Source organism: Anas platyrhynchos, chromosome 2 (genome assembly GCF_047663525.1).
Source record: "Anas platyrhynchos isolate ZD024472 breed Pekin duck chromosome 2, IASCAAS_PekinDuck_T2T, whole genome shotgun sequence".
Classification (NCBI taxonomy): domain Eukaryota; kingdom Metazoa; phylum Chordata; class Aves; order Anseriformes; family Anatidae; genus Anas; species Anas platyrhynchos.
Window position 1 is genome coordinate 137,683,228 of NC_092588.1, and position 288,358 is coordinate 137,971,585.

The window sequence follows — 288,358 nt, forward strand, 5'->3', positions numbered from 1 at the left end:
GGACTAGATGACCTCGAAGGTCTTCTCTATCTCATGCTTGTTTGACCCTTTAGGAAGACAGCAGGGTCTCAGTAGCAGATATTTTAATGGCCAACCTCAGCAGCTTTGTCCAGCTACAAAGAGTCTTCTTTTTCTGCAACCTCTCTGTCATTTGAGAGTTACAAAGTTACGGAAATGCAGCTCTGAGTTTCATCAAACCGTATCTTTAAAATGTTGGCAACGAGTAGAGGTGCAGCTTCTCTCCTTCTACAGTCCAAGTGTGGTGGTATCTCTGTTGTGAATTATTTGATGTTTTTCCAGCTGCCTTCCTATATGGCTTTGTACTCTGCTGAGACTGTCCAGGATATTTAGCTGTGCTGATATGCAGTCACCTCACAAAGAAGCCACCCTGTTCACATGCTGGCGTGCATCCAGTTTGTATTTGGCCTCTCTGGGGCCATTTCATTGCATGCTATATGAACTGGGGCTGTCCTGGATGTCCCAGCTCTGTGGGGAAAAAGAATGAGTATATACGAGTCTCTGGACACTTACCCATGGTGTAATGAGCTGCTGGAAAGCATGTTCTCCAGAGCTGCTCTTCACCCTCTATTTTCTTTCTCTTCTGGGCAGCCCTCACACTCACACTTAGCCCCCAGACCTGCACAAGAAACATTTGAGAAGTTCACTGAGGTATAAAGTACTCAAAGCAAACCCAGCACTCTTGTAGTATGTTCCCAGCAAGCCTTGATAATATAAGGTCTGTGTGCACCACCACGTCATGTTCTGGAAGTTCTTCTTTCTTTGGAGAGGGAGGTTCTGTAGCAACCACCTCCAGACATTGCTTATTAGTTCTGAGGAAACAGAGCTTTCATCAATATCAGTGGCTGCTCTGTTGTGGTTGACTTGCAGCTCAGTGTTTGTAAACTTCTCAGTCAGTTCACTCCATAGCTCTGAAAGCTGTGGGGCTGCTGGGGGTCTCCCAGGGCCATGGTGCAGTTGACGCCCAGCTCCTCCAGTTGGACCCTTGCTTGGACAAATCACAGTAGTGGCCTAATTGGAAATGCCAGGATCAACTACCAGAGAACTGGTGAAATTCTCTGAAATTTGTGGGTGGAGGCTCACCCTAATCAGACCCAAATGCAGATAGTTTGGCCAGCTTTGGGTTTATAAACAATATGTGCTGTGCTTTCTACTTCTGTGTTAGGGTGTGGGAGGCTGTGTACAAACACAACGGGAAAAGCCCCCCGTACATATTGCCTTTTAACTGAGTACGTCCTAGAGAGGGAAAGAATAAACATTAACAAACATTTCTGGTTTTCCCCTAACCTTTGCTATGAAATCATCCTATAATGTATGGTTTGATTTTTTAAAATGACTTTTTATTGGATCATGTCAGTATAAAAGAGTTCATCACTCACGAACACATATACACAACTCCTAAAGACTAGACTCCATTCATTTTATTATTTTTTTTTTTCACAGTAAAAAGGAAAGAGCTATGAAGAATGTCTTGAGCATGAGTTGGTGAATCCAGGCAAAACTGGGAAAAAAAAATGCCCCTTTTGTGTTTTATGGCACTCACTATCTTTTTAAAGTTATGTTTTTGTGTCAGCACTCAGCAGATTTAAGGTGAGATAAAGTGTCTACTCTTTTATTTTTTTCCCTCTTCTTCCCCCATAGCATCTGGGACCTTATAACCAAAAAACCCTTATGATTTATCAGCCCTAATTGTCTCGCAGTGGGGTTTCAAAGGAGGGATCATTAGCACGCCCAGACATAACGCAGATGTTCCAGTGATGACATGTCAGCAGAAGGAGTGCATTTCTCTTTTGCCTCCTCCCTCTTCCTTACTGTTATCTAATCTCGTTCCCCTCAACACATTTGTCATTGCTCTCGGTGTGATGTTTGGTAGTGGGAGCGAAGCGAGAGGAGCGGTGCTGCTGGTGGCTGGGCTCTGAGGCCCCATGCACCCCTGTGTGCCTGCTCATTCACTGCGAGGGGTGCTCTGCTGTGCACAGCCACGGCTGGATGAAGGCAGTAGGGATTAGCAGGACTGCCCAGGATTCACGGGCAGCCCACCTGCCGTGTTTGTGTGTCACACCCAAGAAAAATACCCCACCAACCTCTCACCTGCTGCCCTGGCTTCATGCCCTTCCCATGATGCTGGTAAATTACAGGCCATCTGGGTGAAAAAAAGCTTACGACAATTCAGCTTCTGCTGCACATTTACTTCAGCAAAGCTGAAGTATTATTTATGAGGATTTTTCTTTAAAAATAAATGTCCTCTGGCCTGAGGAAGAGCAATAATGCTCAAAATTATGTCCTTGACCTAGAATTAATCTGGATGACTGGACAAGGGGGTAAAAAAGGGATGAAGCAAGTGCTTCAATTTATAAAGGAGATGGTTTTCTTCCAGCTGCCTGGCCCTCAGCGTTGGGGAGAACAGAAGCTACAGGCGCTCAGGGTCTGAAAATGTAAAGAGTAAAAATGGTGTTTGTATTTTTAAATGTTTCCTTTAAGAAAAAAGAAAAAAAAAAAAAAAGCAACAACAACAAACGAGAAACAAAAGAAACAAAAGAGAAGGATCACAGATAGCCATTTTGATAAGAAATATTTCTCAAAGGAAAAACAATGGAAGCCCTGCCAAATCAGGATTCAATATGAATGCATGGTTATATAAAAAGTCCTTCTCTTTTCCCCCTCAAGTCTATGCTGCATGCAAGATTTATTTCATTCTTGTCATGGCAAATCATTCTATGGCTGCTTTCCATTTTAGGAGTAAAGGCCAAGCTGTTTATGTACAATTGCACCCATTTTATGTTTCAGTGTCTGCACACGTAACTGTTAACACATTCACAACAGAAACGTCGCGGAGACATCGTATCTCCTGCTATATTTTGTGCATTTCTGACCTAGAAGAGCTGCAGAGCTCATAGCTGTGGTGGAGACAGTGGAGACAACTGACTTGGGTACAGAAACCTATCCTGTACTAGAGAAGGAAAGAGGACTTTCGTTGTCATTGGGACTGACTAAGACCATCACTGGCAGTGGTGATGCATTTTCTTACTCTGGGTAAAACCTTATTGATTTGTCCCTTCCTTGCTGGATGGCTGCTTAGTAGGGCAAGAATAGATCCTGCCTTAACTGCTAGGCTTAAATTAGTCCCTCAAAGGAGGGTTGTGGTGAAACACTTCCATCTGGAGCAGGTCCTGCAGTTTCCCAAGCAGGCCTGTAACTCTGCAGAGCTTGAGTCTCTGGCTGCTGAGCCTGCTGCTAGAGGCCACTAGCCCTTTCCACAATGCAAGAGATATTTTTGCCACTCAGCATACGTAGATGGGAAAACTGTTTTTGTCTATCCATATCTTAAGCAATAAAACCTGCAGCACTGATAGAATGCAGACTTCTTTACAACATTTGCTGTGGTAGGATACTTTGACTGCAAAGTGGCTTCATTTAGAATCAATGCGGTCCACACTAATGGATTTTGTAGAATCTTAGAATCATTAAGGTTGGAAAAGACCTCCAAGATCATCTGGTCCAACCATGCCCCTACCAGCAATATTACCCACCAAACCATGTCCCTAAGTACATGTACTATATTTAACTCTCCTTAGACACCCCCAGGGACTCCACCACATTCCTGGGCAACTTGTTCCTATACTTAACCACAGTTTCTGAGAAGATGTCTCCTCATTTCCAACCTAAACCTCCCCTGGCACAACTTGAGGCCATTCCCCCTAGTCCTATCACTAGTTATCTGTGAGAAGATGCCAACCCCCAGCTCCCCATGCCTTCCTTTCAGGCAGTTGTAGAGAGCAATGAGGTCTCCCCTGAGCCTCCTCCAGACTAAACAACCCCAGCTCCCTCAGCTGCTCCTCACAGGCCTTGTGCTCCAGGCCCTTCAACAGCTTTGTAGACTTTCTCTGGACACATTCCAGGGCCTCGATGTCCTTCTTGTAGTGAGGGGCCCAAAGGTACATACAGTACTCAAGGTGCGGCCTCATCAGAGCAGAGTACAGAGGGACGATCACGTCCCTGGTCCTGCTGACTGCACTATTCCTGGTACAAGCCAGGATGTTGTTGGCCTTCTTGGCCACCTGGGCACACTGCTGGCTCATGTCCAGTCGAGCATTAACCAGCACCCCCCAGATCCTTTTCCTCTGCACATCTTTCCAGCCACTCTCCCCCAGGCCTGTAGCGCTGCATACGGTTGTTTCGGCCAAAGTGCGAGACCCGGCACTGAGCCATGTTGAACCTCATCCCCTTGACCTCTGCCCATCAGCCCTGTCCAGGTCCCTCTGCAGAGCCTTTGTACCCTCCAGCAGATCGACTCTTCCCCACAACTTGGTGTCATCTGCAAACTTAGTGAGGGTGCTCTCAATTCCCTCATCCAAATCATCAGTAAAGATATGAAAGAGGATGAGCTCCAATACTGACCCCTGGGGAACATGTGACCGATTGCCAGCTGGATTTAGTGTGGGCTTAGTGGATTACCATCTACAGAGACGTGTCAAAATATAATTTGGAAGAAGGAAAAAATTGGCAATGGAATATCAACACTAAGCTCCCATGCTTCAATGAGGATTCCAGCATTGCTCCTATGTTATTTAATGTTTTTATCAATAATCTGATAGGAAATATAAATATTACTCTAATATTTAAATGTTTACATAAAAATATAAAATATTTATACTGATAGAACATATTGATAGCACACTCCCTTATTTAAAGGAGAGATGTGACAAGATGTAGTAATCATGTGCTGAAGTTAAAGAAATTTGGACAGCAAATGAGACGTGGATTGTCAAGAGTGAAGACAGCTAAATGGTGGATTTAACATAGTGTGTAACTAATTCCTACACAACTGGGTGCTCAGAAGTTGCAGGTAAGCACTCAAGGATGAAGAACAGCCAGAGCTGAGGAGGTGCAGTACCGTCTTTATTTTCATCCTTGATGGACTTGCTAGATGAGTTGCAGATGTTGTTCGTTTTGAATATTGGTAGCTGTTCTGCTCAAAATTATTTCCAAAAATACACTAAACACTGAAGAGAATAACATTTTTTTAATCAATACTTTCACTTCAAAATAGTTTTGTTCTATGTTAGAAAATTTAGAAAGGAAAGAAAAAATATGAAATAAAAATAGAATGCTAGAATACTTCTGACAAAAAAGAAGATCAATGATGGAGAAGGATAGTTTCCATTCTACATTAAATGCCATTTTTAAAACAAATAAAATACAATATTTCTTCAGAAAACTTTGTCCTGAGTCTGGCATGCATGTGGGAAAACCAAAACAAGAACAGTATGCAGTATATTACAAATACTCCAGGCATTATGAATGGAAAAAAATACCTATCACTGACAATGTTATTGCCTCATAAATTATTTTTTCTCTTCTCTGACTTTCATTATTCCCAAATTAGTTTGTCTATAAACATTTCAAAATTGTAAGGCTGTGTGTAAAAATTTCAGAGCTTAAAGATAATGCTTTTACAGATAGCACATCAACTTAAAATAACTTTGTGACTTCTGCTTAGATAAATATTAAAAACTTCAAACATTGACCCTTCTTTTCAGAAACTGGGTTGTTTTTACATAGTTAAGTATTTGGGCAAGTTTCTTCTTTTTCAAGAGGGATTTAAAAATAAAAACAGATGCAGATAAACACTTGAGTCTCAGGATCAGAAATCAAGCTTTTGTTTAAAAATTGTTTAATGACAAACTATATCAACTTGAGAAGATGTTAGAGAGTAGTTTTGAATTGCGTATTGTTCATGTTCATGAAACTCAAAAAACCCCAACCCTTGGAAAATGAGGCTAGACAGGTATACTAGACATACCAGAGACTGGTACCCTTTGCACCTAGATTTCCCCAATCTGCACATCATTAATTTACACCAAAGAAAAGTGTTTTGCTTTTTCTGACTCTTCATCCCCTATGGCATTCAAAATTCAGAGTCGAGCATGAAGATGGAAGATGTCACCCTCCAACATATCTATGACAGGTGAATGAAGCTGTGGGGCTGTAGCAGCTGCAGTGCTGCTGATTTCCATGTCTCTGTCTACAGAAAGGGTTTATGTCTCTGCCAAACACTCCTGATGCCAGCTGAGTTCAGAGGGCTCTGCAAACACCCCACAAAATATCAAAACGAGACAAGTATGAAATTTGCTGCTACTGTTATGGCTGCGGCTTCCTATAATTAGCTTGCAGCCAGGTAAAGTTCCTCTTGCTGAAATGCTCCTGACATGAGGCCAGACGGGTAGCACCGACGTAAATCACCACCCGTGCTCTCCGTGGGGCTGCTGCTGCAATCTCTCCCCCTGGAATTTGCACCGGGGCCGTGTTCTGTGAGCAGAAGCAGCGTGTGCCCCGTGCTTCCCCAGAAGAGGAGCAAAATGGCAGTGTGGAGAAACTTCCGCATTGCCCACATTCCAGTTGTTCCTTTGAGCCGCAGCTGTAACTCCCTCCAGATGTAACCCTTCACTTCTCCCTCTTTACAAGTTTATTTTCCTTGTAAGGAAGAAAAACATGGAAAAGATTTTTGGTGGGTGTAGGCTGAACTGAGAAGTACTGAATGTAAAGAATGAAGAAGGCTTTATACAACATCCGACTACAGCCAGTGAGCTGATTCACACACAAAGCTGTGGAAGTGCTAAACCCTTTCAGATGCCTTTGTCTAGGTGAAATTCATCTTCTTGCCTAACAGTACATGGGAGAGGAATATATGTGTGTTTGTGCACACATAGGGAAAGAAATCTGTGCCTCAATTTATGGCCTGAGCAAGGAACTTTGTGACTCACTGGAGCTCCTGCTGCAAACTCTGAGGCTGATCAAAGCCTGAAGGTGCCGCAGACATCCTCCCTGGGGGGCTTTGATCACAGCAAGCATGTATATGCAAGCCTGTGGCAGCTCCACAGCTCTCATGCTTCTCTACAGATGCTCTCCAGAGAAGGAAAGGCCTCCATTTTCACACGTCGGTGTTCTCCTGAGGGGATTGTGTTGGATTTCAATCTGAGTTTTGGGCCTAGATGTGCTATATCCAACACATGCTCTTACCATCTCTGTGTAGAGGACAGCAATGCTTCCCACTTTCTGTGACTGGAGGGTGACTGCAAATAAACCTCCACCTGGGCCCAACGTAACAGCAAAAGCCTTTATCTTCTGAGCCTGGAGCCCTGACAGACACTGTGGCTACAGGTAGTGATGAGGGGACCACAGTGTGCTATTTTGGCCTTGTGGTGAGCAGCAGCATGGCAGAGAAAGGCGAAGTGCTGAGGTATGCTCTCTGTTAACCAAAATCACCAGCCTCTGCCCTCTGCCTGGAGGAGCTGGGGACAGACCTGCCCAAGCACTCAGCTGTGCCATTGCCTGGAGAACCAACAGCAGTGGTGGCAAGTCCCCAAGAAGGGACCGTAGTCCCCACAAGACCTCTCTGGTGATTCTTTAGTCTATCAGATGGAGAAACCACAGAAATGATCTCAAAATACACAAATGGTGTTTTATTACTCCACCATAGGACCCTGCTGATGTACTATTATGCTGTTTATTCCATTAATGAAAGAAAAACCGTGAGGTTTTTTCCTCCAAACACAGGAGTAAAGCACAGCTTCTCAAGGGAGATTCAGGAAGAAATCTATTTTTTTCCTGAGGTTGCAAGTATGTCAAGGAACATATCATATTTGTAAAATTAAAAATGAGTCCCTTTGAAATGAAATCACTGAACCAAGTCATTTCTGCCACCATCAGCATTGGATATCATCTACATGTAACCAGACATGGCATCATCCAGTTGACTCTTTCTTCATCTGTGAGTCCTCCTGGGGCTCTCAGTTTGCAGTGTGGGCCTGATGCCCAGAGCTCTCTTCTGCCCTCGTTCTGCTGGTCCTTCACCTGTCTGGTGAGACAGACCCCAAAAGTAAGCTTAAAAATGTGGACACACTAAATTTATCCCTCTTGTCCAAGAATAGTTACTACTAAGACAAGAGCATAAGAACAGAAAACATGAAAGCCTTCACTCATCAGTGACACCAAACTTCATTTCTGAGAAGGCCCAGGGGTAGACGTAGGGACACAGGATGGGGGGAGTGAAGGCCCTCTACTGAGGCATGATGGACACCTCAGTCATCACCATAAAACATCTCAGCTTGGAGCCTGATGACTTGGTAGGTGCGAGGTACAGTAGTTCTCTTCCAAGGACACTACCGATTCAGTAATTCACATTGGAAAAACAAACAAACAAAAAAAACCAACAACAAACAACAACAAAAACAACTGCATATACGGATGCAGTAGTCCTGGTATTGCTTCAAGTTTTATGTCAATACATAGAGATCCTACAGAGTATTGCTTTTCTCCTTTTCTTTGGTCTTGTTTATGCTTAGATCCTTATTAGAAACATGTGAAACTATCACAAACATTAATACAAGAATTTGGCTGCCAAAAGTTAGCTCCCTAAAACCATATGCAGGTATCCAAAGTATTCGATTCTCGGAGATGCAGGGCTCAAACTGTGACAGAGCAAGCTATTGATTTACGTGCCTACACACAACTTCAGGTGTTCATTTTGAACAACCAAATTGGAAATATTTTGGCCACTATATTTGGGCAAGAAACATCAAACTGGTGAACTTCAGAGCATCTGACAGTTTAAACTCCTAAATGATTAGCAGAACATGGCAAGGCTCTAAACTTTCCAGGACTTCCACAGGCAATCTCAAATTAAATAGTTGAAACTTGGAGCGCCTTTAGTTTTTGTTGTTGTTGTTGTTAGTGAGAGACCACGTTTAGACTGACTGTTAGCAAATTTGTTGTTGTTTTAGGAGAAACTTGGGAGCCTTAGTTCAACAGAGCAATTGGTACCATGTATTAGCTGGCGCTGCCAGCCTGAAGAAGCCCAGCCTTAGCAGTGCTTTTTGTGCTGCAGCTCTCTCTGGATGCTCTTGCTTTACACTCGGAGGTGTATCAGCCTGAGCACTTCCTTGCCAGACTTTTTGCAACTGGTGTGGCTCAAGAAAGGACCAAAGGAGACAGGGACACTGTGTAACAGCTTCTTGGCTGCAGTACTCAGGGACAGAGCAGAGAAAGTGGATACTTGGCTTTATTCAACCAGCCAGGATCTGAATAACCATTTATTTCTCGGGGCACAAGGGAGTTGCTGTCCCACGGCTGTCACTGCCACTGGCTGTGTAAGGCATTGGAGTAACTGGGAGAGATGCTCTGGATTGCCTTGCTGGGCCAGATGACTGCTATTTAGGTATTAAGATGCCCAATTTAGGCATTCATAATAAGAAGTTTGCTTAGGGCCCTGGTGTGCTATGGCCATTGCGTATTATGCTGTTCATAATCGTGTCATTGTTTCCGTATGCTTCCCGCTTTATTGCATCCATCTGCTGCTCCATATTTTACATTTGAAGTGCAGGCTTTCTGTGCCATGCCTTTGCTCAGTGCTTAGCACATAGTAGAGGCGTGCCAACACCCAAATTCTGCCTTTCCCCCACAACCCCTGCTAGAAGTGCTAAACTAAATGGAACAGTCTGGACAGTGGATAGTTCAGAAAAATGCTTAATTTCTACTCTGAGCACCGACATTTGAGTTGTTTGCCTGCTGATGCCTGCTATCTATGGGCGCAAAAATTCAGGACTTGGAGGGCAAGCTAAAGGATCAATTTTCATATCTGCCTTTTTAGGCTGTAAACATCACTGCCAATATACTGAGAAGAAAAGACAGTTTTGACAGAAACTCTGTAGGTCATCATTGCCTCTGTGACGCAAGACAGTTTAAACAAGGGAATACAATGGTAACACAGGCTCCACTGCCACCCCCTTCTACTCATGGTGGTTTCACAGAGGCTTTGGATGCTAATATGAAGAATTCCTGCTAGCTTTAACAAAAGGCCATGCCTGGGCCAAGATTTCCAAGTGTTATAATGTTTCTGGCTGCTCAGCTTAAAGAGGTTCTGTTTTTTCAGAGGGCACCCAAGTATTCCAAGCCCTGATCACTTTACCGTCAGCCACCGGTTATTTGAGTCAACACAGCAGTCCAGATGATGCTCAGGGTCTCTTGTTTGCCTTCCTGAAAGACTTCGGTGGTTGTTTGTGTATCTGTACCCCCAGTCTGCATCCCTTCATTTAGAGACAAAGGCAATACTCTGGTGCACGGTAGAGCAAAGGCAAGGTAAAGCTGTACATTTCTGACTTGCTGCTGAAAAGCTGCAGACTAGTTTGTTAAGAAGTTCTAGAAATCACATATAGCTCCTAGATAATGCTATTTTCAAAAGAAAAGCAAGCCTGATCCTCTGGGTGTCCACGGTCCAAAGTTGAACAGTATTTCATATTAATATTTCTCCCCTCCTGAACTGTTCTACACAACAGCTTGGAAAACTATTATTTGTCTGACATTTCAGTAGCTTTGTATGTGACTGGATTGATGGTAATGGAACCAGCAGACTTCTTAGTTGGCCTGAGATGAATAAATAGCTTAAATCACAGTACCCGTAACTACTTTCTTAATTAGTTTGGTTTTACTTTATTTCACCAGTTAGAACCGGTGCCCTTAATAAAACAGGAATAAGCAGCTAAAAATGTGTGGTTTTGTGGTCTGTGGGGAAAGAAAGGGAGGGGTTGGAGTCCTCTCCAATATGGGCACTTGGGCTTGTGGCAACTGCCCCCAGGGACCGACGCTGTTCAGTATTGATACAGAGCTGAAAGTCTGTGACAGCCCATGAGATCTGTGAGATGTGTCCTGGTGCTGTCCCCCTCCAGATGGGGATGTGAGGACTGAAGTGCTTTGCCCAATGTTATGTGAGGTTTGTGGTGACCAAGCCGAGGAATGAAACATGTTTGCCCAAGTTCAGCCCAAAATCTGAGCACAAAGCCATCCCTTCCCTCTCTTGCTCTCAATTTCCACCAGCAAGTGGCCATCCCAGAGGAGGCTGTAGGGCCTGGAGTGGTGGTGAGGAAGCTGTAAAGCTCCAGCATTAAATTTTATGCAGGCAGCTCCAGAGACCAGGCCTGTGTTAGCAGCTGAAAGGAACAGAGCTCAGCTACAAAAGGGGACTGGGAGAGTTTACTGTGAGGGCAATCTGCAAGGAGCAGACAAGCACGTTGTCCTGAGACATGAGGGGTGAACCCAGAGAGAAAAACAGGGCAAGAGAGGTTACACCGAGCAAAAAGAGGAGACCAGAGGGGTGTTGCTATTGATGAGAAGGCACACTCACACCCGGGAGCCCCGAGGTGCCCATCTGGGGCCTCATCACAGCATGGTGCTTGGCGACAGCTGGTGAAGGTGGAGCAGGGGAGGGCGGAGGAGCTGCTGTGTGTGGGGACACCAGGAGGAGCTGTGAGGCCGCAGGAAGGAGCAAGGGCAGAGGAGCAAGCTGGAGGAAGAGTGGAGATGTTGAGGAGTCCACAACATGTTCTGTGAGAAGGTTTGCTCTAAAAGACATTGCAGTGAGTGGAAGTATTGGAAACCTAATGGCTTCACACAGATGTTGTTAGCTTGAAATGGCCGGAGGGTCAAGTTCGTGGTCTTGCTTTGTTCTACCAAATTACAGAGCTAAGGCTTGGCCGGGTGCTCAGTAAAACAATGCGCAATAGATACCACAGGACTCCCTGCCTCCTTGTGTGTGTGTGGGCAACAGAAGAGTGGGGGCAGAGACTAAACAACCCTTTCCCCCCAGATCAAGCAGAGTATATTCTCTTCACTCCTATGGGAATTACCAGAAAGTTGCAGACATGTTCACGAGACAGGAGCTACTCTCAGCTTTTTAAAGAAGCAGATTGAAAGGAGACGGAGAGTGTGGAGGAGACAGTGGAGCAGATAACATTAAACAAGCAGCACCCAACAGAGCAAAGCCATGCAGAGGTTAAAGCTCATTAGATGCTTCAAGACAAAGGAGATACCTTTGTCTTGAAAAACAACCAGGATTTCCCCTCCTGGTTGTTTTTTCTTTCTCTTTTCTTTCAGGAAAACAGACATCAAGATTTCTTTCCCCATGAAAATTCTTAGACTGAGACTCAGAAACAAACAATATCACTGTTACTAGTGTCAAAGTGCTTCATTGGTATCAAAATATATTAAATGTAGAATTAAAGAAATAGTTAACTTTAAAAAATGTCAAGCAAAACAGTCATTGAAACCAAAACTGGAAGGGAAATTCGATCAGTGTATTTTTCATTGCATCAATTAACTTTTCAATTCCACTGGTAATTTAGTTGTGCCTCCCTCATTAGCAAGAATTACTGCAGTTCAAACACTGGAAATGTATGTGGGGAATCTTAAAACCAAAGCTATCGACATACACAGAAAAGCTTTCCAATGTATGTAACCACACTTCATAAATACAAAATGAAGATTAAAAAAAAAAAATAAAACACTTAAAAATCACTTTACTCCTCAGGTCTCTTGGGTTAGCCAGGCACAGACAGAAGGTTTCCATGAAAGAATTAATTTTTTCTCATTTGAAAAAGTTGTCTTTCTATTACCTTTGGACAGCACAGGCTGTACCACTCCAGTGAAAGATGTTGTACAGCCTTAATGAATACTACAGCAGTCACTCTGAAACAGCAGTCGGACCAGAAGCTTTTAGCAGACGTTGGAACAAATTCAAGTCTTATGTTTCTGCCACCTCCTTCCTTCTCTCAAAGCCAACGCAGTGAATACTGCCCTTCTTCTAAGAAAAAGAGGGATTCACAGATAACCCAATAATCCTGTCACAGCTGCAGGGATATTTTTTCCTTTCGTTATTTAATTACTAGGAACATGCTCTTCCTCAAACTTTGTATGAGCAATGAATCAATTGGTCATTGTGGAAAAAATAATCACTGCAGTAGATCATTTCTCGTGTTATCTGCTGGGGTCACAACTCCTCATCTGCTGTAGCTGAGCCTTGTTTCCAATCCATCCATCTTACTAGTCAACCTTCGTCTTGTTCCTGTGGTAACACCTACGTGTTTGAAGGTTTGCTTTCTCCTCTAGAGCCTCCCACCCCTACCTTCTATTTCTTTATCAAAGTTATTTATAGTTAACATAATTGCCTGCAGCCTCCTTAACTGCTTAAAGCCCTTTGTGCCCGGTTGACCTGCATTTATACTCGTACCAGTTATGCTTGGAGGACAGTGCTGCAATGGTTCCGTGTTCTCCTCTAGAAAACCAAATCTCTCCTTCTTTTAGGCTCTGGGAAAATTTACTCTTTGTCCTTCTCCACAGGAAAAATTCTTTCTGGTGTTCATGAAGCATTTCTCATCCCTCTTCCTGCTTTGATGGTTCCACTTGCTCATGCTCTGCCTTTTCTGATTTACCAGGGCATGAAGTAGGGCATAATACACTGCTGGATCTTTAAAAATAAAACTTGCTGTTTGTGCATGAGTTGGCATCAGAGTGTTTGCTATGACAAAACCGTAACACTTGTGGAAGTCTCAGCGGGCACCTGAGGTATCTCCTGATGTCCCTTTTGTGCCTAAAAACGGAAAAGTCAGGTCCAGATCTAAGCCTGGGTCTCTTCTGAGACTTCGCTGTCAGTTTGAATATGTTTTCTCTTTTAGTTTTTACGATGCTGACCTAACTTTTCCTAAATGCTATTAAAATTTTAAAAGCCGACACCACCACCAGAATTATGAATTATCTAAAGAGTCAAGAGTAATCACATACATGCTTGTAAAAATGTAAGAACTCTACAAAGGAAACAAGATTCATGGAAACTTTTTGCAACTTCAGAGATTATTTTCTGCTCTTGCTGACCGATGATGAGCAGATTGCTTTTGCTGGGAAAAATTCAATATAAACCTTCATGATCAGGAGAGTGCATCAGAAGACAGATGCTGTTTGTACTTTTGCTATTCGCGTGATTTGATTGCCTTTTATTTCTCCTACACAAGCCTAAGATGTGCCTGCCCTTCCATCCCCAGCCTAGTCATGAGGATTGCTTACAGCAATAATAGAGGGCCCAGCCTGGCCCTGACTTTCAGGAGAAATGGGGAATCTGAGGTTGATGCTCTGTTAGTATGACTCGGGCTGAATTTTTACAAAACTGTTGGAAAATGAGTTATCCCCTGTGATGCACTGAGCAGTTCACACAGCATCCTGAATTCTGCTCGGCTGCCGTTATCCCAAGCTTGCTGCTGGAAGAGCAATACTGCCTGACACAACCCGGCTTTGGAAAGCCTTGCCGAGGCAGGCTTCACCAACCATTTCTGAAACAAAGGAACAATACTCAACCAAATGAAATGCAGTGCATCGGTTAAGTAGATGCAGCATGACGAAAACAAATGAAACCATCTGAAAAGTGAGCTGAACAATTACTTCCATTCTCGTCCAAAAATCACTGTGTACAGTAGGGTAGCATCTTGAACAGTTAAGTGCCCCTCAAATGCAGCATAAAGTCAAAACAAGAACAGCCCTTCGATATTAAAAGCATTCCTGCTGTGTCACATCATGGCGCCTGCCTAAGCTGAATTCAAGACTCTTTATTGTCAAGAGGCACTACCATTACACTACATTTTAATATGGATCTTCGCCAACAATCATAAATAAAACACTCACTCATAAACAATTCCTAAAGGCAGTTTGTCAGATGGTATTTCATTAAAAAAAAAAAAAAAGAAAGAAAAAAGTTTGCTACAAAGTAGTGGAATACCTTAGTTCATGAGCAGCTGGGGCTTTCTCTCCACTGCATATCGCTACATGTTCTGCTGGCTCCCCAAAGGCTTTTTAACTAATATGTGCTGTGACTACTAGGAGATCCTTCTTGCAAATGAATGAAAAAATCACAGCTAAAAGGTACAGAAACTCAGTGCCATTTTCAAAGGATACTTAATATGGGAACCCTGTAGTGGCCCTGAGTGCAAAAAAAAAACTTGGAAAAGGCAGAAAAAATGTAAATGAGTTGCAGAATGGTAAAAAGAGAAAATTTTTGTTAACAACCTGGTGGCTAGAGGAAAATTATATTTGCTACATACCTTCAAAGATTAAATCTGTAAGTGATGAGTTATTCAATTGTACCAGTCCCGATTATGTAAATTCTGAAATTTTCATAAAACAGAAAACGTCACCTGACAGTTTTAAAAAGTCAACACTCTTCAGAAGTTTGCTGCATGGCAAAATCTGCAATAAGCACGTGAAATGAAATGGATGGATGTCTCTGTTTATTAGACCACTGTGTTGGCCACAGCAGTAAACAGTTTTAAAAGGTTTTAAAGCAGCCTCTTGTTTGTTTGTTGTTTTTTTTTTTTTTTTCCACTCTCCTGACTGTTGCTGTGCTCTCAGCCATTAGCAGCGCACCACATACACTTGGAGGTGTAAGGCTGCATTACTTGCACAGAAAGCTGCATTTAGGAGCTCGTTGCAAAGCTGACATCACTGAAACAAAAGTTCACTCCTGCAGGGCTGTGGCAGAGGTTATCATGTAGCACATTGCTAATATACTGGGGGGAACGATTATGTTAACTGCCTGCTAGTGTCCACATCCAGGATGCAATCTCCCCAGGGGATAAACACTCTTGGCAAGCACTGAAACCCAGAAATCTCCTTTGCAAAGCTGTTTGCAATTTGCAGCCAAAACTGTCCACAAACGCTGGGACCCAGGACTGCAGTCCTTGACAGCACACGGCTCCAGACATTTCCACGGGGGAAGTTTAATCTACAAGGATGTAGAAATCTAAAACAAAGTTTTGCTCAAAGTAACTGTTTGTCAGATCATGTGCCTCTAATTTGGTTTCCAGTGACATTATACAGCTGCAGCCAATGGACTCCAGCCAGGCCCAGCAGTCACCGAGGTTCTTTTTGGTTTAAATTTAGTATCTGAACATGTTTTGCCCATCATTAAAATGGAGAGTAATTGCTCAAAAGTGAACCATAGATGTTACAACTGCAAGGAACGCATTAGGTCACCTAGTCCCATCCTCAGGGCAATGCAGGATTGAAAACACATTGGAACAAATACTGAACAGAGCTGAGTTTGTTCTTTTTTCCTATTATTTTTTCTTTATTGTAGTCATTAATCAGTATATCCAGAAGTTCAAAAAACAACCACAAATGCCAGTGTAAACATGCTTCAGGTATATAAGTAATATAAAGTATTGCACGTACAAAAGTCCTATGTTTGGTAGCTCCTTATGGTGCTATTTCATCAGAGTTGTGCCAACGTCGTGAATTTAATGAGCTAGCCGACCGTAGGTCAGAATCTGCTACACACAACAACACAATATTTACAAAAGCGAGAAGCTCACTGTCATTTTCACAGGAGGTTGATCTCACCTGGAATGTGCAGGACACAGAGGTGCGCAGAGGTGGAAGGGGCTTGCTGTGTGGTGGCATTTATCAGCGGATTTCTCAAACCCTTTGGTGGTCAGGTCTCAAGAAGCAGAGGTGCCACTGTCTGATGCTTGTGTCTCCTCCTCTCAGTAAGTTTCGAGGGCATGAAAATGATAACCTAAAGACTCCATGAAGGACTTCTTGCCAGTTTGCCTTAGACATGAGGACGGAACACACCTGTCTAGGTTTCCTAGCTCTTGCTTAGATTTCACAGGTCAGCCTGTGTGCCAGAAGTGGTAAGACTAAAATGTCCTGTGGGACTGATGGAAGCAGCCATGTCTCATGGCTACTCCTGTCCTAAAGTCCCAGGGAGCAGGAGGGCAGGTATCCAAAAGGAGACAAGCAGAGGCTGAAGGGATACAGCCATTTGACCGTTTGAGAAGCTGAGATGGATGGGAGAGAAAAAGAGCTCAGGCGATGGAAAATGTGATAGATGTTTCAGAAAATGAACAATTGCTCCTGACGTTTACACAAGACAGCAAATTTCACACTCAGCCAGAACTGGAAGACTTGAGCTTTCAGGCACAAATTTGCATAGATCCAGAGCTTAGAACCCCAGCTGAGATAAGGATCAAGCTATTTTTGCTCACTGGAGAGAAAGAATGAAGCCTCTCTTCTTCAGAATCCTCCAGTCAGAAAAACAAACAAGCAAACAAACAATTGTGTATATTGTTACTCTTTACCTCAAAATATCTTCCTTTTTTTTTTTTTTTTTCTCCCTTTTGTTCACACTTAGCTGGCTGGCATCCTATCTTCTGCATAAATACAATCCTTGCTCACCTTCCCTACAAGACATTGCTTAAGAAATAATTATCTTCTACTACAAACTTCAGTGAAATCTCTTCAACTCTTTAAATATGCTGCTAGCTTGTAGTCCATAAAATGAAAACAAAAATTTCTTTAGATGAGCAAAATGTTAGGGTCTGTGACACAAATTCAACAGAAGATACACCAGCAGTAGCCACTTAAGAGGATGTTTCAACCAAATGACAGGGCAATGGCAAAGAAAATTCTTCCTAGCCCCAAAATACTCCAAATCCTCTCCATAAGACCACAGAGGCATGCCTGTGACAATTTAAGTCAGTGTTTCACAAAGGACTGCATCCTGTGTCAGGTGGCAGCCATCAGCAATGGGATGAGCAGGTAACTCATCCACTGTATTATGCTGCACATGGATTTTGTTATCTGCGTGCAATGCTGCCAGCTGTGGGTTGAAAGAGATACAATACATACTTGCTTATCCTATGCCTTATCTTGTAAAAAGCTGCATAAATCCTCTGTTCTGCAAAACACCTTGTAACCAAGAAAGATGTGCTCTGTGTGTACGATAGGTTTACTTTTCTATTTACATGCAAGGTAAGTACATGATTTCTATATTTTGGCTTTTTTTTTTTCTCTCAAAATCTAAGCTGATGATTATATCAGATACTTATCCTGAAAAGGTGGAAAATAAATAACTGTGCCCTATCTATACAGTTCTTTATAGACTACCTTTGTGTTTCAGAAGTACTTTCACAGTACTGATATATTGCTTGTCTCCCTGAGCCATAATTTCATAGAAGTTCTTATTCTTAGGGAGGTGTCAAAGGTATTCTGCGTGATACAGTAGTGTTCAGAAGCTCTGTCTTGGTCCATCTTCTAGACAATACAGCAATGCAGGCGTTTTCTCCCTGGGAGATTTGGGCTTGTTCTGGAAGTGCCTCAGTATACCACACGTGTTCAAAAGCATCTGGTAAAATGCAGACTGACTGAAATATGGAACAAACATTCTGTTCAGTGGTGAGTATGTTCTTAAGGCAGTGATAAAGTTGCTTTCTTTGGCAAGGATGGCCATCATGTGGCATGTTCTCAGAACGTTGCATAGATCAGGCTATGACACCATGTCACTCACAGGTACAAAAGAAGACTGGTGGAAGGAAACCTTCATTTACTCCTCATGGTTTCTAGTCGCAGGCAGGATTCTGACTTGATCTGTCACTCTCTTCCTCTATGCATCAGTAGTCTTGTTATTTGTCAGTTGTTCCCTGTCAGCCATGTCATCTTGAGGGGGTCTAGCTCTGTCAAAGAAGCCACACTGCAGAAAACAATCAACAGAAACAAAGGCGTCACGATAAGAAAACCACAGGGAGTCTCAGCTGCTGTTTCATACTTTGCTTGCTCAAGCTGAAAGGTAGGGTACAGTCTATGGCAACCTGATAGACTGTGAACTGTTTTTGTTCCTGTTCAAATCATTCCATATAAAAAATGAAAGTTTTAGGTGCAAGATGTTGAGTTCCAAAGTATAGCTTTAAAAATTCAAATTGTATGAAAGCTGTCTTTGCAGGCAATGTAGAGGCTTGTTTGAGCGCCAGTACTGACTGACACTAATGAGGAAACTGTCAATTTCAGTGCAGCAAGACACTAACTCAGAATACATATCAGAATAGACAAATAATTATAGAATCATCATAGAACCATAGAATGGTTAGGATCATCATGTTCCAGCCCCCTGCCATGGGCAGGGACACCTCCCACCAGACCAGGTTGCCCAAAGCCCCATCCAGCCTGGCCTTCAACACCCCCAGGGATGGGGCATCCACAGCTTCTCTGGGCAGCCTGTGTCAGGGCCTCACCACCCTCTGAGTGAAGAATTTCTTCCTAATATTAAATCTAAATCTCCCCTCTTTTAGTTTAAGTCCATTACCCCTTGTCTTATCCCTACACCCCCTGACAAAGAGTCCCTCCCCAACTTTCCTGTAGGCCCCCCTTTAGGTACTAGCAGGCTGCTGTAAGGTCTCCTCAGAGCCTTCTCTTCTCCAGGCTGAACAACCCCAGCTCCCTCAGCCTGTCTTCATAGGAGAGGTGCTCCAGCCCCCTGACCATCCTTGTGGCTTCCTCTGGACTCACTCTAACAGCTCCATGTCCTTGTGCTGGGGTCCCAGAGCTGAACGCAGGGCTCCAGGTGGGGTCTCAGAAGAGCAGAGCAGAGGGGCAGAATCCCCTCCCTCGCCCTGCTGGCCATGCTGCTTCTGATGCAGCCCAGGGTATATTTACATAATAATAACAACAATAACAATAATCATATAAAAAGTGTTCAGAAACGTGCACAGAAAGTTGTAACCAAGACTAAAGATCACTAAAGATGAGTTTACTGTCACCAAACTGTAACTAGCTTAAAGTTAGTCTTCTGGTTGTAATTAGTTACATAGGCTTTACAAGAGGTCAAAGCAGAGTACTACCAAAAGGCAACTCCTATCATCCTCACCTGTTCTAGAGATACTTCGTTGCTCTTGTAGTTAACAGACTACAAAGGGAATATGGACAGTTAGAATAGGCTGCACACCTGATCTACCACCTTTAGGCAGCTCAAAGCAGATGAGTTACATCCTAATTTATGAAATTTTCAAAGAGACAAAGAGTTTTTTCTTTGATTGGTAACTGAAAGGATGGCAAAAAGCTACATTGGTTCCCCGTAACGTAGCAGCTTCCAGTAACTTGTCTTAAAACCTGTGAAGGGAGTATAAAACCAACACAGACCTAGAAACCTTAGAAAACTGAAGATATAGCACGCTAATATAAAAGGAAATCTAAAAATTTATTGTCAAAGCTGGGAGTGTTTTTATATGCTAACAAAAACTGGAAATTCCTTAAGTATTCAGAGAAAACAAAGTTAGAGTCACTTCTTTATGAACCTAAACATCCTGAAAAAGAGGATCATAGGTCTTGGGAAAACAGCCAAACTCCGTATGCCCATTTATAACCACACTGTAATAATAAGGGAGGACTTTGAAAACATGCTCCCTACATAAAGGTCAGTGACACTAGCATGTCAGAAATGCCAAAACAAAGAAGACACATGTGTATTGTTGCTTTTCCTCCAAACCATTAAAGATCACAACCTCTTATTTTCCTTATCTGTGAGCATCTTCCAGTACTTTTCAGATTTTTTTTTTCCTTAAGGCAACAGAAATAGTATTAACACAAACATACCTTCCATAAAGCTAGGGTCAGCATAGCTAGTACCAGTAGTCCAAGAAGAATCGCTAGTATTATAACCCATAAAGGGATTACAAAGGAGACATTTGGAGTGGACCAAATGACAGATGTTCTGATCTGAAACGAAGAGAATACGTTAAATGAACAAAAAATAAGCAAAGCAAATCTGACAGTAGAATACACAGGTTATAAGTTTCAATAGCATTTTGCAGATTAGAAACACACGTTGCTTGGAATTTTCCCATGTTGGCTTAATTTACTGCAAGTTTATTTTCTCTTGTTCATGATAGTTTCTAGAAATGGGATTTGCACATCTACAAAAGCACTTGCCATCTCAGACGTAAGGAACATTTCCCCTTAACACAACACAGCAAAGACAAAAAAAAACAAAAAAACCCCTTCTGTACAGATAATTCAAGAAGTTTCAAGAAGAAAAAATCTCCTCGCATGTATGCTGGTACAGCCTGGACCAGTGTAACTTACTTATATAGAAATATTCTGAAACAATGGTTGACTTCAGCCCAAACTCTTAATTCAAACCACAATAGATACCAGCTACATTAGTGTTATTCTAATTTCTGCTGACAAGCCTGTATACATTTTTTCTAGGACTTCTGCTTTAGCTAAACAGTCCAAAAAGGAGACTCAAGCAGAACACAGTGTCCTTGTGATGCAGCCTCACGTCCCGTATGCTCCTTGAAAGGAGGCGAGCGTACCTCCTGTTACGTGCATGGGAGATAAGCATAACCCACTGTCTGTCCTTGTCTGAGGCTCTAGAAAGCAGCAGGTGTGTCTAACAATTTATGGAAGGTTTTAGTTGAATCAGCAAACTTCCCTCTTTAGACCTTCATGTTGACAAAGAGTAATAATAACCCTTCTTTATTTCTCCTTCTGGGGTCATCCATACAAGGAACCTCCTCCTTACTCTCCCCCTTTGTACCTTGTAGACAAATTTATACTATGCTGTCAGACTCTGCTTGGAAGACTCCTCATCAATCTCATTTAATATTTGCTCTCTCCCTGCCATTCCCCAGTGAGAAGGAGTGAGTTTGAGCTTTTCTTATCTCTTCAGACATAGTTATGTCCCTTTTTTTTTTCTTCTTTATTTTTTTCTTTTTTTTTGGGTCAAACTTTTGTCTTCTTTTTGTCTTAATTGTTAGGCTGGGAAGTTAAATTTCTTTGGGACTTTCTGTTGGACCTCTTTCATTTACTCCTAGTCTCTCTTTAACAGGATAAGTATGTGGCAGATGGAAGTTATTTTATTCTTCATGACAAGGTGACAAGTTTGCTTTGCAATCTGATTACACTAACTCTCAAATTATCTTCCTCTTTAGTGCTTGAGGCTTGAGGTACAGGTAGGAAATCTGCTCTTCTTAATAAATTTCTTGGCTATTGCCCAGCCCCTGATCTGCACTCACTGCAAATTCTTTTTTTTTTTTTTTCCTATTAGCTCAGTGGCTGATACACCTGCAATTTAGGATAAGTCTAATTTGCTAATTCATGAGACAGCACGCTAAGTTTGAAGACTGGACATGACTTTGTAGTCCAGTTCCCAATTAATTCAGTTCTGTGTCTCTGTCACTTTTCTCCTTGAAGATGGCAAATTTCAGCCTTTCTGCAACTTCTAGCCCTTTCCTCTTTTACTCTTCCTCTTGATCTTTCCCAGACTTCTCATGCTGTAAGTGCCAGCAGATCTTTCATCCATGCTTAACTGGAAGACACTTTGTAATCGTCTTCTCCATGTACATCACCTGTGTAGCCAACTATCCTCACTCTGACACAGCACTTGCAAAAATGGTAATAAAAAATGTAAACAGTTATTACCCTATAAGACTTAATGTAATGCAAGACAAAAGTATAGCATATGCAAAGAATAAATATTAGTTAGCCAATTAGAGCAAGAGAAATTTATTTCAAGGCAAACAAAGTTAGTTAAAAACCATGAAAACCCATGCCTGGGTCCCAACAGTGTGTTGCTTGAGTAACTGCAAGGATACCACTCCCATCTCTGGGAGGTTTCTGAAGCACGTCAGAACTTTGTAGGCTCTGTATCACTGGATTCAGCAATAGCAGTGCTTATTTAATAAGTGTTATTGAATGGATTTCCTTGTGTCTCAGAGTGGCACTGTATCTGGCATTAAAATGCAAGGGCAGAGAAAATGAGCAAAAGGTCATCTGAACTGTCTGCAGAGATTCCTCCCGGAGAAAGGCCAGTTAAGGAAAAAGATGAATTAAAGCGAAAGGCTCATCTGGCAATCAGAAGGGATGCGGACACGATGGGCTGCATGAAGCCTGCAGCAAGCAATGAGCTCAGCTGCCCAACGAAGAAAGTGTCTCCCTTCTACTTCTCAAAACTCCTCATGAACACAGACGAAAGGGCTGCGAAGTGCTGATAGAAATTCAAAGAGCACCATGACAGACACAACTGAGATTGATTGAAAAAAAAAACACAAAAAAACCCACCACAATTCATGTATACTGCGTGCTTCCTCTGCTGGCAAAGTCTGTAGTACCACAAGCAAGAAATTACCTTAAAAATATATGCATTATTTGAGAAGGATGTGAAGCTATGAACATACCTTACTTAAGTAAGGTTTGGGCTTCCCTTCTGTGCTAACACTACCACGTATCCAAGCATTTTGCTGTGGGGGTGGAGCAGTGAGGCGATACCCCAGTTACTGTGCCACTTGCAAGCAACAGCGGAAAGCAAGTGCAAGCAGAGCTTTCTATCCTGTAAAGTTTCATGAAACAATTGACTCCATTTTACAGTAAGATCAAACCCCAGGGAAGACCCATTTGCTTGCAAAAGTTGGATGTAGTCGTTTCTGGTATGGGTAGTCTGAGCCAAATTCCCAAGTGGCATAACGTGACTGAGGTTAATACAACAGGAAACACAGTCAGCATCGCTGCCCCGGGCCAGGCTGTGCAACATCAGCAAACCAGGACAAAAGGACTCCAGCAAGCTGCCGGCCAGCTACAAATGGGTTGGTAGAGAGGCTGTCTAACGAAATCACACATTCTGAATACAGAGATTATCCTACTTTTGTACAAAATATTTTTGTTTACAGATTTGAGATAGTATTTGACTGATCCACAGCTGCCTCCTTCAGCACAGGTCCACCTTCATCCACGCTAAGGCAACTCCTTCAGCAATGAGGTGCTTTTAGGGAAAGGTGAGCTCCTGGTGTTATCTAAGATCTGGATTGCTCACAAGGCTGCCTACTGACTGCACAGGAGCACAGCAATTAGACTCTAACTAACGTGCTGCATTCGGGTCACTGTTCAAAATTAGATGGGGTCAAAAAACATGTTTGAGACCCTGCTGAAATCAGTGGAAACAGAGGATCTCATTAAGGGCTGGGGATTCCATTAGGGTTGAGTAAAGCTGACAGGTATGTATGGATCTACAGGTAGGTAGCCATTCTATGTCTACTTCGATGCACTGCTTCCTAGGTGTGTGCTGCAGTTGCCTGCTCTGCTTTCTTTCCTCTTAGGCTGTGAAGACAATCTAACTCTTCTTGTGATACCTATTAGAGGATCAGTCAGCATGGATCCAGTTAGGAACATCTGGGTTTTTTTGAGGCCACACTGTAAGCAATGTTGCTTAGCCTTGCTTGTACTCAGCCTTGCTCAGCCTTGTGCTCAGCCTTGCTTGTACTGTGTGGGTTCATAATCCTCGTCCCTAACTTTCTCCTATTGTTCCGCCTTTACAGTGTAATTCAGTGTAATTTCCTGTAGCTCAGTAGCTCAGCTGGAGTCTGACAAATGTTGAAATATAAACAAGAAGCCTTAATCTTACAGAAGTGCAGGGCATTGTGTATATAATCCCTAGATTATCAGCAATGAATGTAACAGTAGAAATGGGCTCCATTCTGTATCAAGGAGAAAGTTGCTGCAAAGCTGCCACATCTCTGCTCTCTTGAAGCAGAAGCAAGACCAACAGCTAATGGACCTATATAAAATCTTGCAAACTATCTTGTCTCCCCCAGCTTTTCCCCCTTTGCTGTCTCAGGTTCCTGAAAGCTAGCGAATGACTGTGCTAAGTGCTTGAGATACATGGAGCAGCTCTATGAGTGAGCAGAAGATTACACGCAGTCCCACTCCTGCCTGTGTGCACTGACAGCAGAACTAGTGCCCCAGGGCTGCCTCCTTTCATACAGAGCCTGGTGGGGCTGCTAACACAATTCCTGGTGAACAGCTTGGCACCGCAAAGTCCCGAACACCCACAGAGCTGAGGCAGGAGCTGGAGGGGAAGAAAGAAACAAAGCATCCCTTCAGTTCTGCCTGCCTCATTTCACCGTTTCCACAGAAGACTGTCCCTCCTCGACCCCATGCTGTCCACAACACTTTTACATATGATTTTGATTTAAGACAAGTCTACATTATTCAGCTTGGATTTCTGTTCTTCATGTGGTAGGTTTAGTGCTGCAGGATCAGAGCCAGGGAACGTTTTGGGGGAGATTTATCTGTTTTCATCTAAGGTGGCCAATATGAAGAAGTGGAATTTTTACGTGTTGCATGTTGGCACTGTCCTTTAGATGCATTTTGGCTTTTCTCTCTTCAGAGCTTCAAGATTTTCTTATACTGAATGCTGAAAACAGTGATTGCTTCTCTGTCAGACTGGTGAAAAGCACACCTTGCAGACATAAGACGGGATCCATCTGACTTCTGGCCTTTTGGGTGTGCAATGGAGTGACAAGGAATGCCGTCTGGCTCAGGCATGGAGGTGAAGGTGAAGCCAACCAGAGTTACAGACAGCGCTTTGCTTGCTATTGGAAATAAAATGCAAGCTGGCCTTAGAACAGATGTTGTCTGATAGTCTTAACTTAGAATCACTACCGTGATTCTATGAAAGTATTTCTATAGGGGAGCTTTTATTTCTTTTTAATTTACCTTTTTAATTTTTTTTTTCTTCTTTCAGAACACAGTACCTGATAACAAGCATCTCATGACGCATTTTTTCCTTTTGTCCTTTAAAAGACACTCTTAAAAATAATTTCTCCATAGTTTTATCTGCTACTTTAAGAAACAATAGCTAAATTAATTATTCTAATGCTATTAATTTTATTGCTTATGATGGCTTTCTTCTAATCTTATTCATTTTATTACAGTGACCATAAGACAGTAACTCTTTAGTACTGTATGTTCCCATCTAACCTCTGTAGAATGATGTTCTTGCATGCTCTGCAGAAAAGCTGAAAATAAAATGTAAAAGCTCCCTTGAGCTTGGAGTCATAATTAATATTGACATTTATTTTTACACTTTACAAATGTTTGTGCAAACACATTTCATATGGAATATAAGCACATTTAAAATAAAAGTACTCATCACCATGTAATAGCTATAAATGAGTTATAAGCCTGAGTCTGAAAATAATTTTGTGAACTGTGGGACACTGGTCAAAAACTTTATACTAGAGGTATGGCCTCTGAAGACCCTATCAAACAATTAAGAAAAGAAATTGTATCTTGTTAAACTCCAAACAGGCTCAAGAACCAGAAATTAAAATAGAAAAAAAAAAAAACACTGTTTATTGTTACTCTAGACTTTGCATAATAAAAAGTGTAATTTCACCTTCCACATGAAATTAATCAAGTGCTGCATTATTATTTACCATAATAATCTCTAAGAAAAAAATATATTTTCTCTTGAAATCCAACCAGTTGTACAATAGTTGTAATTCCAAGCCTATCAAAATCAATAGAAATACATTTTACTATAAAAAATTCAGCATTTATCATAACATTTATCATAACCACATCAAAATCATCTATGTATCATCTACCTCTGTTCAAGATACAGACCTTTATTCCATGGTGATGAAAATAAAGACCTCAGTGCTGCAAATATGTAAGCACATACATGACTCTGTATATAACTGATGTCTGTGGGATTACTTATACCATTAAAGTTAAATATCTGTATCAGCCTGCATAATGGGAACCCAGTGCTGTATGAGTTAAACGAAGGACATGTGCTCTGTTCTTTTCGAATATATTATCCTAACTGCAAAAAATGTAAGGTGCTAGCTGATAATTAAGTACATACTGTCGACAATTGATTTTAAAATATTAAAATCTTTATTCCACTTTCCCCCTTGCACTGTCTGAAAGAAAACTATAAACTTCCAAATAAATCTTTGGAAACTTTTAAAACGCAACCACTGATCTTTTTCAGAAGAAGCAAAAATATTAAGCATTGCCCAACTTCAAGCAAATATTTTCTTCTTGAGACTGGAACATCAAAAGAACTTGTGCATATAACACATCAAGCTATAGAGCTGGCAAACATCCACTGCCATGTCCAGATATGAAACAACATAAAAGCGCTATCATTTTTCAACGTTTTACAGTTGCCATTACAGGCATTTTGCTGTAAATCATCTGCACCAAATAACAAGCATTATACTGGCTGGAGTAAGAGAATAAAATGCTTATCTGATCACTTGGTAGATCATCTGACACTCGTTGAGAACAGCAGGCTATCACCTGGGCTAAAGCACTTCAGCCCAGATGAAGGCACCACTATCAATAGAGCTCTGCACAACATGTGTTTCTGGTATGGAACACATGCTGCAAGAAAATAAAAAGAGCCTGAATATATCTGTCAGCTTGGAGCCTTTGAACCTTCTTGGGTGAACACTGCATTAAGTATCAAATCTCTCCGGTGAAATCATGGCCCTCCTGGTATTAGAGGCTGAAGATCTGTCACTGAGCCTACAGGACCAGGATTTTACCTTGTGTCTTCCCAGTGCAAATAGCAACCAGCCATTCAACCTCTGCTTGTTTAAAACAAAACTTTATAGCTTGTATCCTCTAACATACATTCAGTGTAAACTGTAAAGTGTATTATGTTGCTTTCAAAGATAAGAAAATCTGTTCCCTACTACTACGTCCCAACAGACCAATATGATATATTTGCATTAGGATTTAACTTGAAGAAATTTGGATTGCTCTTACCTTTAAAAAGAGCTATGAATGATAAATCTTTAGAAAGATGAGAACAATAAGCCTTCATATTTCAGATGACTCATACTAAAATCAAATTTTGCACTCATATTTTATTCACTTGCAGCAGTAATGACAAAATAAGAGTGAATTTTAACCATGATATCAGACACCAAAAGAAGTAAATTCCTTTTAAGTTGCTCCCCAAACTCAATGCTTTGGCAACAGCAAACAAATCAAATTTATGTTTCCAAGATTCATTTTTCATATAAGAACCCAGAGCCATACTAATCTCACTCTGAAATAAGGCAAGTACTTTAGTATTCAACTAACACATCTGTAGGGATTGCCAGACAATTTTATATCTCCTACCTGATGAGATGGCAAAACCTAGGGAGGCATGCAGACCCTTCTGAAAATTAGGGTAAAGAAGAAAGTTTAATATACGTAAGAGAGAGTTTGCCATAGATAATCCATAAACTTGTGTAAGAAAACTGCCAACTGGGAGAAAGATGAGATCTCTAAACCTGACAGAAACAAGATTCTGGATTTTGCATGAGAAAATTCCTCTTTTTTTTTTTTTTAAAAAAAAAAACAAACTCCAGATGAGGTAATTAGATACTTGCTTTCATGATTTTGTTGTTTTCTTCTGAGTGAAAAATCCATCCAGTTTGCAATAAAACAGTCTGCACATTAATGCAACACACAGTTATTTAAAATGGAATTAGTATTTTATACCAGCAACTTTCACAGAATGCAATAAATGTATTTCCTTTAGGCATTACCTCAGGAATTTACACTAGAAACACAGGAAAGACTGATCTCAATATTTTCACCTATAAAAACTCTCACAGCCATGATCAGAATGAGCAAATACATGTGCTTCACACAAAGATACAATTTTCAGTTACTTACTGCTATGCTTCCCCGGGGGAGCTTTGCTGGCTGCACTTTATAGGGCATGTTCTTAACTTCGAAGGACACGTTGGAAGAAAGAGTATAGGGATCGTTTTTTCTCTGAAATTATATGAAAAGAAGAAATTATTAAAAACCGTGTTTCTACTTAAAAGCATAATGAGAAATAAGCAGAGAAAAAATAGAGAGAACTCATTTCCTAAGGCAAAGATGGTTTCTTTCAGTAAAGGGTACAGCAGTCCTGGGACCTGTATGCATCCACAAATAATAGAGCATAAATTTGAAATACAAAGACTGCATGTTCAAAGCATGGGAGAAGGGTTAGTTATGTAGAAGGGCACATGCAGTTGTTTCTCACTGCAATAGGAGACTGGTGAGTTTGAAGGAGGAGGAGGTTTATAGGGTGTCTATGTTTTAAAACCTTGCCTCTGCTCACGAAGCCCAACAAGAACATTGAGATTTCCAAGCCCACGCTGAGACCAGGCTGGTACAGTTGTATGATGGCATCAGAGGAATGGCTGTGAATTCCCATCAAAGAACTATAGGGACAAATATCTTTGCACTTTACTTAGGGTGTGATTGGCTTCCCGTTGCAGTAGAGTTCATAAATAACACAACAACTCACCTTGATTTTTTACTGCACAGTGCAACTGCAATAGGAATGTATCATAGCCACTGCTTAACAGGGTGCTAATAAAATATTTACACATCTCTCATTAAGCACTTCAGCATATCCAGAGATATATAGAATAAACAAATGTAGCTCTGTCTGTCCTCTGTCTTTCATTTAAACTTGCTTGTATTTATTAGAGATTCAGTTAGATTAGATTTGATTAGGCAGTATTTTTTCTGGTTTAGAATGACTCAAAACTGTTATATCCTACAGCTCATGCTGAGAGCTTCAGTTAGCGCTGTCACCTCATTAGGAAGCCATACAGACACTGACACACTACATCTGACTGTCTGTCTGTCTCGTGCTGTTCTGGCCTCAACAGCAACCTCCATCCTGCACAAACTGCCTTGAAATGGTAGTCGAGTGTGAACATGGCCTTTGGAAAACAGCCACCTAAATCTGTACTGAATTGGTGTAAAATCTGACATTTGAATGTGCCTGCCCTTTAGAAGGATCTTAATGGCTGCAACATTTACTACAATGGATACCAATATTTCCACACACTTATTTTGAATCCTGTTGAGATCCTGACATCATCCATCTAACTGGAACTAGCTTTGAAGGTTAGGTACACCAGGAATCAAGTAAATTTTTCAGTACTCTTTGAGGTTGAGATCTTTCCATTACACTGAATGTAATGTTGTCACAGAGGGAAGATCCTGCATGCTAACTACCTGTTTTCTTGTTTTTATCCCAAGGAAAGATGCCTAACTGGCTACCATGCTCTTATGGAAGTCAAGAAACCTTCTTTCTCATTCCATCTCTGCAACTGATTTTTCTGGGTAACATTACGTGTGATTTATATTGCATATCCCATGTCAAGTCGGGGTAATGATATGGATCTCCTTTAAAAGTGCTTTGATAAGCCCTGAAGAGAATGAAATAAGGCCCAGTGGTTATGACTAACATTATATCCCTTTGCATTAGACTCCTTGAGGTAAACAACTTTAGTCTTTTATATAAGAATATTTTTGAAGCACTTTATCATTTTTGCTACCTGTCTCGATCCTTTTTGAAATATCAGAATTCAACACAATATTCCACTGCTGATTTATGGAAAGGTAGGGCCTTGTAAGTGAAGCACTCCTCTGTTTTGGCACCAGCTGCTCACAGATTACATTGGATAACAGACAAACTGGGATGAATTTTAAACTATCCCAGTAACCCGAGCCAAATGTAAATTCTACCTTATCCATTTTGCAAAGCTCAGTTGCCTCCCCTGCCCCCCCATAATCTCCAAGCACTTATGAAATTTCTCCCATCTTCCAGATTGACTAATGTGGAAGTACCGAAAGCCATTTGTCATCTTCTGAAGTCATATTTGTATTTAGTACCTAAAGAAACCCACAGTATTTCCCATTTCTATAATAATTCATATGAAATTCTTCTGTATGTTGTATTATATAGTGCTTTATTAATCATTAAAGTTATTCTACCAGTCATAACAGTTTATTTTATCGACTGTAATCGTATCCAGTGCATTTGGAATGACCCTGTCATTTCCTAAATCCCCTTCTGCAAGACTTTCTCATTCCTTCTACTTACGGCACATTTCGGAGTTCTGTTCCACTGACAAGACTTAGTTCCTATGCGATTATCCGAAATCTTTTCCTCCCTGCTAAGTGTTGTTTTCCTCTGGAATTTCCAATTTTATCACAGGTATAAACCTTATCAGTCTAAGACGCCTTTTCAGCTGTTTTATGGAATAAAGACTGAGGTAATAGAGACCCCGTGACAATTTTGACCAGTGTTTTCACAGTAAAAAGTTTTTTTCTTAGGTTTAAATGGCATTTCCCATATTTGACTTGTTCTGACACTGAATATCACTCAGCCTGGCTCTGTCTTCTTTACTTCCACCTAGCCAGCTCCCTTTGCACTTGTGGGTGCATCCCATCAGATCCCTTGGGCTTTTGTATGTCCAATTTTTTTAAATGTTCCCTAACCAGATACACCTCCACTGAGGGTTAATGTTCATTGCTGCAGGTTTTCTCTCCCATTGTAGAGGCCTTGGATTACTGTATGAAGATTTTACTAGTAAGGAGGCATCAAATAACTTGGCCTCCTGCACACCCCATTCAGCAGAAGGTCCATATTTTCCCCAGCCTTCCTTTTCTTCTGATGTACTTACAGAAACTGCCTCGTTGCCCTATAAGTACCTGGCTCAGCTCCTGGTGGGCTTTTGCTTTCCTAACTGCTCAGAGAGCATCTCTATATTCCCCAGCCAACACCTACTCCAGGTCAACTGACCCTGGTTCCACCTCTTGCATGTTTCTTTTTTATGTTTGAGTTTTACCAGGAACTCCTTGTTCATCCACGCAAATCTCCTGCCACCTTCGCTTGACTTTCCGCATGTCAGGATGGACTGGTCTTGAACTTGGAGGAGGTGATCCTAGAGAATCAACTGGCTCTCCGGGACTGCTCTTTTCTCCAGTACCATCTCCCATGGAGTTCTTCCAAGCAGATCCCTGAAGAGGCTGAAGTCTGCTCTCCTGAGGTCCAGGGCTGTAGTTCAGGTATTTGCCTTGTCCCTTCTGTTTTCTGTTTAAACAATGAACTTTCTCTTCAAGTATATGAGTGCTTACTGGCGACATGAAGCCAGCATATTTATTGCCTTCTGGAATTAATTTGGCTATGCCATAATTTTGTTCTTTTAAAATACCAAGAGCAGCTGAATGTTTATTATCAGAACATTTAACCTCTCCTTTGGGCTTGTATTAGGAATGAGCAATACAAAGAAAATTGCCTTAAGTGACTTACATAGGGATAGTCAAATCAGCTCCGTAATACAGATGACATCTAACGGAAGAAACTACATTTTCTATCAACAGTGTTTAAAATAAGATTAAAAAAAAAAACAACTGACTTAATATTAGACTTATCAAATAAATAATTTTTATACTCTTTCATGGTGCTTAACACCTATGAGATGGTCTTCAGAAAAATATTTTTTCTTTACCACATTAATTATTTTCCATTTTCGGACTCAAGCCATTCTTCTCACCAGATTTTCACTATGACTCATTTTTTCTGTGAGAGTCCAAGCATTGGACTTCTCACATGCAGCCCCAGAGTGTTTCTGTAATTGTGCAATAATTTGCATTCATAATTTCAGAACTCTCTGCCTGAAAAAAAAGTCCTGCTTTCAATTGTAAGCATTCATATTAAGCAGGATTCTGGCTATGATTTATATGATTTATAAGAGGAATTGTAATGGAGAGGGTAGGCTATGTTACATTATTAAAGAAGTAGGTATTAGACACACAACCTGATTGACAAAGGTACAGTGAAGGCATTAACTTCCTTGAAATATCACAGAATCACAGAATTTCTAGGTTGGAAGAGACCTCAAGATCATCGAGTCCAACCTCTAACCTAACACTAACAGTCCCCACTAAACCATATCCCTAAGCTCTACATCTAAACGTCTTTTGAAGACTTCCAGGGATGGTGACTCCACCACCTCCCTGGGCAGCCCGTTCCAGTGCCTCACAACCCTTTCAGTAAAGAAATTCTTCCTAACATCTAACCTAAAACTCCCCTGGCATAACTTTAGCCCATTCCCCCTCGTCCTGTCAGCAGGCACATGGGAGAACAGGCCAACCCCCACCTCTCTACAGCCTCCTTTAATGTACTTATACAGAGCAATAAGGTCACCCCTGAGCCTCCTCTTCTCTAGGCTGAACAAGCCCAGCTCCTTCAGCCGCTCCTCGTAGGACTTGCTCTCCAGGCCCCTCACCAGCTTCGTCGCCCTTCTTTGGACCCGCTCAAGCACCTCGATGTCCTTCTTGTAGCGAGGGGCCCAAAACTGAACACAGTACTCGAGGTGCAGCCTCACCAGAGCCGAGTACAGGGGGACGATCACCTCCCTAGCCCTGCTGGTCACAGTGTTTCTGATACAAGCCAGGATGCCGTTGGCCTTCTTGGCCACCTGAGCACACTGCTGGCTCATATTCAGCCGACTGTCCACCATCACTCCCAGGTCCTTCTCTGCCTGGCAGCTCTCCAACCATTCCTCTCCCAGCCTGTAGTTCTGCTTGGGGTTATTGCACCCCAGGTGCAGGACCCGGCACTTGGCCTTGTTGAACTTCATACAGTTGACCTCAGCCCATCGGTGCAGCCTATCCAGATCAAACAAAATATATATATATTAATATATATATATATAATATATATATTAATATATATATTATATATATATTATTATTATATATTATATTATTATATTATATATTAATATATATATATATATATATTAATATATATATTAATATATATATATATAATATCCTACAAAGAAATGCAGTGCCCATAGAAAAACAAATCCTTTCACCTACTATACATGGCTTATTTAATTTTCAGCTTATATCAGCAATAAGAACAACAGAGGAGAATATTTCCTGTGGATTAATGCTTCACTGGGGTTAATAACCTTGGGTTGTGCCCACAGCTATTAAATGTTCTCAACCCATCATTAGGCCCTTGGAAATGCTGCACATCTCCATTGCTGTAAAGCAATATAAAAGACTAGAGAGCCTTTTCCTCTGTTCACAGAAATGTGTGTTTGTGGCAAAGGGCATTATAACAATGACTGTGGTCAGCATCAACTGGAAACAGGATTTTACTTGTTCCAACACCTTGGAGATACAGGCAGCTGTCTCTGTTTATAATTCTCAAGTCATTTGTGAGAAACTGCATTTCTTTAACATATCATTTTTTAAACAGTGTATATTTAAATATTCAGTGTTTACTGGAAGCAGCAGGACCTGTGGTTTGCAATTCAGCTGAGGGTTTCATTACAGTTCAGAGGAAAGGGAAGAAGGAATTTAGTCTCTGAACGTTGGCGCCTAATGGCCAACAGTGGGTGCCAGCCCTGGCTACCTGGGCCTTCTGAAGGCTCCCATCATGGCAGAGCAGGCAGAGCTCTTGTGCACATCACTGAGACAGCTCTCTTCCTGAGTGCTATCGAGAGAAACAGAAATAATGTGGGGAGTGCTGGAAACTCTTGGACAATTTAAAGGAGAGTTCTCCGAGCTCCAGCTGAATGCTGGCAGTTCCTGCAGGGAGCTCAGGCAAAGACCCAGAGTCTCCAAAAAGCATCTTTAAAGCACACAGAGGCATCTTAGAGGACAGACTAAAATGCAGAGGGTAAATCTGGTCTAGACTGAAGGTAGGAGAACTAACACTTCTAGCAGCTTAAAGGTGTCTGACAGGTCCTTGTTTTCCTGCAGGTTTGGAGAGTTTACTAGTAGAGAGACTCCCCAGAATGACTTTGTTCCACTGGCTCTAGTTGAACACTGGCGTTGTTCAACTTACCCAAAACACTTTCCTTCTGGTTAGATCTAGTCTAGTGAAGTCACTCTAGGTGAAGGGCACGTACTTTCTCTACAGCAAGCTGTGGTGGAATTCTCCCCCAGAAACTGTTATCTCCTGCATACAGAGCTCAGTGCTGTGGTAACAGCATTGGCTCTGCTGATTAAAACCTGTTTCCCTTTGTGTCCACTGGAGTCTGGCACATTTTAGAGAGGAGACAGTAAGCAATATTGTGTTTCCTTTAAAATATATGCTGTGGGAATTCGTTAACTTGCTTTCTTTGACCCACACCTCCAAAAACCTGAAGAACAGCCAGTAAAGAGTAGCTTACATAAATGCTGAGAGTAGAGGTCATGCAACTACTTGTTCTTCTGTTAATTCATTATAAAGCATGTCTATAATTCAAAAAGTCAAAAAGTACTTGTGCTGTTTGTACTACAACAGTATGTTCATGCAAATATCTCTTTTGAACAGAGACAACACAGCTCCTCTGAAAATCAATACATCCTCATCTCTACCTTTAATCTCTTACACTTGACATACTGTATCTCCTACATTCACTGAAATGGACTATTTTAAATTAACTGGTAGAAACTTCCTGTGATTTCAGATCGCTTTGACATAGATTTTAATGGTTATCAGTTTAAGACGTTTGCTTTTCCATTCACCTAACTTTATGCACACTTCAGCACGTCTATCAAGATCCTCATGTTCTGCTTTGTTAATATTTTGACATTATTTTAAGTAACAATGAATGAAAACAAAACTAGCCTACACCCAAAAGAACTTCCAGCTGGCCCAGCCCAGTGCCAGAGGCTCTTTCTTTCTAGCCTTCATTCCACATAAACAATCATATCCAGCATAATAGGGCATTTTTGGCCACACACAGTTTTGCTTTTTACTTATTTTATTTTTTCAAATAACAACAGTTGTTTGACGTAAGGGCAAATTTCTCTGACAACTTCCTCCTTTTGTTTTTATACGTGGCTTGAAGGGCAGTGCATCAAATTTATGGCTTTCAGTCCTCAGTCTGAATTAAAATAATCTATTTAAACTTCCATGGCAATTATCAAGAGACCATGATCTCTCTCACTAATTTGTCTGTTGCCTCCCTGTAGGCAAACTTTCTGTGTAGCCTGGTGCATTGCTTCTATCCACTGACAGGAAATTTAGGCTGGCTGCAGTTATACTTCAGAAAACACTGCTGTAAGCTTCCCTTGACTGAGACGTGTTCCACTGGCCACAGGCAGAGGTTCTACACTGGGGGATGCTGAGCTCAGAAATTACTGTTCCTTGGGTGATTCAATAAAGAAACCTATAAAAGAGGTAGATCTCATTCCTATCTTGGGCTACCTCCACCCCTTCACCTCTGCTCTGATTTCCAAGCCTCTGCCAACACCACATGTGCCATGCAGTCTGTGTGGCTCCACTGCACTGGTTTATCTGCATTCTGCCTCCAGTGGTCTTTGTGCAGTTAAATTGACTTCTTGTCCCCAGACCCCTATCTGGCTTACCTTCTGCCACCCTAAGAAGAGTTTCTGAGTTCACCAGTAGCAAAATATGGAGATTCTCAACAAATTTTCTCATTAAGGAAGTACAACTAGAGCAAACACTCTAACAGTGATGACAGCTGCAGGTGCAGGCAATGAAGGTAAAGGGAGGTGAGAGTACTGGAAGGACTTCTAGCTGGTGGCCCCAAATGCCAAGGTACTCCATCAAGCTCTTTTTCCTTTCCTGTACCCTTCCAGATCAATAGGTTTCTTTTTGTCTTTGTAAATGTGCTTCCTGAGCAGCAGGGAACACCATCATCCTATAAAAGCATGGATGTGAGGTTTCTCAACCTAAGGAGGAAACTGAATTCACATCTTCCAGTCATGAATTCTCTGACCATTAGACTGCCAGCTCTAAATCTTGTGACTGAATTTTGAATAAACAAAGTCTTCCTTAAGTCTTTCAACTAATGATGTAGGTATTTCTCCTTGTGAGCGATTTGTGGATTTGCATTCTGAAAGGGTGGGCATACTCCTGCCTAATCCTGATGTTCCTGCCTGCCCTCCTGATGAAGGAGAGCACCACCCTGATGGTTAATGCAGGTCTGTTTGTTTTTCCGATGTACCGGATTGCCTCTGTATGCTGTACGGGGACCCTATGCACTAAAAAGCTTCAGGTTTTGGATCCCAGTCTGGGGCCAGGCAGTTAGGATGTGGGTGTCACAGCAGTGATTGTCTTTATTATTTCCATATTTAGGCATCTAAGGGTCTAAGAAATAGGAGCAGTGCAAGTTCAGAAACACTGAAAAGATGAGTATTTTGCAGGGAAGCCAAAACACGGCTTTGCATTCTAAGGGAGCACCTGCTTACAGACTGGCCACCATGTTTCTGTTGCTTTTGAGCTTCCTCAGATTAAAACTAAGTCTTTCTCCCTTCTAGCTATTAAAGCTCACATAGACAGGGGTGCCACATTCACCTATCTGGGTCTGTGTAAAAGCCAAGACAGAAACAACACAATTACATTCAATTGCAGAAAGAAAATCAAATAAACTTGAAATCTCTTGGGAACCTTGCACACTTTCTGTGTTTGTTGTTTTTTATGTTACTGTCTCCTCAGGCACCCCAGAAGGAGATTGTCATCATTGTGAGGAACTATCAGTACAGGCTGAAAAAACAGTCAAGAATGAGCTGAGTCCTACTTCCCACAGGGCTGTAAGTGTCCGACGAGCTTGGAGACTGGAAGGAAGTCACACATCAGACAGATGGTACAGACTCATCATTTAGAAATGTATTTCAGAACTGATGTTTTACTACCCAGCTCCTCAGTATTATATTTAGAAGTACCCATCAGAGTTCAAAGAACATGGGGCAAGACCCCTTGGTTCTCCCTCTGATGACTCAGAAATTAGGCACGATTAGGCAAACGGAGACATAACAGAGCCCTAGCAGCACACAACGTAACGTGGCCATGTAAGGTTGTTTCTCTTTTGCATGAATCAGGCTACTATTTGCTAGCTCAGCAAGTCTGAATCCCAAAGTCAGCATTAGGAGAGGGTTCACATTTACAGCCAGGCTTTGAAGTTAATCCAAAAAAAGTCTGTGATTCTTCTTGGCTTTTGCACAACATCTGTCTCTATCTTTGTTGGCTGGTTGAGAAATTTGGGCTCTTTTTGTTTACTTAAACACGTCTAATCACTGCACGTCATTTAACTGTTATTTCTTATGGGAGTTTGGGTTTTAAGGTGACAGATTGCAACTGTCAAGAGGCAAAGGGGGTCAGCTGTTGACAGTTAAACTAAGTGGAAAAGGAAGCAGTCACTCAGTGCAGGGCTGGTCTGTTGTGGCAACAAAATGCATAGGCTCATCCATAGACCCCTGATGAGAAACATGAATTACTTCATCCTAGCTGTAACCAATCACATTGAATTTTTATCAGGTTTGCATTAGAGTATCTATAAGGAGACATTGGCATATCTATGAGGAGAAAATGGAGACTGACAGCTTGTGCTCAACTGCAACGAGCACAAAGAATTTCTTCTGCAGATCATCATGTCTTCATTCAGATTATAACACAGTTGAGGAATGTTGCGTGCCACCATCATCCTGCTTTCTTTGGCATATGAAAATTCTGCACGTTAAGTGCATGTGCCAAAGAGTTTGTGATGTTGCCGCAGAGAGAGCAACTTTTCCTCTAAGTTTCTGTACAAAAGCATTAGTGTGGGGTTCAGCCTCTCCCTTGAACGCTGTGTCCTGGTTCAGAACCACCACAACCTCATTATTTTGACTGCATTTTAATCCTCACTTTGAATCTGCAGATTTCAGCCGTGCTAACAGCAGTCATTTTTTTAGGTGTACCTTACTTTACTTCTGGGATGACCTTAGGAACTCCAAGTTTACAGGCTTACTAAAAGCAAAAGATGCCCTTTTTAGGCAACTAATTATGCTCTATCATCTTTTATGGTGATGGTTGTGTAACTGTTCATTTTAAAAGGGGCTTTGAGAAAGGGAACTGTTTGGAGGTGAGTGGGAGGAAGGCAACCAGATCCCATCAGGCTACTTGCTCTCTCTCTCTTCTCAATATATGTTTGCATGTGAAGCAGGGGTCAAGTTATTCTGGCAGCTTTTTAGACATATATGGGAAGATGCAACAGTTCTCTGGTGACTACTGTTTTTATGTGGGGAAAAAAATCCTGTTGCTTTAAGTGGAGTTTTCTGTGAGTCTTTCTTTTGTAAAGCTTGAAAGCTACTGTCTGAAGGAAACAGAAATGCTTCTGAAGGATACAGAGAAAAGGTAAAATCCTCAAAGTCCATAAAAAAATGTTTGATAGCAAAGGTACGTAAGGACAGAGCAATACTGAAAGATATACATGTACTTGCAGGCATGTTTGTCATGGGGTCTCAGCACCCAGGAAGCCTACAGGATGGCTCCTTCCAGCCCCTGCCTCAAGCTCACTAAGTGCAGGGGGATACAGTCATAGCAGGAAGGATTTATTAGGGGAGAAGGAGGAGCTAAAGGGACCACAGCACCCTCATTGGCACTGCCTGTATCCCAAAGCAGAGCTGTGGCCCTTATCCACCATCCAGATAGGAGGGCAGAGGAGGATGTTTCAAATCAGCTGGACAACACATCCTCTGAAGACATCTCTGTCTGGCCACGGACTGGAGTTAGAAAACCACCTTTGGCATGTAACTTTCAGATGACTAAAGTTGGGTAAGATGAGTCCTCCTGCTCCTGTATTAATCATGCTACTAAATTTCATGCAGTTATCTTTCTTCTGAGCCTAAATTAGGTTTATAATCTAGAAAAAGCTTATATTTTAGCTTTTTAAATACAAGCTCTGTAGCTTATACTGTAGAAAAAGATTCTGTCTTGCTTAGGAGACTCAGAGAAAAGAAGATTAATGTCTTTTGTAGCTAGTTTCTTCCAACTGTTACAGATCCTTGGTCACAAACAAAAACTCAGAGAAACACTTTCTGTTTCTCATTAAATTTGTTTAGCTTTAATCTCTTATAGTTATTTTTTGCTACATACTAAACTGGACTCAGAAAAACATTTATGAGACTAACTCCCACTGAAAGAGCTGTAAATACCCTAGAAAACTGGTGTCTAGGATCTGTGCAAGGGGGTTCATTTTTGTTTTTTGTTTTTTGTTTTAACAAGACAAGGCTTTGGTCCTTGCATGGTTAATTAGATTTCACCAGCAGAATGATGAAGAGAAAGACTTGGTGGAATCCCAAATGTGACTTATCTTGTTCCCAGTACTGTAGCTAAGGGAGCTAAGCATTATCTTATGTTTGGTGAGGAAGATGGGGAAGGTTCACTGATGACATTGCTTGGACACAACAGTGGTCAAAATTATCATGAATAGTTGTAGCCATGGATAATTTTTTTGCCTCTCTGTCTGTCTCTCTGTCTCTTTGTATTAGGGACAGTGAAGTAGCTGAGCTAAGCTCTTAACTGAATTTAACAGGGACTACCCAGTCTGCAAAGATCCCACCTGCTCTCTTGTTTCTCCAGCAAAGCAAGTTGAACGAGGAAGAATTTCTTTTATCTACCTTCACATTTGAGGAAAAGGAGAAATTAACTTAAAAGGTATGAATAGCTCAATTAAATCTCCTGTTGTAAACTGAGCATTCTCCATTCTACTTTTTCTAGGGTAAGAGGCACTGTGGGGATAAACCAAAGCTTCTCCCATGGCTATGGGGAACACAGGAAGGTTGGTTCCAAGTAGAAAGACAGGGAGATTTGAAAGTCCTTGAAGAAGGAAGGCAATAATTGACCAGTTTGATCAAGATAGGATCTGCAATTATTCCTAGTTAACAGTGAACTGAATTGAAATTTCTCGGTGTACTGCCCGGTGTTAAAGATATTCATCCAGAGTGCCGATAGTCTTATTAATCTCTCCTGCAGAGTGCTTTAAAAAGTTATCTCTAAGAAAAACAGATCCTTCAGAGGAGCACCACAGCAACATACGTCTGGAAAGTTTTACATTTTGGATCTCAATATATACTGTGTGACTTTTTGATATCCAAAGACAAGATGTAATATCTTTATATTTTCAGTAATGTACGTGTAATTCATAGAGAAGATTCCCTCAAAATGACCTTTTAGAAAACACTACTGTAAAAAGAGGCAAGTCCATAACAACCATATAGTACTAAAGACACCTGGCCAGCTACAAGATACCATCTCACGGTGCAATCCCACTGCCCTGTTCACTGTAAATACAACTCTGAGCAATTGAAGTTGAAAGTGCAAGAATTTGCAAGAAGTTGCTCATTCTTTCCATGCACCGCCCTTCTTTTTAGTGGTAAATCACAAATCATCTCTACTAGAGTGTTGAACGTCATACAAGTTTGGTACATACTACCCTAGATTAACAGACAATAACAACTTGTAAGCTGGATACAGTGTACACCATCTACTGTTTGGTTCCAAGACAGATCTTTCACCAGGAAAGATGCAAGCAAAGCAGAAAGCAGAAAACAAAACAAAACAGGAAAGGCGTTTAAAAATCATTGTAGAATTTTCAGGGAAAGATTCAGGACATGGGTTTGAGAGGGACTGACAGTGAGAGAAGGAAAAGCAGCATGCATATGACATGAACTAGTGAGATGCTACCTTCAAAGAAAGTGATAACATAAAAGGGTTTGCATTTGCCCCATTTAATTTCATCATTGATATTCTTAAATATCCGGTCAAGCAAAGATGCAGGGATCCACGTGTATAGAAAAAAATTTGTTTGCATTACCTGCAGGAAAGTTTGGACCCATAGCCGGGACCTGATTTTTAGCGCTGCGCTCTTCCCTCTTTCCAGTTGTCCCACGTTGCAGGAAATTAGGATACACTTCACATTTGTACAGTTCTGTGTACAAAATAAAAGGAAGTTATACATATACTTTAAAAATGTATGAAATCACTTTCAAATACTCAAAATTACCAAAACCAATCAACATTCCCTTTAAGGATTACAAAACCAATAGTTTTATATAATATGTATGAGGTGCCTCATGAGTGACTGTGAGACTATAAACCAATTCTTTTTGCACCACCAGTGAATACAACCAGCTACTGTAGTACTGAAAATGAAAGTAACAACTTTCACTAATTTAGTTTGAAGAACTCTTAAAACGGCCAGGTACTTCTCAAGCATGAAGCATATGCTTTGCCTCTATCTGTCAGTCATTTTGTCATTTCAACACATATTTTTTTCTGTTCTCTATGGCTGAAGCCTATATTTATGTTCTTAAATCTTTCCCCTCTTCCAACTCTCCCAGTTTTCTTACTGGTATTTACATTATAGCAGCCAGAACGTTTGCTGAGATTCATTAGTTGATCTACTTGAAACTTGTGGTCCATGAAACATTCCTGATGAGCAGTGATTCTGGCTTATACACAGGACGGAAGGCAAAAGCCAAGTAATGCAACTCAAAACTATATGCTCTGTTAAAGTCTGCCAGAAGAACGTCACAAAAATTATTAAAAACTGACTAGAAGCCACTGGAGGGAATGAGCAGAGTCTCATGGGGAAACCACAGAAATGATGGGGTTGTTTGGGGTATAGAAAGGAAGGCAGATCTCATAGAAAAAAAATAATGATTAAAAGTGTGTCAGGATTTGAAAAAAAAAGAAAAAAGAAAAGTATAGCTGTATCTATACAAATGATGTTTACCCCAAAAGTTTGGTTTAATTCAAGAGGAAGGCTAGGGTTTTAATTAATTCATATTTTTTTAACAAAGCATACATTAGCCGTCTTACAGATACTTCACTAACACTTATGCCAGAAGATCTTGTGACCTTGATAGCAAAGCTGAGTTCCCACATGTACATTCCCTCAGGGGAGTAAGAATGGCTGTACTGCAAAGCCCATACTTCAGAAACTGAGATGATGATGGATGTAATAGATGTGAAAACACCCTTAAGGAATCCTTTATGGACAGCTTTCCCCACAGATTTCTACCTTATTACAAGTTAAATAGAAGCTGCGTGCTTAAGCACCCTTGTCTAAATTTGCCTGAAAATGAAACTGTAACTTCCAAACTCTGATTTTTTTTTTTTTTTTTAATGAGGATTTCAGAGTATCTGTTTATTTGGCTTTTCATATTTAAACATCCTCCATCCAGATTTATTTATCTTGCAGGAAGGAGGAGAGCTGTATTCATTAATCATAGTGGCCAAAACCACATATTAACAAAATAAATCATTAGTATGCAAAAAGACTACTTTTGGCTGACATTTTAGGACCTGAACACATATTTCTATTTTTTCTAAGTAATTCATTTAGCCCATAGTGCTTTTTAGAACACTGTAGAATTAGAACTAAAGGAAGAGAAAGCAAATGCTTAATAAACAGTATAAATAGAGTAAGAGATTCTCAGAACATCTTTCCTTTCTGTGAAAATGTTTTAATGAAAAAAAAAATAGAATTTCTGAAGAAAGAATATAAAATTTTGATCAAAAATTACCTTTAGCCAGTTAGGCATTTTCAGCAGCAACATTTGCTTTCCATAATCTCTCAATGACTCAAAATTAAGAAAAAAATATATTTTGGACCCCTAGTATGCAATGAAGATGTGGCATTGGGACCAGTTTCTAACTGAACATACTTATTTGGTTACTTTTCTATGCCCATCCTGAACAAAAACTGCTGTATTTCCATTGGTAGGCACTGTACCCAATCCTATCTAAATTTATGCTTATCTAAAGCATATTGTACTGTAAAACTGATCATCACATGTGCCAATTTCATATTCTATGTATTCAGCTAAACAGTCTCTGTCCACATCAAGCAGCTGAAAAATCTCTGCCTCGTATTTTAAAATGAGTAATAAGGTGCAGACACAGTACATACTTATGATCTTGGTTAACCATTCACAGTTGCTGCAGTGATTTCTGTGCTGGCAGCATACAAGTCTAATCACTGAGAAAGACAACTGACAATTAAGGTATTACTGAAGAATGGATTAAGTGTTCTGTGGTATTGACTGGTATGTCTTTGAAAGCCTAGGCATTTTTCCTTCAGCCCCAGTGGAATCAGATTCTTCCCAGGCTATTAGGTTAATGTAAGAATTACACAGGCATCAGCAGTGATTATTGTTTCAAATGGGTTCATCTGTGATTTTGTACTTAATAACATTATGGTATTCATTACTTTCAGGTTCTATCTTTTTCCTGTATTAAAAATTGCCAAATTAACTTTCGGAAGCAGCATTATTATTCTATTACTCCAGAATACTTAGGTCAGTGAGGTGCTTCTCTTCCTACCAAGGTCTGGTGATGTCAAGGAATTCAAACATGAGCCTGCAGCAAACAGCTTAATAAGAGAATGGACTGCATGAAAGAAACTGCCTGAGGTTCATAAAAATAAATGGCAAGGACTGACCACATTAATCCCACAACTGACCTCAAGGTCATCAACTTTGAACACAGCCTCTGGGCACGGTGAGCTGATGCCTGTAATTCTTGAGTATTCTTGAGACTGAACATGGAATTCAGGAATGGAAAAAAAGAAAACCCTTCTGAAAATACAGCCAAGTACAAATACTCAGGTGCCAGACCAACTAATCAGAACTCTTTTCCTGGACTAGCTAGGAGAGAGATCTTTGCTCTTGCTCATAATTTTGAGCACCTCAGCTGCTTTGGAGCATTGGTTGGAATGTTAAAAATGTGGTGACTTGTCCTGTCTGCCTTGCTTGTGGTACTGGGAAGTCCTACCTCTCCATGTATATATATACTTACTGAAAGGACCAAATATACTCCAAAGTATGTCAGGGCTGTTACTTTCCAGGAAAATGTTAATTTTAAGCACGAGCTATTGTTTATGAAAGAGCCAGAACACCAGGAGTCAAGTTAACAACGGAAGACTTACATTTCAGAAATCAGAATCTGAAATTTCATTCCTGGAACAGGGGCCCATTCTCTAACTTTCTACTGAACCTCCCTGTGATAAGCGTGTCGTTGTATGACCACAAAGGTCCACCTGCGTGTATGCAGCCAGAAGTAGCACAGCTAGGAATTTGGTATGCATGATATTTAATGTAAAAAACTGCCAAACAAAATCTGCAGCCTGTGGCACAGTAATATGTAGTAAACAATATTTTACAATGAGACGATAAAAGTTTCTTAGTATTTACAAACCTGTAAATAAATTGCAGTCACACTGATAGCCACTTTGATTATACTGCATACATAGTCCCAGTTTATAGATTCTATTTAACTCACCAGTATTTTTGCAGAGTTTCTCCTGTAAGGTTCTGCAACTGTGACCTCCCTTCTCCTGATATAATGAGAAATTGTGGAATTATACAAAAAAGCAGCAAGTTCAGGAGTGTCTTGTGGAATAGCAAACTGCAAAGAGAAACAAAAAGGCAAATGGTTATAATATATCCACACAATGAATCTAACAGATCATCTGTTCCCTTCTCAGAGGTCTTGAATTTTGGATTAACTTTTTTGTTTGTTTTTTTCCAGTTTAACAACTCAGCCATGACAGTATAATGTCTTCAACTAGGAGTATGATTAGTAATAGCACTGCAAGATATTGCCCAGTTATAGGAATTACAGTAGATAACATTTTTTCCCACTCTATTTTTACTGGAGTCATTGCTATACTTATTTTCCTTAGATGCTTGGGACTGGATTCTGATCTCTGTAACAGGATAAATTAGAAGTTGCTGCACTGAAATCTGGTCAATAGCTCAGATCAGAAGCTGCCTACTGGAATATAATGATTTTACCAGCATTAGAAAGAAACAAAAAAAAAAAGGAAACCTGAATTCTAGCAACACAGCTTTTAATCGTTGTTTGTTGAAGATTTTTTTTTTTGGGGGGGGTAACAACTTGACTTTGTATAATGCAACAGTTTGTTCATTCTTAAACTCATATTAAAATGCATCCTCTTCAGCTTTATCTTCATGGATTTTCAATATCTGAATAAAATCTAGTTTTACTGTTTCCATTTTGTCTTTAATTTATATACGAAGCATTTGTAGCTTCATTCAGGAAGCTTCAGAGAATGCTTGGGAACTCAAATTTCTACAGAGAGAAAGATAAATACTAATTTATGACAATCCTGTTATGTCGAATTAAATAAAATGTACTTGGAAATCTGTAAAAAGATCTCAAAGGAACTCACCTAAACACAGACACCACTATTCATAATGGGCCTCAGATTAGAAACAGCTATGTCAGATCCATCCTACTCGTTTCTTTAACCTCCGAGCACAAAATATTTAAATCACTAAAGAAAATGTTAGTAATTATAAAAAATATTGTAGCACTGAGGGGATGAGAACTGGCACAGCCATAGAAAACCCTCCATAAACTAATACTGCATTGTACTTGATTTGGAAAATCTGTACCATTCAAATGATTAAAATTATGACGCAAAAAAGAGTTTTGACATTGTCTGAGATTTTCAGTCAAAAGCATCCTGCAAAGTGGAAGATACTATAATTACTTAACTAATGAAAAACACTTAAACAAAAATGATTTTTTTTTCCTGAATTAGGTTAACATTGTCTTTTGCAATAAGGGAACAGTTAAATAGCTAGTAAATCTCTCCCTCTCCATGTGATAACATGTGGGAATTCTCTTTCCAGGATTCTTTCACCAGGATATATGGGATTCTTTAATGATGACAAATGAAAAGAACCACAATATAATGACACGCCTTTGAAGAAGCCCTCAATATACGAAGACAATATGAAGACATATGTAGACCCATTTGAATAGTAGATGATCTTTCCATTCACTTATTTTTTTCATAGATCCTAGTGTCAGCATCTTCAGTACTGAATTATTACAGCTAGGACTAGAAAACAGCCCTCGGCAATTAAGAAAAAGCATACATCTCATGCAACAGTTCAAAAGTAGAATTTCTCCAGTGCCTTAAATATTCATGTTAAAGATACTACATTAAAGTTATTGTTTCATCTGTCTTGAGCCAACAGCACAGAACTGGACAACTGTCTCAGTAGCCATTCTATATATAATATTTTGCACATTAAACCTTACTTGAAATGGATTCTTGCTCCTTTTCTTTAACTACAATGGACTTTCTTGGTTTTCCCACCAGGAAAAAACTATACTGCTCTTTCCTATCCTCAGCCTTGTCATCTTGAGCAGATTTCCAGATATCTCCAGTTCTTCACTTCTCATGCAAAAAGCCAGTTTATTTTTCCTCCTTTTCCAGCCTCTTGCTGCAATGTGCAATTGCACCAGAAATGCTCTGAAGAGGATATTTTGTGTGTGTGTCTCCAGACCAGAACTTACATGCATTGATAACAGCTCCACAGTGTGAGGAGATGCCACCTCTGGCACAGGTTAGCACCTGCCAGCCACTTTAGTGGATGTACCTTACCCCTGGGGTGGCTTTTGGTCACCCCGTACGGTCTGTCATAGTTGGAAGCCACAGCCTATCCCTCTGGTATTTATAGGCACAGGCTGCATAGAATTACTTTTTGCTATTAGCCTGGAAAAAAAGTAATCTCAGAAGTACTGGATCAGGCCAAAGGCTTACTGGCTGAGCCTTCTTCTCATCAACTCTGCCTTTAAACAGATGTGGAAAGAAGAGTAAGAACAGGGCATGCATACATGATACTCTCCTAAAACTGCAGCTTCCACATGTTTTCAGCTCAGGGACTTCCTGATGTGGATGAAATTTCTGTTCATTTATTAATCTTCACTGGACTTCTGCAGATTTGTCCAGTTTCCTCCTAAAACCATGTAAACTTTTAACCCCCACTACTTCCTCTGGCAACAAGCTCCAGACATCTAATACATGTTGCACAAAGCACTGCTTCCCTTTGCTTGCTTTGACTCCGACTCTGCGAGCTTCGCTTGATGCTGCAGTTCCTGTGCAGTGAACACTCTGCACGCATTCCTGGGCAGGAGCAGGCACGGAGCAGTCAGTCCCCACCCGCGGGTCTGACACTTCTGGCCTTGCAGATCCTAGCTGGATACAGTCACCTCCTCTCTAGATTGAAGCATCTAGGGTACCGACTTCTTCTGTGCAGGGGGTCTGTTCCATGTCTTTGATCAGTCCTTTTGCTCCTCGGTACGCCATTTGGAAGATTCATTGTTTTACCACCACCACCCCCAGAGTAAGATAAGCTACAGAACAGGAAAAGCCCCTACCTAGGAGTCTTCCCATGCGTGCCCAGGTTTACAAGCAAAATGTGTCTTTGTGAATGAAGCAATGGAACATAAAGGAAAGCTTTCTACAAGACAATAAATTCAACAATAGGGAGGAATATACTGCTTTAACTGAAACTGAACAATCCACATAATTTTAAAGGGGAAACACCCCAGCACCCTAGGAGAGCTAGGTTCTGAAACCCAAGAGCAGTCAGACATGCGGTGTCCTCAGCCTTATTTGGAAATCTGAGCCAGATATCCCGTGTTTACACAACCCCCTGCATCCTCTTCCCATCTGAAGCATAACACAAGCCTTAAGTATTTGAAACCTGATTTGTGTATCCATGCTGTGCAGTGCTTCGAGAAGCTAAAACAATGAAAGGATGTTTAATTCTTGCAGTAATGACTGAGCATCTGAGGCTGTCTTCTGCTGAGACAGATGGACCGGTATTTCATTAGTACAAGATGGGTTCGCACAAGCCTCACAAAGATTTAGTCTTCTTTATGTAACAGATGTAATCCTTATCAAATAGGACATGAAAACCAAATTCAAAATATTAAAAAGTTGCCAAAAGTACATTGCCTGAAAATGTCATTAAGAGCTGTGGCACTACTCCACCCAGAAGCTCTGTCCTCCTGACAGTGATGTTCCCATCCCAGCTTTTTAATTGAACCACTGCAACTTAAAGCAGAATGCAGCATGTATTTCATGTATTTGAAACCTGATCCAAGCAATGACTTTGAGATGCTAGGCTTGCAAATACAAATTTGGCAGCTCACTTCTTGTTCCTTACCACTTTTAAAAAATAGGTGCAGAAAATACCTATTTCCAAACCTGTTTTGTTTCAGACACAAAATGGAAACATTTTCCATCCTCACTTCCCTATCGCTCATTTCATTTTTCATCCCCTAGTGAAACTAAATGACAGGGTGTAATCCTAACCCTTCTCTGGCTTCCTTGGGGAAAATGCAAAAATTTAGAAATAATGTTTTTGTTACACATCAGTTTTTCTATATGCTTGTAAGTATTTTCTGTATTTCTGTCTCTGTAAGCTACAGATTTGTCACATAGCTCCTGTGGTGGGGAGCAATCCTCTTCAGCAGAAAGATGTCTCCACTTTCATCCACTGTACTGAGCTCAGCCCCTCCTGGTATGCAGACGACGTATAGCAGCTTTAGCGTTTGGAACGCGGCTCACCCCACAAGATGTTTAACAGACTACTGGTTAAACTCGAGAAGTGTTGTTTACTCCAGAAGTGTCTGGAAGCAGTTATGCTTAATAAACTGGATACCTTGTTTTTGATGGGATAATATGTAGAGCTGTGTTTTGCTAAATCTTCTGACTTTGAGCCAAACCCAATTCTTCTTGCGGGATCTGCCATCGCAAACACAGATCTTAAAACAGGCTTTTAGACGCTGGCCTATCAACAGTGTGCTGAGGAGGCTGCTACTAGGCTTCCCCTTGGTACCACCTTCTCCAAATTCTGAGATCTACAGCTCTGCTGTAACAGAGGAACCACATCCATGAAAGGAGAAACAATTTAAACAGAAAACAATACCTAGGAGTAACATGAAGAAAATGGTTGGGGATTTCTTTTTTTTCCTTTCTGTTGGTATGATTAAAATAACTACAGAACCATTTCCAAGTGGATAACAAAAAAAAAAGAAACAAAACCAAAAAATGCCTGTCACAGCTGACATGGATATAACTTTTAATGATTTAATATTGATTAAGGCATAAAAATAATTTTAGACTAAGTCCTTTTATCAGGTGGCAATACAGGAAAATTTTCATTTCTGGAGTATACTCAGTGCAGAATCCAATTGGTAGTTTACTTCATAGGATATTCAAAGCATGTTCTTTGAAAATTTAAAATCATGAACATTTTAAGACAGGTAAAAACTGTATTGGCTTCCGAAGTGCCTCTAATTTTACAGAGTATACTGTCTCAAACTATGCTGAACTTGACCATACTACAAAATATAGTATGTGATATTAACCATATGTATCATATACTTGGTGCAAGGAATACAGCAGCAATATAGGCTGAGAGGCTGAGTGGTTATGCAGCAACTCTGCAGAAAAGGACGTGGGTTAAGCTGTGGAGGAGCCAGCAGCATGCCCTGGCAGCAGCGAGCACTGTGTGAACAGGAGCACAGGCAGGTTGAGGGACCAGTGCTTGTTCAGCTCAGAGGTGAGATGGCTCCAGGGGGGAAAAAAGCACTCTACTAGCTACAAGGAAGTTATCACTAAAATGGGGCCAGGCTCTTCACAGAGGCTCATGATGGGAGTATGAGAGACAATGAGAGTATGTTATGAGGTTCAGGCTGCATGTCTGAAAAAAACCCTTTCCCCCTAAGCACAATCAAGCAGCAGCAAAATTTTCCTAGAGAGGCTTTAAGCTGTAATTAGACTGTAATCCTAAAAAACAAATTTAACAGCCAACACAAGTTAGCTGTAAATTATATTATTGAAGGAAAAAACAAACAAACAAACAAACAACAAACTAACTAAAATTGTGTTGTAACTCAAAATACTCTAAAAAAATACTTTATGGCACAATAGTTGGTGGCTGCCTGCTGTCTATTAAACAGCTGTAAGAATTTAATGCCTTTCATTCTGCTAATATTGCAGTATTGTGCTATAAAGCATGTTCCACACTGCTAACAGGTTCAGATCTAAGACCTTGTGAAAAACAAACCCGTGCTATGCTGTAGCAGACTCAACTGAAGATTTATGTCACCTTTGGGAACTCATCTGTTAAGCTCTGCTGTACAGGTGACTTTCTAAATTAACGTAAATTAACAAGAATTTTCTAGGTCCTATGAAAACAGTAGAATTTTCTGTCATCTATTCAAAGGCATGTTAGAAAAGGCTCTCCATAAAAATACTAAAAACTTCTATTTTAAAATTATCTTGTATCTAATGCTGTAACACTGAATCAACGCATATAACTTTCTGCTGATAAGAAGAGTATAGAAACCAAACATATCACAAAGCACAGCTGTCACACTGGACTCATAATGGACTATCTCTTGCTTTTTACCCATGAAAATGGCATCAGGGCCATTCTGAAAAAAAAAAAAAAAAAAAAAAAAAAGCTCCATCCTATTGTGAAGAATTAGGCAGAAAATGCAAGCAAATATAGAGAGGGATGGAAATAACAGTGAGTGACTTACCTTTATTTGCATTGTATTAATAGGAGAGCTTGTCTGACAGTGCAGTGGTCCGTGTGTCTGGATATGGAGAATGTAAAGAAGAAATTCTTCATGACTGGACACAGGCCAACCCACATGGAGAACTGTGTTGTTGATGGCACTGGGTCCTATATTGTGAAGCTGAGAAACAAGTATTATCAGTGCTTTCAAAGGCAGTGAATAATAGCTAAAGACACAGCAATCGCTACTTAGCCGTTTCCAAATTCCTAATGTTCGCAGCCCTGAAGTACTTCAGGAAAGTTGTATAGATTATTATTATAATTTTATTGATGTAAAATCTGTGTTAGGGAATGAAAAAGGACCTTGACATATTAGTTCAAAAAGCCAATGGCAAATCTGGGAGAACAAGCTTTTTTGTCTGAGTCTGTATTCAAGACAGACTTTCCCACCTTTCCCATTTTTTCATACATATGAAAGACCTGAAGTTGCCAAATTATCTTACAAAAAAAAAAAAAAAAAAAAAAAACACCAATCAAGACCCAAACCAAAACACCTTAGCAAAATGCACTACACAAATATAAACAACAAACCATAACAGAAAATACTGGAAAATAAAAGGTGAAACTTCATGACGCAAAAGAATCACATCTCAGGCTGCAGGAATAGAAGGTGTAGCAAAACATAAACTAGTTTTTGTGGTTAAGAACTCTATTTCCAGCACTTCTCGGTTCATATTTCCCAAGAAGGAAAAAAAAAGGAATTAGCTTTCCTAAAGTAACATTACATGACATCATTCTTTTCTGGGAAAATAAATAAAGATAGAAATAATAGAAATTAAAACTTGTGTGCTGTTGAACTAGTTTGCAATTTGAAAATATCTGATGACCACATAAAGTTTGGGTATGTGCTAGCACTGTATATGAGAGGTACACAAGCAGAATGCCATGGAACTTTGCTCAAAGTTTCTGGAGATGTGAAATAACTTAAAAAAAAATAAAAATTGGAACCAAATAAAACCTACTTTCAGTCTTACATCTTTTTCAGTAAAGGGCTTTTATGTTGCTGTTTGGGCTTTTTATGCTTTGCTGATATCAGTAAACCATGAAAAAGGCTTTAATCACTGTAACTATTGAATCACTGTAACTATTTAAATATGTTTGAGGTCACATATATTGTTCCATAAACAGCTAAAATGGCTGAGACAGGAAAATTTGTTAGAGATTTTCTGTTTAGAGAAATGTGTTAAGATGAGGAATTCACAAATATTATTTTGTATTTCATAGCCTGATTCACTGCAGGTTAGTATGTTATGCAAATTTTTATCTTACACTGTTGATTAAGCTCAATTGCTTTTATTCTCTTGACTGCTGGTTTGTGAATTGTAACCACATGTGATGCCCTAGAATAAAAGTTATCCATCACATTCCAAAGTTGGTCTGTATTCTGTGTAGTTCACTCAATGCACTTGTTTCTAACCTGAACTCTTCTCCTCACAGCTTTTAATGAAGAAACAGTCAAGTCACTAAAAATATTTGACATCGGCTGTAATGAGCTGTATGCACTGTTTTTAATTCTTGCCAAACACTCCAAATGTTTATAAATCTATTAAATGTCAAAGGCAGATTTCTACCATAAACTTGTGTCACCTCCATTAACATGAAAAGGGTTGTGAATTTCTGGATTAAATTCGGGTTAGGTCTTAAAGTTCAAATATTTACAAATATGACTTCATCTACTTGCCGATAAAGACGATAATCCAAATTCATCAGGATTTCATTGGAAGCAGCGTCACATCCTATAGAATCAGGATGTGATAGTATCTGGCTGGTAAGATCAGATGGTATCTAACTGATGAGAATTAGTTTTACCTCATAGATGTGTTCAACTAAAGGACCAAGTTCTTCTTCTTTTGTAGGTTCTTCTTTGGGTTCCCAGTTGTGAAGCGGCAAAACAATTTGTGGGGGGTGAGACACTCTGTAATATATAAGATAAGTTAAAACTGTATCCGTTGCTAGTGATCATCTGCAGTACTTTTAGAGAAATTAAGAAAAATTAAGACCCCAATAGTGACCTGAAACCTTAAGGGCACTTTATTTAGGCACATTCATTACAGTTAGGTGAGGAAAACAATGTGATGCCTCCATAAAGTGCTGCTGACTCTTTACAGGCTTCCAAGGGTGAGCATTTAGTTTCAGACTTCCTCTGAAGGGCAATTCTTTCCAAGCAAGGGAGTAGCTCCTTCTCTGTTGGTGAAGAGGAATGCAGTCTGCCTGGCATTTACATCATTCTCACAGATGAGTTATCTGAATACATTACCACAAAAGTAGCGTAATGATATGTAAATAACGCATTTTCCATTTAAGCCTGTAGATGCCTCATGCCATCCATATAACTTTCCTGCAAATATTTTTTAAATATTTAATTTCTTTGAACGTAAATTCCTCATGACCTTTGCTATTATCGCTTTTAAAAAAGGAATGATAAAGTAGTCATTTACCTCATTTTACAGGTGGAAAGCTGAGGTACAGGTAGGGCAAATGACTTCCATAAAGCCACAAAGCAAATTGGTGTAAAATTGGTGTATCAAGAAACTGAATTCATAGGCAGAGCATGAAACAGTGCTCCAGGCTTTCCCATTTGCTTTGCAGACAAAGTGGTAGCTAGGGCATTGCCCAAAACACTGTTGCAATGTCAACAATGAAAATCAAAAATAAATTTAAAAATACAGGGACTTTGACATCTTTCTTTAGGTCTGCTATTTTGTTTTTCCTTTCCTTCAGGGTCTGCTCTTAAGAAGGGAACAAGCAGTCTTCTGTTAACATTTCCACTTGAATCACAAGCATTATTTCCTATGAAAACTGAAAGTTGCCTGGAGGTACTTCATTCAGATGCCAACTTTAACCTTGTTTAGTTGTTGAGATCTTGGGAAATCAGATTCCAATAATTTCTTCCATCGTGGTAGGTGAGTGCTGGCCCAGATATCTGTCATCTGCTTGTGTTGGAAGTAGTTCTTGGTGCTAAAACAGTAAGCATTACCCTTCCTTTACAAGGGTCAGCTCTCACTCACTTTTGCTGCTTCCCAGATTCTTTAGCTAAGAGGAAAGGCATTGAATTTCATTGCTTACTCTACTAAAGCTGAGAGTTTGCTGATAGAAAACTGTTAAAGCAAAAAATTTAAATTGCTGATTTTTTTTTTTTTTGGTGCAGAATATAAAATTTGAGTGAAATGATGGACTTCATTCACTGATGTCAATTCCCTTTCACTTGAGTGTAAACAGAGGAAGCATCACTGCAGAAACAGTTTTCCCCTTGAAGAAGGAGAACAGAAAACCAGAAGATTTTGTTACAAATCCTGACATTTTCAAAATATTTTAGGAAGAAGAAATGTTCCTGCTTCCAGCTCTTATGCCATATACAATGAATGAAATGTCTGACATACTTTTTCACAGAGCAGAGCTTCTCAAAGCAGGGTGAGACCCTGGAAAAGAATAATGTAATACCATCCAGCTAAAGTACAGATCTTCATGAAATGTAGGGCATCCTGGAGAATCCTGCTAACTCTTCCCCAGATAATACTTCCCCAGACTTCAAAATGCCACTAGTTCCTACTAACAAGCATGTCAGAAGACAAACTGAAAAGCAAAGCCAAATAATAAAGAAAATGAAGCATATTCATAAAATGTCATTTCAGATGACATTTTACTTATTAAGTTTCACGATTAACCTTCCAATGAGAACTTTAATTATAAACTGTCTGTGGAGAGTGGGACCTTTCCTGTGTAGTCAGAAAAGCCAAGACATAGAGACCTTTCAGCTACCACAAAAATTTTCAAAACACAAGGTGTACATCAACAAAAAGAAGCAAGGTTTTAAAAGTCAGTGTTTTCTGTTACATTCCCTGCACAGTGTTTTTCTCATCTATGGAATTACAAAGTGCGAAGTGCAAACATAGACATGCAGTTAAAATGATTATAAATTATGTAAGAATGCGTACATTTATTTTAATAGATTTTACAAAGATATTTTAAGCACTTCTGCCATTGACATGAAGGTAATAAAATCAGGCCAAATAAAACAGAAATCCTCTCTTTTGACTATTTTATTTTGTTATTAATTTAGAATATTTTGACATTTGAATGGTTTATTAGGTGAGAATTTTTCCTGGACTTTTAGATGACAATGATCTGATAAAGACGAGCACTGAAAAAAAACAAGGTAAAAGAAGTTCTACAAAGAATGGTTATATGGGATATACTAATAAAAATTCTGCCTGCTGCTAGTCTTCCCAGTCCAAATAGCTTCCTTCCTAAATCCCTCATTGCTCTAATGCTCTTTCAACAGTGGAAAATCATAATTACAGCTGTAAAACTCTTAAATTTTTATAGAGATAAAGGTAAGCAGCATAATTAAATGTCAGTTATCTGAGCAACTATTCATTGAATGAACAATCTAAGCAGTTATCTTAAATTTCTTTTGAAGAAAGATTTCTTCCTTTCTCATAGAGGTAGTATTTGCATGCATCTACTGTGTAAGTTTATATGCATGTATGCATATGCACAATCTGGTAACTGCACTTAGTTTTCTCAGTAAAATATAATGATTCTAGTCCCACTTCATCCACCCCTACTGCAGAGCAGTATGGAAATCAGTGTAAGATATTTTCCAGTCCAAATGTGGACACAGACTCTCTTTTATTTTTATCTAGGAAATAATGAGCAAATAGTTCCCATGGAGCTGTGTGTTTCACCATCTCTGAGTAATTAGCAAAATCTGTCAACAAAGCATTTTGGAATTTTCCTTTGTACACACATATTACAGCTAACATGAAAACCAAAGGACTTAAGAGGAAAGGAACTGGAAGTCGTTCAATTAAATAATTTTCTGTATTTAACAACCTGTTTCTTAGCACTGCAGGCAGCAGTTCAGGCCCGTTTTTCCACTCATCAGCATGCTCTTTTTAACAACCGAGGTTGTTTGAGTCGTGTTTGGTGAAATTTACAAAGAATACAAACTGCAAAACTTTTCTATGAAGGTGATCAGCAATATCACTGAAAAAAAATCAGCATCTGCACCTGTGAAAGCAACCCTTACTGGAAAATCTCATGTTCTATATGCATAGCTTTTTCTTTGCTGCACTGAAACTAGCCACTTTTTAACCTGGGCATCCAGTCATGGATGCTCTCTCCCAGGAGCATTCTCTCGGTCTGCAGCCAACCAAACTAACTCCTTTGATCCTACCTTAGCCTCTACTTCTCTGTTACCTTGCCCCTGATTTCACGTTTTTCACCTTGTTAGTGTGACATTCCTCTCTTGTCCAGATCATTGCCCTTTGATCATTACTAACTACGGAAAATATGATCACAGAATCAATCAGAATCATAGAACGGCTTAGGTTCTGTTCTTGTTAAATAGTCTACTCCTCTTATATCAGCCAGACCTCATGGTCTGATTGTGGGAGTGAATCCAGGGTACCTCCTGCTCTCCCTCTACAGTGCTGGGAATGGCTGAGGTTCAGAGCTATAATTTGAGAAGGGGTGATGCAGGAAATCTGAGCTCCCAGACAAAAAGCATTTTGGCAATCATTTGTTTTAAGAGAACATCCTGCTGATCTCTTCCAGGATGCCAAGATAGCAGTCTAGTTCCAAGATCTTACAGAACAGTCTGAGATTCTGATTCCCTAATTGCATTTTTTTACTTTCCTAAACCAAGCTGTACGTGAAAATAGAGACAACAGAAATAATCATCTTCAATCATATCCTGTGCTTGTTTAGTTTCAGTATCCCTTGTGTCAGTGGACAGACGTGCTTCAGATAGAAATGTAAGAATACTACAGTAGTAGCTGGCTGCACTCTTGTCACAGTCATAGCTCACTCCTTATTCATCCTTTCTCCAAGGGTCTCACTCTGCTCTCTATTAGCATATGCCTTAATTTGTTTCATCATTCTAATGATAAAAACAGCAGATTCTGCTTTGGTATTGAGAATTAAGTGCCTAGGTGGTTGCACAAGCAGACCCACGCATATAAAGAGACATTCTGTATTAGTAATGTCCATGGACACGATTTGAATACCCAAATAAAAGGTTGTGTCCTACTGCTGTTACTACAGTGTGGAATTCTACAGTGTGCTGCATTTGCACCAACATGGTAAGTTTAAAGAAGTCTACATGGGCAATAACGCCCTACACAGCCTGTTACATCTTTAGCTGATCAGGCTTGCATGGCTGATACTCCCTGGGAATTCTCAGGTGTTCCTGTTGGGTTAAGGCCCTTGGGATTATAAAATGTTGAAAGACTCCACTAGAGAGAATTATTATATGTAGAAAGATTCAATACAAAAACAGTTACCATTCTGAATGGAAATAGTGGCATACTTACCCTCTGACCTGTACTTGAGCCACAGCACTGATGTTGATATGGAGGTTAACTAAATTGCTGGTTGGATTGATCTTATTAGAACTGGAAAAGATTGAAGATTGGTACAAAGGTTAAAAAAGTGTTTTGTTTTGTTTTTTTAAAAAAAGCAGAACTCTAGACTGTTATAGATACAGCACTGAACACCCACAAGTCTCCAGCTGGGAAGTGGTGCTGTTGGACATATGACAACGTAGGTTTTGTTATTGCCACTCTTCAGTCTTGTAGGAGATTTGTATTTAAGTCTGAGCTCATCACATGTTTTATAGTATAATCAACTCAAACTTCCTTTAAAGAATCCTGCGGATATGGGTGGATATGATGATACAGATTTATTTGGCTCAGAATATAATTTAAATTTCCTTGTTCAACTTGGCTATCTGTATGGATAGGGATATCTTAATAGAATATGAGGTTGATTCATGTAGTGAAGGAAGGCAATGTTAATGAACAAGATAGGCTTTGTTACAATAAAATCTGCCTTTACAATTCTCCAAACTTGTGACTTCTGCATGACAGAGTCTTTAAAGCAAAAATATATAAATAGATAACTAAATAAATAAATGCTTTCTTTCCCTTTCTTATTCTCTCCCCTCCTCTATCCAGAGAGTGTTTACACTCTTAATCCCACTTAGCACTGAAAACACATCTCTACATTTAAAGTGTGCTCTCACTCCTTTTCTTTTCCTATTGGAAATTCTTAGTAGCAAAAGTAGTTTCTCTCACTTCAAGTGACTGTGGCCATTCATGTGACTGTAGTCCATTCACATAAAGAATGGTTTCCAGGTTTAAATTCATGAAGACAGTAAAAAAGAAATATTTAGAGATTTAGAGTATATTTAATTATGGGATTAATGACACTAAGTTAGGAGGTTTTACTCAAGCAAGCATGGAAGCACTTCCTTACTTCATGGAGTCTAAGTGTCTATTGCTGTCACAGTTTACTGTTATCACATCTGGGTAGCATCAGTCAAATGGAAACATTCAGAGGAGGCCAGAATTCCCAGTGTCTGACTCCTGAGGAGTAAAGGGCAATAGTGCTTTGATCCAGGCTTTCTGGTTACAGATTGCTAAAATTAGGAGCAGCTCTAATTTGTTTGTAAACTAATGCAGATTCCCCTCAAACATCATGTGAACTTTTGAAGTAATCCTCCATAGCCATTGCTCTGAGCTGCAGTCAGCGTTTAAAATTTGCTTTTAAGTAAAAAATGACTATACAATTAATTTGTTAGTATCAGTTGTTCTCCATCTTCTTACGGTTCTACTTTCCATGGAGTTACAATACAGATTTTGATCACATATATTTGGCATTTAAATCCTGTTTGTGCATTATGCTATTTTGTAGGTAACAATAGTTTTTAAAAAAGTGCCAGGACATCTCCATTGCTTAGGGGTACATAACGCCTAGCAAAATCCACACCAGAAAACGAATCAGATTTCAAAACACTACTCAGCCTCTTGCCTATTTCTTATAAGCGATGAAGTTCAGTCTTGCAAGCCAAAAAAATTATTTTCCACTTGATGTTTTGGAGCAAATTAAAGGTGTCTTTAAGAATAACTCAGATAAGGACACAGATTCAGACATGTTCTCTGCCTCCCTTTCTTTCCATTTTAGGTCATTTCCTTTTTCTCTTTTTCTGAGTTAAAATTTTCTGTTTCCCCCTTTTTTTTTTTTTTTTTTTAATTTGTTTTACCTGTTCACTGAGATCAAAGAAATACATGAATGGTATTGCTGCTTGGGAAGCAATGTAGAGGAGTGTGTTAACTATAGGATACTTTCCTTATGCAAGAAGCTTGACTTTTATGTATTTATTTAAGTAGCTGGGTGCTGTTCAGCGTTTTGACACCAACTTGTGGAAACTGTCCTGCCTTCCTGGTAGTCCAACAGACTTCTTCCCCTTACATTTCAGTCAGTAGATATGGAGGAATTATGAGGTGCTGCTGCCTCTTGAAGTTCAGACTTCGTCCTCATCACCTTTTCTACCGAATTGACCTGCCCTCAGCTCTTTCTAGCTGGAAAGATCTAGCAACCCACCAAGCTCCAAGCCTCCCTGGTTTCACAGCATAAAAAGGGTAACGATGAGAGCCTTTGATAAGTATTTCATATATACAACTGTGTTACTTGCATTAATGCCCTGATGGTGAACAGTGGTGTGAACAGGGGACCTACAAGCTAGAAGTTATGTATTTTCTCTCCCTCTGGAGGTGCCCATGCCTCCAGCTTGTCAGCCACCCTCCCAGCCCTTTGGCTTCTGCAGCCTTCTGTTGCTGTGCCCTTCCCAGATTTCTGCATGTCCTTTCCTTCCAGGGTTACATTCTGGAAGCATGACTTAAACATTTTAAATGTCGCAGTTATTTACCATAGTGAGCATGATCAAGGCCCTCATTAAAGGCCAGACATTAGCAATTAAGTCTCTGTGTGTGGGGCAGGGAGGGCCCCATCAGGAACTCCAGCATGCATTTGATGAGGACAGACGTAGCAGAAGCTCAGCCACCTACTGAAAAATTCCCAAGTTTGTGCTTGCTGTTATCCAAACCCAGCCTGTCCTGTGCTTTTTTGTCCCTGTGCATTGCTCAGCATAAAACAGAAGATTCTCTAGAAGTAATATTTCATCCCCACAAATGAGGAACTTAAAAAAAAAAATACAGATTCACCGGAATAAAACTGAAACAGCTTCCTCTCTTTATGACAGTAACTGTAACTACATCTTCTATAAAATATGAAGCATTTTGACTTTCAAAAAACATTTTCATATATATTAAAGAACAATTATCTGGTAATTTCAGTAAAAAAAATCAAGAGTAAGTCTAACAATACAGATATAAAACAACTGAAAATATTTGTAAGTTCATCTCTTAAAAAAAAAGGAAAACTGTTGATCATATTTTAACTGCTCACCTATTTTCTATATTGCTGTAAAGGAATGGCATATCTTTTATGTTTCAAGAGCATTTTATACTTTAAAATACAGAACTTTGTTGGAAAATGATCACCGTTCATTAATCCTGAAGTGGAGAACCATGTGCAAATTTGGCAAATCTATGGAAGAACCTTGGAACACTAACCAAAATTAGTTAACCTGTATTGTAACAAAATAAAAACCTTAGAATAACTCTAAGACTGATATAGTTAAAAGCTAACATGGCCCCAGCTCTACAAATCCTCCTGAAGAAAGCTACCAAAGGAGAAATAACTACTGAAGTTGAAGAGCTAAACTTCTTAAACTCCAGATATTGACAGGAATTCAGAATTTAAATAACCGTGCTCTTGGTAAAAAATCTAACCTTTTTATTTGCAGCTCAAAATTGATGCTGAAATCTGAATTTTCAAAATGCTGGACAGAAAAGCGGATGCCTGTAGAGAACTGGAAAAGAAACAAAAGAACAGGTTACTAATTTCCATTTGCTTTTTGAAACAGTAATGGAATAAAGCAGAACAAGCTCATTCAGAAGACAGAATGGAATTGGAAGGCTAGTTAAAGAAGGAATATACAACAGCATATGGTGGCTCTGTAACCCTCTTGCTGGACTTAGTTACATCACTGGTTATGCAAGTGGCTAGGGAGGAGGGGGAGATGCCATCTGTCCTCCACATTAAATTAATAAAATCGTCCCGCAATGTTTAAATTAATCCTTTTAATTGCCTCATTTCAACTGCATATGTTTTTAATCTGGCAATTTCTGAAATCTGAATTTTGCATTGAGGCTGACAGCAAAGCATACAGCTTGTATACTCTGCATATAAGTACCACTTCTCCCCTCCTTCTCACCTCCTGCACTGTCTGATAGTAACATTTCCTGCCAGATAACTTGCATACACGCTTTCCTTTTTAAAAAGGATTGTTACATATAACCATATTCTCCATGTGGAGAAAAATAAAGACTTGTCTCTTCAGTATGCTTTCCTTGGCATACTTGGGGCAGCATTGCCAGCAACAGAACACAACAGAACAACGTAGTTTTCTGTCTGGGACACGGATTCAGTATCACTGACAAAAAAGGATTTTCTTCTGTGGGTGTCATTTCAGGTGTTTAAGAAATCTATTTTTTCCAAGCATTATTTTGTTATAAGTCCTCACTCAATTTTCCCTCTTTTCTCACTTGTGGTGGTAGATCACTGAATATTAATCCATCTGCAGAGCAAGACTTAGCTAATGTGTTTCAATTACTTCTTTCAATTGTCCTATGCTAGAAGCAATAATGTTACCATGAAAAAATGGCACATTCAAATCTTTGAATTCTTTTCATTTTAATATCATAGATAGAGCTAATCTCTCTTTTTGGAAGTAAAATCTTTAAGATGAAAGGAAAATACTCATTAAATTAACCAGAAGCTGAACAGTTGGCTTGGAATAGAGATGTAAACTATTTTTATGACCATTTTGGGGATGATTTTAACCTTATTGATTCAACTTTAGAAACATATCATGATCTTTTTAATCTCTGAGACAAAAAAAAAAAAAAAGCCTGCATAAATTTGTTTCCATTTCTAGCAGAAAAAAAAGTTTTGATGAACCAAAGACGTAATTTTCCTCAGATCTAACAGAGCAGGCATGAACTGCAGTTTCGATGATCTATCATATCCCTGATGTCCCAGGTTTAATCCCTCATTTAATACTGAAGCATACCTCTAGTGTATGAGTCTAATGAGCTGCAGATGTTGCCTCTGTGTGGTAATACAACTTTGTTAATGTCAAGTAACCCTTGACACTGCTACTAATAAGATCCTCACATGCCCTTGCTGAAAATTCAGAGGCCAAAGGAGTTGAATTTGCTTTAGCTTGTACACTAGCAGTCACAGGATCTCCTTATTTTTGTTTAATCCAAATACCTTATTTAAATTTTCCAAGTGGAGTTACTTTCATCTGAAGTACATCATTTGCCATGTTAGAATCATCATGCTTCTTTGTTGAAACACATGACATTTCTGCTACTACTGATAATCTTTAATTTGTTATGTTCGGCAGCACCCAGGAGTATGTTAGGAGATAGATGGCTACTGTTTTTTGACATGTCTTACAGAGCATAAGAAAGATAAAGCCTTTGTGCTCTTGAAGAATTAGTTTGCTACACACCAAGACATAGGCAAGATTGTCCAAGCCTCCCAGCCTTCTGGCCTTATTGCCATTCATTTATATTTCCTTCCAAATTCTTCAACATATTCTATTTCTAATAAGATCTACGTTTCACTTGCTAAGGCCATTGAAGAGGCATTAGTAAGCTTGTCAGTATGATCCATTTCATAAACTAAGTACTTTGAGCATCTTTCCTCTCTGCCTGTGAGATGGTATCACAGACATCTAGTTTGAATTCTGGGCCATATGGTTGTGGGATTTTCTTTCTCATTTTTTTATCTTCTTTTTTTAACCATGCAGATACTATTGAAAAGGATACATACTTTCTGTGGGCAGTAAATATTTTAAGGTCATGGAATTTAAAGAAGTCAGAGAGATAGTCATTCTGATGACAATGTTGAAAATGTAAAGTGTTCTGCAGCCCACAGCAGTAATATCCCATGGGGTACATCACAAAATCCTGACATAATTCTCATCCTCAGAAAGTTAATCTTAATGTGTTGGAGAATCCCCAGGTTTCAGGGTGCTGAAAAGTCATTACAGTGACTCAATAGTTAAGAGCTTAAAGAATGTTAGACTTTGACCTAACCCTCTCTTCCCACTCCCTCACAACTTCCACAGAGTCCCTTTCTGACTGCGTGTTTTGAGAATAACTGATCTCCTGCCAGAGCAGAATTGTTTTGCAAAACTGGAAATGGATCAGAGAAGCCTCTCATGATTTATGCAACTTGTACAAAGGGTTGGTATTTCGCTGTTGGAAGTACGTTTGCCATCATAAATATGTTTGGACTGAAAAAGCTCAAGTCCTTTCACCTTTACGAAGCTTCCAGGAGAGCTGGTTTCAAAGATACAGCTAGGCTTTAAGCTTTCGCTAACTATAATCCAACACTTTTGCCATCTGGTTTTGTGATGCTCTATCTTTGTATGCCTTAATTTTCAAGTGTGAGATTCTTTTTGTTTCAAAACAGAATATTCTTAAACATGTTATGAACCCCGCTGTTTTATTCTGCTACTTCCAAGTCTCCCTTTATGAAGTATTTTGCTTAGGAATATTTGGTAACAATGCATTTACAGCAGCCCAAGTGCTGACTCTGAAGCAAAACAGGATTAGCTGTGCTGACAGAATCCATGAGGAGACAGGTAAGAGTAGCACTGCTTCAGTGGCCACCAAATAACATTCCTGAGGTCTTCAGACTGCCAGTAGTTTGGGTCAAGGATGATGTGGAAACAGAGCTTTGGATTCACGGGGGAGAGTAGAGGGGCTATAGCTTAATGTCTCCACATTCAGACCTTTCCATTGCTTATACTTAAGACAAAATGCAAAGCAACACAGACTTGCTCCTAGATTGATATAAAATGGTAGTGCTTCTTGTCTCCCTTTCCTCTTCAAAACCCATGCTTACCCACACAATCATCCACGAGATTCTTGTCCACTTCTGTCTATCTTAATAATTTGCTTCTGCCATAGGACTAACTAAGAAACAACTCAGTAGATAAATTTGCTGTTATTCTGGTAAGCGATGTTATCTGCCTTGAGTTTGGATTTTTCTAGTGCTTTGGTCCATCAGTGCCTCCCATCATCATGTTAGGAAAACTCCATTCCTCAGTATTTTTTTCAATTACTATTATTTTTTAGGAGTTTCATTAAATAGAATAAAACAAAAAATGCAAAACCTTTTAGCCCTGTTTTCTATATTCACTGACTCTAATATCTATGCAGTCAGTGTTCCTAGTGCAATGCCTTTCCCAGAAAATACTTTTAAAGTTCCCCTCTTCAGACTTCTAGTTTGCATCAGTTTTACAGAGCAGAACCCTCACCAAGCACATTCCTGCTCCCAGTGGGTCCACCATCTGGAGTTCGTTTCTCTGTGGTTTCTAGCTCCTTGTAATCCTAAGGAGTCTGCCTGGGACTGCTGGTAACCATGACTGTGCGAGACACCTGGTCTCACACTTGCCTTCAAAAGCTCTATGACTGATCTGAAGCCAACCTTACATATCCAAACAAGCTTATTGGAGTCCAAATCTTCTAACATGTGATCCATTTGATTCTTTTATCAAGGCTGAGTCAGGAACTATTTCAAAACCATTTGAAAGATCTTGAAAAAGAGTTTGAGTTAAACACCCATAGGATTACACCCCTTGAGCTTATGAGCAGTGCTAGAATTCCTCTGCAGGGACATCCATGGCAGAACATTCCTAGGTTCAACACTTCTGGGGCTGCCCTGAACTGTTTGTCAGGACATAGGAACAAGTGATGATAACCATGGAATGGGTAGCTCTTTTTTTGTCTCCAAATATGTTCAATCCAAATGACACTCATAACGTGAAGGAAAACTTTACTCCAACATCATTTTCATGGATGTAAGTCATGACATAAACTGATAAGAGAACGCTCATACACTCAAGATGAGACTCAGAATAAAGAATCTGTTATTTACTACACACATCTTAAATAGAACGAATACTAAGGCAGAAATAAACATCACACATTATGGATTGGGATTCTCTTCTCATCATACTAGTGCAACTTCTGGGACTTAAACTGAGGGACACTAACTTTCTTTAGAGTATGTGAAATAAAACGTGTGATCTAATATCAGTTTTTTAGAACAACAGATTGTCAGGTTTTCAGAAGCACAGTACTGTCTCTTATTGCACCAATGATTTCCTGTCCGAGTAAATAATTTGGTTTAGGTGCTGCTTATTTGGACACATTCTGCTAATTGAATAGTTTTCCATTAGCTCCTCTTTAAAATTCAATTAGATAAAAATCAGTAAATGCATCTGGTTTTCCCTTACATTTGCGCCAGCCACCATGGGGTTCCCAAGATCACAAACCACCATTCTAGTTTCATTTTCCATCTTGTAATCACAGCTCAGTATACGCAGGGCCTGTAACAAAAGGACATCAATATGGAGGTCAGAGATCACAGTGAAACGTACCCAGTTGGGAATGCGATGCCTTTTTGATCGTGACACTTTTTTTGATTTCAGACACCTGCACAGTGCACTAGGAAAACATTTAATTGGTTATTGTCAGACAATGGGTGAAAACTGATGCCAGGGAAAAACAAACAGGGACGTTTCCTAGTACCCGAAGGGCCACAATGCAATCACTCTAGCTCCAGTTTTAACATACTGCTTTGCAGTAAATCGTCCTTACGGCCATAATGACTCAACAGAGAAAACAAGCATAAAAAGGTAAAAGGGGTGAAAGAAACAGGTTTCACACTAATTGCAATATTTTTATTATCCATCACTAGAAGTCTCTGGAATGAATTTATGGCATTGGCCACAAATGGACCAAGCCTAGAATTTTATTTTCCAAGCTATGGTTTATGTTGTTACAACTTCATGTTATTTCTGTAACTACATTACTTGTAATTAATAATTTAGCAACAAAGAAGATGGATTTCTACTTAAATAATTTCCCTCTAAATTTCTTAATGTAAAATGTGTTTCTTCTTTGTTCTTTCAACCCTTTATAATCTTTATTGCTAGTAGTTTCACCTGCATAGAAAACAGACTGTGCAGAAGGAGGAACAACCATAGGATAGCAGAAGATAGGAGATATAGGAGATATAGAGTAGGACAAAGCAACAAAATTTTTTTGTTTGCTTGCTTTTTTTTTTGGTTTTTTTTTTTTTTCTGTTTACCTCTCTGGCGTATTGGAGAAAATAGTCACAATTACGTGCAGAAGTAAACTAGCTTTGTAAAAGCAGAATGCAGCTAGAGCTGTTGCCATAAGGCTCTCCCACTACCTTTCCTCTCATTTGTGATTCTCACAGATTAACCAATACATGCAAGGTCATGCTCTTTATATAAAAAGACCTGGGAAATCTCCAGACCACTGGCTACCAATTCACTCCTAATCTGTAAAAGCCAGTGTGGACATGTTGATCTTATCACTTCCTGAGACTGAAAGAAATGATAGGGCATGTCCTAAATGTAGCCCATGTGAAGCATGCCTTCAGTATGCACCTCATTCATGTTGACACATTTATGGTTTGTGAGGAGGAAAGAAAGTTTTTTACACAGTGTGTCCACTGAGCTACTTGCCATCCCAAGCCTCTCTACAGCAGGGAGCAAAGGATTTTTACCTTCTTCCCAGCTGCTTAATTAGAGGTGGGCTGCAACACCTGGGAGAAGCAAGAATGTTAACACAGCTGAAACCAAACTTGTTTGTAAAACTCTTCATTTCAGCTTGATTTGTGGGTATATGGTTTTGTTCTTCATTTTTATTTTTTATTTTTTGAAATTCAGGTCTAAATGTTTGAACATAGATATTCCTCTACATTTCATACCTTGCAGTTTCTTTATTAATACTGTATTAAACACCAGGACAGAATACTTCATCCCTTATCACACACTTTTTGTCCCTTGAAAGCTAACCAAATAGAAAACTTTTGCAAGTAGGTTTTCTGCAATTTGAAGGTGATGCTTTCAGGCCAAAAACAATTAATGGAACTTATATGACCAGAATCACAAAAGCTCATTTGTGGGCATAAAGATGTGACAGGGAGCTGTGATATAATTTCTTCAGGATCGAGATTAATTGCCTTTGTTTTTCCACTGATCACCTTTTTGAGGTGGTTCAATACACCTCAAATTAAAACCAGGCAGGAAGCAAGCAAGAGCAAAGAAACTTATATACCCAGTATTGTCAGTACCATTATCTCATACGTAACTCAGCCAGATGGAAGGTTTTGCCACAAAACCCTGCTACCTGCCACTGGTAGCAATTTACGTTTTTATAGCAACACATGGTCTTTTTGGCAATCTTGAGCAGAAGCAAAATCCCAACAATTAACACATGTGCTCCCAGGGTGCATTTTAACTACGAAATGACTGGATGCTCTAAGTCATCCAGGCAGCCTACAAACTTGAAACTTTCTGGTGGTCTTAGCAATGAATTACAAATTGATGCCAGAATTGTTAAGCACTACAGACTGTGGATTAAAACACCTCCTCTCTTTTCTTGATCAACACCTTTCATCCTTATCTTCTGAGTAGAAATGGATGGATTAGGTACATGGATTAGGTACCAGGTTAATGGATTAGGTACCAGGTTAATGGATTAGGTACCAGGTGCCAGAATCTAGCTTCTCATCTAACTGATGTATGAGAACCAGTGTTTGTCCTCAAAAGGCTCAATTTATGCCTCATCTAGCCAGCCACCTCCTATTTACTCTTATAATATGAATTTTCAGGTAAGATAAGAAGGTTGCATATCTTTTTCCTATTCATGTATTATGCTATAGTTCAGAAGGAGTATCATGCTATAGTTCAGAAAGGCTTGGGGCTGAAAGCTCTGGATTTATCCATTGAAAAGTAAAACTGGTTGTGATCCACAACAGCCCCACAGTTCCCAGCCTGCACAGAGACAGTCATGCCAAAATACATAATGTTTTTGGTGTGGAACAAATACCTAACAGGGCTTTGTATTTGCTTGATTTACTTCTACTAATTATTCCATGATAATTTGGGCTCCACCCATCACTACTAAGGCAGGATAGAGTTGTGTGTGAAACTCTTTTGCTGGGCAAAAGATTAGTGCACAGTACTCAGGCAATGGATTGGGGTTCAAGTACACAATCATGCTATTGTAGTGCAAGAACTTACCATACAGCAAGTATATACTGCCTCTGGCTCTACTGCTGGCCATGGAAATGTGAGGTAATATAATGTGGTTATACTTTTTTCATTGCAGCTAATTCCAGTAATTCCACACCTACTGCATATGGACAGTTATTACAAGCCAAAAGGTTTCCAGTAACTTGTAAAGCTGTGGTAATTTTCTCATTTACCTGGTATCTGGAGCTTTTAAGTGTTCCCACAATACAACTAATGAATAACACACTTCATTTCATTATAAGTCATTGTTTCATTAACCATTTTTTTGACTGAAGGAAGTATCAGTACGTGCAAGAATCAAAGAAACTTCAAAATCATATCCTTGACCTCAGACTTTAAGATCAAACACACTAACTTGTCTCTTCACTTGCATGTGTTCATGTACATCTCTGCAAAGAGTTATTCTTCTGATCCAGTTGCCCAGTTTAGGTTCAGTATGCTACAGAATCAGGCTGGAGATGACAAGCTAATGACAAAAGAGGAATGCCAAACGCTGCATTGCATCGAGCTGAAGAGAAGAGGTAATAGGTGTGGGAATTTTCAGTGATGTATTCAACTGAAATTATTTAATGCTTCAGTTAAATTATTTAACTGAAAGTATTTAACACACTCACGGTGTAATTCAGATAATACAGAATAACCCAAGAAATTATTTCCAAAAAAAAAAATCAGGTTTAACGGAAGACTTAATGGGATAAACTTGTCTATTAGATAGACCAAATCCAGAGTAGCCCCATAATAAAGAAGTCTAACATCCTGTAAAAGTATCGTTAATTCAAAATGCTGGCAGCCTAACAGAATGATTTGATTCTAAAGATTTTTCAGTTCCATCAGAAATTTATCAAGTGGTTTCTTTGGCTCATTACATTTCATTTGTTTGCCCCTCAGCCTACCTGTTTTGCTGCTTCTGACATGTCTGTCATCTCTGCCTTAATACAATGAAGTCTGCAGTATGGAGAAAAACAACTACACAGGCAACTGTGAACATGTACTTTGAACGAAATCCTTGAATGCAGAGCTTTAAGAGCATGACTGCAACTGCCTCTACCACAAGTCCACCTGTCTGCCAAAATCACTGTATTCAATTATCTGCATTTCAGGAGAATTCAAAAATCCTGCATTGGCAGAGTGCTGCACAAAAATGAAAATAAGAAATGAAATCTCAACTCCACTGCACCTCACAACAAAATGTTAATTTTCATCTATGGTCCATGCCTCAAAGTACCTACAGACCAAGAGAACTTCCTTCCATTTACCCCAGTGTTTCCCGCATACCAGTGTGATAAGTGTTTCTGAGCTCTTGTCAAGTGGTTCATACTGCCATAGATTTTAAAACCCCATAGGTTCCATTAAATGAGTCCCTTTCTAATATACTGTCATTTGTACTATGACCCATAAAAATCATTGTAACAATGATTTTTTCAATTTTTTCAATGTGAAACATTTTTTCAATGTTTCCTTGAAACAGATGGGCCTCTGATACCCAGAGTTCTGATCACTCTGGGGAAAATGAAATTGCCTGCTAATTCTTGTTTCAAGTGGTGATCCTACTTAATCTGTACATTTATCTGGGATAAATTAAACAAGAATGTTGAATAAGAAGAATATAAAATAATGTCTGAGTTATGAAAATGAGTGATATATTTTCATTGTAAATTTACTTTTTTAAATTAAGAAAACTATATTTTCTTTTCTGTCATGTCCACAGCAGTTTTAAGTAGCTTGTCAGTACAGTGACATGTTTTAATGGTGGACTTGGCAGTGCTAAGTTAAAGGTTACACCAGATGATCTTAGAAGTCTTCTCCAACCTAAATGTTTCTATGATTCTATGAATACGTACAAGAACCAACCTCCACTAGTAAAAATGGCAGCAAATTTTAGCTTTGTCTTTTTAAAGAAAATTACAATATCAATTTCTCTCCCACATAAAGATTTAGAAATGAATATTTCAGTTAAATGAACCATAACATCACAAAGACCATTCTTTTCAAAAATATACTTTTATGGTTTAAAATCAGTAGAAAGAACAAACTTTCTTTCAGTACCATGTGTAATCTTTGTGTAAGCTGTATCTGCAGTGTAGAAGGAAAGATATTAACAACGATGTAGGCAGTAAGACTAATGTTCTGATACTTCTCAGAAAGAATGTAATGACATCTTTTTTGATAGAGTAAGTATAAAAAGAGAGTAAGAAATAAATTCTGTGCTCTAGTGAACTAATTAAATGTGGGGAAAATGAAGGCAATTCTTCCATAAATCTGGGAGGATTCAGAATTTGACTTGTCAAAATTGTATACTACCTTCCACAAGAACTGAAGAATATGAAAAGCTTTTCTATGTTTCCTAGGTTTAAAAAAAAAAAGAAAAGTAACATCTTTTGCCAACCCATTTCTAGCTTATCCTCATTCTTGAAAAACACCAGACTCTCCCAGCTCTTTTTCCCTTCCTTTCCCCCCTGAGGCTACCCTTCTGGCACCACAAAATTCAAGTTTTCCTAACATAATGAAAAGCCCTGAGTGATTTCTGTCCAGTCCGAGAGATAGATATGTGTGGGCTAATATGTGTGGGCTTTGGAGTAAGTGACTCCCCTGACATCCTTGGTAATGGCCAGAAGAACAGCCAAAGATTCCCAAAGAGCAGCAAAGGAAAAAGACAACCAGGTGTACATGTTAAAGAGAACTTAAGTTTTCTTTATGCCTTGTAGACTACAGTATGAGAAAAGGGAGTATACAAAGAGAGTAAAAGAAATGCAGATGACAGTAAGAGGCTGATGTCTTTACTTATTCATGCACAAATATATGCTTTTGAGAAGTGAGGTTTCAGAGAATTTCCATATTACCACCTTCAGTGACATCATTAATTCTTGTCATTTTTTTTCCAAGTGGGTTAAAAGCCCAATAATAATAAAGGCACTGACAGAAGGAGAGTAAGGAAATACTTTGTAAGTTACTTTCAACTTCCTTAAAAACATTTGCCTTCAGAAAGGAAATTAACTTGCTTTCTCCCACTCTCACCCTTGAGGCCCTGCTGCACATTCCAGGCACTGACAGAAAAAAAGAAAGTTCATGTTGCAACAGCTTGGGAGATTTATGTGCAGATGAGGTGATTCAGACTTGCTGTCCAACAGAGAATACAAGAACACTCTGCTTGTTTGCAGGATAGTGTTTCGTCTGTGCTCTTAAAAAACAAACAGATCCCAAAAGGAAACACTGTGTATTCAGTACAGCTCAGTGGGACATGAGTCAGCCCTTTTGTGAACATTGCCACATTTCATATTAGAACTGTTTTTTTGGCCTATCTGTAAGATAAATTAATTGAATAGAAAGGAGGTCAACTTTGTCAAGTTTATACTGCAGTTAATGTTCAATTATTCAGCATATCAGAGACTGGAATACCCTTAACGATGGTAAAACACTGCTGGGCTGGAAGCATGAGGCAGAAATGTTCAGGTGTCTGAGGTTCAGCATGGCTTATTGACCCTGACTGCGATGTGGTAACACCGTGGGATCCAGGGCTGGAAGCACTCAGGTGATTCTGGTACTTGTAGGGTTGACTGGTTCAAAATCTCTGAACTATATAAATAGCTCTCACACTAGAAGAAATGTGACAGTATTTGTGTGGCACTATATCTAAGTTAATGACGAGGAACTGGACCTGAGCTGGCTCTGAACAGGATGGACCTGCCTTTCCCATCTGCATGTGACATGGCTGATCTTCAGCATGGACCGTGAGCACAAAGATAGCTGAGAGTTGATGGGATCTCCTCTCCTAGGAGGCAGCTGTCTACTTGCTGAGTTCAGCTGGCACTGCCCGTGTAGGTTAATGGGCATGTCCTAAGTACCTCAAGGGAGGGCACAAGGAGGACAGAGCCACGATCAGGCCGGTAGTGTGGCCGAGCGGTCTAAGGCGCTGGATTAAGGCTCCAGTCTCTTCGGGGGCGTGGGTTCGAATCCCACCGCTGCCAGCAGCTCTTTTATAGAACCAGTCATCTTGAATGAAGTCACACAGCAAATGTGGGACAACCGGAGGATCAGGCCCAGTCAGTCTCCCACAGTATTCTCCCGGAGAAGTTGGCAGCCCATGGCTTGGACAGGTACATGCTTTGCTGGGTTAAGAACTGGCTGGATGGCTGGACCCAGAGAATGGTGGTGAATGGAGTGAAATCCAGCTGGCAACTGCTCACCAGTGGTGTTCCGTTGATGTTGGGGCCCATCCTCTTTAATATCTTTATTAATGATTTGGATGAGGGAACTGGGTGCACCCTCAGTTAAGTTTGCAGATGGGGGGAAGTGTCGATCTGCTGGAGGGCAGGAAGGCCCTGCAGAGGGACCAGGACAAGTTGGGTCGATGGGCAGAGGCCAAGGGGATGACGTTCAACATGGCTCAGTGCCAGGTCCTGCACTTTGGCCACAACAACCCCATGCAGCACTATTGGCTTGGGGCTGAGTGGCTGGAAAGCTGTGCAGAGGAAAAGGATCTGGGGGTGCTGGTTGATGCTCGCCTGGACATGAGCCGGCAGTGTGCTCAGGTGGCCAAGAAGGCCAACAACATCCTGGCTTGTACCAGGAATAGTGCAGCCAGCAGGAGCAGGGACATGATCGTCCCTCTGTGCTCAGCTCTGGTAAGGCAGCACCTCGAGTGCTGTGTTAAGCTTTGGGCCTCTCACTACAAGAAGGACATTGAGGCCCTGGAATGTGTCCAGAGAAGAGCTACGAAGCTGGTGAAGGGCCTGGAACAAAAGTCTCACAAGGAGCCTAAGGGAGCTGGGGTTGTTTAGTCGAGGAGACTCAGGCGAGACTTCATTGCTTTCTGCAACTACCTGAAAGGAAGGCGTGGGGAGCTGGGGGTCGGCCTCTTCTCACAGGTAACTAGTGATAGGACTAGAGAAAATGGCCTCAAGGTGTGCCAGGGGAGGTTTAGGTTGGAAATGTAGGAGAAAGAGTAGTCAAGCATTGAAATGGGTTGCTCTGGGAGGTGGTGGTGTCACTGTCTCTGGAGGTGTTTAAGGAGAGGTTGTACCTGGTGCTTAGGGACGTGGTGTAGTGAGTGATAGTGGTGGTAGGGGGATGGATGGACCAGATGATCTTGGAGGTCTTTACCAACCTTAATGATTCTATGATTATCACTAACATTTTGATTTTCATTTACCTTGTTGTTGCGTTCAACACCAGTGTAATCTGCTTCAGGTGGAATCTTTATATGTAGCTCAGCTTCATAGGCTCCTTCTCCATCATTCCTTGGATTTATTATGAGCATTACACAGTTTTCTTCTCCAATTATTAGCGGATCTTTATCTCTATATAGAACATACAACTTGTCAGGAATTAAAACATCCACAAGTATGATTTACATATGATTAAAGTAGAAGGCCAATTTGCTCTCATAGCATCTGCTCTGGAAAAATATTCTGTGAATACAGAGTGAAAGTTTTTCATAAAAAATAATCCCATGGTAAAGTATGCAAGCACCTGGGAAGGAGACAGTTCAAAGGAAAACACATACTATGGATGATCAGAGTAGACTACCAGAGAACCTGAAAGTCAGTTGCATAAAATTTCAGAGCCTGACTACTTTCTACCCAGAGACAAGTATCTACTGGAGGAAAGTACTTGCCACCAGAGACCCATTAGCACTTCTTTCTGGAGGGAACAGAATTGGTGGGATTTCAGTTATCCCTTCATGCCTGTTGTACAAGGAACAGACAGAAGCTCTCCTGAGAACTGCAATAGCACTGTGCCCTTTCCTTTCACAGCTATCTACTGATTTTGATGGCACAGAGACAGATAACAGGACAACACTGAACAATTGGTGTTATCTCTTGGCATTCAGAGAACTAGTACTGCTCCTAACACTTGTAAACTGTACTTTCAATGATAACATTTAAACACCATGAACATGTCTGACAAATACATACTTTATAAGTGTATATTTCTCCACTTCTTGGTTTTCTAGATGAATTAGATGCACAGGTTAAAATCTGGAAATCAGGTAAGAATAAGTAGCAAACAACAGAACTGTGCTTCATTTTGCTAAAGCAGTTAGAATTGTCTGGGTTTTGTTATATACAGTATCAGTTTTTTTATTTCACTTACGGCATAGCAGAAAGCTGCAAGTCAGGAATGCACAAGTTGTCCTCCCCACAGTCTACCAGAATGTAAGCCTGTAGTCACAAAATACGTATATATAATACAGTTTGTATATGCTTGAAAGTCCAAATCACTTCATTAAATATCCCAAATTTAAATGTCTTAAATGTCACTATCACTGCCCTTCTGAATTAATCTCCTTTCTACAAGTTCCTTTCCACTTGAGTACTGTTGGAGACTATTTAGATTGTAAACTATGTCCTTACCAGAATAATAACATCTTTCAGGCCCTTTCCCACAGTAACTTGGCTTACATACCGTAAAATGCAATCAAAACTATGAACAAAACAAAATTTTGGAAATGCTTTAAAGGTTCCCTGGTTCTATATTTATCTTCAATATACATTTTGAATTAATTAAACCCTCGTTGTGCAATTTCTGGGCCTGATACTCTTTTTAAAGAAAAATGACACACATTATACTCCTAAACATTTTTGAGTTTATATACAGAAGATGCTGCATGCAAAATTCATACCTGTTCTGTTACTGAGCTTTTCTGGTAATAATTCAGTATTGGCTTCACAGTCAAGCCATCTTCAAAAAGGGATTCATCCAAGCTATAATTCAAGTTTATATTGATGGGAGACAATTTATCTCTAAATTCTGTTTCATCCTATGAGAGACAATCATATAATAAAAAACAATAGTTTAAAGTAATTCCTTCAGATGAGTAAGGTATTGCAACAGATTCAGAATTAGTCTTATTGAAGGTAAAGAGTTGGTTCTTTGACAGGTGCTGGCCAAAATCTGCCTATTTGTAACATCATTATGAAAGCAAAATGATTCACATGGAACTGGAATGCCCAAAACACATTGCCTCCACAGCCCCACATCTGGAAGAAGCTGGCTGAGCTGAGTAGACTCAGAATTTTTTCAAAGCATCAGCTTAAAAGAAGCTGTTTAAAAGAGACACGCAAAACCAAATGCTATCAGCTGCTGCCCGTCTTCTGTTTGGAATGGAAGGAGTGCACGCGTGGATTTGTGGAGGTAATATTGTTGGTTTGTTCCATAACCAATGACATATATGGACTAGTGACGGTAAAACTCCACCAACTCCTTGTTTCTATGCTGTCTTACATATTTCTTGAGATTCCCCCATTTCATCTCCCACTACATTTCTAGGACCAGCCTTGAAATCTGCTTTAATGGCAGGAGGTAATTCCAGCTGCAAGTGAGTAACCGACGACCTTTGCTCCTTCATAACTTAAGTGCCACTGTTTTAATTTTTCAAAAAATATTTTAAAAGATTTTTAAAATATTTTAAATAATATATTAATTTAGGCCAATGTTGTTGGCGACACGCCCTTAACATATTTGTTGGAACTGAGTTGAAATGACATTTAACAAGTTCAGTTGATTATTGTACTGCAAATACTATAAGAGCAAACAATGTTGCACTTTTGTATAAGGAGATGCAGTGTATAATTAGAATTTCCAGAAGACCATGAATTGAACATATTTGTACACAGAAGAACCGTACACTCTTCTTCAAAGGAAGTCGTTCTTTTATATTTGCATTGACAAAAAATGAGACAAAGATTTACATGGGAATTCTTGCTGAGGTAGAAGAATGGTCTGGACACTCAGACCAGACCTTTCTTATCTCTCATTTCTGTAATTCTGGGATCTAAGAACACTGGAAAATGTTCTTGCTTTTCCAAAGGGCTCCCCCTTTTTATTCATCTTTTAAAATTCCTGATACTACTCAAATTATGGTGACAGTCCAAAATATTTTAAACTTACTCTGAGATAAACAAGAAAGTCCTGGCAACGGAGCTGTTTCTGTCTTTCTATCACAATGGAGAAGTAATGATGTGACTGATGGTAGTCAAAGAAGAGAGTCCTTTTAACAGCTCCTTTCTGTTTCAATGAATCTAACTGCAATTCACCTTTCAGCACTAAAGAATATAAGTAAATCGAGTATTTATTTATTTAACATGGAAAGAAAAAATAGCAAACAATTCATTAAATATTATAGTTAATAACTAGCATTAACATAACAAATAACTAGCAAAGTCTTCCAAGTAAAACTAATCCATGCCCAAAGTATCTGTCCGTTTAGGAGCATACTAGTTTTTGATGCAAAGTATGTCCTACATGTAACTTCAGTCAAGCTTTGCAAATTCATTTACAGATCATATGTGTACTACACAGGAAATCTGTTTTTTATTTTTGTTTGCTTGTTTATTTGTTTTTCAAAACAGAACATTCTCCAGCTGGGTACAATCTTATTTTTGTTTGTAAAATGGCTAAAAATTAATAAAAAATCCTTCAAGTGAATAGGACAAGCTTTGTGTTTATATAAGTACCACTTTAACTGCATTTTCTTACCTTAGGAACATTGTAGTCCTATTATCTTTCAAGGCATAAGAAAAAAAAATAAATCTGAATTTAAGTGGGACAGACTAAATTACAGGAATATAAAACATTTCTTACCTATCGCATCTGAAATACTTTGACCTTCAAATGCTGCGCAGACTCTTACTGTAAAACTATGTATAAAAAGAAGAAATAATTATTAGCAAAAAGAGAGCTGACCTGGGGAATAGCAAATCCTAAATCATACCCATGTTCTTGTTTCCTTTTCTTAAATGATGTTCACTGATATCTGTGTTTAGGCACCCAACATACCCCTAAGTCAGCAAGTCTCCCAGGCTCCACCAATACTCAAAGAAGAAAGACAAGATAGCCTCAAAATATCTTCCCTGGAAAAATATTATAAAGATATATATATAAAGATATATAAAGAGAACTTTTCCCACTAATTCTGGAGAAAGCCTACAGAGATCACCCTTTTAATACTACTGATAAATTTGGGTTCCTAATGCTGAGCTTCAGCAAGCCACCATTGTATGAGGCTGCCTGCAGAAGTCCTTTCTGCTTCATCATGCTGAAGAAAGAAAGACTTCCATGATTTCAAGATGGTGCAATTCAATACAAAGTGTCCCTGGTTAACAGTCATTCTCATGGAATACTTTAATGGGTTCAGAAAATATTTTGCTTTGTATAGGGGAGAATCAGCTGAACATGGATAGTAAGTCATCATTGGAAGATGTGAAACCAGCATATTTTACAGTAATACCTTGGGTTAAATAGAAATACTTTTGAATTAGTCATTGCTCTTATTCTCCATGCAGTGGATTAAAAACCAGCAACACAATCTTTAAAATAACCTGCAATCATATTCTAATTGAATGTTTGCTTTCGCTGACAAACATAATGAAACTGTGCCACATCTGGGATTCATATAACTTTCATGACCTTATTAAATATTTTCCTCTTGGCCAAAAAGATTGCCTTATGCCATTAAGCTATGCTTAACCACAGCCTTCAAATGACATTAGGAGTGTCGATTCACGTTCCATGCAGAAATTGCAAATTCGGTCACATTCCTACTTCTTTAGAATTATGAGTTAACAGATGAAGAACCGATCATTTGCTGACACACAAGGGCAAGAACAAACAACATGAAAGAGAAAAGCTTGTGTAATTGCATAAATGCGGTTTAGACATCAGGCTTCACAAACTAGTCTGACATGTCATAGCATAAGAGAGCATTTCCTCAAATGTAAACTCACAAGCTGCCACTGTGTGTTGAACTTGGTCATCTCACTTCCTGAAATCTCAAATAATTTTTGCACTATCCTGTTTAAAAAATAGTTGTGTTAAAAATCCAGCTTGAAATGGATTGTAATCAGAAATGAATTGGTTGTTAAATAGCACAACTATAAAATATATTTAATTTATTTTAATGAATGCAATAATTCGTAATACACATTTGATAACCCAAGTTATGTTCTGAAGTAATATGGTAAGAGCCAAGATTTAATCCTTCCTTTCCAGGCACAGCATGTCAAGAAGAGTGCAAAAAAATCAAACTTTTGGAATTTATCAGTCTCTTGGCTCTGCCCATCTGACTGGCAAGACTGTGGGTTTAACAGAATTCCATCACCCATTTCTGATTTTGAGGATATTCAGTTCAGAAACAGTTCTAAAGAGAGATATCCTCATCACTTTGACAAGAAGCTGCTGCGGAGATTTTGCAGGATGTTTAGCTGTGAGAAAATGAAAACGGAGGAAAAGGTAGACCACAGAAGAGGCCAGGAGTCTAAAACATTTTTGAGATTTAAGATCTGACTCCTTGGCACATGAAGAAACATAATAATTGATCTTCTGAACTTGCAGGAGCCATAAAGCAAAAAAGACAATTAACAATAAAAGGAAGGAAACTTCAGCAGGTAAGAAATGACTGGGAAATGGCCCATCACCCTTACGCATATGATCTTTTTTGTGCTGTCAGTCCTATCTCTCTGAAGGAGATCTCTGCACTGCATTTATTCAACAGTGTCTGCCATCACTATCAGCTCATGGTTTGAGTAGTATTCAGTTGTGGCTATGAAATACAGGGAAAGCATTAAAACTGAACACACCAGTTTTCCCTGGTAATCTTGGACCAACAAAGCAGTTTGTTTGAACTAATTTTATGTTCTTCAGTCCCACAGAAACATTTTTAATGTTATTAGAAAAAGCTTAAAAGTATTTCTCTTCATTCAAAACAACATGTGGCATAAATGGGGTAGTATCTTGAGAAGTGAAAATAATATTAGAAAAACAAAGAAGATGGTTTCTGCCCAAAAATGTTTTTTTGGGGCTGCTATTTTTACCAAAAATAACTGAATTTAATCTGGCTACGCTACAGGGTGAAAAAAATAGGAAACGTACTTCAGGAAGTGATAAACTTGAAATTATCAGATACTACTAGAAATTACTTGTCATTGTTGGCTATTTTTTCAGAATACAGAACTGCACACAGAGAGGAAGATGGATAATGCCTTAGCAGAAAGGCACTCAAAGTTTTGATGGTATAGACCTTCATCTGAGCAAAGTAATGAGGCCCTTGAGTCTGTGGGGCACTGATCACATCCAGGTTCCAATGAAGTCAGTGGAAGAAGGAATGCTACCTCTATCTTTCAAACCTTTTTTTTCTTTAAAAAAAAAAAAGTCTGTTGATTGTCTTTGATAGCTTCAAAGTTGCAGAATTTGTTCCAAATTTGTTTTGATAACTCAGAAATAGTGATGTTTTAAACATAGCAGAGAAAGAATTATATATGTTTCTAGAAGTTCAGGACAATTCTCTTAAGATTGTATATAAAAATAACTTTTTATGCATGCTTCCTCTGCACTTCAGTCTTCCAAATTATATAATGGCAAAAATAATATTTTCCTAATACTAGAAAGTGTACAATAATCTACGTTATTCATACTTTACACTTCCTGAAACTGTTCTGGTAGTAGGTTTTCTTTCACTCTAATTTTGCAATGTCAGTCAGTAGACATTTTATACTAGCAGCACAGCTGGCTAAGAGATACAGAAATCTATCCCAAGGGACTAAAGAATTCCTTGCCTGTTGGAGTTTCCCTACTAATTATTTTCATATGTACAATACAAGCTTATATCAACTAAGGAGAAAAATTACAGCATGGAAAATAGCAGCTGGTCTTCAGTCAGTTAGTTCATAATACAAACTAAATCTTCAGGGAAGAATATTTTAGAATAAAGCAGACAGAAATTAAATTATGCTCATAATAAAAGTCTCGTAGATATGAACCAAACATCTTCTGGCTTTTTGTAATATAGAAGTAAAAAGTAATGAAAAAACTCCATGTTACACAAGCCTTTTTTGAACAGTAGCTTACAGCAGGAATACATTTTTAGCAGAGATGTTTTTATTCACTCATGTTGTGAAAAAAAACAAACCAACAAATTGTATCTTTTTTTTTTCTTCCTGTCAGTAAATTAACTGTCAGTAAATGCTATAATATTGGTATTTTTTTCCAGTATAAAACTTATCCAAAGTATTCTTTAGAAGTCTTAAAAACTGAAGTTTTGGGGAAAAAAATCAAATGCACATAGAACAATGAATATGCTACAGCCCAATGTTGATATTTTAATTTTTTTATTGCATTGACTATTAAAATAAAATTTGCTTGAATCAAAATATAAAGATGGATCTTTATCTGGAACCTACTCCAGAAAGGACTAAACGTTCTAAAGTTCTGGGACCACACAGTTCTACCGAGTGCATTCTACCTTCCTCTGTAGGTGGGTGATTTTACTACACACAATGCAGAAATGAGGAACGTAATGATAAATATAAGCAGTTCCGTAAAGAGTAAAAGAATAGAGTAAAAGTGAAAATCTCTTGAAAACCCTGTCCCAGATTTTGACAATCAGTAGATGTAGCACTTCTGAGTCACAAATTGCACCCACTGCATTTACAGCCCATATATTTAGTGGTTTAATGGTGTCAGAGTTGAGTTCCTGTACGTCTCTTAAGTAAACTGTTTCTGGTCATGATTATTTTTTATTTTTCATATTTATCAATTTGATGTAAAACCTCCTCTGCTAACTATTATGTTTGCGACTATTTTTAGAACTCATTTCCCATAAAGAATGTCTCCAGTGTGGGGACTCCCTCTGACCACCTCTGGTCTAAAAGCGGTGAAAAATTAGTGCAGTCACCTTGTCTTTCTCCTTTACACCTTGATATTCTTTTCATACATCCCATGTTCTGCAGGCTTTGTGCCCCTAATGTGTTTAATTAAAATGCTACGGCTAGTTTTTATATTTTAGAAATCTGTTCTGTACAGTCTCTCTGGCAAGACTTACTGGAATTTTATATTCAACTTGCAAGTGTTTATGCTCTGTTTTGTTTTTAGTTTCCTCATTTGTTATGATTTCAACTTCTAAAAAGCATCTAATGTATTTCTAATAGCCTGTTTTATCAGCTGTTATTTGGGGTCTTTTCTAAGTGACTTTCTTATAGTACTGTAAATGCACCTGCATGTGGTGTTAATAGTACTAGATAGCCTCCAACTGTCCTACGACATTTATATTTGTAACTGATCCTGAATTGTTTCAATGTGCTTCAAGGTTCTGAGTGTACTTTTTCTTTTCAAAGTTAAATGCTACTATGGCAGAGGGTTTCTCTTTTAAGGCTCTATCCAACATTGTCCTGCCTGATGCACTAAAAATAGCTTTCCTCTGACCAAAGACAGCCAGAAACAACATCCCATGAACTGCTCTCAGCGTAGTGAGCAGGACACCTTCTCTCTTCCACAAAGGACTAAGATCTCTCTTTCTGTTGCAGAAATTGGTGGGACTACCAGCTCTTTGCATCACTTTCACTGTGATATTTTCTCAGCAAAGATGTGTGTTTTGTCAGGTGAATGCTTTGTCAATCTTGGCTGTTACACGTTTCACTCATCCAGACACTGAATGTGATTTTGCAGCTTGATCCTGTAAGACACTGAACATCTTCCCATGAAAGAGGATATCACACCACTGAACTTTTAGCTACTTCATTTAGAGAATCTGTGAAGTATTGGAAGGTGTCAAAAAGAACTCTATTCTATATCATTTTTGTTGTTGTTGAGCTTATAGCATATTTGAATACCTGTACATTCAACAAAAAGCTGCAAGAAAAGCTAGGAGTGGGAGGTTATTTGAGAAAGAAGAGGATGCTGAAGATGTTTTTTGTCTAATCATGAACTTACCAGGCTACCAAAAGCTGAGAGCCAGGGAGCTGACAAGTCTTATTGTCTGGATTCACAATCATAGGGTTCAGAATAAGCAGAGCATTCACGGTCACAACAGGTCTGGCTCTAAGGGACAGAAATAACATTCACTACATACAGCACATTAGTACCTAAGTTACACCAGAGAAAACAACTGAGATAGACACAAAGAAGCTTGAAATGTAGGGTTACTTGGTAGAAAATACTTTTAAAATGCTGCTCCTACCCAAAAGACCCTTGATATTTTTGAGTGTCAGAAACTATGATACCTTCTGCTATGACATTTCAAAAGTTCTTCACAAAAAAAACACAGGTTAACAGCACACAGCATCGCTGAAACAGTATGCTACACTTAACAATAGGTCTGTCCTGGGATTCACGCACATCAGACACATTTCATCACACTGTGTTTTCATACAGGGCCAGAGCCTGCCTTTTGGAAATTACAGAAGTCCCTTGGCTGTTATTTTATAAACTGTCAGATTTGTGTTTCTTCATGAACAGTGATATATTCAGGCTTGCTATCACTGTTTAAGGTTCTTCAAAAAATGAACATAATTTAGTTAAAATAGAAGTTGATCTAGAATTATCTTAAACCAACAATAAAGTAAACTCTGTCTGACATCATGTCTTGAGACAATTGACTTTGGAAAATGAGAATAATCATCACAGAAAATTCTGCTGAGCATGTGAATACACGGTTGTGGTGATGGGAAACATCCCTCTGAAAAGCAATCTGCTAGTAAGTAATGAGCTAATCCATAATTGAGAGCAGTTTAAAAGAGAAAACAAAATTCTGTTAAGACAATGATACTGTTTTACTTAGATAATTAGATAATACTGTTTTAACTTAGATAATTCTGCCAAAAATAGCTTACTACGGTTACTTTCCTCATATTTTAACCCACAGTTGAGCTTTTATGATCACTTTTCTGTATTGTTTCAGCAAGATAGTCAAAAAATAGTTACTTCCTTCATTTCTGTACAACAGGGAAAACCTTTTTTTTTGTAGCAAAGTTCAGCTAATAAAACTTTCTCCAGCATGACAAGTTTGGTATTTGATACATTCTGGACAGGAAACAGAAAGATGGAGAGATTCTTGCTTGCTATTCACCTTCCTAAATGAAATAGAACACATTTTTTATTGCTATCTAAAGTACACAGTGGATCTCATTCTCCAATGTTTCACATCCTGTGCAGTCATTTAATGCCACTGCAAAGTGATGCATTGCAAAATATTTGCATGACTCTAAAACAGGGCAGCAGGAAAACCAGGTCTTCTCACTGTGCTTAATAGTGTTACCAAAAATGAGCTAATGCTCCTGTTTTACAGAATTCTTATGCTTTGGCAAATACTCATCCAAGAAACAGAACATGCCTTCTCTCAGACAGGTACTGCTCAGAATACAGACAGCAAGAAGACAGAGAGGAATGAGGAAATATGGCTACATCGTTGCAGTAACGGATGGTGAATATTTAAATGCAAAGAACTGTCTGCACATCAGCATTAATAGGGCTGCAGCAGATAGTCATTTATGCATTTGGTAGTTGTAATTTATACTTCTAATCAAAAAGTGCATTTAGCAAAAAACAGTAGTCAGCAACAACTCTGGAGATTTGCAAAGTGAGATCTCATACATTTTTTCTAAACTGAAGCTAAAAGCAGCAGTCTTTATTTCTAATAAATAGATTGTCTTAATGTGCATGACCTCCAAAGAGTCAAGAGTCATCTGAATAATGAATTTCTTACTAGTACCATTCCTCCAAGAAATAAATGAATTTTCAGCATTGTGCTTCATAAATTTCTCTCTGATGAGCTGTAGCAAGAGCTTTTTGACAGAATTTTGTGTGAAGTTGCTTTAAAGGTAGGAAAGACACCATTTTCTTTTCTTGTCTCAGTTAAAATTAACTGAGGAGTCAAGCATTCCAGAAAGAGTTTCTTGAACTAAGACTAAGCATGGAAATTTTCATGAAAAATTGGAATTTTTGAGAATGAGAAAAAAGCAACCTGTAAAACAACATTTGTTGCTCACACAATGCTTCATTTATCATCTGTAATCAGCATCTTTTACACATCGCACCAGGGAAACAAAGAAATGTGACATTTGTTTATTCACAGATCTCCCACTGAAGCTGTAAAATTAAAAATCCATTGTATTTATCACGTACCTGTAAACAACTGCTTTTCCAGCTCCAAATGCACCCACAATTAAATCTGGAGAAAGAAAACAGCTTCAGAAGAACTATATAGAAGCCTCTCATGCATTTTTTTTTCCATCCTAAATAAGATTACTAATATACAGAATGCAGTAACATGAAACAAATGTGGAAATTCCCACTTTCTTAGGAATTTTTTCAACACTGCTATCTTAAAGAAAACATTTAAGACTGGACAAGACTAGCTCATAAATATCTTGGCTGTATCCAGTCAGTGTAAATCTGTTTAACACAGGGTCAGGCATGGTACAATTTTGCTTCTCTGCAGTTTGTATTAAAGAGTAAGAAGAATGCCTTCAACATCCATGCATTTGCATAGAATCACAGAACCACAGAATGGTTTGGGTTGGAAGAGACATTAAAGATCACCCAGTTCCAACCCCCTGCCATGGGCAGGGACACCTCCCACCAGACCAGGTTGCTCAAAGCCCCATCCAGCCTGGCCTTGAATACCTCCAGGGATGGGGCATCCACAGCTTCTCTGGGCAGCCATTGCCTCACCACCCACTGAGTAAAGAACTTCTTCCTGATATGTAATCTAAATCTCTCCTCTTTTAATTTAAAACCATTACCCTTGTCCTATCCCTACACTCCCTGACAAAGAGTCCCTCCCCAGCTTTCCTGTAGGCCCCCTTTAGGTACTGGCAGGCTGCTACAAGGTCTCCCTGGAGCCTTCTCTTCTCCAGGCTGAACAACCCCAGCTCCCTCAGCCTGTCTTCATAGGAGAGGTGCTCCAGCCGTTTGATCATCTTCATGGACCCCCTCTGGACTTGTTCTAACAGGTCCATGTCCTTCTTGTGTTGTGGCCCCAGAGCTGAGAGAAGCACTCAAGGTGGGGTCTCACAAGAGGGACAGAATCCCCTCCCTCGCCCTGCTGGCCACACTGCTTTTGATGTAGATCGGGGTATGGTTAGCTTTCTGGGCTGCAAGCACATGTTGCTGACGCATGTTGAGCTTCTCATCCACCAACACCCCCCACATCCTTCTTCTCAGGGCTGCTCTCAGTTTTATCCCAAACCACTAACTGTCCATTACACAAAGAGATGCAAACAAACTTTTTGGTCACTCGCATGCAGTTCACACTGAAAATTAATGGTGTTCCTTCCTGACAATCCTTCCAATCTTGCTTTGTGCTTTAAGTCATTTGTTCATTAATTTAAGAAATTACATCTTTGTGACCATGAAAACAAGGCATAGGTTGGAGGATGGCTAATTTCATAGTTACTAATGTTTTCAGCATCATATAGGATGTGTTAAGGCCTGTAATAGTTATCAGTTGAAAGCCATCACAAGTCACCATTTGGAACAAATAGGGTCAACAATGTTAGCATTTCACTGGGCCTTGGGCACATCTTTGTTACCAGGCCTGGGTTGGAATCCTACAGGCCCAAATATTTCCTCCTTTCACCTGGAGTCCCCACACGGTGCTCTCTGGAAAGATCCCAACTGGCTTGCTGGAAAGATCACGTAGATCTCCAGTTCTTGTTGGAGAAAAGCTGGGGCCAAGCAGCACGGAAAAAAGGCTCAGCTTTCCTTCTGCCTCTTGCTGGAGCACAGATCAAGAATGGGAAAGAGCTTTGTTTTGTTTTCTTACGCCCTAATGCAATGCCCAGCTGGGTACCTCTTTCGCTCTACTGCTGCTATCCTATGGTTTGATTTACAAACGTGCCATTCGGTAGGCCGGGTCTTACAACAGGCCTTGCAGTGGCACAGCCTGGCACTCTGAGCTGATCTAACTGAGTTCATGAAACCAGTAGACAGGGCCGACAAACAAACCCTTCCTTGCTGTTTCCATTGTTTGAGCGTGGGTGTGCTTAGAGGCACTGAAGTCACGGAGCATAACGCAACGACACAGCTCTGGTGCTAATTAGCCTGGTGGGTTCGGGCAGTGTGTTTTCCAGTGCTGTCTGCCCTTCAGATGGTCAGGATTTAACAAGTTTAAACAAGCACTCCACATGGGCAACAGCCTGTCCTACAATGGATTCCACTGATTAACATCCTCATCGGAGAGGGCATGGACAGTTTATGGATCTGATCTACTTTTTGCATAACATTTACATTTTTCTGCTTCCATTGGCCTTACAGAAACATGCTTCAGAGTCAGGAATACTTTAAATAGCAGAAAATAAGTGTTGCTTCTGTCTCCTTTTTTGGATATTTACGAGTCCTTTTCATTAGCAGCTTTTCTAGAGAGCTTGCTCACAGTCCCAAGACCTAAATATATTTTCCTCTTAAATGAACAACTGATTGAGACATACCTATCATCATAAAGGCTCCACAACACAAGCGGCAGAACTTTCTGTCATTATGAATTCTGTAACTGACATAACTTAGGATATGTACTGTTTCATACCAGACTATATGTCAAAAGGTTTCATTACAGGGCTGTGCTATGGCACTGACAAAACTAGCAGGTATCTATGACTTATCCATATTCTAAAATTGCGATGATTTCATAATCTGATTTTTCATTAAAAAATAAAGCACTCCAATCCTTCACAGACACAAGGTAAAGCTTGAACACACAACTTGAGTTCAAGTTTAATAACCCGTAGCCTGTTTGAACCTGAAGTTACAAAGAATGAGTCTGTGAGACATAGTTAGCCTCCACAGTTTGAGTGAAATCTTAATTTCAGTATCTACAGCTTTATGAACTTATGTCCCCACTATCTCAGCATCCCCACTTTGACATTGAAGAAAATTTTGCACATCTGCTTACCAGTTAAATCCTGGTTTCTCTGGGACAGAACCCAGCTTATTTGAAAACAGAAGCTAATGGTTTTAGAGGAACAATGACAGTCCCCAGTCACCAAAAGACTGAGCAGTCTTTCTGCATTGCCACCTCAGCCAGGCTTGGAGACACAGCTAGAAAGATGAGGACATTCAATAATGGCACCATCACAAAAGCTCCACTTGAACAAATGCTTAGGACAGCTGGGACCATGCTCATCCTGTTCTCATTTGCAAGAGCTTACTTTTTCCCTGACATGTCCTTTATTTTATACTCTTGGCCATAATTATTCTTCAGCTAAAGAGTCTGAACGAGTGTGTGCTGGTTTGCTTGAGATATGATTAATTTTCTTCATAGTAGCATTGTACATGTGTTATGTTTTTTTGTTTTTTGTTTTAATCTGTATGATTTGTAATGACAATAGATGTGATAACACACCGATGTTTTAGTTGTTGCAGAGCAGTGCTTATATTAAGTCAAGGACTCCTCTGCTTCTTGTGCTGCCCTGCCAGCAAGAAAGCTGGGGGTGCACCAAGAGTTGGGAGGGCAAAGAGCCAGGATAGTTGATCCAAATGTAACAAAGTGATATCCCGTACCATATGATGTTATGTTCAACATAAAACTGGGAGGAGTTGGCCAGGGGAGCTGCCTGGGGACTGGCTGGGCATCGATCGGCTGGTGGTGAGAAACTGCGTTAGACATCACTTGCTGGGTGTGCAATTTTTTTTTTCCTTTCTTATTAAACTGTCTTTATCTCAACCCATGAGTTTTCTAACTTTTGCCCTTCCAGTTCTCTTCCCCACACATCCAGCTGCGGGGGAAATAAGCAGCTCAGCTGCCCACTGGGTTAAACCACAACAGCGTGAAACTACTAAGAAGGAAAAGTGGACTTCAGAATAAATGTGCAAAGAATAAAACATACTTATGTCCAGGAGTGACATCTGTGAGCTAACATAAGGACCAAGTCATTATATATTCAAGAAGAGGATTTACTGGAAGATCCATTAGAGTTAGGCTTTGCTTTTACTTGTTCTCTTACAGAGCATTTAGCTTTATTCTTTCTTTCACTGCTTTCTGGGGTCAACTCTTATACTTCTCATTGGAAAAAAAAAAATAACACAACAAAACAAACCATTTTTGACACTGATACAAATCCAAGAGATTTGAATACACATCAAATCAGATCACTTATATGCAGAAGTTTTGAATTTGTTGTGTGTTTTGAAGAAGAAAAGTTATTAATCATTTCTATGAAAGAAAAGCATGTCTAAATTATCCGCAGCTTGGCAAGTTTCCGCTCCTAAAAATAGAGAGAAGTTGTTTTTATTCATTTCTTGTTAATGCTACACATGCAATGTCACTGATATAAAGTCCACTAGTTAGAAAACAAGGGTTTAACGAGGAATTTGGAATTACACAGAAAAAAAAAAAAAGGAAAAAAAAACAGCATAGCGAAGTGTAACCCTTCCAAGCAGAGCCTGAAGGAAAGCAGATGAAAACTTCTGACTGCACCTTTGCATTTCTGAGTAGTTTTTTTTTAAGGTCCGAGTATTTACAAATAGCGAAAGAAAAAGAGAGAGGTATCTGACTCACAAAATGGCCTTCACTCCTTTTCTATTTCATGTTTTCAGGAGGATGAGGATCCTTCTAGATTCAGGTAAATGACCACCTTGTCTATGCCAACTCATTGAGAAGATCTTTTACCATCTGTTCCTCCTTCAGAGAAGCAGAGCTGAAGGAAGGGCTGGTGTGCTTCTGCCTCATTGCTGCTGTGGCATAAATGAGCTGTAGGGCTCACAACCAAAATGCTCGATAGGTTTTTTAAGCTCATCTCTTTACCTGTACCTTCCACGTGGCCATGCCAGACCTTAAAGGCTGTGCTAAAGGGCAGAACCCAGCCATGATGCTGAATGAATCTTCAACTAACTGAAGGAAGTAGAGTTCTACTTCCAGTCTCAACAACTCATTTATTAACTTGAGCAAATTCTTTGATCCCCTGATATTTTTAAAGGACATCTCCATCCCTTATGAGAGATGCAGCCCCAGGGAGCCTTAAGCGGGGGAGGAACGTGTGGCGTGCTCAGCACTCCACCCTTCATTTGGAGTCTGTCCAGCGGTCCCAAGAGACGTGGCCAAGGCACGGAATCTCATCTTCATGGGGAGACGGGGGCCAAGAACAGCAGTCAGCGAAGAACTGCACCATTGGCACACATTTCACTTGCCAGAAACACAGAAATGAAAACGACAGACAGATGAGTCACTGCCCCACCACAACTCTATCAGGATACAGGCATGAAAGTGTTTGCTTTATGGGCTCAGTATGTTTTGCTGGCAGCTTTAAACAGCATATTGTGTAGTCTGTCAATTTAATTGCATAGTAGAAATAGTAACTGGAAAACAATTAAGAATCCTATCAGTGTAGGTGCTAATGGAAATTTCGCAAAAGAGAGTGAGAAACTGCGTAACTGAAAACCCTGTTAATTTTTTTGTGTGAGCCTTTCTTCTTTTTTATTTCCCCACCATCGGATTTCTATTTCTGCTTTCTAGGATTTCAGAGATCACTAAACAGTAAGAAAGGGCCAGAATAACTTTCCCTTTAAATGGCCGTTACTACAGGCTTGACCATAATGAAGGACACAGGATTTATCCAATTCAGCCAACCTTCCTCAAGAATTTTAGCTGAATATGACACTCAACCACCACCCAAATCAGAATCACTTTCTTGTACCATTTTCAACTGTCTCGATCCTCATGTTTTTAAACCATTCTGGAAGCAGATCTGTTAAGAATAACACCTAAGGCTAATTCAATGCTCCAGTTTTGTCTGAATGAGACCCTTTCATAGTGCAGTGTATTATTCACTCCATTATACTACAAACAAATCCAAAAGGAGGCAGGTCATGTCCTGTCACTTCAGTCAATTCCTACTTCCTGTTATTAACTGCTTTATTCTTATACTCTATTGGGCAAAATATTGTTAATTTCATTAAATAACTCAAAGAATTTTAGAAAAGCACATCTATAAATTAAATAGATCATTTGCACAATTGTTAATCGTAAAATTACCATATTTTCAGAAGATTCTTGGCTTATCACTATATTTTTGATTGATTATTCATGTGTAGACAAATTTAGCTGGTAGAAACAACAGCTCTTCTGCATTTGCTGGCAGAACCCATGCCCTTGTTCTGGCTCCCACGCTCAGCAGTCTTTTCTTACCAGAGCAGATGCAACTTTTCATTGATTAAACTTGTTTGTCTTCCACAAATCTCCTGGACCAATTTCATAATTTAATCATCACTAGATTATGACTCTGTGATATCATTGGCATGCTGCCTATTGCTCTCAAAAACTTATGAGCACTGAAGAACCCTTGCTTCTCAGAAAGAAACTTGAGTGTTTTCTTTCCACTGTTTGAGTTAACGTACTTAGCAGATGGAGCTGCTAAATACTCCTATTTTAATATGATTACACTGGATTGCTGAAGTTCTTAGGAAATTTTGTCTGATTATGACACTTGTTTCTTTCTTAAAATGTTTCTAGAGTAAATTGTTTGTATTATATTATTTAATTGAATTATTAAATATAAATATGTGTACTCTTAAGACAATAACTGAGCCCAAAATAATGGGCTTTATCCATTTCCCTGGCAGAAAAAGGCTTGACTAAAAAGAATAACCAAAAGAACAGGCCAACAGAACTGCATTTGTTTAAAACTGTGATACCCTGATCACCATCAAATTTCAGTGACACTTATTCCAGGGGAATCTCTAAGTTAATAGGGAAGACCTACACAAGTGTCAAAGCAGACAGGGAACAGAAACCATATTGCATAATGTATTTGAGCAATTAACTAATTAACTATCAACAGCCTTTGAATAGTGAATTCATCCAGAGCACTGCTCAGAATCCACCCACACCGTTAAAAGAAACTGGTTAAACAACCCTGGCTCACAAAAACATTTGAACAAACCACAGTCTGCCGGAGGATATGCCACAAGAAGAAAGCAAGCTTAATGAGTTGAGCAAGTTTCTCATTATAAACTATTTGCTCAGCTATAATCAGCCATCAAGTGACTGAGCATATGCTCAAATGTGAGGGTGGAAACCTCACAGCCTCCAAATGCCTGAGCCCTGCACAGATAGATGAACCAGCTGGAAGTGCAGCACCGTCACCTAGATAATCACAGACTTCAAGCACTCAGTTGGGAACAGCTTTGAACTGATTCCCAGAAGCAAAAAGAAATGAGTTTATTTTTCCTAACTAGTTGCATTTTCTAACTATGCAATTAGAAAAGATAGATAAAATAATACATAAAATAAGCTACAATTCAAAATGTAAGCCTAAGCTGAGACCTCATTCCTTGCTCCAGGCCTTGTGACACAAATAAAACTCAGGATAGAGCAAAGGGGCCCTAAAAGCTCCAGATTTACTGGGAAGGGAGTGGTAACTGTGTTGAAAGTTACCATTAGACTGTTCAGATAGGCATAGACATAGGCAGTCAGGAAAGGCATGCTGGGGCAGGGACTGCAAAAGATCCTGGGCAAACCTTGAAGAGGTGCTGCTACAGAGAATCCCATGGCTATCCCATCGGAACATTATGACCAAGGAAGTGGTGGAGTGCTCATCCCTGGAAATATTTATGGGCGGATGTTGGATGGTTTAGTGATGGGACTCAGTAGGTCAGGTGACATTTGGACTTGATGATCCTGAAGGTCTTTTCCAACCTAAAGGATTCTATGATTCTATGATCTTCACCCAAAAATCTAGCTCTTGAATTTACATTCCGGCCTCTTCACCTGGAAGTACAGCACTAAGCCTCAGATCACGTTCTTCTGTTTTTTTCTTCTGACTGACATATCTGACTGACATGCTTGATTTACCTTGCTGTTACTGCTTCCTTATAGCCTTTCTGACTATAACGTTTGGTCAAATTTAGACTGTATCAGACTATAAAGTTTGCCTAACTCTCATATGACCACAAAGAAAGGAGCAGAGGGGGCAGCTGCACGTCCTTCGAGAGACACACCTGTCAGCAGCACAGGGTTTTACCCCTGGTGCTTCCCAGGGCTGAAAGTTTCCCACTGCTTTTAGGCCTGCAAAGTAGAGGCTTGCATATTATCACCCCAGCTATGTAGATAAAGGAGTAGTTCTGGGCACACAATATCTGCAGCGTCTGTGAACTTGACATGATTTACAGAAGTCCTGCTCTGGAAGTCTGTGGAGATGTAAACCTAGGGTTGTGCTTAATAACAAAAACTAAATCTTCCCTGTTGAAAGGTTAAAAAAATCCCTGTATTTTCACAATGCTCAGAGAAGAGGTCTGTTACTTTTACAGCACTAATATCTATGCCAGGGCAGCTGAAGACAGATGGTCATTACACTGAGAGGACCGTTAATGAGAAGGAAAAGCAGCCCTGTCTGTATGCTGACCCTACTAAAAAATTACTAAAATATAGAAGAAAAACCAGACTGTGATTCATCCTCACTTTTCAGAAACTGTATTCCCCAACTTGTAACTCAGTCTTTAAGTGTGCTGGCTCATGGGAGAGTCCAGGATGAAGTTCAGTGATCTGTGAGAGGAAGCCATACAGGCAAGTGGTCTCTTCTGGCCTCCAAGTCTGTGAATCCACTGTGCTGCTCCAAGAACATTAATCTGTCGTCTGATTTAACGATGAAGCACTGAAACTCTAAAATCTCTGAAAATGCTACACAGTGCATGAAAAATGAAATGCCTCTCACTTCCTAGCCAGGGATATACCTGCATCATGAACAACGTTAGGCACAAAGACTCAAGAAAATTGTACCAGCACCGCTTAAATTAAAGGAGCCCTCACAAACTAGTGTCTGAAGCTTTGAACTTCTTGAAAGCTTGATCCCTTTTTGAGTTTATTTGTCTTCACACCACTCTTTGACCATAGAAGAGATAATTGCTGGGAGACTCTCACCTTAGACTGTGGCAATATGTGTTTATACCTTCAGCCAGACATTACAGCTGGCTCTCATTTCCCCATCTCCAGGGAACTGAACTTCTGAGAGTGATGAGTCAATATAACCTGATTTTATTAACCTTTTCTTTCTGTAAAATGGTTGAGTTTACAATATAGTCATTAAAAAAATGTTGAGATCCTTTCCTAATCTTATACAACCCTCTTTGAATCACAGGTATGACCCATAGTTTGGGAAGCACTGAATTACAAGTCCTTCTATAGTCAGCAAATGCCCTGCCTCTCAGTTGACATCTAAAATAAAACTTCCTTCATATTCTTTCAAAGTTCTATCCTTTCTTTCCTCTTCATTCAAGGGCAGCCCTTCAGGATTTCCGTCAGAAGGTAAAAAAGAAAAGCTTTTTGACACAAGAAGGATTACTTGTTTCATTGCCTAGTGTGTTTGTCCTGGACTTGCATTTCCCCATATTATTTCCTTTCTTTCTTTTACCCACAGGAAGGTATTCTATTCTTGTGCTAATACCGTGCCATGGTTGTGCTATTTTCACAGCTCTGTTTTGGTGCTTCAAGTGTATGACTTAAGGAAGAGGTGGTCAGCTAATAGTAAGGTGTGTTTTTTTTTTTTTGCTTGTGTCATTTTCTGACAGATTCTCACCAGTGCTCAGGACTGCTCATCCAGATACTCAACGAGCGATGTAGGAAAAAGCTAATTATGATAAATGTAGGTTTGTTTTCTATTTCTAAAATAAATAATTCATGTAACAAAACCAAACCATCTAACTCATGGTATGCTGATATCACAATGGGAAATTCTTCAAGTAGGATGTATAGCAGAGCCAACAATGACAGGCAGGATAAATCCAGTAAATCTCACAAGTGAACTGACTACAGAAGCTCCTCAGTGCACATTTAGAAAGATCGAGTCCCATCATCCAAACTTTTCATTAATTAGCTTCAAAGATGCTCCACAAAAAGTGGTTTATACAGTAGGTAGACTTCTACTCTTCTTGCTTCCCAATGTGACTCAAAGAAGATCTGAAAGAATCTTTCCTTTCCCTCTATCTTTTCAATCTTAGAAATGTAAGGAATGCAATATCCTGTTTTCTTTGGTTTTGCTAGGGGGCCTTGTGTGTGCTTTAGAAAATGTTTAAATGCTGGAACTTTAATAAAGAGCTCCCTTGTCCAAAACAACCTCATTAGTCATGGACAATGAAAAACTATTAATAGCATCACAGACAATATGCAAACAAAAAGTCAGAACACTGTTTAAAGTCCTTTCTCTTAAATGCTTAAGTTTCTCTCACTTAAAGCGATAGCCTCATTTTATTACTCTGCAGTCAGCTTTTCTGTTGGGTAAGACTGTAATTTCTATCATAAACACCCCTTTCCAGAAACCTTCTTCCTCATCTGAGAAAAACAAAAGCAAAACTCTTCTAAGGTTTTTACAATCCATCACAAAATCAAAAGAGATCACACTTTTGTCCCTTTGAAAATCAAAATTTTCCCTTTCTAAAGAACACAACTTTTAAGAACTCCTAGCCTGAAACAACCCAGGCTAACAAGAGAGATTTCACAGTGAGTTAGAAAACAAAGACTTAGCATCCTACTGTGGATGAACCTTTCACAATAAAAAATATGATGTTTTATTGCACGCTATTGCTAAGCTTCTGAATTCTAATGAAAAGAAACAAAACAGATTTGTTTTCAGAAGAGAGAGAGTAAACACAAACACATGTAAAATATCTTCAACATTCAGACTACTTGGATGCTGGGAACATTCCTCTTTTAAAAAACAAACACCTCCTTCCCAGCAAAACTCAACTGATGTTACCAACTTGACAAATGTGAATGCATGTCAGGTAAACTAATAAGAAAGAATCACAGCTAACCTGAAGAGGAAAAGTTGACACAGCAGAATGAAAACAAACAAACAAAAGCATAGAAAGGCCCAAATTAAATATCTGTCTTTAAGCAATGTCTTTGCATTCTCTGTTTTTTGTAATGAGAACAAAGCTGTTAAGAACCCAAATACAGCCCATCATCTCTTTGGACAGCAAAAAACAACTTAGCAACACTACCAAGTCGATCTCTTTCTACAACACAACATGTTTTTAATTAAGAAAGAATGCTAGAATGAAGGAAACCTTACAAGTTCAATAAGCTGAGAGCACTCAGTGGGGGGAAAGGGTTAAGCTTGTATTGTAAACTTCACATGTTTTATGTTAATGTAACTGTTTAAGCCCTTTCTTGACTTTCTGATCATGTCTTTTGACAGGAAAGGGAGTATTTGTTTTGTCTGATTTTAACTCTCAGGAAAGCAAGCTAGAACTATCCAAAAATATGTCTATTCGTTAATTTGACCTCTGCCTTCCAAAAGGAGCAGTTTAGGCATGATGCATTTTCCAGGGGATGGAAGTATGAAATTCCCTTTCTAATGGAAAAATCTTACCTGGGTAATCATTCTTGTCTACATCCGAGTCTCCTCTCAGAGTGAAGCCAAATCCCGAAGGCATGGACTGTGAGGCCCAGGCTCCATTGAGAACCTGGGAAGGGTTAGTATTTAACCCATTACTGTATCCATTGTAAATGAACACTTTCCCTCTTCGGTCTTCACCTGCAAATGGTGCACCGATAGCAATGTCTGCAGCACAGTAAAAGAATAAAAAGAATGGGCACAGTTAAAACAAAGCAAGAATTAAGTCCCTGCGGGAAATCAGACCTAAAAGGTTTCTGCTATGTACATGCAAAAACTATGGCATTCTGTACTTCTCTGTGCATTCTAATTTCAGGGCAGATATTCAAGAATGTTCATGATGTCTTATGTATCAAACTTTTATGACAAAAGCTTACAAACTCATCCTGTGAGGGTGTTATTACATTGTACTAAATTGCTAATCCACACTGTATTCCTCTACTGCATTTCCAGGACATTTAATAAGCTTTAATAAATTGAGACATAATGAATGCCTGAATCCACTTCATTTTATATAGTCAGATAAAATTTTTCCCTGATTTCTTCCATCACCTAGTTAATAAGGAATAGCTGTTACAGAAAATTAATTTTATTATTCCTGATAAAATGTTCAACACAGGGAAAAACCCCACCCACCCCTTTCAAACATCCAGTGTGTTAGTATGCAAAAGAGAACAATGTAATGTAAGGTTTTATCTATACCAAGCCAACATGTTACTGAGAAATGGAGGAGGAGGAAATAGGAGGCCTTGTGTATTATGCAACTGAGCACTGCAATACTTAAAAAATGAGGTGTCATATCCAAGAAGTGGAACTCACAAAGCTCTTCACAATTCTAACACATAGGAAGTGGAGAGAATCATGATAGAAGTGGAGAAAGTCAAAGACTCAAAGACTGAGATTCAGCAGCTGAACTAGCTGAGCTAGCCAACAGGAAACACTATCTACAGCTATAATTTTTAGGATCTCATCAAGGAGCTGACACTAGACTCCTTTATTAAACTTGACTTTTGCACCTGGAATTCCTACCTTCCCTCTGAAGGGAGGAAGGCAACAAAGCTCTGCGACTCATGTCTTCAATTATGAAGCAGAATACCTCAGCTCTAGATCCTTCTTAGCATTCTTTATACAGCAAGAAATACAAGCAGGAATACATCTTCCCTTCCCTACCAGAATGCCACGGAGACCAGCCTTCCCTGCCTGGAGAAGCTGAAGGCATCTGCTGCTGCTCACAGGTAGGAAAGAGAAAGTCTTCACCATGGGGTTCAGCCCGGCTGGGGCTTCCAGGGAAACGGGATTCCCAGAAAACCCAATGAGGGTATTCTCACCAACCACAACCCATTGACTTCTGCAAGATGGGATTGGAGTTTTCTGCACCCTGAACCCCAGTAAAATCCTATGTATCCAGAGATGACTTATCCCTTGCACAGGAGACACACATTCGCCACACTGCCCTACAGTCTAGTGGTTAGAGCACTGTGCAAAAGGAGGAGCTAAGTCCTTTGTTTTTAGTTTACTGGCTGAAGTATCTTTAAGGCTACTGTTCAAAATAACTCCACCCGTAAAAACCCCTTGGGGCTTTAGATGCAGAGATGCCTCCTTGCAGGTCCCTAGCATCTGGAAACAGGACGTAAGAAAATGCATGTAGGTAAGATGAGAACGTTACTGACCGTGAGTAGGAGCCTAACTCTAGGTGCTCAAAGCATCCAAGCTATCTCATACAATTAAGCAAATTAATTTACTTGGACTGTTTTCCAGAACTTTGGCTCTCGGTTTACTTGGTGAATGTTTTGCTATTTATTTGTGTGCTACTGGTATCTGGAAAAGATCCCACCATGAAACTGTTTCTTTCTGTGCCTAAATATCAGTGGAAGCCTGATTCCAAAACAGTATCCCTGTACTTATCCTCTTCCTTCATTGTGGGCAAGATACTCCTGCTCCAGTTACTAAGCCTTATTCAATTTATCCAAGCATTTGAAGAGAGAAAGAGAACTCTGCTTTTAAACAAATTCAACATCTTAACTAAGTATTTAAATCTAATTATATTTATAAAACAACAGATAATATTTTGATTCAAATGAACATGTTAGCATTTAGTAAAAAATAGCACTGTAGTGAATAAGACTGTCCTAAAAGTAAGCTTTTTATGGTTTGGCCCTCAGTACCAGTTTCATTGGGTTAGTGTAAATCCTCATGACTTTCAAAAGCAATTACATGGTGAAACGTCTTTTTCAGGCACTGCACAGACACTTCATCTTCACTGCTTAGCCATTTTTAATATCAATGTTATACACACACACATATATATATTACTACATTATATAAAAATTACCATTATATCCATCCTGATTGAGATCTCCAAGGTGTGTGATTGCACTGCCAAATCTACCAAACACTTCCGTGCTGGTCAGAATTTGCGCGTCTTGGAAGAGGAAAGCACTTTCTTGCAGGTACAGATAAACTTGCCCAACTTCTTTAGGCTTGCTCTCAAATTCTCGTTCCATAAAGAGAGGGGCCCCAACTAAGATATCATCTAAACTGGAAGAGTCAAACAAAAATTAGTGTCACTGAGAGACTGAGCAAAACCAACAAAGTTCATGCATTTGTTTAAGATGAAGCAAACTAAAAGAGGCAGGGAGGCATTTCTGGAGTTCTTCCAGCACAACCACTTGGTAAAAGCATGGTCAACTGGAGAAGCCTACCCAGGGCTGTGCCCACTCCAGTTTTTAGTATCACCAAGGATGGAGACTCCATAACGTCTCTGGGCAACCTGCTCCAGTGTTCAATCAACCTCACAGCAAAAAATTTTCTGCTAAGGTTTAAATAGAGTTTATCGTACTTTGGTTCATGCCCATGATAGACACTGAAATGCTATACTTTGCAGTTTATGATACAGAAGTCCAGAATTTAACTCAGAGGTAATCTGTGTTAGCAGAACAAGTTCAGTAGATATATCCTGCTAATGGCGCTAGTGAAAGACAAAGCTTCATATCAACTGTAGATTTTTTTTAACATTACACATCAGTAAGTGAACAACAGACCAAAAATTGCCACTTGCCAGGATATTTTTGAAGTAATACACATGAAACACAGGCAGAACATCAAATCATAGAGAATTCCTCATCACTAATTCAAATGTAAGCTGGGAGACAAAGCCAAAGTTTCATTTCTGAAAACTCTTCTGTTGAATATTAGAGTAGCTGCGGTGCTTATGTTATTTGCTGTTATTTTGGTGTATTAAGTATTAAAGAGAAAAGATATCAAAAAGTCATAGTAATATGAGGCTTAAAGGGAAAAGTTAATCTCTATGTTTTGCTAGTCCAAGAAGGATCAGTAAAAGATGACAGACTAATCAAAAGATATGTTGCATCTTACCAACATTTATTTGGCAAGAAAAAAAAAGATGCTTTACTGGACAGAAAATAATAAAATCAAGCAAGATTGATAGACATGTAACAAGAGGAAATGTTCATAATAGATCATTTTGAAATATGAAACAATGGTACCAGATAAATTTCTGAAGATTGTTCAAGCCCCTGTAAACTAACAGGAAAATTCCCATTATATTCAGTGGCACTGGTCATCCATATTAAGGAACTCTGTTATTGCAAAGATCTACTACTACTTAATCCTAGCATTTTAAATTTAGAAAACATATTCTCTATCATTAACATGAAACTTTGTTCCAACTTTGTAAAAATCACAGAAAACTTTATATGCTCACTTCACCATATTCTGAATAGTGATGTTTTCACAGAGGCTTTATTCATTAGCAAACCAATTAGGAAAAATGCACTACAGTGTTTTTCCTAATCCTGATAGAAAACAACAACAAAACCACAGAAGCATGTCCTAGGAGTAGCTTAGCTGCTACTCTACCATGGATTTACACTATTGTTCTAGGATGCGTACCACGGAATTGAATAGAGAATGTCTCGTTTGAATGCCTTTTAATCACATTGTAGAAGTTACACATTCTGTAAATTGTGACAAAGCACTTACTCAAAATGTTATTTTTCTATTAAGTTTTATAGATGTTTCCACAAAGGAAACTGTAATTCAAAGTGTTAGGTCACTTCTGTACAGTTCTTTTTTATATGTCAGATATTACTCCGTTGCATGGCTAACTACAAAAGGAAGGAAGCAGAAGCTGACTTCACAGCAAAGGTGGGGTTTTCCTTCCACACTAAACATCAAAAGTTCTCTGCTAATGGAAGGTGTTAGTGGCTTGGACAGAATGTCAGCTGCAGCTGTTGTCATGAAACAACAGCAACAACAGAAACAGATCATTAATGTTCTTTTTTCATAAGTTATTTTATGTACGCCATGTACTAAAAGCATTGCATGGTAGCATTATCATCTGTAATTTTACTACATCGCAGTCCACATGTTCACACTGATAATGAATAGTCCAGTGAGCAGGACCAAAACCCAGCAGCTAAGATGGCTAAGAGGGAAAGGTGGGAGGAAGGCACTCACCTAAATTAGACTGACCTACCTCTAGATTTGTTATGGGTAGCAGAGCTACCTGGAGCTCCCAGATCACTGAGTTGGCCTTCCCTCCAGGTCTGGCATGTCCCACCCATACCAAACTTCCAGCCCTCACCCTCTTGCTGTTCCCTCTTCTTTCTTAGTGCCCAAGCTCAGGTCAAGATAAGCTGCTTCAGCAAGTCCTCTATAAGAAGGACTTTTTTTTTTTTTTTTTTTCCCCCACCGTCATAGCAACATACAATAGACAGAGAGGATTCTTCAGCTACCTTGTTCTCTGTTATCCTCATTCTCTTATTCCCAGTGTCTCACCAAGTGGGTAATAAGAAAGCAATCATTGCTCACCATGCTTTACAGTCAGTTGTTTAGGACCTTTTACAGTTTCTAAATGTAAGTATTTAGACACCAAGCACTCTAGATGAGTCACTTGTTTGCAAGCACCATGTGATTGGAATTATTTATTTTTATAGGTGAAGGAGGAAATTTCAATTGGCTTTTAGCTGTAGGAGTTTATATTTACAGAAGTGGAGTTGTGAGCCAAATTCAGGGTGATGTCCTGTCTTTTAAAAGGCAACAAAAGCAAAGCAAATGTCCCTTAACAGCAATATTAAATCAAAAAGGGCAGTTCAGTGTGCAGTATTTTGAACTGCACCATTAAATTTATTTTGTCACTGCCTATGATGGTGCTGTTAACAGGAATCAGTGTATTTATGTTTGTTCCAGCACAGAAACATAACTAGCCAATATTGGTTCCCTAAAAGCACAAGCTGACCACCTGCTGAGACTGGATGAGGTTGCTTTGTATGCTGCCCTGTAATAAAAAGCAGGAGTATGGGAAGTGTCAAGAGGTCAAAGTATAACTGTGGGAAGCTTTGATAGAGGCTCCATAAAAGACCAGTAAACAATTTATTCCACAATTTTTCTTAAATTGTTTTACTCTAAATTGAGTGTTCTCTCTTTTTCTCTTCACTAGGAATTCAGTCTGTAAGTTGATGGCACAGCTTGATTTGTTAAGTTTCACTGAAGATTTCTGATTACTAGCAGTGGGCAACTAAAGGGTAGTTGAAATAATACCCTCAATTTCCCTGTTCTGCCTACAGAAATGTTTTCCTAGGATAAGGCTTAGAGCCATCTTCAGCCTTATTAGAGCAATTCATCATATTTATTAATATTTTCATTATATGACTTAATCAGGTTTCTGCTACTGGTAAGGTCATCACTACCTCCTTTGTCTTTAGCTGAAAAAAAATATGTGAATTTGAAGTGGACATTTCCCTTTTGCTTTTATTTTCTTTCCCTCCAGTTTTACTTTTCCTTTCAGATAAATATTTCCATTGACTATATGTGCAAACCAGCAATGATGGACTATATATAATCAGACATGTTTATCATGTAGAGCTTTTTGTGTTTTGTTTTCTGTGGGATGTTTGGATCTCAGAGAAAGTCATTAGATTTCTTTTAAGATATAGACTGGAAGACCACACAGGCCTCAACAGCATTTTGATTATGTTGTTGACATAAACTGTGGTCTTAGAGGTACACAGAAAATATGAGACCTGCCAAGTAACCCTGTGATTCACAGGAAATAACCTGTCTACAAAATAGTTTGGTTCAATGAGAAGTTAACTAATAAGTTCCCTGAAAGTCTAATGAGTGCTTTTTGTAACTAAGATCAATATTTCTCCATCCTTGCATGTTAGTAACACCTTGCAGTAACACTAAACTAATCCTGACTCAGTGTATCAGAAAAAATAGTTTTAGAAAGTTCAAGTATTATGACAAAATCTGACCTCAGAGCCTTGGAGCGACTTAACTAGTATAAAGATATCACAGGAACTGCTGAAGCCTTTTTCCACCCCATTTTAGTTTTGGAACTACAGTAACATTTGATCACCTTGTTCCTCTTCTCATTTCTTATATCCCTAACTTGAAGGGTTCACTAGTCCCTGATGGGAAGTAATGATTTAGCCCGGAGAAAGTATTTAATGCACTATGTTTACATCACTAATAAGAAATAATGACAAGAACAAGAACAAAGCATAGACAAAGCTGAGACAAGTTGCAATAGGAAAGAGTATGAAAAGCTCTAAATATAATCCTAGCTCACCTTCATGCAGGCTTACAAGGTTCTGAGCCTCACTAATCCTTAACTCCTTTCTAAAAAGCTAGTATCTTACTAGTATCGCTTACTAAAGTCCTTATTTTCTAAAGCATTTAATCGGATTTTACATAAGATCAAAGTCAGCAAGTGTTGTTGTTGAATGGGGCCAGTGTCATTAAGCATAACCCTGGCAGTTAAGCAGCATTCTCCCTCGGGCAAGCACAATGGCTGTCATAACAACTGTGGGTCATAGACACTTTTTGGACCTCTAGATGATGAAAATGGACGACCAGCCAGAAGGCACTGCAAAGAGGAATCAGTGATACTGAAAAGCTCTTAAAACTGAGAAGTGAGGCTCTGAATGGTCTACTTGTGAAAAGACTTACCTGCTTCTAAGAATAGAAGAATGAACTTGTGGCTTGCATCTATCTCTCCCCAACAGCAGTTTGCACTTTTTATTCACTCTACCTCTACTTGGATTTGTTTCCTAAGACTTTAGACATTCTCACTCTGCCATGCTGCTTTGAATAAATATTCAGGAAGATAAACTTACCCAAACTAGGCCTGAAAATATTTATGCCACTGTAATTGCATAAAGAAAAACCTAAGTGAACAATCAGAAAAGCAGAGAAGCCAAAAGAAGCATTTTGAGGCATGAAGCACCTGAAAAACTGTGGTTATTAATAAATATCAGGCATTGCTTCTATGGATGTTCAGTGGAGCTGAATATATTTGGTAACCTACCCATCATTGTTAACATCAGATACTGCAACAGTGTACCCAAAATAAGACGCCATCTGGAAACAAAAAACAACAGATAGGCTTTCATATCATAACAATTTTTAAGAAGTTTTTACTGATAAAACTCTTTGTTTCTATGGTTATTAGTTCTAAGAGGTAAACATTTTACATATTTTTAAAACTATATTGATGAAATTATATCCTCTTGATATATAATACTTCATCACATAGTTGCTTGACATTACCTGTTCACCAGTGAAGTTCTGGATGAAGGTCAAGTCAGAAGAATTAATGATTGAGACCTGATAATAGAAAGATATGGAAAGTTTCAAGCGCAGACAAAGATGATACAGCACAGCATCACTGCAAACCAACGTGAAATGCTGAAGGATGGTCCAATGTGGTCAAGAAAACACATCAATTCTTTTCTGTTGCACCACAGTTTAACTGTGTTATCTTGGATAGATCACTACAATTTTACATGTTTAATTCCCCCATGAAGAAACTGGGGAAAAAATTGTTTCCTTCCTTACCAGACAATGTGAACAGCTGCAATTCACAGCATATCAGATAATCAGCAGCTACATTATTAGGCACGAAAACAGAAATTAATATATATATATATACACACACATATGTATATGTATATATATAAATATATAAAATAAACATATATATTATACATATAAACATACATTTATATTTATATACATATATATACATAAATACACACCTTTCCTCTGAAAAATGGTATCAATAAGTTCCAGAGACACAAGGAATTTTGGGTCCACGAAGCTAGATAATGTGTCTGTGGCTGGGATCTTTCTGTTTCCCAATCAGAAACACCTGAAACTTTTTTTTTTTCTTCCTAAGAGAGAAAAGCTGTGTACTCACACATCACCCTTCTCTCAGTTTCTAACTGTACTGTACCTGCTTTCATCTGGTAGTCAGTCTATGTACTTAAAAAAAACACTGAAAATAAACACCGTGTATGAATAATCAGAACATGGACTTCTCTCTACTGTGGACAGAACGTTGCACATGAAATACCCCAGCCTATGGGTAAACTTAGGCCAGGGTCTGTGGGCAGTGGGATACTACTTGTACTCAAAGCATGCTGGTAACTGGCTGTTGAAAACAGACTTCAGAATGGAGTAAGAGCTTAATATTCAAAGCCGATGCCAGTAAGCATTTCATCTCAATTAGGTAAGCCTGAGTGTAAAAGCCAGTGGCAGTTTTATTTGATTAGAAAGTTTAGGCTCAAAGAGACTGAAAATATAATATAGCCTTTAACCTTCCAAATGGCCTAATGTCATTCTCACTATAAATGTCATTCTCACTATATAAAGGATAAAACGTGAGTCCAGTACGTACATAGCCAAAGTTCTGTGCTCCTCTTGGGACTCCAGCAACCAACTCTGAAAGATAAACAATTGGCAATGAACTGGCTATGCTATCTGAGCAGTTCATGCAACATGCATCCCATGCCACTTAAATCTTCCTTGATACATTATAACTTTAGGATTTTGGCTTTTTATCTGTATCAGAAACACCTGCAAATCACTTCAAGGCATTCATTCATAATATTTTAACATTCATCCAGTGCATCCAGTTGCTTGAAATACTACATCTGAACTGTTGAATACACTCCACACCTTGCCAGAAGTCTCTTTCCACCTACTTAGCATGGAACAGTCCAATAAAGCTGTTACTCCGATTCAGCTTGTTACCTGACAGCTGTGGATTGATCAAACAAGAATTAGCTGTGGCAACACATGCTATCATACAGAAGCTAAACATGATTGTCATTACAAATTCCCCTTTTCTTTCTGGCTGCACAACATTCTCTCCCATCTGTTATTTGGCTTGATGCCATGAAAGTGTTTGACAAGTTGTGCACACGCTAGCTATCTAAAAGCATTACAAGCAAGTTTTTGTGAGTGGTACTGAGGGAATTAATTGAACTAGAACACGTAACACTGGACCTAGCTGCTCTCTAGTACACGATTACACTCAGAGGCCAAATCTTAAACAACTAGTGAGGGAAAAAAAGACAAAGAAAAGAGCAAAGCCACAGCCAGCAGTCATACTGTCTAAACCTTCCCTCATTACAATACCCACAGCAGAAGACAGCAGAAGGAGCTTCAAACACCAGAGCGCCTCAGACATCTTCCTTGACTGACCTAGCATTCACCTATTCTGCTTTGGGTTTATATACTTCGCTTTGGTTGAATGTGTCTGGTCAAGAGGAGATGAAAATAGTAATGAAGGACTGTGAGGTCAGCCAACGATGCAATTCTTTGTGCCAATCATATAGTGGCTGCAGTCTTCCACTGTCAGAAGCATATCTTTTTTTTTTTTTCCTTATTTTTTTGAGCATTGCACTCAAAATTGTGTCTTTTTTTTTATTATTTTTTTTCTTTTTCTTCTTGACTCCAGAGTGGCTCAGGACAGGAAATTCTAAACTTTACAGGGATTAAGCAGCAGCAGTTCTGGGGAGCTGGCTTCATTTGTAGAAATTTACTGGGTATCTATTGACTTGTGAGTCCGGACCATGGAGCTATTCATACTCCCAAGAAATCTGCTGCTTATATAATACTTTCTGACTGTCAGCCTTAAACAAGATATATAGCTCCTAAGGTATGGAACACCAGGGATCACAGTGTTTTTTCAGCTAACTGTATGTACATGTATGTTTCAACACACAGACTTTGCCAAACTAGGTTGCATCTCTCCAGCCAGGTGCTGAGCTCCAGCAGCCTCTATGCTGCTGAGTAACTTAAGTACAGGCCACAGAACTGTGGAGGATTGCACAGTTGATTCCACTCGTTACTACTCGTTACATCACCAAATTGGCTAAATTCAGTGAGCTTAGCTGGCTCCACCTGTGATGTCACAGCTCTGCAGAACAGACACACAAGCAGGAGGATACCACCATAGCAGATTCAGGTGTTTAGGTCACTTAAATTCTGCTCTGGCATGCTACATCTTCTAAGGAAATATTTGCCTCTAAGAATATTGGGCATGGATAGCTTAAGTTTCACCAGTGTTTCAGATGCATAAAAAGTATGTACCTGTGGAAGGATCCAAACAGAGGAATTTAATAGGTGCAGAGCCACGTGGTTTCCATTCAAGTAAATGGGTTCTTACCTTGTTCAGAATCTCCAGTAAATTCCCCAGCAGCCACTGAGTATCCTGTTTAAAAATAAATCACAACAACAACAAAAAAAAAAAGTCAAACCATTTCTTTCAAAAAATGTGCAAGGACAATCAGATTTGTCAGCTCATCTGAATATAAATTTTCTAAAATTAGTATTCTAGAACTGTGTGAACTGTGTGGGGAAAAAAGGGAAAATTATCACATTATTATGACTTAATTAACTGTAGATCTCAAAGAATAATAGATCTAGCCTTCCTCTCCCCAGATGAACTGCCAAAGCATTAATATTTAATACTTTCTCTGAAAAAAACAGGAGGTACCACAGTAGTTTGCCCTAACAGCTATTGACATAATTTTGGTCTTCATAACTGTCCTGCATTGTGTGAGAATCCTGTTTTAGTTCTATATGGAAGATAGATTTCCAAGACTTCCAAATGTGCTGTTGACTACCTCCTGAGGCTTTTGTAAACGATGAGATAATTGATATTGACAGAGTAAAGACTTCAGGATTGTATCACTGACTGCAATTTCAAATCTATGGGCAGAGATGAAAGGATGCATTTTTGCCTTCCAATTCCACTCCATTTTTTCTATAATCATGTGAAGTAAAAACTGTCTTGCATGCACAGATGTGTGAACATCATGCAAATTCTTAGTGAAAATGAAAGGTACAAAGAGTCTTTTTTTATTATATAATATATGCAAACAGTGTTATATTATTTAAAAGACACAATTCAAGTAAGCAATTGCAGTGAGAATAAATTGGGTATTTATGTAGTACTGCATGAAAATACTGCAGAACTGAATTTTATTTATCTATCAAAAACTGAAATAGTCTTTAATTACTTTAAACTCAAACCGTTATCTTGGAGTGAAAGAAAATATAAATAGGAAAAGTTGGTATTTGTGGTTATTTTTTTAAGATCAAATAATGAGAATCCTAATCAGAAATTTAAGATCTCAACATTCAAAACCTGTTGTTGTGCATAACTTGGAGAATGTTCTTCATTCCATTGAAGTCACAAGCAAACTACTGATCTGTTGTTCTGCTTAAGGCATAATGTATTTGAATCATCTCACAATTGGGACATTAGTAATTTAGGGCTTGTTTTCTCATTTATATAAGCCCCTTGCTTTTAGGACATATTGCTAACTGAAAAAGAGCTTAGCTTACCCATGTAATTGTCATCATACGTGGGTGGTGCCACTCCTGTCTGCTTCTCTCGTGCCAGTTTCCTCAGAATATCTTTGAAGGAATAATTTGCAATGATATCCGCAATGCTTGCAGTGATTACCTGACCTGAATTCAAACAGCTTCATAAATGAAAGGGACACAAAGGACAGCTGCAAAACAGAGCTAGCAGAACATCAAAACAGAGCTTCAAGGGATAATATAGCACAAATGCAAAGATTAGGCATCTTCTCTCAATCTTTCTTCATCATTACCCTGAAAGTCTCACAAGTACATGTAAATAAATACATCAAGGCATTGATTCTGCATTGAACAATCACAAAAACCAACTCCAGATACATTTCACAGAGCTGAATCAAACTAAAATCAAACATTTTCAGGCTCAGCCTCTTCAGAACAGCTACCTTTTGCAGCTGTAGAGTTTAAATTTAATAGACAAATGGAAGCAATTTCTTAATGGAAAATTCAAAGCCATGCATCTCCTACCATCATAATCAATCAGATCTTCCTTTTTTAATGGCTATGAAAAAACACACATCAAACACACATCAATGAGGCTGACAAGAGGCAAGTTGGTAGGCAGAGTCTAGGAATCAGCTACATCACAACATCAAAAACAGTTAAAGCAAAAATACCCTTCTTCTCCTTTACCAAAACTACTTCAGATTTCATCTACATGAGAAACTACATCTGAGAAACTGCAGTGATGCCACATATATCCTGAAAATACGTGCAGATAGCAATAAAAGGTGGTGTTCAGAAACAAATAGTGACAAAATTTTGAAAATATTACATTTACTGTACAAATATTAGCTACTTAACGAATGTAAGTATTTTTAGGAAAACAGCTTATTAAATAACAAATCTGCTAAACTGCCAAGATAAAAATAGTTATTTCTCTTTGTCTCTCTTTCTATAGAACCTACAGTCTGAATTTTCTCTTGACTTGTTTTTATGCTCAGTGGCTTCTAAACAATTCCTCTGTTGTTTATACTTGTTGAAAATAGACCAGAGACTGGTTATCTTAAACTGAGAAAACACTGGAAATCTAGAATGTTTTCCACAATACTTTATGCTTTACTTCTTAGATCAAGTTAACCAGCCAGATGAACATACCTTGCCAATAAAAACTACCAGGCCCGCCTACTATCAGGTCTCCATTCTACAAAAAGCAGAATTGAATAAAATTACACAAAAAAAGAACACAACAAAATGAAGCATGCATGGGAAAAAACAATTTTAATGACCAAAAGAATATCAGAACAATGATAAGGGAGAACAGTCCTGTCCAAGGAAAGGATGTAGGTACATGGATTTTCAGGAAAATCTATGGTTAAATAAAGTTAAGATCATCCTATGCATCTTTATTTGAATGAAAGACAATTTTCATTCTAAAAATTGCTGGTTCTTTGTACGAAAATGAAGTCAGCATAAAAGAGGTCCTTCACATTCAATGAAGCAACGGTAATGTGTTACAGAGAAATACAGCTGTGTATATTCTACAATGAAGTCTTTACTACTTGCCTATTAATAGTGTGAATAACAATTGTTGCTACACAACACTGAAAACAATTCCTGTGATGTGAAAGACGTGGGCTCCTAGTGCTGTAATACTGGCAAAGATAACAATAGCTGCAAAATATATTCTTTGGCCCACAGTATTTTTACTGACTCTCTTGGCACGTGAGAACAACTAGCTATTTCCCTTCAGTGTTTCCTCTATCACCTCCACAGGAGAACAGTTTCAGTCATTGGTCTGGCTCCAAAAGCATCCTTATACAAAATCTATTTTGACTTCTAAAAGACAGCTGGTGCCTGCCCATTATTTCCTGAAAGTCAGGTCTCCAGAAAGCAATGTGAGTGTGGAACACTGAGAGAGAAGCACATACAGTTTTTTTGCTTAATTATCTATTAAGATAGATCAAGGAGAGATAAATTGGAGTGCTGCTAACAGATGAACAGGTACTGATAGTGATATTTCTTCTATTAATGAAACCAGAAAGTTTGAAGCTTGCAAAGGAGGAAAGAACTTGGCAAAACCTTCCATATGCAGTAGCATGGGCATAAACTCTTGATCACTGTGACAGCACGTGCACATGGGGTTTATATTAGAAATATATTTGGTCAAAGTATTTCAGAAGAATAATCTCACCTTGTAAAAATCTAAGCTGAAACCTGCTTGACAAAAGCCTTGTCCTTCAGGATCTGCATTGCCTGCAATTATGAAAGAAGAAGCATTTTATTGATTTCATAGTGCATGCAGAAGACAGTGTACACACCCCCTGGAGCTGTAAGGCTGTAAATGCAAAATTATCAAATTATATGTAAAGAAGGTGTTGTTTTTGTTGTTGTTGTTTGTTTGTTTGTTTTTTAAGGCAGAGCAAATCAAGGCCTTCTACAGGACCCTGAACATGCAGCCCCCTCATGAAGGGTTTGGAAAATAGCACCAGTTACTAGGGTCTTCATCCTCCCATTGCCAAGGAAGGACCCTTGTTACAACTGCAAAGTATTCAGTTTGAATTTGTCTGCAGATACAAAAGTAAACAACACAACAAGGAATCCTGGAATGGCCACCATAGCCTGCTCTGCCATAAACACAGAATTAAGTGTTTATTAAGGCATTCTCCAGAAGTTCTGACAGAGTCGATGAGTCAGCATGGGTCAATGTTCAAACAGCATCCTGATTATCTGCACTACAGCATGGGAAAGGGGCACTTGATCTTCACAGGGGCCACCCATTTAATTGACACATATTTGTTCAATTGGGACTTGTGAAATATAATTTAGGATGCACATCTGTACACGCAAAAACATCCTCCCTGTTTCTGTTCATTTTTATTTCTAGTCTCCAAATTCTTACATAACTGTACAAAGTGTGCTGGCATGCATTTTAGGGCTTCCCTATGAGCACTGGCATGCTGGAAGTCTGTAGGATCACGAAACAGCACTGACTACTTCAACTCTCTCTTGAAATGGCATCAGTTTTGGCAAAACCCCAGTAAGACATCAGAATGACATGAAGCAGATTTTGTGGGCACCGTTTCTTTTACAAATTCAGCTTCTTTTCATATCTGTCCACCCAGGGATAAGGATTAGTGAATGAAGAAACACTTGGTAGTGCAACTCAGTTTAGCGCTTTATCTGCTACTTCATGTGTTCAGATTTTCTGGTAGACTGTGGAAAGCATTGCTGGGCTGTATTATCAAGCACCTGTCAGATGTCAGGAAAATCCAGCTACACGATATAATGCTGACTGTAGATCATCACAGGAAAAAGACCTTTTAATTATGCAAAGTGTGTGTCTACTTTTCCTGTAAAAAGTCTGGTACTTTCTTGGCAAAATAATCCATGAGAAACTTGATGGTAGGAGCACAATTCCCAGAACAGGAACAGTCAGAAGGTGCGATTCGAAATTAGCCCATGTGCACATAGCAAGAATGCTGGCTGCAATAGCAGGTTATCTTTTCAATGTATGTTGTGATAAGAGGTTATGTGCAGACTTCTCTTGCATTGGCTGGCACACACAACCTGAAAGAGCAAACCACCTTACTAAATTGAACAACATCATAACTCTGCTTTGGGAGTTTGCAAAGGAAGGGATAGGCAAACCTATCATATTTGCTATCGTGCAGACATTACTTTTACAAAAGTAATTGAATGAATAATTCTCTGATCTGTGAGTGCAGAAACTGCAGTGTGCCTAGCCCAGTCCAAAGCTCAGTAAAGTCACTAGATACCTCATATTGATTTTAATAATTTGGAGCATTGAGGTAATGAGAGCATTAGCAATCATTACATAAACATAGACATAGGATGCTAAACAGGATGAACATCTTTTTTACTCTGATGTGTGGCATTTTCTGCAGACTTCTGGGTAACTGAGATTGGTTCTAAATACACATTCAAGGCTTTTTGCTATTCCCCAAGAAGGTCCAGAGATTGCTACCACAGTGGAGTGAAGGCACACATCATCAGAACAGCAGAGTGAGGAACAGCAGTGCTAATGCGTGTGGCTTTCTTCCATGTTGGAAGTCCTTCCTAAGTGAGTCAGCGTGGGTGACGTTGGCACGAATGGCGATGCAGGCTTGTGTGTTTCTGTGTGGGGTCTGGTCTTCTGATGGTGATCCTGGGATGAGTGATTTATACTCAGCATGAACATGAGTAATTGGTTTAAAATGCTGTCTGGTTCTTATCTAGATCTGTTTGTTACATTTTAAAGCCATTTCAACTGAACCAATTATATCACATCACTGTAACTGCATGAGCTTAATTTACTTAATTTCTTCTCTTTTAATTATACAATTAAGCATCCAATTGCAGGCATACAATTCTATGTTGATTTTTTCTTTAAACCCTCATCCAGCGTGATAACAACATACAGTAATTTTCATTCAACCGTGATTGTGCAAAAACTGAAAGGATGAAAACATTGAGCGCAACATTAATTCCTCCAAAACAATTTAGTTTCTATTAATACTTACTGTTGCGACAGGGTGAATATTCAGCATAGGCACTGAAGTTCTGAATTGCTACATAGCAGGTGCCAACCGGGTCCTTCTCAGCGCTATCTTTAAGCGTCCTCCAGTGATATAAGGGAGCACAAGCCTATCAAAATAGAAACCACGTCACACGTACCTTTCATAAACTCCTGTACCTGACAAATGTAGTTTTTCATAAACAGTTTACAAGGATCCTTTCTGGTATTGTATCATTCATATAGCAATGATCATAATATATTGATAGAATGAAATGCAGAACCACTGCTTCTTATAATGAAATTATAACCTGAAAAATAGTCTCATCTAGAATGTAGCAGATGAAATCTGACAGGGACTACAACTCACATTTAAGCGTATGTTACACATAATCCCCTAAGCCTGCTTCACAAGTAATACACCTGCTCTATTAATGCTCACTGCACAGGACTCGGTCCCATAGTTTAAGCTGCACATTTCGTGTATTAGGCTGAGGACATCCCTGCTTCTGTCCCGATACATCTTAAGACAATGGCCACTGCAGCAGAACTGATATGATTTTCCTCTCCTGACGGAAGATTTGTCAGGGTGTTCTGCCACACTGCCTATCACAGCCATCAGATTGTCTGCTGTCTTATGAACCCCTGGACCAAACCTTTAGAGAGGCAATACAATTATAATGCATTTGACAGACCCTCAATTAACATTTTTTTTTTGTTGAATAACTTTTGGATAGTAGACTGGTATTCCATCTTCTGTGTTCTGGTAGTGATGTTACAAACATGAAAGTCTAAGGATAAAGTATATTTAATTTGTGTAAGGAGAGAGAATCTTTTTTTTAAAATAAATAATTATAAAACCAAAAAGATAAGCTTTTAGGTATGCAAGTCGCTCTTCAGGGTCTCCTGCGCCCTAAAACTTTTCAGTTGATGGGGGTGGTGGGGCAGAGATGCAACCTTCTCCTTACAATCTTTCTGCTGTAAGATACAACCAAATCCTCCATCTGCATCCTGCCCTGATTCACTTTTGCAATCAGAAACCCGTCTCCCTATTGGCAAGGCGTTGTTATTCACATTACTGTATTGGCCTTAGTTCTGCAATCAGCTCCAGCTGGACAAGCCCCTGTGTTTTTCAGGGCTTACCAGTAAAGTCAGAGCTTCTGGAACACCAGTTTAGGACCAGGGACCATAAGACATGCCCCTGCCTAGAAGACCTTGCAGACTGAGATATATCAGAGAGCAGAACCAGACTGCAGCAATGAGGAATACATGCCCTATGAGGGTGAATTGAGGTACGTTCTAAAGCATTGAGCAAAGTGGATTGAAACAAGAATTATACATAATCATATATGTTGACCTCATGCAGTTTATAATTGGAATTTTAGTTTAAAAAAAAATTCTGACAGTTTGATGACATTTCCCCTTTCTTTCCTTTCAGTCTACAAACGTTAAAAAAGAAAATTTTCTAGCTTTGCTGACCAAGTTTTTGCCTGAAAAGTGTTGACCATTTCTGTGTTTCAGAAAGCCTGAGGAAATTTGTAAGAAGGAAAGCAACGTTTGGTTAGTACAGACACCACACATCACTCTGTGATGACGTTTTCAGTTTGTTTGATTAAGATTCAGCAAGTGGTGATAAAGGAGTATTCTATTGCAGTTTGTGAGCTATTTTTAGTAGAGTAAACAAACGGAAAAGTCTTCAGCTACTTCTAGGATTTTTACATTTACAATTCAGGAAAGTGACAAGTACTTTCTTTGTGTAATTAACATTGAAATAGAAAGTGCATGTACAAAAGAGTGGTACATGAAAGCAATGAATATGAAATTTAAGAGCTGTGACAACACTGACACCGTATATGCTAGCTCTATAACAGTAAGGTGATGTTTAATTCATTACCTGTTCTGTGTCAAAATCCTTCTCTAGGTTAACCACAAGGCATGCAATTTAAGCGAAAGCACTTCCTTTTGATGCTTCCCTTATGACTATTTCTTAAGTAACAATTGGAAGTTTTAAACAAATACCAGGACACAAGTTATTGCTTTGTAATTGTAAAAATATTCACGTATCACCAAACTATTTATTCATATCAAAATTGTTTCAGTAGTATTTCCAATGCAAACTAAAGTGCATAAATTATAAAGTGTCTGCATGTAAGCAACACTAAACGATAATACTACTTGTACCATGAGGACCATTGGTCCTCAACCAATACAGAGGAAATGCTCAGCAAAACTGGAACACTTTAACAGCAGTCATGACTTAGAGCTTTTTTATTGAGACTTTTTTGCAGCTGTTCTACCCTGTGACATAGGTGTTTGAAACAATGTAAATGTGACAAAATAAGTCAGTGCTTCCTCTTATTACTTGATCTTCAGCACAGATTCTTGGCTTCAATTACATTCTACATTTAACATCCCTCATAAACCTTCATAATACAAAATATTTTAAGCATACGGCTATTACAGTTACTATCTCACAAAAAAAAAAGTCTATTATTTGTTTTAAAAAATTAATCTTTTGCTTCCATAATCAATATGGCATTCCACTATTTTGACCTGGCAGCAGGATCATCTTCAAGTGATGAGTTCAACCTGAGTCTACAGACTGATTTTTTACAAGCTATATACATCATCTGTTTTAAACTCTATGAGTAATCACAGACTTGCTTATGTGATCTATACACAGACAGCTATTAAAGACACACATTTGAGAAAAGATAAACATTATCTCCAAATTAGTACCAAGTGCGTAAGACTTACCACAACTTTTTCTTTATGAGCTTTGACTGTTGCCCCAAACCACTGATTTGTCTTAAACTCAATTGGTTCCCTGGTGCCATTGACCTTAATTTTCCTGTTGTCTGACAAAAAAAAAAGAAGAAGATTGTTGACAGCTTATTTTAAAAAAGTATTACCCAGTGAATTACAGATACAAGTAAACAGACCAATGGGTATATTAATTACATCATATCCACTGTCATCATCCTATCAGTTGAGAATTCAAAATAATTACACTTAAATTTCAGAAAAAAAAAAAAGAAAAAAAAAAAGAAAATGAAACTCTGTGTTACACACACACACACAAAACAAACAAACAAACAGACAAAAATCCAAACACTTGACCTGGTGTTTATGATGAACAAATAGGAATCTACAAAAATAAGCAAAAAATCACTAAAAAACTTTTCTCCTAAGTGGCAGAAACCTTCCATACTGGAAAAAAAAAAAAAAAAAAAAAAAAAGACCATGTTCTATAGTTTTTGTCAAATGTGAAATTTCTCAGCATGAATATTCAGAGCCCAGCACTACTGATAGCAAAGGACTTCGTTTTTAACAGAATTACATGTGTACACATTGTCACAAGAGACAGCTTCTTAATGTTGCTTTATATACACTCTTGCAGATGTCAGCATAAGAGAAGCCATCTGGGCAAAGACTCAGGCCAATTATAATGCATTTCAGGTTTTAATAAAAAACAGACATCCCTTCCTTTCACCCTTAGTTCTCTGAAGTAAACTGATTTCCCATATGTTCGTGAGCTATGCTCTTCCCTTACCAGTCACTCCTAATGAACTTCTCAATTTATACATAAGCAGGGCATTACTCCTTTCCCCTTGTATCTGCATTCCCTTACGCTTGTTTCTGGTTCCTATCAAGAGGGATTGCACAAGAATCAATTCTTTTTATTCACTCTAAGTGAAAATAAAAACCTATACTGTCTACCTGGGAATGTAGGAAAAAAAAAAGGGGGGGGGAAGAAAGGAATTTTGTATTATATAGTATGTATTTATATACATTTTTTTAAAACTGAGGAAAAATGCATCTAGTATAATTGTCACCTGTAAAAAGCCAATGCTTCCCAGAATTTCCCCAATAGCCATAGAGGAGATACCTTTTCTATAATGTTGAATCACTGATTACCTCAGCCTATGGTAATCTCATAAATGTTACAGATACAAACAGAAAGACAAATGCTTTAAATTTGGAGAAAAAGGGGACCCTACCTTTGTATTTTTCTAATAAGCATAGAAGAAAGTTGAAAAAGAACAAACCTGTGAAAGTTTGAAAAGTCTCTGAGAAAGCTTCCCTCAGACAAGTATTTGTTGTGCTCTGCTGAAGCTAATACAGAAATCCATGCTCAGAGCACTCACAGGAGAGAGAGAATTTTGGGAATATTTAGATCTTAAAATTCAGAAATAATAACTTAAAATTCTAGAAACTTTCACTTTTAAAATACATTTATTTAAATTAGGCATAAACTTTAAGAGTGTGGGAGACAGTGACTTTGACACCGCATTATGGGCGCTGCCAGCTTCCACATACTTGTTGGCAACACCACTTTTGGTTATTTTTTCCCAGTGAAGACAGACCATTTAAAACATAAAGAAACCTTTATTTAATTAATTTATTTATTTTAATGCTTCAGCAGATCTGAAGATGATCAATGTCCACAGATGAGGTCTCGATAGAAACAAAGCTTTTGAAACTTGAAAATCCGCCATGGTTGGCTTACAGAAGACAATGCTACCCTCGCTCTGAGGAGGCTCCCAACCAGTTTTCTAACTTAAAAAGAGCTTACATTTTTAATTGAAACAGCTCACTTGTCTACTGGCAAAGTATACTAAAATTTGAGATGATGTTAGGTTTTAAAACTAGGACAACTCTTTGCAAGATTTATGAAAACCATAGCTGAATTTAGCAGTATCTGCAAGAACTGTAGTCCCCCTTAGTGGCATATGGTGTAGTATGAATCTTCGTCATGTGGCATGGGATTTTCATTATAAATTAATTAGTAAAACATCACACACACACAAATTAGTAAATGTTTTTTTTTATTATTATTTTTCCCTGGCTAAGTGTTTTTTGACAGAAATTCTCAAATCATGTTTATTCAGGACCCTTGCTGGAGCTGTCATCATCTGCCAACTTTCTGAAGTTGTGCTTTGCAATACAGTTTAGCCTTCAGTATGTAGCAACCAGCCAGTGTTTCAGATTGCTGTAAAACAGCAACTGCTTCCCCTGTAACTTTATCAAAATGAAGCTATAAACACAATTAACTTGTGTGAATACATATGGACCGTCATTACCGTGCACTGACTGCACTCAATTAGACAGCAAGGCTCCAAACGAATATCCTGTAAATGCCCCCTCCGGAGCTAGTCAGCCACTTACAACGGAGGACATGATCTACTGCACAGTTCTTATCCTGAAGCAACCACCTGAGAAGGTCAGAAGAACAATGGCCTAAAAGTACCTTTCTTTTTTTTTTTTTTTTTTTTTTTTTTTTAAATTGACTACATACAGCCAAGGAGGTCCAGCTTAGACTAGGCTAACATAAAAGCTACTTGTTTAGTCAGATAAATCCCACTCCGGTTCTCAAAAAACAATGAAGTTATTTCTGTCTTTGGTAAATCCCTCAAAACTGTGCTAAGTGTTTCAAAGGATGTCTGTATCCTGACAACACCCTTAATAAGACAGCAAAATATCTCATGTTATTTATGTGGATCTGAGGCCCACAGGCTACGTCTCATCTGCTTTGCCCTCAGGCTGAGCTATACTTCTGTGAGCAGCAAAAACTTGGCTCGAATTCAGGTTGCATACAAATGTCATCTTCTCTTCTGGAGGAACATGCCTGGCCCCTTTTAGGAAGGAGTCCAGGCTATCTTGTATCACGATACGTGACGCTGGCGCGAGGAGAGCAAGGCTGGAAGGCAGCAGCTGGGCCGGGCACACAACGCTTGGGCCTGCCCGCTGAGAGGCCCGGCGAGCGCCTCAGTCCCAGCTGGATTGCTTCAGGGCCAGCCCAGGAGCTCTTCCAGATGGTCAACAGTCTGGATCACTCGCAAATTTGGCTTGAACCTCAGCCCTGGAGTCACTCGTAATTGTACTGGCTGGGACTGTATCGCAGGCTAGGGCCCAGACAAGCAAGAGCATGCAAAGGGCAGAGATGTCTGTATCTAAATATAGGTGCCTGTTAGCAGCCCCAAATCATCTCCCTTTCTGCTGCAGGAGCCCAAACTCCTGTGCATTGGTACTACCCCACAAGCCAGCTTCAGAAGCAGTGCTGGAGATGGTGAAAAATGCTTCTCAAGATCAGTGTTCCTTCAGCCACTGCTATAGACATGAGCTACCAAGGGGCTAGTAAAGGGAAAGAGGCTCCTGAAATTACCTGGACAAGTAGAAAAAAATGAGTCCAGGCAGGAAAATGCAACAGCATTGCAAAAGAACAACAGCACAGAGATTTCTTTTTAGGAAATTAAAGCCTGAACCTGGAAAAAGTGTAAATGCCAACCCATCATTTGCACATATTAAACTAAATTTGGCACTACAGGGCTTGGTCTCCTCTCAGGCACTGAATGAGTACATTATAAACTCTTCAACAGGCATGAATCAAACATCGCCCTAATACATATTTATTTTTTTGTTGTTAATTAGGAACAGCATAAAAATACTTGCAGATACTGATTGTGGCTCATTCAGTTCTTGAAAATGAGAAGTAAAATATTATCTACTAGAATTTGAAAATAAAAGCAAAAATATTTTAAACACACTAATGTAGGAAAACAACACTTCTAATCAAAGCAGCAAATCCAGCTATATTATGTACCTACAACTCTTTCTAGTCAGTTCTCACTTATCAGGAACTTTGTAACGTACTGTCTTCACTGGCTCTGTGTGTGCGTTTGTCTGTATGTGCTGTAATGGATAAACATACATGGCCATTCATCAGGCACCTGTAGCAGGTTCAGTTACACTTTGCCCACTAATCTGTGCCTATTCAGAATACATCCAGGATGGTAAATCCCTTTTCAATACCTGTTTTGATATATGTATGTATTTATGCAAATCCGTATGTATAAACAAATGTATAGAGAAAATATAAATTTAATATAGTTATAATATACACAGAGTAGAGCTGAATAATCATCTCAACCTATGCATATTTCTATAATGTGGATACAAATATATAAACAAACCAAAAATTTATATTTATATAAATATTTATAGGTCAATAAAAGTGTATATCCCCCCTCACATTCTAGGGGCAACACCTAGAATGCTACAGTACAGTTTTGAAACACTAGTACAAGTCTTGCAGTTGCAAGAAGAGAAAGCAAAGGAAGATCTCTATGATCTGTTTGTACTTCAGCCAGTGTTCAATAGGTAGAGAGAAGGGAGAGCCAAACTCCAACCTGAGGTACACTGCAAAAGGAAAAGAGGCAACAGACATTTGTTGCAGCAAGGGAAATTCTGATTAAATATAAATAAAATACCCTTCACAGTGAGAGTGATTAGGTATTGCAACAGTTTCTCCAGAGAGGCTGTAACATCTCCACCCTTGGGTAGATTCAAAACTTGGCTACAGGTGCAAAGCTCCAAGCAAACTGCTTTAACTTTGAGCTCAGCCCTGCTGCACTGGTAAGGTCATGGCTTACAGGAGGTAAGAGAGAGAGTGAAGGGTTTGTACTGGTCCCATACTCTAGAAATTAGGTAAGAGGTGGTCTTGTCAGCCTTACCACCATGGCAGAGTGATATTTATTGGTATCCCCACCATAAAAGATTCAAATGATACCACCCATTACTAACCAAAGGTAAGCCAATACCTTCCACAGGGCCAAATGCAAGGCTAATGATGATTCAGGGAACCAAGCCAAGCAGTTGCCTTCAACATTAATGCTGTAGAAAAAACACTCCACAGTATTTGAGACAGTAAGGACATGCAAAATCCATGCATGATGAGAAGAGTTGCCTCTATTTTTATATTTAACTGACTCTACAAACTGTGTTATACTTCTATTTCTATGTTGTTTTTTATTTTATTGTGCCTTAGATTCTATTCATATGAGTTATTTTAATTTAATAGATCATATCTAGAGATCTTTATTTGGACTTAAATTCCATGAATTAAGAAAAAAAAAAGGAATCGTCGAACCCAACAGGATTTTTTGCCTAAGTACTATCTGATCAAAAACAAATTAAGACCTCAGGGCTTGAACTAACACAGCTAAGGATATTTTTTCCCTTCTTTAGATAATGCTGAGATTTATAAAAGAAACCCACAAGGATCTATTATAAATCAGAGTGCCACAAGTGAACCATGAGGCTCCAGATAAGGTCTTACTGGCACAGTGACTGAAATGTGTCAGCATTTCAAAGTACAACAAAGTTCTCCCTCAGCATTTTCTCTTGAGATGCAAATTCTGCTTTATAACAAGATTCTAAGTTTTCCCCAGAATCTCAGCATCTTTGCAGCTAATGATTTTTTCATGTAACTGAATCTCTCGAGTCCCACAATACATCCTTTCCTTATACAGCATACCTGGGTTCTGTTACAATCAGCTCAACTGCCGGCCAAATTAGCTCATGTTTTTTATCAACTCCATGCTTGGCCAGGTCTGACCTACATTCCCTCTCACCTGTTCCTCTTCAGAGCCCGTTCAAATTCTCTCCAGCTAGTTTAAAAAACATAACCTATTTTTACTAAAAATGGTGAAGTTCACTGATAGCAAAGGCAACTCCAGTGAGTCCTGAAAACCTAGGGCAAGTATCTAAAATTCTGCCCTTCAGAGCTAATTTAACATTAATTAGTATCAGAACTTGATACAGTTTGCTTAGTGCTACAATTAAAAATAACTATTATAATGAGTTTCTGACATATGAAGTATTAGCTTATTAACAGATCTCAAACACAACAGTGTACTTCAGGGGGCATTTATGTTTGCTTCTGGCTGCAAGATGCCTCGGGAGCTTCAGAAGTTCCCCAGTTAATAAAGAGGGGAGAAAGATTTCTTCTCATTGCTCTCCTGCTACCTCTTCTGGCAGCCGACAGGAAGAGCATCCAGTTTGAACGCAAGGACTTGGTAATTTTACCTCCGTGCTAAGGCAGAAAAACTCACTGTAAACCTCATTCCTAATGGAGAAACTGAAAAGAAGTTGGCTTTGTGTAGGAAAGAGGAAATTCAGATCACATCTCTCTAAGATAATGCCAACGCTTGTTCCCCTGTTCTCCTGTTACGTTTCAAAGAGAATCACATCCTGACAGTGCAATGCAATAGGACAGCCTCGCAGAGCAAGAAAACAAGGGAGAAGAGTCTCTGCCCTTCAGTCCGTATCTCCTGGGGTAAGGGGATACTAAAAGCCCTTCCATTATACTTTATCTCACTTCCCTGCTACAACAAGGGCGCTTAAAGCACCAGTTGTTCTCTGAAGGACAGTGCTTTCAGCTTCCTCTCAGGCTTGGCTCCAGTACCTAGATTTAGGGAGCTTTGAAGAACTGCAAACAAGGGACTGCAGAGTCAGCACTGCATCAACAGCAGGAAACACGGAGAGTTACTGCTAAATCCCCTTCCTGGCTGCAGGCCATATCACTGGTCCACCCATATGGGAATGTCCTGTTACGTGACTTACATATGGATGGGCGGACTCAATTCCCAACGTATGTCAAAATGTCATCCTCCGTCCCTCCTCTGTTCCCTGTTAGGAATGATTTATTTCATCGGGAGGACTAATTATACACATAAGTCTGCAGGTAAGTAACCTCACTGCATTGGAAACGTCTGTGTTGACTGCTCTGGAACAAAGATGCATGACCTGAGAGCTCAGTGACAATCTGGGAGAACTCTCAGTAGAAAAACGTCAGTGAGGTGGCATCACAGAATGGGTTGGGTTGGAAGGAACCTTAAAGACCATCCAGTCCCAACCCCCTGCCATGGGCAGGGACACCTCCCACCAGACCAGGTTGCCCAAAGCCCCATCCAACCTGGGCTGGAACCCTTCCAGGGATGGGGCATCCATAGCTTCTCTGCTATGACTTGCAGGAATGAGCTCCAGATACTCCTACACCTCTGCTAACTCTAAGTAAGCCATCGTCTCATCAGAGCAGCTTAGCCCACACACACTTCCACATTAACACAAGTTCAGCAGCAGCGCATAGCACTCGGACCAGCTTGTGCATCCTAACTACAGGCTGAGCCACGGAGAGTTCAGGAGCAGCCTTGAGTATCAACGCTAGTAGTAAGGAACCTAGTTTGTGTTTGACAGCCAGGACATGGCACTCAGAAGTAATGACACATTGTTAAAAGTGTTTGCATATCTTTCACAGGGAATTGACCGAATATTGTATGTTCCCCTTAGGTATAGGTTAGTAACCAATACAACGTCTATTTCCTCATGCAGTCTTGGTTCCTGAGGAAAAACAAAAAAGAGCAAGTGAACCTCAGAATCCGCAGGGATTTGTCTTTCATAATTTAAAGCTTACAGGAGACAAAGGACAGAGTTTAGTTCTGAGTGTGGTGGAGGGGAGGTGAGCTGCACCTTGCCAGTGCCGCCCTTGCAGTGTCCTATCTCTGGTCCTCTGTGGAACACCTGCAGTTGTCTTACACTAGTGTCAGGGTGGCAGGTCCAGCTAGGCTTCACATCTCCATCTTCAGGACTCTATGGCATGGAGGATATAGAATAGCTTTCTTTAAACAAAACCTTTAGTTGTTTTTAAAATAGGAAGGTAATGTTCACAGAGGGGAAAAAAAACAGACAAACAACACCTCATCAACAAAACAGTCTATGAAGGACCAAAGTTCATCCTATCTCAGCACTTAGCATCCTAATATTAATCTAACCAAGGTTAAGCTTTTCACTATGGTGTCTATCCTGGAACACTGACTTGGAATCGGTAAAATAAAGGGACACTATAAATTAGTACAAAACAACGCCACACCTGGAACACCATGATATTAGAAAATGTCCAGAATCTTGACAGAAGTCACCACAGAAAACTACGCAATGATATCATTTTTTTCATTTAGTAGGAACAAGATATTGATAGCATTAAGACAAATAACATCAAAGTATTTGCAAATGAAGGAAACCTTGAAATTAGGTCTGTTTTCTTTTTGGAAACAGAACAACAACCTGTACAATTACATGAGTCTCACCAACTAGGTACCCACTTACAGACTTATTTCCACCAGCAAAACTGAGGCACTACGATGTTACAGGATGATTTGCAATGACTGCCCACTACAGCACCTGCACTGGGCAGCAGAGACACGCTGCTTGTGAGATAATTCCAGTCTTGATGGAATCAAAAAGACTACTGTGCTTTTTTTGGTAAAGTTGTCCTAATTCACACAGTGAACCTTCTCTGTTTCTGAACTACGGTGGCTGTTATTGGCAGTAGAAGTCCAAATAACATCCAAGTGCACAGTGTGTTCCCTCAACGGGAGAGCATAACTTGCATTGAATACAACATACCTGAACTTCTTGTGTGTACCCAGCCCTCAGAAATGGAAGACATATCAACAGTCTTCATGCTCATGTGCAGTTGAAGTCAGTGTTTTTCAACCAACCACTTGAATTTGTTGATGTCTTGAATTTTGAGGTTATAGTAGAAATTCCACAGTTTCTGTGACCTGCAGAAATTTCATGTCTCTAACTTGGGCTGTAGTATGCATGAGTCTGCTTTTCTTCAACAAACTTTTCAGAACTTCTCCATTATACCCTTTGGGCTGAACAACACTGATTTAATAAATTCTTTATCTATTTGTTGGGTCACACTGCCTTTTAACTGTTACATTATTCTCTTCCTTTCTTTCTAGTTACCCTCACTTTTAGCTTCCGATGTTAATTTAAAAATACTCTTACTGATTGAACATTTTTGTTTGTTTGTTTTAATAATTTAAATTTAAAGCTCTTAGAGCTGTATTCTCAGTCTTCTGCAAGTTCCTGGGTGTTTCTGCTTTGGAAGAAATGATAATTTTCTGGTTAAGGTACTGGCAGAAGACAAAAAAATCCAGAGTCATTTTGCAGAACCATCACCAACTTCCTGAATGATATTTGACAACCTAGACTCACTTTTTTCTGTTTCTCAGAATGGATACAAAAATGGAAATTTAAACAGAAAATGGGAGTGACAGCCATTCTCAGCGATGCTGCAGGGAGAATGCATAGTGAGTAGAAGGTGAGTAGAAAGAGGGAAAAATTGCTCCAGTAAGTGAAGTATTTTGGAGAGACAAAACTGACATGAAATACACATCTGTTCTTCAGTAAAATGAATTATCTAAGGCATATTACAGATAGCCTTTATGTTGCTGGCAGTGAAGAACGGGCATTGCTACAAGCTATGCAAACCTTCCTGGGGTCCTTGTCCATGAGGGCAGGTGGCCAGCACCAAATTGTGTGAAATGACACCTGAACTGCCCTTGGTACTTGAATTGGACAGCCAGCGATAACACTTCCAAACATGTCTGTACTGCAGGCACTGCTTCTTGCTTCACTTCAATGTCTGTAAATTAAGTGTCTATCCAGAGGATACAAAATGCCTCAGACTGAAAGAACAACACTTTGGAGATGCCACACGCTCTGTCCTCTCTGGACAGTCATGTGGCACAGTCCAAAGCCTTTTTGATGTACTTACTCAACAGCCTGTGGTTGTGCCTTCACTCAAAACACAGCACCCACAAATGGAAATCTGTGCCTACAGCATATGGAGTTGTCCTAAGCCTCTGTAGTGAACTTTTCTGAAGTTTCCCACAGGAAAGCCAGATGCCATTCTAGATTTCATCACTAGGTTTTCATTCATTTTTCAAAACACCCCTTTCAAATGCAAAGGAATTTTCATTTGGTCTGAAAGTTTTCTCTTCAAAAATAAAAACAATTTGTGTAGGTAACATATTCTACTTCTGGTACACGAATTTTCTAACAGTAACATAGAAATAGAAGAATATTTGCTCAACTAGGTTTATTAGTGTACTAGCTCATGAAAACACATTACAATAAAAATATTATATGCGTACTATGCCCATACATTCCCATTTATATATAACTACATGCTCTACATCACTTCACATGCCCAAGTAGCCACAGATATGTACAGTACTGCTTTGCAGGCTCCTGGGGCAGGAGCTCCCAGGCTGTTCAGACACGGGACGATGGCAGTCCTGAACGGAGGAGGCTGTAAACACTAACACAGTCATAGGAGGGTGGCTGGGGCTGGACAGGGGGAGAACTGCACTTACTTGCTACACCGAAATAAGCTCTACTAAGTTAATTTGTGCTCCTAGCACAAGAGTGAAGTGTATTGTGTTTGTATTTAAATACGCCATAAAAGCTAAGAATATAACCGAAAGAACCGTAACTTTTGTTTCATGGCTAAACTGTCAAAGTTTGCTTGACTTAAACCAATCGTTTTTCCTGTCCCTGGAAACACGAGGCTCAAATTGTTCTCAAGACCTATACAGAGACAACAGAAAGCACAAACAGCCTGAACTGCTTAAATGCGCGTTCCCCCTAATTAAATAAGTCTGTCCTGGGACTTTGGAAGTGGATGCGATCTATCCACCCCTGTGCCTAAATCCGTTTGCAGCCAGCCCGCAGCCCTGAGAGGAGGCAGAAGGGAGGGGAGCAGGAGTTTGGTGCTGTGTGAGCAGCTACACCAGCGAGGTAGCGCGATGGAGCACAACCACCCAGACTCACCTGTGACTTCCAGGAGTGGGAGAAGCGTGTGGGGCAGGGCTCGGGGGCACTCAGCCCAAACGAGGTGTTCCCAAAGCAGGGCGCACCTTGCCTCGCAGCTCCCGGGAGGAGCGCGGGGAGGAGGTGGGGGGGGACCCGCGGCACTTACTGGTGTTGTCGAAGGGGATCTGGTGGCAGCCCGCGGCGGGCCAGGCACAGTGGTACACCGCTCCTCCCTGCACGATGTCCGGCTGCGACGTGTTGGCTTTGGGGGCTCCCACCAGCACGCCGACCCTGCGGAGCAGCACGCCGCCCGGTCAGCGGGGGGAGGCGCGGGGGGAGCTCCCCGCCGCCAGCCCCCGCACTCACCTGCCGGGCTCGGGGATGTAGAAATCCACCGCGTAGCCGAAGTAGCTGCCGGGGGGCCCGCTGTACACCGTCAGCTTCTCCTCGTCCAGGTTGAAAGCCACCGCCGGCGCTGACAGCACGAGGAGGAGGAGGAGGAATAGGACGAAGGGCAGCGGGCACGGCGGCTGCCGGCGGCGCAGCATCCTCGCCCCGCTGAGCCAGCCCGGCCGCAGCGCCCCGCAGCCCAGCGCAGCTGCGCGGTGCCGCGGGGGGCCGGCGGGGGAGGCTCGGCCCCGCTCACCCCCACCGCCACCTCCACCTCCGCCGCCGCGGCCGGCGGGCAGCGAGCCGCCCTCCGGCTCCCCCTGGCGGCCCCGCGGCCCGGCAGAGGCGGCCCCGGGGGAGGGAGGGAGGCTGTGGCGGGGAAGCCTCGGAGGCGCCTCAGCCCCGCGCCGCCTCAGGGCTCCGCTGAGGGGACGCCGCCGCTGGGAGAGGGGCTCCGGAGGTGGCTGTGCCGAGGAGGGTTTGGCGCACACAAGCCACCCGTGGGGCTGGGGGAAGGAGCTGTCAGCTGGGACATCCCCTTCGCTCTGCCCCTCAAAGTGGTCTCCGTGTGGCCAGCCCTGTTCGCAAGGGGAGGCAGAGCTGGGGCTGGTGTGGGCATTTCCCGCTTCTTGCAGCACGTTCAAGAGTTTGAACTGAAGGGTCTGACAGCTGAGCAATGCCTTTTAGGAAACAGAACACGTGGAAAAAAAAAGACCTTCATTAGGTTGTTATGGGACATGGGCATTAAAGACAAAGCAAACAAAAACATGCAAACAAACCCAAACTTCTCACCATAGGAATGATGTAAAGCTAACTGACCCCCCCAGTTCCGAACACTTTAGAGTCATTGAACCATGGAGTGGTTTGGGTTGGAAGGGAAATTAAAGATCACCCAGTTCCAACCCCCTGCCATGGGCAGGGACACCTCCCACCACACCAGGTTGCCCAAAGCCCCATCCAGCCTGGCCTTGAACACCCCCAGGGATGGGGCATCCACAGCTTCTCTGGGCAGCCTGTGCCAGGGCCTCACCACCCTCTGAGTGAAGAATTTCCTCCTTCTATCTAACCTAAATCTCCCCTCTTTTAGTTGAAAGCCACTACTCCTTGTCCTGTCACCACAATCCCTGACACAGCATCCCTCCCCAGCTTCCCTGTAGGCCCCCTTTAGGTACTGGCAGGCCACTGTAAGGTCTCCCAGAGCCTTCTCTTCTCCAGGCTGAACAACCCCAGCTCCTTCAGCCTGTCTTCATAGGAGAAGTGCTCCAGCTCCTGATCATCTGGATGGCATCCCTACCTTCTGTCGTGCCAACTGGAGCACACAGCTTGGTGTCATCCACAGACTTGCAGAGGGCGCACTCAGTCTCACTGACCATGTCATTAGTAAGGATACCAAACAGTACTGCTCCCAGTACCCACCCTCGAGGGACACTACTTGTCACTGATCTCCACCTGGACATTGAGCTGTTGACCACACCACTCTGGATGAGACCATTGTTAGCAGTTAGGAAAGTAAATTCCTCTGTGAGTTTCTGTTCATGCTTGCTTGGCTACATAAGCTTTTGTCGTGCTGAAGAGAGGTCCTTACATTCGCAGAGGACAGCATTGCTGTGGGCCTTCACCACAGCTCTGTGCAGGTGTAGTGCCTTTATTCCCATAGAAATGGCCAACCCCACTGTACTGCAAGGTTCACCAACTTTTAGAAAGTTCCTCATATAAGTTCCTCTTTAACTAAAAACAATGAAGCTGTATAACATTTTTCTTGAATTGTTTTGCCCCAATGAGCCCGACAATAGTGTTCTAGCTGTTCTTGTTAAGAGTATGCAAAAAATGCATCTGCCTGTAAATGCTCCCTTCCCCAGCAAGGCTAAATGGGACATTGCACCCACATCTTAAGGGGACAGTCTAGTATTTTCTGACCAACCCAAAGAAAGGAAAGGAAAAAAATGATTTAATCATCTCTATTAGGACAAAAAACTGTTGTTTTTCAGCATTTATAATGTAAGATGTGTCCAAAAATATCAGGGAAAGATCAGAAAAATTGAGAACATTTGTCATGAAACCCATTTATAAACATGTTCCAGTAGTGCATACCTATGAAAGCAGCTGAGGGTAGTTTGTTTTGTTCTGAGGTTCTGGTTTCTTTTCTTTTGTGTTTGTTTTAATTTAAGTGTTTTATGGCAAGATTAGTCTGATAAGACTGACATTCCTGCTCACGAAAATAGAACTGCGTGTTTATTTCCAGCATTAGCTATGTGACCCTCAGCTGTCCCCACAGGCTTGTAATATTCCTTAATTCTGTTAGCTTTACAACTCTACTGACTTTATTACTCTTATTAGAGTGAAACATAACCATTGACAGTATTTGGCCATTTTACATGGAACTACCATCACCTGGAGTTCTAAGCACCTATAAGAAATTCAGCAGTACCTCAATGACTTGTGGGGATAACGCCTGCTCTTAACAGTCACACATTTTTAAAGCAAGTGAAGGGAAATAAATGAAAGTTGTATATCGTGATAGTACTACATTCATCCCTGCCTATGTCAGGGAGATTGGAACTGGTTGATCTTTATGGTCCCATCCAACCCAAGCCATTCTATGGTTCTATGATTCCATTCTATGAATAGGAATCCAGCTATCGTAAGTGCTGCCTTATGCTAATGTCTATTTTGTTGAACTATAAAGTCTTAATAGGATCTAGAAACTGATCTGGAGCCAAGATAGAGAGCTTTTATATAAGAGCATAAGAGTCCAAAAGTCATTATAAACCTATTTACTCTACAGAATAACTGGAAGGTCAGATGTGGAACCAAGTAATTTATAAAGTATGAGATTCACAGTGTGGATTTCTGCAGCTTACATTATATGCAGTTGGTATGGTTAATGGGTCATTATGGTCTTTCCAACCTTAAAAATAAATCAGTGAAAGCTTCTACAGAAAGTTTTGCCTAAGCAAAACTTAGAATTCCATACAAGACTCTATTATTAAACCTTTAATCTTATTTTATGCCACTATTTAGTAATCTGTCTAATAGCAGAAGGAGGATAAATGTTCCAAAGAATCATATGGGATTTTAACATAAAGCTTGTCAAAACTAACGCCAATTTTACTGTTGGATCTTTCCAAAACCTGCCAGTACAGAAGCCTCGAGTGTCCAATTCCCACAGGAAAGCTTACCCATTCCCTGAGCTGTTTCCCAGTAACTTTCTGTAGCAGGAAGCCTTCTCCTAAACCGCACTTGGAGCCATTGCAGACAGTATTTTGTACTGATTATGCTGTTGCAAAGCATGAGGATGAAATGAGAATATGACCACGCCCTACACAAGGTATAAATTTCTTAACAGCTTGCTACTGCCAGCTACTGAATCTGAGCACCTGCTTGTCTTTCCTAACTGGAAAGGATGAATTTTAGCCCATACCCAAGTCTGAGAGGCTATTGTGGTCAGCAGACTTGCAGCATAATACAGCAAACCCACAACTACAGTGTCCAGAGCATGCTTGATCCTATATGCAAAGCAGTTCAGTGTGGAAATGAGTACCCATGCTAACTGGCCAGAAGCTTTCTGTAGACACTCATCTAGCTGGAAAGCAAATGCAGCATGGCATATGTTACACTAGTGGATGTTCTTGCTCCTGCTCACCAAGTGTTGTGCAGATATTGCCATTTCACTACCCTAATACATCTTCTTCCCACATCACCTATATACACTATCTAGGCCCAGCTTGGGCTTCTTTGCCCTAAATTCAGCCTCACAAGGAAGAGAAGAAAGAATAAAAAAAAAAAAGCACACGGATCAGATAGAAATTAGCACTGTCTGAGAGATAAAACCAAGCACAAGTATTCAAAACCCAAAGTGCCCTGTGAATACTTAAGTGATGGACTATTTTAAATGGGTCTTCATGGGGAATATAACAAGCATAGCCACATTTGGATTCATACTGGCTGCACAGTTTAGGCTTTAATGAAGCTCTCTCTCTCTCTCTCTCTCTATATATATATATATATATATATATTTATGTTAGCCTTAAGCCTTCATATAGAACTCCCCAGGCTAATATGAGAATATGAGGCACCGGAAACAATCTTTCCATTATTTATTTATTTATTGAGAATATCTAACTGCAAACTTCGGTATACATCCAAGTTAGGTCTCAAACAACCAGGCAGTTTGAAGGAAAAAAAAGAAAGGTGTAAGAAAAAGGGTTCCTTTACATGAGGCATCAGCTAAATTTCTTTAGAGTATTGCAGCAGGGCTTCTATTTTTTTTTTTTTTTCTCCTGGGAGATGAAAAATAATTGGTATCTGACACAGGACTAGAAAGAGCCTGTTCAATCTAACAGATTCAGTGCAAGCTCTGTTGTGAGACACTGTATTGTAAAGCAAGACAGACACTAGAATTCAGAAGGAGCAAGAGAAGTGAACTCTTACCTTCAAAGTCTGTCTGAAGGACAGAAGTTAAAAAAAAACAAGACAAAGTTAAGAAAACGTTTTTTTTTAATTACCCAAACTAACTAAAGCAAGTACCCATCAGGAAAATCAAAGCTTCACACTTGTCAGTTCAGTAACTTGCCCAGTTAAATATTAGAACAGATTCTCCTAATCGTCTATATACTTTTGAATGGCAATGCTACTGTCGCACAAGTCATTTAGCATCCAGACCACATCGATTAAGGAATCTTTTAAAAAATACTTTGCAGATGACTAAGTTTTTTATTTTTTTAGAAAAACAAATCTCAAAGAGGTAAGATACATTGCTGTCAGATTAGCATTCAGTAATGGTCATGTCAATTGGACCTACACTGTTCCCCCATTTCCAGATGTGAAACTAATAGATACATTCTATAGTTCTGCAGAGAACATATCTGCAAGTGTCATGCAAATGATGTTCTTTCTGCCATTACTTTACCTACTTTACAGTGCAAAAAGGATTTCACCTCAAACCTACGTGTTCCATTTCTGAGCATGCCTGTTTGTCTTCCTGCATGATGATCACTCTAGAGGAATGAAATTTTTAAAAAGTAAAATAGTTCTGAATGCGAATTTCAGCCCTGTTGGCAATAAGAGAGGCCCTTCAGTGAGTTAAGATGCAATAAATTACACCCCCCCCCAGCTCCCCCTTGAGATGTGTTCATCTCAAAACCTGGCATTTCTAAATGCAAGGTCCCTTTTCATCATTTTACAGAAGTGGTACACAAGTCACATTAAAACCAAATGTATAAAAAAAACAACACATCAGGATTCAAGGAAAAAAATTTATTTTAGGGCTAACAAGTTGATAATAAATAAAGGAATATAATAATGTAGTAACAGATGTTCTCATGCACTTAACACATACAATAACGCTGGCTTACACTGCTGTTTGGACAAATTGAGAAGAGGTATTTGGCAATATAAGTTTGAATAGTTTAGAGATTATAGAACAAGAAATTCTGCTGTGTTTCTTTTTTACATTTCTTTTATACAAATTCAAATAAATATTAATACATCTATTTTTCCTTGGATTGTGTTCACTTTTAACATGCCTGATAACTAAGCCACAGTAATATACAACTGCCAAGAAATAGTATTTATGAGTTATACTTATTAACATTCCCAGAAATGTATCATATTATGTCACATTGTGCAAGCTCCTTAGGTAAGATCGGATTTTAGGAAAAACTGCAGAAGGTTTAAACTCATTTAAACATATCCAGTGCAAAGGCCAGTCTAGTCCACACATTATGGTACTGTAATGTAAGCCAATATAATTTAAATAATAAAACATGCCTATATGATTCAGAAGCTGAATATGTCTTATGTTTTAAAGATCAGACATCTAATATGCAGATTCTGCAATATCAGACATTTTTCAAATCTTTATGAGATGGCAAAATAATGTTAAGACTTTATAAGTAGTTTTTATTTTCTTTTTTTTAAGGGTAACTCACATTAACAGTACTACAGTGGCCAAAAAAAAGACAAACTATTATAATAGAAATCAATCTGATTAAAAAATTAAATATTCCAATTAACACTGAAAAAGTGTTCATATTCATTATTTACAATTCATCAATGATACCAGTGTATAACTTCACACAGTCAAAGCATACCACTTTCCGAGCAAATACCAATTCGTCTATCCCCATTCAAGCATCCGATAGTAGCACGTTGTTTACACGTTTCATTCAGTTTAAAGAAGGAGATCGATCTGTGGTCCACAGTAATTCTATATATGGCCATTTGGTTTGCAAGCAGCGCTTTACAGGAGTGTCATCAGTCTGTAGCATTGGTTCTTCAAAGCCCATAACAACTGCTGTGCCTTCTACATACATGACCTGTCAAAACAAATCCAAATATGTCAGCTTATGTTTGTTCAAAACTTTTTTTTTTCCTAAAAAAAGAATCAGATCCATGAAGATCTTTTTATTATTTATTTTTATTTTTAAATGAAATGAGGTATGAAATCTCTACTCAAAAAGCACAGCTGAAGAGCTGCAGTCCAGCCAACCTATTCACTATACTGTCTACAGTATGATCGCAGTTTCTGATTCCAAATATATCCTTTCACAAGAAAAATCAATACTTTTGAAAAAGCCAGTTTGAAGTACAAGTATTTTGTCTGCCACTACAGTTCTACAATTTAAGACAGGGAGTCTTAAATTGCAGGCTAATTGTTATTAAGACTAGACTTATGTTTCTTACATCTTACCTTTTCATTATAGTTGGATTGTTTCAGTCCGTTGTAATGGTAAACAGTGAATGACTCTGAAACCCTGGAGTCCTAGCAGAAAGAAAATAGTTAATTTAATGTAATATATACACTGTGCCTTAATAGTGTCTTTTCTTTACAACCAGACAGAAGCATTTAAACGGGAATGCTCAAGGAGTCTGTAGGAGTGTGCCATTTCTATTTTTCTTTTTCTTTCAGGTGATATATTGAAGATTTTGTTCATCTTGCTTTCCTCATCACATTTCCTGCCTACCAGCAAACTAATTCTGAGGACACCTGTTCAGCTGATGCCTAACAGATGGACTGCAGTTGTCAACCTTTACCACTCCAGGTGTTTAAGTGCTTTACTCCTAAAAGGACTGAAACGTTTTGCATGTAACTGAATTAGGAAATGCAAATTAGGTGTAACATCATCTCTTTCATACCTACTGGTCCAGGCTCCAAACGAAAGCTTTTCCCATTTTAAAATATATGGCAATAAAGGCTGGAATGAGGACAGATCTGCTCAGGTTACAGCACATTCATCAGTTTACAGAAAGCCCCCATTCGTTTTCCTCCTCCAGAAGGATTCAGAAACTGTGCCATGCCATGGGTATCACGCAGCTAGGCTAGGCAGTAACGGGAGGCTGGAGAAGACAACTTACAGAAGTTGCTTCACAGAGACAAATAAAACAAAGCCCCCATTCGTTTTCCTCCTCCAGAAGGATTCAGAAACTGTGCCATGCCATGGGTATCACGCAGCTAGGCTAGACAGTAACGGGAGGCTGGAGAAGACAACTTACAGAAGTTGCTTCACAGAGACAAATAAAACAAAGCCTAGCTGGGAAGGGAAGAGGGCACGTTTTTTTCCCTGATAAAGGTATGCTCACCCTGAAGGAAGAGATGGGCTGGTTCCCAGTTCCTGTCCCACAGATGTTAAGAATTTTGTGCAGTAATTGTTTCCCAAATAAAGGGCATATTGGAGAGTTCAAGAACTCCCCTCTCCAAGCGACTACCTAACCACCAAAGAGTCATGCTTGCACTCTCAGTCTAAATGATTTTTGAATATTTTTCTAAGTCAACAGCTTTGAAAAGGAAAGCTGAGACCCCTTCTTCCTCCTGAGGTGGAGTTTAGTTCTCTCGGAGAGTAAGAATGAGAATCCCTTCTCAGGAAAGGAATTGATCTGATCTCCTGAGCACTGAGTGTTCAAATACTATATAAAGGGGAGTATCAACAATTCCAACCATCACTGGCATCTGCTATTTTCTCATGGTATTTTAAAACAAGACATTAACCTTAACTTCTGAAGATTTTCACTTTAAGAAAGATTCCGAACTAGTATGGGGAAGGGTTCCTGCTATTTAATCCAGAAACATTATAGAATATGTACTTTGGCTTTCTAATCTCTAAACTAGAGGTGCCACTCTAGGCATCTGAGGCCGAAAAAATAAGTACTGGAATCTTCCAGACTTACAAGTGCAATATAATTGTAGGAAATAAGATTAAATGGTATTCATTTTAAAAGATATTTACACTTCTGGAAGAACAAATGATAGTAAGAAGAAACAGCTGGGAAATACATAATGTATATCTAATTCTGTAAATCCCAAGAAAATGAACGCTAACTCCTCTTTTGTCTTCTAGACCTGAATCATCTCTTAATGATGCATTCAGTCACTACCATCTTTAGCAGGACATTCTTCTGATTGACCATCTCGTTTCAGACTGCGGTACTGTTTGGGTGTAATACTCTGTGCAACTCTAACAAAAAGAGTCTTCCTGAAGGTATTTTAAAAATACTAGTTTCACATTACCTTGGTTGTAAAAATTAAGCCACGGTTTCAATTATATGTTAAACCACAAAAGCCTCCAAAGGATTACTCCTCTCAGCCCTTCTCTCGCCTCCACCATTGCATCTTTCCATCCCTGGGAAATCCCTCTCTCTTCTGCTGTCACAAACATTTGAGACTGCTCTTGTCTGGACCAGCTGCCTGCTCTGGTTTAACACACATCTGTACAGAGATGTTCCTCGTGGCAGGAGGAAGGCAGCATGACAGCAGGAGAATGTGACCCAGGCCAAAGAGAGAAGCGGAGAGCAGCGCTAGGTTAACACATGCTTCAGAGCAGTGGTGCAATCTTAATGAATCCATGGAAAATTACTTTCGAGCTCTCAGTCTGTTTCATTACCCTGGCAGATACCGACTTCTACGCATACTAAACATAAATCTGTAATGACTTCTGCTTATACTGTTTACATGATCAGAGATGCATGGTTTTACATATGTTGCAATCTTTTCCTATTTGTAGCAATTATAGCAGACATTTGTAATATTGATAGAAACAGACCGACATTTCATTCTGAGAAAAAACAAACTCAGATGAACTTCCTTTTCTGGCTAGGGAAGTGGTTCAATTTCATATGCGACATAATTATACCTTTCCAGAACATACGTTTTGAAATTGTCACTACAAGGGAGCTTCCTTCCAGTGTAAAGCTGACAAAAATCACAGATACATTATACAAAATGGAAGTCTACAGTTATGCAATGCAAGAAGTTATTTACTGGTCATATGTGTCCATACAATACTTATTATTGAAAATACCTTTATGATATTGATCAAAGTGCTTCATGACCCTCAAAGACAAGTTAAAGAGACAGTGCTCTGCAGCAATGAATCTATATTGATTACCTGCTCAGGGAAGAATTCTTGCAGAAAGGGACCCAGTAAGATGATGCCCAGCCCTTCTGGGTCTAATTTGGTCTTCATGAGGTTTACACTACGACAAAAACATTGGATATAAAAGTATGAGTAAGACGTCTTTACTCCTGCACTACTAAATTACGCTCTGCTACCACAGTACTGGCTGCCAAGGATATCAATACTATTCTATTTTTAATCCTGAGTGACAAAATGCACCAGAATGGCATGCCAGTTGCCAAAACACAGTTATTTTTAAGTAAAAATAATCTCTTATTTTAAATTAAATAAGTGATAATTCTGAAGGACCACCATATTTGGTAAAGTAATTTGAAACCCATATAATCTAAAACTAGGTTTATAGCCCAAAAGGCACTTTGCTGTCTTGTATGCATTCTTGAGCTATACATAAAACAGTCATCTCTCAAACGCAGCTCTGTAACAGCCAAAGAACCTGCTCTGAAACAGAGACCTGAAAAGCCTCCAGGATGTACTAAGCACGTTGAAATAAAAGTAAACTTAACATTTCATGTATACATTGTGCCACTGATAACAAAGAAGCCAAAAAATTAATGCATTATTTTATAATATATACTAAGCATACAGTGATACTCTTAGTTTACCCTCCCTGTTTCCAGCAGTCTGCTGCTTGAAGACATCTTCAGTGAGAGGCTGTATCTAAACACACAGACGTATATTCTTTTTCTTTCCATGCATATGCCTGATTGGCTTTGAACCCATATACACTTGATGCATTTAATCAACTCCACTCAAATTAAATTTAAGATACCGTAAATAAGCATCCAATGTTTTGCAACTGCTACCTGCTAATCCAGTTTGATGACACCTTGTTCTTGTACAGTGAGTAACAATGAACATAATTCTGTATTTATTTTTATGAAAATCCTGATTTTAGAAACCTCTCACATGCCACTGATTGTCTTTCGTTACTCATCTTGAGATTCCGAAAATTTTAAAGCATTAGATAAGATGATCACAACCAAACTTTTTAGTTCTCAAACTAAAAAGTGCAAATATCACTCTTGGAAGCAATGCCTTTAATTTTACTTTAACAACAAAAACAGAACAGAAAGGTCTGTACGTAATTTGAAATGTGTTATTTATACTTTTGTTCCACATTAAATGGACAGGGCAACTAAAAACAAAATAGAATAGGTCCTCAAGACAGTAACGTTAGACAAAATTTGTATTTAAGAAAAGATGTTTCAAGACAAAATATTCCATGGTTTGATCTCCAGTGAGGTCTTTCCCATATAGCAGGCTGTCTGACTGTCATCCTACATCAGATTATGTTTGATGTGCTAAGCACAATAACATAGGCCAGGGTTATGCCACAGATGCCCTGAAGGCCAAACAGCCAAATGAAAAAACTGCTCGATGCAGAAGGGGTATTTCTGCAGACTTGTTGATGCAACAGAACAAAAGGCCAAAACAAAGTTTCTCAGACCTTTTAAATGAAGGCTTTTTTTCCCTTAAAAAAAAAATAAAAAATTGCAAATTTCACCATTTACTAACATGACACAAATACTAGTATTTTTGTCTTGTCTTTCCTGGGTGTCTCTTGATTCCAATTTTCACTCTTCCTCCCCAGCTCAGTAAACTTTGCTGTAGCTTGTAACATTTGGAAGACAGAAAATGACATCAATACATTTCATGTCTGTGGTAAGTACACTTGCAGCCTCAACAGCCATTGTACAGGAATGACTGATTTAGATTGTAATAGGCTCAAACATGCTCATGAAAGAGCAGAACCATCTTTGAAGATGTTAAAAAAAAATCAAGCACATAGCTCTCCTTTCTTGGTTAAACATTTAGTGTCAAGACATAATTAGAAGGTAAGCTTTGACACTGAAGATTAACTGCTGTCACTGAATATTAGTCCCATCAGTCCATATAACACCTAAAGTAAGTAAGTGAAACCTTTTTCACCTAGTAGTTTTGACTCTAATCCTAGAAATGTGTCATTTCTGGAAATAAATATCAGTTATAAACAGAAGGTACCACATGCTGCTGGAACAAAAATGCAGGTGAAGCAGTTTCAGCTTTAAACTCTGTACATAAATCAATGCTAAACTGCCTACATGTACCTTAGTGATTCATCTTTTCTGTCACACAGTTTCACCCTAGTCAACATATAGGAATATATTCACAATGACCATCTCCTCGACACATAGTACTGACGGTAGTGTGTTTTTTTTGGCTTCTAGTTATTACTACCAAAGTTAGAGAGATTTTAATTCTAATTCATCCCCCCTTCCAATTCACTGAAAGCTAACTTAGGCACTTCAAAGTAACATCCTGTGCCCAGAGTACAGGGTAGAAAAAAAAATCCACAAAAACACTAATTAATATGTGGCTAAGTTATACTTCTGTATTCTGAAATTTCATTATACTTACTATTCAGGATCTGAAACAAGGTCCAGAGCCTTCATTACATCTTCTAGGAGAGTGTCAGGTATAAAGCCATTATCTAAAGAAGTAACAAAGCTCATTAGGAAAAGAAACAAAATGCTTTCCAGGAACACAGAATTTACTCAAAAATACAAATATTGCCTATCTTTATCTCTAAAACTTAAAAACAAATGGCGGGGTTCTAGAAGGCACAGTTTTCAAACACTTCTCTATCACTTTAAAAGAATACAATACAAAAACTGTAGGTTTATCATTTATACACCTAACAACTTAATACTTGCTAAGAATTCCATCTCTCTAGTAATCTCCACTTGATACATGGGGTAATAATTGCTTTTTTTTTTTTTTTGCGGTTTTGAACAGTTAAAATAATGACTGAATGTTACACAATTTGTTTTCCAAAACCTAAGAAAATTTTCCGTTTGTGCCATATAAGTTTAAAAACAATTTCATGACGAATGCAATCATAACAAATATTTTATGAAAGATTAATATAAGAGAAATCAAATTATATGTAAGCCTTCTGTTAATTACAAACAATATTATGAGGTTAAAAAGCATATGCTCTAAGAACTGTTAACTCCTGTTACAGTACGTTGTACCCAATTTCTTTGCTACAAAAAGTTTTCAAAAATTTCTTTGTTTCACTTATAGATTGAATGCTGTATTAAAAATTTCTTAAGTACTAAGTATTTAATTTGTCTATTAATCAGTCTGGGAATAAACAGTGTATTACCCTGACATAGAAAGCACAATGGATTTGAAAGTGCAGTATGTAGAACAAATTTTATAAAATAATAATCCTGTTTATTTTTAAGAGATACACCACAGAATGCAGCATTCATTACTCCTTGAAATATGTCTCTACCGAATGAATGCACTTCAATCCAAAAATCACACATCAGCAAGACGTACAGCCCTTACCCTCAGGGTCATATGTTTGGAAGACCCTCCTAGCTTGTTCTGAAGGCGCTTCAGGAGCAACAAGGGCCATATCCTTTGGAGAAAAAAAGAAAGAAAGAAAGAAAACTTTCAGGATATTCTTAATTCAGATACAGATTACTAAGGAAAAATTTAGCTATACTACACAGCTTTGGACCTTAAATGAATGCAAATTAAATACAAGAGAAGAGTAACTGAAAGTACTTTGAAAACAGTGACTTAAAGCTATCAAGAACTATGTTGCAGACTATTAAACTTCCAGACAAAGCTTACGTAATTTTTTATGCAGATGTCATGGCACAGAAAAACTACTTGGAGTCTGTGCATTATATAGAGATTTAGATTTATAGTATTATTCTTCATATCCGAAAACACAAACAAGTAGCAGAGGAATTTAGTGAGTGTACTGTGCATGCATGCATTAAAAACAGATAAGAATTATTTAGATAGAAAGCTGCAAGACAATGTTTTGAAGTCTATTTCACAGGCTGCCAGAACACAAACTTGTTAGTTGCATGAAAAAATATGGTTCCAATAGTAGCTGTTGTAATGCTTTTATTTATGGGCTTTTCATCTCAAACACAGTTTTGTTTTCCAAAACTCATATACAGGAGACATTTTCTCTACTATCGTAAAATGGCAAAAAGCATATTCCTCTGGTTTTGTGCCAAAAACATTATGAAAAAAAGTAAAACTGGTAAGCTATTCATGAGAAATAAAAGGTGATAAAAAGGGTATGAAATGCACCATACTCAGCACACCCTTTAGCTTAAAAAGGTACCAAAACCTGAGATTGAAATGGAACATAAAACACCAAATAACTGCTCACTAGGAGTACCTGAAGTCCTACATCTCCTCTTAAAAGTTATGACCGTGTATGTTATTTTTCACACAGAAAGAGAAATGAAAAACTAAAATGAACAAAGGGAAAACTGCATTTGATGATGCCCCCCTACATTTTTTTCTTCCTGTCAAAGTAGAAATATAATGGTACCTGCTCTGCTATGAACAGGAAAACAAACAAGAAGTAGGCTTTCCTCTAAACAACAGTAAATATCAAAAATGTTTCTTCATATTGTATCAAGTCATTTCTATTTTTCTTTTTACAAATCAAAGTGTTTTAAAAAGCATACAATCTTCGTAATTCCAGTTTCAGCTCAACTTTACTTTCTGAAGATGACATTTTTTTAGAAGAGAAAACCACCATATCCACTCATTAGACCTCTATGTGGCAACAGTGAATCAGGAAAATGTAGAATTCAAAAATGCACAGGGACTTACTGCTCTTTGAACGGATTAAGAAAACTACTTCAGGGAAAGAACAGAATCAAACCATAGATTTTACCAGAACTCCACTCTTATCCATTTTCTCTTAATAGCTGACACCAAATCAGCCAAGAACTTTAAGTATACACCTAACAGTATCCAGCACGTGCTTAGAAAACTTTCCTGAATGAAAGCCAGCTGCCTAGAACACACAAAAAGGGGTAACATGCGACACAACACATTTAAAAATATCAAGCAAGTTTTATTTTGCAGACACGGGAGATGCAGCTCTTACTGGCATCAGATGCATACAATCACGGGTTAGAGTTCCCCTAATTTCTGCACAAGGGACAGCCAATATTTGGTCTTAAGAAGGGTTGTATTTAAAAGTTAGGAGGAGATATCTGAGCTGCCAGCCCATCACTACTAGAACACCAGCCCGTTATACTTTCTCTCCTAAGGGCTGCTCTATGGCTGCTTACACCATGCAAAAACCTACATTACGGAGCAGTGTGGTGCCTGTATGGAAGGATCAGGGTTCAATCTGCTGTGATCTACTTAGATCTATCCATATTGCAACTTAAGTGGTAATAAAGTTTGGGCCAAACAGCAGCCCTAGATGCACACTGTGCAGAAGCAAAACCAGCTGCTCGTGTCCACCTCTCTCTGAAAAGCAGCATCCCAGTGCACAACTTTAGCCCGGGCTCCGCAGCTAGACACAGCTTTCCACACATCTGTTGGACACTTGGTTGCATGCAGCAGGATTTAAAGGATCAATGCAATGGGAATTTTCCCCTCAAAGAAAGCTCTGAAACATGCTAAGTCCCTAATGCAGATTAATCCAATGAATCATGTCTGCTGGAAGCCTCCTAGTTCTTAAGACGTGAAAAGCCCTTACCAGGACCAAGGCAATTCCTGGCCCTCTTGCAGCACAAGTACCACATCTCACTGTGACTGGACTTCTGAACCCATCTTCGTTTATATCAGAAGTAGGTTGGCCTGCAGAGAAACTAGGACTGTACATCTCCCTGAGCTACACGCAACTTCTCCATCACCTTCTGAGTACTCCATCTCCATCATCCATCTCCAAGGCAGAAAGCCTACAGAAGAAGTTCAGAAGAAGTCCCTTCATGCTTTTAGTCTCTCCTGGTGAGAGCAACTTCTACAGTACTTGCTTAACAGACTGGAAAAATAAAAGCTAAATTGTTACATTGATCCAGTAGCATCAAAATGCAATTTTAAGGGTCTAAACATGACTGATTTGGAACAAAAACAGTAATGAAAAACATTAGTGATTGTGTGAATGAATGACAACTACAGCACTTACAGAAAATCAATACTTTAACAGTGTATCTTTATAGTTGCCTATGTTTAAACTTTTTTTTAAGCAGGTAAGAGACTTAGGAAGCAAAAAGATTAGAAAAAAATCTTATGTTTGTAACACCCTACAAAAGATTAAAATTTATTCTTTAAAAAAGGAAAAAGTAAATAAAATATATCCATAGGGAGTGTGGAACCCCAAACTGTTCTAACTTCTGAGACTTAAAAAAAATTTTTTTTGTTTTTATAAAAAATAATAATAATAATTAAAATTTCAAGATTTTAGCCATATACAAATCTAATGCATCCCTTAACTTAGAATATATATGTATATCCACCATCCACGGTCCATACATTTCTATCTAGCCAACGCCCCTCTCGCTCCCCCCAAAACAAACCCGTACCTCCCTCGAGCAGCAAAATTGAAAACGTGACAAACACTTAATGAAAACATACTTCAGCTGCCCAAGCTGATACTCCATCAGCTGTGCCAAAACACACCCCCAGCCTTACGAATTGTATTTTGATGTATCCCATGCATTGGAAGTTCCATATAAGGGAATTCAATCAACAGTTAATTATAATAATTATTTGCAATATTAAGTACAACATGTCCCAGAAATCACATTTTGCTTGTTGGCTCCTATGATTCACAAACAAGGCATGTTATATCACTTTGAAAAGTTGTTCTCATCAGCGGTACCAGCTATTTTAAGATCCCGTGTTTACCCTCAGAGGCAAAAAATACTCTTCTTAAGTTTTAATGAAAACATTCCAGAAGTTTTCATTTTACAAATCAAAACCAGAACATAATGAATAAGCCACACTGACATCCTGGCTATGAATTGTTACAAAGACCCCTTGCTGAAAGACCTGCTGCCCCTGAAAATGAAATGTTTGCATATGGCCCACTTCACAGTTCCACACATACCACAGTTGAGTGATACATGGAAGAATTACATACTATAGCACTAATTCCTTTCTTGAAAAATTGCTTGAAAACAATACAGAAACGCTGGCAATTTATTAATTATTTAATCAGATTTGAAAGAACCAAGATTATTTTGTATCTTGTATTTTGGAATCTTGTATTACAGACAAAACAGTGTCTTTTTCAATGCTGTAATCATTGGCTTTCAAGACAGCAACTTTTCCAAAATAGTTTCCTAAGAAAACAAGGCTGATGGGATCTGAAACCAATTCCCGTATCTCTGGTTGACTTCTGGATGCATTGCTCAACTTCAATTTTATTTGACAGAAGGGCTGGAGTCTCAAGACTGGTTGTTGAAACTGGAGGCCAGGCAGCAAGGAATTGCACAAGTTTGTGCTCCCAGCAGGACAGAAGGCAGACACTGCTGTTAATGACTGCATTTGGCAGAAGGTGGACAACTGTCAACTACTGCAGGCACAAGCTCAGACTTGTGACTTGTGAATCCACGCCTGGCTCTCCTCACATGCACTCATGCAGGAGATTAAGTGGTGGGTTACCATAACATGTGTCTGGGTGCGTAGAGACGTAGAAAGAGAGGTGCAAGAGAGAGAAGGAAAGGGAAAGAAGAAAAAAAACATTTAAGAAATGGTCTAGGAGACAACCTGCTGAAAGACGGGCTTTGTCTGGTTTGCTCTTCCACAGTGTGCCTTGGCTTGGAAGCCCATTCACCCTATAGCAAAATCTGACAAAACATTCATTGCATACTACTTTCTTTCCATCAAAGATAAAATGAAATACATTTTCCAGAAAGTTAGGCCGTTGTATCTTGGGAGTTCTTTTAGACAACAAATTGTCTATCAGTCAGCAGCACATCCTTGTGTCAAGGAAGGCTGTATTAGCAGGAAGGTTGTAAGTAGCTGGAGGAAAGTGATTCTTCCTCTATACCTCTGAGATTTCACCTGAGATATAAGGGACAGGGTTGGGCTCCTGACCACACGATGTTAACACTCTGGAGCTGTCCAGGGAAGGGCAACCAAAACTACTGGTGCGGGTAAAGAATGTAATATAGGAGAAGGGGCTGAGGGAACTGGATTTCTCAAGCCTTAGAAAAGGTTAGCAATAATCATTGCCATCTTCAATTACCTACTAGGACAACAGGGAAGACAGGGCCAGACTTCGCTGTGATGCATAGAGAGGGCAAGAGCCAATGGGTACAAGTCACAACACAGGAGATTTAGATTAGATAATTCAGATTTTTTTTCCCCATGATGAAGGAAGCTGAACATTGGAACAGGCTGCCCAGCAAGGCCGTAGAGATATTCAAAACACAACTGGGCAAGGCCCTGAGCAACCTGCTCTGGGCAAGACCTGCTCTGATCAGGGAGCTTGCTTAATCCTAAAATGCCTAGCAGGTCTTTCCAATCCAGTTTATAATTCTAACAAGTTCTAGATTCACTGTTCTCATCTTACAATTTCAGCTGGTCTTAATGAGACACTGAACGTGTACTTAGAGATGTGTAACAATCTTATTGTATTGTATAAATTACCTTTTCAGAGCAGTCACTGTTTCCTCTTAATTTTAATCCAATGGCTTCAAGTTGAAGGTTTCCATAACTGATTCAAATATAAAAATACAATTCCCCGACAAACGACAACTGTTATTTGAACTTAGGTACTAAGCTTGAAAGTTCTTATCCAAAGACAGCTATCCACATGCCAGTGTTGAAAAAACAGAGTGTGAATGGATCTGGTAGTTTAATTGCTGGTTTTGGTCCACATGCAACGGTTGGGACTCCGAACTGAGATCCCAATAACAAAACTATCCCAACAATATCAAAAAACCCTAGGGTCCTGTCCCGTTTTTACTCTGGGTAGGACTGCAGAGACAAGTTAAACTGGATAAAAACCAATATCTGTCTGTTCAACCCAGCATGCCCTTGGAAACACAAAAAAGTTGCAGATTTTAACAGTATGGGAAGTAGAAAGAAAGTCAGATCTATTCTAATACTATGAGACTATAAAGGAACCTGATGCATGGCATAGAGGAAGAATCTCACCGTGGAGATGGTTCAGAAAGAAATCTGATTTTAATTGTCTTTAAACTTCTCTCAGATTATGTTTTGAAAAAGAAAAGAATTTTCATACGATCCTACTAATGTACTCTTTATTACCATTTGGATGCATAGGTCTTTCACAGATGACCAGAAAACATTTCAAATTAGACAGTGCTCCAAAATAAGAACGAGAAGCTAAGAACGAGAAGCTTCAGTTCCTCAACATGTTCAACAACATCCCAAGAAGGCTACAAGTGAGCTGCTGCCACATTTAAAAAAAAAAAAAAAAAGGGGGTAGAAGGTGGAGGGAAGCGGGCAGGAAATTCACGTTCCTTGTTTTGAAGCATGTATTATGAGATTACCATAAAACAATTAAGATCGGTTATGTAGCATTTACTTTTATTTATTTCAATTGCCAACTTTTTTCAGAATCACAGAACAAAATCTTTGTTTTGAGAGCAAAAGTGTGTTACTGGAATTACAGAACAGGAATGGATAAGTTTTAGCTTCCTGGAATTCTCATTTACTTACTAAATTAAATATTACCCCTACCTTCCCAAGTTTAATCAAAAAGGGCAGCTTTTCCATACTTTTTGTTATTTAACAGTATCATATTCTGTCCTCAACAACAACAAAAATTAATCTTTATTCCTAAGAGGAACCAAAGTGGAAGTGGTCAAGTTTCATGGCTGATAACATGCAAAAACTTCACTACAAAGTTTACTCAAAATGAATTGTAGTTTTTATTATCATGCTAGCTGTCAACTTTAAAAAAAAATCTATATGAAACGATATTTCTGTATCTAGTACCATTTCAGGCTGTAGACATGAAACACTTGCAATACAACCCCTGGTGAGCATTAATATACTAACGCCATTTGAAAATTGCACCAAGTAGGTGGGAAGTGAACAGGTATGACAGCAACATGCAGTGGCACAGTTCAAAGATATACCTCAGTATTCAGTTCTTCCTAAATACTTGAAGTATGAGAGCTTCACTTCATGTTAGAAACCTGTTTCAGGCATTCAGTTCACCATTTAAACTATGTAATTCAAGCTTGGGAAGACGAAAACGCCCTGCTTTGCTTCAACCCAGAACCATGAAATGTTTTTGAAAGTGGGTAAGATTGTGACATTGATTATTTTGTGACTCAAGTATGACAAGAATTTTTCTAAAGGACGATTATCAACTTGGCAAATTACTGAAAGTAAGACGTTATGGCTTTACATGTGAACAGTATGAGCTTTAGAAGTACGTAAGGAAACCGTGTATTAAGAATGTCAAGTGAGCACTGGTATTTTGTGCTGCTAAGTAGTATTTTAGGGAATCTCCATGTACACATACAGAAAATGCTACATATGCAGGGACTGTTATTTCTTCACTGTTATTTTCTTTTTAAAAACAGTATTGCCTTTTATGTTCATATTGCAATTTGGCGTTTCAGGTAGCTAATTCTGTAATAGCAGAGTACAACAATTACCTCACATGAAAGGCAGTATGTTTATTTCTTTAATACAAAACTTGTGTTATTTTCCTCCTTAAAGCTGTGTTACACAATAAAGCCCATTTCGTTTAACACCAATTACATCAGTTTTCTTAATCATGCATAGGCAATCACAGAACTTTATTTCTGAATACATCCATACTGTCTCAATATTCCTGTAGCACAGTATCTTTAACTTATTTCATGTCTTAGACTAGCAACTTTGGCACCTCTCTATAACATAAAACTGCTCTTTTCAGAAAGTCTATATAAATATATACAGACATAAAAAGATTCCCTAAACTATGAAGCAGTAGACCCAAACGGGTATAATTCAAACTCAAATGAGAAAATATCAAAGTTTCATACCTTCTCATGTAAAACAAATCAACAATGGGGGAAAAAAAGCATTTAAAAACTGAAAGGAGGTTACTTAAATTTTAGAAACAAACATGTTACTCACTTATAAAAATACAACTCCTGATGCTATGATGCTACATATGGGAGAAATAAAGATAGAAAATTAAAGTAGTATGTTAAATAACTGCTTCAACTCAGCTAGGAAAAGTTAAAAGCTTCTTCTACCATAACTGGTTAGCCCCACATCTTTCTTCATATTTTTATCTTCCTTCCTCATTTAGGCTTTCAATTTATTCATTCACATATTTCTAACCTGAAAGTAGAGCTGCTTTATCAAAGGAGATTGTTATCAGTATGAAAGGAGATGACCAAGGAATGCAAATCTAATTTCTGAATGCTTCTCAGAAAGTATTTAGAAATGGACTTTGAGGGTATTTGTGATTGTACTTGTGAAGGATAACATTAGATGCTGTATATGGTTCACTCTGATGTTCCCAGGGATTCAACAGCTGTCACATGCATTAAGGTTCTGTGAATCAGACAATACTTAAAATCCAAGTTGATTTCAATCAGGTTCCTGCTGGTTATAAAATTATTTAAGGTCTTCTGGAAACATGCAGATTTTGTACACCAGTTCAGTCTGTCATGTTACACGTTTATTAGGCAGCCAGGGAGTTTTGTGAAACATGAAGTTTGGCCTGAAATTTCAGAACAAGACTACAACTGCTACTATTTTAAAGAATATTTTTTTACTATTGACACATATGTTGTCATGTTGGCATCTTGTTTAGTGTTTTCAGTTCCCTGCATCTAGCCTAGTGTGGTCTGGGAACATGGGAATAAAGCAGGCTGAGCAGAGATGAGAATTAAAAAGAAAACGTCATCTTCCCAAATCTTCCCAAGGATACAGGGCATCTTGCTTAGAAAGAACCGAACATCTGTCTTCAGACTTTTTTGGGGGAAGGAGAAAATGGACACAAATTTATTTCCTTGTTGTTTAGCCCAAAACCACTTCACAAGCTTTCAATAACTATAGTTAAAACTCCCTATTTCATAAGCTATATAATACATCTATGACTTCATGATAAAGAAGAAAAATTCTATGGGGAAGAAAGAATATGAAGAATCAATCTAGAACATGTACTTAGAGATTAACAGCCATTCACACGCACTGATTTTTGCTGACCGAGGATGGCACAACGGCCATACCACCAGTTCTTACACTAATTCTGGCACTATTTGGTAATGTAGTGAGCACCAAATTCTCATTTCCAAGTTTCACTAAAAATGGCAAAATAATATTCCTACCATCATTATCTGCTAAACAATTCCTTCAGTTAGTAAGCCGTAACTAGAAAATAATAAAAAGGAAATCTGTGGAACAACAAATGGATGGGACAGGCTTGGCATTTTCAGAGTTTATTATTTCTATATATTACCTTGTGTAAGAATATATAGGAAATGGAGAGAAGTTAGTCGTTAACACTTGACGTATCCTGTCTTTATCCCAATCTTTGCAATACTACATTACTATGGGTATTAAATTCCGTATTTTGGAAGGCAGTAGGTTAGATTTTAGGACTCCTGGGAAAAAATCATTCTGTGTTGAAACTGCTAAATAAAATCTCTTACGATTCCCTTTCTGGAATGATTCCATTAAGAGAATCACCGCCTCTGATTATGCCACTTGCTGACATAAAGTGCCTTATTTACTGACCTGCGTTAGTTCAGAAACTTTGACAATCATGTATATACTTGTTGAAAAGGCCATGGAAATTAAACCCAGCTTCTTCCCCTTCCATGTGCTGAGACAGCATCGAATGACTAGAACGGTACCTTTTACCTCTGTTTTATCTCTAATGTACAATGTCATGCCAAAACCTGACATGAACACTGCAACAGACCACTGCACTGAGTTCATACACCTTCTGGAAAGGAGTATTCTACAGCATCAAACTAAATCCCTTCTTTCCATTCCTCACTTGCTGTCAGCTTAGCTATTAAGAAAGCTACTATTTTCTTACATATTATTCAATGATTTGTAAACCAGAAAGATATGAAAGCACACTGAATTTATTGAGTCACAGCTTTTGGGCTAAGAGTTTAAAAAGCCTTTAAGGGAATAAGTTTATGCCTCTCCCCTCCATCTACTCACAAATACTGGATAAACTACAAATGGTTAGGGTGTAATGATACCTGCTCCATTATTAACAGAGTTCAAATAAAAATAGTAGTATTATTCAGGGGGAATTTGAAAAAAATAACTAAATATATGCAGGATGTTGAAGTATAAAATAATTTCAAAAATTAAAAAGCCAAACCTTAAATTTCCAAATGAGAAGAGGACTTTTGAAGTAGTTGTGTTTTTCAGGCCAAGAACTATTGTGAGCTAAACATAGAAGTACGCACAACAACTCAGCAGCTGTCAGATACAGGAAGGATTCTAAGCTGTTCCGTATAATATTCAGTGACAACTATCAGAAAGAAAGGGTCTGCAAAAAAATTATGTAAAGATGTAAGTATAAATGCCTAGTTTCTAAACATTACCTGCAGTCTGGAACAGCTGCAGACATATCACTTGCCAAATGCAGAATTAAGACCACAACTGGTAAATGCTAATGCATTGAGTGAGGTGGATGTGCTTCGTGACCAGCAGGAAAAAAACAAAAACAAACCAACAACAAAAAAACAACAAAACCAGTAATACGATATATGAGAGAACATTATATTAAAAGAGGCGTGGATATAAAACCTCAGATTAGGACTTGCTGGATGGCTATATCCTATTGTACTACTGAGCAATAGCACGAACAATGCTTTGCTATTTAATATAGCTGAAAATGGAACTGAAGTGATAATTAAAGTGATATCACTAAGGTGATAATGCCAGAATTGAGTAGAAGTTATAGCTGGAGAGGCCAAGGTACCTGACTAATGGAAAAAGCAGATGATGGAGAAAAAGCCATCAGCATTTTGTTTTTCACTTGAACTGGAATTAGGAATAACTTTTTATACATGTTTCTGTAAATATCAATGTGATTGGTATTTAAAACCTGTAATACAATTTTTAATAGTATCACTTCATTCATCATTTTTAATAATAAGCTGGGATTCCTATTCCTCCAAATTTGAAAAACAGAATATCTACCCGTCATGTGAAGACTCAGGCCCCATGTCTTCTCTACTGTATCAAATATAGCTGGAACCAACATTGGTTTCATACCTAAAAAGGATACAGAATGATACAGTGATGTTCTCAGCCTTTGTTTCTATTATGCGTTGACGTTCAGAATTTACTCGATACAGTGACTTATACTTTATAAAACTGTATTTAACAATGTCTTTGATGCATTTACTACTTGCGAGACACTCTGCATATACTAACAAAAAAAAAACTAATGTGTTTCTTCAAAAACCAGCCTTTCATTTAATAAGACTGACATACAAACTAGGTTGCTCATACCCTCTTTCCTTAAACACGACACACTATAAAGCCTTCTGGATGCTAGGAAGTATGTTTATGGGGGTAAGACCCAATCCTTTACCCTCCACTCCCCAATTTCAGTTTACATAGTCATGACAAAGTCATTCATTTAACTCTAATATGAGGAAAAGGAAAAATATTTCTCAGGACTGCCTACAAATGGGCAGTAAACAAACCACGATTTTTACTATGTGTTGTACATTTTTCACAACAGTAGCTTATAAATTCATTATAGTGTTCCAATAAAAAAATATACCTTTTAGAAACAACGTATCATTTAAGTTAGTCAAAGTAATTTTCAGAGATGACTACGCCCTCCCATAGCCTACTGCTAATCTTTAAAGTCAGACAAGTTTATTTTTTAAGCAACTGAAATACAAACTCAGAAAACTGAAAGTAAACAGAATGTATGTTTTGAAGAGAACTAGGAAAAGTGAATAAACAGATGAATTGTAGAATACTAGAACCACTTCTCTTCCTAACTGTATTTAGAAGTAAACTTGAAATGGTTAAGAAATGGCATTTTTAGTGTGATATTCATGGTTATTACTTAAGCGTATTTTCTTTGTAATTTCTCCAATTTGGAAGTGCTCCGACAATAGGCTGAATCGAGAACTTAACAGTTCAAGGGAAGGATTTTTTTTTGCATTTGTAGATCTACAAAAGGCTCCTTACACTGCATTGGTTTCCTTTCTTATTTCATCTCTCCATCTCTTCTTGTTTTCAAAGGGCACCTCATGCAACAAGTATTAACATTTTACTTTGAATTTTTAGACTTAGATTTTAGTGGATCAAAGGTTCCTGCTGGAACTACTAGAACTATTTTCTGCCCCATTTCACAAGTTTTCATCTAGGCTCCGAAACAGCATCTGAGGAGACAGTACAAAGTCATTCCCTCCCCTACTTCAGCACAAAGCAGTACCAACATGTAATATTTCAGGAGGAATAATTCAGTGACACAAAAATTGGAACAACATAAACACATGAAAAGTGATATCATCTAAGCAGTCCTGTTCTCATCTACATCATGTATAGAAACTCACATTCCCCCTCTGAAAGAAAACAGATGGATGAGAAATCTTTTCCCAAAAGGAAGTAATTTGCTTATTTGCTTAGGGGTATATACAATTACATTTCATGGTCTGTATCAGCCAACCATGAACAATGTCCTTAAATGATCACAGAGAAAGCTATATATCATGGGATGAATGTTAAAAATATCTGAAACTTTAGGGAACTTATAAATAAAGATAAGTGTCTGAAATTAGTCAGAGAATCAGGATAAACACAGTGAAAACATTCTTTTTGTTGGTAAATCCCCAAATAGCTGGTTTGATGAATATTGCGAGCCTTACGTCCTCTCAGTTTAATGACCTCTGTTACAATTTTTCAGTGTCTCAACTCCGAGAACAAATAATGTAAAAATCTTATGAGTGAGTGAGTTACTGCCTCTGTGATCTAAACAGTAACTGATAGTCATATTAGGAGATGCACAGCACTTTTGACAAGAGCAGCATCAACTCTGCCTTGAGGTTAAGATCCTCAAAAAATCTTGTGTACAAATCTAGGCATCCTTGTACGGGAACAAGGACAAAAGCTGTAACTGATATAACACGGTTCAGTATAGCATGGAGAGAAGTTAGAAGCAGTGCCTTCAATGCCTTTCCAGAGTTCCTCTGCATACGATGTGGCAGCAATAAAAGGCCCTACCTGAAGATGTCATTCCACTGATTAAAACAAACAAAAAAAAATTAACTTCAAATTTTCTTGGGTAAATGCTGGTAAGTTACACACACAAATGAAAAAAGTACAGATTTTGCCCCAGAAAGCCTCCCAGACAAACAAAAAAAACAGCCCAGAAGTGCCTGCTCTGAGACACAAACATGCATCTGCAGGAACAATTTAATCAGAAAGTAAAATTGAGGCAGACCTACAAAGAAGGGAATAAGGTTTCACAGTCACGCTCTGTGATCTTGCAAAGCCAGAATAGGGTAGATACCTTACAGAAGCATTGTATTTTGAGGTACCCCTTTCCAGCGATGAAACCATTATTGAGAACTGGCCTTTTGGCTACAAAACTATTTGGACAAAGCAACCCCTGTGAACTACTGCGCTATTCAGAACAATTTAAATTCATTTGTTTAACAACAGCACTTAACATTGTGAAGCTCAAAGTAACCAGCGGAATAAATTAAATTCTCTGCAGGCTCACAGATACCACAGGGAACACCCTGCCCTAACATTCACTTCAAAGAGGGGTCTTTTCTTGAAGAAAGAGCTCTCAACAGCTGATGGAAATACATCTGAAGTTTCACTGCTGATTTAATCAGGTCAGAGCATTTGTGAAGAACAGAGCAGCATCTGTCTCCCTGCTCTTCATCAGCAGCACAGAAAACCAACCCCCCGCTCCAGCCCAGAAGTTACCGCCATTGACTTACACATCTACATCCTCCTGCCAGACAGTCCCAACCAGAACCAGTTCCACTTACTCTTGGAAACTTAAGACTCTGAAACCACATACTCCGTAACCATTTCCTGAGGTGGAATACTTCAAAATCTGATTCTGATTTCTCCTCTAGTGAAGAAACACTTCAAAATCTGATTACCTGCATTCACCAGCCATGGGAGCACAATCCAAAACGAAGGGAGTAGATATTTTTCACTACCTTCCCTACCCAGAAGAACTCCTCTATTAATGTAGAAGTGTAATTTATTTGGATACACATAGTTTACTTTTGTATAGACCATCATTGTTAGCGTACACTAGTAATGGTTGAATTTTTACACAAGTGTCTTGTTTTCTTTCATGGCCATTCTTATTCTCTCTTGATTTTCTTAAGTTAGATGTCATATCCAGTAACATTCCTCCTTAGGGCAGTGCAGGCAAACACCACTGACCCAAATTCAGGATTTCCTATAGCAATGCCAGTGTTTGCTCAGGTGTTTCTCTACTGAAATTCAGTTTAAAAACTTGTTTAGGAAGAGAAGTAAATGACTTTTCTTCTGAGAGATAATATTATTGAGGATACTGCAGAAAGGCCCTGAGAATATGTAAACATGTTACAGCAATCAAAATTAGAAAAATAGAAAACTGTAATCCAAAACCATAAGAACAGTCCCAACCCAGCAAAACAGGCACATTTTCCTTGAAAAGCGTTATGTGTAGCTTGTTCAGATGTCTCAGCCAGGAGTTTCCTCTGCTTATGTGATCCTTGAAGTCTAGAAATGCTACAATGCTGTAACTAAAAATGGAAGTGGACAGCTGATTCTGCTGAGGTCTGTGTGCTCCAAGAACCGAGAATGAAATAAGCATATACTAACCCAAAGCCCCTGGGGACTCATTCCATGTTGTCTTTTCACTTTTAAAGGCTCTGATTTCAAACTTCCAGAACATGCAAGTTAGCATGTCAGCAGACACTATTTAGAAAGCAGCTATTAATCTGTTGTTCTTCCTATTATTTTCACTAGATTTTTCTTTTCATATTTTATATATAAAACCACACAAACTAGCTGATTTTTTTCCATGGTGCCTGATGACACCCTGACATTCCTACAGGTTCTGAACAGTCATAACTTCCTTATGAGGATAATAACAACCAAAACCTGACCATACAGCATTTTATCCTTATCCATCACATCCTTAACTCTACATTGTCAGAACCACCCCACTCTTCAATTTCTTCTCTCCACACTTTAAAAAAAATTGCTTTTTAGAGAACATTTACAATACTGGCTATTTGCATGATCACCGTCTGACAGGGACACTTAGAACGTCAGATGAAGCTTTCCTTGTTTATTTTTGTTGGCCTGAGGCCATTTGAGAGTTTTCTTACTCAGTGAGAGGAAGGGAAGGCAGGGAGAGGCAGAAATGATGGCTGATTGGATTTAGCTGCCTGCGAAGAACCGCCATTGTCAGTTTTTCAGGGAAAATCCACCTTGTGACAAATGCAGCATCTATGACAGATCACTAGGAGGAATAGCCACCCTTCCTCCCCCCATCAAGATTAAATTCAGATTGATGAGCATCAAAGCATCAAGCAACTTTCTAACCTTATATGTACACAGTCATAATTTAAAGAAGAGAAAATATTCTGGTACTAATTACAGTTCCCTGCTAACACTTGCCCCCATCCCAACTTTTCACCCAAGTTTTTTCAGATCTACTTTGATAGATGTATATATCAGAGTTTTGAAGAACTATTCAGGTAATGCATGTGTTCATATGTCCTTGCCAACTTTATGACATACTCATCTACAGATCAGTCTGTAGCATTTTTCCTTGAGACCTAAGAAACTAAAATATGGAAAATGTGAGGTGAAGGTTCATTTCATCAAGGAATTTCATTCCTTATGTCATTTCTTTGTACCTCCAATTCCCTTTAGCAAAATGAGGCTGAGTAAAATATCCCTATGTCCCAAATGAGTTTTGGCAATCCTGATGTGGTGATGAAAGCCATGTAGATAAAATCTCCATGATTCAACTTCCATTAATAATGGTGGAAACTACTGACCTACTGGTAGACTTTTGCTAAAACTTGGAATTGACTCAGCTGTCACACTTTAAGGCTATTTCAGGCAATGACAAGAGAATTTAAGCCTAGTTATGAACTAGCTCGTTTTTATCTTCACTTATATCTTAAAGTATCATTTTCAGCACAAAAATGCTGTGCTGCACTTTGTACATTCATTAAAATCCACTGAAAATGTAGAAGGTAAGTTTCAGGCTGGTAGAATTATTTTAGAAAATATGACTAAACATTTCTCTGAAAGTCACAGCTACAGCAAAATGGTTCACATTTAGTGATGCAAATATATTCTGGCAGACAGCAATGGTTGTCTATAACATTCTCAGTATTTAATGTAAAATGTTCTAAGATAGAAAACCATGGTGGATGATTTCATTCCTCAGTGAAGACACCAATGTTTATTGCTGTACTTCAAATGAAATGAAAAATCTGAATGAAGCAACAGAGTATTAAACAACAGCTGCCAATTTTGAGTAGGGTGGTATGCAGCATTTAAGTAAAACTTGTTGTCTGTTGAACCTTCATGCTCCATAAAGGTCTCTCAGGGAACAGTGAAGAATCTGCCCATAGGGACAATATTCTAGGAAGAGCCTTTTCCTAGGCTTCTTGGGCTAATTACGCTACTAACTACAACATTGACTACTCCCCTGCTTAACAATTGCTTAGATGTTCTAAGCATAACGGTTTGGATCCTGATAACTATACGCAGCTTCAGAGAATTAGAGCCATATTTATTTCTATCCAAACCTAATCTAAATTGCTTTTGTTGTTTTCCCTCTCCATTTTCCTCTTTCAGTTCTGAAGATTTCTCTCTCTAATTCAACTCAACATTGAGCTGGAAGTTATATCCTCAGTATCAAGCATCATCCAGAGAACTACACACACTACTTTAACAACTTACTGGCTAACCGTTTGGCAACGTATTCAGGTTTCTTCCCCCAGTTTTCAGCAAGCAGCTTCAACTGATAATTGCAACATGATTCAGTACTTCTGCATAGCTGACATTTCTGCTCCACCTGAAATACTCACCAACCCTGACTTTAGGGTGAAGAGAGACATACAAAGTACTCTTGGAACTTTTACAAACCTTCAGCTCGTACCTTCTTCTACTAAATATCTTCTACTAAACAAATAGGAACTGTTCAGAAACTTTGGTCTAACGCTTTAAACTGAGGACTTGTGATTATCATAAATACCTGTTAGAATAAATAAAAGGAATTATTGCAAGTGTCCTCTAACTATTTTTAACCTAGGACAAAGATATCTACGGTTATAGATTAAAATCTGTGAAAGTACTGTCACAGAAGGATTAAACTACTAATAGGGACCTACATGTAACTATTTATTTTTTTTATCCCTCTCTTGCACAATAAAAATTCAAGACAGTATGTATCAAGATTATGGTGTTCTAAAGCACCCCTTTCCCCCCATACCCTCAATAAATTAAACCAGAATCAAAAGATTTCACTAAAATTTAACAGGTATCCTTAAACCACTTCAACAAGTTAGTCTTCAAAGGTAGGCTTAATTAAGAGTTTTGGTGACTACATTTTATATTAAAGCCACATGAAACTCACGCCGTGGCAAAATCTGAGCTTTGGATTTATGTGGTGTTTATATGCCTGAGGTTACATAACAAAAATCACATCTAACATACCTTGGCAAAAAAGACTGTGAGATGTGTCTCACTGCCGAGTATCCAGATGGGGAATTTTGGAGACTTCAAATAGGAGCCAACCTAAAAAGTTGCAATAAAATCAGAACCACATAGCAAACCCAAGAAATTCATCTAGTCAGCAATCAATCTAAGGACGAATCAGTTAGTGGAGACCCAAATGCTCTGAAAACTACTATAAAACATTCAACAAAATATCAAGACTGTGTAAAACACTTGGATTACAGTTTAGATCTCTGGTTCCTAACTGACTTGTAAAACAACGTAACTTACAGTAATTAACTGAAAGACGACATCATTGAGAAAGTGGTTATCGATATCTAGTATTTCAGCCTTGGAGACGTGCTTCAAAATGCACAGGCTTAACTACTGCTGTGCCTAACAATACTAGAATCAGATGCTAGATGTGGTAGAAGTCCACCTGACTTATTACCTGGTTTTGGATGTACCAATTCCGAATTGACTATTAACAAGTGAAAGGGTGGAGTCTGTCAATACATAACATTTTGAGAACTCCACAATCCTCTTTAACCATGAGCTAAGTTAAAAGAATTCAATATAGCTTGAAAAAGAAGCAGAGAGAGATCAAAAAGCCTTTTCAAATTAAGATTATCAATGCTGTTTAAGAAGTATGATTTTCTGGAACAATTTCTCAAATAAAATCCTTAAATAAAAGAAGCCTGTGTCATAACATGAAGAAACAACATAGATTAAGTTGCACTTCATCAACTTGCAAATGTGCACAGATAAGTACACAAAGTAATTTCTAGGTCTTCAATGTTACATTAAGAATGCATTTAACTTAACAGTTTTACAATTTATACTTATGGCATTTTAAGTGCAAGACAGCAATGGCATAAGAAGAAAAACGGAACTGCAGCACTGACGATTAGCAAGCCTCCTTGGAACTAGATATTGTGAGAAGACAAGAATTTCATAACCATCTATATTACTTGCATTAAGCATTATTTTGGTAACAACATGAGCTTCTAACTTGCTATCTTAATTTGGTGCAATAAAGTTCTAATTTAAATAGCATTTACTCAACAAAATGCGTTTAACAATTATAATTCTTTTTTAATATAGTATTATTCTCAGTTTTACTTTGAAGTTGAAAAGACTTTGAAAGTTCTGTAATATCTCCCATTGTTCACAGCGAAGATTTTAGTAAGTCAAAGAAGCCCAGACCACCACAATGAAAGAAAAATTTTAAGTTATACAGAAAATAGCTTACCTTACAGTACCTCAGAGATTCCATCAATGTCAAAAAGCCTATTGTTGCTTGTTTGTGTATACCAAGAAGTTCTGTTCAAAACAAAACCCAAATTTATTCGAGCAAAATCCTTACAACCTCTTTTAAGTTGTTTTTTCTTGCTTTCAAAATTGGTCAAGGAATGACAATTTTAAAGAGTAAGGCAGTTTCAGCAAAGATAAATCATTACGGTATAGTAAAAAAGCCTGGAAAGGTTTAATAATTTCTCTCTTTATAAGGAACTACTAGTCAAACAGATGTTTTTAAATGAAGTTTGCTGTTGATACCTCTTTTCAAAAGTTGCTGCGTTTATTAGAAGTACTTGTATCTTACATCAAGATTATTCTCAGAAAAAGTTAAAAACAGCTTTCCTGAATGGGAAAGAAAACATCTATGTGTGTGTGTATTATTTTAATTTTAAGAGTTCCACAGCTTTATTTATGTTAAACATTTCACATTCTGAACAATAAAACATGAGAATTTTGTAAATAGCAGTTCTGTTAGTAGGAAATAGAGTGTTCCCTCAATTTGATTTTCTATACCAACTTCCATTTAATGAATCATTCAGCTCTCAAGCACACACAGCTGTCAGCAACATCTAGACTATTTACATACTACTGACTGAAAGAGCACTCAGCCTTTTTGAGGATCTCTATATTAGAGAGTAAGAAAGTACTTCAAAATTTCAAGCATAGAAACTAGTCATAACCATATGGAACTGAAGGAGCTCTGGGTTTATATATACATCATCTCAACAGTGCATGGAGCACTTCCTTCACCAACTTTGAGTTCTAATCACTGAATTTTGAAACTGTGTAGAGCAGTTATTATAGACATGTTTCAACTTTTCCTCCACCATTAAGAAGAATGGAACCAAACTTACAACATTAGTTCATTCACTACCTTTGTGGCCTGCAGGTGCAACTCATTCCTTAGAGCTGGCAGCTCTATGTGTAAAAGGACCTTGTTGCAACCTAGGATTCTTTGATCTGAAAATATGCTTTCAAGGATTATCTTCAAATTTGCTTGGAATTAAAACACATGGGGGTACACAGACATTTCTTTGCAGAACCCCCTTACCTCACCAACTTCACAGCTGCTATAAATTGCAATATGCTTAGACAATTCATCCTTCATTTGAGTCAAGGGCAAGCGAGATCTCAATCCAAAACATATTCAAGGATCCTTCAAACTAGGGAATAGCTACTGCTTGGAAATAATACATTTATATGTGCAACAAGGAGATGCATGACAGATGTAAGTAACACTACATTAAGGACATAATCTTACTGTTATCACATTTTGGAAGAAAACACAAAGTTAATGTAGAAGTCTGATAAATAAAGGCTTCAGATTTAAGAACTGATGCAAAGAACAAAAATACAGAATTAATATTTACTAGTCAGAAAACAATGATTCAGGTTATAATGAACAGACTGCCCAGAGAGGTGGAAGAGTCTTCCTTCTTGGATATATTCAAAAGCCACCTGGACATGGTCCTAGACACCCTGCTCTAGGCATCCCTGCTTGAGCGGGGGGATTGTACCGTATGACTTGCAGAGATGCCTTCCGACCTCAACCATTCTCTGATTCAGAAAATAATCCGATTAAGTATTTTGTTCCATTAACAAAAAGTAGCTTTGCAAGTGTAAGCAGATTTCTAAAAAGGGAGAAAATCAGAGCCTTTATGAGTTCAGGCACAAACTAATGATGATTTTAGAATTTAATGATACCATTACCAACAGTATAAGAATACTACCACCTAGTGACTATCTGAAACATCACAAATTCTTGGCATTACTTAGAAAAAGCAACTCCAGCATTTAATTTTTGAAACACTTCTTACATGAAATGTAAGAAAGACAGGAAGTTTACTCTAAGATCAATGAAGTTTTGGTTTTAAAACACTGAACTGAAAATAAGCAGGGTAGCTCTGGCTAAAATACAAACCCCTCAAAACAGAATGTAAAAATAAAAGTATATTTCTTAAAGATTTCTACCATTAGAACCCCTTCAAACAATAGCTTCAACTACACCCAGTCCCCCTTCATGTTTTGTCCCCTGCTCCGCCACAATCCCTGACTCTCAATTTCCTTATTGATTTCCTCACTACCAGCCTAGCAAGGCCACATTCACAAGGCAGTTAGTTATACTAACTAGTATGTGTGCTGACTAGTAAAGCAATACGCAACTCTTGAGTTCAGCATGCAATCTATCCCACAGGAGGCATTAATTTTGTTCTCTCTCTCTGAAAGTCCTCACTTTTCATGAATTTTTTTGGAACTTCTCCTTAAAATGCCTGATGCAAAATTTGATTTGTCAGAAATTACTTGATGAAAAGAGAACAGACAAATGAACAGCAACTGAGATTAGAATAAGATTAGTTTAAATGGGAATATGTACATAGGAAACGAGAAGAAAGCTAGGAAGTCAGAAGACTGACATTTCACTGGTAGTTGTACCAGTTAAAAGAACACCTGTTAACTTCTGCCCGACTTGGAAAATTTGCATTACCATATAAGTTTGTGCTCTGAGTGTCACTTGTAAACTACTTGGTAATTCCTGAAGTTTGTAATTCAGTATGGTCTTGTTCACTAAAAAGATTACTGACAGTAACTTTTAAATAGTTTTAGGTATAAAAATTTAAAAGTTACCTATTTAAATAACTGAACAAGACTTAAAGTATCTTTATGCAACATCTGAATAAAAACACAGGGTAAGTGCGATTTTGGAAATTTCATAAGTGTATTGGCTTCTGATAATATTATCACCTATTAATTTTCCTGTTTCTGCATTGAGGCTGAATGCTCTCACTGTTACTTCGCTGAGGTCCCTACAAAAATGGAATGTGCTGTATTCCTGCTTGGACAGTCTCCTTGTTTACTGTACTTTGATTTTTAGCAGACCTCTAGTGGAAATAAAACATCATTGCACAAAATCTTTGATGTTAATCAGTGACTACAGGATTGTCAGCTATAGGCTGAGATTATAAAATACCTAATGACCTGCATCATGGAATGGGAAACAGTCTCAGGAAGTCAGGAAGATAGGCCAATACACTGGAGGCAGGGACATTATTCAGAGTAGACACACCAGGCTAGATAAGTGAACTGTCAGGAAACTTATGATATTCACCACGGGCAGATACAAAGTCGTGCATCCACAATGGAATAAGCCCATGCAGCAGAATTGGTTGGCACTGACCGGCTAGGAAGCAGCTTTGTAGAAAAGGACCTGAGGTCTGTGGGAACAAGCTGCACATGGGTCAGTGTGCCACTACAGCAAAGGCCAGCTGCATCTTGGTCTGCATTAGGAGGAGGACAGCCAGCACATGGAGAGAAGCGATGGTTCTCTCTCTCTGGCACTTATTGAGACCACCACTGGAGTTTTGGGCTCCCTGGAATGGGAGACACATTGACAAAGTGGAGCAAGTCCAGTGGAGGGGCACTGAGCTGATTAGGAGGCTGGAACACATGATGTACAAGGAGAGGCTGGGAGATGTGCTTGTTTCATCCCAAGAAGAGAAGGATAATGTGATGGGGGAATCTTATTGCTGCCTGTGACTAGCTGATGGGAGGACGTAGAGGAGTCGGAGGCAGGCTATTAAAGGAATACAGTGGAAGGATAAGAGGCTGTGAGCTGAAATGTGGCAACTCCATCCCAGTACTGGGAAAATACTTTTTTCCAAGAGAGTGGTGAAATGATGGAACAGGTTACACAAGTAGGTTGTGGAATCTGCATCCCTGGAGATACTCAAAGCTTGAGTGGCCACAGCTGTGATCTAATTGGAACTACACCGAGCAGGATGTTGGATGAGATGACTTCTAGAGATCACTTTCAACAACGAATTATTTTGTGATTCTACCATACCTTATATGAGTACTCACTGACTTTTTTTTTTTTTTACTTATGTTCATTTTGTACTTTTCCTTTCAATTCAATTGTACTGCACTTTTGATTTTTGTTGTTGTTAATTTATTTTTACAAAGAAGATGGTCTGAAAGCATGAACACTTCAAATTCTGAAGGTATTCACATCCTCTCCTCTGCTTCTACAAAGTCTGTTTCAGGTTCATCTTCCTGTATTTTTTTTTAATTTTTAAACAAGAATTTTCCATCATGGAAGTCATTGCTGAAAATACTGACTTGAACTGAAATTTAAGATAGATTCATGCGAGATCTGAATTAAAATGTTCTGGTTTGACTATGTACAAGTCGTGGAATCTCCTTTGAGACTTTCTAGGCTTCCCCTTAATTATGACTCCATAGAGGCTGTACTTCTGCATCAGTCTTATCAGAATGTCATTTTAATATTGTATCTAACTATCCTCACTTTTATTTACTAGACTTCTTACCAAGCCATTCAGACTGGATTTCTGCAGTCTATTATTGATGATCTTATGCTGGCTGTTCTTTGGTTTTCATCTTTCTCTTGCATGCACATTGATTACTAATTTATTTCAACACCCTTTGGAAGTTTAAATTGTCCTTTCTCCAGGGTTTTTCCTTTAGCATTTGTCATTTTTGTTAAGTACCCTGTTTTCTCTTTTCTAGTGTTTTGACACCTCCTGTCTTTGATACACATGGTAATCATTAATGGTTCTGAGACTCAGTTTGTCTAGCTACTTTAGTACCATATAATGGATTGCATTAGGATTTGCGAACTTGAACATGCCTGACCCTTTTTTTCTTGCAGTTCTTTCCCTCCTTTGTTTTTCTGATTATGCTTCTGGGAGATCTTTAGTACCTTCTTTAGTACTCCAAGTTAGAAACCTTTTTTCTGAGAATACTGAACTCTTTTCACACAGTAATACTATGAATTTAGGTTCTCAATCAGTTCTGACCTAAGTCAGAAGTCCAGAACCAAAGCTTCCGTAGAAGCATCTGTCTCTCACTTTGGAGAATGGAGAAGCAGAAAATAACCTTCAGCACATTTTAAGAATATGATAACGTATGTCTTGTTATTCATCAGGTCAGTAATTAGACTTAACCGCTGCTAGGAGCCCTCAATTTTCTCCAAACCCTTGGAATAATTATAGTCAAAACTAGCTTCATTTGCTATCTTAAGTTAAGTACTCTTAAGTTAATCCGTACCTATTACAAAGTGATTTGTGTAGTCTATCAAAAAAGGGGGGAAAGTGACCATACTGTACTCTTTAAGACCTCTTAAGCAAGACAATTTTTGATTTATCATCATATTTCCTTTATCAATGATTTTTTGTCATCTTTTCTCTCCTCCTTCAATCACTTCTCCTGTATTTTTCTTCTCTTTGGCTGTAGTCTTAAGCTTCCTTTCTACCAGTGCTATGAATTTCCTATGTTAAAGGGTTTGCAGGTGTCAAAATAACCAGAAAATAGTAAGCAAACATTAAGTTTAACTTGGCTTGACGTATATTTTTCTGGTTTGGTTACTGGTCACTTGCCTTAGATTCTTCTCATCAAACAACAAGTCGGAAGGTTTGACGGCAGTAGTATATAGAGGTGATTGCCAGTATTTCTGAATTTCTGTAGGGTCTGCATCTCATACTATGTAAAAATTTCGAACGAGTACAAAATGGAATTGACTTACTCATTCCTGAACATTCTCTGTCTCCATCCCACACGTTAGAAACAGCATGTCCCGTCAACAGGAGATTAATCAAACTTTGGCTATGCAACAGAAAGAAACAGTCTGTTAAAAGTGACATAATTTGTTTCTGAAAAAGCAGTTAAAATAGCTTAAAATACTTAAAATAGAGAATGATAGTATTTTTATTTGGCTATCTATATTATTTTAATTAGGGTATATTTGTAATTCAGTGATGCTAACACGATCTCTAACAACACTAATGTAAAAATGTAGCCCCGAATAAGCAGTGAAAAAGATATGCTATGGCAAGCGTTGCTTTTACCTATTACCAAGTTATAATTGAATCCTTCTCATAATGTCAATATTTTCCTAGAAGAACACTCAATTACAGAAACATAAAAAACTAGCATGCTCATTTACTTGAAATGGTAGCAATCACACTTTCTAGCCTACCTTCCATGACCGTAAACAGGATCTATTAAGGGCTCAGTTGCATCTTCAATTTCATTTTTTATGTTTTCAATACCCTGCAAAAATAATAAATATTTTTGCTCTCCTGAGGAATGAATGAGGAATGAATTTACTGCAGAATGCAACGGTAAAACATTAGGAGGCTGGCCCTGTTCTATGAGCCAAGACCTTAACACACTTCTTTCTCATGACAGAAAATAGAAACAGAAATGGAAAGCAACAGACTGCAGTAGTGAAACATAGACTACTACAGAGGCTGATGTTCTTATGTAGTGAATTGAAACCTAAACACATTTTTCTTGATAGCTGATGGTAGAGATACACAAGGAAGGATGTTTCCAAAAATCTATAATTATCCCAGATAAGAAGAAATAAAGACACAAGATGGATTAAGCTTTTCAAGTTTTCATGCTGCAAACGTACTGCAGCATGAGTGAAGACAGCATTCTATCCATTTCTCTAGATTTGAATTAGTTTGCCAATTGACTTTAGTGTTCACCTTTTTACAGGAAAAGGGTTACATGATCAAACTTTCTTTTAACAAAGACACACAAAAAAAATCAAACAACCTACAAACCTTTGTCAGTATCACAGAATATAGAAAGAGCAATACTCCAAATCTGTTTGTCCACACTGAATATTGATCCCAAATTGCATCCTTCAGTTCAGGGAAGCTTTTGAATGCTCGTTTGCTAAAGACAAAAAATAACAGAAAAGAAGAACGTATTTAGATGAAGTAGAACACTGCCACAAAGCACAAACAAGAAATATTAAGACCCAACACGAAACTGTCCAAGTAAAAGCAGCATAAAACAAGTGTTACATACAGAATGATGCAGCAGCTGTTCTGTAGTTACTAAAACCACCACAGAGTCATTATTATTTACCCATTAGAAGAAGAAAAATAATTCTGGAGCAATGTGCAAAAATGCATGTATTTTTATATGCAAACACTAAGCTTAAAGTTACATATACTTCTGAAACAGCCGAGTGGCTTGAGCCAGTAATTGTATCACAAGCTGTTATTGAAATCACAAATAGGCTGTATGTCCAGAATAACGTTTGCATTACATATAGTTATGACAGATGTTCACTTCATACACAATGGAGAAAAAATTTCACCTAACCAGGTAAAAAAATATTTCAACCTTTAGAAATAGTTGTTACCTTTCCCTTGAGAACTTGATTATATTAAACTCTAGCTTTGGAAAAAGCCAAACATTCAAAACCACTAGTGGTACATCCACATTAGGGAAAATACCCTGTTGCATAATAGCATTATTTCCTGGATGATTAGGTAACACCAGGCGATCTTATGTTTAAAAATAAAATAAGAACTGAGGAAAAGTTCCATCAGGTTCTAGTGAAATAATGCTCTTGGTCTTTCTTGGGAAATTTAGAATCCAATACTACTTCTCAGAACACACTTTTTTTTATTGAGTAATTTGAACTAAATCACATTCTCTGCTTATCTGTACATCTGCAAAGTATATCCATATGAGAGTTCACTCTAGATAACACTTGAAATTTTTAAACCAACTTCATTATTGACAGAGTATACAAGGCAAAGACAGTTTCCGAAATCCATCACTCAGCTTAATGACATGCAGGAGTGCTCAATTCCAATGAGATATACTGAGAAAAATTGAAGTGGGTATCATGAATCCAGGAACTGGGACTGAGGGAGGAAGCTAGCATTCTGATTAGATGAAGCTACATAAATTTTAATACCCCCTTTTCTTCTTTCCTCATATGACAAGAGGTTTAAAGCACAAACTGTAATTACTACTGAAGACAATAATCAGTAGTTATTTCAGTTCTAATTAGTAACATTTTCCATCTCAAGTGTTTTTAAAGTTCTCTTGCTTTTATTTTACTCTTTGGGTATTTATCTTTATAACAATTAAAACTCCTCGCTGTGAAACTAAAAGGCAGTTGCCTTTAAAGACAAACTCACTAAGACTTTAAGCTCTGCATTTACACCCCAAAAAGAAAACAGTAAAATTATGAGACAAGAGTCCTCTATATGAAACATTTTTATAAGTATTTCTTGAGTAATCTTGAGTCAAAAAAATAGTAGGTGACAATTGTTTTCAGTGCGTATATCAAGTATTTCAAACACAATCACCTGTGTATGAAAAAATTTGAGGATGAACATCTATAATTAAATATGAACCTTAACTAGTTGTGTTCATTCAGCCAATTTCATGTATTACATTGCTCCAGTTTTATTTTAAAGAAAAATTATGTTCAAAATAATATTCCATTTTAAACTGTAAAATGCGTAACAAACAACACAATAAAACCAGCCCCCCAAGCCCCAAACATGAAAACCAAATTTAACCTGATGTGTAACACACAAGAAGCTTCTGAACAAAGCCTTTTCAGGGCTGTAAATTAGTGTTATTTCAAAATATTGTATTTTAAATGTTCCAATATATTACTTACTGAATTAATGCATGAAATCGCTCAAAGCCAAGCTCTTCCACAGCCAAGGCAGCTATACACAAGAGACACTTTTCAGCACTACACATGGCAAAAAATGACACAAGATACACACAGCAAGCTAGTATACTTTCAAGCATTAATTTTTAATTTTTAATCTGCCCCTGAATTTTTTTTAACTGATTAGTATAAAGCTAATTTACCATAACATTAAGTTTAGACCATACAAATTAGTGAGAACACTTCTATTTGGAGTAATCAATGTACTGAAAGCACAAAGCCACTGGATCCTGTAGCCTTGAAAATATCTGTCAAATGCCAAGCTGTTGATTTTGTACAAATCATGACTGTCTTAAAGTCAAGCATATGCATGCTATAGATTTAATTTTGCAGGTCATAGTATTATTTCCTAGAAGAGCAAGCATGATTATTTGGATCATTTTATCAATGTAGGAAAGCTGTATTTTTTCCTTTAAGTATACATCTGTATTGCTGAAATTTTTTTTTCCCTTTTAATGCTTATTCAAAATATCATAAATGAAGTATAATTAGTCTATAAAGTGTTACACATTATATTTCTAAATAGTTTTTTCACCATTTTATATTAATAATGGTTAAATAGACTTTCAAATATTACCTTCAAGACAGAAAAAAAATACAGCATTTAGTGTCTTCCCAAGTTCAACACGGGCTTTATACCTTTGTTCCCCTCATAACACTTCCAAACTACGGAGGTCAAATGAGCTTTTTAAAATGTGCCAATTGTGTAATTGTCAGTTTCTGATAGGCATTCAAATGTTACGATGATTGCAGAAGCCTTTAGTGCCCTCAACATCTATAAGGACCTCATCTTCCTGATGACTGAATAATATTCTGAACAGACTTGCTTCTGATTAAGGCCACTTAAGTAGTAAGTTTTTAAATAACGTCTCATTGCCTAGCTATTGAATTTGACTGCATATACCTAAAGCCATTCCGGTTAATACTACTGATTAGTTCTTCTCATAGTAATTCCCTTGTAATAGCATTTTATGCCTGGTTGTATTTTGAAAGGTGCATTTGGTTTGCCTACATACAAATATAACTGACTCTCCAAGCAGTAATTTTTTTCTACCTCAGAAATACGGCAGCAGATCCTTCAAAAAATTAAAACGAGGAATTGCAAAAATTGGGTTTCTAAGAGCAAAACTAGACTTAACATATTTCATAGTATTTCTGAAAAATATGAAATACTGACCTACATTGCAGAAAATTTCCAAACGTATTTCTTTCCCCCCCACTTCCCCCATTACTGCAAAAGTGTTTTCATATGAAAAGCTATGAATGCTACAGGAATTAACCTCTCCTCAAGAACACACATTTTTGTAACCAAAAAATTAGAGGGAATCAATCATATAAAGCAATCTTTGAACCTGGGAACTTGCACTACTACAGCCAATGCATGGCCACCAACAATCACTACTATACATCACAAAAGCAGATGAAAAATGCTACTGTATTCAGTAAGTGGGCTTGAATTCATCTTTTGTTCACACAGCAAGATTATAGGCAACTTCATTCTGTTACTATAGAGCAGATGGAAATGGTAAAATCTACAGTTTGAAACAAAGGAAAAGTAGAAATCTTAAGAGAAGTGTAGATGTAACCCAAAGTTAGATAAAGACAGTATTTAGTGGAGAGAAGAACAAAGAGCAATAGAGCACGAGCTGTATGAAAACTACAACTGTATAGAATTTCTTTAGAGTGTTATAATATCATGTTGTTAATAACCGTATTTCCAGGTTTACCATAAACATATCCCCATATGCAATTCCCAAATAGTACTAGCCTGCCCTATGGAATTGCATCTGTAATGCTGCGGCACCAACCTACACTATCTCTAAAGTCCTGCAAACTATGACAAAATCTGCTTCTTTTTATTGATTATAGCAACCAAGCAAGACAAATGTATTCCTTTGCACTATCAATGGCACCACTCCGCATTATTAACAATACCTTCTTATCCATATCTTTGACAACACCTCGTTATCCACATCTTTGTTGCTAGCCTAAGCATGCAAGTAACTTCTATAGTAAGAAAAAATAAAATAGCAGCATGTAGAAGAAAAAGAAAACACAAGTGTATCTGAAATCAGGAACAATCAAGGATATTGGTATTCATGACAAAAGCAGACTGTTCACTGCTCACAGTAAATGTAATCTGCTTTTCCTAAGCACATTCTATGATACTAAGGACAAAGTCAGGCAGAACCTGTAGATGTCTACAGAAATATGAAAAATGTACATATGTAATAGAATGGATTAGTTCAATAAGTATCAGTATTGAGAGCAATTTTGTTTAAAAAGACCTCCTGAACAAGCTTGCTATAGTTAAAAGCTCTTTAGAACAAGGCAATATATTAAAAGGGCAAAAGAAACCTATTGATAGCTAGGCTCTGCTTCACTTTTTCACAACTGGAAAATCCACAGAATTTATAAATTTCAAAGTTTGTTCCTACTAATTAAGTTACATTTTAATTATTACTGCTTGAGCCATCTAAAGCACATGGAGCATTTGATAGCGGATGAAGACGACTGGTCCCATAAAGAGTTCCAGCACTACTAATTGCTCTAGCTAGTTTTACACATACAAATCTACTTGTATAATTCTTACTTTGTAATTACACTACAAACGTGAGTAACAGATACCTTCCGCCAAAAGATGCACCTTTAAAAGCATGTTCTCATGTGAAGAGCTTTTCAGACTTCTCAAAGCGCACATTGAGAACAAAAACTATAAGAAAAAGAATCTTAGATGTTTCCTACTAAATGATGAATAAATACATCCCCAATGAACACGTACACACAAAAAATTTCCTCGTCACTGGCATCACAGTAATCACATATGACTGGATGCAGCATCTTAGCACAACAGGTGATGCTCACTTGGTCTTTCATATCAGTAGCTAATGAAGTCAAGACATTCGCAAAAAGAGGGTAAATGAAAAATTCTAACCTACAAAAAATTTCATTAATCTACTAGAAGGTGATTTGCTTAAGTTGTTCTGTTACTGTATTGAAGCAAACAAAGGGAAAAAGGATACTTCTCCCCAACAAGGGGATGCAGAATATTTTAGAACAGTTTCTAAAGAAGAGCTTGCTATAAACACTCTTCTGAAATAAAGCTGCAAGTGACAAGTTAAAATATTCCTCCAGTTTTATGAAGCACACACATACATTTTTCCAAATTAAAGAAACACCAGGTCCCAATAAATTCCAAAAAACAAAATGTGAAAAGATTGTTCAAATTGCTCAAATTCAAGAAGCACATGTGTATGAGCTCCAGTGATAGCACATTTCTTTCAACAAAAAGGACTGATGCTTCTAATTAAAACAGACGAAAATCTACCTACTGCTAATGGAACCACAAAGGCAAAACCCCTTATCCGTATACTAATAAAAAGCAGTGGTCGCTCAAAAACAATGTAAGACTTCACTAAGTGATAGGTAATTTAGAGCTGAAATTCTTCTTACAAGGTTGTTCCTCTTGACGACTGGATTCTGCAGGACTTTCAGAAATACTAGCAGTTTCTTCAGTTGTTTTTCCTCTTATCCACGTTGCCAGAGAGTATGACTCAGAATTATCAGAGCAAGCCATTTCCAAAATATCACATAACGTATGACAGAGAAGGTTCTTCTGTTCTTCTTCTGTAAAATCAGAAACCTACATGAGTTCAATTGCTGCTAATCAGTACCTTATATATGCTACTACTATCTTTTAAACGCACTAATATAATGTGAATAATTAAGTGAGCTTATTAATTTTACCTTATTAACATTAATTGTTGCATGACTGTAATGGACCAAAGACTTATAAAGCCATCTTTAGAGATTTGTGTTTCAATATGATTTCTAACCCATTCCCTGTGCTAATAATAGATTTCAATTAATCGAATATTTATAAACCACACAAGTACTGTCGACTGGCACGGACCTTACAAATAAGAATTCAGAGTTTATAGAGAGTTGGGGTTGTTCAGCACAGAGAAGTTAAGGCTCCAGAGAGACACTATTACAGCCTTTCAACATATAAACGGGGCTTGTAAGAGAGAAAAAGACTTTTTACTAGGGCTTGTAGAGACAGGATGAGCAGCAATAGTTTTTAAGCTTAAAGCAGGTAGATTTAGATTACGTGTAAGGATTATTATTATTTATTTTTTTATGATGAAGGTGGCAAGATACTGGAACAGAGAAGCTGTGGGTGAACGTTTCCAATCATGGAGCAGAGTCAGGTTGGATGTGGCTTTGGGCAACCTGATATAGCAAAAGGTGTTCCTGGCTATGACAGTGGTGGGTAGCCTAGATGACCTTTAGTCGACCCTTCCAACCTAAACCATTCCATCATAAAATGCAGTATACATACTTTATGCCATGTAACTGGCACAGAACACTTAAAATAAAATATATTAATAGAACATGTAAATGTTTTTACTATAATTTAATTACAATTTGTATTATGACTTGATTTATGAATAATTAAAGAAAAAGAGGTCTCAGTACCTGGACAGTCTCTCCAAGTAGACTTTTCACTGGCAAAAAGCCTCTTCAAGAGGAATGCCTTTGATATCAAAGCATCAAATAATTATTAAAATTCATGACAATTAAGTTTTACATTTCATCACAAGCTCTATACCAAAGCATTTTTGCATGCTATTAGAAAAGCTTCAAGCACATCATCACTCCGTAAGAGACTTAAGTTTGCACTGTTTTACTGATTTCTCCCATTCAAAGTAACTACAAATGCGGCCTAAAGTTTACCCTTCTTGAGTTTGAACCTAAACTATGCTTTGAATTCACAGACTACGTATTTAAACACCTCCAGACTCATGGGAACACAGCAATGGAGGCACAAATACTTTGCAGTATATAACTGAAGAGTACAAGACAGTTCTAGTCAGAGATCAAAAATCCATTGAGTTTTTACAGAATGCACTGATTCAACCATTACAAGTCTTAAGTTGAAGACCACATTGAAAAAAAACCTATATATATATATACATCCCTGCTTTGCTTTTTATTAACACCAACATTGCTCAAATTACTACAACGCCTATAAATGTTGACACAGGTACCACTCTTCTTACAGTCGAGAAATTTAAGAGATGAGAACATATAAAGATTTCATTTATATCTAATCTTTTATTTTTCCCCTTCATCCTGCACTCCCCCTTTTAAAGTTGCCTCTGCTTAGTTCAATCTGCTGCACTTCCTCAAATGAACTCCATTCAGCATACACAGCTCAGAATGAGATCAGCTCTGCCCTATCTTGTGCTGACTATTGGTTTGCTCTATACTATCATTATGAAATTATCTGATTTGCAATTAATTTTGGTATTTCAAAACCACACACATTAAGAAAATAACAAAATTTGGGCTTATTAATCTTAAATCATTCCTGTAGTAAATGCATCTTACCTGTACTGGTGCAATCACTGCACAAGGGCCACCTTCAAATTGCTCTAACGCAGTTGATTCGGATTCACTAAAGACAAATCCTGTTAAATGGAAGATGATGGTATTTAGTGAAATATATAAGCAATCTTTTATATATATGTATTCCTTTCCTAAAAGAAGGGGCATTTGATTTATTAACTTTTAAATATCAAACAAACTTTCAAGATTTTTTCCCCCTATCATGCAGCAGAACGTGGTTAAACCATCTGAAAAGATAAAAAAGATGGTAACAGGTGAATAGAAAAATGAATATATCTCAACAATCAAATCATGACCATAAAGAGCCAACTGCTAGAGTTTTTGAACAGTAAAACCGTCACTGGAGTGTGTGTGGCTAAACACTTAAAACATTTTTTAATTTATTATTTCTTACTAATCAACTAAAATTTGTTTGTAAGTTATAGTTTTGTCTTGCATATGTAAAAAAGTGACCTTTGGAGCTTCACTGAACATGTATAATGCATTTCTATTCTCTCTGAAGAACATGTTATGCCTCTCACTGATCTCATTTTTGCCCTGTCAGTGCTTCCTCTTGAGGTTGAAATAGGCTGAGTAACTCAAATATTCACTCGTAACCACGGAAGCAAGTCTCTTACTGGTATTGTTTTGCAGTAGATACGCTGTATTTATCAAGTTGCAAGATTACCTATTTTCCCCCTCCATCTTTGAAGTCAGAATTATTTTACAGTCACATAACAGAGCAAATTCTGGAGCCATTATTACAGAATTACTTATCACTTTGCTCTTAAACTTCAACACTTGTTAATTCACTGCTTGCATTTCTCACAGATAAAAGCACATCCACAGTCAATTACCTTGATGAAGCTGATGCATAACAACTTACGGTGAGCTGTATTTTGCATTATTTAAGTGCTAGTAGCATTGTGCTGAAGTTCATTATAACATAGAAACCATGCAACTGTAGTCAGCAACTAACCAGCAAACGCAAGCAAGTGGGGACAGGAAGGAAAGAGATACACACGCATGTTTTCTCAGCAAAACGAATATTCAGCGCATTTTTCCCCAGTTTCTCCCTTTCCTGATTCTGTATCATTACACCCTGCTGCATCAGAAGCATCCCCAACTCCTAGATGCAAATTTGAACAAGGGGAACGTGTCCCCCCAGTGCAGACTTCAGTACTGCTGCAAGACAGGTACCTCGTCCCAAGCAGCACACGGGAGGGCTACTGCATGTCTGTGAGGCCAGATTCAGCACAGAAATGGCAGCTGTTCAAGAGCAGTGTGAAAAAAATGAGACAGATCAGTGTAGCCATTGATCTTAAGATGTGGGCTTTCCCCTGTATCCAACAGGGAGACTGCAGCTTTTTTTTTGGAACCAAACGTGCACATGTGCATTACAATGATGTCCTTTATATCCAAACCTCAGCTGCTTGTCATGCCTAGTAGGTTAGATCCAGCATCACCAAATTTAGCAGTGGTGCTGCATTAATCTGGACTTCAAAGTTTGCCCCAGTGTGATTTCATTCCCCCGTTAACATGCCCTAACAAGAAACATCACCAGCCATTTCAACAGTCACACTTATCCGTATTAAAACTCCAGTTTTCTTCTACTTCAAAGCCATTATTACATGCCATCCAAGCACGCTGCAACATTTTTTTTTTAGTTGTTTTAATGATTTAGCCACTGCAGTGAAAAAGCCATACTTGGACATAGTACCATTAAAGCACACTTAGGAAATCTTGAGTTTGTTTCACTTTCTTCAAGGTTCTTACAGAAAGCACGACCTGTTGCTGCTTCCCCTGCCCTTTTTTGAAAACCATCTCCTAAAAGTAAAGAAAATCAAGTGTGATCCACTGGAGAGAAATACGGGATAGATGATGCAAAACTGCTAGTATCCAGAAATTGACAGAATACAACCCTAGAAAAGAAACAAAAACAAATGCAACATGCAAACAACATTTTCTCTTTTAGCTATATGCTACTTATTGCTTAATAAGCTTCAAACTTCCAAAGGCTGTGTAGCAAAAATAGGAACTTTGGGAGTTTTCGTCTTGCTTTCCTTCTACGATATCTGAAGTCAACTTAGGTAAAATTTCAGAAACCAGCAGTCTGAAGTCCAACTGGGTTCAAATCTACTTCAGCCTGCAATCGCATCTCTTTACCTTTTTTTTTTTTTGCATAATAATCACATCTTGGGCAGTCCCACATGCTTTTCATAATGATTCACAGGAACGGCCTAACTACCTCATAAGCCATCAGCTAAGACCTGCATCTCTGATCCAGCCCAATTTCAACTTACTGTCATTCTCAACAGGTTATTTCTCTCATCCAGCTCCTTTCACTCAAGATAAAACCTTAAAAGCAACAGAGATGTAACACAGCTGAAACAATCTTCATTCATAAATACCATTATCATAATTTGCCTGGGAGAAAGTTTTTTTTCATTGCTGTTTGTACTCCTAGCAACTGTTCCACTGACCTCCCCCCTGCCCTGCTGGATGCTTTTGGCTGTGGGGAACAGCAACAAAAGTCGATCAAGATTGCTGCCGGTAATCAACACCACCAATATTTTCAGTTACTCTGACTATGCTATTTGCAGATTTGTCTTCGTATCCTTTATTCACTACAAACCACACAAAAGAAAGCTTGTCTCCTTAGTTCCCACAATTTGGCATTCAGCAAGGCACACGTTTCTTACAGATAATCCTCAACTCTTCTACGTTCATTTTGCCAAAACAAACGTATGACTTTGTTACGTACAATTGTCTTTTATCTAACACACCACATTATGGTCCAAAGCACTACAAAAACCATTGATTTTTCTATTCTCATCATCCCACCACTTTGTGCATACTTTACTGTCTATTTCTAATATCTATCCATCTATCTTACCTCCATGCCACTGCAGACACTGGTTAACTGTCATTTGACGAAGGATGTGGTGTATGCCTTCAGTGCATTCACCCTGTGCTTGAACCAATTCTAGCTGAATGAAGGGGAGAAGAGGAGAAGCTAAAGAGCACGTGGCCTTAACCACATTAGAAAAACAATTTGTTCCATCGCTGACCCAGTCTAACAACAAAGATGCTGTGCTATTCATTTTTTGTGCTATTCTCTGCGGAGCTGGCCTCTTCCCTCACCAAAGTATTGTATTCCTCTCTCTTTTGGGGGATATAAAAACTGCCTGACGTGACTACTACAATAACCTGTTATTACCGAAGTACAAGGTTTACAACATGTCTTAATGTTTCATCCTTTCTCTAAAGATGAATGTTGAATGGTAACACACATTTTGCATATGGCTTTGGGTTTGCAGAGTACATTTCTACAGTCAATCTAAACTGCTGAAGCTTTCTCTGAGAAAAAAACACAACATTATCTTACATATAAGAAGAAATGAGGAATTACTATAGCAATACCACAAAAACAATCTACTTAATGGGTTGTGGGTAAGGAGCCAGGATGCCCTGGAAGGGTTTGAGGAAAGTACCCAAATTACCTGGCAAGCTGCTGTTACAATGGGCAAGGACCTGCCAGAAAACAAGGTAAGGTCCCAACCTGTCTGCCTTTCTCCACCTCTGTCAAAAATAGAGCCCCGCGAACCTTCTGAATTTCAACAAATCCAGATGAGTTTTCTGTGTGAACATGACTGAAGAGCTTTTATTTTTAAGGCTGTCACCCTCTGAGATAAAAGAACAGCCCTGCTCGAACCACATCCTTCCTTACAGTATGGGCAATACCTTTTCTGATTTCCCTCTCTGTACGCAGGTAGCAGTAAACCCTAAAACTCCACTGTTCAGAAAACCACGTTACAGGGCATTTGAAGTTCTTACTACTCTAGGTCTCTTCCAACTTCATTAAGCACTGTGCCTTTTAGCCAGAGAATACAATCTTCTCATTAACTTCACAATTTAATTTACGTGTCCACACCCCATTCTTGGGCAGTCAGCGATACCTTCTTTTCCCTTCCAGTTAAACAGCGCTGAAAGGGCTGTAATTTACACCTACTGAGACTGACAGTCCCTCAAAAAACTGTATTGCCAACCCAAAGCCTAACCTGGCAATCTGCAAGCTTCATCGTGCATCTTATTTCTTCCTTCTGGTATAAAATGAAATTCACTAAAACAGTAGAAACTGGCAACAACGTCCATAATACTGGACAGATGCAAGACTTTGGGAAGTCCTAGTTCAAGAAATTTCAAGAAATGTTGGGTTCCTTTTCACTTGGACTTGAAATGAGGGAAATTTCCTGTGCAGCAGGAACCCATGGCTCAGACAGCACTAACCTTTTGCCAGGGCAGAGCCTCTCTGATCCTTCCCCATCTCAATTACGCAAGCGCTCTGGCTGTTCCCCAGTCCATTACTCCACAAAGGCATTCGCGTTCGTCAGAATTAATCCATTATTTTTAAGACAACTCTGTGTTACGGAAGGGCATGAAATAAAGAAATTAAATCTCACAGAATAGAAAGGGGTTTGACAGTCTTTCAGCTGCTGTTCAGAACAGCAAGATGTGGTCACTTGGTCTGTAAAGACGGGATCACTGCCCCGAAACAAAGCTGCCACTCCAAGGGGAGAAAAAAAGGTCTACAAACAAAATCAAGAAAAGAAATTTCTCTTGACTCAAGCGTTAGGTGGCTGTTCTCAAGCAGAACGTCCCTGTTGTTTTTCCCAAAAGCTACCGTTCTCTCAAACTTATTGCTTGTGCTAATAAAAAACCACTTCCTACTGGCTGAACTAGTAACATTTTCTGTTTAAGCTGAAGTTTGAGGTCAGCACTTTACAGTACTTTTCGATTTGAAAACCTCAATACATTTTCGCATGATGTACTAATTCCTAGCAGCAGGTTTGACTTCTAACTTTTTACTTTTACAGAAGCCTTAGAAGCAGTCCCCCGATCATAAATCAAAAGCCACCCACCAGGGTTTACTTTGCTAAGTCTGACGAGCATTGGTAAAGCAGGAGCTTCAGCAACAGTTCCACCAAACAACTTGGAGAGGCAGCGCTTCAGGCAGACAAGCAGTAACAAGCAGGTAGAGCTGGTACAAAAGGTGTAACCGCTTCCTTCACCTGTTTGCACAATCAAGAGTTGCCTATACCCTAGCCGCAAATGCTATGAAAAACGCATTTTTATTTCTGATTTACTGTTTGCACTAATATGGAACTCACAGAAATGCAGATGTTTTATAATCATTAGTTATGAAAACAAAAAAAAAACACAAACATAGGTAACAGTCACTACTCTTCTCTAATCACCCAAATGAAATACAAATTAATAACTTAAAGGAACACTCTTCAAATTGCTACTTCTATTTAAGGCTTAAAGAATGGCAAATCCTTTTTTCTTTCCTTTCCCTCAAAAATGTATGCAATTATCTGATTAAAAAATATATATTTTTCCCTGGTAACCTCAACTTGATCGTGGTCTAATGATATTACAGCTCCAATGACTTAAAAGCAGTGCAGTAGGATGTAGCTCCTCAACCAAGGATGCAATAAAAGCCAACCTGGTGATGTATAAGTGTACTAGACCAGACAAAAGAGTTCTAGGTATGTAAAAAAAAAAAAGAAAAAAAAAGGAAACCTGGAAAGAAAAGGGTACAATGAAAAGGAAAGTTGTCAATCTACTCATCCAGCTCTCAACACGGAAGCTGAAAAGGGATCTGAATAAAACAGACCCATTTCCATCATATAGTATACATATATGCAGAAGTTGTAGTATTAATACCCTCATGCTATGCTTTTGAAGTTAAGCAGTTGTTTTGAAAAGACTGTTCCATGTCTTTTTCCCCAAAGGCCAGTGAGAAAACAGCTTAGGTCATTCTGAAACGCTGCTGCACTTAAACCTGCCAGACATTCCCTGTTACGTATCCGCTGATCTGCAGAGCAGCTTTGTGAACAGAGTCTGTCTTGGATCAAAGCAAGAAATTGTTCCTATCACAGTTATGGTTCCTAAGCGTTCAGCCCTCCTCCTACCTGCTTCTCAAGTCTCCATAGCTATACCAGTGAATATTGAAGTGCAGACCGAGCTTTTGCTTCATATTCCTCTGCGCCCACTTTGAGGATTCTGCTAAGTGGGACTCACAGGGTTCAAACTGTCTGCTGCAAACACACAAAGATTTTCCTTGGGAAAAGCCAACAACAAACACCACCAGAAAGAAAAACCAAACACAGCAACAGCTTTGTGATTATGCCTTTGTGAGGCCTGGAACCAAGACAACGTGTTTCAAGTTGCCAAAGCAGCAAGCTGCAAGAATTATTTCTAAGTTTTGAACTGTCACTAACTTCAGACAAGGTATCTGCATTACCCAGGTCAGTTCTGCTAACTCACCATGGATCAGTTGATCTTAGTTTTGACCAAACACACACAATGGTTAACCGAGTTTTGTGCATGACTAAGTTTCCCAGAACACTGCTATCTTTACTAAGAAACCGACTGGTTTGAGTCTAACATTCCTCTACAGCCTCCCTACTACTTATTTTCCTTCCTAAATGTAAGTTACAGCTCTCAACTTCTAAAGAGTATGAGAAAGATCAGACCACATTCAGAAAGTATCCGAAATAAACGCCAGTGTTGTCCCTATGCTCTCAAACACAAAAACCCAAAGCCAACCAACCAAAAAAACAAAAACACCCACAAGCAGCAACAAGAAAAAACACATACAACGAAATCTCAAACCAGTTATTTTAGGCAAATATCATTTATATGTTTTTGGTAACTTCTGCACAACTGATGAAAAACAAGAGTCCCTCTCAACTGCGAAGGCTGTGGAAATAAATATATATATATATAGCCATAAAAATCAAGCTTTATCTTGGTAAGTCAATGTCCACAAGACTCCTTGGCAGCAGGAAAACAGTGCAGTACCTTTTCAACAGGGAAACTGAAAGTTTTTAAAGGTATTGTTTTGCTGACAACGCAGTAGACTGAGACCGACTTTTTTCTCAGCACAGAACTCCAAACATCACCCTAACCTGGCTGTCCTGTGCTTTTACTACATGAAACTGCCTATATTAAACAGGATATAGGGAAGGGAGAAGAAACACTACATAGTACATTCACAGGGCTTTGCCTAAGGACAGATGGAAAGAGAGGAAACATCAGCTTCTTCAAGGAGCCACCAAAGGCCATGAGATGCCTTTCCATCAGACCTTCACAGGAGCACAGGTTTGGGGCATTACAGCACACAGCTCAATACATTCTGAAACTGCTGGAACTCCATATATCAACACGCTGTCTTAAAAATATCAATTTGGATAAACTAACATTACCAGTTAAAGAGAGAATTATTTGTTGGTACCAGACATTGATGGTCTGGATACCCCTTGTACCAGCAAGCCTCTGGATCACACCTTTTGACTGCAGCTCTGAAATGGCCCCAGAAAATCTGCACTGAGAAGAAATTATGCCTAGGTTGTGTGATTTAAATACAGAGAAACCGCACCGCAAAGCCCCCAGGAGCCACGGCTATTGCTGCTTTATCTCCGGCCACCTCCTGGGGACGGGCTGCACCTGCTCCAGCTGCCAGAGAGCCCATTGGGACATAAATAAATAATAAATAAATAAATAAGCAAACAAACAGCAGGGGGGGCGCTGTCCAAAGCTCCCCCTAAGATTTGGGGAGCCTACTTGGGGCTCCCATGTTCTTGGGGAGGGGAAAAAAGGCAACTTAAGCCTTCTTGTTTCCAAAAGCTATGTGAAATAAAGGAGCAAGACGCCCTTGGGAACAGGCACAAGGAAGGTTTGGGGGAAAAAAAATAAATAAAAGATGGGAGAAACGGGCTTCCTTCCCTCCTCCTTTCAGCTCCCTGGGAGATCTGAGGCAAAAAGCCTCAAAAGCGCTGCCAAAAATATATTATTATTATTAATTATTATTATTATTATAGTAAACACCCCAAACCCCAAACTTCTTTCCCAAGCGAAACTGCTGCATCATTTAGCACCGGGCACACACACGGGCGGCCACCCCCCGGGCAGGGCTGTGAGGACAGACGAACACACACACACGGACAGACAGACGGACTGAGGGAGGGAGGGACAGAGGGAGGGAGCTACCTTGCGCCCAGCGGCAGAAGATGGTGTCGGCCAGCCCGCGGGGCCCGGCTTTCTTGCCCCACACCAGCTGGACAAGCTCCTGGGCCGCCTCGGACATGACGGGGACGGGGCAGGGGGAAAGGGGAAAAGGGAGAAGGGGGCGGAGGCGGCGGCGGCCCCGGGGCCGGGCGGGCGAGGCGGCGGCTGCCGGCGGCGGCGGCCCCTGCGCAGGGGAGGGGCCGGGCCGGGCCGCGCCGGGAGGGCGGGGCGGGCGCCGGGGGCCGCGCAGGCGCCGCGGCTGCTTTTCCGCCGGCCCAGCAGCCCCCGGTGCTGGGAGGGGGAGGCCGTTTGGGTGTGAGGGGCGGTGTTTTAGTCACAGAGTCGTTAAGGTTGCCCGCCAAGATCAGCTGGTTCAATCATTCCCCTACCGCCAGTGTCAAACACGAAACCACGTCCCTAAGCACCACGTCCAACCTCTCCTTGAACGCCCCCAGGGATGGGGACTCCACCACCTCCCTGGGCATCCCATCCCAACGCCTAAGACTTTAAGGCTTAATGGCACAGAATCATGGAAACACAGAGCTCGGCAGTCAGGGTGAAGGGTCCTAAGCCTGGGTGTGCCAAGGGAGCTGTGGAGGTCATTAATACTAATGTATTCACAGAGCTCTTTCTTCATGCATAAGTTGGGTGTAAGCACCAACCTGACACATAGGCACAATGTTGGGCTAGCACGACTATCTTAAATAGTTTTACTGCTTAGAAACTGCTCTCTCATCTAGCAGTACCTAAATTCATAAAATCAACTGAAATGATGAGTGAAAGACAGCCATGTGATTTTCTTAACCCAGTCAAGAGCAGTGTCACATTTACATCCCAAGAACTTTAGGAGACTCAACTGTGGGAAAACAAACAAACAAAAAAAACAAACAAACAAACTCAAATTGGGTTTATCCAGCTTAGTAACAATTACTTTCCTGGTAGAGATTTTAGAAACCAAGAATTGGTATTTTAACAAGGGATCACTGCCATTGTTTTCCTGAAATGTAATTGCCATTTGAATGGGAATTCTTCATGGAGGGATTTGTGGTCAGCGTCATGCACAAGCTCGAGAGACGTCAATAAACAAAATTATTCAGAAAGGCGGTAACCATCACTACCAACAAAACTGGATTAGGATGTTCCATTAGGAAAAACAAAACAAAACAACAACAAAAACATTTTAATTTAAAAGTTTTCTAGGTGAAGCTGTAATGCATGTGCCACTTGGAACTCTTCATCTGGAGATGAAATTGGGCTGGAATATTGTGCCCATCTATTTTATCTTTATCATACTCTTTACAGACACTGAGCGTATATCAAGGCTGTTACATGTGCAATCATACTGAATTAACTGTGAAAACAGGCAGTATCAGGGTGTTTGTAAACTTTCTCCTCTGTAATACCACAAATGGATCAGAAGATGGTGTGGTTGTACTTCCGATGTGTAAGCATTTCCAAGTACTTGCACAATTAAGCATTCACTTGAGTTACTGACATCATTTTCCTTCAATACTGATGAATAGAATTGATTTTGGATTTTACATAAATAATGCTTATCATGTCCACATTTTGAGTTTTAGCATGAAGAAAGAGTAACTCCAAACAAGTGAATTAAATGAAATTGGAATTGAAAGCATCATAACAAAATCTGATTCTGTATGTATTATAATAAGGGTGTTCTTTAGATTTATAAGTTTTGAGTCAACTATGTGCAATAAAATATAAATTTTCTTGCAGATGTAATACTTTGAGCTTAATGCTAGGTATAACAGGCTTGATATTGTAATCATCCCATGAGCAGGATGTCAATAGAAACATTTAAAAATGGAGCAATGATAAAAGCATGAGTCCAACATTGGTGGTCAGGCCTTAGGAGGAAGAAAGAACTGCAAGATTTGTTTCTCTCTTCACGTTGATGGGCTTGTTCTGAGGAAGAAAACTTAAGTTTGTCATGGATGCTGAGTGAAATCCAAAAAAAAAAAAAAAAAAAAAATGTGTTCAGTGTTCAGTGAAGCCAGTGGAAAGAGTTGGGATAAGAGGGCACCCTAAAACAATGATGCCAAGCCTACAACTGGACAATGGCCACCACTATATGGAATTCAGTGGCACTACCCAGCCAAAAGGCCTGAAAATCTCCTTCCCCCACTTCCTTCTCTGGTGTGTTGGATAATCATTTGCATGTTACCAAAGTGCTGCTAAAAATGTGGTTTGAATGTGGACAAGAGAAAACTTGTCTTCAGAGTTTTTCACTATACTGATGAAAGCAAAGACAGTAATGAGAAACCAGATGTAGAGCAGTTTGACCCATTATGATGATGTAGTTGGCATGCAGCACATGGAATTCGATGTAGACAACTACATATTAATGAATCTGGGAGCAAGGGAGCAGTCTTGGGCTTATGCACCAACTGGAACAATCTGCCCCATGCTGGCTAGAAAAGCATTAGGAAATTATTATTTGGATATATCGCTGAAATTGTTAGCCTCAGTGATACAAGTGGTAAAAGTCAAACAGTGCAGTCAATTGTAGCAAACAACACTGGTACAAGCAAATGGGGCCATGGATGTCAACATTTTTGACTTTCGATCTCTCACTGATCATCTTTAAAATTCTGGGCATCCATCAATTAGTGTTATATTGCATATTTGTTATATATGCATATATTACATATACTAATGAATTGGACTGGAAGATAGGTATGTGTATTTGTGTAGGTAGCTGTCCTGAAACCAGAGAGGAGGAAACAAAGGGGATTTGGAGAAAAGCATCGGCCCAGAAATCTGACATTTTGGAATTAGAATACACCAAGACTTTTTTTTTTTTTCAGTTTGTTGAGGGGGAATCTAAGATTTCAGTCAGGTATAACATCAGGTTGACCTATATTATATGAAGGCAAACTATATACTGTATTTCAGAAACATAATATGCATGGATTTGGGGGATGTGAGTGAAGAGTGCGCAAAGTAGCACACTAATACATGGAAATTATATTTTCTAAATTTCTAAAACAGTCATTTAAACCATGTTGCAGTATAGTCTGGGATGTATGAGCTGTACTATAAAGTTAGGAGTGTGTGGAAGATAACAGCAGACTCCTCTGCAAGTTACCTCCTTTTATTTATTTTATTTTATTTATTTATTTATTTATTTAATGGTTTATATTAAATACACAGAAGTAGGTATTTTTAATTTATTTTTTAAACGTTGTGCTGCCACCATGTGGTTAGTTTGGTGACTTAACGTGCACTTTAAAAAACTGCAAGCTTTCCATTTTTCCTTTTAAATAATGTGCACTATTCACTTATTTTTAATTTGTCAGAAGCTGCTAATGCCCTTTGCAGGCTGTTTGTGTGTGTGTGTGGTGGCGTTTTTGTTGTTGTTGTTTTAGGAAAACAAAGCAACTAGCATTTCCTCCCTTCGAACCTCTAATATAAACTCATTTGGTTTAGCTTGGCTATATTAATTTCAGTATATGACATCTTAAAACAGTTCTCCATGGAAGGAGCAGGTAAAGAACATAAGCATGCATTCTCCATGTGCACAGTCCCTTTTGGATTACTTCAGTGCATTTTTAAGGATTAAGGCTATAGTTGTGCTTTAACTCCGGCAGGCAGCTCAGCACTGCGCAGCCATTCTCTCACTCTCCCCAGGTGGGATGGGGGAGAGAATGGTGAAGATAAAAGTGTGAGAACTCACAGGCTGAGATACTGACAGTTTATGAGGTAAAGCAGAAACCGTGCCTACAGGCAAAGCAAATCAAGGAATTCACTCTCTGTTTCCCACCAGCAGGCAGGTGTCAGCTGCTCCCAGGAAAGCGGGGCCTGTCATGTGCAACAGTTCCTTGGGAAGACAAATGCCATCACTCCGAATGTCCACCCCTTCCTCCTCTTCTCCCCAGCTGTTATTGCTGAGCCTCATGTCCCGTGGGGTGGGTGGGACACCGCTTTGGGCAGCCTGGGCCAGCTGTCCTGGCTGTGTCCTCTCCCAGCTCCCAGTGCACCCCCAGCCCCTCGCTGGCCGGGCAGCGTGTGGAGCAGGAGAGACCTTGGCTCTGGGCGAGCACTGCCAGCAACAACTGCACATCAGTGTGTTACCAGCATGGTTCTCATCCTAAATCCAAACCACAGCACCATACAAAGTTCTACAAAGAAAACGAACTCTATCCCAGCCAAAACCATAACACCTATCCATGAAGGTTCTTGAATTAATTAAGGATTTATTGGTTTACCAGTAGGAACTGTTGACAGACTGCTGGAAGACTTACTATTTTACTTATCGTATGTTTTTGCCAGGCAAATCTAATTGAAGATCATCTGTACTGAGTTGATTTTTTTTTTTTTTTTGTCTTGACTTCAAAAAACATTGTTTGGCTTGGGTGGTAGGAAAAACAAGTATATTAATAACAAAGTAAATGCCAAGCTGCTTGGTGCATTCAGCTCCAAAGGGAATCACACTGGTATTGTATGACTAAGGTGCGCTGACATCAGCGAGGAGCTATAACTGAGGATTACAGTGAAAGCTTGCTACAGGTCCCTTTTTTGTTTGCTCTCCTTACTTTTAATTGCCTATAAAGCAAATGTCTTCTGCCCCCACTCCCTTCCACCAAAAAAACATAAACAAAAACAAAAACACCCACATATGATCGGGTCTGTATAGAAAAAAAAAAAAAGTTATTAAGAAGTTTAAGCATTGCAGTAGGTTAGAAAAGGCCCCTGAACTAAAACACAGAATTATTTGGTTGTTTATCTGTTGCCTGGATACCTAACTTCTGACTGGTGCATGTCAGCTAAAAAAATTGTGTATTTGGACTTAGTCCACGGCACAACATGAAGTGTTATTTCACTGTGTGTTCTGGGGATGATTTCTGAGAAGAAATTATGATAATCAGAGAGTCATAGAATAATTTAGGTTGGACAAGACCCCCAAGATCATCAGGTCCAACCATCACATAATGCTACGAAGTCCACCACTGAACCATGTCCATAAATGCCACATCCGCATGTCTCTTAAATACCTCCAGGAATGGTGACTCCACCACTTTCCTGGGGAAGCCTGCTCCAATCACAGGATCATAGAATCATTTAGGTTGGAAAAGACCTTCAAGATCATCTGGTCCAACCATCACCCTACTACCAATGTCAACCAATGTCACCCACTAAACCATGTCCCTAAGCACCACGTCCAACCTCTCCTTAAACACCCCCAGGGATGATGATGCCACCACCTCCCTGGGCATCCCATCCCAATGCCTGACTGCTCTCTCTGAGAAGAAATGTCTCCTCATTTCCAACCTGAACCTCCCCTGGCACAACTTGAAGCCATTCCTTCTAGTCCTAAAATGCCTAACTGCCCTTTGTGAAGAAATTCTTCCTGATATCTAATCTAAACTTCCCTGACTCAAAATTCTGTTTGTGTGCACATTTTTGTCTGGGGAATAACTAATGTTCCCAGTTTACAAAATGAAGATTATTCAATCCATTGCATCAGAGATAAGCTCGAGACTGTTGGTAAGCAATGAGAATGGGTGACCTCAATTCTTCCATTTTTTTCTCAGTTGAGAGGCAAAGATAACCTCAGCAACTGCAATCATAAAGTGGCGTGGGGAGAGAGACAAATGGCCAGGCAGTGAGACACTAAAGGGACAGAACAGCATCATGTTCTTCTTCTGCATCCCAAATTGGAGTAGTTCTGCAGAGTTTGTTACTTGCCAAATCTTTTCAGGTGCCAAGCCACATGAAGACATGCTGAGTCTTGTGTGGTTCATTTTTCCCCTCCATAGTTCTCCTTGTTTTGAGAAGTTAAAACTTCTTACCTGTACCTTGGCACCAGTTCCTCTGACAAGGTGGACTCCAAGGCTGATGTCTCCTGTTTTCTCTTTTCAAATGATGAATTAGTGCTAGATGTGGAAAAAGTTTTAGAGGACATACTCTTACTGAAATGATAGAATAGAGACAATGGGCAATTTCTCTGTAGATATTCACCCTCAGCATCTGTAAGTCAGACAAAACAAGCTGCTTCTTGTCCTGGATGTTTGTGATTGGCATCCCTTTGGGATGGGAGGAAATTCCTGGAGAATCACAACTTTCAGTGATAGCCCATAGAGCAAATGAGAAACGTTTTTTCTTGTTTATATACCATATATTGGTATCTTTATGGTACAGACAATAGTTTAGTTCTAGGAAAGCAGTTTAAGGCTGGTGGAACTATAACACCATAATTTGAAGAAACGCTGACAAGAGTAAATGTCCCTATACATTTCACAGGACAAGCTACATCAAAACATAATGATTCTACTCGTAATTACAGTTGCATTTCATTCAGGGTTTGTAAGTGTTAGCAGGGAAAAAAAAGTCTGACAGAAGATAAACTACTTTAGAAACAGTCATTTATTCGCTTTTTGTGAGTTACCATGGCATTTTCATATTTAAAGAGAAGAGTCTTTCTTTCCTCCCAAAGCATCTGAGATTTTCTGTGCCTTTCAAACAGTTATTTTACAGAGAGAGGTTAAGATCTGTATGGCTCACAGCAAATTGTTTTGGATTACGGACTGCAATTTTTGGGGAAAAAATGGCATTGTAATTATCAAGAAAAAGTTTGTAATTATTAAAACTATTAGAGATATAATTAAATTGGGAATGTCAAATGCCAACACAGTGATGCTAACACCATATGTCTGGCTTTATTAGTTACCAGTGGCTCAGACGGGCTTGGTGTGACATGAATAGGATAAAAACTCGCTGTGCAGTCAGTACTCTGGTTAATTGCAGAGATTACCTAGCAATGACAAAGCTCAGAAGAAAAGATAGTAAGAGCTAGTAATGCAGTTAAATTTTTAAAAGTCATGTGAACTATATTTCAAAATGAAAAATTACTTTGAGATGATAGACTGAGTTATTAGATTTAATAACTGAAACGTATTGAAATGTTAAAATAATTAAATACATGTGATCTAGACAAAAGGGCTGTTTTCCCACAGAAAATTTCAGTGAAGTATTTAGCCTAGATTTTCTTTCTAGGTTGGATTGGCTGGGGGAAAATGGTTTTAAGGGGGAAGTTTAGTTTTCAAGCTGGTGATAGGCTGTGTGTGGGAAGAATGCACAGTGAAGACGGTCAGTCAGGTGGCTGGTAAGTGGAAAAAAAGTCACAGAATGGTCTGTATTAATAGACAGCAACCTATTTCTTTAAATGTGGCAATCAAAACATTTACCAACTTAACAGTCTTGCCCTCTCAATTATTTTTCTTAATTTCTCAGATTGTTGGTTTCAAATTTCTCTTTTCTTAAAGCCTCTCTGTATGTTCTCATCTCGTTTTTACCAACAGTACTTATTTTTAATGATCCTTGCCTTTTAATTTTCCTTGTTTCCATTTTTTTGTCTCCTCAAGTACTAATATAAATGCTATTGCTTTTTTTATTATTGAATGAGCTCTTTTTTTCTATATGGAATTTTGTCCTTCAGGTCTCTTATGAAAATCCATAATTTCATCTTTTTTATTTCACAGAGATAACTGGAAAGCTCATGAGCTTTTCATATTGATAACTTTTCATATTGATACCTTTTCTGCAACTGTCTGTGCATTCCTTGGGTATGTGCTGGGTTTGTTTCCTCTATGCATGCTCCGAAACACATCACATATCACATACCTCATTTTAAGAATATGTAAGGAAGAAATCAAAAATAAGAGGTTTGCAGGGAGTTAATATATTGGGAACATTGATTTGTGAACAATCAAAACTCAGTGGAGACACTGGCCAGTACTGTGAAAAGCACCAATCAGATGTGAAACAGTAGGGAAATGGAGCTCATAAGTAAGTTACTGTAATTTAAAGATTGATTTAAGATGGGTCTTTCATCAGAAGATGCGATGCTTCCTTATTTGTTAGCTGAAATCCTACTTCCTCTTTACAGAATGTTATCACGCCAAACTAAATCATAGGATTGTATGCGTCATTATATCTTATGTATAGCTTATGATATAGACTGCACTCATGAGTCACGCACTCAAATTCGACATTTTAAAGAATGCAACCAGTGGTAGCTTCAGGTCATTCAAATTAAGTATACTTTAGTATCTCTGAATCAAAAATATTTTCCCACTAGGGGGTGTTGTAGTTCTTGGAATAGCTGGGATACTTTAAATAAATTCAGTGTGATAAACCCCGGCACAACCCTGTGGTTAGGAAATTAGGGGTCAGGGAGCTATGCTGATTTATAGCAGCTGAACATCTGCTTTGGAACACACAAAGTGAAGGATTTCAAATTTATGGTTTCCCACAACAACCATGACTTCTCCCTGTTTTACATACTGTTGGCATTTTTACGGACAACTTTTATTCCTGAACATATAAAACACTGTTGCTTTTTTGTTGCTGTTGTTATTTTATTTTGATCTTACACTTCTCCCTATGCAAAATTATTTTGACACTTTTGTTTGCTTCCCATTTTCTTACTTACTTTATAACAAAAGAATTAAAACTGGTAAAATCTAATACCCTGTCTTTTGTCATTCTAAATACCAATTGATAAGCATCAAAACTTCAAAAGATGATTATGGTCTGGAACTGTCTACATGAATCAGGAACATATCCTCAAAGCCACATTCTCTATTATTTAAGAACTGAATAGTGAACAGGAGCAGATCCTCAATATTACATTCCGCTGTTAAACAGTCTATTCCAGAGATAAAATACTTTGAACATTTCATGGTCTTTATAGCATGGACCATAACTGCAAGTCCTAGAAAAGGTTTTCTTTGAAATTTTGCCATTAGAAGGAAAGAATGGAAAGAAGTAAGTTTCCATGTTTTATAGGAAATATTTTTTTATTATTATTATTTCTTTTCCTTTTTATTTCCCGTCTGTCCCTTTAAAATACCGTTAAGAATTGCATGCTCTTAGAAAAAGTTCTTTGTGAGGTCTTTTCTTTGATTTGCTATGGAACCTGTCTACATTTCGTTGTCTACCTATCCATCAGGCGTTAATGACCTGTTCAGTTTTCTAGTTTGATTGTCTCTTATGCCATTCTTACTGCCTCTTGTGCACTTGCCCTGAAAATCATATATGCTTACTCTCCTGCTAATCTTATGCTTTCATCCAGCACTCCCTTGTTTCTTGACAATAATTATCCACCACCATTCCAGAACGTGTCTGCACTGTAATCCTCCCATCATATGTTAGCTGTTACAGCTTAGTATGGCTATTATGCAGTCCTCCACTCTTGTGTTTGCATCTACTGTCCATCTTTTATGTCCATAGCATAGCTTGTTTTTAACACAATGCAATATTGTCTCATACTAAGAAGATTTAGATCCCTGTAGCCTCATTCCTTCATTTGTATCCAGTATGTTTTGTATTGCTAAATCCATCTTTCAGATGAGAAGAAACTAATGACTTGCAGTCATTGAGGCAGAAACCGTGCTCACATTTTTTTCTCCAATTTGGACATGTAGTCAGAGCAATCACAATTACAGTGACGGTGTGAAGGGACAGTAATTGCCTATGCAAATTAGGTGCACAATTGCAAATATTTTTATGTGCCAGTTAAGATTTATGGTTAAAATTATATAGCCCTTTCTATACAATTAGACATGATGACAGTCTTCTAGCAAAATTCAGAAGTACTAAATGAGTAGCCACTTGCTTATTTCTCAATTGCAGATACAACTGAATATATTTTGTGTTATCTTCTGCTCCAAACTGCTGCTTGCTGGTTACCTTATAGTGATGATTTTATTTGTGTATACTATAATACATTTGTAATAGTGTATGTAGTATATATACATATATCTCTCTTTGAATGATGTTTTGTGAAGTTTAAATTGCATGTATGAAGTGGAATAACATTCTTAAATAAAGAATATTAAATAAAGCACTTTCAACAATATATTTAATCACAATAAAAATATATTCTTCCAGTTAAACATTTTATGTTATTTGATTCTTAATTATTATTGGTCCAGAACATTTGGGAGGATTAAAACTATCTTAAACTGTAAAATATTCTGCTTATTCTGCTTTACAGCAAAGCAAAAAATTGTCATACGTTTTAAATGTCATTACTGCAAAGCTGTCCAAAAGTATGGAAAATTTAAGCCTTTTTTTTTTTTTTTTTTTTTTTTTTTTTACGTATAAACTCCTGAAATTAAGACTAGGGAAAAACCTGCTTGTTCAGCACGATAGCAGGACTTCTGCTAACACCATTGTTCAGAAATAATCAGCAGGTAAATCTGGACTATTGTGGCAACTCTTCTCCTAAGATGGCTGTCTGTGAAGAGAAGAGGAGAGAATCTGATATTCAAACATCTTGTTGAGTCACTAGACATGGTTGAATTGCTTGTTATTAATTTGTATGAAGCCGGTAATGTCAGAGCTTGTTCTGTAATTTGACGTATGGTACATCCTTGAGTAGTGTTCTACAGAACTTAGCATTATGTGAAGAGTGTACGTATGAGTTCTGAAATCCATTACTCTCTCTTCTCACCTCAAAAAGACTTCTGCTGTAAAAATCATCACCAGCTGTTAACATGCATATACTTCCAGTGGCATCACCTGTGTACAGAGAAATCCTAGGGCAGCTTTTCTCTGCTGCCCTGGAAAGCTTCATTCTGGAGCAGTGCAACCAAAGGCAAAACCCACGAGCTTCTCAGGAGCTGGGAAAGCAACTTAGTACTACAAAGAATCACGTGAGGAAAGAGGCACATTTTTATCTCGGCACCTTTCATGACATTGAAAAGAAAAAAAAATGATGTGCAGCTTAATGTGGCAAAAAATGTCAAGCTTTGTATATTTTAGTCAAGAAATCTGTTTGTTTCAAGCAATTAGTGATGAGGATGCATACCCTAAATCTTGTACTTCTGAGCTTCCAGCATTACCTTGTTTGCATGAGAAGCCGCTACATTGACAGAGTAAATTAAATCAGTCTGCCTTTTTTTTTTTTTTTTTTTTTTTTTTTTTTTTTTTTTTTTTTTTTTTTTTTTTAAATTTCAGAGGGCATCGTGTCTGTAATGAGCAGAGTCTCTGGGGACAGAGAAGTTTCCTCACAAAACTCCAGAATGAAACGCGAGGCCAGCAGGGAAGTGCTTATAGCTTCCCAGATTTTATTTTATTTTATTTTATTTTTTTCTGATTTTCAATGGCTGGCAACAGTTGCCAAGCAACTGGTATCTGTGTACTCTGGTCACCCCTTATCCATGGTACGCTTCCTAAGGCTACCCACAGATCCTCTGTGCGACACAGTCTGCGGAGGGACCGCTGCCTACCTTCTGTGGTGAGGTGACCAGCTGAGTGGGTGTCATGAATTTAGCAAGGCCTCTGACAGTCTACCTAATGTTCTTGCAGCCAAACTGATGAGTGATGGACTGGATAAACAGACTGTAAGGTGGGAGGGAAATTAGCTCAACCACTGAGCTCTGAGGGTGGTGATCACTGGTACGAAGCTCACCTGGCAGCTGGTTCTGAGTAGCACAACTCAGGGACTCATGGTGATGTTAGTCATATTTGTCTTCAGCAACAGCTCGGATGACAGCATCCTTAGCAAGTTTAGAAATAATGTGAATTTGGGAGGCTGGTTAGTATATCAGAGGGCAGGGCTGCTGTTTGGGGGCTCCAGAAATGGGCTGTTAGGAACCTCAAAATCACAAGTCTTCAGTGTGCCCTTATGGCAAAGGTCAGATGCATCCTGGACTGCATTAGGAGGAGGATAGCCAACATATGGAGGGAAGTGATGGTTCCCTCTCTCTGGCACCTGTGAGACTACCACTGGAGTTTTGGGCTCCCCAGAACAGGAGAGACATTGACAAAGTGGAGCGAGTCCAGCAGAGGAGCACTGAGGTGATTAGGAGGCTGGAACACATGATGTACAAAGAGAGGTTGAGAGATGTGTTTGTTTCATCCTAAGAAGAGAAGGTGAATGTGATGGGGGCAAATCTTATTGCTGCCTATGACTATCTGATGGGAGGATGTAGAGGAGTCAGAGCCAGACTCTTCTTGGAGGAATACAGTGGAAGGACAAGAGGCTGTGACCAGAAGCTGGAGCGTGGAAACTCCATCCCAGTACTGGGAAAATACTTTTTTTCCAAGAGAGTGGTAAAATGATGGAACAGCTTACCCAGGTAGGTTGTGGAATCTGCATCCCTGGAGATATTCAAAGCTCAAGTGGTGACATCTGTCAGCAGCCTGATCTAATTGGACCTACACTGAGTAAGGATTGGAGTAAATAATCTGCAATTGTTCCTTCCAACCTACATGATTCTGTATAAGAGATTCACTACATGATAGCTATCAAATGTGTATGAGCTAGCTCCGTTAAGAGAGATCTATTTGCTCTTCTCTTTATTCATATTTTTAAAGTATCACGTACACATCAATTGAGTTTGGTTTTGCAGCTGAGATTATGAAGATGAAACAATTGAAGTGAAAAAAGAAATGAGTTATGAGTTTTCATTTGTATAGTATGCTACTAGTCTTAGATGTGTATGAACAGTATATTTATTTCACCTTCACTGTCTTCTTAATATTTCATTTGATCTTTTCTCTCATAAAAACTTTCTAGGAATTGCATCTGCTTTCTTGTTCCAGATAATCACATCATGAATTTTTTTGCACACATTAGCAATGATCGAAATGAAACCTAGACTTTTTGTTCCCCTTTAACTGGGCAGCTTCTCTGTAAATTCATTATTATCATGGTTTTGTGAATCCTTACTGCTGAAAAAAAGTTTATTAGTGTTTTTTGAAGGCTCACCCTCAATAGAGAGTGGAGCTATTTTACTGAAACTAATCTGTCTTAAGTCAACACAACTATGTAAAGAGATGGTATAAGCTATATATCAAGTGCTTTCATTAGCAGCTTAGCAGCTGCCTACTTAACTTAGTCTCTTGGTGCCTTCCCACCCCATTACTAGCTAGAAAATTAGGAGGCTTTGATACCTCCCCCTCTGACAGTTCAGTATTTGAAAACTTAAAAAAAGAAATTTTTGTATGTAGGTAGGAATCAATTAGGGAATCATCCTTGTTCCCCAAAGCTACTGCTCCAGTAGCAAGAGCAGCCAAAGCACCAAGACAAAACCAGTCTGCAATGTACGCTCAAGTCTAAAGTCTGATTTCAGATAGTTTGACTGTTGCATACTGATAATCAATCTGTTTCTAGTCTTTCTTGGTTTTCATTCTTGAATTTTTTGTTTGTTTTTCTTTCCCCATAGTTATATATTTCTTGTATCAAGTAATTTTATTCAGAAATAAATGGTAGTTATAGAGACATTATAGCCTCGCTATGGGATTAAATACACAGACAGTTCTGGGTGAAGAAGTATAAATCATAACAATGTACTCCATCAACTTCCATTTTTATGCCCATAAGATCAGGCATTAAGTACAGTTTTTACCTTACAAAATGAAGAAAGAGAAACAATAAGAATTTATGGTGCCCAATAAACAAAACAAAAGAAAGGGAATAGAATTTAAGAAATAATGTGCTAACTCAAAACAATCAAGGATGAATATTAAATCTATATGCTATATATCTAAAGTCTTTCAGTGTAATAAATAACATTGAAAAAAACATTGTAAATCATAGGACCTAGCTTAGTTTCCATGCCTTACTATTTTATGTGAGATGAACCAAGCCTTTTATGAAAATGTGAAGCCTTTTTTTTAACAATGCACTTCTTTGAACTAGTTTGGTGGAGGTAGAGACTATGAAGCAATAAAGTGTTGAATTTTCCTATGTTACCAAACATTGTAGCTACCTTCCTGTTTGTCTATAGATCTTGCTATAGCTGGATCTTTTGCTCTCTTTGAGCTTCTTAATAGGTGTGGTTTGCAATATTTGATCTCCTTCATCAACTCTAAGTTTTGGTATGTCAAAATTAATATTTTAGGTTGCCAAACAGAATTTGGATTCAGTGCAAAAATTTTTGTTGTCTTGTTGAAAATTGAGTCAGGTCTGAAAGGTTCATGTCCTGCAGTTTGTCTTTGGAATATTTTTTGAGGAAAAATTTTGAGACTTTTAAAGTATTTTAAATAAACACCTTCCTAGCTCTTTTGCCAGTACTGTTTTCATAACCATGAAAATTTATTCTCCTCTTATATGCAACAGTGCATGGACAAGAAATAAAGTAGAGCCAATTTATGTAATCAGAATCTTAAGCCCAACAAAGCTCGAAGACTGATGGATTTTTAACTGATGATTTGAAGGGCTGGAATTTTTCTGGACTTGCCTACAACTCAACAACAAAACTTTGTGTTATAGAACGTTTTTCCAAGAACCAAAGTGAAACAGCTTTCACAGGGGGAAGTTTTTTAATTAGGCACATGAGTGCTGAATATTCACTTTTTGTAACAGTCAGCCAAATACCAACATTATTTCCCTGAAAGGAAAGGGGACTTTTTTACAGTTTCAGAATAATTGTTATAGAAAGCTTGGGTAGAATAGTGCTGGAGATGTTTTGATGTTAGATGCCAAGTACATAATAAAAGTCTTCAGTGCCTGCCTGAATATATGTTAGTATGAAACTTGGCATGAATGCTAGTGCCAGGCCTTCAAACCTGTGTAAGCTCAAGGAACTACCTGCAGATTTGGCAGAGGTTTCCCATGTATTCTTCTGGCAGCTCACCTGTAAGCCTGAAGGCAGTAGCAATGCTACTTGGTCTTTTGAAATATAAATCCCAGTTCAATATCTCAGTACTGATTCCCAATATTAAATGCTGTCTCCATCTGTGGGGGTTTTGGATACAAAAACAACCACAATCAAACAATGGGACAGGGATTTGTTCTATTTAGCATCTAAAGCTACCTGAGAAGCTTTACTGAAATAATCACTTTCATAATATATTCAGCTCCAGCTGAAGTGTTTAAAAGCATCTCAAAGCCGCACTGTTTCAGTATGCCTAAAAGGAAAAGCTTGGAGATTGGTCACCTAAAACGCATTATCACTCTGAAGTGGTTAATAGCTTCTATATACGGTTTCAAGCAGGAATATCTGATGAGCTTCATAAGCTCATTACCACTAGCTTCTTTAGATATTTGTATCATGTATGTTTCTAATTAAAAACTGATAAGGACTGTAAGGTCTGGTGAAACATACGTTCTTCATTGCACCTCATCTTAGTAACTTCTTTACTAAGTTTAACAAAATCATTTACCTAACTGTGAAAGGGAAAAATATTTTTTTCTAATTAAGAGGTAGCCAAATTGTTTCATATTGAAGGTGATAATAGAAGTAAATGTAGGAAAAGAAATGTACAAAACCTGAAAACCTGATTATCATCCTGTTAGGAGAAAACAGGTTAATTGTGTAAAGACAGCAATTTCTGGGATAGGCTAATTGTAAGCACAGTAGTAATAATTATATCTATGTACTCTGTACTCTGTAAATGTTTTTAACTGTACTATCTGTTCTGGAGGTCATGACTGAATGCTTTTTTATTTTTATTTTATTTATTTTTTTCTCATTTTCTCTCAACCTGCTTAAGTGGGACTTAAGGTTAACAAAGCATACCTCACCCAGGCATGCAAAGAATCAGTGAACCAGGGCCATTTGATATCTTAACAAGTGCCCTAGATGCCCAACACATCCACCACAGTATATAAAGTTGCAGATTTGTTCCATTTTGAATTGCAGTACAGACGGAGTGCTAGCAGCACAAATGCTGGGGGAAGCAGAAGCCTTTTCCAGTGACTGTTGGTGACTATGAAGGGTGTCTAGTATGCAATAAGATGCTGCTGTTGACGACTGAAAGGTAAAGATGATAGGTGTCCTTTTTATCACATTTGTTTAGCTTGAATTGCTAAGGAAATAAAGCATAAGCAATTATTCTTTTGGTCTGTCTGTACATATTTCCTTTCAGCCATCCCTGAATCCTAGAATTACTCTCAAACAATTTGGGCACGGTGGGTTGGAGATCTTAAAGACAATGAATTTTGAGAAGTTTTGTGAAAATATGCGTTTGGTTACCGAAGATATCCTTCATTTATAAAAAGACAAAGAGAATTTATAAATATGTGTAGATATAGGTGGAACTATAGGTGGAACTATAGGTTTCTATGCTGAAGCAGAAACTGGCTGGTCTGTCACCACATGTATGCTACCAGCCAGCCATTGCACCTTTTCTCCAGACAAACAACTAGGATAAAAGCAGGAACTGTGTGGCAGGCTCTTTGAGGTATGAAATATGAAAGCTTCTAGGATAAAAGGACTCCCAAATTCTGTTATTCATGAAAAAAAAAATGTTTGTATTATATAATTCTTGTTGTATCTTGATGTAAAATATTTATGATTACAGTTGGAAATGTTGATAGAAACAGACTAGTAGGCTTGTTCCTAATTTTGTGGTTAAGTTCAAGTACAATATTGTAATGATACAGGTATTTTTGTTTTAAATAACTTTTTAGAAATATGTTGTTCACACTAGGGTCCTGGCCAAGTCAAGTTTTAATAAAATAGAAAGATGAACGGTCTTTTTGTTGTTCACAAGTCACATGATATCTTCCCTAAGACAGTGATATGCTTTTTGAAAAGTGCATTTTTGTTCTGGAAAATATTGATTTTTTTTTTATGATCACTTTGAACAATGAAACTTATTTCAAACATGACAATTCCATCTATATTTGATATGCAGATCATTTGAACATAAACTTCTTAAGTCATGATACATAGATTACTTTTGTCACTTGTAGTATTACAAACTGTTTTTTTTAACGTTCTAGAACTTTCGTAGATGCACAATGCAGATTTTAGGACCAGGTTGCAGAATGTGTTCATACAAAATGAAGTTAAACTATGGAAAAATTAGTACAATCTTTTTGCAATTTTTCTTACCATTAAAAAAAAAAAAAAAAAAAAAAAAGAAGAAGAACAAACCAAGATGTTCCACTATTGCTATTAAAGTGATTAAGTAATTTACAGTGCAGAGATCCATTTCCAGACTTCAGCCCCCAAACAAAACCATTGTTTTTCCAAACTGGGAGAGTATGTATGGCTCCTGGCTTCATTCCATTTTGATGAAATGTGTCATTGATAAAAGAGAGTTCAAGCTTCCCTAAACCAATTAAAATGTTTTTGCCTCGGGTGGTAAATAAAAGCACATGATAGAACTAAAGCAGACTGGGAGAGTAGTAATCAGTACAGTAGTTCAGTATTGAACAATATTGAACACTGTAACAATAACACATAATAAATCATTTTGAAAGGTACATTGGATATATTTTTTCAAGGACAAATAAAGTATACTCACAAGGATCAAAAGGAGACCTTAGTTATTTTTATGCTCTATTTTAGAATTACTGACAGTTCCTTTTTAGAGTAACTTCAGCTTGCTTGACTGCAAAATATTTATGACTGTAGTTTTGAGTATGGATCAGATGTAAATATGTTTTATTGAAAGCTTTTTTTCTTGGAAACATTATGCAACTTTAATGTTTCATTTATTTAAGACAAATGTCTTCATTTTTGTATATCAAATAATTTGGTCTTATAAATGTGAGATGTAGTCAACTCATTAATGCTTTTATCGTACAAGTCAATGATAAAATTTGGTTTGTGTTGCTGTGTCTTGTTTTCTTTTATACAGCTAATGCATTAAAAGAAAAATCATATGTTTTAGGAGAAAATTTTACTTTGTGGCAATATTCCTTGCAATTCTACCATACTCACTCATTTCACCTAGAAATGAGGTTATAACCCAAATAGATTGGTTTTTTTTTCAGCAGAATCCTATGTGAAGGGTCAGTTCAATGCAGTTCATTCACCCAAATCCATGAAAGATGGATTTGGTTAACAAATGGTTAACCAAATAAAAAATGGTTAACAAACAGAATTTCCTTCCTTGAACGTTTTTTTTTTTTTAATTTGAATGCAAGCATGCTGAAAAACTCGAGACCAAGAGCACTAGTCTTTATAAATCCCAGCTTTAGATTGGTCTCTGCAGTAGGATTGAGCTCTGCTGATTTAGGCTAACAAATCTTTTATTTGTTTTATTTATTTCTTTAATGACTAAAACCATGGTTTGCTTTCCTATAACCATTCTTGGAAGTTCTGTTTTTGTGCCAATTCCGAGCAAACTGTGTTTTTTAGGATAATAGATTTTTACTATGGTAAACCAAAACTGACATTTTCCTCTAGATGTTGTGTGTCAGTAAATCATTTTTAGAACTACAATATTCTAAAATGTGCAGGAAACACTGTAAGCATTTTCCTGTAAAACTGCAGCTTTCTGGGCATATATGAATTCATAAATGACTGAAATATTGTTTGATTCAACTTCCAGCTTTTTACTAGCCACTATTTTTCCCTTTTGAAAAATAAACTTGTGAGCTGAGTTACATGTGTCAAAGAGCAAATCAAGGTCCCTGTGATCGAAACAAGAATTTTGCCTCATCCTCAGTTATTAGATTTGTACAAAATGACTATTATCCATTCAATGACAACATCTAGCTATGTAGCAGCATTATGCTTAACAAAAAGGTTCATGCTTTCTGCACCCTCTAAACATAAGAGGAACAACAACAACAACAAAGTAAGTTTTAGCATCAATGGGAACACTGAGTAATCTTTCCAATTTTCTGAAATGTAAGGAAACCACAGTGGTTAAAAAATTATGCTGTATAATTACCAACTTCCGTTTACCAGTCTCTGCCTCCAGAAGGATTTTTCTACTTTAGTGCTCTTGCAAGTGTTTAATTCCAACAGACAGCACAAAGATGTATTTTAAATAGTATTATTTGTTTGAAAGCAGAGTTGATTTGGGAAAAAAAAAAAAAAAAAAAAAAAAAAAAAAAAAGATGACACATTACAGTCAATTCAGGGTGCTTTCATCACAGCAATGTGAGGTCATTACCCAACAGGACCATCACTGGAAGCATTAGCTAGTGGCAACAGCTTAGATCCAGTTGCAGTGGATGGAAAAGCTATAAATATAACTAAGTAAAGGGTGAAGTTAAAAGCACTATTCTGGACAGAGCAAGGAGAGGTCTGAGCTGCAGTTGGCAACCATTTCTCTATCCCATTACCATCCCCATGTAAATCTATGAGCAATAGGCATCCTGAAAATTGTCTTTGTGGATTGTTTTGTAGTGGAGTTTGTATTCTTGGCCAGTCTCAAATAATTAATTTCTCATATACTGAAACAGCCAACAGATTAGAAAGTCCTGGTATTTATGAAAAGGTACATTACATAGGTCATTACATCATCAGACTTCAGTGTTTCATCCTGCATATATATAAATAAGTAATATAATGTTATTTTGAATTATAACAAAATACTTCATTACCTTCTCATATTAAGAAAGAAAAGATTCCCTGCAAACTGACAACTGGTAGCTTGAGAAGACTCTCACTTAACATTAGAGCTGTAATCAGCTGAAATTTTGAGTTTTATTTGTGAGGTTTTGACCATTGCAGTATTACATTTTTATCCTTTTTTTCTTTCCCTGAAACCTATACTGGTTGACTTTGACATAGACAGAGTCCTCTTGCTTTGCAAGAGAGAACAAAGTAGTATTGTGCCTAAAATTGTTAGTTAGACCTTAAGAATTCCTGAATTGTGTGATATTATTTTATCACCTGGACTCAATATGGTAATTTAAAGCTAGTCTATTTTACTTTAATTTATTTTTCCTACCTTTAATTTATTCTTTAGCTGAGTTACCAGAACATAGGCTTTTGAAAATGTGTGGTTTGGATATTTCTTCTTCAGACTTACAAGTCTATTTGAACTTTTTTTTTTCTTTTTTGTGATGATGGTCTTGTTATCCTCTTCCCTAGACAATAAAAAGTGGAAAAAAAAATTGAAAAGCTCACCTGAAGTATATTTTACTGACAGAATTTAGTAGCATTAGTGACTGCATATCAGGTAGAAAACAAGCTTTGCCTCATCACAAGTACCATTAGTTGCTCCTTAAAATACACTTTGGTGACATCTCAGAATATCCTCCAGATCTTTCTGAAACCGTGTTTCAAAGTAAATATTTTCCATGTGTGTCCATCTGTAAGTATGTCAAGCTATAAACAATGTTATACGGTGCTTCTACTTGAGGAGAAGCTAGAATAGGATAAAACAAAACAAAGCAACAACAACAACAAAAACCTTTTCTTGTTGGAAAAACTCTGCTTAGGCCAAAATAATTTACTATTCCATAAATTCCTTTAGTGTCAAAAATTTCTTTACTGTCAAAAATGTATCATAAAGTACAAGGCACTCCAGGATGAAATCTGACTGGGAATCTGAAGGTAAAATCTGGAGGACCACAGATTAGCTAAAAATTAGATAACATGGAGTTACTGTGTCAGCGGTACCCAGAGATCCAGTGGGAAATCTCCTGGATTTGGGTTAAGCTCTCAATGGGCAGCAGTTCTCATCAGAAAGCAACATGGATGTTACAGAAGGGAATGAAAGGTTTGATGAGCTTTTGCTGCTGCTTAGGAAAGCTAAAATAGAACTTTCTGTCCTTTCCAAAGGGCTTGCTACATGTGATGTGAAATGTGGCAAATGACAGCAAATTTGGTAGATCCACATTTGCTACCACACTTGTGGTACATCCAGTAACAGTGAATTGAGGAAATTTTTGCATGAAGAAAAAGGAACCAAATTTATTAAATGATATCTGTATTTTAGCATAAGCCATGGTATTTGATGTGTATCCTTTTAATTTTACAACTGTTTTCTCTATTGACACTGTACAAATTTGTAAGTAAAATGCCAACTATACTTATGCATTAAAGAGTGTTTTCCTTCTGTGTTTGTAGTGTAGCTGTCCTTATTTAATGGTGATAGTCTTAATTGCATTGTTCTCCATTTTTCTTTGTTCCTACTTCTGATCACCGTCTTGGAAGACTGAAGAAATATTGCTGCTCTCACTGTAACATATACTCTTCAGAAAACACTGCAAATGTGCAAATGTTGCAAATGTTTCCAAGCACTCCAAGCAATCACTGAGCTCCAATGCAGCTACTTTTGCCATCACACATGCTTACCCATTTTGCATGAAAAGATAGGAAACAGAATGTCAAGGCAAAAGTGGTAAGAAAACTGGACCCTGGTGAATCCACCCTGAGCAGATACAAAGCATCTCACCATAGGTACTATCTCCAGACATCACTGATGTTCAGATGATTGTCATCCCACCGTGCCCCATTGCTAAGCCATTGGTTCTTCCTCTTGCTTTACACTCTCCAACTATTTCATTATTTTGTTATTCATCTGATTTTTGTGTTTCACAGAGCAGGCCTTGGTATCCCCAGGGTCTGGGACGGCAGCAGAGTATCTCACTGACATTTTTCTGGTGCATTTTTTGTCCCTCTGTTTCCTCTCTTTCTGTACACATAAAATCCCAGGCACAATTTTAGAGCAGCTCAATGACTGTGGGTACGACTTCTGAAGAAACATAATTCCAACCCAAAATAGCTAAATCCTTCCTATGCTTAACAAAGAATGGGAAACCACAGTGCTGGCTCCACACCACAAGGAGTTTCACATTCTCGTGGAATCCCTGATAAGCTGTACCAAAATCTGTGTTTAAGACAGAGCAGTCCAGATCTCATTTTGCTTGCTCTTCACTGCTCTATGTGATGTAGTGCTGACACCTTCATTGATCCTGCTGCCCTCCATCCCAAAGCCACATTTGTTTTTGCACTGGCCAGGCCTACTTATCTCCATCTGACTGGATTGCTTACTTGTCACATGGGTGAAGACGTATGAACAGTCATGGAAAGAATACTCCTATATCTTTTCTGACTTGAGCAATCGCTCAATGAGATATTTCTTTCAGGAGGAGAAGTTGAGGGAGCCAGGTATCTTGATATCATTCTTCTTATTTACAAGGAGTGCACAAAATGACAGGAATTATAAGCCTCTTTTAGACAGCTCTTGGTGTAACTCTTGCTGGGCATTTTTCAGGGCTATACTCCTGGTGTTGTTGAGAATGCATTGTTGATTTACTGATTCTTCCTCTTCATGTTGTAGGTCTTTTTGCCTCAAACTGCAAAAATCCTCCACCTGCACAGTTGATGTGCCTTTGTCTGCCATGCGCACATGTTCCTATTGCTTCGCGTCGTGTTGTTCCATTAGGGAATGTAACGATGGCATCTCACAGCTCTCTTCTTCTGCCTACTGAGAAAACATTCAAGTTATCAAAGTGGAACCCTTCAGAGCAGATTTTAATCTAAGCACATAGTGGAATTTACGGTAAGGTGCATGTTTTTTGTGATAGGTTTAAATATTTTAAATTAACATTATTTAAACAGAATTATCCAATACAAAATTGAGAAGATGCCACTGTTGGAGCAAATAGGAGTTAAGAGATAAATCATGTTAGAGAGGTAAAAATAATGTGGTTTTTGGTTTTGAATGAAAGGTGAGGAGAACAAACAAAGGGAAGAGTCCTGTGCCCTTAGGAGAAACTAGATGATATTAGTACAGGCCAACTGTTTGGAGAGACAGAGATACTTGGGGTTAAGTGACCTGAAAAATCTTGCACATGCAAGTTTGTATGTGGATTATCATGCTCTTTTAACTTATCTTAACCCAATTGAGAGTGGAATAGGTTAAAAATCAAGTTCACACAATTTGTCAGCTACTAAACAAACCACTGCATTTTGGGGATTTCAGGCTTTGTAATACAAATTTATTTTTTGCTCATTTTCAGCATTTCAAAGCCATGTGCCTTAGCCATCACGTCTGATCATTTATGCTGTTGCTGTTCAGTTACTAATTATGTTCTCCAACAATTCACCAGCAAAGTGTTTTTAAATGTCTGAACTTTCTGTACTGCTAAGTGCAAGGGAACATACACTTTGAAGCTTTTTTAATGCCATGCAAAAATGTCACCTGGGAAAATGTAACTACTGAAATATTATTTCATGGTGGGGTCTTTTCCCCTCAGGTTAGACTCTCTTGAAAGAAATAACCTGAATTAACATCAAACTGAAGGCTAATAGCTTATTTAATTAAAACCTTTTGCCATTGAATTTTATTACAGAGCTTTTTCTACTTTTTTTTTTTTTTTTTTTTTTTTCATACAGTAATGTTGCTTTTCAGGTGGATGGAAAAAAAAAAAGGAAGAAAAATACTAAGTATTATTAGGATATATTCTTCATCTACTTTTAATATCATTGTCAACAATACCAGCAAACAATAGTAGTATATCTCTGGATTTAACCAATAATTTTTGATCTAAATCCAACTGATTGACATTAAGCACAACTCTTTTATTCCTCTAGGAAAAATAGTGAGCTTAGCACTGGACTCAATTATTTTGTACAAGTTCAGTTTATGAATATACATGCAACAGCTGGAACAAAAACAGTAGCACCAAAAAGACCTAGAAGAAATGGGAAAAACATGGCTATGACATTCTCCAAAATTAACAGAAACTGACTTTTTAATCATGTGCCAGGAATGCCAGGAATATTAAATATCATGAGATTTTATAAACAAAGAAAACGGATGAGATCATCATATATGTTTGGTAACAATGGTAACAGAGAGATATGCTGTTTCCCTACATAGAGCAGTGGAGCAATACTGAAATATGTGTCATTAATATACAGGTAAAGGGGCTTCACTACTAATCAGAATAAACTGCAGCATTCAACACAGAGCTGCTACAGGACTCTAAATTGCTTTTGCCTTGCTGTACAGATATAGCTGAATATAGCTTAATACATTTTTTACATGATGTAATTTTATCTAGCTCATACAATGTCAGGGTAATAATAATGATATTCTAATATTAATGCAAGCACAAGATATACATATTGATGAATAATGGTCATATGTTTTTGGATCTCCTTGCCAAGTCGTATTAAAATGACAAATAATTGCCGTTGCTTCAGAGAAATGGTACAGGCTCTGTAGTCAAAAAGCACATTAGGGACCCACAGTGTCCATTTGTTATCCTTTGTCAGGAAAACATGGTTCTTAATGAAAGTGAATGAAAGGACACTGATTGAGGACAGTGACACTAAACCTCTTTCTCAACGGGAGCCATGACATGAGTATTAATAAGCAGATTGAAAGGTTAAGACTGAGCTTTGAAACTCTGGAAACCCAGTAGAATCTGAAATAACTGCCCCCTCATAATACAGGGAAAATCACAGTGTAAAATGCATTGTATAAGCCTTCTGGCCACAGGAGGATAGAGCGGGTGGAAATTGGTTCCCAGACAATTCAGGCAAATGCCATTTAAAATCTTAACCCAAATATATTTTTGTTAAAGTCTTGCTTTTAATTCTCTGTCTTGATAAATGATCCCTTTCCTTCTCATTATCCCTTCCCTCTTAGCTCCCAGTACTCTAAAAATGCCAACAATATCGGCTTGGGCATTTCCTGAGCATTAGTGAGAGCAGTCAGGAAAGCAAGTGCACAAAGATGCAGCCGAAGTGTAAATAATAGCCTGGTGCAATACATTTAGTAAGAATTCAAAACTTATGTTACTTGGGAGAACAAAGAAATATCTTAGTATAGGAAAAAGATTTTTAATGCATAATACATTACAGTGACCACTTTTTAATTACTGAGAACCTAGAAGAGCCAGTCAGGATCACAGAAGAGTCTGAAACAGGCAGTCCCTGATCCTGCTGAGGTTTATACGTATGTGTGGTCCCACTGGAGTCAGTGGTGCACATAAGGAGGCGATGCAAATGTGTCTCTGCAGGGCAGTGGCTGAAGCTACCGTGCCTCTGTTGTAAGGTTGTGCCTCTCTGGAAATGCACAAACTCTGTATGATCACAGTCTCTAACCACCTTTGCAGATTTATGTTATTTTTATTGTCCTACTTTGCTATGCACAGTAAATATCGTTCAGGAATTCAGAGGCTTCAGTGTTATAGAAAAAATGCCTGTAATACTAAAATATCATTTTCCCCATGCCAGTAGCAACGTTGGGCAAAACACATGAAGTTTATAGGTTTCTGAATACAGAGAGACTGGTTCTCTTCCTCACAGAGATAAAGTGAGCTGCAGTGTTCACAATTACAGTGCATTATATTCAGCCAAGGTTGGAAGACAACTGAGTACTCCCCAGTACTCAGCAACTCCCCTCCTAAGGATCTGACAAAGTGTCAAATATTGCATGTACTGAAAAAAACTATTTAAATAAAACAAAAATGTTATGTATTTACAAGGTTTTAATAATTCCAAATGAGTTTGAAATATTGGCTTTATCTTTAGAAAAAGCGTAATAACGGTGTTGTCCAAGTCTTCATCAGCAAATTTGGAGAGCCTGGGATTATTCTCTGATGCAGAAGCTAATAGCATGGTATAGCTGATGGCCATATTATTAAATACTTTTAGTTTTCAAACAGGTTGCCTCTATGCATGCTGCCTATTAGGAATATTTGCCAGCTTGCGGTATCTTCTAAATAGTGCTTAGGAGTTTGAGAGAGCTAGTTTAAACACAGCAAAATTTTATCACAGACTTTTCTAATAGTGGAATGACTTTAATGCTCCATTTTTCACTTTAGTTTAACTGTGTATCTGTAGATTACAGACTGGTAACAGACTGACTTCTTCAGTAAACAGTCATTGAATCAACACAAGTTGATGCCATTTTTTATTCAATGTAGGGAAATAGTGGATATTGTCAAGGAAGAAATGGCCACAGAAAATAATCCAAGAGCATTTCTCTTGGACCTCATCATTAGTACCTTCCCAGAGGAAATCCACACTAGGTGTAACTCTCTCCAGGGACTACCTCTTAAATGGATAGAGAAAGTTTAAGCATATGTAATTCCCTTTGCCCTATATAGCCATCCAGCCCTGTTTCAGCAAACCTAGTATCTCAGATATCACACACATTCCTACTTGGTCCTTGGTCTGGTAGTATACAGCCACTAAAATAACATGTTTTGCTATTACTTGGGTATCCTGCAACTTAGTTTCCCTTTTATTTTGGGCACCTTAATTGGAAAGTTGCTAGAGAATCAGTTTTAATTCCTAGGGCCTCAGGAGACCAAGTACTATGCAGTTTGGATTTGGTTGGTGCTTGCTAAAATAAGGACTACATGTCCCAAGCAACATGGGCATGAGTAATTCTGCACCATTTGTCATCATGTCTGGCATTGTTACCTGTAGTAGATACTTCAAGCAGTGTGGACAGCCTTAGACATTTGAAGGATAGCTCTGAAATCAGTTGGATACAGGACTGTGAAAAGTAAGCAGTTTTGGGATACACCAGGAGAAACATTTCCAAGAGAAAGCAAGAAATGTGAACGCCATTTCATAGGGCCCTAGTGAGATCTCATTTGGAGCACTTATACAATTCTGCTCACTTAGATACAATAAAGTTGAAATAAGGTAGCAACAGGTACAAAGAAATGTTCCCTAGTGACCAAGGAACCAGAGATCACAAGATTTTTTTTGGCCTTGCCAGAGGTAGGCTGGAAGAGGATATAGTTTCTGTCTCTGAATATGTCAGGAAGATGGACAAGATGGATTGAGAATTGTCTACGCTCAAGGGCATAATTGACGCAAAACAAATTAGTATAGATGGGTAAACATACAAATAAATAAATTTAGCTTAAATTCTAAATAAAAATTAAAGCCTTTAGAAAGTGACTGTGGAAATCTCGTGGGGGAGCTGTTGAGGCTCAATGTTGAGATATTGATGAATGTGTAAAAGGAATTACATGACTTGACTGTTTAAGATACCACAGGGCTGATGGTCCAGAGATCTTTTCATGACTAATTCAGCTGTTTCGAATATTGTAGAAATCTTGCTTATATAAAGTATTCTTGCATTGTAGTTTGTGTTAGCTGTCCTGTAAAGGTATAAGAATGTAAATAATTTTCATTCTTGAAAAGATTTATCATTTTTACATCAAAAAAAAAAAAAGTGCTTTCAATGTCTAGCTGTGTCAAGTACAGGATAAAATACAGATACCTGCATGTTTTCACAATTGTCATGCAATTTGAACTTCAAAATTTTTGAAAATTCAACCCTAGATTTATCAGTTGTTTGAATGGAGCACCTGGTGCCTGACTTTTTTTTTTTTTTTTTTCCCAAAGTTTGCCTGTTAGTTTTTTTAAGGTTTTGCTTTTGTTTTGCTTCATTTTTGATCTTTAGTGAGGCTTGTTCTTGCAATGACAGGAGGGACAAATTGTTCATAGATCTTGTGTGCCATTCCTGATACCGTATATTTTCAGTACTGTAGTTCTCATGTGCAGTGTTAGTAGTTGAATGAAGAGACAGAACGCCAATATCTTGGTAAATAATGGACTTATTTTTCTTGCTTATAGACTGATCTTTCTGGAACTCCATCCCAGAATCTCAGGCCCTAATGAGACTGGCCTTGACGATTCAGTAATGGGCTGGTATTGTGACTAGATATATTTTTTTCATGGAGGGAGTTGGTTTTGAGAAAATTTAAAAAATCTGTGCAAAGGATCTGAGGCTAGTTATATTGCACTGCAAAACATCTTTTACTTGATTTTATACTGTAATACTCTATACTTTTACAATTTTGCTTTAAAAAACAGTAGTTATCTTTACACTGTGAGGTATACTTATTCAATAGTGAATCCACTTCAAGAAACATTCAGAGTTTTCGAATAGAGGTTAGCATTTGCTAAAGACATTCGTAATACTGTTTTAAATCATTTTTGCATTTACAGGAATGTAAACATAATATTTATTGTCAGAGCAAACACCAACAGAAATCACTATTATTGAGAGGAATTAGGCAGAAAGGTATCCACAAATCCCTTCTTATAACAGAAAAAAAAAAAAAAAAAAGTTCTTTTCCCTAGTTAGGCAGTCAGTTAGGCTCTTACCCAATGTTTAACTACACCAACAGCTCCCTTTTTCCTTTTGGCCTTTGGTGTAGTCAGTGTCTAGTATCGCTGTTAACCTCAATAGCAGGCTTACTTGTGATGGTTGTGTTTAGCCATTTATTATTCACAGCTTATTAGAGTGGGAGTTAAAGACAGATTGCTGTAGTTTTCAATTTTTCGTGGAGGTTAGACAAAACTATTTTGTAATGTAACCAGCTGAGAGTCCCACTATGGGAGATGCCATCACCTTGCAAACTGCAGGTCCTGTAACCAGACAGCCCTTCCACTTTGTCACAGCTTGGGAAATTCAGCCGAAGAGATAACAGCATATGCATACCCATAGGCTGTTTATCATCTTGGATATCATCTCCAGTGATGACTATAAAGGTTTGTTAGCCAAGAAAAGCAAAAATAGGTGAAATTATGGGCAGGGCCTATCCTTCAATGAGCACTGCTATTTTCCATTGAACCTTGTATATGGGTAGTACATCCATACTCAAGGTCATACTTTGGCCCCAAGGCAGCAACCTTATGAATAAATTGATAATGTGTGTCTTTAGCAGAACTGTGCTATTCCTGCAGCAGAGAGCTAATGAATGTTCATGTATGATTAGACTTGGGAAGTTGCAGTTTGTGTATAAACAAATAGTTATCACCTCCAATAACTAATCTCCCTGTGTTATTTTAATGGCTTAATTTTTGCTTTAACTAGAAAATCTAGTTTAAAATTATCCTGGTTTCAGCTGGGATAGAGTTAATTTTCTTCCTGGTAGCTGGTATAGTGTTGTGTTTTAGATTTAGGATGAGAATAGTGGTGCTGACACGTTGATGTTTAGTTGTTGCAGCCTCTCACACTGCCCTGCCAGCAAGGGGGAGGCTGGGGGTGCACAAGATGCTGGGAGGGGACAGAACCAGGACAGCTGCCGTAGGCTGGCCAAAGGGATGTCCCACACCACGTGGAACCATGGTCAGTGACAGAACCAGGGGGATTCGGCTGCAGTGGAGTGTGCCACTGCTCAGGGAGTGGCTGGGAATCAGCCAGCATTGCATTGTGCATCACTTTCTTTGTACACTCTTTTATCAATGTTATTATGACTACTTTCCCTTCCTTTCTGTCCCATTAAACTGTCTTTGCCTGAACCCACAAGTTTTACCTTTTAACCATGAGTTAAAACCACAAGTTTTACTTTTTTTTTTCTTTTTTTTTTCTCTTTTTTTTTTTTCTTTCTTTCTTTCTTTCTGATTCTTTCCCCCAGCCCACTGCAGGGGAAGTGAGCATGGTGCTTAGCTGCCTGCTGGGTTAAACCACAAGAACCCTTCTGGCACCAACAGGGGGTGAAAGGGTTGAGATAATGACAGATCTGGCCAGAGCATGTTACAACAACTTGCTAAAAGGATGTTATTAATTTAACAGTTGCTTGTCACAAGGTTGATTTATTTGTTCTCGGGGCTGTTGTGCTTGTTCTTAGAGTTGTGTTATGTAGCACCTTACTTGCTGTCTGCACTCCCTGTTGTGCTGTTGCTCATCTCTGGGGGCTGGTTTTAGGTTATCATTTTGCTGTACTGTGTAACACTGGTTAATAATATGGTAAAATTACCAGTTGTGAGACTTAGCTAGTATTTGTACTCAGCACTGCTGTCATCTCCCTATGGAATCGAATGCAAATATTCCTCACTTCCTGGAAATAAAAAAAAAAAAAGAAAAAAAAAAAGAACAACAACAACAAAAAAGAAAAATCTATATAAAATGTTAATAGAAGTCCATAAATAGAATAAAATTAGTGATTTTGGGAGGGGGATTTTGAGTGGATGGAGAAGTCAACAACTATCTCAGCTTGCCCATGGAAACAGAATCCTCTGAGGTTGTATGAGCTGTACTCATATAGGCAGGCTTTGCTCCAAATCAGAGGGTGCTCTGCATGGGAAGATAATGAAGGTGCTGGCCAGGCTTCATGGAACTGAATAATTAAAGTTTGTAATTTATATTGCCATAAAATGCTGGAGGATATGGTCCTGCTGCAGGAAAAGGAACTGACTCTCACGTATCTGTGGTGTTATTAAGAATGAATATTGGAAGAATAATTAGGTTTTCTTGAAGACGTGTTAAGTGGCAGATCATGCAATAATTTCTGTTATCCCACATCCTTTGAGGTGTTCTACCACTGCTTGTATTTCTGTATTTGTAGGTGATATATTTTTTAGAATAAAAGCATTTAGGAAATGGAAGATTATAGTTACTCTCCAAATGCAGCATGCCTTTTTTCTTTCTTTCTCTCCATTTTATTCCCTTTACATATTTCCCTTCCCTCTTTAATTTAATGGGAGCCATACACAGAAGCCAGGGAGACAAATGTACTGAAACCCTGTTAGCATTTAATCTCTTTTTAGATAAATGCAAATATTGCTGTCGATGGTATCGGAGCCTTGTCCAGCAGTCATTTGAGGAACTCGCTCATCCATTTTTCACAGTGTCCATTACTATCAGTTACTGAAGATTGTGATCCAGAATATTCGTTCTTGACGAAAACAATAGAATTAAGCCACAGGGCTTCAGAAAATTGCTTTCATATTCAAGCAGTGCTACACATATACAGACACCTTGTTGATGATTTTCCTGCCCCGAAGAAAATATATTGCTGCTGCCACAAACCTGTCTTTTGGCACTTTGTCACTTACAAGTGATGATAAAATTGCAACAAAGAGACTTCTTTTTAATCTCATAGGTCATCGTTTGTACTCTGGACAGTCCTCCCTTTGTCCTCTCATTTAGTTTAGATAAGGTGGAAAAATCCTTTTAGTTGCCTCTAAACTTCTCTTAACAATACAAAATACAAAAAGTCAGCTTCAATGTACACTTAAATTTTTATCTTCTCATTTTTCTTCATGTTTTTCACTTAGATTAAAAGCTCTGTATGCATTTTAAATATGTATTTTGAAGCAGCTGAATTACAGTCAGTCTTTATAGACTCAGATCTTACTGCAAACCTTTAATCCTTTTAATTTTGTGCAAACCCCAGAATCATGTGATAATTGCATTACTGAAATTCCATCCATTACGTTATCCATTTGCTATGGCTAAACATTCACATAAGTCTCCGAATTCAGTTAACCAGGCCAACAATTCAGAATTGCAGAAAACTTCCAGCAGATAGAAAGACAGAGAAATTGTGAATAAATCCACATTTTTGTTGAATATTTTGAGGATAGACTTTCACATCATTTGTACAAATAGCAATTTATCTGGCTACTCTTTGGTGTTTTTCTATACTTGCTGAGAGATTTTTCTCATCCTTGTCGGCTTCTTCCTCCCCTTTATATCTCAGTGAAATCACAAAACTGTGACAAAAAAAGGCTGCTCCCCTGGAATTTTGATGCAGCAAATGCAATATTTTGTCTCCTGGCTGCACTGTCTTCCAGCTTGAGTCTCTTGCAAGTTCGAGGGATGGAAGGAACAAAGAGGAAAAAGAGGCTTAAAATCTCATTAAAAAAGGCAGCAGCAACAGACGGTACTCTTGCAGGTTGCTTTCCTCTGTTTAGGTTGTGCACCAACTTGCCTGCTCCTGTCTTGCATATCTGACAGCAAGTGTCCAGGAACAAGAGAGTGTAGGAGTGAGGTGGAACCAAAACTAGTGTCCTGCTCTCCATGTAGGGGTTGAACATTCTGCTTCAGAAAGTTAAGAGGCGGTATCAATATTTACAATAGATTTTCCACCTTATCTCACTGTTTTGTCCCCTTGACTATATCAAGCAAGGCCTTGGAGGCACCACCCATTCACACAAGGGCTGTGAAGAGCACGTCCAAATGAAGAGAGAGATACCTGATGAGCAACCATCCACGTTTTCTTGTCTCCATGGTTAAGCTGCTGCCAGGTGACATAAAAAAGCAGTAACCTCATGAAAATCTCACGTTCACAGAGCTGCTGCTATGTGGCTCTGCGTGGGCCTACTCAGAAAGTCAAAGCTTGCTGATGCGAGTGCAAACCTCAAGAAGCTGAGGCCATTCGTGGTTCCTCCTATGAGAAAGCCAATCATTAAGAAATACAGAAATGGACTCTTAGGTGCCTAAATAACCATTAAAGGCCAAACCTTCTGTAAGCACCCAAGGGAAACATGCCTTATCACTCCACATGAAGGGATCTTTGTGTTCAAATCAATAACTATTGAAGATAACAGACAGATTACTCATTTACCTGGATTTGGCTCCTATGAATATAAATGTCCTGGGCCTCCTGGCAGTCACACTACTGTAAAACAGTGTCACTTTTTCTAATCTCCTAAAAACACTGCAGAGTATTATGAACTGGTAAAAGCAGAATAAGCCAGAATGAGTGTTCTTGCTTCTTCATGGGGCCTTTTACAATGTTGGCTGAACTCAGAGATAATGAACCAAAATTGTGTAGTTCAATTTTACTGCTTGAAAACCTTCATGATAAATAAAGATACATGCTAAATAGCTATCTTTAGAACATTATTTTTCTACTAGCTAAACTGCTCTTTTAGAGTTACTAATTGTTCTTTTTCATTTGTATATTTGCCTTATTCGTTTTAATTTTCTGTTAGAGGTCCATAGAACCAATACATCCATACATGCTTTCTTTGTTCAGGATTTACACTGTAGTAATCTTCAAATCTAGTAGCTTCAGAAATAAATTATTTAGAAATGAACAAATTTCTGTGATATCCTGAATAACTGAAATGAATAATAATTCATTAAAATGAAGAATAATAATGCCGAAGTGTCAATTCTAAGTTTGACAGCCTCTTAAAAACAACCTATGGTGGAGAGCAATATTTTGTAGAAATTATTAAGCCTGAGAGATTTGTATTTAAACAATTCCTCAGAAAAAATGTAAATAGTGTTGCTCAAAGTAATATCTCAGTATAACATAATATCACAAATACTTAAAGAAGTGATGGCACATTACTGTTAAGGCAAGTTTTCTCTCAAACTTCTTTATTGCACAAGCCACCTCTTCCTGACCGTATGCTGATCACATAAGTTTTTGCCAGGGAAGCATAAAAATGTATCTGCTTCCATGTCAAAAATAAATAAAAAAAGGAAAGAGCAAGAGGACTTCTTCAACTACAGACTATAAAAAAGAAGCAGGAAATTATGGATAAAAAATCCAAAATGATGAAGAGCACGAACAGTTTTAAGACTGTGATTGATGGCATTTTCTCAACATTTTAGAAGGCTTTTGAAATTTAAGTGCATTCCACAGCAACCATCAGTAGTTTCTGAACTCATAATTTAAGCCTGTATTTATACCAGGGGCTCAATTCTCAACTCTGATACAAGATGTTTTACCCTTTTGTATGTAATAAAATTAGTTGTACACTCGCTGTGCTTATATGGGACAGCTCACGTGCCTGTGGCAAGCTCAGCAGCACAGCTTCATGTCCATGCTCTGATGTGCAGCTCTGGTTGTCCCATCTCACACAGACCAGGTATGCCAGAAAGAAACAACTCACAGCAGCTATCTGAATCCAAACTGCATCTTGCACTCAGACACTGAGTTGCCCAGTTTGTTACCTCTAGGATGAGACTCGTTAGGACCAAATGCTGCAGGAGCTGTGCTGAAGCATTATCGGTGGCTGAAGTTGGGGCTTCACCTTGTCCTGTGCTAGGAACAAGACACAGCTGGCTCCAGGCAGTGTAGCTGGAGTAAATGGGAGGATACCAAGAGAGTGTCAGAGGGTATAATAGAGATGGGAGTGTTTGTTAATGTAATTGTGTTGTGCTACAAATTCCCTCTGGGTTTATAGAACATTATTTAAAAGAAATATATCTGTAGGTAATTAAGGACTTAGCAATAGTTTTGCAGCTCTGGCATTTTGTCTGCATGCAATTATTAATGGTTTTATTTAGTTTTATTCATTTCTGCAGTAATTCTCAGTTATTTAATCATCTTTCTAAATTTTGCTATTTGTTTGTTTAGTGAAGCAAAGCTTCACTGTTATAGCCCTGAATCTCAACACGGAGCACTCAGGATCCCTGTGGTAACCCTGGCAACCTCTTTAGCATGGTGGGCTTCAGCTTCAGCACCTCTCACTGAATGAAGCAGAGTCGATTCACCCAGTCCTGCACTGAAACAGCAGCGAGCTGAGCTGGGGTGCCTCACAGCTGCTTAAATGTCACCAGGACTTGTAGTGTCGACGCTGTAAGGCTGATGTCTGAATGCAGCTATGCATTCAGTTTTGCATGAATATGTAGTCCCTTTCTATTTATTTCTTTGTTTTTACTATTTAGATTAAGCCTGTAGTGTTATTTCTTAGAGGGCATTAAGGTTCTTCTTTGAGATAGGTGGCAGGGCAAAGCCAAAACATGCTTTGCTGGCTTTTGAGATTTTATCATTTTTACTTACTCTAGAAAGTATAAAGCAAAAATCTTTTAAATTGTCTTTGAATCCATTTGTTGAGTAAAGAATTCTTTCTGTGCTACAGACACAAAGATTATAAAAATATATATATAGTATTTTCTATCATATTCTATAGTGTTCTCAGACATTCTGTTAGCATAATCCATAACCTATTAACATAATCTATATTACATTCACCAGTATCATCTATTAAATTATACACCCATAAGGACATGTGAAATCAGTATGCACCATATAAATCTTGCCTGATTTTATTTTACAGGTATAACCCAAGACTCATTCTTCACATTTCAAGTATGTATGTATGTTACGATGAATGAAATTTTGGATTGTAACAGCCACAAAATGTAGGCTGGGACTGTCTTGAGAGATATTGCCAGCTGCCGTGGCTTCAGGAGGGAGCACTGTACATGGTTAAAAATCTGTCAGACTGAACTACTGTAAATTTTTCAATCATTGATGTTCACTGCAGTCCTCTGGCTCAGGCAATCTCGCGAAGTGTTCCACTTCTTGTTTCCAATATCTTTCCAGTTTATAGGTTGCTTCAGTTTTGCTGCTTTCCAGAGTGCTAACTTTAGTGCATTCACATTTCTGAGAGCCATCATAGTTACTCTTTTTTCTAGATGTAGTATTTCTCAAGAGAATTCCTCCTAGAAAGTTCAATAACCAACTGTGCATTCAGAAGAATAATTGTTACTTGGAGAAAGTGTTAAACTTTTGAAAAAAGGCCACCTTGTTTTTACTTATGTTAGAGAATTTACCCTTCACTAAAATCTCAGGGGACAAGAGTTTGCTTTTGTCTTTACTCTTCAAAATTTATTAGCATTAGTGTAACCAAGTGAAGAATTTACTCAAGTATTGGGACTTTTTTTTTTTTTAATTTTTTTTTTTTTTTGGAGATGGGAAAGGCTGAAGTGATAGATTTACTGTTGAAATTTGTATGTCATAGAAGCCTGGAACAAAACAAGAATGAGAAAGGGAAAAGAAGGATTAAATTTAAAATTGTAATTTGAATTAGGGTTAAGATTAGGATTAGGACTGAGGTTTGAGTTAGCAGTTTTACACCTTGATCCTCTTAGATCCTGTCTGTGGTGGTTTATGAGCTACATAAGCACTGTTGGTATAGCAGTGTATGTAAGGTTTTGGGTAGCATTGAGGTTTGTTACCTTTGCTTAATGCTTGGATTCTGCTAGAGAATCTCCTAGAGTCAGGATGAGGGCTGTGACTCACAGGATCTTATGCTTCCTGGTTCTTATAGATTTTTGTTTATTGCTAATTCATGCTGCACCAAGGGTCAACAGGCCGCAGTTTAGTTTTCCTGTGCTCCAGGCCAACTTGGACAATGTGCTGCTGGTGGTCTTGAAGGTGTCCTTCCAGGAGGACCTACCAGGAAGCCTCTGCTTTGGTTCCTTCCTTGTTATTAAGCACAAGTTAAAAAGTCAGTGGGTGGTTCATGGCAGTGTTGGGTCACAGGTAGGCTAAAGTTGATTGAGATGGTTTGAGCTAGGTTTTATGTGGAAGAGTACTTCAGGTTATGAGAAGTGTTAGATAAGGAAATAGTCCTTTAACCTGAATTTAAAATAGTCCTACTACTCTGAGCTCAGGATTTTTTTAAGATTCTGGGAAGATTTTGTTGCTCAAAAAGGGAGTCAGCAGTCCTGAAGTGCTCTCCTCAGACAGGGGTTTGTTTCACATTATTCCAGAGCTCTGAATACAAGTGCTCATAACCAAGACACACTTGAACTTGTAACCTGAAATCTTCAGGTTACACATCGTGGTACGAGAGTATTTCTGAAGACGGCTGTAGAATTGCAGATAATTATAATCAGGTAATGTTTAAACTATAAAATGCCTCAGAATTAGAAACTTCTGGAAACAGAACACTGATGTGGTAAAGCATAAAGTAATGCAATCAAAATATTGATAATTTAATATCTAGTGTTGCCAATTTCATTGTGATGACACTTAATAGCATTAATATTGCAGTCTAACAGTTGTAATGAGGAGACCAACTTTACAGACCAAGGAGGTGACAATGAGGGAATGTGCAGCTGCAAAGGGATGTGCGTGCCTGGAGTTAGCTCTATCCTTGCCAGCACATCAGTGGTCTGATCAAAACAGCACAGAGATCAGAAAACCAAACACACCAGAAGCCAGAACAGAAAATCACTTATTAGATATATTAGGTCAATACAGCAATCACGTATCTTCACTGCATGGTAATATAGGAAACTTTGGACTAGACTATTTTGCATTTCACCGTGTCAGTGTTTTTGTTTTCCCAGGCTTTGCAGCAGAGGCTTCATTCCAGGATAACTAGCTTAAGCCTGGCTCAAGTTTGGAGACACAGAATCAGAGATGATCCTGAGCTGGAAGGGACCCACAAGGATCATCGAGTCCAGCTCCTATTGTACCCTATTAAAGAGATTTTAAAGTATTTATTTATTTATTTATTATTGGCCTCTTGAAAACTTGGTGGCAAGATTTGGTAACAGATTATCAGTCAGGGTATAATATAGCACCTGTAGCTTGCTAGTTTCTAGAAGCATGGAAGAAGAGAGATCTATTATACCAATACATCACAAGGTCTTTCAGAATAACAGTGTGAAACACACAGTTTCACATACATCTATTCTCTCACTGAAAAAACCTGCAGTATAGTAAGCCATAGAAAAAAATGGAGGCACTCTTAGCTCATGTGCGTATAAATGCGTAGGGAGCTCGTCACGAGGTGATACTTCTGGAACACAAACTGTGATATACAGTCATTGCTTTGAAATGTTAGAGAATAAGTTGGGAGAAAAAAATATAAATATCCACTGTCTTGGGGTGCCAGAAGGCATGAAAAATCGCCACCCAATAAATCTTGTTGGGTTAAAAAATGAGTTCATGGCACTTCTAGGACTGAATACACAGGATTACCTGATTTATGGGAGTTATGAAGTTACAGGGTGCCACTTGAGAAGCCCAAGGCAGGGAGCTCAGCAGGTGGAAGGATAAATAGTGATTATATTTGATTTTCAATGCTGAGACAGGAAGGGAGAAAAAGTTCCACCAAGCTCCCATCACTTTTTGAGACCCTGTGCTGAAAATCTCTCTCTAGCAGATGCAATGGCATCTGGGCAGTTTCCAGTATCACTTCAGGATGATCGTTTACTGAAAAAGAGTAATAGACAAAAATTACATGCTTAATGGAAATGTGGATTTCCATACATGCAAATTAAATTTTTCTTCTGCAAGACTGCCATGTTTAGATCCTGATGTAAGTGCAGGAGAGTTGCCATAACCTTGCCACAATGTATGGGAGAAAACCACAATCAGACAAACGAAGATTTGTTCCTAGATTTCAAATGTGTGTAACTGTGATCGGCAAAGGACTCTTAGATTTGGCCTAATAGTGAGCCAAAGCTTGCTTGAAACCTAACTCGTGAAAATAGTTCTAGTATCTAGTTAGTGGATTCATAGAGAAATGGTAGTCAATACAAGTAGCTTGATTATGAAAACTTCTGTGCTAAGAACTTTTCTTATTTCCCGTTTGTTTATAGGGACCATTTTGCTACTGTCTTTAACATGCTATTAACATAAAGCAGTATGTTTATTTGTCATAGATGGTCTCGGTATAGGTGCTGCAGCCTTGTCTTGTTTTCTGTGGTTATCAGGGATGTACAACTTGTTTTTTTGAATCTATAAGTCTTTACAAAGCAGGTATGTCCGGTGAATCACAGTAATGGAGAGAAAAATAAAGATTAAGGATTATTGGCTTGAAAAACAAAACAAAGAAAAAACAATCAAACAAAAAATGACAAACAAACAAACAACAACAATTAAAACAAACAAACAAACAAAAACAACATGAGCATAGTCCTCTGCTTGAATTTGGGCACCTAAACAATCACTGAGATGCTGATTGCTTGAAGCTCTCTTTAACTACAGTGGGAACTATTGGAAACTAAAAACAAAAGGAAAATCCAGCTACTTTTGTTTAGATACCTATCTTAAGGTACCTTTGTTCTTTTCCTTTTTCCATTTTCCCACCTCCCAGAACTGAAACTGTTGTAGAGACTTTGATTAAAAATGTGGATCATTTAGACAAAGCTAATGATAATACATGATTTTCATGCTCTTTCTCATCAATAATACCTTCGGTTTCCAATTGTGAAACTCCATTTCTTTGTTGGACATAAATTGCAGATGTCACCTGTGTGTCTTTGTACCCTTTCTCTTCTCTCTCTCTCTCTTTCTCTCTCTCTCTCTCTCTCCCCCTCTGAATAGTCTGAGACTGGTGAGAGTTACAACACAGATAAAATTGTTAGAAGCCGTAAGGTAGATTCAGAAGCGTGTTTAACCCCACTCTCCTTTCTAAAATCTGAAGCAGAATCCACTTCAGGAGCAAACCATTCAAAAAATAACTTGTTTTTTTTTTTTTTTTTTTTTTTCCTGTTAGATGTTCGCATAAGGGATCACAATTAATAGATGAGCTCAATCAGTAAAAATCTGGACTATAGATATAAAATTCTCCTCCTTGATAAAAAACATTATGGGGCAATAGGATTCTTTGGCAGAGCACCCGTTTTTCCAAGTTATATCAAAAGATGGTGAATAAGGAAGAAGTTACATTAAAATATATATATATATAAAAGTTTAAATTGTAGCTGCAAAATACAATACATAGGCTATTATGAATTCTTTCACTGTATTATCACATACAATTTTGTTCTAAAATATTCTGGCTTATTCTGTCAGTGCTATGCTCTTTAGTACATTTAGTTGGTTAGCTGATATATATATATTTTTTTTAAACAAGTCTCTCAAGCAGATTTAAATTTTCCAATGAAGCAGAATTAAGTTTTCTTTTCAAAAGGAATTCATTGGGTTCAGCTCTAAGCATTCAAAAACACACCCCAGGAACCTGCCCTCATTCAAAATAGGGTTTGATGAAAAATGGAAAGTCTCTGTTAGTCCTGCAATTTTATGATCAAATTTGGTACTAAACTTTATTAAGCAATGTTTTGCTTTTATAACTTAATAGACTAGCAATTTAGAAGTGTGCTGCACTTCCAGAAGTGGTTAAGAAATCCACTTGTGCATCTCATAAATAATTCTGGCAGGTAAGAGCCAAAGTGCTGCTCTTCCTATGGACACCTATGTATAATTGTATAGTGGAGTTCCCCAGGAACAACATGGCATTATCGAAGATTTGTCTTGAAAGATTTATCTTACTCTGTTAAAACAAGTCATTAGATTTATCTCTTTCAGTATCATAGGTCTTCATTGAGTCAAATAAACCATATTTTGTTTACTGCCCTGGAAAGATATAAATGCTAAATACTCTTTAACTTTATTTTATGAGAGTGAATATTATATTCCTCTTTCCAGTGACCTTTTATTGCCTGGTGAATAAAAAAATAATTTTCCAGACAGAAATAACAGCCAGAGGAAGGTGGGATTTATGAGCATGCCAACTCCACTAAAACCAAAGGATAAACATAATAGTCTCAGAATAAAACTAGTGAATTATCTATTCTCAAAACTTTACAATAACTTTTCTCACAAAATTAGAGCTTCACTTGTGTCATCATCTCAGAAGTAAAAGAATACGGATCCTGTTTCTTCGCCTTTTCAGTTCCTTGTTTCTTGATGTACCTAAGAAATACTTAGATATATTCTATTTGTAAGAAAGCATAACCAGAAAGCAATGTCCATCTGGACTATAAAACAACATTAAATACATCAAATATCTCTAAATTCTGAATACAGCAAATTTTTGTGCTATCATAGCAGTGATTATTATTATTATTACTATTATTTTATTTTAATTTTTTTTTCAAATAATTGCGTGAAGTCTATAACTTGTCAAAATAAAGTAAACCAAGTTTCCATGCTGGAATCTGTTTTCTTTAAAGGATCTCTGATTTTCAAATGTAGTCTGCTTTGAGAAGTAAAAATGTAAAATAGAAACTCTAGTTTTCCCGAGATCAACTCTGACAATTTTGTTTACACAGAAATATTGTTTAGATGGCTTCACATTAAAATTTTTACTGAAATCTTGAGAGACTAGTTCTTCTACACTTCCTTCAGTTCTCCTACATGAAGTTATCTTCTCAAAACACGTGCATAGTCTAGTTCAACAAACTCACTTTAGATTTTAACCCATTTCCCATTTATAGTTATGTCTGGTTTTTCTTTCATTTGAAATTCTCACTGAAGTCATGAATGTGGGCAAATCATACTCAAGGGTATATAGCTGATTTTGTGATTTTGTGATCCTTCTGTCTTTTTTTTTAAATGTAAGAGACTAGTAAATATTAGTTTTACTATTTTTTTCAGTTGTATGATGGTGCCCCTGTATTAACAGACTGGTACAAATGCTTGACATTTATTCGATGTATATACTCTTCATGATTTCTGTGATAGGAACGAGCATGTTTTCCCAGCTCAGTTACATTTAGCACTTTGTTTCGTTTTTCCAACCTATGTTTAGTAGTTTCCATTTCTCTACTGCCCACACCAATTAACCCATGAGTTCTTTTGAAGAGGGAGAAGAGAGAGAAAACAGAAATGTAGGAGACAGTAAGGCATTATTTGGCAAGGTTGCCAGCAAACCTCCTCTCTCAGGAGCCTTCAGGTCTCAGATGGGACATGAGGGGAAGAGCAAAAGGACAGAGAGGGAGAAACCTATGCAAATGTGAGGAAGAGAAATAATTTCTGGAGAAACAAGAGAGACTAGGGAGGGCCTGGCTGGACAGGGACCAATGGTAAAGTCCTTTGTCAAATAGGACTCAAGATGACCCACTCTATAAGGACGAGATGTCTACCCACTAACTAGTTTATCCACCTAGGCATGGCACAGTTGAAATATAATGAATATTGAATGTTCAATATTGAATATTAATTTTATTCTTGTTTAAATTATGTTTCTTAATTCATATTTCTGACATTATTTTCTTATTACTAACACACTAATGCTTACTGATGAAATTTCACAGTTGCACATATTTCCTAAGCACAGGTGTTCTTCTATAATAAAATCTTGATGTATTAGCTACCGTTAGTGTAGAGACAGTGCTTGGCCATCACTGGCTGAGGAGGCAAGTGAATAAGGTTTTTAGACCAGGTGGCCTTCACTGCTTGATACTTTCAGTGGCCATGAAAGGACTCCCATCATTATCTCTTTGGTGGAAAATTGAAGTGAGTGAGCAACTTCACATATTACCTTTCTCAAAAACAGGTCCATGCACTTCTGAGCAGGCCTACACAGAATTTGCTGGCTTTTCAATTGCACAAAACAACATAGACTAAACCTGAAGTGAATTATGATGTCTCCTGGTTCATAAGATGAAATTAGGATTCTACTGCCCTAAGATTTCGTGGTTTTTTATGCTAAATTAATGATAAAAATATTTGAGAAGGAAATGTCCATTTCGCACCTGTAATAGAACTTTCTTGCAGCAGCAGTAGCAGCTGTGCCTGTTTCATGTAGATGACAGGCTGACAAATGGAAAGATTATTTCTGTTCCTTCTTTCATTTGAGAGTCATAAATCTGAAAAATGCGGAATAGATTTTTTTCTTGCATCTTCTAAGATTTTAAAGGAAGATCCAAGATGGCAGAAAGGGCACAGTTCCAGAATATAAATTAAGGGTTGTATTCATACATCCAGCAGTCACTCAGCATGATTTGACAGTATCTTTGTCAAATCGATATACAATGCTTTGTTGAACTAGTGGAGTAAGTGGATATGTCTGATAAAATAAACAGTCTGTTGTCCACGCCATTGACATGAATGCTTGTTTAATAAGATTGTTTTGATTCAAAGTCAGTTTTTATATTTATAATATTGCAAACCCAGCAAAAGCAGTTGTGTCAGCCATCTGTATATCCTCATATTTGGGAGAGGTACAGTTCTATTCAGCTTTGTCTTGAGGTGTGTATCTAGTGCTACTGTGTCAATAGTAAGTGCTAGGATAATTTATATTCACCCTGCATAGAGAGACACTAAGCTTTACTCTTTCCCAATGGTGATACAAAGACCAAACAAACTGCATATAGTGTTATCAGGTGAGCACAATTGCTCTTAGCCACTATGCATTTCACCCCATGCTGCTCTGGAACCAGCTGATTTGGGGGCAGAAATCACATCATGAACCCACGCCTCCACAGTTGTTTTCTTCTTGTTTTTTTACTGCAAGAGTTCTGATGCAAAGTTTTCCTCAGACAAAGAGACACTAAGTTTAACAAAAATATACATCCCATCCATATATATCTGTGGCAAGTCGAAGGCAGTGGATTAAGTTGTATTTGTGCTGGTTAGCTGCTAAAGCCAGTGAAAAAGTCACCATGGACCACACTGCATTGTATCTTTGGCAGACAGTGGTGTCAATAGAAACTGATCTCTCAGATCACTGACACAATTAGATTGCAAAATCCTTACTAAGCCTTAAATGACATGGCTCATATGTAATTTTATTTAGCTGTTTTGATGAGTGCCTATTTTATTTTTGAATGTTAAACCTTATTAATGCTAGCCTTTACTTCTTTTTATTCCTATGCTTGTATACAACCACAGGTAGCCTTTTTCTGTTGAAATATTAAGATTATATAATAACAGGGCACTTTAATGTCATCTTTTAGTGCACAAAAAGGTCATATTACAGTAAGAATTTATGACTGTCTGATTACCCTGAGAAAGCCCTGTTATTCATAGTCAAGAAATGAAAACCAGATGGTATGACAGGTTCTGCTCTTTAACTGTGTGATGACTTCTCCATCACTGCAAGCCCTTCTTACCTCTGGTACTGGTTGCTGCCTGAGCATAGGTGAGCCAAATTATTCTTTGTGTGGAATAGCTGGATGTAACAAGACCAATGTCTCCCATTGGGTCTGCTTCTACAGAGCCCTGGAAGTCCTCTCTCTGCATCTTGAAACTTTTGATTTTTCTTATTTTCATCTTCCTATTCAGTGAAAACAATCTTTTATAGGGGATCTGTGTAATTATGACCCCTCTTCCTTCTGAGACCTTGAGGAGGTTGCAGGGTTTGTGCTTATGTTGGCACACAGGGCGAGCCACAGTCTGTATGAAATTATAAAACTAAAAACCAACTGTTTGGAGCTGAATGTAGAAGGTCTGCTTTGGTACAGCTCCCTGGTCTTTGGTACTGTATGAAAGAACAGCCTGAAACAGAGAGGGCAAGCTTGTGCAAGTGGGCTGGAGTTTTCAAATGTAGCAAGTGGCAGGGACAAGGCTCCCCATGTGCCTGCCCTCTGCCTCCCCCCCCCTGCGTGCAACATCCATCTCCAGATGGAGCGCAATGGGGAAGAGGCAGAGAGGTCACTCCATTCCTCCTCCGTAGCAGGGCTGCCTTCATGGGATGATTCAGGAAATTATCCTGAATAATTCCACCCTCTGGCAAGCATCTTACCCATGGAGGATGCCAGAAGCATTTCTACTTCCAGGAGGAAGGAGATAAAATTGTAAATAACATTTAAGAGTTAACTATTTTTGGCTATATTGCATTGGCTAAAAGTCCTGTTTTCTCCTTCAGAAATTTGTATGATCTGACTGAGGCAAGTCAGGGGAGGAATACAGAAGATATATCTACAGTAACAAGTGCCACAGACCAGGGATGAGCAGCACACGTGCAATTCAAACACGATGAAAAATGGGAAATCAGAGTTATTGTCACATTTGCAATGGCAGGACTCCCACATGCGATGCAGCTTCTGGAACATCAAGCAAACCTGTGCTGCAATTCAGACATTTCCCATGGCATGAACGCCATCACCGGGCTGTCAACACAGCAAACCAAGCTGTGACAACATCCTCTGAGCAAGGCAGCACCAGTGCTACCTTAACCTGAAGGAAAAACCTTTGTGTTGTCCTTCGTGGACAATGTTCTGAGGAAGGACAGCTGTCTGGTTATCTATAGCATCTTGAAACCTGTTATCTCCCTGAAAAGACACTAGCAGGGTGTGGACGGGCTCTACTTTTCTTTTCAGGTCCTCAGCCAAAACAGTTTGGTACATGGCTGTTTATGGTCCTCCAGCAACAGGGATGTGAAGAGAACAGGTTTTACCTAGCTATCTCAGTACTTCCTATTGAGGCTGTGGGTGTGGTAGATAATGCTAAATGATTTAACTGTCTTACCTGATACAGCACAAGGTTTTGATCATTAAAACATACCGGTGCAACAATTTACACATATATGAATACAGTCCATTTGAAATGTATTTAGTATCAGTTAAATATTTGAGTTTCATGATGTGTAATTAAAAATAAAAAATAATTGTAAAACTATCATGTTTCTAGTAGTGCTTCTACAAAATATGATTCTTGACCATACCTGTCTAACATTTTCATTTTTAACAATCGTCTGGAAACAAACAAACAAACAAACAAAAACCAGATCCTAATAAAGTTTGTAAATATCCCCAAAATCATGACAGAAAGCAACAAGAAATTTGCTGACATACAAACAGATATATTTAATTCAGATCCAAATGGCAGGGACAAAGACTGCTACATTAAAAAAAATATATATATATCTAGAAAAGCATTGGATTTTGGAGCAGACGATTTGCCACTAGGAGCTGTGGCAAGAAGACCTAATGTGGATAAATAGGATGATCTTAAATAAGGAAGTTATATTGATGAATATTTTTCAGTGTGTTTCATAATATGAGACCTAGAAGATGTGATAGGAAAACAGAGTGTGTCAGATTCAAAACAAACAACAGTGTTTTGTTTTATTTTAACCTGTTTAACCTGTTAAACTCATTGGCACACAGTATTATGGATACCAAAAGCTTATGCTAATGAGACAAATACTTGTAAGCGCCTTCCATGCAGCACCCTTGAGCACAGAAGTGTCTGTATTTGTTGTAAAGCTGGAGGCTTCTGGAGGAGTCCAGGAAGTATCACTTGCTTCTTCCCATTTTTTATACTTTTCCCAAAGCATCCTACTACACATCACTGTCAAAGACAATACATTAATGTAGATAGACCTTGGGTCTGACATACTACATCTAGTCGTGTTGTTGTTCTTACAACTGCTATTTACCATCCTGATATACAATCAAGTCCTAGAAGGAAACTGAAAAACTTAAGACTGTTGGAATGGTTTAAAGTACTAGCAAATAGGTCAAATACTAAGGGATCCTTTCCTATCTCCCTTAAAAAGGGCAAGGAAGACTAAAGGATAGTTTTCTCATAGTCCAAAAGTATCTAACTGGAAAGACCAAACTCTTCAGCAGAACAGAGGCCTGCATGATGGTAGGATTATTCTGGTAAAATATAGATGGCTGTATCGGAGCTGCTCCATCTAGAAGCTCTGCGTGTCAATACAGACCTAAGCAATATTCTCAGTGGATGGTAAAACACAATTCATCTCAGTCTAAAGTAGATGTCTAAAACAGGTTAGATGAATCACTCCCTTAAAGTTCCTATTTGCTCCACTGCCTGTAAAAGGCACCTACTGTGACTAGGACAGCTGTAGACTTTTCTTGGAGCTGCCTGAAGTTGGATGACTCTTGCTCCTTACATCTATGATCAGATTAGTAGAGAAAAGCAGAGTGGTAGAGTACAGAATACTACTCAGTGTTATTAGTGATTGGAACACATGATGAAGGACTGAAAAGACTTTTCTTTCAACGGATGTTAAAAAGTAGGGTTACACATAATTTCCTAGAAAATATGCCCTAGCTGAAACACAGCTGTTGGCCTTGCACCAGAGGACTCCTCTGGCCCATGTTGCACAAGAGGTCAGACTATCGAATCGTAATGATTCCTCCTGGCCTTAAAAATCTGTGTTTTCAATCACTGCTAATGAATAGTGGCATGTTTTCTATGCCTTGTTAAGTGGCTCTTGATCAATACAGATGTGCCATTTACCTGCAGGGCTTTTCCCACAATTTTTAGCTGCTGCTGCTGTGTTCGTTTCAAAGGATGTAATGTTACAAATCACCTTATGAATCTCAGACATGCTGAAGTTTCCCATCAGTACCAAAGGGCAGATTTAGCAGTGCCTCAGAAGGTGGTAGCCTTCTCCCTTAGCAATCTGCTCCCTGCTGTGCAGCCAGAAGTGAAGCTGCACTGCAGCACAGCCCTTTCTATCAATATGATGGCAACATCCAGTCCTGTGTAGCCAAATTTATCTCTGCGTCACTTAGGTGGCTGTGAAAATGGCTGAATTTAAAGCTTAGAGTTTAAGAAAAGTCTTTGCTCACTGACAGGTTTATCTGTAGTATAGGATGACTTTATATCCGTTATTGTCATGCATGAAGAAAAGACAATGGTGTGAGCAATGAATGTATTGTATGGAGCCTGTGTTTTCTTTAAGAATAATGGTAAGCAAAGAAATCAATTAAGCTTAGAGCTCACAATTTTAGTTTATTTTGGATCCTGCCATTTTGGAATAATAAGACTTGCACTTAGTAGCTCTGCTTTTTGAGTAGCTGGTGTGAAATCACATTGTGAGTTAATAATACAACAACATCACCAACTAGGAAACTTTCTATGAATGTTGTCAAATATATGACACGCACAGTGGTTCTCAACACTTTCCCTTTGTAAGCATTGGTGTTATCAGCAATCCTGCATATTTAGCTTTTGTTAGAGGGTTGATTAAGAATGGCATGGGGGAAGAGTTCATTAAACATTCTGAGACCAGGAACATCTGTTTCTCATGGGCTGGGCAGTGATCAGTATCACTGGCAATAATCAGCATCTCATCCCATTTGTTTTCATCTCACAAAAGAGCATGACTGAGAAAGCTATACCTGAAATGTTTAAATGGCTGGTTCCTAAAGCCAGGTCTCCAGCTGCAGGTGCTCAGACATCTCCAAGGTACTATCAGCAAGCCCAGTCATAAATCACAGAGACTTGCTGTTTACCACTATGACTGATCTCTAAAAACAGGATCAATGCAGCTCATTCCTGAAACCTGAAAACAAGTGTATATATAAGAGAAAGTGTCAAGAAAGACAATATTAAAAAGAAGGTCAAACCTTAATTCACCTTGGTTCCCAGAAACCTTCCTTAAAGCCTCCTGATGAGAATAATTTCACAGCCTGTGTGGATTGCATTACGCCTACCTTTAAACTAAGTCATTAAAAGATAGTTACTGACTCATTTTTATTCTTTTTTTTTTTTTTTTTTTTTTTTTTTACTGTGGTGACATCCCTTCTTATCAAACAAGGCAAATGCAGATGAATTAAATGCAGTTTTCAGTGGTATTTTGACTGCTAGAAGGCTTACTCCAGATTTTGCCCCAGCATGGAGCAATGGAAGGGCATATTTTCACACTGCTCCAGAAGAGGCTTGGAGGAGAGCAAGCTCCTTGTGGTGGTGATGCAGCCTATATTCTGCAGCAGAGGAATCTGCCTTGTTGTGGGGGGAAAGTAAAATCAAAGCTCCTGCCAACCCGATTTCTTTCTCCTTGCACAAAGAAAAGTCATTACTCTACAAAGAAAGAAAAGAAAGATCACTCTCCCTCTCCCAATCTGGTCTTCTAACTCAGGCATCCAGCAGTAAGATACAGGTGGAATCTCTTTGCTGCGTGCTAGCTGAACCACAATTTTCTCCTTCCTGCATGCATCATGCAATTGAAGGAGCATACTGTGTAATCATAGTATTTGAATAAGGCGAGACCAAAGAACCTTCCATCCCACTGTCCCATTTCTGCAGTGGACGGTAGCAGATGTTCTGGGAAAAGCGTAAGAAAAAGGCAAACTGCAATGACACTTTCCCAGCGTGTTCTCTCTGACTCTGGAGATTTGTGCCTCATGCACTTCCTCAGCTAGAGCCAAAATGTGCTCAACACTTTTCTCCTCAAAATGTTTGAAAACAGGACTGTAGACTGTTCTTCCTGGAGTTGATCTCAAGGTAGCAATACTTCCTTAAATCCAGAGTAGCTACAGTTCATCCCACTGCATTCCTTGAGTTTGTGTTCTCCGTTAGTTACAACAGAACCAGGCTTTCTCCTGGCATGTTGCCCCTCTTTCATTGGCATAGCATAAAACAGGAATCTTAGTAAATGACTACACAAATCCTCCTCTCTGACAGGACTCACCGATAGCATTCTTATTGTTGACTTTTCTTGGAGCTGGGCTAGATTTTCACTGGACCATGCATCATGTTTAAAAGCTGAGCTAAAGTAATAGCTTTTGTACCAGTTTTGTTCCTACCTAGATCTGTGCAGACATGACCGGGTAGATGGGCAAAGGAAACATTCACACCATCTTCTGAAGCCATTCTGAGCACTCAAGAAGTCTCTTCAACCAAAAAAAAAAAAAAAAAAAAAGAGAGAGAGAGAGAAGACAAGTACATTGGCTCTAGAATTATCACAGATAGATTAGTCTCCTCATATAGTTTCCGTAATAGGTTCTAAAATTCAGGCATACAAACACTCTCCTCATTACGTCAACATTTTCCAGTTATCACTTTTGATTTGAAAAACAGGACTTAGTGACTAAGTCTCTGGCAATCTGCAGCGGGCCAGTGTCTTGCCCTGCAGCAGTTTCAACTCTGGCAACAACAACAGAACTTTTAGGAATAAAAACTCTGACTAATTTTCTAGTTAACTTAATTTATTGTAATTAGCTTTACTTAATTACACATACAGCTGTTCTGTACCCTCAACATAGCTCAGGGGAGTATTTAAACTGCTTAAGTCTAAATGTCATGTTTTAGCACAGGATAGAGCACAGCATTCTTCTCCCCTGGATCTGGTGGGAGGGAAGGGCATCCAGCAGCCCGTCTTCCTTTGCTTTCACTCTCTCGGCATACTCTCAGCATCTCCTCCTCCCCTGCTCCTGTTCTTCCTGGACAAGGAGGAGATACCAGTTTCCCTGCTGCACCTGACACTCAGCAAAGCAGGGCATAGCAGAGATCACCACCCTCACCCCTCCCCAGGTAGAGCACTCGCTGCTCCCTCTAAGTCTCAGCCAGCCGGGCCAGGTGAGGAAGTGTGAAATACGCCTCAAGGACAACCCTAACCTTGACTTTTCTGCTGTCTTTACACCACTGGGATATAGAGGTGTTCTTCTTTCCTTATCACGGATAAAGTGTGGAAATAATTATGATATTGAATCCCATGCTACAAATCTCATAAAGAGACTTTTGAAGTAAAGCTTCCTCAGGACTTTTTCCACGCTGTTCCACAAACCTTTCCTATACCCCTAAAACTGCTTAGTAAAATCTCTGTCTAAATCACCTCAGTGCAAAAGGCAGCACAATTTCAGCAAATCAAGCACTTACATAAACAATCACCTGGGCTCTTCACTAGGATTGTATTGTTTATTAAAAGTAAGTAATGACAATAGTCGAGATTGGAATTTTAATCTGCTTTTCCATCAGACGAGACTAGCAAAGTCACCTTCACTGCAATTCAGATGCTCACGTGTGCACACTCCATACACAGAGAGCTGGTGCTGTCCAATTTTTATTGTATTGCTTTTTCACTTAAAAAAGTTTATTCTAATTCTCTTTCCTCTATTAATCCAACACAGTTTTGATATCTTTATCTTTACCAGGTCTTTTTTGTTTTGTCAAACTTTTGTGAGCAAGATGTAGAAGGTGCCAGAACATCTTGGGGATAATTACTCTTCAACTAATTTGAAGCAGTAATGATGATATTCTAGATTTTTATGGAGCTAGTGCTTTATGTTTTATTAATTGCACTTGTTCTTTCCTTTGGTATTTTTCCTGATGTCTAATAGCTTTCCAGGTTTACTGTCTAAACTACTCCTATGCTGCACATCTTGCACCCCAAAAGAAAGCCTTTATGACGGTACTCTAAAGCCCAGATGCTGCCCTTTGGAGAAGGGAAGTATTTATGAAGAAAACTTTAGTCAAAAGCTTGTGCACTACTTGTGAGGAGGCATTCCTGGCAGATTGTGCCTTTTCACAAACTCGGCCTTAATGTATGGATTCTGTTTGTCTGACACAGTCAGGTCTTGTACCACCATCCTGGCCAGGTTCCTCAGAGAGCCTAACAGATATAATCAATAAAATGCATCCATACCTTAATTCTGTAACCATCACCCTCTTACTTTTCCTGTTCCTTATCCTAACAGGATTTTGGAGATAAGAACTGGGGACCATATCTTTACAGGGTCACCTAAGTTTGACTACAAAATGTTTTGGCATTGACTATCTATGTATTACTTTCGGCTCTTGAATCTGCCTTTGGCAAACCTTCAAACTGTTATTCAAAGAGGAACTTGTTGCTGTTCTCTCTATACATGTCTTTGCTTTTTTTTTTTTTTTTTTTTTTTTTTTTTTTTTTGTACAAATTGTCCCCTTTCTGCATGCATTGCAAGGCACAGAATATTGTAGTGGCCTTTGTTGTTTCATTGCTCCCATAACCTAGGGAAGCCTTGTTTAAGAGCTGAGAATGAAACACAGAGTGTATGGCTTTCATGTGATCCTTCAGGGTGTCTGTGGTGGAGCAGGGACCTGATCTCAGCCTCTGCTTATTCCTTCGACAATTTTCCTTCCTCAATACTACTGGCTGGTGAGGCAGGGGACTTCAGGCAATGGCTTAGACAGTAGCTAGACTAAGGCATACTTTAAAGTGAAGGTCAAATTATTCTTTTCAAATCAAGTGTTGGTTATTTCTTGTGTACCTTGCAGAAATAAAAAAAAAAAAAAAAAAAAAAATCATAGCCCTGCACAACAGATGGAGGCCTAGCTCTCCTGCTGTGCCTCTGTGAGGCCCTGTTTCTCAAATGAATGAAACATAGAGGCAGATATGTTCCTGACCTCTCTTCAGGACACTTTTTCACATATTTAGAGAGGCAAAGAGGATGCAGGTTCTACTGTTTTTTATGAGTTAGGTTTGTGCTTTGTTACAGAGAGGTTCACAGCCCTGGAGCCAAGTCTTAGCTGCCAGAAGGTTTTGCAGCACAGAAATGGTCAGTGGGCTGCCTGACAGAAAGTGTTAACAAACTTCTTACTTTAGGGGCACATTTGTGCAATTAATTCTTTACATAGGTATCAGCGATTGCTTTTACTTCTTACCATTGAATATGATTATTTTTTTTACCCTCTCTCTCTTCTACTTAGAGGAAGTCAGAGGTTTGTGAAGTTAAAGGGGTGGCATGTGTCTCACAAAGTAGTGTTAAATGGTATGTTCAAAACTCCCTACTAAGCCTGTCAGTGCATTTGCAGTCGAGGCTAAGTGAAACACAGAGATATCTTTCATTGCAGGGGTTACCAAGTGATCAGCTGGAAATCTGAAAATGTCACCCTGAAAGACCCTGCCCATCTCCTGCAGAGGAGGCTCAAATGAAAAAATTGGGAGAACTGCTAAAAGTCTCTTGGAAGTCATAGCCCTCTTCATCCAAGTGTAATGACTCATATACTGCGTGATGAGTAATATCTGCCTGTTTCACTGGCAATTGTTCTAGACCCTCAAAGTTATTCTTTCCTTCGTGTCAACACCAACTCTCAGGGTCAGATCTTCTCTTTTTCGATGTTCTTAAATGTCCAGGTGCTCAGGACTAAGCAAGTCACATGAGAAGCCAGGAATAGAAGAATTCGTCACTGGAAGTAAGAACAGCTCATTACCAATGTATCAATTCACACTTGTAAATTTACATCTGACATTTGACTGCTACCTCATGCTCCTGGGCACTGCTTCTGTATTTATTCACTTTGTCTTCTGTTACTTAAAGATTAAGGCTCACATTTGAAAAGGGGTTGAGGTATGGGTGCTGGTTCAAAAAGCCAGAGCAAACTGAAGGCTAAGAGCTCTGGACCCAACATGTCCAGCTGGTCAGCAGGGAGTGATGCAGAAACCCTGAGGGAATTGCTTTAGGCTCTGCAGCCCAGGAGCCTCCTGAACTTAGGGGCATACAGCTAAGTTTTCCTTAAAATATAAACATATAGCTCAGCCTTTTCCTTGGAAAGGTGTCAGCAGGGGAACAAGAAGTGGAAGCAGTTGGCAGGCTCATTGCCTTTAAAGACTCAGAACATTTAAGCAGGTTATGCGACACCATAACTGATTTTGTCATTTTTATTTTATGTTTAGATTCAAGTGTCCCACATCTTTCCTTAAGATCCCAAATGTTTCAAAAATTAAAAGAAAAAAACAAACACAAAAAAACAACCACCAAACAACCAAATGGCTCCCCCCCCACCCTCAAAGTAAGGTAAACGGCAATGCACCTTGGTAGAAAAATTTCATATTGGCAGTTATTTCATATATTACTCTGAAACTGGAAAAAAAAATGTTCATGTGATTTTGCTGTACTCCTTTTGAGCTTAAATGCTTAAAACTGTGTTAGCTTCCTGTAACAATTAAAAAATTAAAAAATTTTAAAAAAATGAAATTAATTCACAAGGTAGGCAGATATTGGAAGAAAACTCCAGAGCTGGTGCAAAAGTAACTAGCAACTGTTTCCTCTGAAGGACTTTACAAAACCTGTAAAAAACCTGGGCAAACACAATCCTAACTAAATAATGCTGATTGTACTTCTTCCCAAGAAGAAATAATTGAAAGGAATCAAATGATAAATGAAATTAATGGAGCCCCATCAAAGCAAATGGTGATAAATAGAAACACCTTGGTGTCTCTAACACCCTCCCTAATGTGAACTGGTCAGTATAATTATATATATGTATATATGCTTACCTTTTGCAGGCAGGTTCTTTGTGCTAGATCTAGTGTTAAAGTGATAAATTAGGAAGAGGAAAGTTGTCTAATGAGCAGGTAGGCAGCAATATATCAAAAACAAACAACACTCCCCCCACACAACAACCAACCAAAAAAACCCAAATGTAGGCTGCTACCTATCTGTGGATTTTTTTTTTTCCTTTGTGTATGTGTGTTCCTTTTAAGGGTAAAAAACCTGTATTTGGTCTGAATACATAGGCTAAAGTGTATACATATTTTTTGATTCTTTCCATATACTTGCATGAGAGGCATGCGTGTATGTATAATATCTTCAAATATGTATAAATGTCTTCAAGACTGGTTGGAAAATCTGTACACTTAATCAGTAGAACAGTTTACAGTTACTCACCTATGTGTGTTTAGACATGCAACATCTACATTTCTGAAAAGTGAAGCCCTTCATGGTGTGCATGATATTTAACCCACTAAATTTAATGGAAAAGTGCTGATTGAAATTAAGTGACTTTTCAAGCACCCATCAAAGGTGTTTTTGATGGGTGATATCTGGGATTGCTATAAGCATCTGTATGAAAATCATTACAGGAAGAAAATACATGTATTATTATATTATTAATATAATTAAACTGCAACTCCCTGTGCTAGTAAGCTTGCTTTGATGCAAAGCCTGTCCTTGCTATGGTCTTTCAGGTTTGTATTTAGCTTTGTGATGGCCCTGTATTCTCCTCTGACTTTTTTGCTCCGTTTTTTTATCATAATTTCTCGTGATAACCAAATCATTTAAAAATACCCAGTTATTTTTAATTTTTTTTTATTCTCATCCAACAGGACAAATCTTTCTCAAGTTAAATGCAAGGCTGTTCTTTGCCATCCCCTTTGCCTAGTACAAGGGCATGATGCAGTAGTGCCAGAGCACTCCTGGCAGACAAAACCCTGGCAGACAGCTCTGTAGGTAAGCTGATGAGGAAAACTTCAGAGAAGTGTGAGATAACCTCCCATGGCTGTGATGTACCTTATTCCTCTATATCTAACAGACCAAAAATAGGCTTTCGTGTTTATCTAACATTTGTATTTTTTATTTTCTGTGGGTTTCCTATTAATAATGGACAATAAGCTAATTAAAAAAAAAAAAGTCTCTGTGTGTGCTTTGGCTCTCTAAGAGCTGAGTTAGCAAGTCTGGCTACATGCTGAGAAGACTGGTAGAGCCGCAGGCCTTTATTGCCAAGGTCTGCAATGTATTTTTCCCCCAATGCAATAAGCAGCCTTTTCTTCTTCTTTCAAGGCTTCTAAGTAATACTTTTATTATTTCAAACTCATGGAGAGGTAATGAGGCCCAAATAGAGAACAGATGAAAGCAAGTCCTGAATTTAAAAAGAGCTGAATATATATATATATATATATATATATATATATATATATATAAATTTAAAAATTACCATTACCCACTATGGTTATTCTTTTCAAAACTTCAGTTATTACTCCCATATTTCATCTTTACCTTCCAGCCCATGTTTGGAGCCTCGTGCATGTTACCACAAGAGCTAAGAACCTCACAGGACCCCTGAGACTTTGATTAATATTGTAATTTTTTTTCCACAAAGTCCCATATATAAAGGAAAAATGTGTTGACTGTGTTTAAAGACAGCTACTTAAGCTCCCTTTGATATCTTTCAATGGTCATAGTGGCAACTTTGGGAGAAGCAGAGACCTGAACCTGGGGCACTTGGTATTATATGGTCTTGGTGTATGGTTGAATGCACATTATTGTCTGGCCAGATGATATCAGAGCTTCTTAAAGACCAGCAACTCTTTTAAGACTCTTTCTTGTTTTGGGAGGAGGGGGATAGAGAATACAGACTTATCCCTATGTGGAAGGAGAAAGTGCATCATACATTTTAGACAGCATGAGGGAGAAGCCTACCACAAAGCAAGGGCTGGGGAGCATCCATGGAGTGCAATGAGAGAGCATTTGCAGAGGTAATGAATCACTCAGTAAGTAATAGACTGGATTTATTTACCTGGAGACAGTTTTCTTACATTTGCAGACGTAGATCTTCTGTGTGGAAACATGCATTAATGTTCTAGCTGACCTTTTGTTTTCAGGTATAGCAAGAAAGAAATGAGCTTTTGGATTTGTTAGGTACCTTAAATTGTTTTTGGCCATTTGGGTACTGAAGATTAGAAACAGTGGTTCTGAAAACAAAGTTTTGTTTTTTTTTCCTTCAGTCTGAGAGAAGTAATATGATAAATATGTAGTGTTGGAAGGTGTATTAGTTGGCTACATACCCCTATCTCAAACATTTTGACCATACTTGCAGTTTTCCCTGTGTAAATCTAGCTTACTCACATGGTTCTCATGAGGATTTCATGTTTTCAAGAATCCACAAATGAAATGATTTCCTTTCTTCCAGCTGCACCAGAACAAAAGTTTGCATTCAATTACTGCTCGAGTATTTGCTGCTTAAAACTAAAGTACTCTGTTTTGCTGAGTTGAGTCATCAGTAAAGGGGATGCAACATCCATCTTGTAACCAACTGTAGTCAGACTCTTTAATTAATGCCTTGGGATTCTGCTTTGTCTTTTAAAAGGATAAAATCTAATTGTGGTTCAGATTAGGCTGTCTAATGAACATGACCACAAAGCAATTGATCAAAACTAATAGGGGGAATAGTTATGCCTATGTTAAGTAAACTTCTTGTTTGTTTTGCATAAGGAACTTAAGAAAGCATCGCTAACATTATTGATGCACTATTTACTTCATTGGCATTTTATTCAAACACTTCAGATTCAAAGTCAGGAACTCTAAGCCATACTTTTCCACTATGAGGAATATTGCTCATTCATATTCAATTTACTGCAATATTACAAAGATGTCAAATTGAGAGATTCTTGACATGGCAAATATAATTGTAATTTAGTTTTCAATCTTTTTGCAGAGCTATTCTACAGGCTTAACTTCACACATAAAAAAGAAAATGAAAAAAAAATCTCCAAGGGAACTTTTCTTTTTGTTACTGAAAGCAAGCCTTATGTCCCAATTAGACACAGTTGGAGATCAAAAGATAAACCTTCCATTTTCCAGTAGGTTCATAGTGTACTTGTAGGTAAGAATCAGGTCAGAGTATGAAATCCATGCTTCAAATCCATAGTAAATATCTCACATTTACACAATATAACAATATATCTTCAAAGTTCTTTGTCAATCTTTATTTAGAGAAAATTTCAATCATCTGAGGAAAGGCTTCAACGTAAAGCCCTGTACAAAGATTTTATAAGATTAACTGGTATAGTGTGATTATTCAGATAGAAGACTCCAACATTTAGATGTATTCAGATTTGTAAACAAAAGTCCAAGATCCTTGTACACATATTTTCTGATGAAAGGAAAATTTGCTTAAATATTAGACAAAAAATCAAGTATGTTATTTATGAGAATTCGTATGGGAAGATCAGTTTAAGATACTAATAAAAATATTTAAAATGAGAGCAGTTTCTTGAAATGGTCTACTAGACACATGGCATGCTTCTCAAGATTAAGGAAAATGTATTTTAAAAAAAAGTGTGTAAGAATTTCTACTAGACTAAATGTAGATGGCATGTACTAGATTCGTTTTCACCAAATCACAGAATGGTTTGAAGGCACCTCTTGAGATTTTTAGTCCAACCTCTTGCTTAAAGCACGGTCAGGTACATCATGTTGCTCAAGGTCATGTCCAGTTGGATTATCCACAACTTCTCCAGGTAGCCTGTGCCAGTGTCTGACCATTCATTTGTTATTCAAAAGCTTTTTTCTTTTATTGTAGCAGAATTTATTGTATTTCACTTTGTGCCCCTTTTGAGCACTACTAAGAGAATTCTGTCTTGGTCTTCTTTACTTGTTTACTCAGACATTTATGCACTTTGATAAGATCCCCACGACTCTTCCCTTCTCCAGGCTGAGCAGTCCCAGCTTTTCCATCCTCTTGTTATTTCTCAGATGCTGCAAGCTCTTCATCACTATTGTTTCCCTTCTCAGGACTCTCTGCAGTATGTCCACATCTCTTTTGTACAGGGGAGCCCAGGACCGAGCACAGCACTTCAGATGTGTCTTGCAAGGGATGAATGATCCTTGAGTGATCACTCAGGAGTGATCCCAAGTGACCGTCCCTCAGAGTCACTGAGGAAGGATCACCTTCCTCAACCTGCTTGCAAAGCTCTTCCTAATACAGCCTAGAAGCCTGTTGGCAAATTTTGCCTAACTTCTGACAGCTGCAAAGTGAATGTTAGCATCCAGCCTAGCTACCCAAAGATGTCTCTGTGATAGATAGAAAGAAATGGGCACATCTATTAGAAGCAGGATGAACAGCATCCTAGAAATGTTTATTTTCATTGATGGAAGAAGGAGTCTAAATGACTAACTCGGCTTAGAAGTCTAGCATTAAATGAGACACCTCATCCTTAAGGCACAACGTAGAAGTAATGAACCCAAATCCAGAAGGGTGTGTGCTCTGCCTGAACACTTGGCACCTATTTCTATCTAGCTGTATGTGGGATTTAAAATACATTTCCTGAGGTCACTACTTACTGAGGATTACTTCTGTTTGGAAACATGATCAATAAAGAACCCCCCCATCTTCTATGGAAGAACCTTTTCCCTGTTCCATCCAGGATGGTTATCAGCATATGAAGCATATGAATTGTTGACGGGGGGAATCTCCACAACTGCCTGAAATTTCCATCTGGAGAGTTCCTGGCATAGTCAGTCGAATGCTTTGCTGCCAAGGAGGTATGTCAAGCACCCATTTCAAGACAGTCCACTGTCCCAGGCCAGTCCTTTATTTCACATATGCAAATGACTTGACTACCTGAGGGATTAATGTCTGAAGTGTGCACACAGGCACAACTGTGACACCCAGCTACACCACCATTATAACTACAGAACAATCTACATTTTCATACTAATAACTCACAATTTAATTTCCACAGCTCTCACCATATTGTGCACCAATAAAAGGACTGCCCCATGACTTGTCCATCCTAAATACACTAACCATTCATGGAGCAAGGGTCATGGCCCAGAATTTATTTTTCCAAGAGCATGTTGTTCCAGTCTCCTCCTCTGGCATGCATTTTCTGGAGCACAGTGGCTCACTCCAGTAGGAGCAATGAGGGAGTTCCCATTATGTTTGTTTCACAGCTTGCTTTTAAAACAGTCTTATGCAAGGCAGTATATCTAGAGTTGAGGATTACTCAATACCAAATAATCCAAATGTAAGGCACAAATACATAGGAAATAACATATATTATTCCAATTACTTTAAGAGAAAATTTTTCTTTAATTTCACAACCAGCTTTCCATCTTAAAGACACTTAAAGACACCCATTTCTGCAGAAATACATTGCTCTGAAATGCAGAAATATCTGCAGAAATGCTGGCTATGCACCATGAAAAGCTCAACAGAGCTTACACCTATAGTTCCAACAATGAGAGAAATCAAAGTATTTCTCAAAAAATGTTTCCATGACAAAAAAAAAAAGTCTGACTTACTTCTTATTCTATACACAAACAAATCAATGTAGTAGTATTATTATTTTAATTACATAGAAGTTGCAATGATATTACAAAGGAACCCAGGAAAAGAAATGTAATCAGTGTTTTAGTAAGAATTCCAAGGCTGTTCATTTTCATTAAAAAAACTGTATCAAAATATGAAGCAAAATTGTTTCTTAGGAGAGGGAAAAATAATGCAAAAGTACAAGATTCTCTGCTGTAATGAGGAGATAGGAGAGGAAATATAGATCTGTTTATATCTATATGTGTGTGTTTGTTTGTTTGTGTGTGTGAAACAGACTTTATTAATACCACTGCAGAAAGCCAACCCATGTGTAGGTAATCAGAAGGTAATGCATTTTCCTTTTGTGCACAAAAATGCCAGTATCTAAAATATGAGATCCCAAAATAAAAGCAATGAATCAGCATAAAAGGAAATGAAGAAATAAGTGTCAAAATCCACTCAACATATAAGAAGTGCAATTTTGGTGAAGAGATGCTCTGACAAATTAGGATTTCCAGAAGAGCTGTCTACCACACTCATTTTTGGTAAAGAAAATCTAAAAAATAACACTCATTTGTGTAAGTTGTCAGCTGTCTGTGTGAAGAGGGAGAGAGAATGCATAATTGTTTTTTTTTCTCCTTTATTTACAATATCTTCTTTCATTAAAGCAAAAATTACTCTGTACAGCTGTGGAGGATCCAGACTTCTCATAACTAGTGAGGAAACTGCATGAAAAGTAAAGTATGAATTTGCCCTCTTCCTATACTGGGGTGCATATGTTGAGGTGGCACGATGAGGAGCGTGTTGTATGTTGTCCTAGAGGTACAGCCCTGCAGGAAGAGCATCAGTCAGTAGAGAAGGATTTTACCTTCTATTAGCAAGGAAGACATTTTCTACACTGGTTCTGGTTCCAGTCACAAGGCTTGACAGGATCAGGACTCAGGCTAAGGGTGGCCAGTTTAGGCAGCATCTATTTGCTGATGTCTGAAGCAATCAATTAGATGCAGAGCTGTTTTGGTCAGCTCTCTTCCCACCAGAGGCAATATCTTCACACCCTTGTGTATACCTTCAGGTACACCAGCTGCCTCCATTGTGACACGAATATACTGCTTATTGAGCCTAACACTATTGTCACTGGAAGAACATGCCTCAGTGATCTGAGATGAGAATCGGGACTATTACTTTTAAGTACCAACATTTAAAATTGAACGTGCATCCAGACTCCCATGCTGGAATGAGACGCACTAGCATTCACAAATGGCCCAAGAGGCAGATACATACTAAATGAATAATTTTGAACTCGGTGGGTGGTAGATTTTAATTCAAATGTGTCTTAAGCCTAAAATATTAAGCTTCCTGCAATTAAAAAAAAAATGATTCATGTTGCAAATAACACTCTAAACTTTATTTTCAAGAAAACTTCAGACTTTCTTCACACTTTCATTATGGTTTATAGTGGCCTTATAAAACAACCTGCAAATGCATAGGAATAATCTCACTGTTCAGTATAGTGCAAATGGCATGGCATGCTAGAAGTGCACGAGTGTCTAGGATGGAGAGGTGGGGGTGCTGGAGAAAATAAAATGAATGCATTCCTCAGGGATGAGAGTTTCTTAAGTCAAAGGACTATTCAAGCTAAGGTGGAGTCTGCCTGACAGATAATATATAGCTTTTCCCTCTCTGATTCCCAGCATCAAGAGGCATAATAAAAGAACTCATAACTTCATAACAGAGATGGGTCTGGGCTCTGCTAGCTAGTGAGGTCTCCCCAGGACACTACAAGAGCATCAGTCTCTGACTAATAATTTGCTATTGTGACATCTATGCACCTGGGAACACGTTGCTGAGTGTTCATAATTATGAAATACACCGTTGTTTTGAACACAAAGCAGCATGCACAGTACAGCAACAATTCAGACTTTGAATGTCCCATGATTCACTATTGCCTGCTATTTATTCCATCCTTATCTCACGCTATAATTGTTGTAGGTATTAAAAAATACATTGTTGTGTCTTTCGGTGAATGATCAATGTGAAACGAATCATTTTGCTGACAAAAAGTGATATTGCTTATATGAGGCTCTCAGATTCTTGAAGGTGGAGTAAGAAGAATAAGATTAGGATCTAACAGAGATTTGATCGCTGTCATCTCAGCAACAAGATGTTGACAGCTAGAATAAATAACTTCTCAGGAGCAACTTGTTAAACTGGGTTAAAAGAGGATCTGTAATGATGTGGCCCACTCTAATACCCCCTGCCAATCAGATTATGTTTTATTACTCAGCTGAACTGTACAGCATGATTCAGTTTGTGCTAAACTGAAGGGGGTCACAAGATACAAACACTCATATTTCCTGAAAGCATTTTGGCAGAAAAAGTGGATAAGAACAAGAGCATGCGGTGTCAAGAGAAAAGACAAAAGGCTTCATGAGACTTATTTAGAGCTAGAAGAGCGCTGGTCTAAGGCAAGTGGCCATACTTTGCTTTCTAAAAAAAAGTCCTCTGTGCTTCTGTGGCACATATCAGGCAAAATTCTTGAAATGCTTTATATACATCAGCTTATCCTACCATCAGTCAGCTGTCAGAGTAAGGGAAAGGGCAAGGGGTGCCATCAGCCACTCCAAGCAAGTAAAGGCCCTTCCAGAAAAATACATAGATGGAAAAACTTGCAACCACAGAAACAGAAACCTGCCCAGGTAGCCAACAGGCCAAGAAATGAATAGTGTTGGTCAGAAAAGCATTGTAGAGCCAGAATAGGCATGGTAACTCTGTAGAAATACTAGTGCTGGTGTCCCAGATAAATTATATTGCTTCTTATAGTTTAGGACATTGTACCTACTTCCATAAACTGAGAGAAAATATAGGTAAAAGGAGCTACCAGCTTTTAACCAACCTTATAATATAGAGCACCCTGTGTTTGTACAGATACATTTACACACTAGAGTCAAGGTACCTTAGTTTCCTTGCTGGTAACAGGATGCAAAGAGATTTTGCAAGTGTTTTCTCCAGCTTTGAAACTTCTACATGGTTCCCCTCAGTGTCTTCTTTCGAACCAACTTACAAATATTTGGATGTCAGAACTGAATACAGGCTGTTGTGATTATCCTTACTGATACTGTGTTCAAAACCAAAATCAACACTCTCTTCTCAGGGTGTCACCTCAGTAAGAGGAGATATTTGCCCTTTCTGACTCAGCGTTTTTCTGACTCAGGACCAAAAAGAGGAGGTGGAGGTACCACAGCAGCCTGGTGCTCAGAGGTGGCCACTGGAAGCAAAAGATTAACTTCTGATCAATGGTTCAAATCCAGTTTTTCTGTTTTTGAGATATGGTTCCTCTGACCACAGGCTAATATGCAATGTGTTTGTCGAAGCTGTGCCATTGCATCTCTCCTTTGTTTTATACATACACACACACATCCACATGTATTCTTTCACTATTTAAAATACTTGGCTGTCATGTCTCACTTCTACTTTCTGTTCCACTGGTATTTGTGTCACAATAGTGTTTTAACAATGACTTTATGCATAATTACAAATAACCATTGAGTATCATAATTTGTGAGGGAGTTCTTTTAGAAGCACAATGCAGCCAGCACTGTAAGTAACCTATATATGACCATTTTAAGGGATCCATCCTTGAAAGTATTTAATAGGTGCTCTACTTCTAGAGTGCTATATAAATCTTTCATATATCTGATTATTTTTTTTTTTCTGCATTTTTGGCTCTGTAGACCCATATGAAATATCTGCCTGCTAGAACAGCACAAGCAAACTTAAAATCTTGGAAATATCTGTAGAGCTTGATGGGGATCTCACCAGTATCATGCAGAGCTGCAGGTGACTACATTGTTGAGGCACATTAAAGGACACAGAACTGACCTGATTTTTACAACTGATATAAAGATAAACCTTTACCAAACTTTTTAGTTATTAAAATACACCTGTGTCAGCTACTTCCTTTCAGTTGCATTCTGCATAGTATCTTTGAAGGAAATACACAAAACAAATGAAAAATACTGTTTATACTGTGTTTCTTGCTGTTTTGTCGTGGGTTGAAGAAAAGGCAAGTGAGATGAGAAATAAGGAAACCACTTCTCCCGTGCCTTTCATTTCTCTCAGATCACAAAATGAGAGAGAGGGCCTGGATGAAGGTTTAAATGTTGAGAGGTAAGTACAGGAATGATTTTCTCCTAGAAATCTTCATGAAATGTCCTTGAAATCTTTTGGTTTGCTTTAGCTTGGAAAAAGAACTCTTTTGTATTGAGCTCCCATATTAACAGGCATACTGTCTTTAATTTGGGGAAGAGAGGCTGAGAATCCTCCCCTATCTCAGTCAAGCTATTAAGATTCACAGTCAGTCGGTGCAGGCAAGGAAAACAGCGAGCAGCAGAACTGAATCTGCTGAAGGACTCTGGGCTGTGGCGGTGGCCTGGGGCAGCACGTTTGGGGCGAGCGTGCTTGTCCGTCACCAGTTGGCATCCTGAGGGACTCCTGGGGAGCAAATTTAGGACCGGGAGATGGAAAGAAAAAAAGCTGTTTATTTAGGGAGGCCACACCAGAATAAAGCAATCAGCTCTCACTCTCCAACTCCAGGGTTCTCTATAGAGCTGCCTAAACCTATTTTCTGTGATGCCCCGCAGCTTTCCAATGCTCCCAGTCCACCAGGGCTCAGACTGCAGCAGCTGCTCTCAAACGTGTGAAACCAACAGGAAAGGACAAACAACTTCCAAGGACTTAACACTGAGTTTCTAAACTGCACCCAGCTTTGACCTTCCCAATGAAAAGTTCGAGGGAAACCCCTTTTCTGAAAACATTTTAGGCTAATGTCCCTTGCAACTTTCTCTTCTGGAAATTTAGAGTTAAATCTTCTAGCTTATTACTGTGAATAGCCAAACTCCTGCTACTTTTTCTAAAGCTAATATTTTATCTTTCATCTTCATTAGATAATTAAATTAATGGACAATTATTGACAAATAATATCTGTCTGCTGTTGCATTTGTGTACATGAAACCCGGAAAGAGTGTAAGTACCATGAAAAATACCCCCCTTCCCATGATCATTGATGTGCTATTTCTTCTGCCTTTAGCCTATAAACTGCAACAATTTCCTCAGTCATTTTGCAGATGGTCTACTGAGGAAACTTAACCAAGGTCACAGAGAAGGTGTGTGACGGAGGAATTGCATGAAATCTCTCCAGAGCCAGGTTACTGCTCAGGTGGTTCTTCCATCTGCATCTCATTCTCATCCAGGAGACAGAGGTGCTACCCAGCCTGTGTATCTGTGGGCACACCCTATGCACACCCAGGCAGAAAGTTTAGCAGGAAAGTCATACAAGAAGGAAAGCAGAGAGTCACGCTGAGCTCCAGTTGGCTTTCGGGTCTGGATGCCAGAGGCTCATGTCTGCAGGCCACAATTTGGAGCGCGCTTGCACAACTGTGGAGATTTAGCACTGTGTCTTAGAGATGTCAGGCTGTTACAGTTAATTGGTAATTTGCAAGTCACAGATGGGCTGCATTCGAAGTAAGTACATTAAATATTAAAGGTGCAAACTGTGAAGCTAGCCAGTAGCCTAAAGAAGAGAAATAGTGACTAGATGAATTTTTCTTAACAGAGTTATGTGGAAAGGCCTTATGCTGTTTATGAGAGCTCTCACAGATATTTACGCATTATGTTCTCATCTTGTTTGTCATTGGAAATGAAAAGGTTTGATTAATCCACAAAGTGGATCTTGATCCACACAGAAATATGAGAGAAGAATTGGAAGTGTCCTCCTTAATTATAATGACCTGCTTGCTGCTGTCTCAGGCAGTCACACCATGTAATCGCTTTTGTAAAATAACCTGATTCCATTGCAGAATGTCTGTCTGTAGGAAAACAATGCAAGAACTTTTTTTTTTTTCTTTTTTTTTTTTTTTTCTGATAGTTGGAGACCTCACTAGTTTCTAGCCTAAGCTTATTCTCAGCTCTATATTGCTCATAGACTGTCTGTTACCTTAAATAGTGTTTTGTTGTTGTTGTTGTTGGTTTTTTCATGATTACTTCTTTCCCTGTTGCACTCACAGACAACAACCATGCTCCTTCTTAGTCTGTTTGTTGCAAGACTATGTAAGTCAGATGCTCCACGTGTCAGGCTTTTACACCCTAGCTGTCTCTTTGACCATATCTGCTGTGTGTTCAGTCATTGCTCCAGCACAAATGTCCCTGAGCCCTGCTCCTGGCAACATATTGCCAGGTGGTGACTCCCTCATTCCCCTGAATACATGTTAAGCCATTCATCCTCTTATTGCCCCCACATTTTCCTTGCAGTAGACAATCATATGGAAACTGTGGTCATCTTCAATACCCACACCATTCTCTTCCTCAGTGATTTCCAAAGCCACTACACTTTCAACATTTTCAACTTCTAGGAAAAAAAAAAAAAAAAAGTTTTCTTGTAGGTGTGTGGGTTTTACCATTTATATGATTAGTTTCATAGCAGTTCTTAAACTCCAGTCTTAAAGGTCATCGTGACTCTCCCTGCCCTGACCATTCTTTTTAATTTTGTGTCATCAGAAAATGTCATCAGCAAGATCTCTGCTGCAGAGGATCGCAAGGATCTCTCCACTATTATACTTTTTCCTTCAAAATTAACTTTGTCATCTCCTATTTGGTTACCTTCCTGCATTCCTTAAAGTCCTGTTGTAATCAGCACAGCCCTAGACAATAATTGCTTCCATAGCCCCATAAGAAGTGCTTTACTGAAGACCAAATAAATAATACTGCCTGGAAATATGCAGGAAATAATATTGCCTGGAAAACTAAATTATTGAGGGAAGATAGTGTGTTATTCTGATGGTATCTATTTTCATGATATCATAAAAAAAAATGGGAATATCTTGGTAAATTTTGTCCTGTCTTCCCATCTACAGTACTGGAAACAGCTGAGCTCTGTTTTTTTTTTTTTTTTTTTAATGTTTATACAGCAAAGTGGGAGCCCTTCCACTGTGCAACTGCACCACCTAGGTAACACCAGCCACTGCTGCTGGGAGGAAGGGGAGATCCTTAATTTCTTTACCCTGGCCTGCAAATCTTCATTTGCTTATCTCGGTGTCTTTGGAAACAGTTCTCACATTTAGTTCTCCAGACATTCAGATTTACAGCTTTCCAAGATGATTATGAACCAGAGTGTAGCTGTTGGAATCACTTTTCTTCTGCCCTCCCTTTCCTAAAAATAGACATTGAATTTGATGTTCTCCAGTCCTCTGGTATAATCTCTGATTTTATGAGCTTGTCAAAAGTCTTTTTCTACAATTTATATTTTCAAAATGTTGGAAAGGTTTTTAGTATATCTTTATTGAAAATTGAGGACCTGTATTAATCTATCTTTAGGCTGTACCCAATCTATCTTTAATCATTCTCTCCTACTCTCAATGCATTGCGGCCAATTCCTTTTCTTTTTTAATTATATGAATTCCTTGCTATTTTTTCCCATTTTCTTTGGCAGGTGTAACTCAGTTTTGCCGATTCTCATTCTATTTTAATACTTTTTAACACCTTACTTTTCTTTATTGATCACTTGTTTCCTCCTTTGATTGTAGTCTTATTGTTTAGACATAGAGTTTCCTTTCAGCTTTGCAGTCGGGTCTGCAGCTGTTCTTTCCAACTTTCCAAGCTTTTTTCTTCTAGGCTGGTGTACTAGGTTCAGACATTTTTGTCTCTGAGACGCAGAGAAATCTGAACCCTCCCTTAAATATCTATCCTGATGCCTTTCAGCTATGTTGGCTTCCTTAGCTAGTTTCCTTAGTTAAAACAATTCATTTTGAAATAGATAATCTTAAATACAGACCTTTTTCACTATTAATACCATTAATATGGGTTGTTGGCCATGAGATATCCCACTAAGTGCTGTTTGTTTGGGGGGGGGGGTTAATATTGATTGTCTGCAAATTCCCCACAGGAGGGAAAAAGTAAGGTTAAGGCAGCACCTCAAGCCCCCTGTGTCACCGTCTACCACTGAATTGCCCTGTCCCCCTCGCACATGAAGAGGCAGCCAACTGGTCAAGCAGTGGGGGACATTTTGGTAGTAGACATTTTGCATTTGTTAATGGTTTTCTTCCTAGCTCACCCTGTCAAAACAAAGGCAAACCACAATAACAATTTGTAAGGAACTGTGGCATTCAGAGGACAAGCGACTTGTTTCAGGGAAGGAGTTCAGTCTACCCTGCCATTAGGCATACCCAGGTCCTCCTGAGGTGAAAGCCCTGATGGCATTCGTCTCACCACCACGCTGTGCACTTCGAATAAATGCTTCCGTGAGAAGAACGAGTTCAAGCTAACTATAAAGAGTCACCCTAACGACTTAGAGGTGGATCACAAGCTGAGTGTCAAGGATGATCAAGGTCTAGAGAGTGTGATATATTTGGAAAGAATAAATGAACAAGGACTATCTAACCCAGACAGCAATAGAGTAAATGACAACAGTCCTCACCACAACTGCTCTAAGGGAGGTAGAAATCTAAGCAGGAGTGAATGGGAAAGGAAATAGTGGACTTAAGCTACTGCAAGAAAGTTTCATCACATGTTAAATTATGTATCTGTTGTATGTATATAAAAATGGATTGGAATAGATTGACAAGGAAACCTGCACTAGCATTGCTATTGGAGGTCTCTAGGAGCAGATTAAGCAGATAAATTAGCCTTTGTCAGGAATGCCATGGTTGTTGCTGATTTTGCCTTGAGGGTGTTGAACAGACTTTATGACCCTGGGGAACCCTCAAGCCCTATGTCCAACAGCAAGGACTGAGAGGTCTAGGATGCCTAATCCTGGCATTTCTTGCATTTCCTCATCCATCCTTCTTCTGCCTATGAAGTCTCCACCAAGAATGTGAGTAAATGAAATAGGTTCAGCCTTAACGAATTTTAGGTTTAGGTTTTAAATTTGTAGCCTCCTGCTTTGATGAGAAATCATAGTTTGGTGAAGGTCTTATAAACGCAAAATAAAGTTGCAGGAGTGGCTCCTTATGCCTCAGAGTGGCATATTTTTTGCTTTGTTTTGTTTTGTTTTTCATAACATGTGGTACCATCTGACACTCATTTATTTCCTAAAAACTGTAGAGTTTATTGTTTTTATCTGTACTGATTAACATTTTGTTAATGCTACTTTCCTCCCCTCCCTCTGTATTATTCAGATGAAGGACAGGACACTTTTTTCTGATAAATTCCCCCATCAGTGCCTCCATGCTTCCTCTCTCAATTCATTTTCTGGATAATTTTAGCTGGCCTTTCTAAAATGGCCTTCATTACTATTAATCTATGTCTTCTACAATATCTAATTACATAAGGCTATCATACACACAAGTTTGTGCCAAAGCCTTTTATATTTGAGCTCGATAACCCGAGTCTATAATTAGAGCTATCAGCTCTGTATCAGTGTCTGCCATTAGTTTTACCCTTATCCATAGGGCAGTCGCTGTGGCTGCAGGTGACTGCAATGGGATGGGGATGGGGATCCTGCCTGCTCTTACCCACTCCTCTGCCCTGCTCAGCTTTGCCTTCAGATAGAAAGGAAATCAAAAATTGGTCTCCCCAGAGTGAAGGAACTGGCAAAAAACAGAAGGAACAGAACGGAGGCTTTTTTTTCACAGGTCTCCCCACATTATGGTATACGTGTATCTGTGCCCTGCTCCTATTCAGAGCCATTTTATTGTAATGTATCACAAAAATATTACAGTTTCTACATTTAAGTTTCAAGATTTAGTGATATAGTAGTGTTTGGGTTGTAAAATGTTTCAATCTAAGGGCATTTTCTAGAAAAGAATGGAAAATGTTTGTTTGTTTGATTGTTTGTTTGTAGAAAATGTCTGCAATTTTATCTCACCTTTTTTTATTTTTGAGGAAAATATAAACATTTAAGTTTACATTAAATTAGCATTGTTTTGGTCTTGAAACTAAACAAGCAGAAAAAAATCTGTTATTGATACACTGGTAAGCTGAGAGGAACCCAAAAATGAGTGAGGAAAATCCAGAATAGAACAAGAATTGAAAGGAAATTCAGAAATGGTGAGCTTGTTGAAAATAAGACAACATTTAGGGGGAGGGAAATATCAACATTTTAAACAATATATAAAGTAGATGTTAGAGGGGATAAATTATCTGTAGTTCAGCATAGAAGAAGGATAAGATGACATTGGGTTAATTTGCAGCAGAGATTTAGGTTTGACTTTAGGAAAACCTTGCTAATTATAATGACAGTGAATGACCATTACAGGCTACTCGGAGAGATGGCAGTATTGCCCATGATGGAAAATTCCAAGAACAGATTTACAGCATGGCCTCGGTCTGTTCACTTCTGCCTCCTTATGGAGGAAGAACCTGGCTCAGCCCCGTGTCTCTATGAGCCACCTTCCCCGCACAGTTTCAAGGACAGAAAACTGAAAATGAGAAAATCTTAGTTTCAGGTCAAATTGAAATTTTTCTTTTCTTTCTGATGAGAAGCAAAAATCTCGGAGAGTGTTTACGGAAACCAGATGGTCTCATTTCTTCTGAAGTTTAAATGGAATTCTTTTTCAACCCCCCTAATTCTTGAATTTATTTCCAACAGAAGGAAAAAATAAAACCCTCTGACAATTTCAGCGTGAGAGCCATTTTATTCAGGGCTGAAAATCCAAGCAGTGTGCGGAGGTGAGCCTCTGTGTCTGGGTTTTGCTGTTGTGTGATCCTGGGCCTGAGCCACACATTTCGGCTGATCGGAGTGACAAAGTGCTTTTCTCTTCCCTTAGATTTATCCTGCAAGAAGAAAGTCTCTAGCAAATTGGATGGAGATGGCAGTATCTCTTCCAACTTGGCAACCCCTCAGCCAATTCAGAAGAGACAGTAAAATCCATCAGCATAAGGAAAAACGCAATTAGTTGGCCACCTGAAAGGAACGAAGAGCTGCCTCCTCCACAGCTGGAGGCATACACCGCTGTCACTTCGGGGCTGACGTCGGGAAGAGTAGGGGGAGAGGTGAGAGAAATCAACCCGAATCAGGCCGATTCATGGTTCCTTGTGCTCTCTGAGGAGTAACTCGACGGGAATGGCAGGCAGCCGCCCCAGAGCGCGGGGCTGGGGATGTGGCGCATGCTGCGTCTTGGCACTTGTCGAGCACCGTCTTCCTGCGGGTGACTGCTGGCAGGCCCGGCCCTGCCGCCATCTGGCTTGCGAAGTAACGAGACCAAACCGAGTGGAGCCTGGAGGAATTAACATTCCTTCCTTAATCTATTAATAACTGAAAAGTGTTGATTTTGGTGACAGTTAGATGTGTTATTGTGAAGCAGATTGGTTAATTAGAAGCATCATAATGAAGGTTATATTGGATATGTGTATCCCTTCAGAAACACACATATTTTTAATAAGCAGAGTTTGGTTTCTCTCACAGACTTAAATGTTATGTGTGAAAAAGTCAACAAAGAAAAAAAAAAAAAAAAAAGCCAGACAATTTTCTGCAGCTCTCTGTTCCTGCTTTTTTTTTTACTATGCAAAAAGTCTGTGTGTTTTGCATATGGCTACCAGCTCAAAGCCGTCAGCATAGGAACGGAGGCATCAGGCACGTGCAAATCTCTGCCACTACCCCTGCAATTTAAGGGCCCTCAGGCCTTTCTTCCCAGGCTGAATAAGCACATGGATGGCCACCTGATTAATAAGGAGAAATGTTCCCTGCTACCCAGCCTGACTTCTGGTCACGAGCATCAGGAAGGTTCATCCGAGTGCTCCTGTCACTGGCAAGACACAAGCCCCAGCTGACGCACTGGCAAATCTTAATTGTATTTAAAGCAGGTTCATATGGATTTGAGTCAGTTCAGATGAAGTCTGTATAACCTTTGGATAAATTGGAAGAAATAGAGATTTTGCTTGATATAATTAAATATATTTTAAGCTGATCTGGAGCCACACTGGTGGAATTTTGAATTTAGCCATCGCCTTCTGGAAACTTGTTATTCTAGGAGTAGCTTGTTCTCATGTCAAGGCTTTCAGATTGAGGAGCTGGCTGTTAAAAATACCTTCCATTTTCCTGGCACAGTTATTAACTGGTACAAGGAGATGCTTGTAAAACCGGTGGCTGTTATTTTAAATATCAGCCTTTAAGTAAATGTCTCCTCATTACCACTTTCCAAATGAGTAAAGTACCACGAGTGCAGGCAAAATCCGAGCGGTTTGCAGTGCTTCCTGTGGCCCCCAGCATTTCCCACCTCTGACATTTTCCTGACTGCTCGATCTTTGAACGCAGCGCAGCAATGTCATCTGTTGGGGTTAACTTTTTAAATGTGCAAAATGGCAGATTTTCGCTGTTGATCCTTCAGCTCGTGCTCCAGTAGTAGTTAAAATGCCTTGTTAAGATTCGCTGTTGTTCACCACGAGAGATGCGCAGGGCATTCAGGTTGCTGCTGCTTGATTTTCCATCTCTCCATGCTCCACAGTGATGCTTCACCCTCTCCAACTCCTCCTGCATACAGACCTTGCTTTGATTTCTGCTGCCTGCCCTGCTCCCCACCAGCTGTAATCATAGCTTTCTCTCCACCTCTCAATTCTGCCCATTCTCCTTCCAACCACTCCCAGATCACTTCTCCAAACCATAAACCTTGAAAAAAAGGAAGGAAGGAAGGAAGGAAGGAAGGAAGGAAGGAAGGAAGGAAGGAAGGAAGGAAGGAAGGAAGGAAGGAAGGAAGGAAGGAAGGAAGGAAGGAAGGAAGGAAGGAAGGAAGGAAGGAAGGAAGGAAGGAAGGAAGGAAGGAAGGAAGGAAGGAAGGAAGAGGCTTTCAGAGGATGTCTGGGAGGCTGTAGGTAGCCCCTTCCTTCTCCCTCATGCCAGCACTGACTGCACAACCCCTGGCCCCAACCCTCCGCTAGGTGCTGCCACCAGCACAGGCAGGCTGCAATAGTGTGCTCCAAAAGCTTGGCACTGGTGCTGTGAAAGGGCAGTCTGTATTTAAGCAGAAGAAGTTCAGATTTTGGTGACTAAATTCAATCAGAGAACAACTCAGGGATTCTTGTGACATTTACCATGTTACAAAACACAGATGTAGTGTTGCCAGAAAGGGTCTGTGGGAGGAATCATCCAGTTCCAACTTGTATTTTTCCAACTTTTTTTTTCTTTTCCCACAATTAAAGTTAAAATAGTATGAAATTGCTTTTTGTTTTGGAGAGTTTTTCCAGATTCTGCTTCTGGTTGTATTACACTACTGGTGTCTTGGTAGAAGATAGTTCTGTGATTTTACCATATGTTTCTTTTCCCAAATGGCTGTTTGCATCAATACGTTCAGATTTAGCATTCATAAATACATTTGATTTAGGAGAATAATGAAATGCTCCTTAGGTTTGCAGATGTAGGTCTGGTGACATAATGATTGTAGTTTTTCCTGGAGTTCTTCTTCCCCTCCCACGTGGCCACTTGCAGTTGAATTATGTGGTCCCTTGGCACAAGGGCTCCCTGTTGATGTTACAAATCTCTTTTCCTGAGGAACAGACAACAAAGTATGTTTGTGTCAACAGACAGGAGATGGGAATGGCAGTATCATCAGAATGTCAGAAAAATATATACTTTTCTTTCCCATCCTACTTTGTGTATCCCTATTGCATCTTCTACATTTCTCTATACTCAGGGGCCAGCACTATCAACTGGACGCATCAGCAGTTAGGCTTCTTCAAAATTTCTAGACACTTAAATAAAAGTATTGACCTGAAAACCACCTAATTTTACCTCTGTACTTCAGGAAATTAGATGTTTCATTTAGATGTCTAAAAATGGATTTAGTTGTTTAATAATCATTTTTGTTAAAATACATTATCTCAGCAATATCTCATTAAGATATCACATATAATAGTATTAATACTATTGAAATATCTAACTAATAGTAGCAGAATTAAAACCCAGAGTATTTTTTTTTCAAAGCAGAGATGGCATTCAGAGAGGTACCAATGAGGACTCACTGTCTGGAAGAGAAAAGCATATTTCAAGAGAGCACATAGTGCAGTGGACAACTGAACTGTTTGACAGAAAAAGACTAGAGAAAACAGACCTGAAGTTTTGCACATATTTTACCAGTGTTCAGGAAACATCACAGCTTCATCAATAACCTCTGAAGAAGGATTTTTTTTTTTTTTTGTCCATAGCTGGAATAATAATATATTTTCTATATTTGAAGAGAACATTTTATTTTTGAACAGAAGTGAGTGAGAACCGGAAGAAATGCAACTGAAGAACGTGGCAAGTACTGATAGAAAGAATAACAGGGAAAACCAGCTTGTAACTCCTCCTCATCTTTTTTTCATGTATTATGGTGTCCAAGAGACGGTTGTCAGAAAAGGTCTTTAGGAAGAATCATCGATCTCTAACCTTTCGTGCCTCCCCATCACCCTTTTATAGTTAAAGTACTGTAAAATTGCCATATGTTTTGAAGATTTTTTTCACATTCTGTTTCTGGTTGTCTCTTAAACTGTAACTTATGCCATTGGTATCTTTGGTAGAAGAAGGTCCTTGTGATGTACAGTAGGGTAAGAACCAAGCAAAGCCATCCATGGGATCTCAGAGCATGGCTCCAGAGCACTCACTCAGCTTTGCAGCCATTGTGTAGTTCATGTAACATCGTGCATGTAACACCTCATCCTGCAAGCAATACTAAAGGGAATAGTATGGCTGACAGCAGGCATCTAAGTTTAGCACCAGCTTTGGAGACTGGCACACAGTCAATAATACAGCCCCAGACTGCTGCCCAGCACTCCTACAATAACACCAGCCACAGCTGAAGACTATCGCGCACCCACCAGACGTTCTACACTAACATGCCTGGGAGGTGTTCCTGGAATAGTCTTGATAGTCAGTGAAAAAGCAGAGAGAAAAAAAAAAGCAGCTTCCAGATATAAAATATTTTGAGACTCCATTCAAGCTATTATAGCTGTGCTAAAACTGGCCTTGAAAATTTTAGACATGCTACTCATGGGCATGAAAACACATTGTGTCACACACTAAATCGAGTATTGTTGATGCATTCTCAAACTGCCCTGAAAAATTACATAATTTAACACCAAAAGAAAAATAAATATATATATATAAAAAAGTGAACACTTAAAGAATTACATGCAGTGCCATCTGTTGGGTCTTTTGTTCTACTTCCATTGAATCTCTGCATGTCCATTGAAGGTTACAGTTACTGGGTGAGTTGCATAAACCCAGCATGAGTAAACAGAAATGATTTATTTTGTGAACTTCCAGGTTCAGAACTTGTGAACTGCAGCATTTAGCCTTGTCACTGATTAAGCTGTTTTATAAGGCATTTCATTAATCTTACTTCACTGTATAAGTTATTAATTTTAAAGGATTTGTTGCTATGTATTTTCATAGGCTGATAAAAAATGAACAAGTTGAAGTGGAAAAGGATATGGAGCAGAAGGCTTGTGCCTTTAGGGAGTGACACCAGTTATTAGACACATATCTTAAGGATTCTGAAATTCCTCCTGGCAGGTGTATCATAAACAGTGAGCTGCAACTAACGCTCTGCTGGTGCTGAGATACTTGGCTATTGTAATTAAACTTACATTAAAAAAAAAAAACACCTCCTGCTGTTCCCCTCTCCTTCTGGAGAGGTTAGCTGTTTTCTTCAAATAATTATGACAGTATTCCTAACACCTCTGCATTGGTTTTCAAGATTTAAAAGTCACATGCTCCTTTACATGGCTGGACTACAAATCTAGAGGAGGGGGAAGAGTGCACAGAAACAGGGAACAGGGAGCAGCAGCCCTCACCAGGGACAGGCATTGCTGCATAGTGCAAGGCAACAGCAGGTGTGATCTCTTGTTCCAGCTCTATTTTGAAGATAAAGTGAAATAGCTACATAACTGTCTCAGTAAAGGGAAAAAGAAAATCCAAACAAGAAAACTACTATGTAAGTACTATAAGGCCAATACTTTGCTGGCTTGGCCAACAATCTGTGTGCCATTGTATATTTAGCTCACGCCATGAGGGATGGCAAAATTAAATACGAATCTTCCCCAGGAAGTGCGACCACTTCAGTATCTTTCCCTGCACAATCCCAGTCTCCAGTTTCAGGGTCTCTCTCCCAGCTGGTTTCCTCACTGGAGTCCAATCTTTTCCAACATGCTGACTCTGAATCATTTCCCTGCCTAGTTCATACCCCATCAGTAAATTGCACTCTTTCCCACTCAGTCCCATTTTCCTTCTTGCACCTCTTTTCATCTCAGTTTTCACCTCTCTGTAAGCTCCCAGTTTCCTCACATATGTTAGAGTATGCATATTATGATTGAAATTATCAGGAAATTTAGAAGCTACATTTTAATAAAACTCTACTGAATCAATGCCAACTGAATGTTCAAAATAGAATTTGGGCAAAGGTTTGACATGTACAAACGGAGTGCTCTGGCTCCCCTGTGTTTGTGCATGGGTCATTGGAAGATTCCAGCCTCTCAAATGCATTTACTTGTGTGAGAGACCAGCTTTTCCACAAATAGTTTTCGGTTGATTTCTTAAAAAACAAATCTAGTCTCCAAATAGAAAGTCACAGACAGAGCACTTCTGAACACTTACAGCTTTGTGAAGTTATAAGCAACCAGAAAGAGAGGCTAAAAATTGGAAGCAATAGCAAATCTCATATAGCCAATGCTTGTAATATGAACATATGCACGAGCAGTATCTATATGTCATCCTGTCTACCTGCTGTTCCAAGAGGTACTCAGGCTATGTCAGGAAATGCTAGCCCTTCCAGTTCTTCTGCAGTCAAGTGTTCCAACTGTAAATTTCCAAAGTGCAGGGAAATATTTATAACTAGTATTCATATTGCTAATTGAAATATTAGTAGGAGATACCAGCTGCTTCATGTATCAAAATACTGACATTCTTTATTATTGGTTGGCAGAAACTTCCGGATTATTATTTTTTTCTTATAAATGAAAGCATACTAGTGGGGTTACGAGTATAAACAGACATCTAAACATCCACCATAAACCTGAACTCTGCCCTTGCATTTCTAAGAGCTTCAACCGCAGAACCAAAGCCTGGGCTTGGTTCCATGAAAAAGGTAGCATCATAGTTTGTTTTTTTCCAAATTTTATTTCTCTGGTGTGCAGGAAGAACACACCAGACATTTGAAAAGGTTTGTACTATCTACACAGTTAGGTGTGCAGCACGAGGAATGAGAAAAAATGGAAAAAGAAAATCCTGGGTAGTCTTGGAAGCTGTTTCTTTTGTAAAACTTAACTTAGTCCCTCCAGGGTGAAGTCCTTCCATGGTGAATGTGTTATTTCCTAGCATTGCCAGTGTAAAGTTACATGCCATTTTCTTAATCGCATATTCAAATGATTAAGAATCCCTGTTGCTAGTGTTATCATCACAAATGAAATTAATGTGGGTTCTCAGGGCTTTTGGAGTGACTTGGGATGTTATTACATGTGTAACTTTATAAGTACAATAAATTTTTAAATAAGAAAATAATGGTTATTTTAGACATTTTACACACTACAGGAGCAGCATGCATAATTTCATTATTCTCCTCATGCACCCTGATACAAAGTAAAGTTCCCCTTCTTGGAAAGACTGACTATATAATTGTTATCAATTCTGCAATAGCAATCTTGTATAGCTAAGAGAACCCACTACAGTTTAGATGTCCCTGTCCCAAGCATGTACAAACAGAAGGAAAAGGTGGGCCCATGGCAAAAAGAAGAGATGATCTTGGCCTAAGACAAAAGTCAGTAGGTGACAAAATAACAAAAAAATATAATTTTCCTTTCAGTGTATATTAGAAATTGAATTGTCCATTGCCATGGCTACAGTGTTGGGACTTCAGGAATGATCTTACCTTAGCAGTTTGTTAACTTTACAGCTTTACATAAAATTAACTGGTTACATGGTGACTTTGACAGCAGAACTATCTCTCTCTTTGTATCAGGACAAAGCATGCATCAGACACAAACATGAAGATCCTGAGTTTCCTCTTGTTTTTCTGCTTTAGTTCTTTGTGCCTTGTTTTTGGCATTACTTCTGATGAAACAATGCAAATGAAAAATAAAGGGGGTCCAAAACTCCACCATCACATTGATGAACTTGTACTCGGCTCTGGTGAGGCCGCACCTCGAGTACTGTGTTCAGTTTTGGACCCCTCGCTACAAGAAGGACATCGAGGTGCTTGAGCGGGTCCAAAGAAGGGCGACGAAGCTGGTGAGGGGCCTGGAGAGCAAGTCCTATGAGGAGCGGCTGAGGGAGCTGGGCTTGTTCAGCCTAGAGAAGAGGAGGCTCAGGGGTGACCTTATTGCTCTGTATAAGTACATTAAAGGAGGCTGTAGAGAGGTGGGGGTTGGCCTGTTCTCCCATGTGCCTGGTGACAGGACGAGGGGGAATGGGCTAAAGTTACGCCAGGGGAGTTTTAGGTTAGATGTTAGGAAGAATTTCTTTACTGAAAGGGTTGTTAGGCACTGGAACAGGCTGCCCAGGGAGGTGGTGGAGTCACCATCCCTGGAAGTCTTCAAAAGACGTTTAGATGTAGAGCTTAGGGATATGGTTTAGTGGGGACTGTTAGTGTTAGGTTAGAGGTTGGACTCGATGATCTTGAGGTCTCTTCCAACCTAGAAATTCTGTGATTCTGTGAACTCTGATGGTGGTTGGGCTCCCCTGGTCTCCACTGAGCTCCTCTCCAGGGGTCTCTGTTGTGCACCAGCTGAGTGCTAGAGCTGCCTGGAGCATTTCAGCCATGACATTTGGTTTGAAAACTCTCATCTGTCAAAACCTGCATTTAAAAGGAACGTGTACAGTCTTACTGAGGGTGATCTTCCAGGTTTTAGATAGAATTTATAAACTGGAAGGGAAGCTTTTCACCCCAAAATTTGCACAGGGGTTGGAAACCACAGTTTCACTCCCTTCTCTACCTGAAGCACACAGGGGATTTCAGCTTGTGTTTCTCTCTGCCTGGCAGGTGCTAACAATTGTTTGTTTAAGGCTTTTTTTTTTTTTTTCCTTTTTTTTTTTTTTCATCTTGCTGCAACATGAATGTCCTTTTTTTTTTTTTTTTTTTTCCACCCAGAACATCTATCATTTGTCCAGACTTACTGAGACTCTTCAAACTCTACTATCAGATGTTAGCCTCACAGAACATCTGTAGATCTTAGGAAAATATATTGTTTATTTGAGGTAGAGATGGAGTGCAGCAAGGTAACAACATCCGCCCAAGGCCACTGAGGGAGCCTGGACCTAAAATAGAGTTTCTTTTTTTTCCTAACTATGTAACCCACCTATCTTATGTAAATACTTGCGAAGATTATAGCAATTCTAATGAACTAAATATTTCAGTAGCCATGGCCCAAGTGCTTGAACTGAACTGAACTTCCCATTGTTGATTGTGAATGGCTTGCATACATTTGAAATTGAAACTCCCACTTAGTCTCAAATGTCAAGACTTCTACAAGTAGTTACTGAAATCATGAAGGCAATTTGATAGTTATTTCTGAAAACACAGTAGCTTTGGTTGTCTTGTTACATTATTCCCTCTTATTTTTAATTCTGTTACGCTTAAGTTAATTAAAACCATTGATATGAAAGTCAGAAATAAAATCCAGCAATCTTTTCATTGCTGTTTGAAACATCTGCATAGGCATTTCTATTTTCATTTAAGCCAGTTTCATTTTAATAGAATCTTGTCTGGAGAGTGAGGCTAGCAGACACTTTATTAGCAAAACAGCAGCTTAACAGCTGGGGAAGGCAGATCATCAGCTGCCCTGTTGCTATAGAGCATTTCTAACTGTTCTGTTACTCAAGTACTATGCCTTTTAGGAATATTTCTGAGACAAGCTTGCATCATAGTGGATTAAATCAACTCCTGCCAGTTTTTCTCACTATATGTAACAGTGTATTATAAATTAACTATAAAGTACAATAGATCTGACAGCTTCTGAAATGGAAGAGGGCAAGTTTGCTAGAGGTTAGGGGCTTCATTTTGTAAAGAAATTCACATAAGTGTAGTGCTGTGCTTTTGTACTTTCATTTTGTAATATCATACCCTGCTTCCCTGTTCTATAATCCAGTTCAAGTTGACTGGACCAAATAACTACATGGATTCCCACAGGACACCGCTTAGGCTTAAATTAAGCTTACAGACAAGATGTATGTAAAAAAATGAAGCAAAATACAGAAAAAAGGATAGCCAGGGATGCTGCTTCAGCTAGGCTTGACAGTCCAAATGCAACAACTCCTGTATGCAGCATCGGTACTTGGTAGACATTGCTGGAGTGTGTTCTGCAATCACGTGCCATTATTTTCAAACACATCACCCCACCACTGAGACTGTATCACCAATTTCTCTGAATGGCAGCTCAAAGGCCCAGCTGCACTGACTCAGTACTGTACAACTGTATGTGTTTCAGAATCATACTTTTTTCTGTTTCCCTTGCTCTGCATTCATTTTCATCCAGGCATTTCTCCATAGATCAGTAACTGCTGCAGACACTTTCATTCAGGCTTTGGCACTTCCAAGGATATACAAAAAAAAAAAAAAAAAAAAAAAAAAAAGCACCTTACATATATTCCTTTGAGCTAATATGTCAATATGTCTCCAGTGGGGTAATATAGGTCTTGAAAGGCCAAAAGAAATCTTTATATTAAGAAGTCATGCTAGAAAATTTGTTTCAAGAGCACTGACATTATACATCTTGAGCATATTTTAAAATATCACACTCACTGAACTGACTCTTAATTACATTTGCGCATGTAACGATGATGCCAATATTTTGTAAAAGTTATTATAAAAATATTCTTTTATAACTATTTTCTTCAAAGATCTACAGGGTAACCATTGACAACCAAACTTTCATCCTGTTGAGTTCATTGCATTGGTTTGGGAAGAAAAAATTTCCAGGCAATCATGTCTCAAATGCACTGTCTAATTAATCTATTAATATTAAAGGCAAACAGTTGCCAATCTTGCAGTGCAATTTCACCCCTTGTGCATTCTCTCTGTAGTAGATCAGTTATTCCAATGCAATTAAACTCTTTGAGTTTTTGCAATGATTTATTAATAGTAATTTGTAATGCAGCAATCTGGGTTGGTGCCCCAATGAACTACACATATACCAGGAATATTGCCGGGTTTCAGAGCTTTTGTTCTAAGATTAATGAAAAGGAAGGGATGTGGGAGGCAGAGCCAGGATACTGTAAACATAGTTTTATTTGCACCTTTTAAAGTCAAGACTGCTCAAGAAACAAATGCTTTGTGAGAGGAACAGCATCAAAATTTGTATGTGATACTCCATACACCAAAATATACCAACAATATTTTAAACATAGTTCTGTCAAAGACAGGAACTCCCAGATGTTTATATTTCATCCTGGGCTTAAAAGTAATTTCTAAATATTTAGATAACTTAGAACAGGAAAAATGAATACATAAATAAATAAAATAAGATCATCAAGTACTTCTTCAATAGGTTTCCGAAACTCATATCATAGAATCATAGAACGGCTTGGGTCAGAAGGGACCTTAAAGAACATCTAACTCCAATCCCCTGCCATGGGCAGGGACACCTCCCACTTGATCAGGTTGTCCAAGGCCCCATCTAGTCCTTCTCCATCCTTTTGATAAGACCTCTTGAAGTACTGAAAGGCTGCAATGAGGTCTCCCCAGCACCTTCTCCAGGCTGAACAGCCTCAGCTCTCTCAGCCTGACTTCATAGGAGAGGTGCTCCAGCCCTCTCATCATCTTTGTGGCCCTCCTCTGGACTTTCTCTAACAGCTCCACATCTTTCTTGTGCTGGGGGCCCCAGAGCTGAATGCAGCACTCCAGAGGGCAGAGTGAGGGGAACAATCACCTCCCTTACACTGCTGGCCATGCCTCTTTTCATGCAGCCCAGGACACAGAAAGAGTTTCTTTTGTATTTGGTAGGGCCTGGTGCTGCTCACTGCACTGAACTGATGGTGCAGGGATGCCTTTGGGGAATAGTTCACACTTTTTGAACCTCTCTCTCCAAGGATGGGGAAAAAAATAATAATAAAAAAGTATTTATTATACCACCGAAACTGTAAAAGTCCTATATTGTAACTGCACAGTAAGAATCTATTTTAAAAATATTTATCTTGGGAGTCTTTACTGATTTGAATGACTGATATATTGCTACAGTACACTTACTGGAATCACAAAATTGGAACTGTATGTTTTGTAGTTCAGCTTGCAAGAAGTAACTTCTAGATAACTGCAAACAGTACATAACTGAGTTAATGATAAGAAAGTTCTCACTTCCATGCTGATGGTACACGAGGCTGCCAATACCTATTTTTTGGTACAGTTCCCTTCACAGCGTGTGCTGTTCCTTGGTATCATTACTGGCCCTCTTTGCCATTCCACTACAATTTATTTTAAAGACTAAGTTTTGCAGTGTATCGCCAAGTATCAGTTCTTTTCAAAAAGTGTACAGCTTGCCTATGTCTTAAAAGAAGGTAACTTATTTTAATTTTATTGAATAAAACCATATTAAATTTTATTTAAGCTTTTATATAACTTAATCACTTAAAAATCTATTTAGCTGGGATTAAAATATCAGGAAAGAAGCTAGACTTAGCAACATAAAAACTCAAAAATCACTAACCTTTACCTCTTTCATAAAGCCTTCTCTCCCTTGATAGTTGCTATGCTAAATGTCATATATGTCATTACTAGACAGAAGTACCTAAATAAGTACCCAAATAAAATGAACACAAAAATAAAATTAAACTTTTAGACTATTTAAATTTTGGATTGCAACTTCCTATTCCAAACATCTCTAAACAACAGTTTGCGTTAGAATAAAAGACAAGGTATATTTTTCTTGTGATGGTATCCTGAACTGAAGCTTTAAGAACACTATAGGTTTCAGGATACATGGAAAAAAAAAAAAAAAAAAAAAAAAAAGGCATGATACTTGGCAGTCCTGGTTTTGTTTCATGATCATCGCTTCCAAACGCAGGGAAGCTGCTCCCAGCACCACTAACATTTACTCCTCTGGAAATCACCCAGATCACCATCCTTCTCCAGGCTGCAAAGGAGGAAGATGGTATTGGGAAGTGGTGATGAATGCTGGCTGTTAAAAAGCATGCTCAGAGCAGAGATTTGTTTTGAGTCAGGTGGTGAAATATCTGTCTGTTAAGAAGGTAGGCTTTTGACGAGTCTGTAGGCAGAACCAGCTCAGGTGGTGGCAGGTTGCAGATTCTCCACCAGCTGGTCTGGAGGCTCTTCCGAGTCAGTGGAGAAGAGCAGCTCCTCCTCTTCAACCAGCTTCTAGCAGCCTTTCAGTCTTACAAGAATACTGCTACTTCTCAGAACAGAATAGGAGAAACCTCTTCTTTTCCTGGCTTAGGTAGACTCTCACAATTTCCTGTAGTGAGTGGCTAAGGTCTTCCCCTTAATCTGTTTTTACCATGTCACGGTGTAATGTTACTGTGGTCTGACACTTTTTCCTAGGAAGCCCTCTAAGCCATGCAACACGGTACATGCACAAGATGCCATTGGAAATGCAACCATTAAATATTTCCGCTTCAGGCCCACAGGCTGGCTTGAAGCTGAAAATGCCTCCTTTATCGTGCTCCTTAATGCAGGATATAATATACAGCAGTGTTTTTCCCTAGCAACAAAGTTCAAAGAAAAATCTTATTTGGAGTTTAGAACTGGAAAACACAGGGAGCAAAAAGCTGTGAACAGATTGTGAAATAAATCTTCATGACAAAATTAAATACGACTGATTTTTTTGAATTTTTGTGTTTATAGCCATCTTGCAAGAGAAGGGCAATTTTGGAAAGGTAGCTGGAGGCAGTACTAGTGGGATATTTAATCCTGCAGTACTGATGACTGGACTGTGCATGGATCTATTTCAGAGACCATGCACTGTTTTTACCAGAGTTTTAGGTTCTCTAGGGATTAATCAGTGGGGAAGGTGTGCATGAATGTGATTATGGGGACCTCAACACACCATATGTTCTGCAGACTCAATGTATGGGAAAATGATTTCCTAATTGGTAACACATATCTGAAACAGCTGCTGTTTTAGAAGAAGCAAATCCATCACTTAGGACTCCCAAGAGGAGTCAAATCATCACTTGATACGTCAAAGTGTTGGGTTAACTTTTCCCTGTGAGGCAGGGGTATAACTGCTGCTGTATTTGATCCAGACACCTGACTGTCTTTGTAAATCCAACAAAGTACCTGTGTGACAAAATTAAGTGGTGATTCAGTCTAAAGGAAATAGGAATTTTTCAAGTTTGTTGAAGAAGACATTGAGGAAATGTGGGTTGCAGTGACCATGCCCTGGTTGAGTTTGTGATGGCAAGGCATATGGGCCTGGCTAGGAACAAAGTAATGACTCTGAAATTTAGAAGAACCAAATTCCAGACGTTCAAAGAGTTAGTGGATGAAATCTCCTGGGACTCCTTATAGATGGAGGATCTGATTAGAGCTGTCAACTCTTTAAATACATTTTTCTTAGAGCACAAGAGCTCTCTATTCCCATACGGAATAAATCAAGAAGGGAAGGTAGGAAACTGGGATAGCTGAGCAAGGACCTGCTGGCCAAACTGGGCGAAAGAAGGAAGTGCACAGACAGTGGAAACAGGGCCATGCACTCTGAGAAGAGTACAAAAACACTGTCCAGATGTGCAGGGATGAGATCAGGAGAGCCAAGGCACCGACAACTAAACCTGTCAAGAGATGCAAACAATAAAAGGGATTCTACAGGTACATTGACCACAAAAGAAATGCTAAGGAAAGTGTGCCACCTCTGACAAATGAAGACGGAAAACTGGTAATGACAGACGTAGAGAAGGCTGAGGCAATTAAAAACTTCTTTGCCTCTTCAATGGTGGTCAGGCTTCCCATGTCTCTCAAGTCCCCAGACCTCTAGGTGAGGGCTGGGGAGCCAAAGTCCCTCCCACTGTAAGTAAAAAGCAAGTCTGGGACCTTGTGATGTGACTTAAACAGTACAGGTCTATGGGGCCTGATGACATGCAACCTAGGGTCCTGAGGGAATTGGCTGACAGAGTTGCCAATACTCTCTCCATTGTATTTGAAAAGTCCTGGCAGTCAGGTGGAGTCCCCAGGTGACTGGAAAAAGGGAAACATCACTCCCATTTTTCAAAAGGGTGGAAAAGAGGACCGGGGGAACTACAGAACAGTGAGCCTCACCTCTGTGACTCATAAAATCATGGAACAGATCCTCCTGGAAACAATGTTAAGGCACATGCAGGACAAAGAGGTGATCCAGGACAGCCAGCATGGCTTCATCAAGAGCAAATCATGACTGACCAATCCGGTGGCCTTCAATGACAGAGTGACTTCATCAGTCAACAAGGGAAGATGGACCAATGTCATCTACTTGGACTTCTGTAAAGCTTTTGACATGGTCTCACATAACATTCTTATCTCTAAATAGGAAAGAGAGGGATTTGAAGGATAGACCATCCAAAGGAATAAGGAATTTGTTTGATGGCTACACCCAGAGTAGTAAATAGTTCTATGACTAGGTGAGGCCAATAATGAGCGGCATACATTAGGGGTCTGTCTTGGGAATGGTGCTTTTCAATATCCTCATCAATGACATAGATGATGGGATTGAGTGTACCGTCAGCGAGTTTGCAGATGACACCAAGCTGAGTGGTGCAGTTGATACCAAAGAAGGAAGAGTTGCCATCCAAAGGGACTTGGACAAGCTTGAGAAGCGGGCCCATGTGAAGATAATAAGGTTCAACAAGTCCAAGTGCAAGGTGCTGCATCTGGGTCAGGGAAATCCCAGGCATGAGCACAGGCTGGGAGAAGATCTCATTTAGAGCAGCCCTGCAGAGAGAGACTTGGGGATTCTGGTGGATGAAAAGCTCAACATGAGCCAGCAGTGTGTACTTGCAGCCCAGAAGGCCAACTGTGTCCTGGGCTTCATCAAAAGAGGCATGGCCAGCAGGTCTAGAGAAGGGATTTTCCCCCTCTACTCTGCCCTTTTGAGGCCCCACCTGGAGTGCTGCAGTCAGCTCTGGGGTCCCCAGCACAAGAAAAATGTGGAGCTGTTAGAGGAAGTTCAGAGGAGGGCCACAAAGATGATCAGAGGGCTGGAGCACCTCTCCTATGAAGAAAGGCTGAGAGAGCAGGGGATGTTCATCCTGAAGAAAAGGCTCCAGGGTGACCTTATTGAGGCCTTTCAGTACTTCAAGTACTTCAGTACTTATCAAAAGAATTTTTAAGAAACTCAGCCAGGCCCATATCCCTTGCGATCACAATACCTAAAGTTGAACATGAAGATGATATACAGTCACCATATAAAGAAGTTCTATACACACAAATAAAGAGGACATCTCCCTTTGGCCCAAGTCACAATGCTGAAGTTCATATCCTTACTGCTCTCAAATGGCTTTCAAAGACTTTATGGTTTAAACTCTGATATCAACAAAAATCATCTTATAAGATACCACACTCGTTTTACTTAAGACAGTGATAAATTCAAGATTGCTTTCACATGTTCAGTCAAGAAGATAACATTTTGGAGCTGTGGACTCTAATGCTCCAGAGAAAGCCTTTGCCAAAGAGGAACCTTACCATTCAACCAGCCGTTTCATTTTCAAGGCATACTCCCCAAAAAAAACCACAGCCCACCACAAACTAAACAAATCATACATAGAATTCTGGTTGAAGGGGTTCCTAACTTTTCTGGGAACTTTGCTATAGGTTTATACAAAAATAATGTTCCTCTACGGTAGTTATAGAAAGCCAATTAAAACACAAGAATGGAAAGTTAGTAGTGAGCTTTGAGAAACCAGAGTCTAAGCATCAAGAGATGAAGACAATTCATTTTTTTTCTTAGTACGGTTATCTTCTTTTCTAGTTTTGGATGGGTGGATGTCAAACTAACCTGCAGCTGTCACAAAAAGAAGAGAGAACTAGCCAGGGATAGGCAATTCCCTCAACTGTCACCACTGTGCATTTAAGAAAGCTTCTGAATGTCTAGGGTATATTGGATGGAGCATAAAGTAAAGGAACTGGAAGGAGGAAAGAATTAAGGTACTGTGAGACTGACAGTTGTATAAACATATATGTATCTATAGGTATGTCTATAGATATTGATAAGCAAATGACATGGGCCAGAATTGAGGTACAGAATGGAAAGGGGAAGGATTTGAAGACCTAGAGTCTTTCAAAGACTAGAAGGGTAAGAAGGGAATGAGGAGCCCATACAGCACAAAGTATTGATTGCTAGAGCACTAGGGAGATGAGTTGGAGGAACAGAAAATCATAGAGGGAAAATATTTGTAGAATTAAAGAAGAAAGCTACTTCTTGGTCAAAAAAAAAAAAAGAAAAGAAAAAAAAAAAGGCAAGGCAAGGCAAGGCAAGGCAAGGAAGAAATAGGTCCAAAGGGATGCAAATGGCAGCTCGGAGGCTGGTTCAGATGTAGGTTTCTGGAAGAAAGAAAGGAAAAACCCACACAGAAAAATAAAGAGAGCAAAACAGAAATGAAAAGAAGATCTCAGAGCAGATTAATTTTAATGATTTTAAGAAGCTTAGAGGCGAAGTAGAAAAGGGAGATGAAAAGATGGCTGGGAAAATCTTACTTTGCATTTACTGGGAGCACTGGTGCTAGAAGCTGAACTGACAGGCAGGAGCTGAGGGACCAAACAGAAGGAAGTGATTTTATGGCTCACAGGAACAACTAGCTGGAGGTAAAAAATAAGTCATAATTGATGTAAGGTCTTCTAGTTTATTCAGGAAAAAGAAAAAAAAAAAAAGAAGAAAGAAAAAAAAAAAACACAATATTTTTCCTGTTAATTACTAGGGACAGTTCTTGAAATGCAACAGCTTGTTTTAAAGAGCATATGGTAGGGGGTGCTAGGCAAATGCAGCAGACAATGTGTTACTAAAAGAAGAAGATCTCTTTTACATAAGGAGACATATGTAATCCAAATATATCCACACAGTATCATCAAAAGGGGTAATTTAAAGCATGCAGTCTATAATATTAATATTCAGCCTACAAACAATCAGTGAGGTACGTACAATCAGTCCTCTCAGAGATTACACTAAGGGGCAGCTTGAGTCTTAGACGTACAGGACAAGAGGAGAGGTAGCCAGAAGACTGCTTCGAGAAGCGATGTGCTAACCCAGCCTCGCATGCTGAGGTCAATAAATGGTCCTGTCATCTGGAAGCTTCTCAAACCTCTGCAACCGCAGGAACTGCTCCGTTTACATAAATATCCTTTCTCTGCCTTCCTCAAGCTCTCTTTGAATATGTGCTCGTAACTTTAATTTATTTTTCAGAAATGCTATTTTTATGGCATTAGGGTTTTGTATCTCTGCAACAAAATGGTTCTCTCACTGTCTCATTGCCACCTTTTGTCAGCTGCCTCCGTGTTTTATGTTCTCTGGCACAGTAGGCAGAATTTTCTGATCTACCCTCTCTTATCTCCACCCAAACCCTTTTGTAGATGAGCCACAGGGGAAAAAACTGGCAGCACTCAGCATTTCACTCATAAAATTATTTCTGTTTAAAATAAAGTTTGTGTGTGTGTGTTTTAATAAAGTTACAAACAAACCATGCCAGAGAATGAATAAGTGGATTTTATTAAAACCCCAAACTAATTATGAATACCCCTTTTTGCAGCATGCTAGAGAGGAAGGGAGTACTGGAGGAGGGGAGGGGAGGGCTCTGCATGGCAGCAGGGGTGGTGTAGGGGACAAGGGGCCACGGTGGGTCCCCTTCACACATTTGGGATATGATTGTGTTGGCCCTGGTTGCATGTTTGTTGTAGTGACTTCAAAGTAATAGTAAATCCTCTGTAACCTAAAGAAAAATATCCCCTTCCCAGTTTTGAAAGTCTTGTTGCTTCAGTAATAGCAGACAGCAATACCATGATCCCTCTAATGAGCACAGAGAGTGTGCTTTAATCTTGCCAATATTATCACTCAGTTATCTTTCTATAGCCTTAGGCCTCTTGGCTCCTTCTTCTTGTTCCTGACACCTTCTTCTCCTCCTGATTGCAGTGTTTCTGCTGATTTAGTCTGCCAAAAGAGCTAGCAATACATACAGCTGCTTGTGAAGAACAACAGATTCAAAAATTCAAAACTTTCATGGAGGTGAAATGTATGTATCATGCCAAGTTAGCACTTCAATATCTACCCATTTTGACTTAGCTGAGGGAGCGATTCCAACAGCCCTTTATTCTACACAAAGGCTGAGTTGTGTAGAAATATCTACCAGGAGACAATGTGCAGCTCTGCAGAGGTTGTATCCACAAACAGAAAACAAACACTGACAGCTTTCCCTCTCCTTCAGTCTCCTAATGTATCTGCTTCCCGTGGGAACCTGTGGCACAAAGGACTTTGTGAGTGGCAGTTTCCATACCAACCTGGTTTTCTTAACCACACTTGTAAGGAGCTGGAATGAAAAAGCTGAGGTTGAACCTGACAGCAACTGCACCCCAAGCTTACTACAGCTGTGGGTTTTCAGAGTCCAGGTGGAGAGACGTTTACCAGCAATCACTGCATCAGGAGCATAGCTCCTCCATCAAACTCCCAGTGCCTGGCAAGGTGTCTGTATACTGCACAAGGAGAGCTAGCTACAGAGGAACTGAAATCACCACCGAATGAGGGGACACTCACAAGGATCAATAGAAAGCACTAAACAGGGAAGTATGTTTCTCCTGGATTTAGACATCTGTTGCTGTCTCTGGCCCCAGGCTGGAAAAATGTATGTGAGCTTCACAGACAAATTGTCTGTCACTTCTACTCTTTGGGTACAGACAACCAGCTTCCTTTCTTTGTTCAAAAAGCATAGTCAGCAGCAACATCTTACCAGCTAGACTAGTGTTCAGACCTGAGTCCCTTCCAGCTTGAGGCAGTGGATCAAGCCCAGTTTCCAGCAGACAAGGCTAAACACGGAGCTGTAAGCCACATGGGGATGAGCCTCCTGGCTGGTGCAGGTTCCCTACAGTGCAAAAACAGTGGGGAGATTTTTTAATGTCAGATAGATGGCAGGAGAAAGCATGACAATGTAAACCTGTAAAGTAAGCATGCAGCTGGCAGGGCCTTACTCCAGGCCTTAGAGTAATGTGTGAGTACAGACTCACGCCTTGAACAGCTATCGTGCAGCCACGAAAAGCAATGATATGGTGATCAAAACCCAAAACCCAGGAATCTGCATGAAAAGCAAATGCTATAAACACCCAGCACCTCTACATCCTCTTTCTCACCAGAAGGCCTCTCACCAAAGTCTTTTCTCTTAATCTAGTTCTTGTTTCCATCTCCTGTCCTTGTCCATGCCTCCCATCAAAGCCGTCTTTGCAGCTTTCCCTTTGGTAGCCCATTCCCAGCCCCGCTCCAGCTGGAGCTCTTGGCTTTTTCTCTCTCTCAGCCCTACCCCTCATCCATTTTTAGGTGCTTAAACTCCTTTGCATATCTCCACCTTTGCATTTCCAGGGATAACTACTTTGAATTTTAGCTTTGGCAACAGGACTCTGGAGATACATTTCCTCACTCTCTTGCTGCTAATTAAAACCAACTCGCTGAAGGCTCTGATCTGCAGTCTCAGGAGGATCCTGTCCCTTTCATTTGGTACACAGTTGTTTTCCAGGTGATTAGTTAAGGTATTTTTAAGTGCTTTTCAAAAGCAATGTTTGCTAGGTACAGTGCATTAAATCCACCCATCAAAATCATACTCATTATATTTTTAAAGGAAAGTAATTATTAATCATGCTAGCTAAATAATTCATTGTAATTTTGAATTGGTCTGCCACTTCAAAAATAAACATCTTGTTTTGTCCTTTACATATGTTCTTAGAATCGCATAGCTTAACAGCCAGCTGTAAGCCTGTGAGAAAATCAAAGGAACAGAAATCTGTAGGCAGATGTTGCATTTCAGCATCTATTCCCACACTTAGATCTGAAATACTTGTGTGCAGGATTCACTTTCCTTGAGATGATCCAGTTCATAATGAATGACTCGACACCAGCAATTATCCTTGGGCAGCAAGACAGAGCACGTGCGTCCTTTGAACTGACTCCATGGATCATTGATCCCAAAAGTCACTCACCAAAGGCAACAGGTGGTTGGTTGGGCAGTATTACAGGAATAGGAATTTAAGGAATTGATTCAATTCCTTAAATAAAACATTATGAAGAAAACACAGTCATCAAAGATCTGCAGGTTATCCAGCAAGCCAATGGAGTGCCTCTCGCTCCTGAAATAAAGTATGCATAGCACAAACACCTGGGGAGTCTGGTTCTTGTCACTGGGACTGAGCCTATGCATTGGGATTGTGTCACACCAGAGTAGCAACATAAGCAAATGGAAGGAGGTATGTGAACAGCATGGTTACACAGATCAGCACCTGAGCCCTGATGTTGAGTTCATTCACTTTAGGAAAAAAAAAAAAAAAAAAAAGAAGAAGAAAAAAAAAGTCTATATTTGTCATTTAGCCCAGGTTGAATCTTTTTGTGCAGTTACAACATTTTATTTTTTATTTTTATTTTTATTTTTTATTATTTCCAACCATGTCAGCTCTTCCATGCCATTTCAGGGCAAAATCATAGAATCACAGAATGTCCCTAGTTTGAAGGGACCCAAAAAGATCACCGAGTTCAGCACTCACAGGCTGTTTGTTATTGGAGTCCACTTTGATTTTGGCTCAGGAGGGTCAGCAAACATGCAAGAGATGGGCTTACCGGGCTGTCTTTTTGCATGCAGCACAGAGGAACTGCCAAAATTGCTTTGGGCTGGCATCTCTCTTCGTTCAGCATCCCAAAGGCCAGGCCAAGAGTCAAGGCTTAGTGCCGGTGTACAAACCCAACCCAGGCTTGGCAGGATGCAGAGCTCAGCAAGCAGCACGAAGCTCCCCACGCTATCGCCACGGCTCACCACCCAGCTGCATCAGGGAATGCGTGCTGACACCGTCTGTGGAAACGATTCCCTCATCTCGGTGGCCACACTTGCAAAAATATTTTGGGAACGGTAACGACTGATAAAAATATGCGCTATAGTCTATGCCAAGACAGTGGTAAATTTGCTATAGCAACATAGTATGTCTGATGGTTATGTTATTCTGAAGCCTCAGCTGTGGGCCAGGACTCCTTCACGCTAGATTTTGTACAAGCCCAGACTGAAAACTGTCACTGGGAATTTACCGTTTAAGTGATTTGATGAATGATGATAGCCTCAGTTGTGAAAAGTACTGCTTTCACAGCATGAACGCTGCTATTAATATCTTCAGTTGTTTGCTAAATTTCCGTGTGCACTTAGGAGTTATGGAGAAACATGCTTTCTCACAAAAGACTGAATAATTTCTCTTTCCTTGTGTCTCTATCCTAGAAGTGCTTTTCTCTTGCATGGGGACTGGTACCCTAACAAAGTCCTGACTAAGAAGAACTTTGGGAGGTTGCGGAAACTCTCCGTTCTTGCAGAAGATTGATGTTTGGAGAGGTGCCCCACCACAGAATTAAGTACATTCCCATGTATAATGCATTTGTTATTTCAGGCCTATCCATATATGACAATATATGTCTTCTTCCCTACTGCGGAAGAGATAAAACCTTACATAAGAACATGAAGGTGGAAGATGAAGGAAAAGGTCCAGTGAGGAGCAAAGGGATACAAAGCAGCCACATGGGGATTGCTGTTGCCTCCTCATGTCATAAGGAATATCTTGAGGCAACAAATGAAACTATATCATAAATGGGGGCTCCTTGAATGAAAACCCAGTGGAGTCATGCCAGAGCTGCAAAGCAAGTCATTCCAAAATAATTTGTTTCCAAATGATATTGTTAAGTCATGTTCTGTATTCTGTTTATAGATGCTTTAAATTGTTTTCTTATTTAGCATATTTATTTTAGGTTACATCCTCTTTCCAGCAAGTGGTGTGAGTAAACAGCTGTAAGTGAAGGTTTTCTAGATGGTGGTCGGAAGAAGGAATTCCTGCAGGTTTACCAGGGAGCAGCATGCAGCTTCTGCCTACAAGAGAGTAGATGGGGTTCCCACCTCCATTTTGCATATTTTAAAATATCAAATATCAAATTAGTCCTGGTTATGTTCCTTTAACTTTCATGTTTACCTAATGAACCTGAATATGATGTGTATATCTTAGTTATCTGTTTACATATGAGCTGAATTTTGTCGTTAAATGGCCTGTGGAAAAGATTCATATAACACAATTTCATCAGATTTGATAAATACATCTCTCTATTTGTATCAATCCTATCAAGATCTTAGACATAAGGTAAATGGTTATATAAATAAATGTACCCAATTCCAATGGAATTTATTTCACTGCATTCACATGTTTTGTTTAGCATTTTTATGAAACCATATGAAAAATGAATGAATGCTCAAACTACTTTACATCACTCCTTGGTGGTTAATTATAGCATAAACACTGCTATTCTTCTATGCTGAAATAGAAAAAAAATACCTTAGAGACATGTTTAATCATTTGGATCTAGTAGTGTTCTGTTTATCTGTTCCTTTTTGGTCCATTAGAGAGTAAATTAGATTTGATTCGCTTACGCTGATTGGCTTAGTTGTACCAGTTACCGATGAAGTACAAATAAAACTGTAATAAATCTGGCAGATGTTTAACCTGCTCTATCCAGATCTTTAACAGTCAATTCCAATTGCAATTTGCACTCAGCGATGTAACAAGACCCTTAGGAAGCCAATCTGATTTTTTTCCCCAAACCAGACAGTTTATTTCAAGCTAGCTGAAATAGGACAAGGCAGCATATATTCAGGAGCAGATTCTTTTAAACCATTTTTGTCACCCTTGCGCCAAGGCAGCAGGAGTGGGAGATGCAGGGATAGCAAAAGAGAAGGGAAGGCAGGAGGGAAATGGGGAGGCAGGGAGGGAGAAATTAGAATCATAGGATTAGAATTAGAATCACTTAGGCTAGACAAGAGCTTTAAGATCATCAGGTCCAACCATCACCTAATGTCACCAAACCCACCACCAAATATGTCTGTAAGTGCCACATCCAAACATCTCTTAAATATCTTCAGGAATGGCGACCACACATTTCCCTGGGCAGCCTCAGCCTTTTCGTGAAGAAATCCTTCCTAGAACCAGACTAAGCCTCCCCTGCTGCCACATGAGGTTGTATCCTTTTGTCCAACCACTTGTCACCAGAGAAAAGAGGCTGAGACTTTCTTTGCTGCGACCACCATTCAGGTGGTTGCAAAACGATGAGGTCTCCTCTAAACCTACTTTTCTCCAAATTAAACACCCATAGTTCTCTCAGCCATTGCTCAGATATCTTGGTTCCTAGTCTCCTCAAAGCTTCATGGATCTTCTCTGAACACATTCCTGCAGCTCAGTATCCTTCCCAGAGTGAGGGGCCCACAGCTGAACACAGTCCTCGAGGTGTGCTCTCAGCAGCACCCAGTGCAGTGGGACAATCACTTCACTAGTCCTGCTGGCTACACTGTTTTTGATACCACAGGGCTACTGGCCTTCTTGGTCTCCTGGGCACACTGCTGGCTCATTGACGATAGCCAGTTTTCAGCCAACACCCCCAAGATCCTTTTCTGCTGGGCAGAAATCCTTTCAAATCCTGCACCAGCTTCCTCAGGACATCTCCAGGCAATGAATGATTCCCATGCCCAGAGCTTTGCTCAACTCCCCACACAGAGCTACCCATCCCCTCAGGTGTCCCAGGCTTGGGGACATACAGGGGGCATCAGAAATGGCATCAGTAATTTTATATCTCAGTAATTTTTCAGACAGGGTCTCTGTGAAGCTAATTTATTTGTGATTGCAATGGTGGGCATCCTGCAAGCAGGAGCACACAGTAGAAACAATATCATAACCTTATATTCCCCATTACCCAACACCTGATTTCAGCAACTCAGTGTCCTCCCTGGAGTGAGAGGCCCGCAGCTGAGCACCGTACCCTTCTTTGGTTGAAAGCAATCTGTTTCTTTCACGAACAATATCCTTGAGCAGAGGCAGAAGGCAATGCAGAGTTTGTAGATGAAAATCATAGAATAATGGGTTTTAATGCCTTTGACTTAAAAATCTGAAAATACTTGTATCTAATGCATAATGCACTAAACTGCAAGGTTCATCAGATCACCATTTAAATTGCTATGACCTTTAAAATTGCTATTTAATATGCGCATGAGAAATTCTGATACTAAATTCTGTATCTTAGTCAAATTGATCTTTCTTGTGGTATTGAGAAACTGTCTGTATCTATAGAACTAAAAAGGACAATGCACATCATCAAACCAGTCCATGCTGGAGTTCGTTATGCCCCAACAAGCGCCACCAAGAAATAAAATAGCTTATTAACATAGAAAAATGTCAGTTATTTTAATTATAACTAGAGGAGAAAGGAATTCTCTCTGAGTGTGAAATTACTGCAGAGCCATACATTGATCTCTCCGTTTAATCAGTCTCTTGGGAGTGCCAGGGGAATGGAAGAGCATCTGACTGCTGTGTCCGTGGCAGCCTGTAAGGTATTCAAGTTGGGTACCAGCACTTCATATTGAGGGATTTTCCCTCTCCAACTGCCAAACCTGGATTGTTAGTTGTTTCCATCACTGTGTTCCCCTTCCTGCGTAACATTTATAGAAAGACCAGAGTATTCCCCAGCCTCTTGGCTAGGTTACCTGACTGAAGACAGGGGAGAAGCTCACCAAATTTGTCTGCCTCCCACAGCTCTGTGCAAGAAAATCAGAGATTGACCTCTGCAGACAGAGCCTGCTCACGGCTCATGCAGATGCTTATTAGTGTGTGAAGTTTGCTTTCTCCTTTCTTTTCTGAGATCTTTTGTTTCTCCAACCAGCAGCAGAGGATGATGCTCAGCAAACAGTTGAATACACACCCGTACTGAAAACAAATAATTTGCAAACAAGACATAGCCTGGAATATGTTCTGACTATTTTGAATATTGAGTAAATCTGTCAAAATCAAATTCTGTTCACAGATAATTTGTGAATAGCAGAAAGGGCTAAAACTGAAAATAAATGTTTTTTTCTTTCCTTCACTGTCTATGCTGCTTGTTCAGTACCTGAACTACCAAGCAGAAATCCTACTTAGATTCCTAAATGCCAGATCAAATTTCCTGTGCTGCCAAGACAAGCCTGATGTGTTTAGAGGAGGCAGAGGTGAGCTGGTCAGTGCAGACGTGTGTGCCTTGCATTAGCACTGCACCTCTAACCTACATCTGTTCTTCCTATAAACCAGTAACAAAGGCATGCTGCATAACTGATTTTTCTTCTTCTTTTGTTTTTCTTTTCTTTTTCTTTTATTAGTATTTTACAGTAGATTATTGTGAAGTCAGAATTTTCAAAACATTTGTACTATACACCACCTACGTGATTCCGTATTTTATTGTTTGCCATGAAATCTACTCATGGGTTTAAGCATACTCCCTAATAATGTTCACTTACCATTATGCACAAATATGGTAATTTTAGTAGTCTTGATTCTAAGACGTGTTTCAAAAACAACATAGAGAAAATTAAACCCTTTAAAGAAAATTAAACCTATTTTATCAAATATTTTGAAGCTGTCTAAATTATATTTCTGGGTGGGTGAAAAGGAAATTTATTTATGTGAATCTTTGAGTGACTTTTCTCTGTATTTTAGTTCTTTTTCTAAATGTTCAAGGGAAACTTTTGAGCTTTTAAAAGACCAATTGTCTTGAATAAGAAAGACACTTCTTATATATATATAAAAAAAATACAATTCTTTCTATAAAATGTTTGCAAATAAACTGTATAGTTAGAACAAAAAACTTCTTAACAGAGTCCTGAATCTGTTAATATCAAATTTGACATTTTATTCTCAAACTGCCTCCTTGCTGCAAACCATACCACTTTAAAAAAGAAAGAGCCCTTTATTAAAACTGTATTCTTACACCGGTGGAGCAATATGGGAAGCTGTGATCAGAGCTGACAGTTGGTTTACTCTTACCATTTGATCACAAAATTTCTGTGCCATCTGCGGGAAGCCACACAGGCAAATGTGTCATCACATCTAATAATGAAAAGAAGAAACAGACAGAACGTGCTGTAGAAACAGACTGCTTTAATTACCCTGGGTACAATACTTTACCAAATTTGCAGACAAAAAGTCCTATGCGGACAGGTTGCTTATGCAAAGGAGAATGTCACAACTACAGCAAAACAAGGTCTGACCTTGGGAATGATACCTGAGCAATGTCCAAGCCGTAGATTCATTAGGGAAACCTTTTAAGCACAGGATTTGGGTATCACACGCCCTTGCAGACAGCAGAAGTTAGCAAAGGGAGGCAAAGCTGGTAGTAGCCCATCACCCAGCCTTGTGAGAAGGGCCGTGTCCATCTGCCCTGGCAGCTGGCTGCCCTGTGCCCTTGGATGCTCCAGCTGTGTGTGTCACGGGTTGGGGAGGCTCACAGTCAGTGATGCTTCATAGGAGAGAACGGAGATAAAAAGAATGCAGGTGAGTTTTACTCTCAGTGTGGATCTCTGCACACAGGATGAAAGGAGATTGGTGCACACCAGCATCCACAGCGTCTGCTGGGATGAGGTAGGACATAAGGACAACACTTCTGTGGGGTGGGGTGGGGTGGGGGGTGGGGGGGAGGGTTCAGGCACTCTGTTGGGATGAAATCCCAGGTTTTGGGGTGATTCAAGCAGGTAAAGCACAGAAACTGGTATCATAGAATCACAGAATATCCTGAGTTGGAAGGGACCCACAAGTATCATCAAGTCCAGCTCCTGGCTCCACACAGAACCACCCAAAAAACAGACCCTGTGTCTGAGAGTATTGGCCAAACACTTCTTGAACTCTGGCAGGCTCGATGCCGTGACCACTTCCCTAGGGAGACTGTCCCAGTGCCCTCCTCTGAAGCTGTTCTAACAGCTCCACATCTTTCTTGTGCTGGGGGCCCCAGACCTGGACAAAGCACTCCAAGTGGGGCCTCAGAAAGGCTGAGGGGTACAATCACCTCCCTTCGCTGCTGGCCACTCCTCTTGATGAAGTCCGGGACACAGTTGGCCTTCTGGGCTGCAAGCGCGCACTGCTGGCTCATGTTGAGCTTTTCATCCACCAGAACCCCCAACTCCTTCTCTGCATGGCTGCTCTCAATGAGCTCTTCTCCCAGTCTGTGCTCATGTCTGGGATTGCCCCAGCCCAGGTGCAGCACCTTGCACTTTGGTGCCCAAAACTGCACACAGTACTTGAGGTGAGGCAACACCAGCTCAGAGTAGTGCAGGAAAATCCTCTCCCTTGACCGGCTGCAGCACTGTGCCTGATGCACCCCGGGGTACAGTTGGCCCTCCTGGCTGCCAGGGCACACTGCTGGTCATGTTTGGTTTGCCATCAACCAAGACCCCCAAGATTCCTTTCTGTGGGGCTGATCTCCAGCATCTCTTCCCCCTGTCTGTACATACAGCTAAGGTTGCCCCTTCCCAGATGCAGAATTCCACACTTGCTCTTGTTAAACTTCATATTCTTGGTAATTGCCCAGCTATCCAACCTGTCTAGACCTCTCTGCAAGGCCTCACCACCATGTAGTCAACAGCTCTACCCAATTTGATACCATCCATATCGCTCAAAAAACCTTCAGGTCCTACATCCGAATTGTTTATGAAAGCATTGAAGAGGAATAGTCCTAAAACGGAGCCCTGGGAAACCCCACTAGTGACAAGTCACCATCCCAGTGTAACCCCATTTACAAGCACCCTGTGGGCCCAACCCATCAGCCAAGTCATCAGGGCATAGCCAGCTTCTGACACTCTGTGGAAGCACCGTCAAGTTGTTCCCCACATATCAGCTTAGCTCAGCACTTCTGGTGACATCCAGGTGTAGCAGCTGAAGCCTACAGTGTGCAAAGACCTTCCCCTCCAAGAAACGGGCTGCAGGAGGCAGAGGAGACATCAGCACTGCTAACACTGTGATCTGGCAGGGCCCATGCTGCACCATCCCAAGCCTCCCTGCAGGAGGACTTCTGCAAGAGCAGGAGGGCCGGGATGAGGCTCAGACTGTGTTGTACTTCTCACTAGCATGGACAGAGCCAAGCCATGGTTGTAATGCTCACAACTATGAAAAAATAGCAAATTCGTAACATTGCTGTATGACCAACTGTGGCAGCTCTATGTATGTGTACAAAATCAGAGTAATTTGCTGTCCTTGAATGCCACCTATAGGTTACTGTTTTCTGAAAGGATTCTGTTGCAAAATCACGGAAAACAGAGAACAACATTCAGTTTTGGATCAAAGAGACAACATTTTTGCATGTGTACTTTGATTTTTGTAAGCTCACTGATGACCATGATGTCCTCAGGACAGCTGCAGCCAGTACTATCTGGCTGGAATTTGTGTCAGTATCATTCTACTGGCTACAAATCAGAGTTTCCTTGTATCTGATTTTCCAAATATTCTCACTCATGCACAGTATGGCTCATTTATGGAACTACCATTCAAAGGTTATTTTTCTGCAGAAGCACAAAATTATGGATTTATTCCCTATTGCAACAAAGCCTTTAGTCACTGGACAATAGAAGAATATTGTCACAAGACATCCTTCAGAAGGATGTCACAGGGCACTTTGCAACAAATGAGCTTCAGATCATTAACAGGGAAGCCAGAGATTTGCAACAGCTGTGAGTCTGGCCCTTCTTTCTGATAAGGGACTTTTAAACAGCATGCATTTGACCCTTCACTTTACATTGTGTCCTTTCTATTTATTCATATTTTCTTAATTAGAGCAGAAACTTACCTGTTCTCAGCACTTTAATAACATGAGGTTCCTCTGGGAACTGGTTTATTTGGGAAGCTGTGATAAAATAAATGACACCATCTAGAGAGGGTCTGTTCATTTCAAAGGGGATTCATCCTGCAAGATGCTGAGCATCATCTGCACTGCACTCGTGGCCTTCAGCAGTCCTTCTCTTTAAGCACCACCTTTTTAGGAGGCACCCAGCATATTGCAAGAATGCATTGCCTTGCTCTAACACTGGCTCAGTGGATCAGGATGAGTGCTTTAAGAATGTATCTTGCATTTGGACAATGTTGTTATCTTAGCATTATGGGACATTCCAATGGGACATTTATTGCTATAACTTCCCTGGAATGCTTGGAAGAAGAGCAATACATTTTTTATTATTACTATTTTTTAAGAGAATTTCTAAAGAATGTGAATGAATAAGGTCTTACTAAAAATATGTTCTTTCTAAGTTATTCGCATCTGAACACACATAGTGTATGGGAATAGCTGTATAATTTAACGAAAATATTTATTTTATTCTACTATGATAACTTCAGGACACTTAAAATGAAATCAGTATGAAAAGTGTTTGGTTTGAGCCATTGTATCTCTAGCATCCTGTCAACTTGAAATGGAAATTTAACAGTGGAAGCATAATGCACATTAAGAAGTTCAGCTGGTGCAGAAGGTCATCAAAAAGGTCTGAGAGATCTAAGATGTCGCCTCAAAATGTTTCCCTCAAAACATTCAACACTCAAGATCTTCTTCAAGATGTTTTCCTCAAAAATGATATAGTCAGTCATTACAACACTGAACTTCACTGATATGCATTAGAGCAATAAAACCTAAAAATCATACCAAGTTAATTATTTTATTTATTTATTTATAAAAAATAAAGTTCAAAGCATCTGAAAGTATTCAATGAATCACTGCAGCCCTTCCTCAAATCCTTAGGCGATTTCTCGGAGAACACCTGAGAATGAATGTGAACAGCTTGTGACCCCTTCGTTGTAAAATCTAATGAACTGTTAAATGCATGAGCAAAGGTGCATAATCCTGTTCCCTGAACTTTTGTGACACATGTAAACCCACAATGGATCATTGCAAACAGATCCTTGACACACAGGCTGACAGATTTCCAAAGCCCCAGTTGCCTTCAAATTCTCCTGGTTTAGAAAGATCTTTGATATAAAAATACAAAAGTTTTGCATATAAGTGTATATGTAAGCAATGCAATACTGTAACTAAGGCAAATGCAACTAGCTGAAACTAGGAGTAATTTCTCCTAACATCAATGTAGCTTGATAGTCCTTGTACCTATAAGTTTATTATTTCTAGAATGAAGCTATATCCTTGTCACTTCCAAATGTCTTTTAACTATGCTATAATAATTAACAAATGCATTCACTTGAAGTTTGAGCTACTGAATCACTGCAGACTTTCATTTTTTATTATGTGTGCTAAAGATGCTGTTCAAGCATCTGTCCACATTAACAGGCTCAGCTATACATTTGTTCTCACAGAGTCAAGAGAAGGCAGTAGCTTTCCTGATGACATTCCCAGAGCCAGCTAATTGTTTTTCCTCCATTTCCTCTCCCAGGAAGTATAAACAACTTGCAGAGAGAGAGAGAGAAGAAGAAGAAAAAAAAAAAAAAGCGAAAAAAAAAAAAAAGCACTTGAAGTACCTTCTGAGATGACAAAGCACAAAAAGTTAGAAATTACTTTTCCTCCTTTTTTTCTCATTTCAGTATTTGCAGTGTTACTTGGTAGGGCCTCATCACCAATGAGTCAGAAAACAAAAATCTTAAAATAATCCAGAAATGTTCAGGAGAGATTCGTGTTTTACAAAATTCCAGGCTGTGTCATTCCCGGAGTCTTCCCTAATGACTGTTTTACCAGAGAGGAGAGCAATGCTTTCCCTTGGTATCATTCATGAAAAAAAATGCCCTCAGCAACGGGCATTTTGGGCAGTTCTGGCCCTCATGTGATGGGCTTTTGGGGCTGGCAATCCCTTTATCCAAGGAAGACTTCTCTGAGAGGTCTCAGAGTAGCACATAACAGAGGTTGCTGCTGTCTCCAGATATCTCCTTGACCCACCCAAGGTGGGATGGATGAAGGGGAGAACACCGTGGTGTCATGGAGGGGATTCCCTTCATGGGCTGTCCATTGCCATGGGAGAGGGTGGCCACACACCTCATTTTCAAAGGCGTGCACATGCAGAAGCTTCTCTGGAACTGGGACTGATCTTGGCTTTGTCACCTCTGTGGGATCAGGGATGCGATTAGGACACCGTCAGTGTGTGACTTGGTAAACTGGATGTTGAGATAAGATAATGTGTTCTCATCCATTTCTGTCAACGAGGGCAGGTTTTGGCATGGCTAATGACAAAATTCATTCCTCTGAACAAAACAGTGCATTTTTATGATTCTGATGCTGGCTGTAATTCAGTTTTTCTGTATGTCAGTTGCCAGCAACTTCCTCAGATGAATCAGTTTCTATTCCCTAAACTGAAGCAGGCAGATGTTAACAAAATATCCGTGCAATACTTAATTCCAATTACTATAAAGGGAACTTTCTTGGATTTACATTCTGTCGAGACATCTGGTTGAGGCTGTATTAAAAAAATAATTTTTTTTTAAATAATCTTGGAAACAAAAAGAGGAGAAGATAACCTTGTTCCAGCTTTGACAGAAGACTTTGGGACACTCGCATAAACCTTATTTCACGTGCGTTTAAAGTATCTGTGAGATTGAAATATTAATTTTTGTTTCTGCATGATTCAGAAACCATTAAGAAAGATTCCGAAAGAATCTTTGCAGAGAAAACTTCTCTGGCACCTTCTTTCGTCCAGGTGATCAAGAAGCCTTTCGATTCGTTTCTAGCACAGACAAATAGTAAACAAAGCTTATTCAGCACTGAGCATCCATCTAGGTTGACAGATTTTGCAAGCATTCCACCTAGAGTGGAATCCTACCAGGGTAAGACGGTGCCAAGTTAGCTGAGAACATCACAGAGGCCAGCATCTGCAAGTCATCACCCTAATACTGTCTGAGACAGAAAGCCTTGGTACTAGGCATTGCATTTGGAAATGTATCTTGGCTTTGCCATACAGAGCATCCTGCTTTGGCACAGACAGCTGGACCAAAGAAGAAAACACACACTGGCATTATTTTGATAAACCTTCTAGGGAATCATTCACAGGAGAGCATTTAGACTATAGACTATTCTATAGGGAAAACATGAAGAATTTGGCAGCACTATTAAATTGCCTTCTACCTTAGTAGTTGCTTTTCCTGATCTCTAGTCTGAAACGGAAACAACCAGAGAATGATTACCTGATGCCCTGGAATATATTGTAATGACAATGAGAGTTCAAGTCCATGAGCAAACCAATACTATTTTTAGGAACAGGAAAATATATATGCATTTGCTGTATAACAAACACATGACCATTTTTAACACCAAGACAGAAATGTATGGATATACTTTAAGTATCCTTAAAAAGACTTTAGTTAATATTAAGGAAGCTAACATTATTGTTAAAATACCTTGAAGGCACAAGGGCAGCAGCCAGGTGTTTCCAAGCTGGGTGGCCAAGGAGCTCCTACAGTCCTGCTGGCTGCTTCAGGTGCTTGCAGGGCAACCACCTCCAGGTGAGCCCCTTCACGTGTCCCCTCCATCTGAAGTAGCCCAGCTCTTGGACACCTGCATCAGGATGGGTGCAGCTCCCACTGCACAACCTGCCTGCATGCCCCCAGTTCAGGGAGAGACTCTCAGACACAGGCAGTGGCAGGTAGCAGCTTTAATGGTGTCTTGTTAACATCTGTACCTGAAGCTAAACATGTGCCTAACACTGACTGATGAGCAGGGCGGCTTCTCCAACTCATCTTCTGAGCTGTGCTGTGCTCCCTGCTCAAAGGACACACAGTGAGCAGTGTCTGGATTTTGGTCAGGTATTACCGGGGGCCTCAAAATTAACCAGCCACTGAACTGACAGTTTGAAAATATCCAGAAGTTCATCTGCTGGGGGATGTTTCAGACAGAGAATGGGCAGGTGAGGTTTAATGGCAAAACACTGTCACTAGTGTGACTTGAGCTGCTCTCGCAAGCAGTATGACTACAGTCACTGGATAGGTAGTTTCCAAAATAAAAAGATTTCACCACAACAGAAAAGTGTTATTTTAAAGATGACAGGTGCTATTTTAGTATTCGTATGAGACATGTTATAAATAGGTAGCTTTGAATATAAAGCATGCAAGCCACGAGAGAAGACAGACCATTCTTACACTACTGCTGCCTGGATCGTATGTGCTGCAGCATTGCCCCAGCGGGAATTGGCTTTATCCAGCTTCTTATACCTCAAAGGACACAAATGATGTTGAATATGACATAAGGATTTTCTGTGGGACCTGCCCTCTCAGGTTCTCTCTGAAATCATGATGGATGATTCTTCTTTTTGTGATTTTATTTTATTATGTATTACACAAAAGTCTGTAGGTGGATATCAGAAAAGACCTGAATGGAAAGAGAGCCACGAGCAGGAACAGACCAGGACAGCGCCCTGCAGCTGGGCTGGTGCTGTTTCCTTGGATGGGATACAAAGACCACAGCTTCTCCCAGAAACTCAGAAGGGTATAGGTAAAGCTGTTTCTACATCTTTGTATTTTCACTATATCTTTGTACTTCCACTATATCTAAAAAGTTTCCTGTGTGATGTGCTATTTTTTGAGGAATTTTGTCTCAAAACCTTGGTCCATTTGGACCCTGTCACAGGAGTAGTCACTATTTGCCACAATGCCAAAGATGGCACCTGTATGTGAAACTGTGCTAGATATTATAGCAAAAATAAATAAATAAAAAATGGAAAGAACCACAGGAAAGATGACATATGCTGGGCATCTCATGAGGGATTTTTTTTTACCAAGCAATTTTAGTTGTTTGTTTTTTTTTTTCTTATTTGAGTATTGCAGGAAAGATGAGTGCCAAGGATAGAATTAAATGAAAGAAGGCAGTAACACAGCACTCTGGGACAGGGAGGACAAGAGGTGCTGCATATGGGAAAACACATGATCAGAAATTCATGATGTGATGGAGCTTTGCAAAGCTTTTCAGGTACAGCCAAGAAATTTCAGATGAGAAGGAATGGGCAAAAGGGATTCAGTGACATGAATCATAAGGGTATAATGAGGAAAAGGTCAGCATCTAAGATCTTGTTAACCAACTGGGCAGACTGAATGGGAGCAAGGTAAATCCCAGGGAGGCCAGATTCAATGACAGCACAATGTGAGTTGATGATTTGTAATTTTAATAATGCAAAATTCAGTAAATAAAATGTTAAAATAAGCAACTTTAATAATTCATTGCAACATTTGCTATTTTAGGACTGTTATTTTATAGGATATTTGAGTGAATTGCTCGGTGTCATTGTATGTCCTTTCCTTGTAACCATGCCACAAGTTAGACATCACAGTGTTTCATAAATGGCTCTCTAATTATAAGGCACTCCTGATATATTTTTTTCAATGAACAGGACCCTGTCTGTCAAGCTAGGATATCAAAACACTGTTTAAATTTTAACCACTATATACACATACCTTTATGGAACAATGTTACTGTTAGCTGCAGGTACTGAGAGCCAGAGCCTGCATCAAAATGTAGGATCTTATGCTACATTTACCTTCACTATATCTGCAAAATCTCTGGTAGGTGCTTTTGGTAGAGCTGAAAGTTTTGCATGCAGAAACAGACAGTCTTCTCCAAGACCTACTTTTACTGTGTTTGGTGCTGCACAGTGACTGATACATGCATTTGAACAGGTAAAGTGTTAATGGTGGGCAAGGGCTCCAACGACTAAAAGGTATTACATGGCTGACTGCGAGCTTGTTAACCTAGCATTGATCCCAAGCAAAGCCATGCTAAAGACTGAGCATGACATATACGTTATTGTCAAGAACTGGTGTATGTGTAATGTGGGGTGCAAGTGCAATGAACACTAACAACACGCTCTAATGAGAACAGTGGCATCCAAGTTAAATGCAATTTTTTAAATGTTAGCATTTAACAGTGAAATATTGCTAGAATTTTTGATAAGCCTTAGTTAATAAAAGGTGACAGCTGACATAATACACTTAGATTTCTGCAGGTTCTTCCACTTGATACAATATGACATCCTGATTAAAAACATTTAACTGAATCACTGAAGCACATACTAAATAGATTAAAAACTGGTTAACTGATGGATCTTGGAAAGAAATCATTGACGGGCTCTTTTTTTTTTTATGTCTTCAAAGGTGCTCAGTCTCTTTACTGAGGAACAGTAGCAATCAAAATAATCCTGTGGCCTGGCCAGACCAAGGCTTAGGAGAAGACTAGCTAACCCAGCACAGCAAGGACTCACTAGCACAGCAAGGATCACATGTAGGCCCCTGTGTTTGCAGACACGGACACTTATCTACTCTATTGTTTTTATTACACTGGCCTTTTTTAATCTGAGTAATTCAGATTTCACAGCACTCAGGGCAAAGGTCTTCACTCTCTAGTTAGAAGCAAATCTTATCTCAGCCAATATCAGGCTTTCTGTTAAGTTCAGTGGACTTTGCTAAGGTACCTAGCGTGACATGAAAATAATCAAAATTCCACCAATTCCTTGTGCCTAAATAGCAGTGAAAGTCAGACTGCCCGATGCCCCTGAGGAGCTATTCAAAAAGCTAACAGGAAACAGTAAGCACAGAGGTTTGGGGGAAAAAAGTCCCTGTGTGCTACTGGTGCTTGAGGGTAGCTTCCAGCCATTCTCAAGCAAGAACAAAAGGTGTATACAACTTACCCTGAATGTCACAATGCCCTGCAAAATCTGGGAGGAAACAGAAGATTTTTTCATTTATATAAATAAAAAACTGCAGAGCCAGGCCTTGTGCAAACCTGAGCAAACTGCTCTCTAGAGCCCTGCTGGTGGAGTTAATAGCCACATAGCTGAGGCAAGTGCACAAATGGAGATGACAGCTGTGATGGACACAGAGAATTAAAATGTAATTCACGTCTGTGATACACGTTTACATTAATTGCCAATCTGATTGTTACACTATATAATCCATGAAAAAAAAAAAAAATTGAGGAAGCCTGAGCATAAACAGACAGGGATTTTATATGGGCACCAGTAGACATAAAAAATAAATCAGGAAAACAATGGTGATCACACAACGCTCTCTGAGCTTGTGGCGCAGAAGCAGGAGGTTTGCAATTCATCACGCAGTTAAGAAGGCAGCAGGAACCCTATTGTGAAGCTGCAGAATTGTCCTGCCGTCAGCAATTTGTTCAGAACTATTTTATTAAAATACATTTTTGTGCTTTGCAATGTGGCTTCTTTTTAAGGCAATAGGTTTGAATTTAGGAAAGCAAAAAGCATACAGTGAGAAGAGCCTTCAGACAGCAGTGGCGAGCTCTGCAAGCTCAAGAAGACAGAGAGATATTAGCTCTCCAGCAGCTCCTCACTGTGGGTAATCATATTATAATATGCTTTCCTCTCTTGTAGGAGCTGATAAATATATATATATATATAACAGGTCCAAGATGTGTGCTTCGACCATATTTAAAACATGTTTTCTGTTTAACACAGGAAAGTAAAAAAAAAAAATGCTTGAACATGGGCATCTTTCCCAGCCTCTTTAAACATACTGCCTTTGATAGGAGGGATGAAGCTTTAGCTGCTCCCACTACAAACAGCATAAGGAGCTCTCTCTGTCCTTTGTTCTACCAAGCTTGTTGTGTCTTTTATTTGACAAGATTGCATATATGCAAGCCTGAGATAACGCACGTTGTTTTAGTTTGATCTGACTCTGTCTTGTTGGTTTGTGTGTAGGGGAAATGAATCATGCAAATGGATGCTCTATTTCAAAAATACTGTACACGGATCTTTTGGGAAGAACCCTGGGGAAACCGTGTGGTTCCAATTAAGCCATTAGGAAACCTTTGAAAATTCCTTAAGATTTCAACAAATTTTGAAAAAATCTGTTATGGCCCAGACCAATAACTACTATGGCATAAAAACCCCAGTGAACAACCAAACTAAAATCACATGATGGATCACAGAACAGGTCCTCCATCCCTTTGTCTTCCTCAATTACAGTAGGCTTTTACAGTAATTTTGAGATCCTATCCAATAATGTAGCATGACATAAGAATGCAGGACTGGTTTTACTGAGTTTCTTGAGTGCTGCGTCCTGTTCCTGACTGTGGTCAACAGCAGATGAACAGCAAAACGGGGGAAGCAGGTAGTTAAATGTTCCCCAGGTTTTCTCCCTGCCTCCAAAAATGTGTAGCTCAGAGATTTTCTGAACAAGAGCTGTTGTCTTTGCATTTAATGGATTTTTTTTTTTTTCGTGTGTGTTCTTTTCAATGAATTTGCTTAGCTGTTTTTTTTTTGAATGTGAATTCTCACTGTTCACAGAATCCAGACTCAAGTGGCTATACAGCTTACATACGTGGTATGTAAAAACCACCTCTTTTGTTTGTTTTGAACTTTCCACCTACTGATGTAGTTATAGGTCCCTTAGACCCTTAGATCTTGTAACTGGAAGTGTCAGAGCCATCACTTATTCCCCATTAACCCTGTCTGAGCTGCTCCTTATTTTATAGATCTGTGTAATGAAACTACTGTTTCTTTAGGCATATAGGAAAAAAAATATATATATATATATATATAAACTTAGCTTGCAAACTGAAAGAGATGCAAGCCTTGGCTTTCTCACAGGATAGGAAGATGTCATCACTGTCTTCAGACAACACAGCAAAATATGCATTGTCCATAAAGCTTTTCAGCAGTTTCTGTCCCACACCAAGACAAAACTTTCTTCCAAAATATCATATCCTGAATGACACAGCACTGTTGTTCTTTCAAATTGCATTCTGCAGCCCTACACAAACAGGTTGTCAGAGAGCTTCTTCTTACCTTTAGTGTCCTGTACACAGATGCCAGAAAGCGAGCAGTCTCCACTGACTGGTATATATTCTCACAACAAGGAATTGCACATGCTTTTCACACTGAGGCAATGCTTTAAAGGCTTTTCTAAGGCTGTGCTTACATATATAAGTTACATACACCTTCAGCCACAAAGCTTTGCTCCCTTTCTGACCACAGCAGTATCACTGAGACAGGTCTCTTTGGCCTCCATTAGCCAGGAGGTGGAGTTGTGAGGCTTCAGCACGGCCCACCAGCCTCCCCGGGGGATCAGCCTGTTAGAGATCTGTATCCTGAAAATAAATATTATATTAACATGAAGGTTTACATGCATCATAAAGATCATAAACCCTCTGAGCTGGCACGTGCTTTTGAATTTCTGCATTGACATGTTTTGTGTGGTTAGCAGAAGCCAGTACTTCTTGGAGGAAAATATTGTTGGAAAATGGGTGCAGGGAAAGGAAAAAAATGAAATTGTCTGCGGCCAGTCTTTCTCAGACGATGTGGATCTGAATTTCAATTCATTGTAAACAAGCAGCCCATCTCCGAGCATGTCAGCAGTTTTAATGTCATGTCATCCAATCAACACAGGTTGTGCTCAGGGAATCAGAAAACACTTCTGCATTCATGGGAGAGGAGACGTTTTGTCTTCCTTTACTAATTTCTTCTACTAACTGTGCCTCGCTTAGCATCTTGCTGCTGATAAAGATCAGTACTCCCTTTCTGGCGTTGGCGAATGCCTCCTCCATCACCACGCAGCTCACACATGCTTCCAGGCTGCTGCAGAGAAGGAAGTGGCAAATCATTCTATAGAAAGTGGCATTTCTTTTTCTGCAAAGAAGTGTGAGGATACCACTGGTGAGCACACTTTTTAAGGAGAAATGTTGATTTGAAACCACAATTTGCCTGAAAATACTGAACCAGCTCTTCAGCTGCTGAAGACTGGCAGAGATCCATTTAATTCAATGGAGACACGCTAATTTGAACTAAAGAGCTGACCCTCTGTGCCTACCCATATTAAATTATTATTATATTAGACAGATCACAGATAATTATAATCCTTCATGTTTCAGTTTATTGACACTGTGTCTCTGGGAGCACTCTCTTAAAGGGATTTAGCCAGTCATCTGCCATTCACTTCAATTACAGAAGCACACATACAGGCTCACAAACTTAAACTGAAAAAAAATCCCAACCCAGAAATAAAAGACTGTAAAACCACGGCAACTGGCAGAGAAATTATAGGCTAGTCTAATATTTGATTCTGCTTTCAAGACATTGTAAAAACATTGCCTACCAAGCTGGCAAGTTTTGAATTACTCTTTAAAAGGCAATTCATGATCCTTGTCATGCAACATCAATCCGCACACATAAACCCTGTTCTGTTTAATTCCAGACCAGGGCTGCTCTTGACACTCTTCAGTCCAGAAGGTTTCTCCTTATTCTAATTTCTCAGGAGCAGATGTCTCCTGCCCATTGGTGTGTAGCTGCCTTTGGTCTGTTTGCACTGGGAAGAGGAGGTGGAGAGCCAGCACTGCCACCCACTGACCTTCCTGCTGCCAGCACAGAGCCTCGTGAGCACAGGATGGGAGGACCTTTGTGTTATGGAAATGCTGTCCCATCTCTATGACAGCGATGTTGCTCCGCTGCTCCCTTATGTCCCCATTCTGTTCCACAGCAAAGACCAAAGGGAGATAATGTTACCTCCAGTCTGGATGTTGTGAAAACCAGAAGAAAAGAGGTCTTTGCAATCCATATGATCACTACTTTCTGTTTGTTTGTTTGTTTGTTTGTTTGTTTGTTTGTTTGTTTTTCCTGTGTGTTCATTTCACCAGTAAAATCTGTGAACTCAGTTTTACAAACAACAGATAAGTCTAAGCCATCTCTGTGACGTAGTTAGTTCTTGTCATTGTCATTCTTAGTAGAGGAGGCTTCATGTCATCCTACGTTGTTAAACAGAAAGTTTGGAACTACAGTACACTGCACAGTGGGAGAGGTAATACAGCCACCTCAGCATTTACATGAACAAATTTAACCAGACCATCCTGCCTCTGGTGCCTGAGTCAGCTCTCAGGTCACTATATTGCCAAATATCTGGGAAGAAATAACCCCTGCAAGAGCAGAGGCTGGGGCCAGCTGTGGGTGGTGGTGGAGAAGCAGCTAAACGTGAGACCACACTGTGGCTTGCTTCTTCCCCCCCTGTCTGGCATCTGTGAGACCACATCTGGTGTGCTGTGTCTAGCTTTGGCTTCTGTCATGCAATAAAAAAAATAACAAACATCAAGGAAATTAGGGGGTGGCAGCACAACTGAGTGTAAACATGTGAAGAGGCTGGAAGAATTGGATTTGTTCAGTTTGAAGATGAGAAAGCTGTGGGAAGATCTTACTGGCATCTTCAGCTTCCTAGTGCGAGGGTATAGAGAAAGTGGAACCAGATTCTTCCCAGAGGTGAACAGTGAAATGACAAAAGGCAATGCACACACTTTGCAGCAAGGCAAATTCTGATAATAAATAAGGAAAAGGATCTTCACAGTGAGAGTAAACAAACTCTGGAGCAATTTGCCCAGAGAGCTGCTGGTCTTTCTGTCCTTGGATATACCGAAAATGCAACTCCATCATCTTTCCCAACTGAAAACTAGGGATATCTAAATTGATATAGATTAACTGCATTTAAAGGAAACCTGCTCCTTAGCTACGGAGGCCATCAGACAGGAAAGAAAATCGTGTATGAGTAACACATTCTCATGTCCAACACTGCAGAAAGCCATCTATTTTATCTGCCAACTTCTCTGGAATGGAAACCAACTGGTAGGGATTGCAGTTAAGTGGGGAATGTGAAAACATTATTTCAAATGTTTGGTAAGTACTTTTCAAGGCAGTATTAACATTAATTCCTGCCGGCATTTGGACCTCCGTTGTCACCCACTCGTTTTGGCTTTATACCACATATGAAAACTTTTGCCATTTAAGCCAGTTAGTAACATCCTCCCATATTCCCACTAGCTCTTCACTTTCAATTCGTCATCCTTTAGCATTCCCACTTCATCTGTTTATACATCTTTTTTTTTTTTTAATTTCTTACATGTATGAATGTAATGCTTTGAAGAGGGCAATATTCAGAGTCTTTTAATGCCTGTGGGGGTCCAAATACCATTAGACATCTCTCTTGTGAATCTGAATTTTGAACTGTAATGCCACCTCTGTCCAGTCTAGGATCTAGGAGCCCTTTGTCACTTAAAAATAGGAGCCACACACTGTTCTCTGCATACACTGAAGCTGCCGCTGAAGTCAACAGATCAACATGCACAGGAGGGACCATAGTACTGCAGTTTTACTGGGGTCATTCTGTGGTTCATAATCATGGATTAGTGGATTTATGGCTGTAAAGTACACCACAGTGCAACATAAAGGTACCCAAATCAGCTCAAATACCCACACATTATTTCAGTGATCCATCAGGATGATTCATCTATTTCTCACCTTTAACAACAGTTACTACAGTATCTTGCAAACTTGATGATGAACACCTAAATTTAGGCACTTAGCAGTGGGTAGCTGGCTGCAAGTCTGGTCACTCTAGGGTCTCTCCACAATCAAAAGGGAGAGAGAAAGGTACTTCCAGATGCTGATTACCCTGATCTTGGCAAGAAAAAACTTGCTAGCAGGC

The 288,358-nt window shown here is 39.0% G+C and overlaps 2 protein-coding genes, 1 long non-coding RNA gene and 1 other non-coding gene across 9 annotated transcripts; 2 read left to right on the forward strand and 2 right to left on the reverse strand.

The window, feature by feature from the left end:
* Window positions 1-15,933: 15,933 nt before the first annotated feature.
* On the reverse strand, window positions 15,934-125,957 carry ITGA8 (integrin subunit alpha 8). Its single transcript, XM_038174267.2, has 31 exons — window positions 125,904-125,957; window positions 124,586-125,289; window positions 124,386-124,510; window positions 113,528-113,628; window positions 110,778-110,901; window positions 108,449-108,510; window positions 107,413-107,458; window positions 106,279-106,404; window positions 105,095-105,139; window positions 103,319-103,362; window positions 102,190-102,246; window positions 101,948-102,000; window positions 96,947-97,152; window positions 94,591-94,782; window positions 83,414-83,459; window positions 81,224-81,331; window positions 76,103-76,158; window positions 75,410-75,564; window positions 74,142-74,279; window positions 73,613-73,680; window positions 72,669-72,816; window positions 64,685-64,777; window positions 60,096-60,175; window positions 56,775-56,855; window positions 52,267-52,372; window positions 50,420-50,578; window positions 44,324-44,449; window positions 40,854-40,967; window positions 28,129-28,230; window positions 20,260-20,382; window positions 15,934-18,364 (listed from the first exon to the last, which is right to left on the reverse strand). Exons 1-31 carry the CDS (start codon window positions 125,940-125,942, stop codon window positions 18,278-18,280), a joined length of 3,714 nt encoding a protein of 1,237 aa, XP_038030195.2. The 5' UTR covers window positions 125,943-125,957; the 3' UTR covers window positions 15,934-18,277.
* Window positions 38,253-49,153, forward strand: LOC113842645 (uncharacterized). Of its 4 annotated transcripts, none has more exons than XR_005263247.2 (4): window positions 38,253-38,392; window positions 38,660-38,812; window positions 39,529-39,694; window positions 48,293-49,153. It is a non-coding gene; the product is annotated as an uncharacterized lncRNA (long non-coding RNA). The 4 variants fall into 4 exon arrangements; XR_005263244.2 differs by having other exon boundaries at window positions 39,573-39,694; window positions 48,293-49,151; XR_011807020.1 differs by lacking the exon at window positions 48,293-49,153 and adding an exon at window positions 45,703-45,953.
* On the forward strand, window positions 71,403-71,484 carry TRNAL-AAG (transfer RNA leucine (anticodon AAG)). Its single transcript has one exon. It is a non-coding gene; the product is annotated as a tRNA-Leu (tRNA).
* Window positions 125,958-129,850: 3,893 nt separating the features above from the next.
* Window positions 129,851-177,956, reverse strand: MINDY3 (MINDY lysine 48 deubiquitinase 3). 3 transcript variants are annotated; one of them, XM_027450710.3, is made up of 16 exons: window positions 177,722-177,870; window positions 171,384-171,490; window positions 169,667-169,746; window positions 168,752-168,809; window positions 167,726-167,915; window positions 164,216-164,267; window positions 162,345-162,459; window positions 161,750-161,823; window positions 161,297-161,376; window positions 155,711-155,781; window positions 154,459-154,539; window positions 137,359-137,431; window positions 136,420-136,492; window positions 133,993-134,080; window positions 131,301-131,372; window positions 129,851-130,926 (listed from the first exon to the last, which is right to left on the reverse strand). In XM_027450710.3, exons 5-16 carry the CDS (start codon window positions 167,847-167,849, stop codon window positions 130,777-130,779), a joined length of 1,053 nt encoding a protein of 350 aa, XP_027306511.1. In that variant the 5' UTR covers window positions 167,850-167,915; window positions 168,752-168,809; window positions 169,667-169,746; window positions 171,384-171,490; window positions 177,722-177,870; the 3' UTR covers window positions 129,851-130,776. The 3 variants fall into 3 exon arrangements, with proteins under 3 accessions (XP_027306511.1, XP_027306509.1, XP_027306508.1); XM_027450708.3 differs by having other exon boundaries at window positions 167,726-167,899; window positions 177,722-177,869; XM_027450707.3 differs by lacking the exon at window positions 171,384-171,490 and having other exon boundaries at window positions 167,726-167,899; window positions 177,722-177,956.
* Between the last annotated feature and the right edge of the window lie 110,402 nt (window positions 177,957-288,358).

What these genes read in the sequence shown, in the direction of transcription:
- ITGA8 (XM_038174267.2), bottom strand. Translation starts at nt 125,942, where the DNA reads ATGACACCAAGCTGTGTGCTCCAGTTGGCACGACAGAAG. An exon ending in TGGTAGTTTTTATTGGCAAG is followed by an intron (nt 106,405 to 107,412) that starts GTATGTTCATCT and finishes GTTTGAATTCAG; the next exon opens with GTCAGGTAATCACTGCAAGC. An exon ending in TCTCAGCTTTTGGTAGCCTG is followed by an intron (nt 76,159 to 81,223) that starts GTAAGTTCATGA and finishes TTTTATACATAG; the next exon opens with TTTTACAGTAAGAGTCTGCG.
- MINDY3 (XM_027450707.3), bottom strand. Translation starts at nt 177,818, where the DNA reads ATGTCCGAGGCGGCCCAGGAGCTTGTCCAGCTGGTGTGGGGCAAGAAA. An exon ending in CCTGTTTACGGTCATGGAAG is followed by an intron (nt 161,377 to 161,749) that starts GTAGGCTAGAAA and finishes TCTGTTGCATAG; the next exon opens with CCAAAGTTTGATTAATCTCC. An exon ending in CCAAACATATGACCCTGAGG is followed by an intron (nt 136,493 to 137,358) that starts GTAAGGGCTGTA and finishes TTACTTCTTTAG; the next exon opens with ATAATGGCTTTATACCTGAC.